General features: G+C 37.8%; 1 protein-coding gene and 1 long non-coding RNA gene across 2 annotated transcripts; one reads left to right on the top strand and one right to left on the bottom strand.

Annotated features, from left to right (window-relative positions):
* Positions 1–52509: 52509 nt before the first annotated feature.
* Positions 52510–215870, top strand: LOC119773570 (transmembrane protein 132C-like). Its single transcript, XM_038270575.1, has 13 exons — positions 52510–52646; positions 143116–143311; positions 177830–177973; positions 199705–199910; positions 203848–203911; positions 204249–204380; positions 206010–206087; positions 208851–208913; positions 209427–209555; positions 211788–211916; positions 212023–212307; positions 212503–212771; positions 215246–215870. Exons 1-13 carry the CDS (start codon positions 52582–52584, stop codon positions 215868–215870), a joined length of 2385 nt encoding a protein of 794 aa, XP_038126503.1. The 5' UTR covers positions 52510–52581.
* A 22794-nt stretch (positions 215871–238664) lies between these two features.
* LOC119773569 lies at positions 238665–254310 on the bottom strand. Its single transcript, XR_005279432.1, has 3 exons — positions 254190–254310; positions 239361–239486; positions 238665–239288 (listed from the first exon to the last, which is right to left on the bottom strand). It is a non-coding gene; the product is annotated as an uncharacterized LOC119773569 (long non-coding RNA).
* Positions 254311–288358: the final 34048 nt, after the last annotated feature.

Raw genomic sequence — 288358 nt, 5'->3', positions numbered from 1 at the left:
GCTTCCGCTCTGAGTTTTTCACCCACGCTCAAAAACAACAAGAATGGGGCTCTGTTCAAAAACCTGTGCTGCATCCTCCAAGGATGCGGTCTACCTAGACTGGATCCTTTGAACTCCGTGAAAATAAGGAGACCGGAAGAGTTTTGGCTGTGAATTCGAACAGGTCTACCCTTCGGCGGGTTTTACCGCCGTAAGGTCTGTTGCTTAGCAACCGCGAAAGTTTCCAAAACTGTTTATTTATTTCTTTTTTATTGGAAAGTGAACAAAGACTACACTCACAAGAATCCAGAGTGGAATAAAGGTTCCAACCACCGGGAGCAGGAACAAATAAACTCAAATGTAATGATAGAAACCTTAGTCAGTTAAATAACCTGCTGCTGTCATTTTGCACATCTCTGATGTTGCTGCTATTTTCAAATATCCATTACTGTAAAAATGTCCATAGCTGCATATTGGTTATTTATTCTCCAGTTTTATATTGTTAAAGCACTTTACAGAATTGTATTTTTTTTTTTTTTTTTTTACTCTTTCCTATTATGTTATTCTTAGATATTTTTCTAGGGGCCTCATTTGTGTGACCATTTTCAATAATCTTTCTGCTGCTGTAAATCTGCCCATTGTGGGACAATAACAGTTTTTTCTATTCTCTTCTATAAAAGGGGTAGAAAGATATAAGTAAATCTAAACAGTGTATGTATTAAAAAAATATCTGCAAAATCTCTAATATTCAACAAGAAAAAAATCTTAGTTAAGCCTATTGTGCAAAACAGCAATAAAAACATAAAACTCCTATCAGATTTATAGTCCCCACACTGCAGATATATTAGAATCTGTCCTTAAATTCCAGCCAAACCCATTTACACAGTAACAGATAAAAACCTTTAGATAAATCAAACATTACTGCCACATATCTGACTGAATTACGATTAAAACAACTATTTTCATTCATCTCAGACGGAGCTATTCACTGACTTGTATTATATTAAGCTGAACTTCCAATTTTCACCACTGTTCGGCGCCAAGTAACATTTCCTCTGATCCACGGCTTGCTTGGTCTCGCAGTGAATCCTGGGTAAACCAAGAATACCGAGGATACATCGGACCCGTCCTTCAAATCAGGCAAAAAGAAGGACGCATTTTAAGGCCGCATAATGAGGACTCTTGGAATCCGACCAGATCTCGGCGCCGCGCTATGACGTAATCATACTTCGAATCTGGCCTTCTAAGGACGCGTCCTAGGTTTTCGAACAGAGCATGGGAGTGGTGCAGGAGCGGGAGTCATTCTGAATGGGAGCGGGAGTAATTTCACCAGGAGTGGGACGGGAAACATTTAGATTTCTACTCTGGCCCGGGATCGGGACGGGACACAATTTTTTTCTGTGGGAGTGGGACGGGACAGGAGTGAAAATCCACTCCTGTGTCAGTCTCTAGTCTGGGCCACTGGCAGCCTCCACAGAATCCACAAAAACTATCATCATGTGATTGCTCTCCATGCTTGTGTCACTGTCACTGCCAGTGTCAGTGCTGCTTTTAAAGGCCAGATAAAGTATGAATAAATAGGTGTTCTTAGTTTGTCAAACCACAGAAATATGTTTTATTAACCATTCATCCAAATCTTGATGATTAAAAACACAGCTAATCACATAAAAATTAAGTGTAAAAAGTATTTTTAGAAAATTTGTTTTATATTCCCTGAGATGCTGGGACTATGTCCACTAGAACACCTGTCCACTAAACACCTCAATGGGCTATTTTATTCGACTGCAAAAAAAAAAAAAGCTCTTTACAATCTGATTTTTAATTCACAGGGGATACGTAGAAACTTTGAGCATGCGTGACTCATGCTCAATGGGGAAACAGGAGAGAGGTCTGCCCTCTCTTGCTGCACCTTGTCCTTCTGTTTTGGAGGACATAGGGGCAATCTCGCTTACTGTTTGCTGTAGACATTAAACTCAGAGCGATTGGTGCTTTCTTGCATTGTTACAAAAGTCTCCAAAAAGACATGAAAAGGTAGCTAGATTTGTCACTAGTATTTTTTTTATTTTTATTTTTTAAAGGTCGCTGGAAGGGTCTGAGAAGGCACTACATTTTACAACAAAGTTGCTAAGTTGGCAACAGAACGGCCTCGCTGTTTGTTTTCATTTTGCTGGGCTAGCAGAGGGTGAGCGTACTGTATGCTGAGGGGAGCTGCATGACCACATGAGACCACACTTTTAGATACACTCAAAGAATTCTGAAACACAAGGTAACTGAAATCCAAATTTAATTGTACTGTAGTTCCACAGTGCAAGAATAAAAGTGTAGGATAACCCATTTGTGAAATTTATAATATGTTTAGAAGTAAATTGGTAAATTCCCTTTACAAAATCTTTGATCAAGAGATCATGTCCTGCTCTAACTGCCCTGAATGTTCCCTGGTCCTCCATATTTTTTTTTTTTGTCCAAATATTAGCCATGGATAGAGTAAGGCTCTGAAACAGTGCTCAGCTGTCCCCAAATATTAGACTTAGACTTGGACAGATGTATTTGTCATTTTGTTTACACAAGCGGAAAACAAAAATGCATTTCGTTTAGAAAACCTCTCTGGACAATTTCATCTTTTTTAAAAGTGCAGCCTTGAAAAATAGTAAAAAAAAAAAAATAATATATATATATATATTTATATATTAGGGATGCACGAAATAATCGGCCCCCTATCGGTATCGGCCTGTATCGGCCTTAAAACTGAATATCGGACATCGGCCACCCCACCGATGTTTAACCCGATATTTGATCAGCTTCTGAGTTTCTAAAGTCTAAAAAAAAAAAAAATACTACTTCTTCTTCTTCCTCAAAAACTTCTTTTTTACAGACTTAAAAACTTCTAAAGACGAGGGAAAAAATATTGATACATTAAAATATCACAATATCTTCATATGCTGATATATTGCCATTTAAAAACACCATATCAATGTCTTTTACTAATGAAATATTGCTATATGTCATCGTTATGCTACGAAATCCCCCGAAAATTCACGACATTTTGCCATATTTTTATATGTTGATATACTGTATTGACGCAGTATTAACCTATTTTACTAACAAAATCTCACAAGAATTTGCAAAATATCACGAGAGTTTGTAACAGAACGATGAAATTTCACGAGATTTTGAAAGTAAAATAAATTTGATATCAGCATATGAAAATATATTTGAGTATATTATTTTTCAAAGTGTCAGAAATGGATAACAAAACTGCTATCTTCAATGACTACTTATTTTTGTCCAGCTTTAACATCAGTATCGATATCGGTTATCGGCTACATGAGTTTTAAAATATCAGCATATCAGATATCGGCCAAAATCCCAATATCGTGCATCCCTAATATATATATAAATAAAAACAGTCGTATAAAGATATGACTGTAAATTTACAGTTCTAACATTCAAATGTTGTGAATTGATTTCCAAACCTATGAGAACATCACTACAAACAGCATATCCTGGAGTGTAAAATAGAAACCTATTAGCAGGCACACGTAAATCATCTGAATTCAAGATCCTTTACGAAAATACACCTTTAACCACAAGATAGTTGCATGCCTAAATAATTATATAAAAAAATGAAATTAAAATTATTATTGAGGTAAACTGTTATTTACTCATTTTAGTCTTTATTTTCTAAACTTTTTTTTTTTTTTTTTCCCACGGATCTATGCTGACAGCATCCAAATAGAGATTAAGAGTTGGATGCTGTCTGTTGGCTTTTGGAGATTCCTTTTTGAATTTCTAACATCATGTCACCACTGTCTACATTTTTTAAAACTTGATATAAAACTATGTTTATAGTCAAGTTAATGATTACTTGTACTTGTGGAATAACTTTTTCTGCATGTGCTGTAAATATCTAAGATTTAATCAATTGTTAGGTATAATAAAAAAATATATTAGTGCACATCAGTTTATTTTTGTAGTTATTCTAATGCGACCGTTATTTGATTTTTACAGATTAAAATAAGACTTTTAATATAACTTGCTGCTTCTTTATTGGAGTAGATATTTATGCATGACAAATTCAATTACGTATTCTCTGTTTTAATTGTAAAATAAAATAAAACTATTTTTTTTTAACCACAGGTACTGCATGTTTTCAGGTTTTTATCACCTTGTAATCCTTTAATATTTTATTTTAGAATAAGTAAAACCCTACTGTTATAACTGACCGAAGTAAATTGATGAGCAGCATGCAGCATAAGCAAACACTACTCACTTTTGTCTGTTTAATCCAAACTGTCACTAGGTTTCTGTTTATTTCCATAATCCGCCCTGTTCTATCTGTTCTGCCTGCGGCAGTACCCATTTACTTTCTCTCCACTGTATTCCTTCGGTTTCCCTGTCACCACCTCCCTTTTCCCTCCCGTATTTTGCTCCCTCTGTCTCATTCTTTCAATCTCAAATCTTTGTGAATATTCATGAGGGTGTTTGCATTGCTGGCTCCTGAAAGAGGCTGAGTACACAAAGGTGACAGCCATCAGCCCCGAGATAGCGTCAGTGTTTGTGCATTTTGGGGCGTCACATTTGTGTGAGGGCGAGGAAAATAGACGGGGTAAACAATGAGGAGGAGAAAATGAAATAAAGGAAAAGTAGAGAGAACAGAGTGGGAGAAGAGAAGCACAATTTTTTAAGTTGCTTTGGCAACTAATTTACTTTCTCTGAAATTGTAATAACCAACTTTCAGAGTGTGTTTGAAAATGAATTCCAGTCTTTTGGTTTGCTTTGAACCACAGTTACCGATACTGAGAGTGACCCTTTTGTCACAGGCTCCACAGTTACAAGTGTCATATCATACACTAATTTAACTGCCGTCAGATACAAAATTCCCCATCCTCTCCTATGTCAACCTCCTCATCCCCTCATAAACTCTCCTTTGTGTTCCTCTTTGGCTTTTCAAACCTAGATCTCATTTAACCAGTTTGGGTTTGCAAATTGCTGACTATTTGTTTTTTTCTGTTTTTTTCTGGGCTCTTTGTTTGCCTCTCTCACTGTTGCTGGATAATGGGGCTCCATTTACAAACTATGCACCTACAGAGATCACTTGTATTCCACCGTATTCAACATGTACTTGTTTCTTGTGGAAACTACTTTATAGGTTAAAAGTTTTGTTTGTCTTTGACTATTTACCTTTAAGCTAACCCAGGAGTTCAAAACCACAAGCCTTGGGATGGGATTATTTTGATTTAGCTATGTGGTGAAACAACAGTTTTTTTGCAGTTTTTTAAATAGATTTTCCTTATTTTTTCCATTTATGTGATTAATTCTAAGATACAGGAGCACACACTTAAAGTCCGCCAAGGATGTGTTCATTGTTGTACTGTTTTTGCTTCATGCTGGTTGTTACTTCAAAATATAATATTAATCACTTTGTTATTGTTTGCTAAATAAGTTGCATCTTCCTTTGTTTGGTTTGTTGTCAAGCTGCACTTGTGATATAAAAATAATATTAATAAAAATGATAATACATTTGATTTAAAACCCTTTCAGAACACCTAATGACAGTGTACAACAAATATAATCAGCAATACGAAATATTAAAAGGACAGGAAATCGGTTAAGGTATGCAGTCTTAAACAGACGAGTTTTTAGCCCCAATTTTAACAGAAGTTAAGTATCAGTATTGCTATTATCAGACTTAGACTTAGACAACTTCCATTGTAATTTTGTGTACACAAAGTGTATAGAAAACATTTAATTTCGTACAGCTGTCATGATATTTCCATTTCTTAAAGTGCAGCAGTGATCAAATGCAACAGTGTGGGAGAAAAAACATTGTGCAAAAAAACTCATCGTTATGGAAGTTCAGAGCATTAAATATATATGGTGCAATTATGCAGTGTTTTGGTTTGGTGTCGTCAGTGTGCTGCAGAATCTGTGACATGATTTGGAGATTTCTCAACATTCAGCTGTCTGATGGCAGTGGGGAATAAGCTGTTTCAAAACCAGCTGGTCCTGCATGGAATGCTGCAAAGCCTCTTCCACTGGAGACTGATAAAAAGTTCAACAGAGTTTATTGAAAACTTTCACAATAATAACATGGACTGGATTCAGGAAACTGGTCCAGGCAGGATTCTCTGGCGTCTGCAGAGACGGATAGTTTGATTAGCCAGTTAAACAGGTGAATTGTTGAGTTTCAGATGTTTCTGGAAATACCTTGAAGAGGTTCAGGCTTTCTCCTTTGAGAGAGGGAACCGGTTGGGTCCAGAGACTGTTGGTTCAGCAGAGTGCTCAGCAGCAGCAGCGTCTAGCTTCTGACTTTCCAGTGACCTTGGTTTGACTGATCAGCTCTTTCCCTGAGAGCAGCAGGTGGATTCCAGAGTGAGATCTTCAGGTTTGGCTCTCTAGGGCAGGCAGGCAGGTAACAGGCTAAGCTCATCCAGAGCTTCGGACAAGAGACAGGGTTCCTGTGAGTGAGAAGACAGAGGCGGGTTAGAATTGGGTTTCTCTTGGGAGACAAAGATTCTAGTAATCACAGAGGCTCAGGTTTGCTAACCAAACTTGGTCAACACTGCGGCGTTGAAGGAAGGTCTGGCAGCTGCTTAAGTAGAGCAGGTCTCCTGATGGGCTGACGAGATCCAGGTGTGCAGGAGGGCTCCAGCCCAGGAGACCCACGGCGCACTCTGCTGGAGAAAGGTGGTACTTCTCCAGATCCCAACAGTGTCCAACCCGGACTGACTGAGGTCTGTTTGTGAGGAAGTCTAATAGCTAATTGCAGAGGGGTGTATTGAAACCCAGCTGTTCCAATTTTCCTATTAGATGCTGTGGGATGATGGTGTTGAAAGCTGATCTGAAGCGATTGTGTTGTGGTCTGTGACTGCCCTTATGTCTTGCCACATCCTCCTGGTGTTGCTGGCATCATAGAAGAGATCCTGGATGTTCCGGCTGTGATTCTGCTTCGCTGATCAGATGGCACGGTTCAAGTTGGCACGTGCTGTCCTCAGTGCCTCTCTTTCACCAGACTTGAAAGCCGAGTTCCATGCTTTTAGCTATTTCTGAACCTCCCCATTCATCCAGGGTTGTTGATTTGCTTGGATGGTGATGTTCTTTGTAATGCTGACATCTTCAATGCATTTGTCGATGTAGGTGGACAAACACTCACCTATATTTATTTTGTTGTCATAGGTTGCTGCAGCTTTGAACATATTCCAGTCAGAGCATTCTGAACAGTCTTGGAGTTTCTCCATGGCCCCCTCTGACCACACTCTGACTTCTTTAACATTTGGTTTAGCCCTGATTAGCTGGGGCCTGTATGCAGCACTTAACATGACAGAACAGTAGTCTGAATACCCGAGGTGGTGACGGGGGACTGCACTGAATGCATCTTATATGTTAGAGTAGACTGAATCTAAAACGTTTTGACCTAGAGTTACAAACTCCACATGTTGGTAAAAATCAGGGAGTACAGTCTTCAAGTTAGCCTGCTTTGCCGTTAGCCTGCCTCTGTTGCCCCTCTTACACTTCCTCTGGGTTTCTCCTTGGCCTGGCCTGCTCTTTGATTCCGCTGATTTGTTTTCATCTGTCTATAGCCCTCCGCAGCTTTTTTAATGAACAAGAGTGGCTGTATTTACAGCATTTTTTGACTGTAGCCCCAGTCGTAGATGTGGGATTGATGCTTGGTTTATAGCGTTCTAAACAGCCTATTTTGTTGAATGGTCAGAAGAATTGTCGAGAGCTGCATCAAGCCAATTCCACCCGCCGTCGATTAGGAAAACTACACCCTATGGTGATGAGGTGGGCAGGAGTCCTAATAATGTGGATGCAAGAGGAAGATATAAGGGTTAATGAGGAGATGGCTATCTAAAGGGGATCTGAGGGGTAAAAGTGAGCAAGATAATATGAGGATGAGGATTTGGAACTTATTTCTTACAAGAGGCTATTGAAATGTGAGACTGGGGTAATTTGATTAAATGAAGGGGTTTGGTAGGTAAAAGAGTCACTGAATTCTGGACCAACTGAAGCTTTTGCAGAGATTTTTGAAGAACGTTATTGTAATCAATGCAGAAGGTGACAAGGCTATGGACAATTACAAAAGCAGAGCGGGGGGATAGAGAGGAACACAATAAATGTTTGGTAGATGAAGATACATAGAATGGGTAATATTTTGAGTTATATCTACTCCAGCAACCCAAGTCGGCCTCTGCAGAAGGCCTGGTAATGCTGTAAGTTTCTTTCTGTTAAAAAGGAGTTTTCTTCTCCACTGTTCCCACATGCAAGCTTGATGTGAGGGACTGCTGTCGAGTCAATGAGTCAATACAATCAGCTAGTTTTCATTAGATAGAAAAATTTTGAACCAATCTGACTGTATAATCCGGTTCTCTTTAAAGTTTCTTAAGATGATGTGTTGTGAATTGGTACTATATAAATAAACTGAATTGAATTGAACTGAATCAAGGATGACAGCCAGACTCTTAGCCTAAGGAGAGAAAGAGAGGGTGGAACTGTCAATTTAGAGAGAGAAACTGTCAGTCTTGGATAAAACTGATTTGGTTCCTACCAGGAAGATCTTTGTTTTGTTGCAATTTAGCTTCAGGAAGTTAGAGGTGAACCGATTTCAGCAAGGCAAGAGGTGAGGGATGGGGGAGGGAGTATAAATAGCGCTGGGTGTCATCGTTATAACTTATAAGATTTATATGCAATTTCCAAAAGATGTTACCAAGAGGACGATTGTAGATAATTAAGAGTAGGGGCCCCAGGAGAGAGCCCTATGTCACACTGGGTTTGAAAGGGGATGGGTCAGACCTAATTTGGATGAGCTGAGTGCAGCCAGAAAGAAAACCACTGGAGGGGTGTGTGAGTAATGCCAGCTGAAGATAGTCTATTGAGAAGGATGGGGTGAGAAATTGTGTCTAAGGCTGAACTCAGGTCCAGATGTAACCTGAAGTATATTCTTACTCAGGTAAGAATGCAGAGATTGGTTTGGATATTTAAGAGAACAGTTTCAGTACTGTGGTGAACTGGAATTAGTAATAAAGGTCATTATGAGATAGATGGGAGTGAAGTTGGGAGGCAACTGTTTTCTTAAGTATTTTTGACATAAAAAGCAAGATAAAAATAAGACATTGCAGTTTTTAGGATCTGATCCAAGTTGCTTCAGTGTTCGAGTGATTACTGCAGTTTTTGAAAGAGAGAATAAGCAATTCCAGAGGAGAGAGAGAAATGAATAATGGCAATAATGGACAAGAGTAGAAGCTGGAGGCAGGTTTTAACCAGGGCTGTTGGGAATCGGTCAAGCAGGTAAATGAAGGGGTTGAAAACAACATCAAATATGTAATATTGCAGAAAAAAGGCCATGCACTCCTAAAATACAATAGAGATGCTTGTATTTTTGTACTTCACCCGTTTTAGTTATTTCAAGAGTTGTTAATCACCTTTTTTTATTGAAGAGGAAAATGCTTGCTACGTGTAATTCCTATCAATCCTACACCATTTCATACCAAAGAAATGTCTAGTTTCAATTACAAACTCATAACCCACTTTCAGGTCCTGCCTGTATGTAAGTTGTGATTTACCCTGGATGTTGTGCTAGATATCTAACTTAAAGGTTATGAAGCGAAATGGGGCATTAAATTCAATTTACTAAAGTTGGAGCTCCGCTTTATCCACTTTAGGAGGTACTCCTAGGAGCATGACAACAATTGGCATCATTATCTCCTGATCAAGATCTGCAGACCAACATCTCCACATCACCTCCACCTGGGGTTTGATTCCAAACTGTCGTTCCAAACCAATTTCAGCGTGATTACACTTTATAAAGACTACTTGCAGCAGAAAATTATTAAATACATAGAATACATTTTAGAACGTATCCATCTAGATGCAGCAGTGCCTTAAATGGCTGCACGTAAATCTTAATTGAATGCTTTGAGTTTCTCTATCTTTTGTTAGAGACCGGATTAGACATAATTTTGTGGACTCCCATTCTCAAGTGAACATGAATTACACTTGAAACTGAACTGAACTTTGCATTTATGACTAAGCACTGCAGAGATTATTTAAATCTATAGAATTATTATATAATTTAAAGAGGTCCGAACTCGGCACGGATCGGGTAGTGTTAACGTGGCTATGGGCTTCAACTTCCAAAGCTCAAAAATCTGCTGAAAAACTTTACTTATTTTAGAACAAAAAAGTGGAGATGTTATTCTCCTACTATGTTCTCAATGGAGTATGGATTGTCTCAATGTACCTTCAGAGGAGGCCTTTAAAATTGCACTACTGTATAAGTAGTTTAGATGTATTTACATATTTCATACTTTACAATAGAATAGTGAGGAGAACAGCATAAATAAAGCATGTTTAAAAAAATACATTCTTTCAATGATTGCCTTTTTTTCTTACTCTTTATACAAATGCATGTATACATACTTTAGTTTTTATCTTTAATGTTCTGCCCTGAAACGACTGAATCTCGAAGAATTCAAAACATCTACTTGAAATATAAAGTGACACATTTTTGCTATTTTTCATCACATAATAACCTTATTTGATCTCAGTCAAGTGAGACTTTTCCCCTCTCCCCTTTTCAATTGCAAATCAGCTGCTGAATGGCTGTCACACTTACCCACTGAACCAGCGAGCTACCATCAAAACGACAGTTTTTTTCCCCCTTCACATGGCTTACCTTATGTGACAGTAATGGCCTGGTTTTTCTTTTGTTTGCAAAAAATAGTTCCGACAAAAACCAACTTGCAGAAATGTATTGCCTTCCTTTTAGAGACAAATATTTCACAAATGGGGTTTCAAAGTAGAAGATGTTATATCAGTCAGGGCATCAAGGAATAATTCAATGACTGACTGCTCTGAAGTTTCAAGAATTTGAACTCAAGAATTTTTGTCAAACCTGTTCAGTGACATGTAAGAATTTGGGGCTAAACTTTGTAACAACTGAAGATCCTTTGGTTATTCACTTTTCTAAGCATGTTTGACATCTACAGATTAGACATAGTTTGATGGACCTACTCTAAAACAAAAGCAAAAAACTATATACTCGTAACTCGTAAGTCGTCGTCTCCCGCTTTATCCGGAACCGGGTCGCGGGGGCAGCAGACTAAGCAGAGACTCCCAGACTTCCCTCTCCGCAGACACCTCCTCCAGCTCTGTTGGGGGAAGCCCTAGGCGCTCCCAGGCCAGCCGAGAGACATAGTCTCTCCAGCGTGTCCTGGGTCGTCCCCTGGGCCTCCTCCCGGTGGGACATGCCTGAAACACCTCCCGAGGGAGGCGTCCAGGGGGCATCCGAAGAAGATGTCCGAGCCACCTCAACTGACTCCTCTCGATGTGGAGGAGAACCGGCTCTCCACTGAGCCTCTCCCGAATGACCGAGCTCCTCACCCTATCTCTAAGGGAGAGCCCAGCCACCCTGCGGAGAAAGCTCATTTCAGCCGCTTGTATGCGGGATCTCGTTCTTTCGGTCATGATCCAAATTTCATGACCATAGGTGAGGGTAGGAACGTAGACCGACCGGTAAATTGAGAGCTTTGCCTTTTCGCTCAGCTCTCTCTTCACCACAACAGACCGGTGCAGCGTCCGCATTATTGCAGCAGCCGCACCGATCCGTCTATCGATCTCCCGCTCCATTCTTCCCTCACTCGTGAACAGGACCCCAAGATACTTGAACTCCTCCACTTGAGGCAAGGACTCCCCTCCAACCCGAAGGGGACATGCCACCTTTTTCCGGTCGAGAACCATGGCCTCGGATTTGGAGGAGCTGATTCTCATCCCGGCCGCTTCACACTCGGCTGCGAACTGCCCCAGCGCACGCTGTAGGTCTTGGCAGGAGGGAGCCAGCAGAACTACGTCATCCGCAAAAAGCAGGGACGAGATCCGCCGTTCCCCAAACCAGACCCCCTCCGGTCCTTGGCTGCACCTAGAAATCCTGTCCATAAAAGTTATGAACAGGACCGGTGACAGAGGGCAGCCCTGTCGGAGTCCAACATGCACCGGGAACAGGTCCGACTTAATGCCGGCAATGCGAACCAGACTCCTGCTCCGCTTGTACAGAGAACGGATGGCCCCTAATAAAGGGCCCCCGACTCCATACTCCTGGAGCACCCCCCACAGGGCAGCACGAGGGACACGGTCGAATGCCTTCTCCAAGTCCACAAAACACATGTGGACTGGTTGGGCAAACTCCCATGAACCCTCAAGCACCCTGCAGAGGGTGTAGAGCTGGTCCACCGTTCCACGGCCAGGACGAAAACCACACTGCTCCTCCTGCAGCCGAGGTTCGACAATCAGCCGGACTCTCCTCTCCAGCACCCTGGCATAGGCCTTTCCGGGGAGGCTGAGAAGTGTGATTCCCCGATAGTTGGAACACACCCTCCGGTCCCCCTTCTTGTGGAGGGGAACCACCACCCCAGTCTGCCAGTACAGGGGAACTGTCCCCGACCTCCACGCGATGTTGAAGAGACGTGTCAACCATGACAGCCCGACAACATCCAGAGCTCTGAGATACTCAGGACGGATCTCGTCCACCCCCGAAGCCTTGCCACCGTGGAGTTTTTTGACTACCTCGGTGACTTCAGCCTGGGTGATGGACGAACCCAGCCCCAAGCACCTCGTCTCTTCTTCCCCCACGGAAGGCATGTCTGTCGGGTTGAGGAGATCCTCAAAGTATTCCTTCCACCGCCCGACAATATCCTCCTTCAAGGTCAGCAGCTCCCCACACCCACTAAAAACAGTGTTAGTGAAGCACTGCTTTCCCCTCCGGAGGCGCCAGACGGTTTGCCAGAATCACTTTGAGGCCAACCGATAGTCTTTTTCCATGGCCTCTCCGAACTCCTCCCAGGCCCGAGATTTTGCCTCTGCAACCGCCCGGGCCGCGACACGCTTGGCCTCACGGTACCTGCTTGCTGCTTCAGGAGTCCCACAAGCCAGCCAGGCTTGATAGGACTCCTTCTTCAGCTTGACGGCATCCCTTACTGTACTATCGGTGTCCACCACCGGGTTCGGGGATTGCCACCACGACAGGCACCGCAAACCTTACGGCCACAGCTACGGGCAGCCGCATCGACAATAGAGGCAGAGAACACAGCCCATTCGGACTCCATGTCTCCAACCTCCCTCGGAACCTGAGAGAAGCTCTCCCGGAGGTGGGAGTTGAACACGTCTCTGACCGAGGGCTCCACCAGACGTTCCCAGCAGACCCTCACTACACGTTTGGGCCTGCCGAGTCTTTCAGGCTTCCTCCTCTTCCAGCGTATCCAACTCACCACCAGGTGGTGGTCGGTGGACAGCTCCGCCCCTCTCTTCACCCGAGTGTCCAAGACATGGGGCCCGAAGATCAGAAGATACGACTACAAAGTCGATCATCGACCTTCGGCCTAAGGTGTCCTGGTGCCAAGTGCAGCGATGGACATCCTTATGCCTGAACATGGTGTTCATTATGGACAATCCGTGACTTGCACAGAAGTCCAATAATGAGACACCACTCGGGTTCAGAGCTGGGGGCCCGTTCCTCCCGATCACGCCCCTCCAGGTGTCACTGTCGTTTCCCACATGGGCGTTGAAGTCTCCCAGCAGAATGATGGAATCCCCGGGAGGGGCGCTTTCTAACACCCTCCCCAGGGATGCTAAGAAGGCCTGGTACTCTGTACTGCCGTTCGGCCCATAGGCCGAAACAACTGTCAGAGTCCTCCCTTCAACCCGAAGGCGAAGGGAGGCGACCCTCTCGTCTACCGGGGTGAACTCCAACACGAGACGGCTGAGCTGGGGGGAGACAAGCTGCCCCACCCCCGCCCTCCGCCTCTCCCCGCGGGTCACTCCAGAGTAGAAGAGAGTCCAGCCTCTCTCAAGGAGCTCGGTTCCAGAGCCCTGGCTGTGCGTAGAGGAGAGCCCAACTATTTCTAGCTGGTATCGCTCCACCTCCCGCACAAGCTCGGGCTCCTTCCCCGCCAGTGAGGTGACATTCCACGTCCCCAGAGCCAGTTTAAGCGCCCGCGGATCAGGTCGCCGAGGTCTCCGCCTCTGGCTGCCGCCCAATCCTCTTTGCACCGGTCCCTCATGGTTCCCCCTGCAGGTGGTGGGCCTACTGGGGGATGGCCTCGCGTCGCTCCTTCGGGCTGGGCCCGGCCGGGTCCCGCGAGGAAGAACCCGACCACCAGGCGCTCGCCGACGAACCCCAACCCCAGGCCTGGCTCCAGGGTGGGGTCCCGGCTCCGCCGTACCGGGCGACGTCACGTGCCTCGTTTGAGTCCTCATCATAAGGGTTTTTGAAAACTATAAAAAACTATATATATATATATATATATATATATATATATATATATATATATATATATGTATGTATATATATATATATATATATATATATATATAGTATGTATTCCTGATAGCTGAAAAAAATGTTTTTTCAAACAAAATGACATTCTTCACATTTAGAATAAACACTCTGGATGTCAGGAATTTCAGATTTCCATAGTCCTATTGTTAGTGGTCAGTATTTGTTTTATTTTGACTATGAAGAAATTAATTTCAGATATACAGTATACACATGTCAAAATGGCCACAGACTTAGTCAGACTTCGCATAGAATATTAACAGATGTGTAAAACTGCGTTTCATACAACCAGACCTAAATGTGCCTCACATGCAGACAGTCAGAAACCTGCATGGCATTTATTTATTAGTTAAGGTTCTTTGTTGTGGGTCCTTAATTCCAATTAAAGAAACCAAAAATGTGACAGTTAATTGCTGAACCACAACCAAAATCACATATAAGACAGATGCTTCCCATTAACACGGTATGGTACAAATACACTGCTATCCCTATGATTGACCACCTTTCTTCATGTTTGCTCGTTTATCAGTACTAATTTTCCATTTAATCTACCCATTAGGCTCAGTGAGAACATTAGCCTTGCAAATTAGAACTGATGAATGGGCTATTATTCATAGCAAAAACTCTCTCACTGTGCATTACCTCTGTTATTCCTGCATCCTTATCTTTACTGTACATCACTCGCCTTTAATTATTATACACTTGTTCTGTTGTGCCTAATGTGCTGCTAACATATTTACATTTGAAAAATGTATGCAGATAGACATGAACCTAGTTTATGTCACATATAGTTTTATATTTCTTTGGGAAACAGTACATGGAAAATATAGTTTAGTCTTTTATGTTATTGTTCTTGAGAAGCGGTCTAAATGTTGCTATGTCCAAGGATGTGAACAGTGTTCTGTTTAATTGTACCTTATGGACAGTGAATAAAATAAAGGGAAATAGCAACAAGTTGAAATAAGCTTAATACATTTAAGGATAAGGACAAAAGAGGGACAGGTAGGAAAGAATATAAGGTAAAAGGACAGTAGTTATCTCAGCACTTTTTCCATAACTCCTTCTGTCTCTAAACCTTTAAACTCTAATCATACCTATTGTCTTTCAGTAAGACTCAATTGCTCCCTCTGTTTATCCTCATTAGTATTTATTATGTGTGCTGTACAGTCAGTTAATTAATTTAAGTAGTCATCTTGTGATTAGTTGCCTAACAGCCTTACGGAGGGACCATCTTTTTCTAAGTCCAGGCAACATGATCTGGAAGGATATGTTACTCATTGACACTATTGCCTTCATGCATGTAGGTATTAACAGATACACAATCTTAAAAGGCTTGTTTCTGCAGTCCCATGGGAACCCCTTTTCCATGATACATCAGTTAGCCCATAAATATCCTTTAGCCATTAGAACTAAATGTTTAAAATATATTGCTTAGCATACCTTTTCCTCAACTTATAGCTGAGAGATGTGCTCCCCCCCCCCCCCATTGTTTTAACCTTTCTGAGACAACATGGTTAAAAAAAAAATCATATATTTTTTGAAAGGAGCCTTTTCTTTTTCTTTTCACTTTGTCTCTTCCTCCCTTGTTTTCAATTAGACAGCATAAATAGGCTTTCTTATTCCCCCAAAGAATCATAAAATTTGAAATCCCCATATGGGAACAGTTATTTATTTAATCTAAAATGGTATGAATTGATTTAGTTTGTTATCTGCTTGTTAACATGAATAAAGTTATTCCAAGCATTATGTCAAGGATTTAGGGTTCTTTGAGCTTTTTGGATTTCTTTTCTTTTGTCATTTTTTACTTTTTCAGGGATATTTACTGGTGGTCTGTACGTATTTTATGGGTTAGTTTACTTTTAGAGGGTCTAATTATAATTCTTTATAGCTTTTTCTTTCTTTACTTGAACAGATTTAGTTTTACTCTTGCTATAAATGAATGTTTTACCAGTTAGGTTTTGACATAAACTTCACTTTTCCTTGATTATATTTGTCAGCTTTTATGTTGGTGTCTTTCTTTACTTGTACCTTTTACTTTTGTCTGTGTGTGTGTGTGTGTTTTTTCCTTAGCCCTGATTCTCTGAAGTAGTTTGGTTTAGTTCTGTAATTTTCAAATTGTTGCAATACTTTAAAAGGCACTATAACACACTACAATACTACATGCAGCTGAAACCTGTTAGCATGGGCTTACCACTTCACAAGACCCCTAAACCTAAAGAAAAGTTACTAACAAAATAACAGCATTAGTCACTTATGACTAAATAATCTCTCAATGTTAATAATAAATCTCTCAATGTTCAGATAAACAAATATTGCAGAATTGGGATTGTGGATGATGAGACTTGCAAATTCTTAAATTACTTAAATTAGTATCAGAGACACTAAAATATCTTCATTCTGTACATGGCAAAGATCTGGGAATGGAATGAGAGTGGTGTTCTTCAGCTAAAAACAAAGTATAATATTGTGATATGGCTGGAGCCATGGATGTCTCCTCATCTGTGTATGATGTAATGATTTGATGATGTGGCACACTGAAGTATAAAATGCTTCGCTACCTGTGTATTGGGGCCACTTTACGAGAAGTGAGCTCGTAAGCAGCTGCCATCTGTAAACCTAAGCAACTTCTCTGTTCTTAGAAAGATTACAGTTTCTATCAAAATCTGTTTTTGTCTCATGGTTATTTAATACATATACATTATGAAATAGAAACTTCAAGGTGTAGGAAAAGAGCTTTCATTTAATAATATATATATATATAATCCAGTTTTCAATTTGGTGAAGAAACCGCATAATGAAATGATTTAAATGAAGAACCAAAACAAACCCTTTTAAAAATGACAAGCTGTGGCTAATACATTTACTTTTTGCTGTCATCGGTATCCGTACCTTTTTTATTTTGTAGCATGATGTAAAAGCCAGAAATATTGTAAGTTAATTGCTTAAGGTTAAACAAAATAAACAAGCATTACAAACGTATGTAAAATGACAAAATACAAACAAAAGGAAACCAGAAGCTGAGATAAGAAGGGATGTTAGAAAATAAAGAAATTTAATAGAAGAAACAGAAACTAGAAAGGTAATTTCTTCTTTAACTTTTCAGAAAACAAATACTGCCCTTAGGTCATGTCCCATTTTGTTGTAGTTATTTTAATTTTTTATAAGACTAGTAGCATAAATATGTGTCAGTTTTAGCATCACACAATTATTTTGAGTTAAAACAAAAGAGGGATAATCTTGAGCCTGAGGCTCTTAAGGGGTTTGTAAGTTACAACACTGAGTTACTGAATAATGGTGTTATCTGTGGGCAGTCCATCAGCAATCCCAATTTTTCTTAATTCTCATTTATTTCTTTTTTCTTTTCTTTTTTTGTCAGTTGCTGTTTGTAGAGACAAGCTTTGTGGCCCTTTCTTCTCTGTTAGAGTAGAAATATATCAACAAAATCATCTTTGGGGTCAACTAAAATAAGTTAAGTCGATATCTTTTTTCTCTTGTTGTGGTTTTCCCTGTAGTTATTTGGGTTTATTTTTTTAGACCACTGATGCCTGTAAAGCTCTGACCTGTTGATGCAGATTTTTAGATATTATATTGTTGTTTTTTTTGTTTGTTTTTTTGTCTTAACTCTCCCCAAGAGCCATTAAACACAATGGTGATATCATTGCCTAAATTAAAATTGTGTTAAAACAAGAAATATACATACAGAAAATGCCTAAAGGTGGGATTTTATTGTTTTTATTTGCGTTTCATGGAAAACTAACTTATTGTGCTTGTGTACCATAGTGTTTTAGTACAAAAGATTTAACTATAAAGGGAAAAGAGTATGAGCCACAGAAAAATGGGGGACAGGCAAACAGTAATGAGTACTCCAGTAGAGAGTGATAAGAGAAAGAGAGAGAGAGTGGGTCTGCATAATGAGTCCTCCAGTTTGGAGGTGGCATGTGGGAGGGATGAATAGAACTATTCCAGAGGAGACCAGAGAAAATAGTAGAAATGTCTAAAATCACAGAGAATGCAGTATAATGAGTAATCCTCAGGATATTTAGTATGGAAGAAAATACAAAATATCAACTTAAGACATAGAATTGTCTAAGAATATATTTTTGAAGTTAAGCATCTACACAGCATCTCTCTAGAATATTTAATAACAATCCTCTGAACTATATTATATATGAAGGAGGTTTATCTTTAATCTTATCGTAGCCTAGTGTTAGGAGCAGTGAGATGAAAATTACATATCTATTTTTCCTGAAGACTGAGGGCTCATCACTGTAGCTTAAATGGATATTGTGAGACACATTTGTGAGGTCTCAAAGGATAGATTTTCATAAACTGAAGAATTCAAGGTTCCTTTAAAATGTAGGGGACAAGCCCAGCATTGGAAAAAGCAATGTCCTAACAGATCACCCAAAATTCTAAGTTAACCCGTATAGTCAGGCAAATATTATTCTTCGTGCAAAAAACACACTTATCCGTCTATTTGCTAGACGGAGAGCATGATTTGTGTAGTTTATATGAACTCAAATCACAAGCCCCTGAGTCAAGTGGTGGGTTGTTTTACTTTACTACATCCAAATCCAACGCTTTGTTTTTACCATAGTAATGTATGAATGCAGCTGCTCGGTCATGGGACCCATTAACGAAGATCTCTCCGTGCAATGTTCCTCAGTTAATCTGAAGACCACACAAAGATTAGAGGTTAGTTGACTGTGAAAAGTTGGCATAGTATACACCGTGCGCCATAAGACAGACGGACGGATGGATGGACAGACCTTTGAACTGAAAATTTATAACAGAAACAAGGCTCCAATCTGTCCGCATAGTGTTGCTTTAAAAAATACAGTTGGTGTTGGTTCCCAGAAACTGTCATAATATGATCAAAAGTGGGTGGCATCAGAGGAGGAAATGTGTCTACACTCAGTTCATTGGTATACATGCAAGTGGAAGAATGGGAAAGCAAAAAACAAAAAAAAGAAGAAGAAGAAAAAAAACATTTAGAGAATATATGCACACTTTCCTTCCAAGGATTCCACATTTACCAGCAAGCTATTTTTCAATGTCTATTTAGAACCCAATAAGGTCTTTAGAATAAATATAGAATAGATAGAACAAGCAGCATGAAGACAAACTGAGAGCAACAAAATAAAATGAACAATGTACCACAGCTCACTTTTAATATTATATAGTAGGCAAAACATGAAGGATATAATTCTGTAAACTTCTAGATCAATCATAAGTCAAATTGAGAATGTAACCACACACTTACACACAGGGACTAATTTTTGGAGTGTCTTGCCTTAGACAGGCCCACTTAAGATAATGACCTATTATTTTCCAAAATCATGTGATTGTAAACTTACAAGTTAAATCTACTACATCTGAATGTTCTGACAGGCTTTTAATTCATTGTATTGTTCTAAAAGGCATCTAATACAGTACAAGTTAGGATTGATTCATAATGTATATTTATTCAAACATGAGTGCAAATTCCCAACATTATTTTTGATAAAACATCCCTTTCAACAATATCAGAATCAACATACTGTTCAAATGAGTGTTCACAGATATCTAAAGCTTAAAAGTGACATAAAATAACTGAAAATATTAATATTTCACACTAACTCCAGTTTCCATTGACTCTCCTGGACCGTCATCAGATAAAAAATAGTAACCTTAAAAATGTTAGCATAGTCATTATGGAAAATACATTCAAACTTCACCAATTAAGATATGTCAAGGGTTAAATGTTTAGATGTATTTCATATTTCGTAATATTTCACCTAGGGGTTTGTGTTTTTACTATTTACTAATGCTTGTTTGTTCATACACTGTATAACAGCATTGGTTTCTTTCAAACTAACTGGAGCAATCCTATCATTACTACTGGTTTTACTTCTGACACAAAGTAACATTTGAAAAAAAAATGGTTATACTTCTGAGCATACAGAACTCCACTATACTCCTCATTAAATTAATTTAATATTAACTTACCTACCTGCCAACTCAGGCTTTGTGTGTCATGGCTTGTAATTGGTGCTGCTGTAAAGTCCCTGTAACTCTGAGGGGCTACAAGACAAACATTCCCATTTACGTGGTATTGCATTATGTTATTACTTAAACTTTTTAACATTAATTTAGGCACAACAAAATCACAAAATACCATGAATTGACAATTAATGTATTCAATGGTTTGCAGGCAAAGGTAAACATCTTAACTTTTCCATTTAATCAATGTTCAAGTTTCAATTCTCAAGCTTGTTTTACTAAGAAAGCTGAAATTTCTTTTTTACATTTAGCGCCAGCTGTTTCCAGAGCCTTCCTCTTTTTAATCTGCTTTTCGCCGTGTGTCAACTATTGACCAACTGAGTGCACTCATTTACATCAGGGTGAAAAAAAAAAGCTGCCAGTGTAGGCAGAGGTTGAACAGGGATGGCAATTGCAGTGCAAGTTACCCACTCATGGCTGAATACCAGAATAAAAAAAAATAAACGGCCCTTGGAGCCCAAAAATAACACTAGCCCACCGGGAATTGGGATTATTCTTAAAAATGGGTAATGTCTCCAATCTGAGGCCATGGTTCTCCACCGGAGAAAGGTGGACTTCCCTCTTCAGGTCGGTGTAGAGTCGTTGTCTCAAGTGGAGGAGTTCAAGTATCTCAGGGTCTTGTTCACGAGTGAGGGATGGATGGAGCTTGAAATCGATAGACGGATTGGTGTGGCGTCACAGTGATGCGGTCGCTGTATCTAACTGTTGTGGTGAAGAGAGAGCTGAGTCAGGGGGCAAAACTCTCAATTTACCGATCGATCTACATTCCCACCCTCACCTATCGTCATGAGATCTGGGTAATGACCAAAATGACAAGATGGCAAATACAAGCGACTTAAATGGGTTTCCTTCGTAGGGTGGCTGGGCGGACCCTTCAAGATTAAATCAACCCTGCCCCGAAGAAAATGGATGGATGGATGGATGGATGGATGGATGGATGGATGGATGGATGGATGGATGGATGGATGGATGGATGGATGAATGGCCAATGTGAATTTACCTGTAACCTGTCATAAAGGAGCATATTTTTGGGAAATTGGCTTTACGCTAACTCCACAAGGTAACAAATACACAGGAGCATATTTTGTACTATTGAAAATGTATAGGAAGCTGTATTTTTTAAACCCTATTGATCAGATAAATAAAATTTAGGCTTAGATATTATGGAGAGAATAAAATATGATTATTTTTGTTAATTGAGTGAGTGACAAAACATTTAACTTTTTCACAAACTTTTTTTTTTTGATGCGTTACTGCTTAAATTAGTCATTTAATTTTCCTATCTTGCATTAATGTAGTTTGTCCTCAATTATTTTCAGAATTGTACATTTAATGTAGTATATTAGTATAAATAAAGGCCTTTCAATTGCAACAAGGATCCCATTTTAAAATTCTAATACCAAAAATATTACAAATAACTTGAGCTAATTATATAGTTGACTTAGTTAAGTCAGCAGTTCCCTAGATGCGCTTTTCTTTTACAATTCCACTAAGGCTAAAAACCTGTCGTTTACATCAGTTATTTTATTAAGCTTTTTCATTCTCTAAATTCTCTAAACAGTGAAATCGAGATATAGTATAGTAGTCCCTAATTGTATAATGGTTTAAATCTTTAATAAATATATGGGGGAGCCAGGTTTGAAACCTGTTGTGTCAGAAATCTGGCGTAGAAACTGCAAAGTTTCTGAACAATTTAGTCATGACTTCTTTTGTCAACCCTTGGACAACGTAGAAGCCAAAGGGACTCGTCACTCTGCATTGTAATAGCTGACAACACTAACCAATCTGTCCTTTTTTTTTAGTGATGCACAGAATAGATCTACCCTCTTCACCTCACTTCAAGCGGCTGGTGTTTTACTTTTTGTCTTTAGCAAAGAATCATTCTACACTTTTCCTCAAGCAGCAGAGACACGGGCTGAATTTTATGCGGAGATATCCCACTAATCAAACAGCAATGAGACACTAAAGGATTACACTGATTCTGTGACAGAGACATTGGGGGATTAAAGCAGAAAACACCTATAGAGTTCAATGTAGAGTTACAAAAGGGCTTCAAACAGAGAGTCTAATGGTGAGGAGAAGAAATGGAAATAGGTGCAGCAGAGCAAGCAGGAATGGATAAAAGTTTGGTTTTAAAAAGAAGTTTGAAGTATGGGGGAAGGAAACATGTAAAGGATGAGAGGAAGGAGTAGGCGTTTATTGGTATAAAAGTTAAAAGTTAAGTTAGGAAAGAAATAAGGAGAGGGTTAAAGAAAAAGCATAAAGGCAAGGAAATGGCAGGTGGAAAGAGGAAATACTTTTTGCTCAGTCTCAGGAATAAATTGATTACAGTGACTTAGCAATAGGGAAAGTAAAAGTTGGAATTAATCAACAGAGGCTTGTTCAACAAAACAACTTGGAATACAGAGGAAAAGTTGTAAATAAATTGCTGACTTGGTGTCTCATTTTAATTTGTCAACAGTCTTGTATGGCAAGAAACTGCCTTTTTACAGGAGGTAAAGACAGAATGACTCAAGCTTTTATTCATCATTCTGTTTCTGGCCCATTGAGGAATTTACAGCCACTAGTCATTCTCTTTTTACAACATTGACAATGAACCAGCAGTTAAAATTGTAAACCATAAAACAAAAGTGTATATGCAGTCCTACAGAGTGATTTGAGAGCATTCTGCGGCCTTTGTCATTGTGTGCAACCTTGTTAATTGACAGGGTGTCATGTACTGCATATCCAGGACTATAAATCAAATCAATGTATAATTCGAAACAGCCACTATGTCTATAATAAAAAAAATGTAACCATAGATAAATCACACTGGACTATAAGTTGCAGGGACATACAGGTTTTATAACTTAACATGTAAAGTTCATATGACAATATTGTTGTGACTAAAGAAAAAAAACTGCCAGCTTAAATTAAGAAGATTTTTTCAACAGACTATATCAGTTCGGTTCTGCAACAAAAGTAGTTACTAACAACAACCCTCTTACTAAGGTGACACTTTTTCAAGCCTTCTCCTTGCCTTGTTATCAATAAAGTTTATTTGTTTTAATAGATTTTTTTCTTTTAATCCTATTCTCTGAATGATTGTGACCAGTGTGAACCATAGGATGACTGTCATAGTACACAGCCCATGATGTATTTAATTTCCATTTCCGTATTAGAGTTGTTTCATGTTTTAAAAACTATCACATTCAATAGTTTTATTACAGTAAATTCATTGAGAATCTACTGCTGTGTTTTTCATTTATAAGTTGCTCTGGAGTATAGGTCACAGTTGTTTTACATGATTTGGCCAGGCTGCGACTCAGGGTTAAAAAAATATAATATTTGGAATCAGTGGCGGCCGGCCCATAGGGCCCTCCCTGATAAGAAGAGAGAAACGTAAAATATATTTTTAGAAATTAACTCATAAATGTCAGTTTTACTCTCTAGAGTGTGTACCTATAAGCAAAACAAATTATATAAACTACATTTCCCTATCTACTGTCATTCATTTGTGGATTTCCACAGACAGACTCCTACCGTCTCTGTCTTGGGGCGCTGATCAGACAGACCCACATTTGCAGAGAATCTGTCAATCATGTACTATTGCTAGGTGAATTTAATGGCCAATCAGCGTCTCAGAACTTTATGGTCTTGGGGCGCTGAAAATACTGCACTTTTACAGGTTTCTGAACCCAAGCGCAGGTGCAGACAATTAGAGGGATGATGGCGAACGTAACGAGCGAGATGCAGCTTCCACCAAATTCGGTGAGATCCTTATTTATCTACCCGTTTGCCAGAAGAACATCCCTGTTGTAGGATATGAAAATTTCCTGTCATGGTTATTGTGACTGTGACGAATCCACCTCGTCGCTTAAAACTTTGCGTGCCACACATACATTCCTGTTATACTATGCTTGTGAGGACCAATTCACTCGCGCTGAGCCCAGTAGCTCCATTAACTTAAAACACACAAGCTGTTCCTGGTTACCTGCTGCGTATTGAGGGTGCACACTTAATATTTCAGTGGGGTTAGCCGTGTGTGGGTGTGTGTGTGTGTGTGTGTGTGTGTGTGTGTGTGTGTGTGTGTGTGTGTGTGTGTGTGTGTGTGTGTGTGCTACGGGGACTTGTCATCTTCAGTCTGGCTGCGTCTTTGATGGGTTCAAAACCCAGTTTGGTGTAATTGAATAAGTCAATGAATCTGTGTAAAAGAATTAAGTTGTAAAAATTATTTGTTTGTTTTTGTACATCAATTGTTTGTGGAGGTAATATATGGACAAAACTGATTAATGAGAAGAAATCAGAAATAAGAGAGCCTGAAGTGAGGGGCTTAAACTATTTAATGAGGGCTATGGGAAGAAGAGCGGCCATTTCTGTTTTCTATTTCTTTGTTACATTGCTGGTAACTAGAGAGAGGCTGAGGCCCAGAGGATCTTGTATATGTTTAGTTTCTTTTGCACCCTGTTTTGAGTTTTTGAGCAAAATAAATCACCAACACCGGTAACCCGACTGAGCCTGGATTCTTGAAGGCCAAAGAACCCCGTCACAGTGACCAAAATCATCACTGTTACTGTTATTATATAGTAAATTAAATCATTACTGTTAAATTGTATGTATTGGAGACATACACTAGGCTATATGAGCCCCACCAAAAATATTTTTCACCAGCCGCCACTGTTTGGAATCTGATTTTTTATTTTTCAATATTCAAAACCCAAAATTCCCCTTCCTGGTGTAAAGCTCTCAACCACCTCCCACATCTAGGATAGCAAATTGCAATTGTATTTTGCTTCATCTGACTGCAAATTAAATCCAATTGTGTAGTTAACCTTCTGAGTGGGATAACAACATTGTCAGTTAAGGCTATGAAAATCAAATTTTAAATGAAATTTTTTGTTCAATAGTTATTTAGCTAGTTGCTAAAACCGACGCTGAGCGAGTAGGTGACCAGAACCTTTAATCTGTGAGGAGATGTGGTTGATTATGCTACTCTAATGCTGTCTTCCTACAGGTGATACTGGTTGGGAAAAATTAACAGCAAAAAATTATTAAAACTCCAAAGCAAATGAGCTGCTCGTAAACAAAGGAGAGAATTTAACCGATCATAGAAATTAGACTGGATTATAAAATACCTGTCAAGATCTTAAATTTTACAAATTACAATGATTGTCACAGAGCGTCAATAATGTAAAAGTCAAAAGAACATGGTAGCACACAAGATGGTATGCAGTCAGAATTGTGTGAAAAGGGAACATGCGCAATAAATACTTGTACCAGGAGATTTATTTAATACTTGCACATATGTTGTCTAATCTTATTTATTTATTTTTTTTTTACAGATTAAGCAATATACAAAAAATGTTCAACAGTAGAGAAGAGAATTATAATTTGAGAGGAGAATTTGTGTTGAGAAGATGGGGTGTTCGCACCACACTTAAAAGTCTTCGGCTCAGCCAAGCAGGAGTTATGTTGTGGAATGGGTTAGATATACCCAGTGAGTTAGATATACCTGGTACCATGCTAAGACACTTTAAAAGCATGTATAAATATGTTATCTTTAAAAAATATGCATGTAATCCAAACATTTAAACATGATAATCAACATTTTGGATATATACTACTTGATATCTTCTTTCTGTACAACTGCTTTCAAAATAAGACAATCTGTATTAGTGTAACTGTGCTTTGATATGTAATGCCTCCTTTTAGCAAAAGAACTTATGTTACGCGACATAAATATTGTAATTTGGGGTAGGTCCTTATAAGTTTTTGAACCTCTACCTACTCCTTTTGTGTGCTACTAAAATGTCTTAACATCTCAAGGTTATCTTGGTGGTATTGTTGCTCAAAGAAATTGAAAAAAAAAAAGCATTTGTTTAGTGAAAAACACTTAGTTTGCACTCTTGAATGACTACCGTAATTATAGTTTAACATAACGTGTTTTTCTCATTCAGAAGCTAAAATCAGGGACATTTCCAGGAACAGCTCTTCCCAGGAACAGGATACCCCGAACGCCTTACTCTAAGCTCTCTCAACTAGCGTTATTTTCAGGGGGGATATCAACATCCCCCTGGGTGACCACATGACCATCTCTTGAAAAGCTTTTCATCATCTGGTTTCCTGCAGTTCATCGACTTCTCGACCCTGATCAAAAGAAACACCTTTAATTTATTATTCTGTTCTTGACTAACTCCTTTAAACTGCTTTTATGATTAATTTCCTTTTACCTGTACTGCTTTCTTTCAACTTTAATCTTTAGTTATCCTCCTCTTAAAGTCTTTACCCTATCTCTTTGTAATACTAAGAATATCAACCGGGATGTTCTTTTATCACAAGCTTCTGATAATTTCTCTTTTGTTAATTCTTGTAAAAGAAAGCTTCATATTTGCATCTTTAAGTTTTCTCACCCTGATTCTTTACTGAGAAGAGATCACTCAGAAAAAACGCTTTTAGTAGCCCTTCATAATGTGCATATAAAATAACTTTAAGACATGACGACAGTTTTTACAGAAATTGTAATATGACTCAGGTTACAAATGTCAACACTTACCACTGACTTCTTCATAAAGTTGACCCAGAATAACAGTTAAGGAAGCATTTCATACATTTCCAGTGTCTCCCCCTGCCACATCATCACGGTACATCATTGCATCATGCACACTGAGTAGACATCACTGGCTCCAGCCATATCGAGATACTACACAGTGTTCTAGATCAAGAACGCTCCAAATGCTCAGTGACAGAGAGCTCTCTGTTAAGAATTACCCACCCTGTCTGTTCTCCCATTTAACTCCCAAATTTTTATGTACATAATGAAGTTGATAAACTTTTATGCTGACAGAAAAACTGTCCCAATTAGATAAACTGGTAGGGAAAACATTAGCCTTAACACATAACAGACAAGTATTATTAGAGTTTAATAAGTAGAATCATGAATGATAGAAAATAATACTAGCATACTTCCAATGCTAACAAACTAGTTTCCCTCTACAAAAACGGTTTCTGACATCCTTAACTTAGGCTTTTTCCAGCTCTGCACCTTGGTTTATTTCTGAACTTCCTTAGATTAATATTCGAAAGGTTGACTTTTAAAGAAGTTGGTTTAAATGTTTACAAGGAACTTTATCAAGAACCCAGTGATACTGATCTACTTTTCAAAGACTACCTGTTCCATATATAGGTGATTATCAGACCTTGTTTTCTCTTTATGGCTGTGCAATTATTTCTTTAAACCCTTTCCCTTGTCACATGCATTTCTCTTTTTATGTAACTAAGTGTCATATAATAATTGTTTTTCCATCCACAAATATGTTGACCCAGACTATTCTCCTAGCATCCCTGTTAAAGTCTCACTCCGGTTCCTCCCCTACTTATTTTTCTCTCCCTCTCCCCTGCTATTGACATAGCAGGGTTTATTATGCTGTCTAAGCATTCTTCCTGTCAGCTTGATCCTTTCCTACATTCCTTGTAAAAACTTGTCTCTCCTTTCTTTTCCATATCATAACTAATATCATCCACTGGTCTTTGCCTACTGATATTGTCCCTGCTAAGTTTAAAATCTGTTGCCATAAATTCGTATCATTGAAAATCCAGGTCTTGACCCCTCCAACTTCAATAATCTTCATCCTTTCTGTTATAAATCTATGATTTCCAAATCTCTTTAAAAAGTAGTCACCAGTCAATAGCCCTTATACTTAACAACAGGTTTCATGGGGAGTCCCAACAGGTTTTTGACCAAATCACAGAAGCAAAACTACACTAATAAAAATTTGCTCTCGTTTGTCTTTTCTTATTCTTCTTGATCTGACATAATAAAGTATTTTTGACTTGAATTGAAATGCTTCAGTAAGGTTGTGTCATGTTTGGTCTTAGGTTCCTAACCCACATGCAGAACACACGGAAACAGGAGAAAAAGTTCAAAGGTTTATTGAACAACACAGATGAATAAAGAACTGATCCAAGAGATTATCAGATCCAGGACTGGTCTCGACTGGGTTCACTGCAGAGGGGGACAGAGTGGTTAGCTGAAGTCCAGGTAATTTGCAGGGTGTGAGAGTCCAGGTCTGTACCTGATCTGGAGTTTGAGCTGAGCGGCAGAGAGGGGGAACCAGGAGGGTCCAGAGGCTGTCGGCAGGCTGAGGGCTTGGCGGACGCAGAGCTTGGTTTGAGAGTTTGCAGACAACAGGTTTGAGTTTCCCTTTCAGATTCTTCAGAGAGCAGGCAGGCAGGTCTTTGACAGGTTTGATTCTCCAGGGTTCTTCAGAGATCAGACTGACAGATTTCCAACAGAGAAACTCTTCAAGGTTTCAGGTTTCTGGCAGGTTCAACCTGGGAAGCAGAGAGGACAAAACAGATTAAGTTCAGGTTCAGGTTTTCTGGGAGTCAGAGATTCAGACAGGCTGGTTGGTTCAGGCTTGCTAACCATAACTTGCAAACACTCTGGCGCTGGGGTGTAGCTCTCCGTCTCCTTAAGTACTGGTCTCCTGATGAGCAAACGAGCTGCAGGTGGTGCAGTCAGCTTCAGCTCCAGGAGACCTAGAACGCCCTCTGGTGGAGAAAAGTGGACAGACCTCCAGATCCCAACAGGTTGTGTAAATGATTTATGTACTAGGTTTGATTTCTTTGTTGGTAAACTTTGTTGGTTGAGGATCTTTTGGGAGTTTAGGTGAGTCTTGCAGAACAACTTTGTGCGCTGTAAAAGGTGTTACAAACCATTACAAACTGTGGGTGAACATTGGAATAACAGAAGGAGTACATTCTGAGTTTCATTAACACATAGAACACATAGAAACGCACCGAATATCCCAACTCAGCTGTCAATTCTGTTGAAACTGGCCAATAGGAACACAGGCCCGCCCATGACACATTTTCGAATCAAGAGAAAAATCCTGAATCAAGGGCAAAGACTTAGGTTTTGAGAGAGAGAAGAAAACGTTTTAAGATTGCAAAAAACGATATGGGCGAGTAAAAATATATTTTTTTAGAGAGCTGATTTCCCTTGGAAATTGTTTTCCAACTCAAAACATTTTTTTCAGTCTGAACACCAATTATTGCTATCAGTGTGACAATTTTTTTCTTTCCAATTTTTCTACAAAAAAGTCCAAAATTCATGTGTAAAATGCAGATTAAAATATAATAATCATAAACAGATAGAAATTCTCAAGGTCATTTGGATCCTTTAGGTTACACAAAACCATTTCCTATTATTTTTAAACATAATCCTAAATAACAAAAAAAAACTTTTAAAAGTATTTACCCCTTTTCTATTCTAATTTTTCACAAAGTATTGCACAAGTTTAAAGGTAATTTTATTTTTAATTTTTTTGGTTTGCCCTCATAATTGCCTGACGTGTGAAATGAGTTTTCCTCTATTTTCCAGACATCCTTTGATTAGTCCGTTTTTGAGAGATTGACAAATGGCCCATTAGACCCCTGATAAGGGTCTGTAATTAAGTTAGTTTCGGGACTAATGGGAGACAGTTTAACAATGCTTTGAATTCGAACCTGATACTGAATTTGTCATCAAATCAGGACTTTCCTATTAAAAAATTGTCCAACCAAAATTTCAAATTATATTATAAACAAGTTTAATGAAATAATCTGAAAATATAACTATCATAATGATGTGTCAATCATACATTTGTAGGACAAAGCAATCTTTTTTTCCCCTCTGCTTGAAAAAATGTTGTCTTTTCACCTCATTCCTTTAAGCTTCAATGAAGAACTTGTTTCTTTCTTAGGCCAAAATGGCATTTGTTGAACTTGCTGTTGGCATCCAATAAATCAACAACAAAATTACACTTGGTGAGTTTCTGAGAGACCCCATGGATTGTCAAAATTGGACTATTTCATGCCTCGGTCTAAAAACAGTGTGAAGTTTGTAATGTGCTGTACATTAGAGGCAGGACAAGTTTGAATCAATTTTTTTTTAATCAAAAAAAAAAAGACTATAACTTTGTAAAAGGCATCGCTTATTTAGAACAATATAAAAAATAAGACACTTCTGAAAGGTTACCTATACAGCCAAATAGAGGAAAAAAATAGATTTTGATTTATTAATATAAGGTGAAAATAGTTCTTAGGTTTTCTGTACCTGTATACCTTTGTTTGTAATCCTCCAAAGTCTCTTCGTTTGTGGGTTTAGAGATGCCGGTTTAAATACTGTATTAGTAAGTTCAAAAGAAACATAAATATAAGTACAGACAGCAAAGATCGCAATACATGAGCTAGGCTCAGAAAAAACAAACAAACATATTTTCAATACATCTGAAGAAAATTCACATATATTTGAACAGCTTACCACTTTATGTTGAGGAAAACTACCCCTTTAAGTTTCCCATTTCTGGATTTCCAATCTGAGGAGTCATCAAGAACATGAGCCCCTACCTCAGGTTCCTCTCTCCATTAGGCCTGCCATACATCTATTTGTCATTTTAATGCTCAGTCCATATAGCAGCATACTGTAAATGATTCAGAGCTGCTAATAACTTCAGTTAATGTCAGTTTAACAGTTGCTGGATGTTTTTGTTGAATGAGCTCCAAAGAGTGGACTGTTCAAGCGGAAACAAGCTTTTCTTCTGTGAGTCATAAGCAGAATCAGTCAGGCCAGGATATTGTGGATCGGGCTGAGGAAGGAGAAGAGGTGTTGGGGTGGAGCTCTTATCACATAGTAACACCTGGACCAGAGAAAGACAGAGTGGCACTGAGACACCTGTCAAATTTAGGAACTAAAACAGATTTACATACTATATGCATGAAGCCGAGCATTGGCCATGTGACACATGCAAACATGGAGACAAACTCTATTTGCTTATTCATTTCTCTTCAGTTTCTAAAGGTCAGTGTAGCTTCTCTGTCATTTCCTTTCTCTTTTAATTTATTTCTTATATGCCATTTTCTCCCTGTAATAACACAGACTTCCTGTCTTTCTTCTATGTTCCTTTCTTTTTTTTCCAAAAGTTGGTTCTTACAAGTTGAATTTTATTTTTCATATTGTTCTGATGTGTGACTTTCATTTCTCAATGTGTTAAGTATTTCTAGCATTGCAACATCATTTTTTAAGGTTTAATGGTGCATGTGTCAGACAGACCAAGTCTAGTTTGAATGCATATTTGTGACTCATCTTCTCGGTTGTTGGTAAGTTAAAAAAAGACAAATAGAGGTGCAGCAACTGGGTTTTTCCAAGCTGATATTTTTTTTCTTTTAACTTTTCTGAAGATTAACAGCCTAATTGTGAATTTATATGACACTATTTTTTTTTAAAGAAATATAAGATAAAAAAGAAAATGTCACAGCTTATGTTGCAAAGATTAGTTTGATTTAAATCCAATTAAATTAAGGGACCTACTTTATCTTTTCATCATATTAATACATTTAAAGCCTAGCACACATTTTGCATAGATTTCTTTCGGTCAATGAATTGTTTGTATTTTAGTTTTATCATTGTTTGTATACAGCTAGGTAGAAAGGTGTATATTTTTGTGTACAAATTAGATTTTTTTCATAGAATTTCCATCTGCTAAAAAAATATTCCTCTGTTTTCACTATGTAGTGTATCTTGTTAATGTATTTTTTTTATACATATGTATTATATGGATATTTGTAGATAAGTATTGTTGATGACAAGAGAATTTCCCCAGTGTGAGATAAAGACTAAAGTCTGTTCTGTTCTCTTAGATCTGATATTGACGGCACTATATTTAGCCAAACAGAAAATAATAACGTTGCACATTAACAATATAATGGAATTATGTCACCCTTAAACTTTGAGCAGTGTGGCTATACCTTAAGGTATAACCACTTGCTTGAGGCTCATTTAGCCTTTGTTAATGCATCAACATAGAAAGGAATGGAGTCAACCAACCTGTGACTCAGCCTAAATGTTAAGGAAGCCCAGGTTACCTTAATAGTTCCTTGACTGTATTCTACCATCCTGAGTGTTGGCATTTGCTGAGAATGTCACAAAAAAGTTCATAGCAGTAATACGGTACTGGGGGTGAGCAACTCTAATCGGTTACAGCTAAAATAGGACCTGTCCAGGCAAATCTTACTTATGAATTGATTTAATGGACATTTTTTTACCAGAGGTCATGCAAGGGAACAACTCATTTAAAATTGGTAATGATTCAGATCACAATTTTAAGCTATATGTTTAAGTCACGATTTGTGAGAAAATGTGCTCCTTGGCAGATGTCTGCGCTCTCGGAGTGCTTTCTGGTTTATTATTACTTTCTTCAATTTCAATTTATTTTACTGACAGTTAAATATTTTTCTGTTTTTCATAGAGGGGTATGTAAATGTATAAGCAAAACTGTAAGTGTATCACAATTCCATGAAATAATACATTTCAAAAAGCTGAAAATGAATAATGATAAATAAACCCCCCAAATAGGGTCTGCACTGTGGCACAGTTTATAACACTGTTCGTTTGGAGCAAGAAGATTTTGGGTTGAATTCCTGGTCCGGAGTCTTTTTTCATGGAGTTTGCATGCATGGGTTCCCTGTGGGTACTCCGGCTTCTTAACACAGTCCAAAAACATGACGGTTTGGTTAATTGCTTTCTCTAAATTGTCCTTAGGTGTCTGTGTCATGGTTGTATGTCCCTGTGTGTCTGTGGTGCCCTGCGACAGACTGTTGGCCTGTACCTGCCTCATGTCCATAAAATGCCAGAGATAGGTCACCAGCCCCACCACGACCCCTCAAGAATTAGCGGCAGAAGATTGTTGGATGGAAACCCCCCAAATACAGACCGGCAATGTCAGACATCTAGTTCTAAACAGCTGTATTTACATCCACCATCTCGAACCCTGTTTGAGTCAAAAATTGCCACCCAAGAGAGGACCATAATATGAGTGTCCCAAGTGAGAAAGAAAACATAAAAACAACTCTTACACAAGATAGGAGTGTCGACTTCAGTAGAAGTGGGTAGAGTACCCAAAAACTCAACTCAAGTAAAATTAAAAAAGTATATGGTATTACGGCTAATCAAGTACTAAATATTTAAAATATATAAAAACAGAAAGACCATAATTTAAAGTTATGTCAAAATTTGGGTATTTTGAAGACCAAATAAATAAAAGTTCAGTACCTCTATGGGCAATTTTTACTCCTGACAAACAGTGTTATTTTTGACGGCCATCTTAGATTTAGTCTTAGTTTTAGTCTTCGGGACGAAAATTGTTGATAGTTTTAGTCGCAATTTAGTCATTACGATATGTGATAGTTTTAGTTGGTTTTAGTTGAAATGCGAATATATTTTTTTTAATGAATTAATGCCTTACTTTATATACAAGTGTCTCACAAAAGTTGTAAAGAAAGCAGACAGACAAGCTAACACAATGTACAATAAAGGGATGGTTTTAAACATACAAGGTTTCCACCCCAAAGCAAACACTTCCTAATCTAATATGATCAATAAATTTTTCATTGCTCCAAAAAAAGGAAAAAGGGCAATTTTGGCTTTATTTTTTCAATTTGCCCCTTGGTTACCTCTGCTCAGGGGTCAAAGTAGATTTAAATTCTTAGGGGTTTGGTATAAAATAAATACAGAGAGAACTTACATAATTGCCTTGTAATGCCATGCCAATCCAGAACTAATTATATCCTAACTAAAATATTGATATTAAAGGAAACATAGAAAGTGTTTTAATGACTATACAAGGAAACATTTACTTATTATTTGTCAGTATTTGTTATTGTAATGAAAAAAAGGAGCGTCAATGAAATAATTTCGTCATTGACAAAAACAACACTGCACACAAAATATATCTTTCTTTTAATATAATTGTCAAATTTTTCTTCTGTTTCATTACTTGTCTTGCCTTTATGCTACTGCAATGTTCTTTCTTTTTCAGTCCTTGCTGAGTTAAAGGACTTTAAATCAACTTGCCACTGAAATATGCTAGATAAATAGATTTGCCTTGCCTTACTGTGTATTAGCTTGAACATCACATTTCATGGTAGGTTAAAGTAAGCTTGTGTACAGTAAACAGAACACTGCACATAAATAGTATTTGTCTTTGCCTTTTGCACTTAAAAAAGTGTTTTTGTTATTTAGTGAAGTTACAATGAATGTCATAGCAAAAAACTTTTACTCAGCTAAGAGTAGAAATTTATTTTTTAAATATTACTCATGTAAAAGTAGGAAGTCGGGCTCCTATGATTATTTATTTGTGAAAGGGTTACTCAAGTAACTATAACTGAGTAAATGTAACTACAGTAGTTACTAATCAACTCTAAAGGGCTGGTTATACTTCCGCAGCAGTGTGTTGCAGTGAGCTTGTCGCAGAAATTTTTATTTATGCCCAATATTGAAGCGTGGTCTGTGCTATGTTATTGCATGCCACAACGCAAGAGGGACAATCAGGAACTAGCTGTGGGTCTAGATACGGCCGAGGCGGTGAGGAAGTGGGGTCAAGTTTGTGCAACAACGGAGGGACATGAGGACGTAAAAGAGCGGGGATCCAGGTGGAAAAAGGGTCCCAGCGTTCTCGCGCACCTCGCTCTTCTAGCTGGTCCATCTTCACGAGTTTGCATTCACAGCGACACATACACAGACAACCTGGTTTCTGAGTATAATTAACTTTGAGGTGTACATTGTTTTCTGGTATCTTTTATTATTATTTTTTTTATTTCTAAACATAATACTAAAGCTAATTCACGGTATTTTTGTTGTGATTTAAAAGCATAAACACTGTCTGCAGTCCTGCTATATTACTAGTATTGCTGCAACAGTATGTCCTGCACAGATAGCTTCCTAAACCGCATTTACCCCATTTATTTTTCATTAAAGTTATTTAATATCCCTGTTGAGTACTAGCTGAATTTATTCTCTGTAAAGATTTTGTCATTCTTTACAGCCAAAAAATCTTCATATTTACCTCTCAGCTTCTTCTTGTTAGGCCTTTTCACTTTTGTGTAAAAGTATTCTGACATTTCCTAGACCAGCTGAAACCAGTCCTCGAATGAGTGCCTACATCCACTTCAGCTCTTTATGTTGAGCTGTGTTAGAAGGAGTGAGTATGTGAGTCTCTCTGACAGCACCCCTCTCTGGACGACAGGCTGATATGACATGTACTGCTGTTTCAGTCACTTTCAGAAACGCATTTCAGACTCCAACTGCCCTCCTATTATCCAGTCCCTGCTTCCAGTTATGTTTGTGGATGTAACCTGATTTTTGCTGGTTTTGTTGACATGTTTAGCTGTTTGTTTTTTCCTGCAAACTGCTACCTTGGTTACTATTGTTACTGTCCTCAGTGACCTGTGACTACTTTATTTGCAGGGGAAATGCTGGTGCATTTCTTTGCCAAATTTGCCAGGATTATGTGTAAGTGCACAGGAACTAGTAGGATTGAATGTTATGATACAATGAACAGTTAGTATAAATATAAATGTTGATAGGTTGTTCATGCTTTGGTTTCTATCTAGTGAGATTCTGTGCTTTATTAGTTCCAGGAAACACCCAAAACATGCTCACATAGTAATTATTTCCTCTCATATATAAATGTTAAAACGCTTTTATAATAGTTTAGTTCATTATGCACCGACCCCTCCATCCACATCAACCCAACTTTTAAGATCTATTTTAAAAGTTCCAATTAATATTTCAATTGCTTTACAAAAACCTCCATCCAACTTCCCATTGACTCTGATCAGCGTCTCGTTTGCTGTTAACAGGAAGCCCCTTGCACTCTGCCACAGCCATGTTTTGCCCTAGGCTGTCTATGTTTGTTTTTTTTCATCAACGCATAGCATTTGCATGTAATGCAAATAGTGAAGTGAAGGTATTATCTTCTTCTTCCACATGTTTACAGTATCTCTTAAATGAGTGGAGGAAAAGTATGAAGTGTATTATGATTTTTCTTTCTGTTATAGTTTTCCTCTCAATATGTATCCACATGGAAAGATTTCAACTTCCACTTTACAACTGTGGACTTCTTTGTGTTTACAAAATACAGTAGAACAGGACACTTTGTCAAAGCTGCCAACCTTAGTCCTCCTCCACCCTTGTATAATATTTTAGCTGATCACTATGTAAAAGCCAGTGTTTCCCTTTTCTTTATGCCTAAAACCTACACCCTCTCTGGCCCAATGTCCAGCATGCCCAATTTAACATTTAATCACATAATTTCCATACCAGAAGGCAGTGGAAATCTTTCAATCTTTCCTAACGCAGGATTCACAGTTGTCAGTGTCGTAGAAAAGCAGCCCGGCTGTGTATTCACCCTGTGGAGTTCCCGACTGACAGTTTTGGTGGAAACAGGAGAGTTGAGGTGCACATTTAATTCTGCCATTATTTGGGCAGCCGTGTTTTTTTTGTTTTTTGTTTTTGGATACAATCCGGGTTAGCACCCGAACATCCCTTTCAGACAGCTTCCTCTTGCATCCACAGTTAATCCCGTGGGATGTGGTATGTCCTTCTTGGTGGTATGCTGACATTACCCTGGATACCGTGTCTCTTCATACATCACAAAGACTTGCTGTCATGGTCACAGATGCGCCAGCAAGACGTGCACCAACAATTTGTCCTCCTTTGAACTCTGTTATGTCACCCATAATGTTGTGTGCATTGCAATATTTTGAGCAAAACTGTGCTCTTACCCTGCTAATTGGACCTTCACACTCTGCTCTTATTGGTTCAATGTGCAATTAATGAAGACTGGCCACCAGGCTGGTCCAATTTAGCCATGAAACCTCCCACACTAAAACAAGAGGTGTTTCAGTTTCATTGTACAAGCCCTGTAGTATTCAACTATGTAATACAGTTAAATAAAGGAAATTGATGGTAATTCACTCAATTGGCATTTTATTTTGAAAGACAAATCATATCCTTCATTGCTGAAGTTTTGCCCTACTTTTGATTAAACAAAAGTTCCTCTCACTAACTTAAACCCTGCAGAAAGGCTGTGAAGGTCTCCACATACAGTTGATCAAAACAATTACAGACAGTTGAGGAAAATAATAAGATGTTATGAATAAACCCTGAGAAAGAGTCTAGGTTTTTAGGAGAACAATTATTTTCTATCCCAAACAATTCCAATTAGGATAAAAACATCTAATTTCCCTCAGACACCATGTAGCCCTGCAGCTGTAAGGCCTCAGTGAATATTATTATAAAGTAAGTAAATGCAGAATCAGTACTCACAAATCAATATATCTAAGGAAATTAAATTTTAATAACATAACACTTAACCTCATTGTTTCCAAACAGTTGGTGAGGAAGTACAAAGGTCATCACAGGTCACCAACACGGAATATAATTTCACAGATCATCTTACATCTAGAAGAGTATACAGTTACGTTTCCTACATCTATCTCTCACAAATCTTTTGATCAAATAATTTAAAGAAACTGATACTAGTGATTACGTGCACTCAAAAGAATGTCTGTTTACATTGCAGGCATGCCTTTTTATAATGTTTTGCTTTGTTCTTTTTCTGTATGGCATCAATATCCAAACATCAAAGCCTCCAAATGAGATTATCAGTCACAAGTAGCTTTAGCAGTTTCCACACAGTATTTCATGTGGTAAAATGCTACTACATTTAATGCCAGGAGATATTGTGGTTTCTACATTGAACTGGTCAGTGAGAAGCTTGTCCTTTGTTAGAGACGCAATCACAACTCAGTGCGTCAGCTGCAAGGCATTTAAAAGTGAAATAATGTTCCTGCTGTGCTCTTGTGAGAATGAAATGTGATTTCAGAATGTCCATCAATTGTAATAATTTATGAAATACATTCAGCTATGCTTACAAACCCCATTTGCAGCTTTATGTCAATTTGCTAATCAGCTCCTGCTGATTTTCATTTCCATGGCAGCTCCCTCAGGCTGCATGTAGTCTTAACCTAATCAGAGAGAATTGTAACATTTGCATTGGTACTCTTTATTCAGGTTCTTTTGTAACACTCAGTACTCTTGATTTTGCTTTTTAATGATCTAACCTGTGTAATTAGAAGTCCTTATTGCTTTCTTGGACAGATGTGGGATGAAGGCATAAAAAGAAAGTTTCTATAATGGCCACCTTTGAGGGATTATTAAAGCATTAGCTGAGTGTAGAATATAGTTTAACATTAGTTAAAGTGTAGAATACAGACAACATTTTTCACATAAGGCAACAGATCACTTTTTTTTACAGAAATGCATAAGAAGAAAATAACTGGCACAGCAAAGAATCATTTGGATGTGACCAAGCTTATAAAAGTTTAACTTTGATATTTGCATACAGACAATTAGGAAATAAATGTATCTTGTTTATGTCAGTTAGAATTACCAAATCTATATGCATTTACTTACTTCAAGTGTAGTTACAGATTATATATATATATATATATATATATATATATATATATATATATATATATATAATCTGTAACTGATAATAAATGTAGTGCTTTGCTTACATTTCCTTAGACTATTGTAGAATTGCTCATTAAAAAAACAAATTTGTACTTAAGTCTTAACTTACTGCTTGAAGTCTTAGACTGTAGCTTCATTATCTCCATATAATAATCTTTTCCTGTGATACTTTGTATTGAATTTTGTGAAATTCACTGGTCCCTCCTCCTTTAAAACCTTTCATTACAGCTGGGATTAGGGATAAAGCTTTGGTGTCAGTTTCTTAGAGTGGCAAAGGGATTCTTTCTTGCACACAAGACAAAAAAGTAACAAAAAAACTATTAATCCCAGGCTTTAATGTGTCGAATTGCAGAGAGGAATCTCTTGAGTGTGTGAGACATATACATTGTTTTTACCATAGTTGTTTTACTCAGCAAGTTGCTTCTGTCTTCCAGATGTGGCACAGCTGCTGTATATTTGATTGGTTGCTAGCCACCTGTGAAAGCTAAACTTGTAAGCAATGTGTGAGGAAATACATTTGTCTGTGCAGACTGTAAAGGAAAGCTCTGTGTTTACACCGTGAAGCTTTTTCACCCTGATTCTTTCCTGAGAAGAAATCACACTGACAGGGGCGGATCTAGAAAAATATTTATGGGGTGGCAAGACGGGGGCAGGAATTTTTTAGGGGTGGCAACATATGGCGTTTGTTTACACTGAATTTAATCACAGTTATCACAGTTTGGTGAGAATAGTATGTACAGTACTAGTGTTTCATGTGAAACAGTTCATATTAATAATACATCGTACAATGTGATCTCACTTAATAGGAGATAGAAGAATGATAACACTACTTCTAGAGGGGCATTATCACAGGTATTAAGGTGAGACACAGGTGCTGAGTATAGATGTGTGAGATTGACTGTCAGAGAGGCAGCTTTGCAGCATTTGCACAAGAAGAAACTATAGAAAGAAAAAGTTACCCATCAGAGATCTATGGACTGAGCTGCACTAAAGTGAGCAGAACTACACAGTAGAAATAAATGGGTCAAGGCACCCGAACAAGGTACCGGACATCCATGTATTGTTTACTCTGAACACACATTTACCCCATTTGTTCCTCAGTAACTTGACATACAGCAGTTACGGCAACATGAAAGGGACATTTCATGCATGTAAATATGCTGTAGATAGAGCTGTATATGGAGGACCAACTCTGCCATATTTAAAAATAAATACAGAAATAAATAAATGCTCAATAAATAAATAAGCATACAATTAATTGCCACCAAAAATACAACCAACATATAAATGTAATTAGAAATTATATTATAATGGCAGGCAGAAATGTAAAAAGGGCAGGCAGAAAGAAATAGCGGCAAATAAATAACTAGGGTAAAAAAATACAAAGGAAGAATAAAACAGACAAAAATATTGTAACATGCACATAAATAAATACTTAAAAATATAAGTAATTAAAAAATGAAGTTGAAGATAATAAATGACAAAAAAATAAATAGGGTAAATATTAAAAAGGCAAAGAAATAAAAAGAGTTATATACCTTTATGACTAGCTGTATAATTTAATTTCTACTTACATTTATTTGTTGTTTGTATTTTTGGTGGCAATTAATTGTATGCTTATTTATTTATTGAGCATTTATTTATTTCTGTATTTATTTTTAAATATGGCAGAGTTGGTCCTCCATACTGCTGTATCAACAAATCAACAAAAAGGCGGGTTCTGTATGTTACAAAATACATTTTGCTTGTGAGTAGGTTCATACAGGTCATTTCTGGATAATTTCATACTATATATACAAAAAAGAAACAACAACACTGCTTCATATTAAGCAGGATTTACACCAGTATCACATTTTTAACTTTTAACACTTTTGGTTTTATTAAAGGAAATATCAGATTTTCTCAGGTGCCAAAACAAAATGTAGCAGCTCTGTAAAGGCTCACCAGAGAGCAGAACATAAAGTTAACATGACTATAACAGCTGAATGCGGTGATTTCCATGTTGCTCAGCAAAATGCTTCACAACTTTATTTAGATCCAATGCCTTTGTGCGTTTTGATTTGAGTACAACCAAACTTGATAGTCTCTTTTCTGTCATAGTTGACCGCAAATATGTCTTTATGAGCTGAAAAAAATGAATCGTATTAATTGATTATTTCAATAATCGTCAACTAATTTAGTGAGTGATTCATCATTAACTGGAGTATAGAGACTTTAAAACATACAGTAATATAAATGTAAAATGTGCCTTTCCCCACAGACCAACCCACTTAGATCAGTTATTATATCAAAATTGTAAAAATAAAAACAAAAAAATGAAAACAGTAATAGCAACTAAATATCGGTAAAAAGGAAACCCTCACATTTTCTTTTTTAGTTGGCTGTGGCTAAGAATCAGAAATGTTGATGGCTTACAGCCTTTATTTGCCCATTTTTCCAGCAGTCTTCAGAACTCCTGGCTGACTCAGAATATTTCGTTTTATAAAAGAAAAAAAAAGGTTTTTGTTTTTTAGTGTACATGATATTCATTTTTTTTATTGGGACTAGTTTTGTAGCCTAATATTAATTTTAGTAACCGCAGCATTCTAGTGTGAATAAATTTTCAATGTTGTGCTCCAAGCACACGCGGACTAGAAAACAGCCAATCAGAGAGAGAGAAGGCGGAACTTAAGGCAGAACAACCAATAAGAGTGGAGTTAAACAGCGCAACGCAGTTCCATGCGCTGCTACATGAAAGGGACAGGAGAGAGCAGGCAGAGGAGCTGCGAGAGGAAAAGAAGCCACTGCTGCAACAACTACTGCTGTAAATTATAAACATGTTGTTCACATCAAATTATTGGTAGGGACAATTAGGTCGGTTCAAAATTTTGGTAGGGACATGTCCCTATGGTCCCTATGCAAACCTACGCCCATGCTTGCATTTAAAGGACTTCAGACTCGACTGAGACTCGTGATTTCCGACTTGTGAACAATATTTTATTCCAGTGTAAAAACACTTATTCAAGTGTTTTTTGTTTTACTAACTTGACTGATCGCCGCTCGCCTTACTCGCACACAGAAGAAAACTCAAAGACCCAAACCGTGAAGCACTCAAGTTCATGTGTTTTATTTATACAAAAAGCCACAGCAAAAGTGGCATAATAAAACAGTCCTTTTCTTCTCCTGATAAAACCTAAAATTCAAGAGTTTTCCTTAAAAATCAGAGGCTGGAAGTTGGGCTCCACTTGTTCTGCTGCTTCAGGTGAGAGTGATCAGCATGCAGCACCCACTGGCTGATCCACAGACTCTGCGGCGCTCCAGCACTGTTCCACTCCCTGGCGTGCCACACCCCTCTCCAGACCGATCCAGCTAAAAAGAGAAGCAAGGAGAACGCCAGCATCCACGCGCCAAAACCCCGTCAGAAGATATATTCCTGTTTATGCTTTAAGCGAGGGGGAGCGCTACTTACAGGCGAGGTTCCTCCTCTGCCCTAATACTCCTTACTGGGCCATCAGTGCGCACGGATCCCGCCTGCATCTCCCCCAGCAGCGCGTCCGTCTCTGTCACCTGCAGATTCCGTTATCCTTCTACTTTCCTTCAGACTCCTTTTATGTCGGCTTTAATCAGCCCTTGCTCACACCTGAGCGCAGCAATTACGCAGCGCAATTAATGCACTCCGCCTCCTCAGACAACTACTTCAGACCAGTGTGCATGGATTGTCACAAGGGAAAAACAAACCAAAACAACCCAACATGCATGAAAAATTCAAAAGTCTAAAATAAAGGAAAACAATCATATAAAAAAGAAACATCAAAACATGCAAAGCTCAAGAAGAAAATACAAAGAAAAACAAATCATATCTTCCTCTCCAAACATGCAAAGCATAAAACTAACATTAAAATGAAAGAAAACCATAAATCATATTTTTCCCTGTGCAACACACTGACGTCACTGACGCAACATTACGTGGACGGCAGGATTGTGATTTTTTTTTTTTTCCACAGTCCTCATTTTCAATAAAAGAGCAGACATTTACTGCTAAAACTAGAAAAAGTTGTAACCACAAATGTCAGGAAATACTGTAAGAAAATGCAAAATTTATCTGGAAAAAAATTTTGCGTGTGCTTTTTTAATTGTATTTTTCATTTAGCAGTTCAAGATAATGATAATTCCATAGATATAATAGCGACCTTTAAGCTATACCGTCTCAGTGACGGAGATGAAAACACAAGGAGAAACAAGCAAGCACAAAAATTATTGCACTTTTTTAAATTAATCAAGTGATTAGAATTTTTTGTGCGATTAATTGATTATTGCGACAGGCCTTCTCAAGACTTGAGACTTGACTTGGACTTGAGCTCTCAAGACTTGAGACTTGACTTGGACTTGCAAAAAATGACTTGTGAACATGTCTGACACGGATACAATGGTAGTGCTTTACCATGGGGCTCCCTTTGTCAGGCAGTCGGCCCAGAATAACAGTTATACAGTACAAGCATTTTATCCCTCTTCAGGGTCACACCTAGCAACATCTCACATCATTTCATCATACACATGTTGTTGGTAAATGAGTAGACATCACTGGCTCCTGCCAAATCGAGATAATAAGTGATTTTAGATCAAGGACAATCCAGTGCACAATACCAGAGACTATTAAGAACTATCCACTCTGTTGTATGCTCCCATTTCATTTCCAAGTCTTTGTTGTGTACACACTGTAGAGTATTATGTTTTATCCTGACAGAAGAACTTTCGTAATAAGATAAACTTATTGGGAAAACACTAGACTTAACAGGTTGGTAATATCAACGATTAACTAGCACTTATATGAATGACTAAATACTGTACTGTATGCTCCTAGCAAGAATCACAAAAAAAAAGATTTCTTTATAAAAATGTATGCTTTAGTAGTAAGTGTATGAGTTGATATCTGCAATCATTAATGGTACTATAGATTTTCAATTTTGTCTTATGTACTAGTGAGATTTTTCTGGTTATCGTTTAGCTTTAATCAATTGGTTAAAGTTTTGGAGGATGTGTTGAGAGTTTGTGGCAGGTTTGACGAAACAATCTGCTTTAGTTTCAGTGGTGAGATCCAGTAGATTGTGTTAAGCTGACACCTGAACTCACACAGAGTTTTGACAGACGAATTGCCAGCTTTGATAAATGCAGGTTCGTATGAATCTTCGATGACAGTGGAGGGTAAAAAAAAAAAATCTCCTTGGGGAGAAACCTCTGACAGCACCAGGTTCAACATGGTTGTCTTCTTCTGGACTGGGGATGCCTCAGGGAATACAGTATGAGTCCAGGTGGAGTTAACTCTGTTAGGTACAAGGTTGCGGAAGCATCATGAGGAAAGGGCCAGATGGAGCTCAGTGATGATGGTGGAGAAGGGGATGGTGATGGTTTTGGTTTATCCGAATCTGTCAGACATGGTGCAAACCAAATGTGCTGATGCTTGGTTCGGCAGCAGGCTCAGTTATGGATTTGAAAATTCTTTTAATTCAAATTCTGAATACTGATTCGGCTTCTAGGAGGTGCGTTCCAATTCTGATTGCTTGTGTATAACATGGATAAACCTATGATTGGATAGGATAAATGATTACATTTTTTCAGTTGGATTTTCGCCTAGATTTCATTTAGCAAGAAATTAGATTTCACGGCACAAGACAGAGGTCCATTACATGTACAATTATTTAAAAAGCCAATTAAGTTAAAAGTTAAACAAAGTTTTATTAATAAGTACAATCAAACGGACAAAATTAAAGTCAAATCCAGTACAGTTTGATCCCTTTTGTGATATACTTCAGAAAAATGTAGCCGATGATAGGATGCTGTTTCATGAACAGGTTAACAAGGAAGCTAAGTCACTTTAGAAAGCCAGAGAGCACTGTTCCAAGAGTGTAAAGGACAAAGAATTAATGACAGCATTAGCACCATTAATGCTTTGGTCTTGTAGAGAAATATTCAGCAGCTAAACAGAATAAAACAGAAACATGGAGACGATTTTTACACTTAGTTGTTAGACAGCCTCACTCTCTTTAAACCTCTTTACACTGAAAAAAATAATGCTGTACAATACAGATCTAGACATGTAACATTTTGAGCCTTAGAAAGAAAGTAAAGAATTGAATTTTGGTCTTAAATTGGCTTGTTGTCTAATGGTTTACTTTAAAGGGATAAACACAAACTTATAGTCAGAAAAATTTTAAAGTAGTATAAAAAAACCTTTAAACAAAAATACATTTCAAGATTTAAGTCATTGGTTCATCTTTCAAGTGCAATGACAATTATATTAAAGGGGTCATAGAATGATTCTATAGGGTATTTGGTGCTGGTCCTTAAGGTCTCTGAAGAGGGTGTGTAACATTGGCTTGGCTGAAAATGGCATATTTGCTGTTCTATGAGCCCTAATGCAGAATGAAATGACATGTTTTCTTCCTTTTATGGTATGCTCATGAATATTTAGATGAGCTGTGCACTGATTGGTTGGTTTCCAACGAGCGAAGCTGCTGAGCAAAGTCGAATAGCAACAATCACGCCTGGAACACTCATTGAACAGAGCATCGCTTTGTACAGATACACACAGGTTTCAAAAGCAACCTCCTCCCTACACCCCGCTCTCTCTTGTTGCATGAGGCATCAAACTGCCACATCCTATCTCCTTCTTTACCGCCAACAGTATTTAGATATTACTGATTATGGCACTAAGCCATTTCTGCCATGAATTATCTTAACCAATTTGAAGTATTCGGATTGAGCCAAGCAATAAAGACCCAATTATTTGACTCAGGTGTTTTGAAGCAGAGACACAAAAGGTGCAGGAGAACGGAACTCGAGAACCAGAATTAGGGAAACCTTGGTTAGATGAGACTAAGATTGACCTTTACTGCAATGTAGTAATGTCTACATATAGGTGAATATATATATTGTATTGCCTGCAGGCTCTCACTCACGTTAATCCTGGACAATTTATCCGACTCGCGGGCATCCGTGAACAACTATCCACATCAAGGAGACTCCTGGAACGTCCGAGAGAACTGGGATGTCTGTTACTGGCCCCCAGCCCCTTCCTCCAGCTGAGGACGAACAGCTCATGGCTTTCTGCTGAGGTCCGGTCCAGTCAGCAGCGCAGCACTTCATCAACCCCCCTTGGGCCAGTGAACCAGTGGGCTCGTCTATATGTCATTTTCAGGGTGTGACAAAAGTACAGGCCAGAAACCAAATAAGGCAACATCCCTGATTTGTCGTCAGTTGGGTGCTTCATTTGAATTCAACCACTTTATGGTGGAAGTTTAGAATTGTGAGATTTGCAGAGAAAGGAGGTGTTGATGTGGCTTGAACTTCTCTGTACATCCATTTCACCCACTGAACTATTGCTATTCATCTACGACAATGTAAACTCGGTTTTGCATTCCATGACCCCTTTAATGGATTTGATGTTAGAGTAATCTGAAATGCTAAATTATGCTTGATTCACCATCATAAGTGCTCAAAAGATTTGTTAAAAACAACCTAAAAACACATTTTCCAACTCCTCTGATGTGTTGACAACTTGTCACATAAAAAAGTAACCTTAGGACTTTTTACTGCTCTGATCACAGCAACAGATTGCTTTCCTTCTGTCTATCAAAAGGCAAGACGAGCTGAAAACAAGATTTAATGATTTGACAGTTGACTCATTTAAATGCCATTCCTGGTGAGTGAAGGTAGCTTCTGCTGGCTGTGCTGAGGAAAACACAGCTGTTGTGCTGAATTTTATTTGTACACTTGTCTCCTTGCCATTTCAGGTACTGTAGCCATAACTGTCACTTTAAAGTATGAATTGCTATCAATTGTGTTAGTACTGTATAACTCCCATTTTAATCTTTCAACCAGAACGTGTCAGGGATCATTCAAACTATTTTCAAGAGGATCATCTCTGTCAGGGAAAATACAACAGAAGTTCGTAAATACAGAGTAGGATGAACAAGGAACATTAAGAGGGGGAGAAAGAGAGGGAAGGGAGACGTTAACTCGTCTTTCTGTATTACCAAAAAAAAAAATGATGAAGAAAGAAGTACTTACAGAGTCTTGTCAGGCTCACTTGTTGTACACAGATCTGATAGATGCAGCTTGGGGACTCAGTCTTGTCCATCATCTGGTCTGCTGACAGATGTAGACACGCACATTCACACTTAGGCATATACAGTGCAATGTAAACCTGACTCAAAGATTGTAGGACTATGTTGTTGCTCTTGCGGCTTTTCTCTGTTATCTAGATGAGCATGTATGTTGTAGTTATTTTACAGTACATTACACATAACTACAATTTTGTAAGACAACTGTAATGGCATTTTCATACCTGCTTCATATTTTCCATAAAGTGTGCACTGTCATTCATCATATGATGAACAAAATTTCTTCTGTTGCACTACTAGTGCCTGATATGTTTCTGTATTAAGGTGTTCAGAAACGCTGTTTGTGAGATTATAAAAATGGAAATTCAATTATTTGGACCATGCAAAATGTGATTCTCTAATGGACAATGAAATTTGCATGTTTAGACATTGTAGAATTAGCTGAATTTAATTTAAACTGTCATTATACCTCTTCTTGAGACGAAATTCTTTGTCCGTCCTTCTCCTCAAGAACACAATCTGAATTAAGGACTATTTCTTAACATAAGGATGCTAAATAATTCTAGTAAATTGTGTTTTTTAATAAGATATTAATTACATTGTGCAACATTGACAGCTTGGGTGAGGTAGAATTGACATAGGCTATATGAGAGATGAAGTACACTTATTTGTGCACACTTATGTGATTTGCGTGCTCCATGTTGAGGGGGCACTACAGTGTCTCTGTGGACCTAATATTAACTCACTGGCCTAAAGATGATCCTCATTTTCTTCCTCTTTAATGTAGGTACATCAGGCACAGCAATGCATGGATCACGATGCTTTAACTGCACCATATTAAACTCATACTCATAGGGCCGGATTTATCAAGATCCAATTTTGCGTGCAGTAATTTGCGTTCGCAAACTGGAATTTTGCGCGAGGGGCTGAACCATGGTTTGCGGGTGATTTAACAAGAGCGATTGCGTAACTGGTGGCAGGTGCAAAACTGTTGGAGACGCCCTATTTAAATGATGGTCTTGCACGTTTTGTGGTTTGCGGCAAAGTAGTTTGTAGTTTGTGCAAACTAGTGCATTAAGAAATTTTAATCTTACAGTGACACCCCCATGCCCTCCAAAATATATATATATATATATATATATATATATATATATATATATATATATATATATATATATATATATATATATATATATATATATAAACTTTGGCAACCTTTATTCCCTAAGGTGGTATGTGGATGAATTTCTACTTCACTGCAGTAAAAAAAAAACGAAAAAAAAAAAAAACTGCTGTTTTGTATTGGCCTGTAGAAAAATGCACATACCAAATGGCTCACAAGAAGCGACTGTGGATAAGATGACTGCGCGTATGCATCCCCGCAGCATTGGCATGTTGCTCCACAGGCGCAAGGGGGTGGTCGGGGTTCTCTCCGGTAGGGCGTCAGGGCGACATGGCATTTAGAACGTCGGACAGCACTTCAGAAAAACGAGATTGGGAGATCCCAGATGCAAAAAAAGTTCAATGTTGCAAGGAGTTTTGTGATATCTGGTATTGCGTGGGTCCTCCTTGTGGCTGGCTCCAAATCCATTCTGAGTTCCCCCAACAGCTCCAAAATGGCAATGCTGGATAAACGATATGTTTTGATGATCGTTTCCTCCTTCATTGCAAAAATATTCACACGGAGTGAAAAAATGCGTTCTCTGCGTCTCCTTGTTTCATTTCGATGTCTCCTTCTTGCGACAATAACCGCTGCCATGTGTGCGCAATTACGCATACAGACCATTTGCACCTTCTTTTGAAACGTGTTAAATATAGAGTCAGATACCGTTAGCAAAATTGCTTTCAGGTTTGATAAATCACTTTGCGAGTGCTAAATTAATATATTTACATGTTCTCCTCCCACAAGACGCACCTTTGCGTGTAAACGCCCCATATTGCATATTCATTGCAGGAAAAGTACTAAATGGATAAGAGGCGCTATTTAGCACGTTTTAAAGACCAAATCCTTTTAGCGCGCTGTTGATAGATCAGTTTGTACATTTTTTAGCGTGCGCAGTGAAATAGCTCACGTTTTTATACACGCAAACGTTTGATAGATCCGGCCCATAGAGACAGATATGCATGTAGACTTGTGCACAAGCTTTTATGTCCTTCAGTTATTGTGCAGAATTTCTGTAGCTTAATTTATTATTTTAATTTATGCTCTCATTATATTTTTTTCTTTGTTTTGTTTCATTATCCTTCTTGTAGTAGGTATTATGTAGTTTTATTTTATTTTTTTTCTCCCTCCCCAGTCATTTTCCTTTTTCTCTATCTTATTCATCTCTCTATTCTTGAAGTCATGTCTGGTGGCCATGCTCAATTAAGTAAAATAAAAATAAATGAATACATAAACAAATAAATAAAAATTTCAGCAGGATAAGTATTTTCAAATACCAATTTGGGAGGCAAAATATTTCAATGTGAAAGCTTGCAGTGAATCTTCATTGAATGCTTATGTTGCTAGACAATTCATGTAAAAAAAAAAACAAAAAAAAAAAAACATAAACACTATACTGATGTACTTCACAAATAAAAAGTTTTGCTGAAATGAAGACTATCTTAATTCAAAAAGGCTGCACATTTCCGCCACCAGAAGATTAAATTGTTACAACAGCAGCTTACTGCTGTTGAGTAGTTGGAACTTTGTAACTTAAAGAGTTTTCTTCCAGCCAACTAGAGAAAAAACTTTACAAAATTATTACCAATCAAAACCTGAAGAAGGAATTGAAGAAAAGGTGAGATATGCTAAGAAAAGAAAGTTGCCATGTAGAAGAAAAAAAAAAAAAATACGCAGAAAAAATTAGAAAATAAAGAAGGTAGAAAGAAGAAAATACTAATTAGAATCATTTGGACATACAGGACATAATTAAGAACCATTTCTTGATTGCAAAAGCAGAGTATAGGGAATTATACCTAGGAAGGATGAAACAGTAGCAAATGTTATATTGCAATGTCTAAAATATGAACATAAACTAAATAAATACATAGACATTTAATATAAAAGACACGTTGCAAAGAACTGGAGCAAACATACAAATTATTAATTCATATACAAACACAAAAACTGATAAGAAATCTGATTTTGTGTTTAGCTACACATATACATACATTTGATATGCAAAATCAAGATGATCATGTTAAATTGTTGACATTATTCAAACGTGTATACGAGGTTATTTTTACAACCAAATTATGACACAAAAAGATATTTTAATTGATTTAAATCGCCTTATTTTTTACATTTTGTTTTATTCTTTTTTAAGTTGTTCATAAATTATAAATTATTCCATAAAAGTTCAAGTTTGAAGGCGTTTAATTTCCCATCTAGGAAACTTTTTCAATACCTGGATGGGAAGCGAAACGTCCTCAAACTTGGAAAACAAAGTGCAGTGGATTTTTTTTTTTACTTTTTGAATGACTATGACCTGGATCTTTACCAGCAAACTGGAAATTACATACACAAATACTATATATTATAATACTAATGTTAAATAATACTAAATATTATGTACATATGAATTTAAGCAAATGTATAATTTAGTTATGCAATTTAAAATAATTTTTTTAGAAATAAAAGATTACCTTGCCATCTAGTAGTTCATGTCATCATGCAGCAGGTCTGCTATGAAAAAGATTTTTTTTTCTTCCTCCTATTTTCTTCCTGTAATTATATCATTCGTAATGCTTTGTACCTAGGGAAAATAGACAAAGGTACAAAAAAGATAGCAGGATAAAGAATATTAAAGGGTGAGAAGGCAAAATGAAAGAGAATTCAAGAGATAGAGATATACATCTCAGTACAATCCCAAAGAGGTTTGTGGAAATTCTCCAACATTCAGCTGTTTAATTATAGAAAGGTTCTTAAAAGGAGCATTTGCTGTTTCATACTGCACCACCAGGAAGAAAAAGACACTATCACTTCTTTTTTGCATATATTTTACAACCAAATTATGACACAAAAAAAAATACTTTAGTAAATTTAAATCGCCTTTGGAAATTCAGGGGATTTACGCATCTTCTGTGGAAAAACAATGACATATGTAATTCATGTAAAACCCTGTTTAAGATTCAGATCTCATTTGGAAGAAGGACCGCAGCAGAAAATGTGCACCTGGAGGAAAGATGTACGGATTGACAAATTAACCCATCAACAGATTAATGCTGATGTATTGTGTTGTCCATCCCAATTGTGTCATTTGGGTCTCTTTAATTTTTTTTTTATTACAACTACCATTATTTTACAGACTGAAATATAGGGTTATTATTTCTGTAAAAACTAAACACTTAGGAACTTTTACAAATGCATTTTCTGAATGTTGGGATCAGAGGAGTCAGATTTTACGCAAATTTATCATTTTACACAATATATATTTTAAAAAGAACTGTCTCCACTGTAGTGAGCATAAAATAACTGGAAAAAATGTTCTTTAAATTTTGGTTTGGATAATAAAAAATTAGTTGTTCAAGCTTCTAAGAAAAGAAAGCGGCCAGAGAGGGGATAGAAACATTTGAGGTAAAAACAACTTGCATTGTAACTGCAATTGTTTTGTATTTGAGCTTATGCGAAAAGTATGGAGTGTGTTTCTTTGTATTTGGTTGGAAACATGTTAATAAACTTAGGCTCTTGGTAAGGTAATGACTAAGATAAATCAAAATGGAACAATTTAGAAAGAATAACCAAATAGAGGTGAATCAGTAAATTGAGATACGAACAAGATACTGAGACAGAGGATGGAGGAGGGACAAATGCCGTGATTAAGGGAGGCATATAGATAAAGAAGAAAAACACTGAGGGATAAAAAGAACCTTAGAGAGGTGAATGTGAAGAAAAAGAAGAGGAAATGATGAAAGGGGAGCCTTAGTAAGGAAAATAAAGTAGTAGTATTAACAGGGGAATCATGTAAAAAGGACAACTGGAATAGGAAAAGGGAAAAGAGAGTTGAGTAGTAGCGGTTTGAGGATAAAAATCATCCAGGTTACTTTGGTGGGTTTTAAAGGAAAAGATGAAATAAGGAGGAATGGAAAGAAGAAAGAGAAGGAAATTATGTAGTGACTGACAAAAAGAAATAAGGTTGTCAAAAAGGCTAATGGAATGAGGGAATAATTACAGATGAAGACAGGATACATAATACAAAAAAGTAAAAGCAGATTGATGAAACCTTTTTAAAAAGCCCTGATTATATTAGGAGGAACTACGCTATACTAATACTAACTGAAAACAGCGAACTATATATATATTGTTAACTCTAATATTAAGGAATAAACTACTGTCTAATACAGCATACCCTGTTTCATTTTGTTAGCAGGCATTATTCTGAAAAAAAAAAAAAAAAATACTTTCATAAAAGCATCTGCTGTCACTCCATTGTCTTCTTTCTGTCACACCTTTTCCCACCAAAGAACATCGTGGGAGGCATATCCGTGTTGTGAGAATCAATTTTAAAAGACATTTTATACCAAGAAGGTCTGGCACGTATCAGAGATCAAAGAAAATCAAAGTGAAAATCAGGGCAGGGAAACTCCAAGCAAAGCAGATAGAATTTTTAACCAATCCCACTGTCATAGTAATAACGCCGCTCCTTTGTTTTTTAATGTGCTTATGTGAAGTTTGGATTAACCTTACTCTTTGTTTCCTCCCCCACTTTGTGTCTTTTCCTTTTCTTTCTCTCTGTAGGGTGTGGTTCCAGTCAGGCATAAACTTCCTCGCTGTGAAACCCAGCAACCTCGTTGCGTGGGAGATCAAACAGGAAATGGCACCGGGAAGCAGTTCGTTGGCAGTGATTTGTCAGAGAAAGGCCTCCTCCACAGCTGAGAGGTAGAACTGAGTCATTTTTTTTTTAACACCCCCCTGTCAACCAGCTGCTGCTTTGCCCGTCGCTTAAAAAGCATTTATGGGTGCAGAAAATGCCTCAATGCACTCTTTGATTAATCTACTTACAGTAGATAGCACGAGAGTCATAGCAGTCTGTATTTAAACAAAACAAAACACAGGTATTTAATGGGGATGGACTATTTCAAATAAACACTGACCAATAATAAATACACACAGATAATGATATGCAGGAAATGCACAGAGATTTCGTTCTGAAGTCGAACAGTACCCTGAAAGTCAGCTGTAATAGGGAGCCTGGTTTTGAAACTAATACAAGCATTTATCAACATTTATACAGTATATGCATTCCATTCAGTAGCACTAAAAATACAATTTTGATGTTGCAACAATTATATTTTGTTGAGAATATGGTTTTAATTAGGACACTAATGTTTTTCTGAAATTCTTCAACTTTTAACTGAAAATTAAACAGATCAGAGGCTATATGATTGTTAAGGAAGACATTTGTAAGCCATTTCTGAAGTCATAATTTACAATAATTCAGTATTTTTAATTATACTCTAAATGTTTCCTGAGTGCCTAATTGTTCATATACTTCAGCTTTGTCTATCAGCTCTGCTTTTCAATGTGCTTTAATTTACATATTTTTTTTACACATTTAACACTGTAGCATATCTGTGTTTGTGCTGAGTTATTCAAGGCAGCCACATCCATCTTCATGCGCATTAAGATTCACTCTCCTTTGTATGCTGAATGCTTGAACTAAAGATATGGGAAAAACAAAACAAAAACTAAAAATCTCCAAGCTGTCTAAAAGTTTATATAAAAATGGATTATAATGATATATTTTTAGGATTTTAAGTAGTGATGTGTATTACTTCAAATGTTTTTTTTTAGGTTTGACTTTTTTCTATTTTCCAGCCATACCGTTCATAGCAAATATCAAGGCCAGCTAAAAAAAAAACAAAAAAACAAACAAAAACAAAGTACATTTGAAGAAACCATAAAGACAGAATTTACTTATCCATATTATTAAAAAAGCTTTTATAAATACGAGGCATTGTGGATATTATCTCAAAAAGGTACTGCTGCTTAGCCAGGTTTTTGTTGTTTAGATTTACCATTGTCTGGTAACCAATGAAACTCACCATATAACCTGGAATCTTCAAGATTTATTTTCTGATTAAAGGAAAAGTCCGGTCAGCAAGGAATAATCAATGGATCATTATATATAACTAAAATGAATATGTTTGCAGTAATTTAATTAATTTAGCGTTAAAAAACTCGATCACTGAGTTGGGACCATCCATTTTTGCCCAAATATAGTAACACGGTGTGGTAAGCCTAGCGCCATTCTCCCCGCTTTACAAACAAATCAATGGGAACTACAAGACACATCTGCCATCAATAACAATTATTTAAGATTTTGAGAGCACTTCACCACTGAAATTCGCAAGAGCTATACTTAAACTGACAATGCCCACGTGCATGGTAGTTGGATGTTGTAATACATCGCGTAAAAATGAAAAAAAAAACACTTTTCCGATTTATGATCCTCCACGGACGGGTTCGTTGTTGTATTGTCAACTTGAACAGGGAGGATTTGCCATTGAACTTCTGGCCTGAGAAAAAACACATTATATGAAGTGAATATTTCCAAGAAGAATGTTTTTGATTTGATTTGGATAATAGCGCATTGTGACAAACTTTCAGAAGTTTGAAGCTGAATTTGGCTGGACTTTTCCTTAAAATTACCAAACTTGCATGTTATGTTCAAATAAAAAATTGGTTGGTCTGGGATAATTTGAAACACTAAACAAGATCATTTGTGCTAAACTTTGTTATCTAAGTTACAGGATTTTTTTTTACATTGTTATTCTAGTACACATTTGCATGTTTGTGCAAATTCACAATGTTTGGACTCGGGTCCAAGTTCAAGGAGTTAAATTCAGGAAAAAGAAAGTGAAAGAGATGAAGCTGAATTAAGGGCAGCTCCAGTTCAGCAGTAGAAGAGCTGTAGGGTAGAAGCTGTTGCTGAGCCTGGTGGTCTTGCTCTGAATTCCCTGGTAAGAAGCTGAAACAATCTGTGTGCAGGATGGGTGGGGGCCTTTATAATGTGGAGGACACTTCCCCTGCATCTCAAAGTGAAGATGTTGAGGTGGAGGGAAGGCTGCTCCCTACAAGCCTCTGTGTAGCCTTAACCACCCTCTCCAGAGAAGCAGATGTAAGAAGATTCTTGTCCCTTTTGAAATCCACCAACATATCCTTCGTCTTCTTCGCATTGAGGCAGAGGTTATTGTCTCTGCATCAGCTGTTTAACCTCTTCTCTGTATTTGGATTCATCATTGCTTGTGATGCGTCCCACTACTGCTTTGTCATCTGCAAACTTCACTCTACATTACACTACCGATGCAGAGGACGGTCTGAGCACAGTAACTGGGATAACTGTTGAGTATAAATGGAACGCAACTGAAATGGACCATGCCAGACACAACAAACCACGCTAAATCTAGCACTAGTTCAACAGTAGGGCTAAACACGGTTCAGTTGTGGCTTTAAATTTGAGCGGAGGATCCAGGCACAGAAGTTCCTTAATGTAATGGGCGCTGCCATTTTTGATTGAGTAATTCCTGCCTTGAGAGCTGTAGTATCGTGAACTGCCAATAGGAGGGGAGGAACAGTGCTAGCGTGATGTGTAAATGGTTGTAAGAGCCAAGATTGGCACGGTTCACTGATCCAAGCTCGGTCCGAACTCGGCACGGATCGGTTTCAGAGGGCTAGTGTAAATGGGACATATGCTGTGGTATCCTACAATCATACGTCATCAAAATAAACAGGATGGGGCACAGCATGCACCCCTGGGGCAAGCCAGTGTGGGTGATGAGGGAGGAGACAGTGTTGTAAATCCTGACCATCCTTGGTCAGGAAGCCCAGGAACCAGTTCCCCCGTGTGGGACTCAGCCCAAGAGAGGAGAGCTTCTGCCCCATGTCTGAGGGAGGATTGAGTTGAAGACTGAGGAGAAATCAAGGAAGAAAAAAACTGATGTAGGAGTGTCTGCTCTCCTGTAGGATGGGGGCTGTGTTGACCAAAAATTGGATACTGATATTGATGTGGGTCTACACTTATGTTGTTGGAGTTCTTGATCTGGGTCATGACTATCCTCTCAAAGCTGTTCATAACTACCAAATTAATGTTATACATTTACAGTAGCAGCCATTCAAAATGGCCCTTCCCAGTAAGACGCCAGCCGAATGTCAGCCCACTTCCATCCAACTCCCAGCGAAATCCTCTCCAACTTCCAGCCACTGGAATGACCCCCTCTTGCATATTTTCTTTACTTGGACTCCACCCTTTCTCTGAATTACAAGAGATGACACTTCTCTTTAGATCTTCATGTCCACAAATCATGACAGAAAGAAGATTTTAGTTCAAATATTTGAACTGAACTGTAGGGGACAAGCCAAGGACTAGCCAAGGGCCTATGAAGGAAATATTTTTGAATGGACTCTACTGTAGATAGATGCTTCTCATTTCCTTTTTCTACTCTTCTATTTCCACATATCTTATCTAATCTAATTGCTTTAAAACTGTAAGAATGATGACTTTCTTTTACATGAAGCGATTAGAACAACACTCCTGTTCAATTGGCATCACTCAGTTAAACATTAGCCATGTCTATCCTTTAAGCGATCTAAAGAGGTATTTAAAAAACAGCAGAAAGACTTTAAACAGGTTCAAAAACCAATCAGGTAAGAATATTATAACACTGATAAGGGAAGTAAATGACTGATTATTATTATAAGATTATTATCTTTTCATATGGCAGATTAAACACATAAGTGAACATCATGTGTTTAATCTGATGTGTTAGAAGCAAGAAAATTAAGCAAATATAACTATTTCAGCGACATTTAAAATGGTCTAGCTTTATTAAAGGAAAGTAGTTTACTATTTGTGGATAACTTAGCATGTGAAAAACTTCTTGCATCTGGAATGAATATCTTGTAGGTGGAAAGTGAAAGGATAATCTGTATTTTTTATCCCTTAGACAAGCTGTTGTAGAGCGAATTGCTAAAGAATTTAGGGCTGAAAGCCTTATTTGTATTTTATTTATTTGAATAGGGACAATGCACATTAATGAACATCAGTATAAAAACAAATGTAAATATGCTGGATTATAGCTACAAAGCTAGTTTTCATCCGTAAGCGAATCTGCTAAGGCTAGCAGGGTTTCTACACAGACCTCTGTCAACCACTAAAATAAATTAAAATACTCTTGTCAAAATCGGACCCAAGGTGCATGGCATTCCAAGGAAAATATGGCATTGGGATGCACAGTGTGATAAAGTCAATCTGGGAAAAGCAGAATGATATTTTAGGGATTTCTTTTTTTAAGCTTCAGCCCTGCTATTCATGTGAATGGTATTGTGATATCTACCACTTAATCTACCCCAGTTCCAGACAAAGCTGTAATCCCTGATGGATACAGCCCCTTTTAGAAACATGATGCTCCCTGCCTCAAGATAAAGATAGGTCAATAATAATTGCAGTGGTACAACAATAAGTGTGAGGTTTTGATTCACCTGAACTCAGATTTGATTTGAGTGACAGATAACTTTGTAGGCCTACTGCTTACCTCTTTTGAGATACAATAGAGGACCTTTAGAAGTTCTAAAAAAGTAAAAAAACAAACCACTGGACTTTGTCTCCAAGTTTGAAGACGTTTCTCTTCCCACCCAGGAAGTGTTTTCAATTCGAGATGTCAGAAATAGCATTAAGTTCGAGGCTTTATACAGTGAACCAAAAACAAAGCCTTGTTTTGGCTAAGAAAACATGCACATTGAACAGGTCCGCCTCTTTTGAATGGAAGTCGTTTGGGTTCTTTGTTAGCCTGCAATACCTGATACCTGTCTATGTCTTTGAAAGGGGGGTCGTTAGAGGGAATTTTGGACATGGCTGAACACGCGAGATGTTCAAGTATTTAGAAGTATTTTACAGCCCATGTCTTGATATGTACATAAATATAATATATTGGTAGTAATATAATGGTCTGAAAAAATTAGACGTAATTATTTATTTAAATTGAACACACAGGTTTGTATGTATAACATATTTCATTTAAAACTAATTAAAGATAGGCCTTGAGGTGAACATGGGGTTAAAACGGACTATACTTAAATATCTTCTGTTAATACCATCAACAAAAATGGTGTCTGACACTATCACATTTGGATTTATAAAACTCTGTAAAGCATTTAAATCCAATAAGGTGTAAATTCCCATCTTCAAAGAAACACAATGAAGTTCCTGTTATACAGGTTTTGGATTCTGTAAACATAACTTTGTTTTTAGTGTAAAATTGTTCCCCACACACCAAAGTGTACGTATATTATTTTGCACCACTTTTAAACAAATGACATCAAGAAAGAAAGACTGTTGTAAAAAAAGGTACAACAGTAACATTATAAACTCTAGACCTTTTTTAACCATAGAAACGACTCAAACAAAATGTGCAGGCAATTGTCAACGCACATCAGGCAGAATCACAGCCTTTTATCTGTGATTGTGTGGGAGGCTTGGTTAATTAGAGAGCTGATCTGTATTAATGTCTAATTAGATATTTCTAGTTAAGATACTCAATTGTGTGTGCATTTAAAAATAATGAAAGGGCAGGGGGGATTATTATGCTGACTGTTAACATTGTGGGCCAATGTGCTTTGACTCTTTTTACTACAGGATTTAACATGATCAGATATTACGTGAACATTTCTGTTTGTAAAACACAAAATGCTTGGTGAATGGTGCAAGATAACAAAATATTTGCTTAGTGTGAAGTTGTAATGATTGTATGTATATCGCTTTCATAAAGACCTTTTGCATATATGTTATATTGAAATTAAACTGTTTATGAGAACAGACAGTAACATAGAGGACAGTTAGTCCTGATATTTGTACGGCTGATACGTGTCAGGCAAGGCAAGTCAAGGCAAAGCAAGTTTATTTGTATAGCACAGTTCAGTACCTGGACAATTCAAAGTGTTTTTCATAAATTAGATTATAAAATAGAAGAAACATAACAAGAGGAATAAAGGCAAATAAAGATAAAAAACACGAGTAAAATTAATAAAACAGTGGGACCACCACCATAAACGAATACGTCCTCAGTTAGCTGTTTACCTTCAACAGACACATTTAAGTTTAAAGTATTGTCGTGATTTTAAAGCAAGTTTCTTAAGTAATAATTTTGTTTTTTGAGGGTCCCATTTTGAACCTGGTTAAAATAAATCGGCGGAGAAGGCTAAAAATTAGAGTGATTTTAAGAAAGTCTTTTTATTTCCAAGACTTGCACTCCTCCATACCAGTGGGAAGATGCAAGAAGATGTTTTTTACAATTATAACTAAAGCTCGGAAGTGTGTGTGCTGATGCACACACGTAACAATTTGGCGTACATGAAGACCAACGTTAAACCAAGGCAGTGTCTGAATGATTCCTTCCATAATCCTGAGCTGCTGGTTACAGTACAGGAGATGAAGAGATTCCCACTGCAGGCTACACCTGTACAGCTGGACCTGACCCATGATACAGTCACACAACTGCCATCCTATCGCCACATAGTCCACCCAATCACCCCAATACAACTTTGAAATCAAATCCTTTATTCATAGCACTTTTCTTCCTATCATTCCTGTAGACATACTCCAAAAGAAAGAGTAGGGCGCATACATGCCAGAGGTGTCCAGGAACACTCAGACTGCAGGTAGTTTCTGACATGACTAAGAGACTTCAGCCAGCGAGACTGTCTAAGCTCATCACAAGCATAGGTCAAATTAAATTTAAGTAGTGAGAGGTTGGACCTGGCTCATTTTCCTGAGTCTGTAATAACCTGCTGCTACAGGGTATTGTAGTATTGGTTATGGCCCTGCTATTTTCACTAAGTTTTATGTGGGGTAGAGGGCAGCTCATGCAGGTGGAAACGATGTGATTCTTTTATGACTTCATTTAAGTCTATACAGAAATGCTGTTTTCATCCACAACCCAAAATGCAAACCGTTAGATTTCCCACTCGCCATCCACTATAAAGCTGATAGCTGCAAGACATTTCCGGAAGCTCTTGTCCACAGAGATGGGATTAAGTTTGTGACGAGTCTTTTGTTATTAAATTTTAAATAAAAATAGATTTTCTTTTTTAAAGCTTATTCCACTTTACACTACGTTTCATCATTCATGTTTATATCATTAACAAAATTCTTGGATAAATGAAAAACAATATTTCAAACAAGGTTTTAATAACTCTGAACAGAATTAGGCTTATAATTGATGTTCGGTCACATTGCCATATTTTAAAAAACTATTCTTGACTGAGTCAAATTAATATGGAATTCACATCCACAAGGGCCATGTAAAATTTTATTTATTTATTATTAGGGCTGCAATTAAAGATTATTTGTAGATCGACTATTCTTTCAAGTATTTTTTTTATGAATCTATTAATAATCGGATAGCCAAGGTTTTTACTAAATGAAACCAAGTGAAACTAAAACTTTTCCACTTGAGGAATTCTGGATAGAGCATGTTCACGCAAAAAGTTTTTTTTAAATCTTAAATTTATATATTCTTTTACAATTGTGGTATAGTTACTGCTCTAATTGGGTCGCTCTGTCAGCTAAAGGCATGTTTTAGAGTCTCTATACTCCAGTTAACAATTAAGGTATTACTAAATTAGTTGACAATTATTTCAATTATCGATTAATCACGATTAACCCGATTAATTGTTTCATTCTTTTTTAAGTCCTAACAAATTCCCTAATTTACTCACCATATCCAGTAAACCCTAACACTGGGTTAAGACTCATTAAAGATTTATAAAAGAGTTTCTATACTTGCAATTTAGTGCTGTTTTATTTCTATCATAATTATACTATAGTGCTACATTGTTATTGACACCCTTCATAATTATGCCTTTTTTTCTATACACTGTATGCATTTGCTGATAGATATTCTGATATATATATCTATCTATATATATATCTATATATACACTATATTGCCAAAAGTATTTGCTCACCCATCCAAATTATTGGAATCAGGTGTTCCAATCACTTCCATGGCCACAGGTGTATAAATTCAAGCACCTAGGCATGCAGACTGTTTTTACAAACATTTGTGAAAGAATGGGTCGCTCTCAGGAGCTCAGTGAATTCCAGCGTGGAACTGTGATAGGATGCCACCTGTGCAACAAATCCAGTCGTGAAATTTCCTCGCTCCTAAATATTCCACAGTCAACTGTCAGCTGTATTATAAGAAAATGGAAGTGTTTGGGAACGACAGCAACTCAGCCACGAAGTGGTAGGCCACGTAAACTGACGGAGCGGGGTCAGCGGATGCTGACGCGCATAGTGCGAAGAGGTCGCCAACTTTCTGCAGAGTCAATCACTACAGACCTCCAAACTTCATGTGGCCTTCAGATTAGCTCAAGAACAGTGCGCAGAGAGCTTCATGGAATGGGTTTCCATGGTCGAGCAGCTGCATCCAAGCCATACATCACCAAGTGCAATGCAAAGCGTCGGATGCGGTGGTGTAAAGCACGCCGCCACTGGACTCTAGAGCAGTGGAGACGCGTTCTCTGGAGTGACGAATCGCGCTTCTCCATCTGGCAATCTGATGGACGGGTCTGGGTTTGGCGGTTGCCAGGAGAACGGTACTTGTCTGACTGCATTGTGCCAAGTGTAAAGTTTGGTGGAGGGGGGATTATGGTGTGGGGTTGTTTTTCAGGAGCTGGGCTTGGCCCCTTAGTTCCAGTGAAAGGAACTCTGAATGCTTCAGCATACCAAGACATTTTGGACAATTCCATGCTCCCAACTTTGTGGGAACAGTTTGGAGCTGGCCCCTTCCTCTTCCAACATGACTGTGCACCAGTGCACAAAGCAAGGTCCATAAAGACATGGATGACAGAGTCTGGTGTGGATGAACTTGACTGGCCTGCACAGAGTCCTGACCTCAACCCGATAGAACACCTTTGGGATGAATTAGAGCGGAGACTGAGAGCCAGGCCTTCTCGTCCAACATCAGTGTGCGACCTCACAAATGCGCTTCTGGAAGAATGGTCAAAAATTCCCATAAACACACTCCTAAACCTTGTGGACAGCCTTCCCAGAAGAGTTGAAGCTGTTCTAGCTGCAAAGGGTGGACCGACGTCATATTGAACCCTATGGATTAGGAACGGGATGTCACTTAAGCTCATATGTGGGTCAAGGCAGGTGAGCAAATACTTTTGGCAATATAGTGTATATATATCTATATCTATATATATATATATATATCTATATCTATATATCTATCTATATATCTATCTATATATATATATATATATATATATATATATATATATATATATATATATATATATATATATATATATATATATATATATATATATATATATATATATATATATTTACAATGAATCTGCTATAAGCTCAGCAGTTTGCAGAGGTTTGTTTCATCAACCTCCTTTTTTTCCTTTTCAGTCATTTATTATTATTATTATAGAGTGTGGCATTTTCAGATTTATTGATGTCACTGGTTATACTTTTTGTCTCTGGAGTAATATCTAATTTGTAAATTATGTCATGTTTTTTTCGCTGTTGTGTTTTGTTAATACTGGCAATGCTTAGGGTGACCTTAATATGAAACTGTGGGCTAGATAGGGAAAATGTGTCGTGGTTTATGATTATGCTCAGAATGGGAGCAAAGCTCTATTTCATGATAATGATAGGATCTATAGATTAACACTGTTAATGGTCTCTGTTAGAACTGGGGTAATGCACTGTCCACACTCCATGGATAGATTTACTATTTATCAGTCTGTGTGCCTCTCTATTTGTGTGTGAGAGAGAGTGTTTGGGGCTTTAAGTTTTTCATCATCAAGAGCTATTTGCTTCCAGTGGCAGCCTCGGGGAAAAAGTTCTATTTAATGATTATACAGTATTTCCTGCCGCAGCTGAACTACCTTTGAACATATTATAAAACTCGCACTCAGAATTAAGTAAACAACTAATTTCAGGACACAGTTCCCAGACTATGCATTTTCTGACATTATTTGTAAATTAAAACATGTTTGTTTTGTAGACAGACTCATAAGACATGCAGTAATTTCCAGGAAATCTGTAAAAGCACTATTGCATGCGTAATAAGATGATGAAAGCTGGAAATAGTTGCATTGAACTTTCTTTACCAACAGTGTTAAACTTTCATCCCTGACAAGAGTTAGTTTTAGTTTAAGTCAACATTAACCAAATCCACACGCATTTTCCTGTGAATTTAAAAACATTTAAACATTTAAAACATCATATATGCTGGAGATTAAGATACCTCTCTTAAGAAACGACACGGATGCTTAAAATTACACAAGCATGCCTTAACTTTATATGCAAGAAATCACAGCAATAGCACAAAAAGCTAAGAAAAATTCTTATGTAAGTCTCCATTAACCAGTATCTGGCAAATCAACATGCATTTCCCTGTGAAAACTTTAAAATGATCATATAAGGCAACAACAGATAGAAAAATAAAGACAGTTGCAATATTTAAGGTGCAATCTTTAAGAAAATACTAGCTTTTGAATTATGGTTTTTGCCACCAACTGGAGCAGTATTATAATATATCCTTTGTGAATTCATGACTTAGTAGCAGATTGTTTTCAAAAAGAGATGGAAAAATATCAGTTTGTCAAACACATTTTAAGAAGTGGCCAGTTTGGTTAATTTAAGTTAAAAGACTGTATGTTCATACGTGTTCTCACATAGTTCTTTTTTGATAAAGCCTTGAATATGTTTAGCAAAAATCTTTTTACTTTGAAAATATCACAGTATTAGTATATTGAGACTTTCCTTCTGTATCACCTACTGTTACCTCCTTAAATCTGAGCTAACTTGTTTTTTGTATTTTCAAATTTATAATATGAAGTTGCACTTGTACTCAGTTTTTCTCTTACTGTGAAAAATTAGGCTACAGTCTGCACTTTAAAATTAGTTGCTCAGCATTAAAAGATTTTTTCTGGATTTATTTAAATTAGAAATCTCCATGGATTTAATTTTCAAACACAATTTTGGCTTTGAAAATGACATTTTATTAACCTCTACAGCAGCCACAGAAAACATATAACCCATTAGATGTATCACGGCAAGAAGCCAGTAGAGAAAGAGCCAGTAGAGAAAGAGTTTCTGTGATAAAACGCGAGGGGTGCTGGTGCCTACAGTATCTCCAGCAGTCATTGGGCGAGAGGCGGGGTACACTCTGGACAGGTTGCCAGTCCATCGCAGGGCAACACAGAGACAAACAACCATCCACACACACTCAGAACTAAGGAGAATTTAGAGAAGCTTATTAACCTAACAGTCATATTTTTGGACTGTGGGAGGAAGCCGGAGTACCCCGAGAGAACCCACGCTTGCTCAGGGAGAACATGCAAACTCCATGCAGAAAGACCCTGGGCCAGGAATCGAACCCGCAACCTTCTTGCTGCAAGGCAGCAGCGCTACCCACTTCGCCACTGGGCAGCAACTTAGGAAAGTATTTAAATCAATAATACAATATGCTGCTTAAAATAGGCACATGCATTCTTAGTTTAACTTTGTATAAAGTGTCACCAACCAATTAGAGGTGGAACAGTACAAAAAATTCACAGTTCAGTACGTACCTCGGTATGGACCCTACAGTTCGGTACTTTTCCAGTACAGTGCAGAAAAAAAAAATGAACAAAAATCTATCCTCAAATGCAATAGATATCTGAATCATGCTTTACCTACTGTGGAATATGGGTGAATATGAGCGATGTAAATTCCAATTGCTTCGGTAATTTTTTTTGCTCTGCATGTATTCGTATCAAGGGGTTGTAATACATTTGGGAGACGTAATTGGACACTTTTCTTCCATCTCGTGCCAGTGATAGGGATATCTGGGTGGTGTCGTTTGATATGTGCAAACATATTTGAAGTGTTCCGAGTCACGTAATGAACAGGTATCGAACAACGACGACAGACCGTCTTTATTTTGTCAACCACTCGCTCTCCATTGCTATTATAACTCACAGGGAACTCAAAGTTACCCCACACATCTGACTTGAATGATAATGGTGGGTCTTCTAATTCTTCGCCACTCGCCATTGTTAACACTCTCTTGCAACAACATAACCCAACAGCGGTACCTTCAAACAGAATGCAGCTTGTATTTTAAGGTGGCATTATTATCTAGACCAATCCAGCATGTCTACGGACCAATCAGAGGTTGCAGATGGTAGTGGTTAAATGGGTCCTAAAGGAAACTCTTGCCAAATAACAGTTCCGCGTCCAGATCAATATTAAAATTCTGTACCGTGTGTATTCTGCGTGGAAATGCGTGACCCCCGTACCCTGAAGGTTCAGTACGAATACATATACTGTGCCGGCCCTAATAGAAATACATTATTTTGTTATTTTAATGCTCAATATTCTTCACCACAATGCGCATCAAGTTAGTGTGGCCAGAGTGATTATCCTGTGTTAATGTCATTGTCTGAATGACTTACAGATTTTGGCTGAAAAAAATAAAGCTTTAGAACAAGCCCCTGAATCCACTTGCCTCACCATTAATTTTTAATATTACTAAAATTTTAATCTACGCAATAGGTGTACACCAGTCCTGGTTGTAAAACAGATTTTTTTCCACAAAAAGTCCCCTTTTTTAATCTATGTATGAAAAGCCTCTACCTTGTTTAATAGTATAGTCAACAAAGAATTATATCATCTTCTCATGTAGTCATTTAAGGTGATTTTATGAATCTGGGTTAATTTGAATCCCTTAATGTGATTAAGTTCCTGTACGTTAGAGTTTTAGCCAAATCAGCTGGATCAACTGTTTCCGGTAAGGCCCCAAACTTCAGTACTGTATGCAATCAAACGAAGTGGATCCGCCAAGTCTCTCACATTCCCCGAGAGTCTGCTAACATGAGTAAGTACTGTAACTGAATTAAAGAAATCTGCTGAATCTGCTGTGCGGCCCGGGATTCCACTGTCTTTCTGTTAGTCTACTAATTGACCTGGTAGATACAGCACCAAGCAGCATTGGTACGCTCCAGTTTTCATCTCTGACTCAGCAGAAGATTCAAGTTATTAACCGCATTAATTCAGTGATTTGATTTTGTAGATAGTATTATCCTCATTAGCATATTTAAAGGGAGGTTTGCCAATAAAGTTGTACAACTATCCTCATCAGTGCAAAGAACATGCACTGATTCTTGTATGTACAATATGTACATAAGAGTGTACATAGACATGATTCCATGCCATGTTTCATGTTTTGTGAGTCATGTTCTCTATCCAAATTTGTAACTGGAGGGTATGTATATATGTATTTCCCCAGCTAATGTCTAATCCACAAAGTGTAAAAAATATATTCTGTTGTCTGCACAATGAAGTGTCTTTAGGTCTTAGCTTTATTTTGCCTTCTTTAAATAAAGAGCAAGGAGAATACTCTTAATAACAAATATATACCACTTGTATTTTTCTACAAGTTTGTCCTTTGAAACATTCAACTTCTAGTATATTACAGCAGGATCTACCACTGAGTTTACATTTGTCCCTAAAAGCCATGAACGAACACAAACACACATTCTGCCCACTCACACTGTCTGTAGGGGTTCCTCTAACATAAGAGCGGAGAAAATGACCACCCCAGAGGTAATAGTCTGTCTTTATCACCCTTTACTTCTTCCTTTTTCTCTCATCTCTTGATTGCAGAATACAAAATAGAGGGCAAAGTGTGCACATGCACATATATCCTCAAAGAACATGTTTTTTTGCTTGCTTTGTGGTGCATTAGTGTATCGCTTATGGGTTCCCCACCTTTTTTTCCTGTCTTTGCAATTTTTTCCCTGGTGCACAATTTCTCTATCCCCTCTGGCCTAAATGTCCTCATGGATTGCTTAAAGATCAACTTCTGTGGATTTCTGTGACAAATTTTTGTTTCAGTTATTTTCACTTATGTTTAGATTGCAAAAGCTTTGCAGGAAGGTAAAACGTTTGACCTGTTCTTGCAGTTTTTGCCCAAATACAGTAACTACTCTGAGAACAGATTCATGTTATGTTCTTTTTATTTTCTTGATATGTTATGCTTAGTTTCTGTTTTAAGAATAATACATTGTGACATGCAGGTGGTATGACAAAAAAGTTGAAAGAAATGGGAACTGAGAGAAGACAATATTTTTTAACACTAAACAAGGCAAACAAAGTAAAAGATATCAGAGCAAAAAAAACAAAAAACAAAATTTCTTTTTGTTTTACACGCGTAAACAAAATGACAAATAAATCTGTCTAAATCTGCCTAAGTCTAAGCAGAGGGGACAAAAACATGGCAGAGGAAAGATAAAAAGAGATTTAAAGTTGTTAAAAAAGCAGTACACCATCAAAATAACCTCTTCAGAATCTGAACACCCCAGTCAGTGTCAGCTAACACTTCCTATTTTAAAACAGTTTAAAAACGTTTAATTTCACATTGCAATCTGTCTTTTTATTCACTTAATGACACTGCAATGTTAAGGTTAGAATATATTAGGGTGTGATCATAGAGAAGTCTGAACCAGTGTCCTTATGGGACTAGTTGCTGATATCTATATTGGATTGGATTTGGCTAAGAATGGGTTGACACTAGGGCTGCAACAACGAATCGATAAAATCGATAAAAATCGACTTTTAAAAGCGTTGGCAACGAATTTCATCATCGATTAGTTGTGTCGCGCGATTAATGCGTCATCCGCTGCCGCCATTATCACTGCCACTTGACTGAAGGGGAAGAAAAAAAAAAGATACGGCAGAGCGAGTCAGCGCCGCAGGTGCGCAGTGTTTCCAACTCAGCGACTTAGTCGCTATATTTAGCGACTTTTTAGACCCCTCCAGCGACTATTTTTTTTAAAAAAGTGACTAGCGACAAATCTGGCGACTTTTTACGGTGTCATTGGCGGCTTTTGGAGACTCTTACGTGAAAGCATGTATCGTTCCTACTCTTGTCCTCCAGCGGCAGCTGCTGCCGTGGGGCGCCTCCCCTCTCCCAACCCCGTTCTCCCGCAGGAATCTCTCTCAGCGCTGCAATCAGAGCCGCAGGATGTACTTGGAGAAGCATCCCGCTGCAGCCTGTTTCAGCATCCAGACTGCAAATGAAGCGCGCATGTGCCGGGATTGACAGTGCAAATTGATCACAATAATTAAAATAGCCTTTATAAATAAATTATCTTGCAAATTATGAGGGCAAGGCTTTTGAAGTTTAAATCTTCTGGCAAAGATAAAGTAAAGAGGATCCTGCAATTTATGGAAGTAAAGTATAAAATCCAGCAAGATCAGTAATATGTCAATTAATTATATGCCACATTCCCATGTAAATATCTGTCTTTGGAGGATGTGTTTTTTAGCACCCCTAGTTCTCTCATTTTTATTCCAAATACAATTTATTATTTGAATCACAGGGCTATTTTTATCTCTATGGTTCAGTATTTTCTCAAGTAGCAACTTTAACTGCTATACTTTCCTGTCTTAAAAGGCAGAACTCTTCTAGTAAAAAAAAACAAACTCATTTGTTGAAATGGGGGGGCCTATTGTTTGAACCCCTTAGGGGCTTTAGAAAACAAAAATGCCTTTTTTTGCGCTTTATGAAACAAAGTACACTATATTTTGTGGATGTACAGCTACATTTTTCATGTAAGTTTGCGTAGTTTTAACACAAACATTTATTTTTCATATTGCACCAGTACAGTTAATGAGCAACATGTACTTGTGTGCTTGTTTGTTCTGTCTAAAATGTTTATTTTGGAAAAAAATATTAATATTATAAAATATAATATAATATATATATTAAATAAAATAAAAATATTTTTTGTCCGATTCATCGATTAATCGATAAAATAATCGGCCGATTCATCGATTTTTAAAATAATCGTTAGTTGCAGCCCTAGTTGACACCTGTTTCCCCTGTTTCTTCTCCACTTCGTCATCCTTTGCAAAATATGCCATAGTACATTCCAGACTGAATATATATAGGATATGTTTAAGCGTCCAGACAGCCTTTGGATCAACTTTATTCTTCCTCTGTCTGGTAGGCTTATCTTGTTTTTTTATAAATCTGCACATTTTGATCCATCATACATCAGAAATAGACTCCACCTGTATTTCTGATGCACAGCTGAGGGGAGCTGTCTGTCAAACCCCACTGTCACAGATGGGGGATTAACATATTGAATAAAATGGCTTTTATTTATGATGAAAGGGATGGAGAACATCTACACTGATGCCACAGTAAACATTGCTAGCCTTGATAAGTATACTACAGTAATTCACAATAAAACTTAGAAGCAGATGAATAAATTCAAAAATCACTATTGTATGATTTTTACTTCTTTTATTCCTGTAATGTAAAACTTTATAGATTTTTGATTACCTCTCAAAGTCCCTTAGACATGGTGTAACTTCTCCTTTGGTAATAAATAACAATCTGTTCACAGCAGGAAAGTTTTTTTTTATTTTAATGGTAATGTAGTCACCTACGTACTACCATAACACACCCCAAAAATCGACGTATTTTAAAATTTACCACTGCATTACAAAGTTTGTTTTGCCTTTGGGTTACAGTAGTTTTAATTTAAACAACGTACAGAAAGTTCTTTAAATATCTTTTTTGAAATTACAAACTACAATGTAGTTATATATGTTTAAATGAGAGGGACAGATGAAGCTACAGTATGTGCTCATAGCTTCACATGTCTTGCTGTTTTAAAGCTCATTATTTGTGCGTATTTGGGCACAAATAGTTTATATGGAACTACCCTTGTGCTTTTATCAAAGCTTGCACCAAGGGCAATACATGAAGAAATGTACTGTACATAACACATTAATGTTTAGTAAATAAACATCAATTTTAAAACCTTCACTGGATCAAAATGCATACAGCCTAGACTTGCACACTTAAAAAAAAGGTAAAAAAAAAAACTTTACTCATTACCATCATGTTACTGTATTATTAATGCAGTAACAGAACAACTCAAAAAGAATTTGTGCTAATACTTATCACTACTTATCACACCTGAGATGCAGTAGTTTTTATGGCCACTAGATGTTGCATAGTATTCATACATAAATATAATAAAGCTCACTGCATGCACTAATTCAAAGAGCTGTAGATTGAACATAATCTTTGATAAAAAAAAAACCTTAATTGACATGTTTTCATCATTATAAGCTAACAAGATTATTTTCCAACTACAGTTTTCCTTCAATGAAATATTTAAATCATGCAACAGTGTAAGGGAATTGCTGCTGCAGTTTAAATACTAAATTTTTATGCTTTGGATTTTCTAAGTTATTCAACATTAAACACATCAGATGGATGTTCCATAATTGTCAGTTTTACAAAAGAAAATGTACTCTATTTTTAGTTTGCTGGTTTGGTTGGGAGAAAGGCTGTTGTAAGAGCTCCTGTGTTTCTCCACTCTATCATAGCACTTGTATGATGACCTGTTCTTGCTAATTAAAACTTCCAGATATGGTTGAGGCTTAAGTGTACAGCGTTCCCTAGCATCATTCTGTCACTCAGTAAAATGACCCTGACCACCTGAATGCATACAGTCATCAGGCCAGACTAATCTCCATATACGTACTCAGATGCTTCCTGACATACATACTCTATATCTTTAGAAAACAGGGATCAGGTTGTCTGCTATGTAAATCTGCATGAATAAGAAGTCATTTTTCAGGACGTGCTAATCTGGCAATACAAACACACACATTCTATTTTTCTAAATGCTTTTTTTTTTTAGGCCAAGCTTTAAATAACCTTCCATCCTATTGGCTTATTCCCCTCGCTCTACTACTCAGCCCTATTCCCCCTCCTCCCTGTTTCCCCCTTTTTTCGGCTCCACACCCTCAATGCCCCTTACAAACCCCCTCGGGAACCTGCGTAACAGGATGTGTGGCTAATTAAGGCGACCTACGCGGACCCCTCATGTTCAAATTCCTCTCCTAAGAGATGTTCAGTGTCATAGAGCGAACGGGAGTGCCGAAGCTAACACTAACTCTCCGTCCCTTGTGTGGGAGGACTGTGTTTGTGTGTTGATGATGTGGTGCCAAACGCTGGAGGTACCTTAGCCCCTTTCTTTTTTCTTCGTTTGTATTCTTACTCCCTTTCCTTCCATTACTTTTTCCCTCAAGTCCTCTTTCTCCCTGTTGCATCTCATAATTTACCCTCTGCTATTTTTTTACTTAAGACCATCTCTCTCAACTTTTCCTTTCTTTTTTCAGGCCTGTTCGTTCTTCTTGTCCCACTGCTTCACCTCTTCCTCTCCTTAGGTGACAGTAACTCCAGGGTCCTACTGCTACTGTTCCTTTCATCATCTAAATAAAAAAAATAAAAAAGCTTGTGCCCTTGACTTGAGAGCTCTTGAGCATGCAGAAGTAAATGAATGACACAAACAGACTATAAGGAGACCAAGCGCCTCAGTCTCTCAGGAGTAGACTAAAAGGATCTGCTGAAAAAGGAAGAGGAAAGGTAGAAGATGAAAAGTTGTTCTATGTTGCATGAATGTGGGACAGAAGAATGTGCTGCGAAGGGCGGGGTAGAGACGGGGGAGTTAGAAAAGGGTGCCAAAAAAGTTGTGTAAAAAGTTTTATGTTCTTGTTCTTGGCCTGGTCAAATAGTGAAGAGAAAGCAAAATGATGCTTTATTCTAGGGACTATTTTGAACGTTACAGATCTGATTAGATGATGAAGTAAATGATTCAAAAAATAAATACATTTATTTTCTTAACGATTGTCAGTTGGTATCCAGATTAAATTACCTGTTGTGAAAAATGCAACTAACTGTCTTTAGTAAGCTACCCAGGCATATAGCTTTATTTATTGTTTTCAAGATCAATGGTTTTCAAAAATCCTATTGTTCTTTTTTCCTTTTTTTTTACTGTTCCTTGAAGCAGGTGAGTCTCAATGATGTTAATGACATCCAATGGTAAAGTATTGCATTAACAAACGTTTATACACATCACTACAATGTCAAAAAATAGTGGAAGTAGAGAAGGTGTAGGAATTGCAATTGATGGGAGTAAAAAGAATGAAGGGAAAAGAAAGGTGAGCAGCTATATGTATTCCTGGGTTGTCTTTTGTTGACTAAACACAGAAGGAAGAGAGGTATGAGAAAGACTGAAGGTGGGAAATAAGAATTGGCAGGGAAATTAGCTGGTTGATGAGAGGATACTCTGCTCTGAGGCTCTTTTTAACATTTTGCCAATAGTTGGGGAAATGACTCAGAGACGCAGAGGATGAACCGCAAAGGTTAAGAGTTGGTGCATTTGTGCATGCTTTTAGAGCTGTTGGCAGTAGAAATTAGATAGAACCGCCCTCAAGGTTAAATGGGTTCTTCAAACATATTTATATAATGCTTTTAGGGGAAGATGTCAATCAAAATGTCATTACTCTTTTATAGCAACTATCCCATGGGTTTATGTTGATAACATCTAGTGTTTCTAGTGACTCCCTTGTTTATCTAAGGCTTTGATGACCCATTTTTTTGTTTTATTTTTATTTTTTGTTTTAATCTGAGAATGTTCTGCAACTGCTTACTGTTTTTTTTTTTTTTTTTGCTTTTTCCAAAAAAGGTTTTGCACACCTCAGTTTTACTAAAACTGAAGTTTTTTTTTCTTTCTTTAGAAATACCTAATTTTATAATTGGTTTCTTGTAAGGCACTGTCACATTCATCAAAGAGACAATAGATTACATACTAAAAGATTTTGCTCTCGCAAGGACAGACCTTTAATCTTGTCAATTAGTTAAAAACCCTTGAAATTTAGAATCTTAGTAATGAGTGTACTAACTAAGATAACAAGTGCAGCCCTGGCCTTTCTTCAGTGCCTCACCGCTCTAAACAGTTCACTATATCGTAACAAACTTTTTTTTTCTGTTTTCTAAAAACCAATATATTTCAAAGAAAAAGGGAAGGCTTTTCACAAATCCATTTACTCTGCATCCACTACTTTATTTGTGATTTAAAGCCGCAGGATGTGGACTTGAATATACATACGCATATTTTCTTGTTCATATATGTCAAACAGCATGTGATCTGTAGACTGCAGTGAGCTATAGAAACCATTATGTAAAACCATTTCCAAAGCCAGAGGTGTCCCCACCGGCACAGCAGGTGTAATCAAAGAGACAAGGAGGATGCTTGCAATCTCCAGAACTCCTTCTAGAGATCACCTTTGATACTAAGCATAACAGTGACTCAAATTGTTTAGCAAAAAAATATGCAAGGCAGTAAAATCTTTCTTTTGGATTTAACCCCAGAATAGATACAAAACGTTCATTGAATGTATGAAGAAGGATTTTAGCTTATTGACAGAACCAGAAAGCAGGTCAAGATTAAATGTACATGTTTAGAGTCTTAAAGGTATTTTATTTATATTTATATTTGTTTACCCCATGCAGAATAAGCATAAGAGTACAGACCACTTTGGAGCATAGCTGCTAGCTATCCATTATTGAATTAATCTAAAGTTAATTGATCTTATTGAATGAGAAACAATTAATTAACAAAAACCTTTTTTAATAATTAATTTAATTAAAACACATATAGTTATCAGTTTTATTAATTTACCAGTAGGCCTCTGCTTAAGATTGAACAGCACTGCCCTCAACTCGACAGGGAAACTACAAAACAAAAATAAATTCACTTTAAGCAAGCATTATCAGTTAATCAGATAAAACAAAATGTAATCTAATATACTATTAGTCAATTATTAATTGTAATTTGTTTTTTTTAATGTTCCTAATATCTATCGTTGTACATAGCTGATCTTCCCCTTGCTGTTTTCATTTTTTTTTTTTTTTTGCACAACTGCTTTTGCTTCTTCGATGTGAAGGTTTATTTTTTAAATGTTTGAACAAAAATGGGAATGCTGTATAGTTAATTTCATGTACACATCATATAAATTGGTAGAAAATTAGTTAACAGTCCTAAAAAAACAAGAGTGTGTTCTTAAAATAATCTTTGAGCAGTAACATAATACCCAAGTGAAGATTATTGCCACAGCTGTTTAAAAAAGAGAAAAAATTGTATTATTAAACTATTTGTCACACAATTAAGTTTTTATATACTGTACTAGCTAAAAAAAAAAGCAAATTGTGGTCATTATGTGAATGCTGTGTGTAGTCCAAGACAAATGTGTTTGAAAAGAAAAAAAAAAAACAATAAAGATTGCTTTCATTTCAGGTTAGTTTTATTTTCTTGATGTGACAGTGAAAAGCTTCCTCTCAATCCTAAAATAGGTTGTTTCTTTCAGTGAGGGATTAAAATGTGTTTCATAGCTGACAACAGCAGCTGTCCTTCCTCTGAAGACACTTCTTCATGTTGACTCCCGTCTTCTATCACTCAGTCAATCTTGAACCCTTTCTCATTTTCCTGTTCTAATCCTTTTCTCTCCACTTGTTCTGCTGCACCTTTCTGCTTACACGCAGCCCACCCTACCTCACCTTCTCACTCATTATCTGTTTCCATCTCCATTTCGGTTTCTTAACAAGCTGTTTCCTGTCTGTCTAGCACAGCTGTTGATTATCTAATTACCTTGCTTCTTACACACATACAGTACAGTAAACACATACAACACCCTCAAATGCTTCCAAAATATCCTCCCATGCATATACAAAAGAATTGGCTCTTGAGGTTTAAGTTATTGAATTAATTCAATAAAGATTTCCCAAAAACGTTTTGACAATAGAAAACACAAATTGGTTGAGTGTGTTTTAATCATCAGCTGTATTTATATGCATTTGTGTTTGCCCTAATTTATTAATTTAAGGTGAGTTTATTCACTGCAAGATATTTAATATACAGTAGTAAGAGCACCTCATTATTTTCCATGGATAAATTTGAGTTGCTCCTGAGTCAGTACTGTGGTAAAACCCTTAAAATATAAATGGTTGCTAATAATATATTTTTTTCTTTAATGTAAGTTGTAACTTTTCATATATTGGTAACGATTTTACATTACCTACAATTAGTTAGAGCAAGTTTTATAAGACCTCACTCTGGTGCAGTAGTATGGAGGGTTAAGTGGGAAAAAGCTAAATAAATCAAGCAAAACATAAATACTGTAGGTATGAATGTATAATGAAACGAAAAAAATTACAATGAAAAGTAGCGTCAAATAAATAAATTTACTATTTATTTATTCAATGCATGTTTAAATGTTCCATTAAGTAAAAAAAACAAAAAAAAACATGTAACATTGAATAATTAAATTGGCCATTACATTTATTTTGTTCTTTTTCAATGATTCAGGGTTTCCATTTCTATTTTCCTCCTCTGTGATTTGTGGGTATGTGACAGTTTAAATTAACTGATGGTGATCAGAGCAGGACAATAATAATAATAATTTTAAAAAATCACTTCTTCAAATAAAATCAGTACCGTATGTTTAATTCAGGCGGATAGTATTAAATATATACTTATACAAATGTTTTATATTTATTTCCAGTTTTGATAAACTAATGACATTTTTAAAGAATTATTTCAGATCCTTTATTTTGGTGTATTATGACTCTCGTCATTCCCATAGGGGAGATGACTTCTTTAAATAGTTTTTTTTTGAACAGGGACAAAGCAGAAGAGATTAAATGGAGGTATACTTGACTTGGATTGGCTGAGGAGCCATTATGTGGGCAGGTTTTTTAGCATGGAGGGATTTTTCACACAGACCAAGATGAGAGACGCGAGGTGAGACCCTAGCTGATTAATGATAGCTTCCTATAGTTGCTTAAGTCTGTAAACAAAGACTTTACCAGCAGCAGATTCCAGCAGCAAGCAACTTCTTAACAACACCTTGTTGTTGAAAGAAAATATATAATGTTTTTCTCAAAGTAGCTAGAACGGCTTATCATTATCTGTGATTTAAAGCAGCATTGTGTAACTTCTGACCCAAGTAGTGGTTTACTTTAGGTATGAAAAAGGATTCTTCAGGTCAATATGCAGCATTTGCCATTTATTGATGATTTTTTTCTTTTTGTTAAAAAAAAGAAAGAAAAAAAAAAGAAAATAAAAAACCTTGACTATATAACCAGAGAGGCTTGGTTCTGTCTCTGAATGTGTTACATAATTTAGAACATAACTTTATCGCAGTCTGAGCTCACCTTTAACAAGAAACAATGCTGAAAACAATGCTAATGATGTACAAAACATGGAGAGGCAGAAAAACATACTTTTAGACATACTTTTGGTTCTCTGATCTTAGACGGGTGAATGTGTCCTTGTCTTTAAAAGTAACTCCATAACTTCTTAATGTGCTGCTCCAGTTGTTCTGCTATTAGAGTCCTAAAAACCAAGGGACACTTTTTATTTTTGCACCAATGCAGTTTTGCTCCTGACTTTCATGTCCAGCACCCCTAGTGGCTAAAAGCTACATAGTTCTGCTTCAAACTGGCAATTATTAATTGAATCAACTTTTTAACTTAACATGTTGGTGCATCTAATTTTGTGCCCTCCTAATTTACTATATTGTGAGAGTTCTTATGCTCTAATGAATGGGTAGTATTTTTTTGTGATAAAATGTTTATTTTTTATCTAAAAAAAAATCAGCTTAAAATAATCTGGTTTAGACCATTTTTTTAAAGTAGGTCTTTCTAGAAGCCCAAAGATGGACTGGCGAATATCCATTACTAAACTTCTTCCAATCAGAGATACATTGAACAGGCTTTAAGCAGACATGGATGTATGGATTTTATTGTTTGAAAAATAGCAACAAAATAATAGAAAAGTATTGCACAAAAGTTTTTCAATTATTATAGTATTGCAATTATCCTAATCAAACTGACTAAGAAAAATTAAATAAAAAGAAGATAAATATTTTATTAAATGCTCTGCTGTTGTATGGTGAGGTACAAACTTTAAAACTAAGTAAAAATATATCTTCTGAAATTAACTCTATGTAATGTCTTCTAATTTTTAGAAGAATCATGCTTCTTAGTTAAATAGAATCTATTTCCATCCCTTTGTGTCACAATCTTCAACTCACATTTTCCTCCGACCTTTTCAATTTCTGCTGCCCATCTTCTGCATAATTAAATTCAAAATTGTATTAGTGGGTAGGGAAGTGCTTACTGAAGAAAAAAAACAACACATTATAGATACAATGTTCACCTTCTAAATGAAATGACAGCCCTGTCTCTTTTCACCCTTTTACACCCTCCCTCTCTAACACTATTGACTTCTGAACCTCTTTGCTCGATTATTGCCACTTCATTTTAGCATCAGTGGAAACCTCTCTTCTCTTCTCCCGTTCTATATTGCTTTGCTCTCTCTGTAATTAACGATCCTGATTATGTGTGCCAGGATAGCCATTAGCTTGGCTTCATGCAAAGGCCCATGCTCCCCTTCTTATTACAAACACGCACGTCTGCTTTAATGCAAAAACATGTCCACAAACCCACACACTTTATCGCACTCTCTTTTACACAAAGAGGTACTAATGTCCTCTAGATCATGTTCAGTTGGGTGTACCATCTTATTCTTTTATCAGCCAATGAGCTGCTAACCAGCACATGGCTTTCTTTTTATTTATTTTGCTAATTCACCATAGCACTTTTTGTTGATTTTCCATTTCTACATCTTACTGTCTCCTTTCCTCTCTGCAACTGCTTAGAGAGGAGTTTTACCGCTTAGGTTCAGTGTCAGAACCAATGAAAAACTGTCAGACACTGAGGTGAAAAGAAGCACCCGGCTGCATTGAAATCAGACTGAAACAAAGGGGCAGCTTTGTGTCATCCAACAACTGCAATGTTAGACTCATTGGAAATGGTTTCTGTAACCAAACCACAGCTTAGATAATGTTCAGGCAAACAAAATCACTTGTGTGAAGCCAAAAATTGATGGCTCATGCAAGGCAAACAGCAAACAAAAAGCAGTTACAAAAAATGATAAGTAAGTTAATGAATACAAGAAAAAAGCTCAAGGTTTCCCAAGATTAGGCTCTGATTTTGTTCTCAATTCTGGCATTCTTTATAGAAATAAGACCTGATTGCCTTTTGTTTCATAAAACTTTTTAATTATTCTTCCATCTCTTGTGTGACTGTGATAATGATCAACAGCAAGTACTTATCGTAACTGGGTTTAATCTTGAAAGGATCTTTCTTGGCTCTGCACTGCTGACTTGAAGGCCTGGCTCAACATTTAGCTGTCAGTCAAAGCTTAGTGATTGGACTATCTAAGAATTAAAAGAGGAAGCACTTGTATATGTAATGTTGATAGCATCACTCACTTAAATGTCTAAATGTTATGTGACTGTTATATGGATAATTTATTTTGTTTAGGTTTCTGCTTCAGAAATATTTTATCTAGCATTATGAGTTTTACGAAGAACTTTGTTACTTCTTGCCCATGTTGCAAGCAGGTTTTCTTCCGATTCGATAATCCTAAATCTATTGACACATTTAAGAAACAATTTTCAGTTTATTTCAGCTTGATGTCCCAATATGTCCCTTCATCTAAATATTGAAAAGAAAATCAAGCCCAATGAGAAAAATGATATTTTTATTATTTTGTTTCTTAACATTTTGCATCTTAGCATTATCTCCTTAGCCAAGGACAAAGTGCTAGGATGTTAGCCCCCATCCATGGCATGTACAGTATAAAATGCATTTAATAGTCATTCATAACTTTAATAAAGACATTTTTATTTCAGTTAGTCAAAAAAATAAATGTTAATATACATCCTATGCATGTATACCAAGTTATATAGAATTTTTCCCATTTACAAATATAAATATTGTCACCTGTTCCTCTTTTTAATATGTGGCATTGTTTTTCCATACCTGCAATTGATCCTAATGATAGCTTTCTGCCTGTGTGACACATTTAGCTTTAAGCAAAAAATGTTATGGAAAAAATATTTCTTTAGCCATTGAGACTGTATGATTGTCTATTTATTCACCTCCACTTCCTGCACCTGCCTGATCCCGATGTTGGAGCTGTTGAAACACATTGGTTTCTTGTCAGTCGAACTCAAAAAACAGCACAGCATTTTAAAGATGCATATTGAAGCAATCATAATTATAACTTCGTCTAGCAAAGATAAATAACATATTCCTGATAGACACTGCTGAGCTTGTTAGCGCCTCAAGAAGACAGCCGGCATAGAGTAGCCTAATGCTGCCAAGAACATTCCCAAAATAAGCTTTACCTGCAGGTAGAGGTTAGTTCCTCAGGTGAAACACCATTTCTGTGTGAAAGGGATGGGGGTCACTGCCTTACCTTAAGGGCCGGATTTATCAAGATCCAATTTTGCGTGCAGTAATTTGCGCTCGCAAACTGGAATTTTGCGCGAGGGGCTGAACCATGGTTTGCGGGTGATTTAACAAGAGTGATTGCGTAACTGGTGGAAGGTGCAAAACTGTTGGAGACGCCCTATTTAAATGATGGTTTTGCGCGTTTTGTGGTTTGCGGCAAAGTAGTTTGTAGTCTGTACAAACTAGTGCATTAAGAAATTTAAATCTTACAGTGACCCCCAACAAAAAAAATAAATAAGTAAATATATATATATATATATATATATATATATATATATATATATATATATATATATATATATATATATATATATATATATATATATATAAATTGGCAACCTTTATTCCCGAAGGTGGTATGTGCTGCAGTAAAAAAAACCAAAAAAAAAACAGGTGTTTTGTATTGGCCTGTGACTGTGGATGAGATCCCCGCAGCATTTGGCACGTTGCTCCACAGGCGCAGGGGGAGAACCCCGACCCCGTCGGACAGCACTTCTGAAAAAACGAGATAGGGAGATCCCAGCTCTCGCTGCAACCGTACGCTGGAATGACCCAGATGCAAAAAAGTGCAATGTTGCAAGGAGTTTTGTGATATCTGGTATTGCGTGGGTCCTCCTTGTGGCTGGCTCCAAATCCATTCGGAGTTCCCCCAACAGCTCCAAAATGGCAATGCTGGATAAACGATATGTTTTGATGATCGTTTCCTCGTTCATTGCAAAAATATTCACACGGAGTGAAAAAATGCGTTCTCTGCGTCTCCTTGCTTTATTTCCATGTCTCCTTCTTGCGACAATAACCGCTGCCATGTGTGCGCAATTACGCATACAGACCATTTGCACCTTCTTTTGAAACGTGTTAAATATAGAGTCAGATACCGTTAGCAAAATTGCGTTCAGGTTTGATAAATCACTTTGCGAGTGCTAAATTAATATATTTACATGTTCTCCTCCCACAAGACGCACTTTAGTGTGTAAACGCCCCATATTGCATATTCATTGCAGAAAAAGTACTAAATGGATAAGAGGCGCTATTTAGCACGTTTTAAAGACCAAATCCTTTTAGCACGCTGTTGATAGATCAGTTTGTACATTTTTTAGCGTGCGCAGTGAAATAGCTCACGTTTTAATACACGCAAACCTTTGATAGATCCGGCCCTAAGTGTTTTACCTGGGGAGGTGAGGGTACTTCCCCATTAGGCAATGTCAAATTGGAAGAGGATCATAGCAAGAAGATTTCAATGGAACTAAAATGTCAAATATAAATGCATTATTTCCTCAAAAACATTTTTGGTGGAAAAAACAAAGTTCAGATAGAAGTTGGAGGGGCTGATTTTGTGGCACCCTCATTCACCCTGCGCACTCCCTGTTGATCAGCATGCATCTGAGAATGACAACTTTTTCAGGAGAGAATATATTTGTTGTTTAAATGTTTACAATTTTTTTATGGATTTTATACCTCTTCAGATCCTGAACTTATGCTAAAGACAAAGCCCTGCTAGACATTCAAAATAAGACAACAGGTCCTCTGTAAAATAAAAGGCTAAATGATATACTAAAAATACCATTATCCCAGCCGTGACTAGGTATGGTATGGCGACACCAGTCACCAGGAGGTGTGGCGACACAATTCGCCATTAGGTGTGGTGACACCAGTCACCAGTAGGTGTGGCGATACCAGCCTCCACTAGCTGTTGTGAAATCAGTTGCCAGGAGATGTGTCGACACTAGTCGACATCAGGTGTTTTGAAGCCAGGCCCCCAAAAGGTGTGGCGTCGCCATCAACAAGCAATTTGCCAACTGGTATGGTGACATATGCCACCTCACGGTTTCATGCTCTTACCCAATGTCAGGGGAACCCAACTAACCCCATTAAGCCTTTGGTGCCAGTCAAAGTATTACGCACACATTTATAGGCACCAAGTGGGAGGCACCTCCAAAATTTCCTAGGGGAATTTATTTGTTTTTTTGTTCTTCCTCACTAAGTGCTTTTAAATGTTTATTTCTTTGAAAGGTTTAATACAAACATTTTGAACTGAAAAAGCTTCCAGGATGGGAAAAGAAAAATCTTCAAACTTAAAAAAAAACAAAGTCCAGTGATTTGTTTTTTTTTATTATTTTTTGGAATGACTATGACCTGGATAACTGAGAATCTTCACCAGTGTAATACAAATATGTACATAAATATCGGATATTTTTGGATAACTCAGATGTAAACATGAAGATCGGAAACAGTTTGTCAACAGGTTAACAGGTCCCTTTCACCCTCATAAACCTGTGTTTCTGTTTTGCCTTCTTCACTAGTCACGGTTGATTAGTTGATTTTATTCTGAAATTTCCTAGGACTTTTTATCTGTCTGGTGCCTGACCTTTCCTGTTTGGAGAAATTCAAGAGCTTGATGCAGAAGCCACTGCGGTGACTGGCCAAACATTTCGTAAACCCACACAACCTCAACAACTGTACCCTCACTTTGCTGTTACTGATGTTGCGCATTGATTTTAAATTTTGAGTTCCATGAAGCACCCACACCACAGGCATAGCATGCTTAGTGTGAACCCAGTGTTTCATAAATTAGTTTTTTGAAGATATTTAAAGTCATTGAAATTTCCTGCAAACCTCAAAGTCAGATAAAGACTTTTTCAGAGCCCAGGAGCTGTGACTTTAAAGGCTCTGTCTCTCACGGTCATGAGACAAAGTCCTGAGAACAACTAAGGGCATTTGGTCTTGTCTTATGATCTTTGAACCAATGTTGTATAGTAACGAAGTAAAAATACTTCACTACTGTACTTGCTTGGGCTTGTTCATCAACACCAATAGGATACACCTGTTTCACAAAGCCAGTCTAAATTTATCCTACACTTGGTTGTGTATATTATTTTAAACGAATTTAACCTTCAAAGTTTACCAAAATGTAAAAAAAAAATGTCATTCAAACTGCACTTACTTTTTACTTATACTTTTCACTACATTACTTGGTACAGTACATCTATTGTTACAGTAATTCTTATACTTAAGTACAAGCCATTTCAGATACTTTAAGACTTTTACTCAAGTAACATTTTCAGTCAGTGACTTGGACTTTTACCAAAGTCATACAGTATTTTGGAGAGGTACAGTACATATACTTTTTCTTGACTTAGACTGAGATTTCAGTACTTTATACAACACTGCTTGGAACTTTACAGGCGATATATGGTTGTAAAAGCCTGTCCATTTACAAGACGATATGAGCATTTAAAATTAATTCATACATCTTTAAAAACAAATTAAAAGAAAGGCAACCAGTGAAGGAAATACAAAAGTTAATTTGAATAGTCCTTTGATAATTAAAAGAATATGACTAGAGAATCTATCAATATCTTAATTAATTAAACTTATCAAAAGTCATAAAGCATCACAATAATAATTCATACTAATTTTACTGGTAAAAATCTCTGCATTCTCTTGATCCTGCTAAACAAATGATTGGTTGAGAAGAGTGAATATAATGTCAAAATGATCATCCTTATATTATTATTTTTTAATCTTGGCACAATAAGGTTTAGAATTTTTGGTTATTTGCTTGAAAAAACAACAACAACAGTAAAAACAGGAAGAGTAAAAGAAAACAGAAGAAAACTAAATAGTTATGTAGTTGTTATGTGCTGACTTTCATTGACCTTTGCTATATGCATATTTCTGAATCTTTGTTAGCAGGACATTAACAGATGCTAACAGTCATGTCTCTGCATGGGAACACAAGTAGAACTCCTGGCTGTGGTGCACTTATCAGCTCCGTTGCACAGAGCTCCAGTCACACTTTCTTCTAATTATGATTAGTAAGCATCTTACTTTTCTATATCAGTACTAAACTATCAGTGTCAGTGTCTCAATATGAAATATTTCACATAAAAACCTACATTGGCAACACAGAGAATGTGTCTACATTTAATAAATGCTTGATTGTACAATGTAATTTTATTTTTTAATTGTCAAGTTAATGTATTTAATTTGAAGATCTGTGCATCATTTCAACAAGCTGACAGAGAGCAGAACTAGAGACAAACTTCACGTCCCAAAGCTAAGCAATTCTTCTGCTCTAATTAGCACACTGAAAACTCACAGTAAATGGCCATGGACATTAGCACAGAAACTACAGTAACAGAAAGGGCACAAACTAGGGCATTCGGTTCCATTTTATGTAAACTTATTGATAACAAATGCTGTGCAAAAAAGAGCTTAAGTGGTAATAATGTGCTTTAGGAGAATGCAGATAATGACGCGTCAAACAGTTGATCATTTGAAAAAACTCAATATGAAGTTCATCCCTCATTTGAAATGTGCAAAGTTCCAAAAGAGCCCAACTTGCTGTTGACTAACCTCTAAAAACCGATGTATCACAAGCTTGATTTCTTTTCAAATGTATTATTACTGTTCCTGTCACATGTTTACATTTCCTAAAACCCAGTTATATATATTGATCACATATGACTATATATTGTTGGGAGGAGAAGTGATGAAAACCTAATTTACCTAGTTTTAAAATCTATTCTTTAAATGCTTAAACAGGGTTAAAGCATGCAATGTGGCTGGAGGTATATCCTGAACAGATTGCTAATCCATAACAGGGCAAAACAGAGACACACAGAATAAATAACCATCCAACAAACCAACCATTAAAAAGAAATAATTATAAATATTTTTTTTTTCTTTTTCATTTGTTGATACACCAGCTATGTTTACATGCATAACATCTTTCAGTTGGAATGAAATGTTTTTAGACTCAAAAGCAAAAGATAATTGGATTGTACGGTTAATGTGGACGTAAAAAATCAGAATGAAAATGGCAGATCTGACTTCATGTAAATATGCCAGTTGGAATATTGTGACCAGCATGTAGACATTCAAATGGAAAATATGTCAAGGTGCACTTGCGCTCTTAGTTTAGACTACCTCGTTAAGAAAATCTTTATCCTGACAAGTGTTAACATCATGCCAATTGGATTGTCAGTAGGCATAAGCCATCCTGGCTGCCAAATCCAATCAAAATTATCCGACTGGCCTGTTTACATCACACATTTTTAGTCTGACCGGCCATTACTTCTGATTACTTATGTCTATGTCAACGTACTTCATGTCATTATAGACTATGAAACAGAGGTTGGTAGAACCAGTGGAAGTCATGTTGGAACATTTAGTTGTGTTCTTGTTGTGCAAATAGCATGTTGGTCCCAAAAAATATTTCTGGAGGACATCCTATATTTATAGGATAATATGAGCTAAGGAAAATGTGTGATACTCAATAGATTAGACCTTAATACAGTATTGACCATTGCTTGGAACAGTGTCCAAATAAATGCTCCTAACTATATTATAGCTGGCAGTCCCATGCAACCGTAAAATTAGGAAAATGTACATCCTTTGTTCTTTTTTAGAAAAAAACAGGAGTACTTTTTTTCTGCTTTCTCTATTTATGAGAATCAGAGGTAAATATGTATTCTTGGTGGAATTGAAGGACTGCAAAAAGGCCGGGTTTCTGTATTTATAGAGAATTTCATATACATTTCCTCAATCTAGCCCTTAGCAATTCCTCAATATATAAAACCTGAAGAATCCAGGAGATCAACCTCACGTCATATTGAGGCATACAACAAGCTAAATGATGTGCTGTTCTGGGAGCGGGACCTTGTGTATTTTCCTCTGCAGGAGATCTTCTGGTCTTACTTAAACTTTGATTATTTTAGTCAAGGAACAACAAGATGGTTTGATATTGAAGAGACTGGGATGTTGTAAATTTAAATAAATACTACCCTAATAATTGTTTTGGACTTCCTTTCAAGTTAGAAACAAAATAGAAAAATAAAAAATCCAGTGCATGATTAATTGCTGTTGCATATTTAAAATGAAATGTTAAAATTTTAATGGATTTAAATAATTTCCTGTATTTCCCAGTGCTTAAAAAATGTATGTAATGAAATCTTGAAATGTTTATTTCCATCTTGTGTCCTATTAAGACTTATTAGTTTGGAATGCTACATCCTGTAGTTTGGTCCACAATGTCACAAAATTATTAAAATGCTAATTTAAAATGTTATCTTCTTTTTATTATTTTTATTAGCTTTTTTAAGCTTCTTATTTTAAAGTAATGTTCAATAAAGAGATAAAAACTGCCTCCCAGTTTTTGGGCTGGGCTCTAAAAGCTTTATAAGCATCTGCCTGTTATTTCTCAGGCAAATTAAAGATGGATTCCGAGACAGCTGCAGATCACACTTATTATGATTACTTTTTATAGATAATTTAACCACTATTACATCCATTGCTATCTAAATAATCAGTGACCATTTCATATCCCATATGTCGAACACCAGATTCGCCTTTTAAGCAGTGTTGGGTCTGTGGATGGGTCTCTAATTTATCTCCAATCCATTTATTTTGCACTACTGTCTCTCCAACCAAGCTCTTAATACATTTTTGTAAAACATTAAAGTAACCAACATTTATACGAACACTCTTGTGTATTAAAGCAAAACATACAAATGTTAGAATTTGACTAACAAACTAAATTTGTTTTAATCATTGCTCAGTATTATATGTGGTATTGTAGACTATAACTGTGCAAGACGCAGTAAGAAAGAAGTGATAAGTACATTCTTGGTGAATTTAAGGGTAAACTAAAATAGGGTTTATAAGAAATGGCTTTATATGAGACATGGAAGATACTTTACATATGAGACTCATTTGTCCAAATTGCAGCAAGACCATACATTCATACATCTTACATCTGTTCTTTATGGGGTGCCAACGATGCTAGATAGTTCCTGACTTAATCGCTCACACTATTTTGTGCTTTGCCTCAGTCTTTTTCTTAATTTATTTCCATCCTGATCATTCTGAATTATCTGCTCTCTTCTCTCATAATATTTCATCATCACTGTGCAGTTTCTCTCAGCCTCTAATAGCCCCTGCTATTCTCCTATACCAGCTCATCCTAACTACTGTAGTTCTTCTTTTATACTTATATTTTGATTCTGCTTAACATTTTTTCTATTTTATACCCCTTTGCCCTCTGCTTTTCTTGCTTTCAAACATCCCTCCCTGACCTCCTTCCTGCTTTCATTGTTTATCATATGTGTATCAGGGCTAGACTCAACCAGTACCCTAAGTTGCTCGAGAGTGTTGTTGTTGTTGTTCCTACCCTAATAGTGGGTCATATTTGTTACTTGAACAGTTCTTAAATGAATAATGCTTTTATGCCTTTGGAAATGTCTGTTGTTGATGTAGAACCTCATTGTGTGTGTGTGTGTGGGGGGTGATTCCCAGGAATATGCTAGTTTGCAGGATTTATAGGTACATGTGGGGACCAATGACTTGTGTCCATGCGGTTCTCTTCTTAGTTTAGGTTTAGGATTAAGGTTTAAATCTAATTAAGGTTAGATTCAGGTATATGTTGGTAATGTTCAGGGTTAGTCTTTAGAAATGAATGTGAAATGAATAGAAGTCCATTCGATGTCCCTGTAAGGATTGCAGAAATACAATGTGTAGTGGTATATATATGATGATTAACATATTGCATCTTTATCCAATTTACACATTTTAAAATGTTTCAGTAATGTCTTACATAATTAATATTTTGAGAATTTCAAAAAATTGGACTCTTTCTTATGCCATAAAAAAAAATGAAATGCTTTCACATTTTGTCTCTCATTCTCCCTCTTTTAATGTTTCTGTGTCTGTATGTGCAGCATTGATCTTAGGTAGCAGCTCCTATAAATTCAATCAGTCCCATCCATTCTCTGGCCGTTGACTTTTAGCTGTCCAGTTTCCACCTCCCCCCAGACACATGGCTACTTTATGGAGATAGCCCATTTATTTTTGTCTTTCTTCCACTCTGTATTCCACACTATCCCTCTCTTTCTTCTGCACACCAATGTTTGATTTTCTGTCTGCCTTTGTATGTCTGTGATTTGTTACTTTTGCCTTTTGTTTTCCCCTTCTAAATGCAGTATTGAAGCAGACCACCATGTGGTGGCTTTTACTTCTTGAATTTAGAATGTTGGAAAATAACTTTTTAAGAGTTTGGGGAACATAAACTAAATTCTGAAATTAATATAAATTGTTTGAGTAGATTACAACAATTAGCAGGGTAACAACATCACAACATATTCACATATGAAAATATAAATATATGATGCCTTGATGGCAAATTTATATTTATTTAAACCTTAAGCTTTCAGCTGTGTGACACAGAATTATTATTCGGTCAACTTGTGCAAAAAAAAGTTCATCTTGCATTTTCCATAGATGAGTGGGAGTAAGAATCTTCTCTTTGTCTTTCACTCACACAAACTACTGAGGATAGGAAAGGGAAATGCCTCACTGCTTTCTACTTCCTCTATGCACCAACAATAACAACATTCTGTCACTGTCTCCGGTTTTCCTTTCTTTACGTTCTCCATTTTCTTAACCCTCTTATTTAGTCTTTTCTTCACCTAATACCACCTTGCTTCAGTGCTCCTTTTACACCCATAAACATTACTGCTATGTTGATGTCATCTATACCCTTTTGTAGCTATCTGTGAATTGCACTTGAGATAACCTTTTTTGACCTATTTTGTATTTGTTCTATAGAAAAAAATTGTTTATCTAAGCCTTGTATTGTTTTTCTATGACCTATTTATTTAGTGTATCAAGTTTTGGCCAAGGACTAGAGAGGTTTCTAATTGGGAGAACTTATTTTCCTCACTGTAGATGAATGTCCAGTTTGCTTCCTAATTATGTGCCTGATCTACCTTACTTGATACTCTCTGATGTGAACAAGGAGCAAGTTTTCTTTTTAATCCTATGAAGAAACCCAATTTTGCTGATTGGTGTGTTGATGGTCTGGATAAGTGATCTTCTATAGTCCAGTCTGGTGTTATTACTGTATACCGTAGTGATATTTTACCTGTAGATTAGGAATGTATGAATAACTAGAGTTGAGGTTCTAGCTAATTATTCAAATCAGTCAAGATCAGGGGTAAAACAAGTTTAATGTTCTTAGTTGAATAATTATAATTATAACCTCTTTACTCACCAGGATCTAAGGCCTCTCACACTCTAGGTAGCTTCTGACTTCCAAGTCTTATTAAAATTCCTTTTTGTTTACAATTGTGTATACAAAATGACAAAATAAAATCTGTCGAAGTCTGGAGTTCTGGACCGGCTGTTAAAATTCAAGTATTCTCCCCAGTTTAGTGACTTAGGCTAAGCTATCATGAGAGTTATTAATCCCCAACCAAGAAATATTTCTCAGTTTATTCAAATGTCACCAAAAGGAGGGTCAATCTGGCCTGATGATAAACAATTTACTGTACAAAGCACAAGCGACTGCAAGTTAAACAATGATGTCTTTATTTCTAATTATCCAGGATTACAGAAATCTAAGACCTATAAAATGAAAAACAGGGCAGACTCAATGACTAGTTTTGAAAGAAGGGAAAAGGGGTTCTAAGAGTCTGTTTAAATGGCTTGTGGGATGGTCCAAGGTAGGCCAAAACATTTAGCAGCAGATATAATGACAACAATATGTGCAGTTAAAACAACATGAATCATTCAGCTTATAATGGTTAATGTTTACAAATGTGTAAACAAGGCTAAATTCTTTTAACCTAGCAAGGGGGGGGGGGGGGGGGGGGGGGATCCTGGATCTGGAGTAATAAGCAAGAGGATTGATCCCTATCATGTGGTGAAAGGAGGAGGAACAATAACTGGAAATCTACTGGGGATTCTGGATCACAAAATGGCTGACGCTATTAGGTGACGTGGACGGAAGGTTTGGACTACAAAGGTGGGTGTATATTACTTTGTAAAACTCATAAAATGGCTGCTCCTATCCTATTACAAAAATTCCAGACAATAGGGCTCTGTTCGAAAACCTAGGACGTGTCCTCCAAGGACGCGGTCTACCTAGACTGGATCCTTCGAAGTCCTTGAAAATAAAGAGAGCGGAAGAGTTTTGGCTGTGAATTCGACCAGGTCTACCCTTCGGCGGGTTTTACCACCGTATGCTCTGTTGCTTAGCAACCGTAAACGTTGACACACAAAGCAGGAAAAGAATGAATACAGAAGTTTTCAAAACTGTTTATTTATTTCTTTCTTCCACATTTGTGTGACCATTTTCAATAATCTTTCTGCTGCTGTAAATTTCCCCATTGTGGGACAGTAAAGGGATTTTCTATTCTATTCTATAAAAGGGGTAGAAAGATATAAGTAAATCTAAACAATGTATTTATAAAAAATATATCTGCAAAATCTCTAATATTCAACAACACAAAATACGTAGTTAAGCATATTGTGCAAAACAGCAATAAAAAGATAAAAATCCTATCAGATTTATAGTCCCCACCCTGCAGATATATTAGAATCTGTCCTTTAATTACAGCCAAACCCATTTACACAGTAACAGATTAAAACTTTTAGATAAACCAAACTCTACCACCACATATCTGACTCAATAACCATTAAAACAACTATTTTTCATTAATCTCAGACGGAACTATTAAATGGCTTGTGTTATATTAAACTGAACTTCCAATTTTCACCACTGTTCGGCGCCAAGTAACCTTTACTCTGATCACAGCTTGCTTGGTCTTGCAATGAATCCTGGGATATCCAAGAATACCAAGGATACATCAGACCCGTCCTTCAAATCGGGCAAAAAGAAGGACGCATTTTAAGGCCGCATAACGAGGACTCTTGGAATCCGACCAGACCTCGGCGCCGCGCTATGACGTAATCGGCCTTCGAATCCGGTCTTCTAAGGATGTGTCCTAGGTTTTCGAACAGAGCCTATATTTAAGAACTCAGAAAATGGCCGCCCCGACCATGCGGTTGCATACAGTTAAAAGCAGACAGATCCTCTACTAGACTTACATCAGGAAAAAAGGAAGACAAGAAAATTAAGATAAGAGAAAACACAAAACTCACTCGCAGCCAGTCACACCACATTAATTCAAACCATGAAACCAGAGCTTTTTAGAAACCCGTTAAGATGACACATCAGCATGAAGAGTCTGAAAGTTCAAATCAAAGTTTTACAAAACTTAATTTAAAGCATCAGATGGAATAATGAAAGGTTTTACTGTGAGAAGGTTTGCAGTCCAGGTGAGGGAGAGGAGGGAGGAAGGAAGCTGCTTCGGATGTTGACTCCATACAAGTCCGACTCTAAACCAATGAGGGCGTCCCCCTGTGATTGGACTGTAAAGGCACTGCAACGCTGGCTCATCTAAGGGGAATTCTGCAGGGCAGCATGCAGGCAGAGACTCCATTTTCTCACCCAACTCAGCGGGTTGACTAGCCCAGTAAACTAGTCCCACCTGACAGTGGCCAAAATAATTTTTGCCTGCGAGTGGTCTAGCCTCGATCAATGCCCCAGGCCCTAAAACTGGCAGGCCAATCACAACGCAGAGATGTGTTTTAAATTTTTGGATGCAAAGCGATCAGGGTTTTGAGAGTGTGATGACAAAGCTGCGCAATGCTAGACAAAGCACAACAAGGAAGATACGACAACTATTGAACATTTCTCGTATGACTCAGTTTTGGAATCAGTTTTGGAAGGATTAGACTTGGGGTTTTCGTTGAAACATGAGCAGGAAGAGGCTCTACGCTCATTCATTTTTAAGAAGGACGTATTCGTCGTTTTACTGACAGGCTGTTTGTTTACACTCCCCCACCAGTTTTCGGGCGAGCTTTCTACATCACAGTCAGTTGCGTTCATTGGTCAGAGCGTTGGCCAATAGGCACAGACAGCGGTTTAAAAGACAATGGGTTGTTCTCATCAACAATCTTCCATTGTCTCATTCATTGAGGCCAGACTAAATTATACATTGAATCTCGCATTTAGTCTGGTTTATCAGGCTACGGGTTGGCACAATGATACACTGCATTCCCTGGCTTTTGACGGCAGGAAAATCAGAAAGCTATTGACACTAGCTTCCACATTGAATTTGTCTCTCCTTACTACGGAAGAGGATTAGGGCCACTGGAAAAAAAAAAAAAAGTAAACTGCTTTTTAAATTTTATTTCAGTTTAACATGGGAAAAAAGTCAGAATTCTGAGATTAAAGTCAGAATTCTGACTTTTTTCTCAGAATTCTGACTTTTTTCTCAGAATTCTGAGATTAAAGTCAGAATTCTGAGAAAAAAGTCAGAATTCTGAGATTAAAGTCAGAATTCTGAGAAAAAAGTCAGAATTCTGACATTAAAGTCAGAATTCTGACTTTTTTCCCATACTATACTGAAATAAAATAAAAAAAAATCAGTTAACTTTTTTTTTTTTTTCCAGTGGCCCTAATCCTCTTCCGTACCTTACAGCTCCAGGGCCCAGGGAAAGTGGAAGAGCTTTGCCTCTTATCGCTTTTAAAGCTGAATGATGTTAGGGGTCAGTCCTGCTGCATCACAGCATTCCTTCTGCTGACTGGTCTGAGTGCCATGATGTTTTAGGAAACAGCGCCTGCATCACAGCCTCTTCAAAGGTGATTGGTCTTTGTGTGAACTGATTTTGGCGGAAGCTGGAAATTTCTTCAACAAAAGGGGCCTTTAGTTTCAGCCATAACAGGTGGCTTGGTGTCTGACTCAGTGCTTTGATCAGGTTGATTTTTCAGCAATGTTGTATCACAACAATACCAATCTGTGTCTTTCTACCTTGTCCATATATCTGACAATTTAAAAGGAACACAAGCCCAAGGTACCTGGAATCCTCCATCTTAGGCAAACCAAAAAGGTCCTATTGTTACTTTTAAAAGTCATCTAGTAGCTTTAAAAATCGTCCTTGAGGTAATAAGAAATGTAACCTCATAGACCTTGGAATAGACAAATTTGCTATCAATCAGTCACCTGAATGTTCCACTCACCGCCAAGAACAGCTGAGCCTTAAAGGCCTGGTCTCATTCCTACATTTCATAAAAATTGTTAATGTATTTTCAATGAGATTTTGATACTTGTTAAACAGTTAATCCAGATTTTTAAAATAGAAAGATATTTTTTCTTTTAAGTGGATCCAGAAATAGTTGAATATAAACCTAAGATTATTAGGAAACTAAACAACTACAGCATCTGTATTTTCGGACTGTTTTATTGAGGACCAATCAATAGTTCTTGGTTGTGTCACAGTATTTAAAAATATATATGCAATTGAAATGAACACTTGATGGTTTCGAATAATGAAATTACCACGTGCACCAAAAAAGCCAAACATGTATCCTCTATTCCATAAAAGTAAAAAATAAATAAATAAATAAAAATATCCACTGGACTTGGTTTCCAAGATTTGAATGGATTAAAATTTTGGAAACCAAGTCCAGTGGATTTTTTCTTTTCTTTTTTTTTTTTACTTTTACGTAATGACTATGACCTGGATGACTGAGAATCTTCATCAGCATGTATCCTCTTTATAAGCTCAGTGTACTCACAATCTGCAACAAAAGAAAAAAAGGGAGAACATTTTAATTGTTAGTTTTCTTCTGTCTTCCACTTGTTTTGGTCAGACTTCCACATCTAGCTTTTGCTAGGCAATCTGCATACAGTAGGCTTCAGAGTAGTGCCAGGGTTTGCAGAGGAGATCAGAGTGCTTGCAGTGTAAATTCGGAGTAAAAGGAATGGCTGTGAAGTCCACAGCCACAGTGATCATTCATTTACACATTATCATGCACAAAGCCACCTTCTGGTAAAGAAGTATAACATCCCAAGATTTTCTTAACCTTAAGTTGTTTTTACTGTCAGTCAACACAATTTAATCCTAAAAAGTTTGTAAACCGCTTTTAGAGGTGCAAGTGGTACATCTCATGAACAAATTTTGGGCAAGCGTATGTTTTGTACAACTTTCATGTTTGTTGATTTAAGGATCGTTTTTGACCCATTAAATTAAATGAGTCTTTTTTTTTTTTTCAAATACATAGAAGTGAGGCTTAAAACCAGAGATGGGAAGTAACGAAGTACAAATACTTCGTTACTGTACTCAAGTAGATTTTTCTGATATTTTTACTTTACTTTACTACTTATTTTTATGGCGACTTTTTACTTCTACTCCTTACATTTTTACACAAATATCTGTACTTTCTACTCCTTACATTTTAAAAAATTGGCTCGTTACTTTAGTTTTGAATAATTTCAATGGAGTTACCGTTATTATTTTTCACGTCACTGTGAAAACGGAGCCGTTTTCCCCCTCTGTTCCCAAAGTGTAGCCGCTGTCTATCACGCACAGCGTCACATCCTTCACTACATTTCCCAGCATGCACCACAAACCGGCCATCATGGCGGCGGCAGTTCCAAACAATTCACCAGGTAATTTACACTAGTTCCGAAATTACAACGTCACCTTTCATTCAACACTTTACTTACTCACCAGCGTAGCAAACTCTTCCGTAGTCGGTAATAAAACTTCCCAGTCAAATTACACATTCTCTTCCCTTAGTCCGTCAGCATACTGGTCCGTGTGGAAACACGTACCGCATCGGAGCCAGTCTCTTATCCATTGTCCCAGGGCATTGAAAAAGACTATTAGGGGGCAGGGGTGTTAAGTGGGATTTCAATGAATGTAATAATTGTTTGCATGGTAATAAGTAGGTGAAATGGTAATGTTAGCATGGTTAAATTATTTCATTAATATGTATGTTTTTGTATGAATGATGCTATTGTCTGTATTTATTTTTCTACAATGTTTTTTTTTTAAATTAACTTTATTTAAACAAGGTGGGTAGAAACAAGTTAGGCAATAAGAACATTAGAATTCTAATTCTATAGAAGGCATAGTAGAGGCAGATTTCAGAATGAAAATACAAAGTAACTTTGATGAGGAAAATAAAAAATGCGTGAGTAATGCTAATAATACAATAAAATAACATAAAGACAAGGGGAATCATATGTTAGGATTAATGTACATCAGTGGGCAGTTCCATTAGTATTTCAGTCAGGTATTTGTAAGATTCGATACATTCAAGAGATGTCAAATATAAATTAAATTCAGATAAAAAAATACTAAAGATAGGGGAGGATCTCAAGACTCTGTTTATGAATAAAGAATTTTGCTAAACAAAAAATTAGGTTACAACAGAGTTCTATTGTTTTGTCTTTCAATAGTATTCCAAAAACTACCATATCTCTAGAAATAGAATTAGGGAGTGCAATTTTTGATTTGATCCATCTTTCTAAACAATTCCAAAATGTTTTAGTCTGACTGCATTCATAGAAGACATGGTCTATAGTTTCTACATCACTTTCACAGAATGAGCATTTATTGTCATCAATATTAAAACGGATTCTTAGTAGTTCTTTTGATGGGTAGATGGCAGTTTCTTTAGCTTTTGGTTGTATAGGAAGTTTAAAAAAAAAGGTCTTGGTATTTCAATTTTTGTTCAAATTTGCAAAGAATGTTATTTTTATTTATTTTCCCAGGGAACAAAGTTTCATTTAGATAGTTTCTAATTGTGTGGTTATTGAATTTTTGATCAGTGATTGATATTCCATTAATAGATAAATCGGGTAGTTTGGGGGTAATTGGATGATATATTATTATATTTTGAATCTGATTAATAAATTGTTCTGGCAAGGCGTTAAGTTATCTTGTAAATTCATCTTTTGGAGGAAGGAACTGATATTTTGTACAGAATTGTTCGTAATTTAATATGTAACCATTAGTGTCCATTAAGTGTATAATAGACCAAATATTCTTCTCCATCCAATCTTTGTAGAATAATGACTTATTGCGATGTAGAATAAATCTATTATTCCATATGATAGAGGAGTGTGGCGAGTAGTTATGAACATATATCATTTTCCATTTTTTCTACAATGTTAACTGTGCTTTATTGGGGATTTCCCTTCCTGTTTAGTTGGGCTGTCCCAATTGGCTGATTATTGGTGGGTCTATTTAAGGGGCACACTCCCAATGGCTTAGGGGTCTGCTTGGAGAGACTGGTTGGAGAAACTGCTCTTCGAGGTCTGCTTAGAGAGACTATATTTAAAGTCAGCTTGCTGTGAGGCTGTCAGTGTTTTGTATTGCCTGCAATGGCCGGTTTTGTTTTCTTTATTTGAAAGTATTTTGTTTTTTTTTGTCTTCACCGTTGCACCAGTAAACCGCTACACGCTTTTGAACTGGAATTTTGTTGTCCGCTGGTTCTTACCACCTTTTTGCAAGTCATCTGCTTACTCCTCCTCTGACGTGAGACGGGAGCTGGTGAGCCGTTTTCTCACAAATACCAAATTCAGTCTAATTGGATGGGAATCTACGTTGCATTTGACGCACCACTACAAGATGAATCGACAGATTCGGCGGTATTCATTCGCTGCAAATCATTGCAGCTTGGTGGCGGTGGCGTTAGCATAGTAGTATGGACGACGAGATGATTGAAAATGAACACAACGGAGATCTAGTCCTATTGGCAGACATCCATTTAAAATGTAGGCAACGGCATGAAAAAAGTGGTTTCTACTTTTACTTTTATACTTTAAGTAAATTTACAAGCCTGTACTTTGTTACTTTTACTTGAGTAAAGAAGTTTAATCAGTACTTCCACTTTTACCAGAGTATTTTTTAACACAAGTATCTGTACTTTTACTCAAGTACGGAAAGTGAGTACTTTTGCCATCTCTGCTTAAAACTGGTAACCTAGGTAATAAAATTGGCTTTACAAGTAAAATGAATTTGATTCAGTTCATTCTTTCAATGTTTTACAGAAGTTTTTCAGAAATGTGCACTATGAGCAGAACAGACATGGCATTTGAGCTACAAAGTTATTTTTATTATACTATTAAGTGATGTTGCAGTATATATTTTTTAGCTTGATAAAATTAAGTTTAGGATAAATAAACTCACAATGGAACATTGTGGGTCTAAGAGAAGTCTTCATTTATTTTCTCAGTTATAATTTTGTTTTCAGTAGAAACAGCAAGTATAATGAGTCCCAAACAGTTCTTCGTTTTACATGCCTTTACAGTTGCCTGACATGTAACTGTGCTTTTTCATTCTCTACTCCAAGGTGGGCACACAACACAGGGTGTCATTTCAACTTGTCGCCAGAGGAAGCAAATGTCTGCATAAATCTTGAACTTGCCCATTGACATCAACCACTTATTCTGTGTCCCTGCTCTCTGTGCTCTTGCTGGTAATGGAAAAGGCTTTGAGACCATAAGTCCAATTTGACTTCCTTTTGTAAAAGGCATCACATTTCCAAACTTTATTCCCTGACATGATTCTTCTGTTTTCTATCATTTCTGTCTGCAGAAAGTTCCAGAATGCTACCTCATTAAACGTGCGGTGTTTTGGCATTCATTTGTGAATTTTCTCTAAGAGTGACGTAGAAAACTAACCCATTTCTAAAATCAGTTTTAATTGAGTCCAAAATGGGAATGTATTTAAATACAATGAGGGAAGCAAAGACAATTGAGAAAGCTTCCTGGATGGAGAGCGAAACGTCTTCAAATTTGGAAAACAAAGTCCAGTGGATTGTTTTTGAACTGTTTTGGAATCAGGAGAAAGTGCTTGATGTGGTGAAACAGTAAGCTATTCGGTGTAAAAAACCAGAGGGATTTCTCTTTGTCTTGATTCTTTATGCATCACTGAGAAATATGATAAACAGAAAAAAAAGATGACAATGTAGAGACATAGTGGAGTGAAGGTAGATTCTATACACTAAAATAAAACAGGAGTGAAAGAACCCACAGGCCTCCTAGAAAACTTGTTCTGAAAAGTTAGTGATGAAAAGATGCCTTGATGTATTTTACACATAAACTTATACTTTCAGTTATTTACCGTAGGTAGATTCAAGAATGTTCCTAATATTACTTTAGTCACTTTTTTGTGTTGGATTAATAAGTTCAAATGCAAGAGCAAACAGGTACAGTACAATAGCAAGTGTTATTATTTTTCTCTGTATTTTCTGTCCATCTTATGGAGTAATGCCCCTTTCAACATGCACACAGACTAACACCACACCTTATTCCTGAACTGTCAGAGCCAGGAAGTAAAAATGCGCCGAGTTTGGCCTTTTGGGAGGTGGCGATTTTATTTATTTTTTATTTTTTAAGGCCTGAGCGGGTCCTTGGTTTGCATGGCTGACAGGCTGGATTTGATCCCTGGCCTGAATCAGTCACTCTTTCAGTACTGCCCACTACAACTCGTCATGGCACAGCTCAGATACCTCTTGTGTATTTTATTAGTAGCTAAATTTACGCATGGCACAGTCCCAAAAGAGGTGGATTACTGGACTGTGGATGGGCCGAATGATGAAGAGGACTTCAGAGAGTTTTATTATTTAATCCTAAATTTTAACCCTCAAAGATTCTATGTAGCTGATTTTTCAATAAATACTAAATCCTAAATTGTCAATAAGTCACACTTGACAAGCAGTGTGCAGTGTAAAAAAAACCCATGTATCTAGAAGTACCTTAAGACTTTATTTTTTTTACAGGTTATGTAAAAATGTAACTCTATCCAGATCTGTGTCACAAAATATGTAGGTTACAAAAGACATGTATGTTTCATTGATTAATTTCACCAGTTAAAATTACATGCTTTATTGATTTTACTATCACTAGCCTAAGTCCTAAGGAGATATAAATACAATGTGACAACAATATGACTCAAATCCTTTTAACACAACTGCAAAAAGCCATTGGTTAGCAACATAGCACTAAAGGACTAAAGCAAGATTCTGTAAAACAAACTCATTTTTACAAAAATCAAGTCTACAATTTGTTTTACTAACTTTAATGTTTTTAGTTTAGATTCATGTGACAGTGTATAAATTATTTTTATTTAAAACTGTGTTTAAAACGGTTTGTGCTGCAGTATGGAATAGATAGGTCCTGCTGTTAATGGCTTTCATATAGAAAAACACACATGCATTTTTGAAATCTGAAGTAAAACAAACAATAAATATTTTCTTTATGTATTGTTAATATCTTTATAATAAGTCCGAATTTTTGTAAAATATTATTTGCTCATCATTGAAGCATAAATGCTTTGAGCATGATCATTAGGTTAGAGTTCCAGTACCATTTCTATATCAAAGCAATGGAGCAGCTGCTGGATCCAGAGCGGAGAAACAGGTTTGTATTTTCCTTTATCTACTTGTAGTGCTCAGGGCATTTTGTAGCTACTTTACAAGGTCAGCTTCATAAACTCAAAAGCTGCCTAGTGACCAAAACATTTTGTATGAACAGGGGAGGGAGGCTACTTACCCAGTCCTTTAATAGGGAGGTAGGGAGGGAGGGAGGGAGGGATGGATGGATGGATGGATGGATGGATGGATGGATGGATGGATGGATGGATGGATGGATGGATGGATGGATGGATGGATGGATGGGTCTCTGTCTCTGCAATCTTTTTGTTTTTTCCCAAAATCCTCATAATTATACTCCTCAACAGTGTTATGGTGAACAGACAAAAGAGATTTTTAAAGATCTTGCTCCTTCAACAAGTAACATCCTTGATGTCGATGTACCCATTACCTTTTCCCGAGCACAATTCATATTTTATTTTTCAAATCAATTGAAGAGCTTTCACAAGGGTATTTGATCTATCACACTTCAAACACACAACTAGGTATTTCCAGTTCACTATAACCAGTCTCTCAGATGGCTCTGTCTATCCCAACCCAGTCTCATAGGAAAATGTACCCCCACTACGTTGGTCCACACTGCAAAACGTAGTGGAGGTACATTAATGGCCATTTTTTTGTGGTACTGTTACATTTCTTCTGCCTACATGCTTTCTATTGTTTTACGTCCTAGTCACGTGACTTTCAAGATTCCAGCTGGGAGAAGAAAAAAAATATATATATGGCCGACATTCGCTCATTTTTTTGTGGAAAGATTAATGACTTGAGTTTGTTTTTGCATTAAAATGAGTTTTGATTACATTTCTAGTGAGAAATGTATAGTTTGTTGCCAGAACATTTACTCAGGGAATGTACATATTCACTTGCTTGTTCGTTTCTTGCAAAGATTTTTCAAGATAATGTGAAACTGTAACGTTTTGGTATAAACATGGCTGAGATTTCTCTAACTTTTAGTGGGAAAATCAATAATTTCAATCAGTTTCTGTATTTAAATGGGTTTTGATTACATTTATAGCGAGAAGTGTAGGGTTTATTTACATAATATTTACTTCGTGAACATACATAATCACCCGCTTGCTAGTTTTTGCTACGTTTTTCGGATCTCGTCAGGATTATGTGAAATTGCAACGTTTTGGCTGCTACCCATCGCCTAGCATTTAGCCGCCGCCCCGATTCAACATTGAATTCTTTGTGATTTAACTCCATCTGACGGATCAAACCCTCGCCACTGCGTGCGTTGCGTCTGAGGTTGATTTTCAGATCAATGCATTACGTCGTGGCATACGGGAGAAACTAATTAAACTAGTTAAAAAAAGGATCATGGGTTAAGATCGGATGTGTTTTATTTGGAAATCTACCGGATCCTTTGTGCATTTAACTTCCTGTTTGGTGTGATCTCATTGATGGGTTTTGACCAGATTTTGACCAAAGAGGAACTAAAAAAAAACCAAAACAATTTAAATACACAACCAACATATCTGGAATCAATGACAAAGAGCATACATAATCACCCGCTTGCTAGTTTTTGCTACGGTTTTTCGGATCTCGTCAGGATTATGTGAAATTGCAACGTTTTGGCTGCTACCCATCGCCTAGCATTTAGCTGCCGCCCCGATTCAACATTGAATCCTTTGTGATTTAACTCCATCTGACGGATCAAACCCTCGCCACTGCGTGCGTTGCGTCTGAGGTTGATTTTCAGATCAACGCATTACGTCGTGACATACGGGAGAAACTAATTAAACTAGTTAAAAAAAGGATCATGGGTTAAGATCGGATGTGTTTTATTTGGAAATCTACCGGATCCTTTGTGCATTTAACTTCCTGTTTGGTGCGATCTCATTGATGGCTTTTGACCAGATTTTGACCAAAGAGGAACTAAAAAAAAAAAAAACAATTTAAATACACAACCAGCATATCTAGAATCAGTGACAGAGAGCGACTGGGACCAGAAGTTTATTAATTTCTCCCCATTGATTTCCATTCAAAATGTTTTCGATCCCACCGGGCTCTAGGGAAGGGGCGTGCATACCGCCACCTACTGTTCATGAGTGTGTAGCAACATTGTTTTAAATCTATTAAATTCTATTTTTTAATTTTGTATTCTGAAGATAAATAAATAATGCTTTCCGTAATCTATAAATATCTTTTATATTTCCTTTATTTCCCAATAATCCTTTAAGACTCCATTCTTGGCCTGTCCTTTCAACTCTTTTCAATTTCTTCCTTTCAGGTTCATACTGTATGTTTTGCAGTTCATCAATACATCTACATTTTCTATCTCTCCACATCCTTCACATTTGTCATTATTTTTCCTCCCTATTAAGTATAAATTTTCATTTAAATAAGTATAACCTACTCTTAATCTGATCATTAATATTTCTTCTCTTCGGTTTCTCTCATTAATATTTCTATTTAATACCGACTTTTGTACTTTATATAACCTTCTTCCTTTTTTTATCTTCATTCCACCTTTTTTGCCATTTTTCAATTTCTTTCCTCTTAATAAATGATTTTCCTTCCCCGTTCCCTAAAGGAATTGTAATTGTTATTGCCTCCTCTAAAGCCCTTTTTGCTAATTTGTCTGCCTTTTCCTTTCCTTTTACCCCTTCATGTGCTGGAACCCAACAAAAGCAAATATCAATGCCACTCCTGTATAATCTAAATAAACTGTGCTGAAGTTCTAATACTAAATCTTTCCTATTATTTCCTTCTCCCTGAATACTTTCTAAAACTGCGTTGGAATCCGTGCATACCACCATACCCTGTCTGCTCTGACCTCCTCAACCCATTGGAAACTCAGTATAACTGCCACCATCTCTGCTGTGAAAAAAGATAGTTTATCTGAAATTCTATTAGAAATGTGTATTTTGAACTCTGGTACATATATTCCTATTCCCACACACCCTTTTAAATTCTTTGAAAAGCATAGTAATAATAATATTTTTTAAAGCAGTTAATGATTCCTGTAGTGACTAGTTGTCTATGAAAAAAAACTTAAAAATGAAAAAGCAAAAAATAAATGTAAATCAAATAGTCACTTGAGGAATAGTGGGTTTCTGGTTTTACGCAGTACAAAAAATTCTCAAAATACGTGAAAAATGCAGTTTAGTGAGTTTATTCCAGGTTTCTTCAGGAAAAATAAACATGATACAAAAACTCAAAAAGACTACTTGCCACATCTCCTGGCCTGGTTTCTGTCTTTGTGCTCACTGATTAAGGCTGAGTGACTTGCCTTCTGAAAGGCCTGGTAGACTGCAGCTAGAAGACTGGAAGACTGGTAAAAAACCATAAGCCCACCCACTTTTCACCTGAGCTACCTGGAGTCCATGTATCTATATACCAGACACCCAGACAAAATCAATTAACTAATTAAACAATTTACTAAGAAATAATTGTACTTAAGCAACTACTTTCAAACAAAAATGCAACAAATAACTAAATAAATACAAACTAACTAAATAATCTAAGTTCTTAAACAAAAATAGAGAAATGGCTCCTACAATTCCAACAAGCAAACTCATATTATAATTACCTTAAAATATATTCTGATGGTTCAAAGAATTTAAAAGGGTGTGTGGGAATAGGAATATATGTACCAGAGTTCAAAATACACATTTCTAAAAGAATTTCAGATAAACTATCTGTTTTCACAGCAGAGATGGTGGCAGTTATACTGAGTTTCCAATGGGTTGAGGAGGTCAGAGCAGACAGGGTATGGTGGTATGCACGGATTCCAACGCAGTTTTAGAAAGTATTCAGGGAGAAGGAAATAATAGGAAAGATTTAGTATTAGAACTTCAGCACAGTTTATTTAGATTATACAGGAGTGGCATTGATTTAGCAAAAAGGGCTTTAGAGGAGGCAATAACAATTACAATTCCTTTAGGGAAAAGGGAAGGAAAATCATTTATTAAGAGGAAAGAAATTGAAAAATGGCAAAAAAATGTGGAATGAAGATAAAAAAGGAAGAAGGTTATATAAAGTACAAAAGTCAGTATTAAATAGAAATATTAATGAGAGAAACCGAAGGGAAGAAATAATAATGATCAGATTAAGAGTAGGTCATACTTATTTAAATGACAATTTATACTAAATAGGGAGGAAAAATAATGATAAATGTGAAGGATGTGGAGAGATAGAAAATGCAGATGTATTGATGAACTGCAAAACATATGAACCTGAAAGGAAGAAATTGAAAAGAGTTGAAAGGACAGGCCAAGAATGGAGTCTTAAAGGATTATTGGGAAATAAAGGAAATATAAAAGATATTTATAGATTAAGGAAAGCATTATTTATTTATCTTCAGAATACAAAATAAAAAAATAGAATTTAATAGATGTAAAACAATGTTGCTACACACTCATGAACAGTAGGTGGCGGTATGCACGCCCCTTCCCTAGAGCCCGGTGGGAGCGAAAACATTTTGAATAGAAATCAATGGGGAGAAATTAATAAACTTCTGGTCCCAGTCGCCCTCTGTCATTGATTCCAGATATGCTGGTTGTGTATTTAAATAGTTTTTTTTTTTTTTTTTAGTTCCTCTTTGGTCAAAATCTGGTCAAAAGCCATCAATGAGATCGCACCAAACAGGAAGTTAAATGCACAAAGGATCCGGTAGATTTCCAAATAAAACACATCCGATCTTAACCCATGATCCTTTTTTTAACTAGTTTAATTAGTTTCTCCCGTATGTCACGACGTAATGCGTTGATCTGAAAATACACCTCAGACGCAACGCACGCAGTGGCGAGGGTTTGATCCGTCAGATGGAGTTAAATCACAAAGAATTCAATGTTGAATCGGGGCGGCAGCTAAATGCTAGGCGATGGGTAGCAGCCAAAACGTTGCAATTTCACATAATCCTGACGAGATCCGAAAAACCGTAGCAAAAACTAGCAAGCGGGTGATTATGTATGCTCTCTGTCACTGATTCCAGATATGCTGGTTGTGTATTTAAATTTTTATTTTTTTTTTTAGTTCCTCTTTGGTCAAAATCTGGTCAAAAGCCATCAATGAGATCGCACCAAACAGGAAGTTAAATGCACAAAGGATCCGGTAGATTTCCAAATAAAACACATCCGATCTTAACCCATGATCCTTTTTTTAACTAGTTTAATTAGTTTATCCCGTATGCCACGACGTAATGCATTGATCTGAAAATCAACCTCAGACGCAACGCACACAGTGACGAGGGTTTGATCCGTCAGATGGAGTTAAATCACAAAGAATTCAATGTTGAATCGGGGCGGCAGCTAAATGCTAGGCGATGGGTAGCAGCCAAAACGTTGCAATTTCACATAATCCTGACGAGATCCGAAAAACCGTAGCAAAAACTAGAAAGCGGGTGATTATGTATGTTCACTAAGTAAATATTATGTAAATAAACCCTACACTTCTCGCTATAAATGTAATCAAAACCCATTTAAATACAGAAACTGATTGAAATTATTGATTTTCCCACTAAAAGTTAGAGAAATCTCAGCCATGTTTATACCAAAACGTTACAGTTTCACATTATCTTGAAAAATCTTTGCAAGAAACGAACAAGCAAGTGAATATGTACATTCCCTGAGTAAATGTTCTGGCAACAAACTATACATTTCTCACTAGAAATGTAATCAAAACTCATTTTAATGCAAAAACAAACTCAAGTCATTAATCTTTCCACAAAAAAATGAGCGAATGTCGGCCATATATATATTTTTTTCTTCTCCCAGCTGGAATCTTGAAAGTCACGTGACTAGGACGTAAAACAATAGAAAGCGTGTAGGCAGAAGAAATGTAACAGTACCACAAAAAAATGGCCATTAATGTACCTCCACTACGTTTTGCAGTGTGGACCAACGTAGTGGGGGTACATTTTCCTATGAGACTGGGTTGTCTATCCACTTCATACACATTACATCCAAATCACTACCAGGTGGTAGAACATTCCTGAGACTTGGTGAAGTTCTATGAGTTACACTGATGAAAATGAAATTTGAAATAATAGTAAATGTTTTCTTGTGCTTATGGTTTTACTTACTGAGTCTTTATCTCTAAGCTTGAACAATGTGATGGATCACAATGCTTACCATACCTCCTCTCCTCTTAAATGGATATATGGATTTCTGGTTTTCATTTAAATGCACACCTAATTGATTAAATATAATACATTGATTGAAGATAATGACAGCAACAGCAGGAGAATAAAATACTGACACAAGAAAGAAAGGCTCTGAAAAAACAAGGACAAAAATGCTGATGGAAGAAAGTAAGATAAGCTCTTAGCTGTGTCAGTTAAAAGCAAAGAAGTCTGTCGAGCAAGTAAACAACTGGTCAGATTACAAAGGAGTGGCCAAAAAGCACATCACCTTCCACAAGTACAGCATCAGGGCTTTAGGAGGATCATCAGCATTACCTTTGATACATCAGCAAAGGATAAATGCTTAGCCTGTATAATGGGTCACACATATTTGCACTAAGTCACATTTATGTACAGAGTCTGTTGGCTAAGCAGAACTTTAGGGAATAAAGAGACTTTTTTTTACCAAAATTACAGAAAATAGACTTTACAGTTTGTTTTCCTGGGTGCTAAGCATCAAAGTTTTTTAAAAACTCTCTTATTCTCTATACAGAGCTGTGAAAAAGGTGTTTTCCCCTTACAGTTTTTTTGTTTGTTTTTGTTTTACCTTTTACTACGTGAGACATATTTCACCTGAAAGCAATACAAAAAAGCTGATATGAAAGACATTGTACTTTAGTCAGAAAAAGAAGCTACCGTACATGGAAAGGTCAGACCAACATTACTATGCACCAAAGGCCTTTTAAGACCATGCCAAATGGATTGTTGGGTCCATGATTTGAGTTGTTCTAACCAACTCAAATATTTTTCTTTCCTTTAGCCACTCAGAGTTTGAGTGGTTGTTTCTCATGGACAAGGTTAACCCCCAATTTACACAGTGTAGGTACGAGATATGCACGGGTGGTCAGAACCGTTTTTTTTTTTTTTATATTAGAAAAAATAAAAAAATAGTACAAAGATCTTAATACATAAAAAAAACATTAAAGAATTAATTGGAGCCATTCTACAATTAGGATAGCCATTTTTCATTCTAATATTTTCAAGAAAGTCATTTTTTAAAATATATGCTCCATTTATCCTCCCTAGACCACATTTCTTTATAAAAAGAAGCAATAAAACTGATCATATCTTCTTATTAGATTGCAAAACTCAGTTTGTCTTACAACACAGCAATCACATTCAAGATTGGGATTACTTGCCCATCATCCTCACCTGCACTACTGGCTTCCTTTTTGTGGGCAGGAAGGATGGCTTCTTTGGGCCGTGTACTAATTATAGTGGCTTAACAACATCGCTGTCAGGAACCCATTGTAACCCCCTACTGACTCAGCCTTCAACTTCATTCAAGGAGCTAATGTCTTCACCATCTTGGGCCTCAAAAACGCCTGGCACTTTTATGTATCCGTGAAGGGAATAAATGGAAGACCACCTTTAACATACCTACTGGTTACTATGAATTTTTATTGATGCAATTTGGGCTCACTACTGCCCCTGCAGTCTTCAAAGCCCTGGTCAAAGATGTTTCAAGAGACATGTTGGAACAATACATCTTTGTGTATCTGGATGACACTCTAATTTTCTCTAAGTACCTGATCATGCACCAACATATCTGCCCTTTACTTCTCTGCCTGTTACTAAATCACATATTCATTAAGATGGATAAGGGGGTGTTTTACAATAAGTCCATCTCATTTCTCTGCTCCATCATTAGACCTAACCAGATCTCAAAAATCCTGACAAGATCTGGGCTCTACAAGATTCATCAACTCCAACCAACCGCAAGCAGATCCACATGATCCTGGATATCATTCATTTCAATAGACGTTTCATCAGGTAGTTTAATCAAATTCACCCGGGGAAACCAAAATAATAAGGTGTTCAAGAAACTCAAATCGTTTTTTACTTCCACTCCTGTTCTACACCCACCTGATCTTACCCAAAAAAATTATTGAGGAGATGATTTCAACAAAGGAGCATTCTGAGTCAAAACTGCTTCTGCTAATAACAAGGTTCACTCATGTGTCTTCTTTTCCAGGAAACTGTCTGATGCAGAGAATACCTGCAATGTTGGTACCTTGAATGCTTAGTAGTTAATATGGCTCTGGAAGAATGGAGGCGCCAGTTGGATTATACCAAGGAACCAATCCTGGTGTAGCCTCGTGAGACCATCCTGGCGGAGTCAGGTTAATCCTGGTGGGGGTGGACAGCAAAATTTGGGAGTAAAGTTGGCCAAAAATAGTCAGGTGGGCTCTATTTTATATCCTACAGACGTACCTCCTAAAACATCATGCCAGACGCTGCCGTATATTGTCGTATAAATTAAGTAAATCGTGTTTGTTGTTAGTTAAGAGTGAACACTGTAAGATAACTAAAGGGTTCTGAGTGTAGGCCTAACTAATGTACTAGAGTATGGTCATAGTGTGTAGTGATGCTTGCGTTCTTCAAGCTTGATCTTAAAAAGTATTTTTATGATATATTACTTTGAACAGGAAAATAATTACTGTTATGTTAGTAAATATTAAGGGAAGTGGTTTTCTCTTAATAATGACTTTAGTAATGTAATATTTAGTTTTAACCTCTACAGTTTAAGCTCAAATGGTTTGGGATGGTGTCTTACCCAATTGCATGCACACATTTTGTTTCAAAATTAAATAGGTCAGGTAATACCCTATAAAGGTTTATATAATGTGTAAAGCAATAGGTGTTGTACTATGTACTTGGATAATATAACATTCTATTAAATGGGCATCGTTTTCATTTATCATTGCATTTTAAACTTTCTTTTCAAATTGTGTTGCCCTGTAAACCCAATTTCAGTTGTATTTAGAGGCTCTTGTGGGGCCCCAGTTTCCATTGAGCACCTCTTAATTTGCTACTTTAGACTCCCCTTTTACCCTTCGTCTTGACTCTCTATCCTTGCATCTCCTTAGCATATTTTAATACCACTATCTGATAACAGTGTGGGTTAGTCTTTACTGCTGCTCCTCTCTTGGCCTCTCATCTTCTCTCTTTTTTCTTCTCCACTCAGTGTTTTTCACTCTATTTGTTGTGATAAATGACTGTTATATGTGATTTCCCCAGGATCATATCCCTCTCTGGGCCGCACACCATAATTAGACGGCAAGATTAATAATTCATTCTTCTCTTTTTTTCTCTTACGGAATCTCTGTCAGTGTGTGTATGTGCAAATATGGGTGTGTGGGCATGAAAAAAATCTATCATATAATATAATGCTAGAGATGGTTTCCTTTTCCACTCAGACGTTAAAAAAAAGCATTAAAACAATTAAAATGAATTCGCTCAGGAGAGAAAGAACCAACACGTCTACAAGAAATCGAGAAAAACTAGGGTTTCCCATAGAAACGGAAACTGCTTTGATGCACAAACTTTAATAAATCAAGAACATATGGCATTGACATGTTCAAGTGCAATGCAGACATGTCTGTCTTAATATATAAACTTACAAGGGTACAGAAAATTAGTTCTTGTAATATTATGTAGAAGCATTTCTGCCTGAAGCAGAGAAACTTCCAGCTGCTCATTTTTTTTTTTTTTTTTTTTACAAATGAATGGTGTCTGTGTTATTTTCAACACAGTTCATTGCATAGTAATTTAGACATATTTACTTTACATATTTCCTTTATATCTCTTTAATATTTAAAGTTTTCATGCAGTGATTTTAGTTGGTTTTAAAACTAATTTTTTTCAGCAGTGAAACACGTAATTAATTGAATTTGATATATGTATTTATTTTTTTTTACATTTGTTTTTAAAAACAATTGGTATTTCAGTAGCTTTGTGGTGATATCATTCTTTTTGTCTTTTTCTTTTAATTCTTGCTTCTTTTCTTCCTTCCTCATTATCATTATTATTTTCCAACCACTATACATTGCACTAAATATTCTCTCTCAAAAGAGGCCAGAAAAAAAGCCAGATGGGAAAGGTGTTATCGGACTATAACTTCTGTCTTCTGTCTGTAAAATAAGTAGACTAAATACATCAGAATCAGTTTCATTATCCAGGGTTTGTGGAAGTACACAGACATTTGTTTTTTGCACTAAATGAGCAAATTGCATATATTTTAAAGTTACATTAATTTTGGGAAAACATTTTTTGTAAATTTGTATGTACACAGGGTTTTAAAAAATAAGAAAAGGACAAACCTGAGTAAATGGAAACGTGCATATTATTGATCCTAACTTTAGTGTTGTACTGTAACTGTTCATCACAATGACAGCCTGGGAAAATAAACTCTCCGTGGCACACAGTTTTTGCAAACACCTCTCTGACCTGCAGGTAAAACTCTAAACAGTTTGTGGCAGGGATGCGCAAATTTATGTGGGAGGTGTTCTGTGGAATCTAAATTCAGTTCTTTTAAGTGGGTAAAGCTCTAGTTCAGGGGTGGGCAAACTTTTTGACTTGCGGGTCAGAATGGGTTCTAAAATTTGACAGAAGGGCCGGGCCAGGAGCATTTGGACAAGCAATGTCATTAATTAAACCTGGGGATTGAAATGTATAAAAAAACAGACAATTTTCACGACCATAAGGCGCACCGTACTAAAAGGCGCAGTCTCAGTTATGTGTGCCATTTCTGTATTTAACACACACATAAGGCGCACCGGACTATAGGGCGCGTTTTTTATATACAAGTACATGTCCTCTACTACCTTTAAATACCTCTACTGCGTATTTAAAAATAGAGCGGGAGCAAAACTGAGTATGATTGTGCTTTATTCATTTATTTATTACACAGTATTAATCAAACCTACGTGCTGGCCTTGAGACAGACACGTCGCTGATGACACAGAGCGCTGTGATGACTCCTAAATTAACTTAAAATCCTGAAACCTGCCAACGGAATATGTTCGCTTTTATTGCCGGTATCCTGGTGCCTGCAGTTTAAATTATTTAGATGAAAAACACCTGCCAGCCACCGCGGTGAACCCGGAGGCTACCCAGCCTAGAGGGATTTCTACTGTTGGTGCACCGCTGGTATGTGGGGGTCTGAGCGCCTCCGACAGACATAGTATAGGCATGATGATAATCTGGATGAACTGACTGCAATTATTAAGTTTTCAGGTGGACTTTCTCACTTAAAAACATATTAAAACTACTTTATTCCCACTGATCACATCAAATATAGCTGCAAGATTTAGATTATTTAGATGAAAAACACCTGCCAGCCACCGCGGTGAAGAGGAGGAGACCCGGCCCAGAGGCCCCCTATGGAGGGGGAACAGATTATTTCAGGCAGCTGAAATATATGGTTCCCCCCCTTTCATTTTTGCAAATAAAGAGTAAACATGACCAAATCCACAGGATTTGTTCTCAGTGGTGAGAGGAATAAGCACAGTTAAAGACTTGCAGGTAAATTAATTTCTTCCCCTGTTATGGAGGGGGAACAGAATATTTCAGTAAGCTGAAACATCCATTCTCTCCTCTCCTCCTCCCATATCTTTGGGAAATAAAGAGCAACTGTTTCCAATTTCTCTAAAATTGATATGTGTGATGTGGTATACTATAAATGTCCTTAATCCAGTAATCTGTCATATTTTACATTAGAAGGTGATTAACCAGAAATTCTACTCTCATCTTCGCAGGACGTCTTATTTTGTGTGCCCTGCTATCAGCCAGTTTCCATCCTCTTATATCAGCAATGAAAAATTTAAAATACACTACGTGTTGTTGTGTTCGGTGACTGACGTTTATTTCTGTCAGGCTGAAGGGACAAAAGTTGGAGAAATACCGATTCTCTTGGCGTTTAAAAAAACACAAAACAGCGTAAGAGGACCTCCTTAATGTATTTATTTTACAATTTCTTAAAAAGAGCAACCGATTAAAATGGATGTTACAAAGTTGAGATGATTATATGAGCTGTTTTTACCGAAAAATGATCAAGAGCGCCTTGAGAATGGTCAGATCCACCTCTCTGGCTGCAATGCGCGCTCCCAAAACAGGGGGAACAGATTTTCACGGGGGAAACAGAATTTCGCACAAGACCTCTTCACACCGATGTCGAGCGGTTGAATTTCCTTTGTCAGACCTCCCGGGATAATGGCAAGCACAGTGTTCATTCAGTCACAGATTAACAGCGATGGTGATGCGTGGAAAAAACCACCTGGTCTCCTCATACACCTGCCTCGCTGTCAGCTCCCAGATCAGCTTCTCTGATTGGTTGATGCGGCGCTTCCAGCAGCAAAACTTAAATTTTTCCATCTCGAGCAGCAGCAGCGCGTTGGCGGCGCGCTCCCGAAGCGCACCGATGTCGAGCGGTTGAATAACAGCGAGCACAGCGTTAATTTGTTTCACCATGTTTTTCACATCAGCTGTGAGATGGGCACACATGGAGTCACAGATTACCAGAGATGGTGATGAGTGGGAAAAAAACACCTGGTCTCCTTACATTCACCTCCCTCAGCCACGCTGTCATCATCTCCTCAATGAGGAGATGAGGAGTTCTGCATGGTGGTCTCAAAAGTCGCAGTTACAACACACATAGGGCGCACCGCACATTTTGAGGAAAAAAAAAAAAAAAGACGTTTATGTGCGCCTTACAGTCGTGAAAATAGGGTAATTTGGACAAGTTCGGCGGGCCGGATTAAAAAGCCTAACGGGCCGTATACGGCCCGGGGGCCGTAGTATGCCCATGTCTGCTCTAGTTGGTTCTGACCGCACTGGTGACAAGTCTAGCTACTTCCTGTCTGTATGCAGACTTGGCTTTCTATCAGATATGATTACCCCAGAATATTGCCCTTCTCATTTCCCACTTCCTCTGGTGTTCTGACTCTGAATCCAACCTGAGTTCACCGACTGTGAACCTACCAAGTATTACCTTATATTAGAGTTCTTATAAAGTCCTCCAGGTTGGACAGACAGAATTTGCTGACTTCTGCAAATTGTCTCCTTCCCAAAGCCACATCCTTTTCCAACAAGTGAGTCAGATAGTCTAGCAGACAGGGACTTCTTGCATTTACCTGTTGCTTTGGTTAAAAACAATTTTTTGCCCTTGCCATAGTTGTATGATTTAGTTCATTAATTGTGATGACTAGTTGCAAGGATGTTGTTTTAAAAGGTTTGGCCAGAGAAAAAACCCCAATCAGCCATTTGGGGGTTGAGCTAATTTTTTAATCACTGCACAACAAGAAAAAGACCAGGTGTAAAACAATGACAAGGATAAGGGATGCCACCTCATCTTGTGCTTTGTTGAACACAATTGACGTTGGAAATAAAATCCTCAAAAGTATTAACAAATATATTTACAAAATATACACAGCAAAAGAACTGCAGCATTATAAAGACTGTAAACATTGAAAAGTTGTCTGAAAAAGGGCGTGTATCAAGAAATGTCACTGTTTGGTGAATAAACAAACTTTGGTAGCTAGAACTAGAGTGCGGACCTATTTTTTTGTTTTGTTTTGTTATCTGTCATTCCTTTGTAGTCCAGCAACTAGTCCTAACTCTATCAGGATTTGTGTGATTTTGCGCTTTTTTAAAAGTATTTCCTTTTTATATGTTCCTTCATCCTGTGATGTGCATGCCTCACATTTAAATGGGGCTAAAAACAAAGTGAGGTAACTTTAACTTACTTGGGCTAACTTAAAAAAAAGATTTTATTCAACCAAGGATTAAAAAAATTAATAGACACTGGAAACACCTCTGGCTATTATCATTCTACAAGTTTGTTCATAATGTAGCCATATTAATGTTCTGAAGATTAGTGTTCGGACTGTCTGGCATCTAATAATAACCTATGTCATACACATTAAACAATAATTTATATCATAAATTCCAAATGAACTAGCAAATGTATAAGTATAAATAACATAAGTTACTTACACTTGATCTATCAGAAATTAGCATATTTATAAACATAACTTAAAAATTCTGATGTAGTTTTTTTTTTTTTTTTATTCATCCATTTTTCAACTTGATATCTGCAGTTACAGGTCTTGATAGCTCGATTTGTTGTGTTTTTTTTAAAAGGAGGACCCAGATGTAGCACTATGTGAGGCTTGATACATTTCTTTTAATGAAAATATCCAAAATAGATTACATAAACTTGGTTAAATAAAATAGAAAACAGGGCATGGTGACTGTAAGCAAGAAACGAGAGATACCAGTTCAGAGGTTTGAAAACCGCTTAAATAAGAGGAGGAAGAGGGGGGGACACAAGGGAGGCAGGTGAGGCAATTAGGAGAGAAGAGCACATAACTGAGGAGGATCAAGAAAACGAACTGAGGGAGAGAGAAACAATACTGAGCTGAAAAGGATTGGGAATAAACCTAAAGTGATGTTAAGACAAACATATAACTAGATTACAACAAACAAATAAATCCCAATAAGGGATTGTGAGAAAGGGTAACAATACTAATAATAAGACAAGAATATACCTTACAACAACAAATAATAAAACTAACTAAAATAGGAAAACCTTAGAAATTAAACAAAGAGGCCAGAAGAATCCACTAAACAATTGTAACTTAAACGAAAAAAAGGACACACAAACAGGACCCAAAACCAAAGTTCAAGAGATTTAGACGGACTATCTTTAAGCATCAAGTGGCTAGACTTTCTTCCCCTCTGCTGCGGGGCCTGAGGAACGCATGGCTTGTTGTTCACAGTGGCTGTTCACAAATATAGATTTTTGATCTTAATGCTTGTCCTGACCAGAGTTAACTTCTGTGTTGCTTGGTTGGGTAGGGCTCATTTAAGCATACAAAAACTGTCTCTGAGGTTGTTTTATTCAAGCAGACTGTTCGTTTGTTATCTGAATGAAACCAATGAGGCATGGAATACATCCTACTTCACCTTCAACCCATTGACAATATTGGCTGAGGCTAAAACGAAATAGAATATTAATTACATACCAGAGTATAGATACAGCCCTAAAAGCTTTGGGCTTTACTGGTTCCTGTATTTCAGACATTCTACAGTAGGACTGTGACCCAGAGCTGTGAGCATGAGCAATATTAGGGGTGGAAAAAAAATTTTCAACCTGGAATATTATGGTAGAAGTAAATCTTCAAGGCCTTCTTCCATTTGTTACCTAATGGCACACTTGACTCTAATGTAACAGAAATCCAATTTCTCAAAGGTAGGTTGTTGCAAAGGTAAAAGGCTAATCGCTGCTGAGTTGAGTGGTTTAGTTATATATGTTTTTACTAATCTTGTCAGATAGTTGATAGTTTGACTAGTTGACAAAACTCCAAAGCATTCCTAGTTGTCAGGACCTCTTTAAGAAAGACCTCTGGCCTATAACAAGTCCATCTGTGGTCCTACATGACCTTTCATCTCAGCTGATGTATAATGTAAAATTATGTACTTATTTTTTTTATTACTTTTTGCAGGGCTAGATGTAGAAGGGGCTAAACATGATCAACCTAAATGACTAATAGTCATAGAGAAGTTAGAAATGACAGAATTCATGAAGCTGCAGGTTCATCCATGCTCCTGTCAGTTTTACCTGTAAATGTTCCCACCCTACATCAAGGTTTAATCTGTAAGAGCTTAACACAGATGTAGAAATGCTAATATCCATTTTACCTGTTTAATGATTGTACTGTTTATACATATTGTTCTGTACAATACTGATTCTGAACAAGCGGATTGATATAAATTATCAGTAATAGGACTATATAAAGATGGATATAGTATGCTTACGTAATGTAAAATGGATCCCTACCTGCACAAACAGAACAGTCATCCAGTTGCTTTATGGGAACCTGATGATGAAAATGAGTTGGCTGTTTTTTGTGGGGGGGGGGGGGGGGGGGGGGGGGGGGGGGGGGGGGGGGGTTCAGAAGACAGCTTTTATCCACTTCCACTTGTAGTATTGTGTAAGGTTGCCAAAGGGGACAAAAACTGAAGTCTTATAATAGCACTACTCCAGAAAAGTTGTTCATTTGTGGATTAAATAATTTTAAACATGTTTGCCCTCAACAAAGGATTACTGTTATTTACATTAGGATAGATGTTTGATATTATCAAAAAGAAAATTTTGCTTTGATTTTGAATGGTAGCAGGAATCACTAATCCATCCATCCATCCATCCATCCATCCATCCATCCATCCATCCATCCATCCATCCATCCATCCATCCATCCATCCATCCATCCATCCATCCACTGTCTGTAGCTTATATTGGGTCATCATGGGTGTAACAGGGCTAGGAGGGAGACTGATGTTCCTCAACCACAACCTCAGCTAGTCGTGGTGATCTCAGGATTTTTCCAGACCAGATAAAAGTGTGCATAGGAAGGTGTCCAGGAGACACATTGTTCATCTGCTCAAGCTATCTCAACATTTTTTTTTTTTTTTTAATTGAGCTCACCTTCTCTTCATATGTTCACTTTGGGAATTAACTTTTGTCTTTTTTGTGCTGAAAACCATAATATTAAATTATTTTAGCTGTTAAAATTGAAATGATGAGATAAATTATTGTTTTTTTCATCATGCATACGTATAAGCAAAAATATTTTGAGTCATGAAGAGACAATTTATATTCTGGCAGCATAAAGGTATTTGAGGTCTTTCAAAAATAAAATTGAATCAATCAGCATTTAGGGTCATGATCTTGGCAGCATAGGCTTTTACATTTACACTCAGAAAGAAAACATGAGAGTACCTTTGTGCCTGCATGAGTCTGTCAGAGGAAAGATTTACACAAAATTTAGGATTTAGTTAAGATGATGGTATAAACATATGAGATTTGTTTTTACTGTGCTTTTGCAAGTGTTAAAATTCATAATGTGTGTGTTTGTGTGTTAGTCCTGACTGTCTTTTCCAGGGCTTTTTCCTGTAGCCCCTACAGATCGATAATGTGTTATTGTGTGTGTCTGAGTGGGTGAGACTGGAAAAAGGGAATTTAAGTGCAACAGGATCCAATAAAGTGTATATTGGAGTAGACATGCTGCACAGCAAAGTGAGTCAGTCTCTTCAACCAAAATCACATGGCTGTGTCGGATCCTTTTTGGATTACCCTGGCCCACTAACAGCAAAGACTTATTAAACAATCTGACTTGAAGCAAGTACACAAAAGTTTTTAGATTTAAGTTTGAGCCTTTTTCTGTATTACCACATATTATAACTAGGTTTTGTTCTTTTTGGTCTGACATTTTAAGCCTAGAATATTTGGTAAAAAAATAAAAAAGGAAAAAGAAATATAAATCTAGCCTTTCTTCCTTCTGTTAAAGTTTCCCTTGCTTTTAAGGTTTTTGTATTCTACCAATTTCCGTTCTTAACACCGGGTATTGTAGATGAGTAACAACATAATTATCATTTCAAATCTAAAGGTTATTAGTCATAATTCAAAGTTTTGACAAATAATAGAGTGCAAAAAGAACAACTGGTTTAGCAATCTGATAAACACCAAGAATTGTGTTCAACTTCGTGCTTTTACCCTTTTTCTTCACCTTCACAAACAGAGACATTTAAAATTTCTTTGCTTTTTTAATTCTGACAAAAAATATGTTTTATACACTTGCAATGAAAGTTAGCTGACATAATACTGTTAGCCTTTTTAATTGAACAAAATCAATTTTCTTTTAGAGAGGAAGAGAGAATTCAAAGAAGCTAAATACATTTTTCTTTTAGACAACTCCAACTAACAAGAGATTAAGAGAAAGGCCAGTAAATAGACATACTGTAAAATTAAATCTTAACATCATGTAGTGTCCTTGTGAGTAGATTACCATAATGGTCTACCACAGATATCCCCAAAACACCCAGTAGCCTTCATAGATGCTCCGGGAACATGGGACTTGCTCCCCCTCTCATCTTTCTATCCATCCAGACAGCTGAATGACACGATCTTTGCATTACACTACACGAATAAATGTAAATGAGTGGATCACTCCCAACTTCATAAGTTTGCTTTGTGATTCAACCTTTCTTCAAATGAATAAATGGATGGATGTAAAAAAAAAAAAGAATGACCTTTCATTTTGTTTGTCATGATATTTTATATTTCAAATACTGATCATTACATGATTTCAAGACAATAATAATCTATAATTTTAGCAGTAGCCCAGAAGCTTTACCTGAACCTAAGTATTTCTAAGTCCCTTCTTGATACACTGACAAATTACCTACAGTTTTTTTTATCCCTTAATTTATTTTTCTTCACTATGCAATTTTTATTTTTGTCCCTCTAACAGTTTTTTTGTGTGCCATCCCCAAAAGCACCCTTTTCTGCTTCCTTATCTTTAATGACTACAAGGGTGTAACTTTGTGATGAAAGTTGGTAGGTAATGGACCTACAGTTACTCAACCCGAACGCTTTCATAACGAATAACAGCCGTTTACGATGCCAAAATCAATATATTTTGCATCCCTAGAAATAGAATTTCAATTCCATTTATCATTCAGAAAAATATGCTGCATTTTAAGTATACCATAGCATATATTTTTGTTGTTAACTTTCTGGTAAACTTGGAGATATATTTTATTGCATGTTGCATATCCCAGCAAAATCTGTTACACCTTTAATTTGCAGTTCTCCCTACTTGTCACCGTGCTCTGTTTAAAAAGATTTGTGAACCTTTTAATTAATAGAATAATGCCGGAAACAAAATTTCAAGATATGTAGAAGCTCTACAGTCTGATTCTGTTCAATAAGAAAACATTTTAACCTGTAACTGGGAGTCATGGTCCTCTGAGAAGCCAAGGTTTTTTTTAACTAGTAAAGAAGAACAAACTGTTTTCTCAAGCCTCTTTCATTGTATTACTAACTTGTATAAATGTACAATCTGTTGTCATTTTTAGCTGAAAAAGCTCTGTATGTCTAACAAACAGATTTTTCAGTTGCATGATCTCTAATTTTCTTTTAACCAACCTGTCTCCTAACTTTTACTCAACCATCAAAGTAGCTGCTGGTTAATATTTACTGAGTAGTGCTGTGTGTCTCTCCACCAACAACGTAGCTATTTTGTACGTCAGTGGAATGCGACCGCAAATCAGATGTCTCAAAGAGACAGATCTGATGATTTAGACCGAGAGGCGGCAGAGAATAAAAAAACAGACTCAAAACCCTCTGAACACAGATAGTTGCATCCAACCTCTGTTACCTTTGGCTAAAGTAAATGAGCGGAAAGGGAAAAAAAGTAGAAATTATTGGTGGGGACTGTCCACACCAGGCCAAAGTCGGTTGGGACATGTCCAAACCAGTCCTTCAGAAAGTTATGCCTGTGACTGTTATCAGATCACACCATGATTTAAAACAAACCAGTGGCTACAGTAAAAGGTAGGGAGGAGGTGATTGTCTGTTCAACTCTAATTAATGCTAGACCTCTTGTTTTTATTCTGAACAATTAGGTGAGGTCACCCCCTTTGCTGAACTTCTTCCTTAGAAATGCAGTTTCATCAAATCTCTCCTCCGACTACAGAAAGGCAAAGGGTTTGCTCTGGTGTTCCGGTATAGATTCCATTCTTGGAAGATGCCAGCTGAAGCCTTTCCAGATTTCAGGTCCAATTTGCGGAGATTAGAGATCAATCCTCATTTCTGTGTGTGATGATCAATTGTCTCCGAAAATTCAACATTCATTTTACTTAGGACTTGACAGACCATCTGTCTGTCTGTCATATTTACATTTCTTTGCTTAAAACCAGTCTGTTGAATAGAGACTCTTTAAGCTTAATCAATTCTTTTAACTTCATTTGAATGAGTGGTCCTACACTTTATATGCTCTATAATATTTTATCTATTTAGGCTCGAAACTAACTGTAAAGACTATCAGGATGGAAGCTTTATGTATATTATTTTTTTCTATCATGATTAAATGATTTTTTCATGGTGTTGTTTGAATAGTCATACATAATTTAATGTTAAATATTAAGATTAAAATTTCTAGCATGATGGTAAGCTTGCAACTCATCTTCATATACAGGAGCAGACCCACATATTGTAGGTTTTTGGGCCTCTTAAAAGGGTTTACATGTTTCTTTTTCTGGTTTGGACATTATCAGGTTGATGTCTATCCTCTAGTGTGTACATGATGAAAAGGAAGAATTTTTTATAGTTTTATAAAAATGAGCAAAGACAGAGTATGAGGAGCTATTTTATGATATTGCACCATTTATATTAATACTCTGAACTTCCATATCAATGCATTTTGCACCATGTTGTTTTTTTCTCTCACACTGTTTACATTTGATCACAGCTGCACTTTATGGAATGGAAATGTTCGTTTCACTGCTAAGCTGCTGCTCATTCACTGTCTGAAAGCTGTGCAAATTTTCTGTTTTGTATACACTCTCTGTATACAAAATGACAATAAAAGCTGACTACGTCTAAATGATGAAGTACAAAGGTTAACCCTGCAGAAAGGGTATGCATTTCCACCTGGATATGTTTGAGTCAGAGATAAATATTTTTATGTTTCTAGGTAGAAGTTAAGTAAGAAAGACTGAACATTTAAAAAGAGATGGCTGGTCTTTATTTTTATTTTAAATTACTTTAGGTCTCATTAATAACTTAATAGATGAATTTATGTTTGACGTTCTCAAAAAAATAAGACAGCACAACCCTTAGACCTTACTTTGCCTTCTTTTCCCCATGTTCTGTTGTGGCATTTCAGGTATACCATAGAGAAGCTGTTTACCTACCAGGGTGGTTTTGCTCTACAAGATGGATATATAAAAATATAAATCCTAATTGTGTGACTAACATCATTAAACTCCAAAGAAGAGAAGTCACATTGTTGTAATAGTATTTGTGTTTGTAAGAGACTGAAACCATTTATATTATTCGTGTATCAGTGTGTGGGTGTGCGTATGTGAGCTTAAGGACATGAGCATTTTTTGAAAAAGTGTTTTGTGTTAAGGTGGTGTATGTAAGCGAGTCTATCACAGTTGTCAGCGTGGCAAGAACAGCAGAATGCCTGCAAAACAGAGCATTTATACAGACACAAGGAAACCAGTGTTAGTCTGTGGGCAGGGCTAACTTTGATGCCGATTCCTCCATGCAGTATCTTAGGAAAAAAAAAAAAACATACAAAACAAACAAAAATTTTTTTTTTGAGGTACAGCCAAGGGCAGTGAATTGGTTGATGACTTAACACATGCTTCATATACAGTAAATGGCTGCTAATGTAAGAGCCTTGGCCATGATCCTTAAGGTCTATGGGTTTATGTTTAACCTTGATCGGTGTCTGTCATGTAGTTTTAACTTTTGGAAATTAATCAAAATCTTCATCTCCAGTCATTAAATGTGGAAAGGGGGTAATGGAAGTGAAATGTACTCCTGCATATAGTAGGATACGTGGTCATTCTGTCCATCATGCTGTTGTAGAGCACTTCATTACATTTATGATATTTGTACAACTGCTATTATAAAAAAAAACAAGTCAGGAATATTTCATAAAAAAATAAAACAGTTTGTTTCCCAAAGCTGTCTGGGTAATCATCTCTCTATATGCAGACATGAAACACCTTTGCTTAAATTCAAATAAACCACCAGCCCATCTCATAGACTGTTTTAGCACAAACTGCCCCTTATGTAAATACTATAAACAGCATGCCATATGCATGTAAATGTGTTTTTGTTTTTTTAAGTCTTCTATTAGGAAGCTTGTTGTTTGATTTTCTTAAAACTGTTCTAATTAATTTCTGTGTACCACATATGCATTTAATACCGGTGTGTCAGCATTTTGTTTTATTGCAATGATATAATGACAAGAAGCAGTCTTGAATTTGTTTTTTGGTGGTTCTATATTCAATTTCAGGTGTGACCGTCCAAAACAACTTCCACAAAAAAAGAAAAAAAAGAAAAAACGTCATCATGATCCCCAGTCAGCCAAGCTGGTTACCATTTTAAGAAATCTACTAAGCTTTGGAAACTCTGACAACTGCAGCAATCAGATTATTTAGAGATATTAATCTACCTTCATGTTACCTTACCCATCAAATAAATAACTATAAAAACTCTCACTATAAAAAAAGCAAACCTCACATCAAAATTATGTGTTTGCTGGTACTAAAAGGAAGGATATAGCATTTTATTTTATTTTTTTATTATTATTTATAGAGCAATCAGGAAAATATTATAGCTAATCCCAATTGATAAAGTTCACTAAAGCACATTTACTTTGTCGGATTATTAGTTTTAAAATGACATTTTATTCTGATTGAACACACATACCACTCGACTTTTTGAAGTTTTTGAAAACTGTACTTCTAATAATCTTAACAAACGAAAGTGAGACTTAAAGAGAGTCTTGAACAAGAGCACTGTTAGTACAGAGGTTCTGTAGTACTGATATAATATTGAGACATCCATCGGTTTTCACCTTGAGACCATATGCTGTTATGTCTCTTGCACATATTTTAATGAATATTTAAAAACTGTGGTGTATGCAAGATCTTTTGTTGGGAAAGAACCTTTTTTTTCTAGCACTTACTTGTAGTAATCCCCGCCTTGACATGAGTAAGCCAGATTTTTTGTTGGTTCATATGTGAGGGTTATTCTGTGCCTGTCCTTTGTTTCTGCTTGCTCATTTCCCCAGAGTCCACCCTGTCCTCTTGATGACAGCCTCACTGTATTTTTCACAGCTCACTACTTTGGTAACACACAGTCCCACACACACTCTGATACATGCACATACATATTTAGACCTGTTTTTTGTTATCCTCTGAGTGTGAAGTGACAAATGAAACTGACACTTCAGTAAATTTCAAACAGAAGCACACCATTCTTGTCATCTTAGTCCTAGTTATTTTTAAGTGAATATTCAAATTATAGTGTGTTACATATTTTGAATACAGTGGAAGGATTATTTTGTTCAGGCTGATTTTAATTTTTGTATTAAAAATTTATAAAAAAAAATTATTCAAAACCTCAATTAAAATAGCATTAAGCAGTTTAATCCAAGATACTGCTCACCTGTGCAGTACCAAACAGACATTAACATTCTTATGTAGCCAAATATGCAATTATTACGTCAAGGAGTAAGATTTGCAAAGCTTTTCTGTGATGCCAACAACGCAAGTGCATTTCTGGGCTACTGCTGCCACACTTCAGCCATGAACCCACACAGGACTTTAAAGGAATCAGTTTGAAAAAATCCGACTACATTTGTATTTCATATTTTCAATAGTTTTTTTTTTATTATTATTATTGCCAAAATTTCTCATTTTACAACAATCATCATGTTGAGCAGCCCATAATAAATCTCTAATTTGCATGGAATTCTATACAGTTTTTTTCCAGATGACCTTTTGGACAGAGGCCCTAAATGTGAGGAACGTACCGCAGGGGTTTCATGAAATATTTCTATGGGCCCCTCCTCTCCTCTTCCTCCTAGTAACTAATGATGCTTTCACAAACACACACACGGGTTAGGCATCACAAAGGCATTGAACACCTTAACATGGACGCTTGTGCATTTTGAGGCCAGGCACTCTGGATGCTCGACTCTCGTAAAAGAAAAAACACATTTTTGAGCAAGAAAGTCCACCTTAAAATGGAGTCTGTGCAGTCAGTTCATCAGGATTATGATCCCACTAAATATAAATCGTTTTTTAGGTTTGTGATAAAAGCTGCAAGTGCTAGACTATTAGCCTGGCCAGCCAGACTGAATTACACAGAGAGTAATTCAGTCTGGTAAACCGCTGGTAAACCTGCCTCCTTGTGCCAGAATTACCCATAATATAGCAACGTTTTTCTAATAGCATAACAAGCTGGTGATCACAACAGAGCAATGTTGCAATGAAAATTAAGAACTTAATATAGAGCACACCTTACATAGTTTTGAGACCTAGCAATCATTCAAAGGAAAGATTCTCCGATGGCATGACATGTTTCACGGACTACAAAATTTCAAAAACAGAGCGTGTTGCTTAGAGGTTTTGCGTCACACTCATAGTTATCAGATTGCTTCTAACCTGACGAGGCTGTCCAATTTTAGTCCCACATTCAAAATCAAGCTCTACCAGCCCTTTACCAGACTGATACAACGTGTATCCATTGTATCAGTCTGGCTGACCGGGCTACCAATATACAGTATAGTATGTAATATTTTGAATGTTTGTAACAGTTTGAGCAGGTATTTCTGAACTGTTTCACCATAGTTTTATAAGATAATGTTTTAGTGGATTAATAATGATCAGAGAACCCTTTTTCCTGGTTAGGTACCTAAAAACTTTATTTTCCTGACTTTGTAAAACCTGCAATGCTAGAGCGTACTGCTCTCGACACAACGCAGGACCTCTCTATGTTACATGATAACATCCACAATAGACTTTGCATGTTAATCAGATACTCTTAAGGAGAGATGGAGCATCTGGATATAACAAGTCATCTCTATGTCATATACAGTCTATATATATATATATATATATATATATATATATATATATATATATATATATATATATATATACATACATATAGTCAGCGTAGGTGTCTAAGGTAGGAACCTTTGCAAGGGGAGAACACAGGTTAGTGACCACGTCAATCTGGGGGAGGAAGATTATGAACGTGTGAGTCACTAACCTGGTCTTTAAGTTCAGTTCCTTGCCCAGAGGAAAAGGTTGGTTACACCCGGTCTGCTGCCGATAAGATGCGGCTGCCCAGAGAGCCCCAGACGTTGAAGCCCTGGAGGCTGGAGAACAAGCAGGAGATCAGATCTGAGCAAACAAAGGAAGGCAGGATAATCCAGAGGGCGAAGGCCAGCAGATCAGAGATATGAAGAGGTACCAATGGGAAATCCAGGACGGTGTCAGGAATCATTTCCAGGTTCAGTAAACAGGCAGAATCCAGCAGGAGTCTGAAGAGGTCACCCCTTGCTCACACTGGCTCCGGTGCAGTTACCGAGCCGACGGAGACCGCAACTCCCGCACACCCCCTCTCACACCGCCCTTTTGACTACGGTGCGGTGCGGCTCTGCGGCTCCGGCAACAGGTCCGGAGATTTAACAGAAGTTCACTTGAGTTCACGTAACTTCACGCGATAACACGGCCCAAATAAAGGATTTTTGCGAGAGCTTGTTGCGGAGGGCTCCGGCACGCCGCAAGGATAGCTTTCTTGCGGAATTTTCTGCAGCGCCGGAGTGTCTCGGTAACCGCAGCCGGACAGTTCAGCAGCCGGTGAGAGAGGTTTACGTCTTTTTAATGACTTGGAATCACTGCGGCGCCGCACCCACCGCACCGCAACGGTAAGACCGGAGTCGGTGTGAGCCTGGGGTCAGGTAAACAGATCAAAACGAGAACAGGCAGGGTCAGACATCCTGACGCAGAACGGGTCAGGATCAGGTAATCAGTAAACACTAAGACATGCCACAAGACTCTCACCAAGGACTCAAAAAATCTGGCACTGATGACTGGAAGAAGGCAGGTTAAATAGAGACTGGAGTGGGTGAAACAAATGAGCGGTAATGAGAAACTGGGCGGAGCTAGGCAGGTGAATGGAATGAGTAATCAAGCTAGACATCAGTGCCAAGGTCATGACAAAATCGGGCATGAGAACACCTGCTATATTGCATAAACTAGAAAAAAATAGATAAAGCAAACATAACTTTTTCTCTTTGTCGATCTGTCTGTCTATCAGTGTGACTGTCTATCTTCCTTCCTGTCGCACGCACAAACATGTAGTCAGCTACCAGCTGTGTGAATGCTGAGAGGGAAACGCTGTACTATAAATGACAACTTCCTCTGAGCAAACTGTGGAAATTGTTCCTCCATCTTATTTTATTTATTTTTTGCTCTTCTCCCATTTCCGTCTCCTTTTTTTTTTATTTGCTATACCTTGTTTTCTCCCAGGGGATGTTTTCTCTTTTTGTTGCCAGCGGTGAAAGTCTTTTGGCACATGTGTACGTGTGTGTTTGTTCTCCATTGTCCTCTGAATTTCCCCTGAGACCACCACTTTCCCATAGTACTCTTTGATAAGACACCGCTGTCTTCCTAGCACTCTCTACATGGTGTTCAGGACCCTATGTGTGTATAGATTGTATATTGTAGCTTTTGCCACTTTCTTGGAGATATTTTTTCAGTCTTCACCACCTGCCTTCCTTCAGAAAAACAAACCAGTAAGGGGTCATCTCTTTGGTTTGGTTTGCAGAACTATGTGGAGGCCAAATTCCACATAAAAAAGATACATTTTAAAGAAAAAAGTTGAATTTTCTTTGAAGCCATGCTTTTTCATGCTTTGATATAGAGGTTTTTGCCAAAGCAACTAATGCAGATCAGTGAACTGCATTAATTCACATATTGGTCTCTGCATTTTTTCAGTCTTAACGTTAATGCAGCCAAAAATAATGGTGCATTCACACTAAAAGCAGTTACAGCAAATTATCTGTGTTGTTCACTAGCTGTTGTGCGCTTTAGATTTTACATCTCATCCTATTTTTCACATATTTTCACCCCAAAGTAAATGGCAAACTTGCTTTGATAGGTCGGCAAAATAAGTAGCTTCTATCCACTTGCCTGTTGTCTGTTTAACTCAACATTTTGGGTTCTCAATGTTACCAAGTGCAGAAGCTATGGCTGGTTCACCATTGCTCCCCATTGTACTTCCATCTGTCTAGTACGTGGAACTGTTATCCCAATTTGGTGATTGATCACTTGGAAGACATTAAGTTAAGGAGTTACTTTGGAGCTCAGACAGGAACAGCAGGGGTGCAAGGCATGTAGCCAGGCAGACAGCACTAGAGCTCAGTAGAGGTGGCAGACCAGGCCAAGCTCTAGAGCTAAGGGAGGACAGCAGGTACGCAGAGCAAGAGGCCAGCCAAGACCAGAGCTGGAGCTCCAAATAGAAAGATACATGATGAATGATTTAACAAAAAATGTAAATGTTTTCTTTTAAAGCCACCCACAACCTTCTAGAGCAGGGATGTCAAACTGGTTCCAGAAAGGGCCGTGTGGCTGCAGGTTTTCACTCCAACCAAGCAATAGCACACCAGACTCAATTCATCTAATCAAGTGATTTCAATCTGAATATGATGACTTGATGAGATGACTGGAGTCTGGTGTGCTATTGCTTGGTTGGAAAGAAAACCTGCAGCCACACAGCCCTTTTTGGAACCAGTTTGACTTCCCTGTTCTAGAGGATTCCTTACCCCATCCTATGTCAACAGTAATTTTTCTATCTTCCATTTTGCTCTGCTACTTTATCCTACCTCACAACCAGTGTTGGGACTAACCTGTCATTAAGTAACACATTACACTAACTACATTACTTACCAGTAGTTTATTAGCACTGTAACTAATTAGTTTATAAAATAAATTATTATGTTATGCTCTTTATTATGATTTTAGACCCATAATAATTTTCAATAAAGTGTAGCAGCCATTCAGAAAGTCCAGCCAAGGGCCCATCAAGGAAAGTGGGGAAAGTTTGAATAGCTACTACTGTATACAAGTATCAAGCAGAACTTTATGGCTACAGTCATAGCGGCCTCCTTTTTAAAGCAAAGCTGAGGGGCAAAAAAACAAATAAAAGATAGTTACATGTAGTCATTACTAACCTTTTAAAAGATTTTTTATTCGTTACTTACCATGTACGTATAAATAAGGACTACACTTTAAATTATTTATGGTATCAATTGATAACAAACACCTTATGTTCCACAACTGTGCCACTAATTATATTTAAAATTCCAATATTAGGAAAGATTTCCAAATTCTTTGACACTTTGTATCATAAAAAGTAAATGCATAGTTACTTTGGCTAGTAATGAGTTGCTTTTCAAGCAACTTGCCCAGCATTGCTCTAAACCACATCTATTTCCTGAAATCTTGACAGGAAAGCTAAGACTTCTGAACGATAATCACTTCGCTTGCACCAAGGTTTTGTTCAGCTTTTATTTTGATCAATCTGCCCTAATCAGTGTTGTTTGCATGACTAGAAATGCATCCTTTACATCACTTTGCATCACTTCGCTCCTGCATGTGGCGTTACATAGGGGTAACATGTAATTTAATCACTCTATTGGCACTTGACACCCCATAGAAATAATGTATGAATATGAAAACGTGCAACTGTCTGCCAATACTTGCATTTTAAATTTTCCAATGGCAAAACTGACCCAAAACAAAAAAACCTAAACAGGAAATTTGGGATCTTGTTTAGTTTTCATATTTCCATATAGAGACACAGATCAACATTTAGATAATTTTGTAGGGCTTTTTATGATTTTCCAAAATATACTGGAATCAAACTTTTTAAAAATGTTGTCTATTTATGGCTTATTTACATTTAGGTTGTCTTATAAGATCATTACATAACACTCTATGAACTCTAATAAACTTTGGTAGGATGTCAAGTCTTAATGTGTGAACATTGTGTAATAACTGTCTAGCATAAGCTAATTTGACAGTGTGTGACCGATCATGGACTGCACCTCTCTTTCCCGCTGAAGACAACAATCAATATGGAGAATGCTGACTCTTTGGTTGTTGCCTTAATGAGCATCAAATAAATTTGAAGCAAAGTAGAAAGAGGCCTAGAATGTGGACACAGTCATGGGAAAAAAAGCCATCCTGAAATGTCAGTTTTACACAGTGAGTTAGAAGTATGTATTAATTATTCATCTATTAGCAGTTAGTGTCTATTTTCAACTGTCATGATTTCTCAAACAATGTCTCTGGTAAAAAAAAAAAAAAAAAACTACAGACACGTCATGTTACATTTAATAGCACTTGGGCTAACAACTGCATATTAGCTACTTAGGAGATGTAGATAGTAGCAACTGTCAATAGGATAGTCATTCTATATATGTCGCACTGTAAGATATTTATCACAGTTTATCTCTTTAGTAGCAAGATGCTTTTCATGAATAAAATGTTGACTTCAAAAGTGGGAGGATGGATGTATTTTTTAATATACCGGTAACTAACTAAAGGCGGTTTTACCATCCAATCACAGACATGATTCTGTGGCGCATCAGATGTTTATAAAATGAGCTTCTCAGGAGTGACAACAGTGATAGCCAATTGCACAAGAAAAGAGGATGGGCCAGTCAGGAGCCTGTGGGTGGTCTAAACTCAGGAAAGCGGGCATCAGCTTGAGCTGTGGTTTTACGCTTGGTCCTAGTGCTTGATGAATGTCTGTGTACTGTAACGTAACATTGCTTTTGGACAAAAAATGCATTGGACCCCAAAATATGTCAATGCTTACAATGGCTGTCCCTGAACCTGTCTCTTGATGTAATATTCTTTCATGGTTAGATGACAGATTTAGAGCCATCACCAAAGATTTATTTACGATATTCCTACAATGATTGCCAATATGTGTGTCTTATCCAACTATCTCAGAGTAGGCACTTAGGATCACAGTGTGCAATTATCTGTAAAAGGCATTCTGAAAATTCCTTTTTACATTTCAGTTCCCAGAAGATGAATTTTGCCATTTACCTGTGATAGTAATGGTGATTAATAATACCTGTAAAAGTTAACAAAGCAAAAGAGAAAACAAAAATCTATTTGAATTTTTGAAATAGTATTTTACCAAATCCTTCTTGAGTGTATGGAGAAATATCTCCAATGTTTCCAAGCCATTTGAAGTAGTATTTACTTTATATCCCACTTCATAAAAAGTAGAAATATCTAAACCCTGGCATGACTCCAGTCTGTTTCACACAGTTCATACAATTTTTGTTACCACCTGTGGTTTTAATAAAGCAGCCATTTACTCACCTCTTTTCATTCTTTTGATAAAAAAGGTCTTAAAAAGGCTCTTCTCCTGTGTACGTCAACATGAAGAAAGCAGGGACACAGCTAGGATTAAGCATGCCTCTAAAAAAGAAAAGGAAATATTTAGACCTATAATAAACAGATATTCCCAGAATAAAAGTCCTGCTGTTTGAGTTCCTATCAACAATGAATGTTCAACAACAAAATAGGCTTATTTTTCAGTTTATGCTTTCAAAACACCAAACAAACATACTTCAAAGTAATATAGAGGTTAATTCATGTTAGATTACAGTAAGACAAAACTATATTGCTAGTGGCTTTACTTAAACCCCATTAGACTTAATAAACGATATGTAAAATATCTATTTAAAAAAGTAGCAGAATTGAATTGAATTTTACTGTGATTTAATATTACAAGGGGAGAATAGAAGAATAAATGAAAAAATATAATCCTAAACAATTAAAAAAATGTATTCAACCATTCTACTTGGAAAAATTTAAATTCTTGAGGAATAGCTAAGAAAATTTAGAGGTTTTTCACAATGTCAATCTTCTTACACAGATATACAAACCATCTGATTGGTGGAGGCCAAGATTCTGTGTACGTTTAAATGATTACTTGGATGCAAAAGCAATTTTAAAGTGTTTAAAATTGCGATCTGGATCTTACACTGCTCCTAAGAATCTGCAAGAATATTAGGTACAGAAAATTGGAGGGAATATAATCCTGCAAAAACTGTGTCAGCAACCTCCATGCTTCTCATTTCCAAGCAGAACTCGGATCAGTCGATGATATTAGCCACACACCACCACATTTAACTAGTAAGACATGTAAAAATATGTATCATAGTGCATCATATAAGTTTTGTTTGAAAATGGGTTTCCCAAACATGTACAACACAACACGGGGAAAAGGGAAACTTAGCTCCTTCAACATTTCATGCAATCCCTTCTTCTACTCACCCACATTCTGGACAGTCTGATGTCCTGTGTTTTTGAGCATCACTGCTATCTTTCACCCTGCTTCTGTCTCCCCTCCCAACGGAGCACAGGGCCAGTGGCCAGCTTTCAGAACCTGTATCGATGCGTTACTTGTCTTCCTGCATGTTGCAAAAGATCCCAAATAAAGTTAACAAGGAAGTAGCTGTGCCATTTTATTTTGGTTATTTTTAACTGCACATATCAGCTTGGAAAAACTGCTTGAGCTGAATTTCAGGAATGCAATAAGAGAACGAGCATGCATTTGCGTTGACAAGCAAAACCCAGCAGTTGCCAGGTGATTGGTCCGTTTAAGGCAATCGGGCAATCTGAATGGTCCATAATGATGTGAATGTGACAGGTTCACCATTTATTCTTTTACATTTTGGTTGTTTTTTAGTCCCAGTATACAGTGTTTGATGCATAGTATAACAGAAACGTCAGTGTTTCTTTCATAGAAGAAACTTATAATGATTCAGACCTCTGAACTAAGTAAAACTTATTTGGATATTTTCTCTATGGTGTGAATTGTTAGATCCTCCTTTTTGTAAAAATGTGTAATGACAACCCTTTGATCAAGCAGCCCCATACATACTTAAGTTCTATTTCTCAGTTTGAAAAAAAATTAAATTGTCAAAATCAACCTTTTGTTTCCTTTTAAGTTTCCTCAAAGGTAAACTCTATGCTGACTTCCTTTATTAATCTACTAGGTGTTTTTATCAAACTTAAGGGATCAAACACAATGCTATCATTTTTGTTGTTAGCAGACAATGACCCCCTTAGACATAAAAAGTCTTCAGCTAATCTTTTTTAACTGGGGGAGTTTGCAGAAACACCTGTACACAGAAGTTTATGTATTTTTACTTGGAAAAAAATACATTGAATTAGCGATTTAGCAGAGGCTCTGATCACTGATGGTTGTTGTAAATGCTTGGGTGGATTAATACACTAAGCAGGCAGAATTTAGATTTATTTCCCTGTCCTTTTACTTTCTTCAATTGGGATTACAAAAATAAGAAAAAAATGGTGTATTCATTGCATTGTAAACTGGAAGTCCATGACCTTGTTTAGCAGTTCCACAGCAAATACTGTGACGTCATAGATAACAAAAAAAAATTGATAAGACTGAATGAAATGAAAAACGTAACTCAGGCAGTGTATAGATATATTAAAAACATGACCTGGAGGGGCTAAATAATTTGGATTTTTTGAAACTGCAAGTACACAAAGTAAGTATTTAAAAGGTAAAAACTTGTGTTTTGCATGAAATGTCTCCTTAAGGCAGTGGTTCCCAAAGATTTTCTTCTGGGCCTCCCTTTGGATTACAATAAAATTTCCAAAAAAAAAAATTATTTATTTATTTATTTATTTATTTTTCCTTCATTCATCCATACCCCCCCTGCAATGGCATTGTGCCCCCCCTAGGGGGCGCGCCCCACACTTTGGGAACCACTGCCTTAAGGTAATAACTCTTAGTTAAACTCTGGAGCCTCAGAAGGTTCCATAATAAGAAACTAAGCAAGCAGTGAAAATAGGAAAATATTTGCCTTTTAAAAGTAAGGTTGTAAATGAGCCTCAAAATAAAATTCTTTCTTTTTATTCTTCATTTTTCACAAAAGTAAGTTCCATATTTACTGTATGCTCTGTGGGCTTTGAAGGTACAGAGGTAAAATATCCCTGGTTGATCCTAATAATGATGAAGATGTTGAGCCGTTACACCACACCAAGTGGAAGACACCTCCATATTTAGGAAACTTTGAAAATGGTACCCATGTTTTAATTATAACATTTCTTCTTCTAAAATGAAAGCATTAACTCACCCTCCTCTCCTTACTGAAGCTAAGGAGTTACACAAAAATAGCTGCTTTGATCCTTTGCGTATTGTGGTTACAGTTGTGACAAAGATGGAAAGGATCTTGGCACTGGGTCCATTTAAGTGTCGCTGAATCTGTGTGTTTGCTTGTGCTTTCCCCTGGGTCATTGTGCCAAGTCCTTTGCATCTCATACTGTATGCTTCCCATGACTGCTACATGTATGTTGATCTGCACACAAAATTTTTGTTTCCCTCAGAAATGTAAAAACTGCAAACCATCCAATGCAATCCCATAGAAATCCCAAACAAATCAGAACTTGAGACTTTGGTGTGTAAACATAATTAGATAAATGCTATCATGAACACACTTTGTTCAGCCTTTATCGCCATTATTTTATGGTTTTGACTTTTTTTTTTTCTACATTGACCAAGATTGGATTCTATGTTTTTTAATGAATGCTTGAAAAGATAGGGTGGGTCAATAAGTTCTTCTAAACAGTTTTAAGAGTCCATTAGTGCCAGACAAGTTAGACACCAAAATGAGTCCAACCGTCACATCTCAGAAGGCGCTCACTGCTGCCAGAAGTGTCTCCTTTTATCTGGGTTTATAGGCTAAGCCCCACCCTAGCTTCCCAAGTCGTTCCCTAACCAATATGACATAAAAGAGATAGAGATCTACCCGTCCATCTTATTTTTTAGCCAGCTGTTAACTTGCAAACAAGATGGAAAAAAAATACCAGTATTTAAACATTTTGAAGAGTTAAAACCGATGTTTTGTCAAAAAAAAAAAGTTCTTTCTCTTAAATCATGATCTTATGCTCCATATTAGATTTTTTTTTAAGATCATTGAGTTGTGAGATTTTTATACTTATTTGTTCAAAACTGTTTTATGTATTAGTTAAACACAAAGATTATACAAATGTTCTTGTCTAAAGACATACAGAGTACATATGTAAAATTGGTTTTACTAATTATTATTCTTTTTTTTTTTTTTTTTTCAGGATAGTTACTAATCTTAATTGTATTATTTTCCATATCCCAAGTTGGGAAATGTGTAAAGTAGGGCTGAAACAATTAATCGGATCAATCATGTTGAATCGATTTTTTAAATAATCTTTAACTAATTAAGTAATCGTTAATTGTATCTGTATAGAGTATATAGACTGTAAATGTGCCTTTAGATGATAGAGTAACCCACTTAGAGCAGCAAATATATCAAAATTGTAAAGAAATATACAAACATTTTGCATTCAAGTAAGTCCTTGAATGGAAAAGTTTTAGTTTCAACTGGTTTAATTTAGCAAAAAAATCTTCTTTGAGGAACCTTTTGCTATCTGGTTATTAATCGATTAATCAAAAAAATAATCAACAGATTAATTGATTTGTAAAATAATCATTAGTTGCAGTCCTAGTGTAAGGTTTTGAAAGCAAAAGGATTACTGTCCCACAGATGAGGACTTGTCAAGAAACTGCAAACGAATAATGAAATTAGACTCGAGACACAGTAGATCAACAGAAAGTCATGCTCTGTGGATCCACACAGCACTTCATTATTTATACGTTGTTGTGTGTGTCTATTTTTAGTTGTTATTTCTACATAAGCTTTCCTCATGGGAGATTTTTTTTTTTAAGCAGCCTGTGTTTTATTAAATCTTTATGTTTAAAGTATTTCTGGCTCAAAAATATAGTGGTGATTGCCCTCTGTTTATTAAAAATAATCCAACAATCATTTCTTAATGCATTTTGAGGTACCCAGAGCCCAGAGTCCAGCTCTTATAATTTATTTTTCTCTCCTTTTAGTGAATAGCAGAACAAAAACTGATTTTTTTTGTTTACAGTACCTTATTTTACAAATCACTGTTCTTCAAAAGCTATTTAAACATCAATTTATAAGTTTGAAATGAAATTATATTTGCTTCATGGGTTTGCTTAATCCAAACCATTCTTAACATAAACAAATTAGAAAATTATTAAAAATGCAATTAATTAATATTATATCTAATAAAAACACCGTATTAGAGGTAACAATATTACTTCAGATGATTTTTTTAATACATGAATGTGTGTTTTTGTACAATTATCTTAAATGCAGCATTATTTGTGTATGACTGCACTTTATGGCTTCGCCGTGAGGAAACGTAACTGAAAGTTATGGAAAATCAAGGACTTTTACTGTGTTTCGTTTGATTGGTTTTGAGTAACTCTTGTATGTCTTTGTATGCACAAGAGGACTTTGTAAGTTTTTTGCATCTTAGTGGTTGTGAGAGAGCTAACACCTGAATGAACCTGTCACTGCAGACACATTTCTTTTTCTGCTCCAGTGATTACACTGCACTGAAACACACTCAACAATTTTGGGATAGGTCTCAGTACTTGTGTGCTATCAAACTGTGTGCAAGGCATGGAGAGGAAAGAATTGTGTTGGTTGTGTATGGCCTATGTGCATGTATCTATGAGGGTGAGAAAGACAGAAATGAAGAATGAGAGTGACATGGCATTGTGTCTCAGAGTGAATGTGTTCACGCTTATACAAGCTTGGAGTTTTGTTCCAATGAAATTTTAAAGCTGGCCCAGTGCTAATGTGTCCTTTTAAATTAGGCAACGAAACAGAAAAGCCAAAAGTGACACTGACATATATATATATATATATATATATATATATATATATATATATATATATATATATATATATATATATATATATATATATATATATATATATATATATATATATATATATATATATATATATAATATATATATATATATATAGCGATGTTATGAGATGAGCCAAGGCTTTGAGGTGTGTGTCAAGTACTGGAGGGGGCCTTTCCGCGTGGCACGTATCGAGGCTTACTTCATTTGGGGGAGGAGCCAAAATAGATGACGTCCAAAGCCTCGCCACCCAGCCATACCATGTGACCGCTTGGGGAAGTGGTTCAGCTCACCTGGAACTTCGGCAGGCATTTAAACAGCCTCAGTAGTCAGTCAAGATGTGGGATTTGGTAGGAGAGTTGCCGTCATTCGGATAGATTGGTTGGAAAAACAACCAATCTAGTTGGTTAAAACTAGTTTGGTTAGATTAAACAATGTAATGATCAGAATTTGAGCAAGCCAGTGGTTACAAATGTAAGATTGATGTTGAGGAGCACTCTTGAGGTTGTTTGTACGAAACCCATCTCAGACTTTTGAAAGTTGCGGTAAAACATAAGTGTTTTGGATAATGTGACTAATTGGTATTGGTATAGAGTGGGTAAAAACACTGCAAAATGAGATTGGTTAGTTTACCCAAAAGATTGAACAAATAACTTCCAACCCGATTAAAACCAAAAAACTTTGGAAAAAAATGTTCAAATAAAAAATGACCAACACCTTTCAATTTGCTCATCATTACCCAATTTGCACACACACTTTCACTGTCTGCCTGAGCTTATTTTACTAAAAAGGCAAAAAAAGTGTACCTTAAATGATTTATCTCTTCTAAGACATTTTACACACAACAAACTCACAAAAGCTTTTATTACACAGACTAATCATTAACAATTTCAAAGGAACATAAATAGGCAAGAAAAACAAATTGCAAAAAAAAAAAAAAATAAAAATCACAGATATTACTAACTGTAGTTATGCACTCCGCCATTAGGTGGCGACATGTTCACATAAAGCTTAATGAACTGTGGGGATTGTTGAAGCAGTTTGGCCAAACGGTTCAAATGGCTCATGAAGCTTCATCTCACCATTAATACTGATATCTGAATTGACATTTAAAAAAACGTCAGGCCAATGGAAAATAACACATTTGAGTAAAACAGTACCAATTTTATCCCAATTTTTTCAAATTCCTTAAACACAGCTGATTTAATTTACCAATACAGTATTTAGAGATTTTTTTTTTATTTTTATGGACACTGCAGGTGTTTGTTTCCTCCTTTCTTGGTTTCTGACATGTTGGAAGACGATTTCCTGAGCCACATGCAGAATCACTCAGGAGACACTTAAAATTTAGAAGATTTATTTGCAGATTTCAACAGGAAACCACATTCACAGTTCAGTTCCTATGGAAGTAAATCGTCCGAAGTCTGCTTTCGGGCTTGTTTGGCCTTTGTTTGAAAGAACCGGGGAGGAGGTTTGGATCCCGTGACGATTGTCCTGGTCAGAGAGATTAAAGGAGAAGTTCGGTTTTTTACACTTTAAGCCCATTTTCTGTAGTGTCCAGGATGAAATCGAATGTTTGACAATTGCTCCTGTCTCTGCTTTTTGGCTCATTTAGAATCAACCCCTGGCTGCTTTAGAATGGCTTGCATAGAGCATGTCCGATAATGTCCTTAAAACAACCTTAAACGTTCTTTTTTTAAAATATGCTACTCACCGTGTCGTCAGCGCTGTTCAATGACGTTCCAAAAAAGGTTTCGTGAAGAAAAAACGTTCCTGTAGTGTTTTATTTAGCATTTTGTAAATCCCATTGAGTTCTGTAGAAATAGTCAATATTCCGCTGCCACCGGAAACGGAAATGGGGCCTGTTTACACAGTTGTAGTCTTTTCGCTTCACTCTGTGTACTCCGACGTCGAGAATCAAGAATCCACCTTTCGTATTCCATTTTCAGAGTTTTTTAAAGTGTTTAACAGAGACGTTAGCACCTCGACGTCAGAGTACACAGAGTGAAGCGAAAAGACTACAACTGTGTAAACAGGCCCCATTTCCGTTTCCGGTGGCAGCGGAATATTGACTATTCCTACAGAACTCAATGGGATTTACAAAATGCTAAATAAAACACTACAGGAACGTTTTTTCTTTACGAAACTTTTTTTGGAACGTCATTGAACAGCGCTGACGACCCGGTGAGTAGCATATTTAAAAAAAAGAACGTTTAAGGTTGTTTTAAGGACATTATCGGACATGCTCTATGCAAGCCATTCTAAAGCAGCCAGGGGGTGATTCTAAATGAGCCAAAAAGCAGAGACAGGAGCAATTGTCAAACTTTTGGTGTCGATCATTCGATTTCATCCTGGACACTACAGAAAATGGGCTTAAAGTGTAAAAAACCGAACTTCTCCTTTAAGAGCAAGTTCCTAACAAAGTTGTTTCTTTGGTGATCCACACGCTGGAGCTCAAAAACTGGCTGGAGATACTATCATAGATAATCATCCAGCAAAGAGTGATGATCCTGCAGCTCCCTTTTAAACACCAGTCAGTCTGATGAGAGGATTGCCACCAGGTGAGGAGAAACCAGAACTGACAGAACTCTCCAGCAGAGATATTTTCTGAAAACAGTAACTCTCACTCTCACACAAAAAAAACACACCTAACTCTTTCTTTCTTTCTTTCTTTCTTTCTTTCTTTCTTTCTTTCTTTCTTTCTTTCTTTCTTTCTTTCTTTCTTTCTTTCTTTCTTTCTTTCTTTCTTTCTTTCTTTCTTTCTTTCTTTCTTTCTTTCTTTCTTTCTTTCTTTCTTTCTTTCTTTCTTTCTTTCTTTCTTTCTTTCTTTCTTTCTTTCCACATCGCGCTTGAATGCGGCTGTGGGAAATTACTGAAACTACCTGAGCCGACTTGCATCTTTCTCCTGCCCTCAGTCCATTTTTCTTTCGGTCATAGTGCCCAACACAGGGGTATGAATCACCTGGATAACAGGGGTAAGGGGAAACAGCATTCTTGAGCTCAGGCAGGAGCATCAGACAATCAGTGTGAGAGCAGGGGTTTAGAGAGCTCCAGAAAATGGGCCGGCCTGCTATGCAGCCCTCTGGAGCTACGGAACCACAGTGGTAGCAGCTGACCCAGCAGAGGCTACAGCTGGCCTGGGCTCACTAGAGGCGAACCGAGGAGTTTCAAAACTGAACTCTAGAAGATCAAATTAGTCAAACAGGGGGGAGAGAGGTCCAAAGGCAGGGTAGAGTGGCTGTGGCTTACCATGTCAGGGACAGCAGGAAATCAGGACTTAATTAAAACGGGGGGTAGGGGACATGTCACTGCAGTCTGTCGCTGGAAATTACACATTGTAGCTTCAAGGGTGTGATCAGCAGAAGCAGAGTCATGGTGGTCAGAGCTACAAGAGGAATTGTTAAATTTTTTTTATTTCTTAAAATGTGCTTATCTGGAATACACATTGGTTAACGTTATATTGAAACATTAGTGCTTAAAGACTTGGCTGGTTTTACTTGAAACACTTACTCTATACAAACAGGCCACTGTATGTTATACTGATCAACATCTAATTTCTTTGTATTTGTTAGATACCATTACATCCAAATCTTATAGATACTTTGATACAAAACTATTCCAAGAGAGGGATTCTTTATCAAAAAACTAAGGCCCTCTTTAAAACCTGTAGACTAAAAAAAGAGGTGTCATAAGGAAGCAAAGTTGAAGATTGAGTTTTTTTTTCTATAGAATATATGGAAAGAAATGTATGCATCTTGGAAAACTACGGATCAGCTCACAACGGCAAAGGATAGTAATGTATTTAAAGAAAAAAACAGCTAGGTTATTTCTTGTATAAAAGAGGTAATGTGGTTTAAAATAAAGGATATGGTTACTTGTTTACATGATCAGTTAAAACAGATGGTATATTGTACATGATCTGAAAACTACGGTGGCTGAGAAGTGCAAAACACATTTACAATTCAAAAACACATTAACAAATAAAAAACAAAATAACATTTGAAGAAACAAAATTATATTTTACGAAACAATTTATTTTTGAAAAAAAAGTTACAATTTTTAAAAACACATTTACATTTTAGCAAACAAATTTACATTAACAAATAAACAAAATAACATTTGAAGAAACAAAATTATATTTTATGAAACAAATGTATTTTTGAAAAAAAAAGTTTAAATTTTTAAAAACACATTTACAATTCAAAAACACATTAACAAATAAAAAACAAAATAAAATTTGAAGAAACAAAATTATATTTTATGAAACTATTTTTGAAAAAAAAAGTTTAAATTTTTAAAAACACATTTACATTTAAGGAAACAAATTCACATTTTAAATAAGTTAGATTTTAGGTGAGAGAAAGTTTCATTTTTAGAGAAAAAAAAATACATTATAGGGAAACAAATTTACATCTAAAAAAAAATTGACCGTTCGGAAACACTTGTACAAGTGCAAAGACAAAACTGCAAGTGGCAAAACACATTTACATAGCCAAAAACAAATTAACAAAAGACGGCTACACGGAAAGGGAATGTCCCAGTGGCCGGATGTGTACAACGGAGGGGGCATTTCCCTGAAGCGCGTCTCAAGGGGCGATTCATTTAGGGGAGGGACCACAATTGATGACGTTTGAAGCCTCTCTACCATGATAACCTGGACTGCTTCAGGAAGTGGTTCAGACCAAACAAGAACTTCAACAGGCATTTAAACAGACTCACTACTCAGTCAAGATGTGGGAGTTTCTAGGGGAGTTTCTGTCAGTTGCAAAAAGTATGGATATATTCTAAGAATAGATTGGTTGGAAAAACCACCAATCTAGTTGGTTAAAACTATTTTGATTAGATTAAACAATATAATAATATTTACATTTGTAACATTAGTGTTAAGTAGTATTGCTTTCCACTATGCAGTTACCATTGCTAGTGGCGTCATCTGTAAGACATGGACTTCCAATTTCAATGGTTGTTGTTTAGACCTACCTTATAAATATATATATATATATATATATATATATATATATATATATATATATATATATATATATATATATATATATATATGAAAGTTTTGATAATACTTAAGAAAAAGTTTTTCATTGGCTCCCAGTCTCTTTTCGGTTTCAGTTTAAAATCCTGTTGCTGACCTACAGTGCCTTTCACAGTCAGGCTCCCTCCTACATTAGAGACTTGTTGTGTCCTTATACCCCCTCTCGGAGGCTGAGGTCTCAGGACCAGAACCTGTTCATGGTCCTTGTACTCGTTACAGGACCTTGGGAGATGTTCCTTTCAGGCTGTCGCACCAGCGCTTTGGAACGATCTCCCGCTTTCCTTGCGCTTACTTGATTCTGTTGATGTTTTTAAGAGCAAACTGAAAACCTATTTGTTTAAGAAAGCATTTTAATTCTAGTAGTTTAAGGGAAGTTTTATGACCATGCACTTTGTGACCTCTATGTCTGCGAAAGGTGCTATATTAATAAACATTACTTACTTATTTTCCTATGTAGTATTTTGGCTTATGTACTTTGTATAGGTTTGCCCTTGTACAAATATAGATTGGCTAAAAACACTGCTAAGTTAGATTGGTTGGTTTAGCCAAAAGTTTGGATGAACACATAACTTCAACCCGATTAAAACCAAAAACTGTGGAAAAACTATGTTTGAATAAAAAATGAACCTTTTGTTTTGCTCATCAATACCCTATTTGCAAAAAAAAAAAAAATTCTTGAGCTTATTTCACTAAAGTGGCAGAAAAACAGTGTGAATTTATCACACCTTGTTACATTTAAACAGTGATCTATGGCACGTTTCGCCCTGCTGGTTATTAGGGAGACCATTGTTATGGTGAAAAAAAATATTTAAATATTTGGCAGATTTCGATTTGAATTTAAGCTGCTTATTAATCTTTTTCTATTCGTGCCATATGTACGCTGGCTCAGCAGTGCCAGCAATCCAATTCACTGCAAAAAATATAAATCTCAATAAGTTATTTTTTCTTAAAATAAGTGTGTTTTTCCTTGATTTGAGGAGATAAGTAAGACACTTTGCCAATGGAACAAGACAATTTCCTTTTAAAATAAGAAAAAACTATTTTATCGTCTTATTTCAAGTAAATATTATCTAACTATCTTATTTTAAGAGTGAAAATACTCATTCCATTGGCAAATCATCTTATTTACCTGCTCAAATTAAGGCTAAATATACTTAATTTAAGCCATTTTTTACTTATTTCTGGATTGTTTTTGCAGTGTATTAGATCTACAATTAAAGTTTCATACAGTATGAAAGTAAATCAAATGTCCGAAAGGAATTATGATGCAATCTGCCTTCAGTCCCCCACCACAGTCAGTATCTCCAAAATGCGTGTTCCCCATACGGAGGGGTCAGAGTTGATGGGAAGAACCATGCATTTTATCACCAAGTTTGTACTGTAAGTCAACATACGTAATTTTCAGGCCCCATGTTATGCGTACACAAGCTTTATATACGACCCCTGCAGGTAAATATGCTGGTCATCTCAGCCAGCTGGCCTAAAATTGAATGTACCCACCGTGGAGCATTATGGATAAAATTTAAAGGACCATTGTTGATTTCTTCTAGTCAGGGCAGGACTGGCTGAGAACTGCTGCTCTATATCTGCCATTGGATGAGGGACTCATTGACATCTCTGAATGAGTAACAGCTTTCAGGCTACAAATGGCTCACAGGCTGCTTCTCCAGTTTCAGACTGCCTTGGTTGGACACTACATATGTGCTTCTGAGGAAAGCCGGTCACCTTGGCTATGATAAACACCTTTTCTTGCTTCACTTGCAAGATTTAGATGTGATTGGAATAACATTCCTTTCTGGTCTGCTATGAATGCACAAAAGGTTTTTGAAAAGAAATACAGGTGCTACACCATTAATGTGGCTGTTTAAGAAGCATATAATTAGTTTATTGTCACCTCGAATCCTTTGTTGTGTTGACATGGAACCTAAGCTGAAGGAGGCTGGCTGTGTAAAACATGCCCTCATGAAGACCTCTTATGCGCGGCTCAATGAACTGTTAAACATAGTCTCAAAAAATGTTCCTTAAATTGAATAAGGATATTTGTGCCTCACACCCTGATCTATCTGTGCAATTGCCCGAGTTTGTTTCCTTCCTTGATTTTTTCTCCTAATTATAATTTGTGGCACAGTAAAGGGAAGCTTTATTGTCTCTTTGAACCCCTGTTTCAGGAACAAAAAGAAAATACTTTTTATTATTTAAGCATGGAGGTTTGTTGACGCCAGCGCATCCCTAAGAGGCAATGGCTACGAACTGTTATTTGGCATACTTCAATCCCGATACTGAGAAGAACTGTGCTTCATGCTTTTAGGAGGAAACACTACAACATCTGTTTATTAAATGTTTTGCTTAACAAATCTTTTAAAATGTTAAGTAAACTGTTCCAGAGGTCTGTAATTCATATTTCCTTTCTATTGTGTTAAACATAGATCAGTACTTTTGTTTTTTTAGGATGTTAAAATCTGCAGTAAGGAAAATAATAAGAAAAAATATAATTCTTGGAAATTATTTGTTGGATAGTTTCTGAAAACAAAAAACAAAAAAAACAACTAAATATTTAACAATTACATAACCAACAAACATTTACAGATTTTGTAAATATTTGGGCTTTAAAAGATGTTTTTCTGTCAATGCTGAGTCTTTTTATGCTTCTTTTTAAAGGTCTCTACCAGGGATAAGGGTCTCGAAACCAGCCTTGGTCTGACAAAGATGAGAAAAATTGATTTATTTTCACTGTTTCTAAAACAGTAGCTTTTGCGCAATGTGAACCAACTAATTAAGTTTAGATAATGTGTATCTCTGAGTTCTTGTATTTATTAACTTTGATTTCAGTTCATTATGACAATTATTCGTTTAATAGAAATAAGTAATTTTGATTGATTAAATAACCACTATTCCATTAATTTTAGCATTTTGTGATGTACAAAAATCTGGTCCTGAATTATTGTCAAATCTAAACTTTCAGCCTCAGTCTTGTTCTGGGAAGGTCTGGTCTCGATCTTGGTCTCAGAAGAATCGGTCTTGGACTTTGAATGTATAATGTTGCTTCAGATATGCCATTAAATATCATTTTGAAATACTTTCATTCAGGAAATACAAGGTATTTCACACAGATAGAGCATTTGTGATAGAGTCTTAACTTTGACTTTCTTTTATGTATTTTTCAGCAGTTTGAGGATAAATAAAATATGTACAAGTAGCATTTTAACATAATTTTCAGGATTCACCATCCCAAGAGCAGCTATGTGAGATAGAATGTAAAAGCAACTAGAAATCCCTTTACAGAGTACTCAAAGAATAACAGCGACAGCATAATTTTTGGTTTTCTGAAACACAACTGAATAATACAGAGCATGGCAAGTGTCAGTGGGTTGATAAAAAAAAAAACACACACACAAAAAAAAGCCACTGGAAATCTGTGCTTATGCTTTACTAAATGATATCCTCTCCATTTTGGAATCCTATGCACACAGATTATTTACATCTATAAATATTTCGGTTGTGTTGCTGACACGTGCTATAAATTTAGTGGATATTTTGCTATATAAAACTTAAAGCAGTTTTAATTAACACAGTTGACAGCTTCAATTTTATTTTATTTACATTATACTGACATAAAAAAGTGACAGATGTCACTGGGTAAACCAAATGCACAGATTGCAAAACTGAGTCTGCAGTTTCATAAAGCGTTTGCATTGATATTTCCACCAGTTTCATTTTTATTAGCCTATGGCGCTTGTCATTTTATAAAAAATGTTTAAAACTTTTTTTTTATAGGGCTGCACTTTTGTTTTATACTTGTGTAATCAAAATTACAAATAAAATCTGTCTAAGTCTAAGTTGTCGTGCTCCATAGGATAACAATGCCTGGTATTGCTTTGATTCAGGGTAAATACTAAACACAGAAATTTTACAGTTACACTGCACATTTATGACGTACCGCACCTTGCAAAATGTCATCAAAGAGCATTAAACAGGTTTAAAAATATTTCCAGGGTATCACTCATAGCATTATGCAGCTCTCTAGAGCAATGTTTCCCAAACGGGGTACGGATACCCCTAGTGGTCTGCAAGTGCATTGCAAGGGGTTCTTTAAAATATAGTAAGTTTTTCTTATATGTTTGAGTTAATCTTGAGCTTTGACAGAAATCCAAACCAAACAGCCTGGTATCAGCTGTTTTTCACACGGAGCTATCAAAGCAGCTCAGGTGTCTTATTGAAAACACAATAAATCTATTTAAGGCAGTCTGACTTAAATTTTTGTTCTATATTTTGTTACAAATTCCTCAAGTTTAAATGTGATTATGAGATAGTCACTGGTCTTATAAAGGCAGATTTATGAGTCTGAGTTTTTTTGTAATTATTTCAATTCTTTACTGACTTCCAGGCAACATATTAATGTTGTTCTTTATGTGAGATGGAAAGCATAAACTCATAAGAATTAAATGCTCAAATTAAAAGATTAAGTAAAATAGTCTTTATAGTCAGTTATTGCACATTCCACTTTGGGACAATGATCAATACTTTTGGCTGAGGGAATGCAAAAAAATGCCTAAAGGGGTACAGAAGTACAGAAACAGAAACACTGCTCTAGAGGACACACCTCTTCCTTTCTGCTCATTCCTTAAGCAGGTCCCTCATGATGACATTTTGACTTACTGCAAAATCCTTTTTGAGTTCCGAGAATGAGCCACCACCATGCCTAACTTTAGACTGCTGTAGGTTTTCCAAGTTTTTTATGATGCAGTTAGATTTTACTGCTTAGTACCAACCAAAAAGCAAAACCTTTTCCCTGACAAAATTAGTCTACAGAAAAACATGTTGAATAATGGGTATTTTCTCTCTGTCTTTATAGATTGGCAAGTCCTTCATATGAAGTAATGCAGCTGGAATTTGAGGTTGATAACGTGATTAATCTGGTGCCAACCCAGACTCTACACTGGACTGTGGAATACCCTGCTAACACACAGACAGCTTCGAAGCAAACAGAGAAAGTCTCCCACCTGTACATTAGCAATGCTGACATCCAGGGCATTGTTCCTCTGGCAGAGGTAAGTTAACCCCCCCACCCCCCCAATGAGAACATATGCAGATCTATGATCACAGCTGCACATTTTTTTTTTCATGCCTGCATATATTCCATTTATCATCTCTTTCTCACTCTTCCTTCTAACCTTTGTGTTGACAACTCTAGTCTGTAGCATTTCCTCATGGTAACCACAGATTAAAGGTCACTTTGTTTACATCCTCCTCTTTTTGCTCAAAGACTCTCTCATGCAACAGGTTTCAGACCGTGCAGGGTTTTGAAATAAACTGTAGTTATAAAAACACACAAACTTTTACTCTACGGAAGCCGAGAATTGTCATTTCCCTCTGATACTTTTTTTTTTTACGGTGGTTTTCTCAAGAAAACGAGTTAATTTTCTCATTATCTACAGATAATATAAGCCGTTTTCACGTGATAAGAAGATTATTAGTGTGCGTTAAAACTGACTACATCCTTCAATACAACAGCTGGAGAGATTAACAAGTATAAGTCATGATAGTCTGTGTGTAATAATGTAAATAATCCTTTGTTTAACTTTTAGGTAATGAGACGACATTGTTGGTTTGCTTCCACTTCTGATTCATAAGCAATTAGACCTATGCCTTAAGTCCGGTATTCTGTCACCGAGTGTTTTCTAAATGGCTCCGGTTTTATGCCTCTAACAGGTAGAAGATGCATTCACCCCAAAATGAGTCCAGATTAAATTTTCACCACAGGCATGGATGGACTGGGAATCCTTGGCTGTTGGCCAGCCTTATTCATTTCTCATACAGGTTAATCATCTCGTTATCTCGAGAAAACATTACCAGTTTTCTTATGATAACTAGATAATAATCTTGTTATTTGAGAAAGCAATTAATGGTTTAACCATGATGACGAGATGATTAACATAGTTGACGGAGACCTTTTTTTTTAAGTTGTCTGCCCATTTAATTAAAAAATATAATAACAGTCCAAATTTTTAAACTGTGTCGAACGAAATGTCTGGGTGAATGTAGAAGCTAAGATAAGTGTAAGGTTGTGAAAATATGCCAATTGTAACCGTTTGAATCAACTGAAATCTGTTGGATTATGGAGTTTTATCTACAAGCTTGTTTAAACTCCCCAAGCCTTATTTGAAAAATACAATCTTTACTTATATTGATTTATTTTCATGGGCGATATGTCTTCATTTTTATATAAATTTTTCTGTATGAAAAATTATTCATAAACTCCATTTTATTTGCGGTTCAATGCAATATACTCTGTTAAACATATTATTGCTTGAGACATCTTTATTATGTATTACTTTCTATCAGGTTCAATCAGGTATTCGACAAACTCAAATCAAACTATAAGCAAACTGAAGTCTAAAGGCTAAATTTAGATAGAAGGTTTTTTCAAAATGCTCATAGTTCCATTACCACCAAGGTAGGGCTAATCTTGTCTGATAGCCCTCCCTCAAACAGCAAAGCCCCAGTGACAAAATCCAATTTTGCCTGGGGTTGCCTCTTATTTTTCTCTTTTTGCTCTCTGAAACTAGCAGATAGGAAACCATCATTACAAAATGAAACAGCAGAAATTACTCATAAAACATCTTTACACCAATAATGTAATGACTAATTATACAAACGTAAAAAAAAATATATATACATATATATTATGGAAAACTAGCAGGTCTTTTTTTTTTTCAAAAGTAGACTGAAAGGCAAGAAGTATTTGTATAATTGTACCTGAGAGCCGTGGGCTGCCATCGTGGGGCGCCCGGGGAGCAGTGTGGGGTTAAGGGTCTTGCTCAGAGAGCCAGAGCGGCAATCAGTGGGAGTGGGGCTCGAACTCAGAACCTCAGGATTCCAAGCTCTATGTCAGGCATCCCCAAACTCGGTCCTCGGGGGCCGCCGTCCTGCAGGTTTTAGAGGTTTCCCTGCTTTAGCACAGCTGATTTTCATTATTGCAGTAGAGCTGAAGCCTGTTAATCAGCTTTCAATTAAAATCAGCTGTGCTGGAGCAAGGAAACCTCTAAAACCTGCAGGACAGCGGCCCTCGAGGACCGAGTTTGGGGATGCCTGCTCTATGTCTTAACCACTAGGCCACCACTCAAACATATTGCATGCTTTAGTTGCAAGATAGTTTAAGATGCTGTAAATAATGAGAAAAAACACAGGGAAAGGTATGTAGGAAGATATACTGATAATAAAATGAAAAGAAGTTGATGCAACAGCATAAACCAATGATTTTTAGATAGCACCTGCAAAGGCCACACTTATTAAATAGTTTTTAATCTGCATTTAAAGTAACTGATGATTTCAACACATATACAGTTTTCTGGGAGTTTTTTCTCCATTAGCAGAGCATAAAAACTAGATTTTTGGTTCTGGGTGGCTTTTTTTTTATGAAACAGCTGACTAACACGACTATACAACCAACTTCACATTATTAGATAATGCTTTGTCACTGTTAACAAGGGATCTCTGACAAAACCTCAAATTGCCCCCTGGTTCTGATGGAGGAGAATGATGGCTCGGCTCATTTCTTAAGCTACTTATCGTCCAAACAAACCCATTCACCTGTGATTTTAAATTGCTTAATGTGTGGAAATGCCACAATTGCAAAAGTTATCATGGAAAGACATGAAATGCTGTTTAGACAAACTGTAAGATGCCAGAGTATTTGTTCCATATGCACTTGGATAAAGACAAATATTTTTCATCACCATGAGCAATTTTGTGTGCTTTTTAACACAACTACTAAAGCAACCAAAGGGTGAGAACTACGATTTTCCCAAACAAAGGCTGGTCAGACACCTTTAAGCTTCTGGTAGAAACCAAACATGGATAACAAAATTACAGGATCACCCATGAAAATGGCATTTAGTAGGTCCACCTTAAAAAGACTGTTTAAGATTACGAAAACAAATTTCAAATTTTTTCAAATAACAAATTCCTTCTAAGGCACATTGTATTCAGTTCTTGTATAATAGTTGAAATTATAGTAGTGAAGTACTAATTTGAATTACATATACTACTTTAATTTGATTAATAAAATATAGTCCAACCAACTTTGTTCAGAATTGAATTAATTAGTAAAGAGTCCATCTATGTACAAATCTATCTTTATAAATACGCATTTACCTGAATGCCTTCAAGTTATTGTGATAGAACACATTCAATCATGACACCAAAAGAAAGGTCAGGGATAGAGGTGTGAAGAAGATGAAAGCACAGTTAGGTTCTAAAATAATATTCCACGCTTTTAACATCTCATGGAGAATGGCTTGATTGTGAGGCAGTAAACAGATGATGGCACAATTTGAAACATTATGCTGTGGTCAGCTGACAATTGCTGTTTGCCAAAAGCTGTTTACCAAATTGCCCTCATTAGAGAAAAATACAGTAAGTGCTAATTTTCAGTACTTCGAACACAATAAAAGATGGCTTTCCTTGTAAATTTGTAGGCCAGGCAAGGAGAGCATCAATCAGAAAAGCAGCTCAGAGGCCAATGGTAACTCTTGAGATATTGCAGAGATCTACAGCTTAGGTGGGACGATCGATCAAGCAGGAAAACATTTAGTTGTGCCCCTCACAAATCTGACCTTTTGGCAACAAGAACCAATGTATGGGATAGCTTAAAAGTCCTTTTTAAAATTTGCAACGATCCATGTTGGGAGCATGACCTGTAAAAGAGACAATGCTTTGGTAAAACAACAAAGAACTACATAGAAAACGTTACTGGTCATGCAAAGCTACCACTACCACCACCTTTAATTAAGGTGTTGGCAGAATTATGCTGTAGAGAGATTTCTTTTGTGAAGCAATGAAATGTTTTTAATATTCTTAATGATACAAAGCTGTAACTGCTCTGAAAACATCATAATATCTCATTGGAGCTGAATATAAATACACCCCATACCTTTCAGGTTAGTAAGATACTGTGAAAATAGTAGCACTTAGATCTGAACATATCAATATGACCAAAGAAGAACTAGATGTTTCTTATTAATATTTTAGCTAATTTATTTAAAATCCATAATTTGCTATATTCACGGGAAAACATAACACCAATAATGCAAATATGGCTTTAAAATTAGGCTGATAAAAACTTCCATGCAGACCATTACTACAGTCTTAAAAAAACGTAAAGACTGTTTCTCCTTCAACATAAATATAAGAAGAGTCGCACCTATCTTTGTATACAAATATCTACACATCCAATTTTACTTCCTCTCCCTTCATCTATCTCTTGCCTTTCCCCTTCAGTAAAAGCATCAAAATGGCTGTTATTATGAGCCATTTGGGCTTCCTGATTTGTTTACCTGAGCTGCCTGACCAGGTGTTTATTATTGGTTGGTTGTTTAAGGTGTCTGTCACCGAGAGGGGTCATTTGATAGGTCGCCTAGATGAAAGCTTCATTTTTCTCTAGGTCTTTGGGAGGAGGAAGAGTGAAGGAATAGAATTAAGAGCTAGAGGTGTAACTTCAAAGCGAGTTAGATGTGAAAGCTTTCAAACAGTTTTACATCTCTCAGTTTAGCCAATTTCACATCAGAGGATTACAATTTGGGAAACATCTGAAATACAGCTATAGTAAAGTATGGAATCTTGCTCACAGCTGTTTAAATTACCTGAATGCTTTGCGTCACACATAATTGCATCAGAGACTTTGTATTCTGGCTTTGAAACATTATTTGTTCTTCAGCTGTTTATGTGATTTAAATACATATCAGTTGTCAACTACCACCTCACATGTCAGAGTCAGCTTATCAAGAGGGCTGATGTATTAGAGAGGGGCTTTCTTTTTTTTTTGAAGCAAAAATGAGAATCAGAATTCTGTCTGTCATCACTGATCCATCGGCAACATTTTCCTCCTAATTCCATATATCCATTAAGGCTCTGGTCTCTTGGCGGAGCCCGGACGAAAGAATCCCTCTCCACGAAACGAGGGATTATTAGGAGTAATTTGTCTCCTGTGGGGCCTAAAAAATTGGTTTCATCTCGAGATGAGGGCTGAGGAGGGAGAGTTGTTGGGGAGGGATGAAAGGGGAGGATGGGAGAGAACCAAGGAGAGAGAAACACAGACATTAATGGACTGGATATAATAAACTGACTGAATTCAACACGGGGAGGATTAGTGAAGTCAATTGGTTCTTCACTCAAAAAGAATTCTGATGCAATTTTAGCAGTAATTTTCTCTTAAAAGCACAATCAAAATAAATGCCTATCATGTTATGTTCATGTCAGTTTAGTGCCATTCATAATATAAAATCTTTTTTTTAACAATCTACTGCTTTGTCAATCCAAGATGTCTTTGCTATCAGAGTTGAAGCCACTAAATAGCAAGACATGAAGAAATTAAAATTTTTCAGATAAAAAGCAATCCTAAAGGTCCTTAATGTTGTTCCAGTAAACAATATGGAAGTAAAAATACCTTTTTTATCTTTGCATTGTCTTCAGTGTGGATGACAGTGATTGCATGACTTTGTGGCATTCCAGTAGTTTAGAATCCTCCCAGATTTTTGTTTTCAATATAAAGCACTTTGCAGTTTCCTCCTATGTCTTCCCTAAGGTCATCACGCCCTTGTTCCATCTTCACCCTATGTCTTTATCCCCATTTGTTTCTCCACAGAGTTTCACCATTCTCTGCGGGTTAACTATGCAATTAATTCTTAATTAGAACATCAATTGTTTATCTTTTTTCTTTTTGTTAAGATGCCTGTGTGTGTGAGAGCATGTACTGTACAGACAGCTTAGCAGAGCAGTGATGCTGAGTGGCTTCCTAATGTCATCCATGGATTGGTTAAGTGTAACAAGAGGTTAGTCAGTGTGAAAAAGCAAACTAAAAATGAATGTCTGTTAATGAGCCATCATTTTACATTGGTACTTATGGTTCTTCAACTCATTTATAGCTTTAGAAGACATAGCATCTTCCATCTATTGCTTTTCTTTGTCTTATTTCCTTAATTTTTGGTCTTCACATCTTTATTTAGGTGTGTTTGTCTTTTAGAAATGCTAGTTTACTTAAAGAGCAGGAAGAAGCTGCATATAAATGTATTATATACAAGGAATCGCAACAAATCGATGATTAACAAATTTAATAAATCCAGTTTTATTCCGCATTGAAAAATACATTGTCAGAAATATCAACAATAATGTCAAAGTTGGCAGCTTTACTCACAAGTTCTTTCTTTTCTTCAAATTATTGTTGGAATAATAAAAAAAAATGTTATATCGTCACTGTCCCATATATTCTTAAATCCCTGATGTTGTGATATTATACATAATCTAACATTAAATATTTCTAGTTTCTCCTGACAGAAAAATACAAATAAAAATATCATTTTTGATTTGTAAGAACTCTGAAAATATTCTTGGATAAATGAATGAACTGAAACTAATATCTGTTAAAGCCCACTGGAATACTTGAACTTTATCAGACGGTACTCAAATTTACTTTGGTTTAAAGTAATAGAAGCATAAATTTGGAAATCCAAAAAAAGTGAGATAATTAGGGTTTTATAAAAAAAGAAAAAAGACACAAACAATACACTTAGCAGAACATGTTTACATCTTGATAAGAAAATATAAGAAACTAAAAAAGTTGAGCAACTCATCTCCTAATTAAAGCTTTATTTTCATAAGGCCTTTCCAATGAATGTTAAGAAAACAAAGAAGCATTTTAGCATTTTTTTTTTTTCAATTGTAATGCTGCTATCCTTAATTAATGCATTCAGGCTTTTTAGTCAGACTAGTAAGCAGTCAAACATACAGAACCAACAAAAACAAGGGTCATTCATGTTCAGGTTTAAGGTTTTTTGTATTGCTTAATCAGAACTGCTTCTTTGAGAGGCAGGCGTGAAAACAATTTAATTTCCTGCTGTAAAATACAGTAATGTGGAAAATCTTAGATTTATGTAAGGAAAACCATACATTCATGCAGGTCCAAAGAAAATGAGAAACAAAGGGTGTAAAAGCTGTCAATTTTACCATGACTGAATGAATCTATTTTTTTTTTTTTTCATCTTGAACCAAATCTAAAGCTGAAACAAAAACCTTCATACTTCATACTCCATACCTCCTTCCTACTTAGTTACATAATCCCTTTTGGGAAATGCTCAGTCTGACAACAGGTTCTTTATGGACCACTAAAGCAGCAGTATCAGAGCAGTTAGAGGTGCAGTGCAATGTAAAAGAGGAGAGGAGCATATTGCCTGACTCCCAACTCTGAATTATGGCTAAAGCTATTTCAGACCCGCTATTAAACCACCAGATACCAAATAAATAAATAAATTGGCAATAGTAATAAAGTTGAAAAAGGAAGAGGGATAAAAAGAGTGGAAAAAAAGGAGAAAAGTATGGAAAGAAGAAGTAGGATTTATTAAACTCACAGAAAACAAAAGCAAACTAATCATTATATACAGAAATCAATATTTGAAAGGCGGTAAAGGGATTACAAAATGATCTAAGTTAAATCACAAGAGGGCAATGAACAGCACCATCCAATAGCAAAACACAAACATTCCTTGTAATACGTTATATTTATACAGGTGAAAATATATTCACTATTTTGTATGTTTTTTTTTTTTTTAAATCAGAGTACCTTCTTGAAGAGACAAAAAATTTTCCTACGATGTTATTTTTAAAGATTCAGCAACATAGGAAAAGCTATTTGCCCTCTTCACAGATGTTCCATGGTTTTGCTAAACTAAAATGTTAACATTATCTTACATTTTCAAATAAAAATCATCTTTTTTTTAATGATACAATGAGCCAATCAGTCAAGGCGGATGATTATACCGAGCCAAATAACATTTTACTCTGCACATAAATGTTAGTATAGAAATGTATGCAATCCTGGTGTACAGTACGATCCCACAAATCTTCTGAACTCTTGTGGGTATGTGTGTGTGTGTGTTTTTCTTTAATTCCTTCAACTTTCACTTCTTCAAAACTACAGTCTTATTTTGTGTCATATTTAGAGAAGAACGACTCTGAATCAGGACAAACACGGAGACAGTCAGTTAGGTTAAGGAAGAGCTTTATTTAATAGTGAACAGGAAACAGTGTCTGGCAGGATCTTCCTGGGTTCTGCTTAGGGAAAAGATTAGGGTGATGGTGAATAACTGGTCAGAGGAGGTGGGAAGGTGGAGAACGCTGAACTCACGGGGTTTGAGGTTGTCTTAGGCTTGGAAGGATGGTGTCCTGGGTCTCTTTCTGGTGATATTGTGTAGGAGGGTGGACAGGTAGGCGGGCTTCTGGAGGAGGGCTGTGGCAGACTGTCCTGCGAGATCCAACAGACAAGGAAGGTCCAGACTTGGAGGTTCAGTTGGCTTAGATGGTGAACTAGGAGGGAAAAGACAGGGACACTGCATTAGTGCTGGCTAAGAAATATCTAGAAGCAAGTTGGTAGGTCATATACCACGCTGGTAGCGAGAAAGAACTGACGCCCTCCTCCTGGTCCCAGCTCCTTATGTAGGCTCCCAATTAACAGAGATGAACCGCACCTGCCCGTCAAGCCCTGCAGAGAAGAGAGAAAGAGAAACACCAGGCCTGCGTTATGACATTTTGTGCCTTATCCCCATTTGATTTTCTACTACTTTGCCTCTTTTTTACACGCTTTGACTCTTCATTTCTTCCCCTCCAGCTTTCTCCATCTATTTATGTCTCACGATCTCCTTTATCTCTCTGTGCTTTCTTATTTTATTAATTTACAAAAGTTCTTCTAAGTTAGCATTAATGCGCATTTTGGTGAAATTCTTTTTTATGAGGCAACTCATGATAGATAACCCGGTTTTGTACTAGTCCTCTTTCAGGTACAATGATTTTTTGTTTTGTTTTAGCATGCTGATCTGAATAAGGTTATATGCTTTCTTAAATGTTTGTACCCCAAAATTTGTCAAGGTGTAGCAGCCAGCGAGTAGCGGAGGAGCATTGATCATCTTTAGGTTGAAAACAGAGAACTGTAACACGCATCTTTTTCTGTCCGTTTTATTACTAACACCCATAAATAAAAATGCAGTGCTACTAGGTATATATTCCAAAAAGGAAAATTAAAATCAACCCACTGGACTTAGTTTTCAAGATTGAAGAAAACATGCCGTTCAATTGCAGCTTTCTTTGACTGCTTACGTCCCATCACATCCACAAAGTGTGCGGCAGACAGGGAATGAGTCTTAACTACTTTTCGTCATAAATTTACACTCTTCTGTCCATTTAGAGTTAAATGTGGTCTTGCGTCTTTTTTTTAAATGTTCTTTGACGGCACTCTAATCCTTGTATACTTTTTTAACCAATAACAAGCAGTTATTTATCTGACATAATCAATAGATTTTCTTTACAATCTATGATTTGATATTGTGCTGAGCCCAGCAAAAATGGAAGAAATACCTACTCTTCAAGCTTTGTGCCTCATAAAGGAGGACAAATACTAGTCCCAAAACTGGGTGCCTTTTCACCCTAGTCAGGAAACATTAGCCAACAAATGGGATCATCTTTGCTTCATTATGTCACGTTGGGTGGTGGACCCAAAATGCAGAGACCAGGAGGCAGAGGTGAGTCTTTCAAATTTACTGTGGCAACTGAGGTAACATCAAAAATACAAAGAACCAAAAACCAAAACGTCAAGGAAAACCAGAGATGAGGAAGCAACCACACAACAAACCTGCACTGAGTGAGTGCAGAGGTGGTTTATATGTTGGGATACTGAACCAGCAGATTAGAAGCAGGTGTGGGCAAGACCAACTAGGAGGAAGCCAATGGGAAAGAAAACAAGCACAAGAGGGCAACAGAGGGTAACTACAGAACTCAGCACTGGTAGAAATATACTACAATGACACAGCACACAAAGAAACTAAAAATAAACCCAAGCAGAGGGCAGAACCCTGACACATTAGGTTGTTTCTATGTAAAAGTTCCCCTAAAAATCTCAGAGGCCTTTACAGACCTGATTTATAAGGTTATAAAGTTGCTTAGGGTGAATTACAAAGGCCAGAATCTTAAAGAATCTGCTTCATAATCTTTTCTTCTTTGTTTTCTTCTTTGTTTTCACATGATTTCCAAAAACAGCATTCATTTTAGTTGTTTAAGAATATTGAATAAAAAAAAAAATATTAAGAGAACTTATTACTCTGGCTAGAGGCTGTTCATTACAGTTAATTAAGCTTCACAAAAGGATACATTTTTCTACACCTCAGAATGGACATGACAAATAGAGGCTCCTAAACAAGACTGAACAGCAATAATATACAAATTCCGAAAAATGTATGCACTCTATACACTCTATAGTGTACATGTTATGCTGTAATGCATATACAGCACATAGTGCAATGTTTTAAGCAGCATTTTATTCTTGAACGTGCTGCATAAAAGTTGTACTACTAATTACTTGCATTCTGTATTAAAAAATGCTAATCTTAACTTGCCCGGCTTGTATTAGTAATGGAAGGACAAACAGTAGGTTAGTTGTGTACTAATAGACCTAGCAATGGGGTGATTGAGTGCTGGATACCCCATGGACGTATTAGTACTTCATTTGGGAGCTCCAATTAGACTCATGTCCGACAGGCAGCTAGATCAGGCAGAGATGGTCTGAAATTGGTCGCGGAGGCAAAGAGGCTAAAAAAAGCACTGTTGTCTCTAGAAATACAGCGGACAAATTGGATAATAAGGAACTGACATCATCTTTATATTCTTTTCTACTATGCAAAACAGTCAAAAGAACATAATTTAGCCCAGCTTCATTTAGATTAACTGTATAACAGTCTTCTAAAAAAGTTTTAAAATATAAGAAAAGTCAATAGAGTTTTAAAAAATCTTCATCCAGGAACCCCTATCACTTTGAACTAATTTACATTGTAGTGTCTTTATAACCTCCTGATTATATTTGAATTAACTTTATTTACAAAATAAGTAGATTAAAAAAAGATAACTTTAATCAGAATGAATACGATTACTCTTGATTAATTAATCATAATTAATGTTATCAAAATAATTGTCAGCTAATTTAGTAATCAAATCAGACACTTTCATGTAGCCATTTGCTGAAAACTAGTGGTGGGATGTAACAAAAAAAGTTTAATTGAGTTAAACACAGGGTGGGTAATTAATTGATTCCAATTTATGTGTTATAAAACAGGGCAGATGGACCCAGTAATCAAGGCGAATCAGACAGTAGGAATTTTTTAGAACATTTAATGACAAAAATAATAAAACAAAACAGATCAGAAATGTTGGTGGATGTGGATTAGCGGACCTGCAGCGGCTGCATACAGGCAGAGCATCACTCATCACTGGCACTCTGGATGTGGGACAAACACAGGTAAGTGATCTTTATAATCTGACACAAGATGATAAACCATGTGAGTCACATACTGTACCTGGTTTGACAGTTCAGTCTATCCTTTCATCAAAGGCAGTATCAGCCGATGCCCTGCCAAAGAGAAGCGGCGCTGAGCCGTCCAGAGTGTACCAATGCAGCAACTCCAGTGAGCAGTCAGGAGACCGATCCAGTTCTGGGAAAACAGATCAGACATGATAGTTCTAGTGTTCCAGGAATCCTCAGAGCATTCAGACAGGTTCAGAGTTCCATGAATCCAGCAGCAAGCTCAGACAAACACACTCAGATGGAGACAGGCAGACTCAGTGGTTGTAAGGAAAACAGACAAGACTTGGTACTAGGATAAATGCCAAGATTTAAACTGTACTCCACTTTAGAGTCAGGATTACGGGAATTAAAGCTGGTCTCCCTGACGTTCCGAGCCAAAACCCTGAGGGCTCAGCATAGCATACGCATCACACAATCAGTAGACAGGAGACAAACACCAAACCCTCTCAATTCACTGGCCTCCAAGAGTCAAGACATGAACCACAAACTTAAAGGCACACTATGCAACATTTTTCAGTTAATTAATGTGTTCCATAACGTTATGGATGATTAAATGAGTCATTTCAGGTTGAACAAAGGTATTCTCGGCCGCCCTGGTGGTCTGTGGGGGAAATACTGCACTTGCAACTGCAGGAGCACCGACCCGCACCCACAGGCTCAGAAGTCTCGTGAGAGTCAGTCTTGCTTTACGGCGAGAACTGCTACACCCCCCAGTTAAAAGCATGCTCGTTGCTAGCACAGTGGCAATCTTTGTGCAGTAATGCTACGTTCACGCAGCAAAAGCACGTCTGCTGCTTCATTTTTGCCACTTGTACCAGTTTGTTCTGACGCGCGGCTGAAGCAGCTTTGCTGCTCTGGCTGCGCGGTGCAAAAGTGTGTCTGAGGCGCATTGGGCGGAGCTTCACTAACCTTTCTCTGCCTTGCAGCTATATTTGCTGTGATCAGTGGGAATAAAATAGTTTTAATATGTGTTTAAGTGAGAAAATACACCTGAAAACGTAATCAGTGCAGTCAGTTCATTCAGATTATTATCCTGCCTTCAATATTTTTTCTGTCGGAGCCGCTCAGACCCCCACATACCAGGGATGCGCCGACAGTATGGATCCCTTCATCAGCAGCGGTTCACCGCGGCAGCTGATAGGTGTTTTTCATCTAAATAATCCAAACTGCATATTCTGCCGGCAGATTTCTGCATTTTAAGTTAATTTAGGCGTCAATACACTGTTTAAGAGGAGTGATCATCAGCGCTGTGTCTCTCTCCCTGCGTTAAACGCGCCCGATGCGCTGCTTCAGCTGCTCAGACGTGCTGCGCCTGGTGCTCAAAACGCGCCGCTGGACCTTTTGCTGCGCCTTGACGCGCGTCAACCATTGACTTTGCATGTAAACTCGCTGCTTCTGTCGCGCCAGCTACGTCCAGTGTGAACGCAGCATTAGTCATTCGCTTCTAGGCTCAAAACAACCGCGCCTGGCTTGACGGAGAAACCAGGAGAACAGCTGAGCATATTTACGACAGTGCACTTTTACTTTCGCCCTCTGGGGGGAGCCTCGCTGGAAAATCAACACCGGTTGCATAGTGTACCTTTAACTAAAACTCGAAATCCAACATGAACAACTGACACAAATACATAACACAAAGAAAAAAACGATTATACACCAGAGGGCGCAGGTATATAAGATGAATGTTAATTAGAGAGTGAGGAGGGAACGGCAGGTGAATGAAGTAAGTAATCAGATCACCTACCGGGGCTGCGATTATGACATAAGTACATTTACATCTAAATCTATATCGATAAAAGAAAAAGACATTTTAATTGAAAACCTTTTTTTGCTCCTCAGTTATTGAATAAATAATAATATGAGCACAGCAATACATATATTTCTCGTATTTAATTCATAATTTGGTTTATTACATAGTTTGGTTTAAAGCACTATGTGTACTTTTTAGCGACATCTAGCGGTCAGAACTCAGACCACAGAGACATGAACCACCCCCCACACTAGAAACACTGTTTCGTGTCCTACCTCCAGCACAGACACAGGCCAGCTGCTGCTTCTCTTATCCTGCTCCCCCTCTCACTCGTCCACACGCTCCTCTGATCCTCAGCGGCCCCCTGTCCATCTTCAGCAGTTAACCTCCAAAGCTTACCATTGGCCTGCCATCATGTCTTCCTGCTCTGTCTCCCTTGTGGGCTCCTCTGATGTCACGCAGTCCTCCTCGCAGTAAGCTTCAGCCACTCTGCCCTGCCTTTGGACCTCTCTCCACCCGTTTGTCTCCTCCACAGTTAGTCTCTAGCTAGCCTGGGCCACCTGTGGCCTCTTCCGGGCCATTAGTGCGGTTTGCCTACAGGCCTCTCCGAGCTACTGCTGTGCTCCTCAACTCTCTCCCTGAGCTACAGTAGCAGCATCAAGCTGCCGCCTTTTACTGCAGTAGTTCCTTAGTTCCATAGGGTGGCATAGCTGGCCGACTCGTCCTTGTTTATGGAGCTGTTCTCACTCTGATTCCCTTCTGCTCCTGCCTGAGCTCTGGAATGCCATCTCCCCTTACCTCTGTTGTTCATGTGATTCATCCCCCTTTTTGGGGAATCTGACCACTCAAACATGGAGCGTGGGCAGGAGAAAGATGCAAGTCCACTCAACAACCAACACTTGAAATCGACTGTCTTAATAATGACCAGGCCATTGAGGCGTTCAGTTCATAGGTGATATTAAAAATATACATACAGATTATATAGAACATCTATGTCAGTAAATGCCTATAATTATTACACACTGTTAGCCTGGGTGCCATTCCGAACTTAGTCCTGCCCACAACGTTTGAGGTCGGGAAGTTCGGTCTGGCATTGCTCAATAGTAGCGCGAGTATGCTCGCACAACATCTGGCGGGCTAATCAAATTGTCAGGGCGGGCTTTATACGATGATGGACGGATGATCAACAGTAACATAATCAACCACCTGACCAAAGCGCGCATGGGTGACAACAGCAATAGCTGCCGCTGGAGAGTTCGGGTGAGTAGATTCTGCTATTAGGTCTGTTCTAGAAGATATCGACAGCTAATTAATTTTAAAAGAGGAACAGAGAAACGCGATCAAGTCTCATCTTCTTATTCTAGGCGTGCAACTGCACGCTTTGATTTTTGTTGACAACAACTATGCCTCGCTTAACATACGTCATGCACTCCGTTGCTCTTATTGGTTGTAGGTCTATCCAATTGAGTGCAGAGGCATTTTTTTTCCTGGTTTGTTCGAAACACGCCCCATAATCACAGCTCTATGGAGCAGTATCAGACTCATATTCTGACTAGAATTGAGTAGGACTACGTCAGGCTAACACACTGTAGCTTTAAATTTATAATCATTTAGCTTTAGTTAGACGCCCTTGATATTTTGGGCCGTTTCTTTAAAAAAATTAATTTTTTGGAAAGTTTGTAGAAGTAGTCCATTTCAACACGTAAAAATTTTTTTTTTTTTTTTTATTAATTAATCAACATTAACACATTTAAGCCCTCTCCAGAGCAGTGTTAATGGCAAATCAGTACAGAAAATATAACAAAGTTGAAAAACCTTATTTGGCACTAAATATCTATCAAAACACCTTAGGTAGAATAACTTCACATTCTTCTGGACCATTTTTTGTAGCAGAAGTTCCCAGGAAGCATTTTTTACAATCTCATATTATATACCTCAAGGTGACAAGGTAAGGCAAGGAAAGTTTATCTTTATAGCATAACTCTTACGAAGACAATTATAAGTGACTGCAAATTAGCCAAATGATCAATACTTGTTGCCCTAATCATAATAGATATCTGCCCATCTTAACTTCCAACTTTAGTGGTAGCTGATACAAACTGGTTAGTTTACTGCTACAGGAGGAAATCCAAAACCTGTACAGTATATTAAGTAAAATCAAAAAGGTAAAAGATTAGAGAAAGCAACCAATGCAACAGGCAAATACTAAGGAAGCGACAATTGAAATAACATTGGTATTTTTGACATGTTTTTTAATGAAAGTAGTAGTAAAATAAAACTTTTTCCCATAAAATTATGCGAAAAATACCCTGGAAATGTTAAAGGAATAGTACACCCAAAACATGATTAGCCTTCATTTTCTACTCACCCCCATGCTGAACAACACTCTGGAGTACTTTTTTGATATCTCAAATGCATCTGGAGATCTGGGAGGCTTCTTGCTGTCTGCTGACATTCAAATAATGGAGGTCTATGGTGCCCGAGGCAGAAAGGTCCATAAAAGTCCACAAAAAACGTGTCAATATTCCTCCATACTGCTCGTCCAATGTATTCCAAGTGTCCTGAGAGGGTAGCGTCCACAATTTACTCGAAACAAAGTCATTTAGAATGTTTTTAGAGCATAAACAGTAGTGTATAGGATTTCCCAAAAGCGCGTTCACGAGTCTACGGAAACCGCGGCAGACCAAACCAGATGAAAGTGCGCATTCAGCGTCTGCTCTGCCGAAGAAGAAATGTGCTGTTTACCTGTGCAAAGAAAGAAACAACGAAAGAAAAATGTCTGAGGACTTCAATGTTGAGGAAGAGGATGAGTTCTTTGCCGAGCTGAATGCGCACTTTCATCTGGTTTGGTCTGCCGCGGTTTCCGTAGACTCGTAATCATGTTTTGGGTGTACTATTCCTTTAAGTTTACCAATTGCTAAATGTAACTATAATGTGTAAAAACTTAAAACGTTACTGTGAGGTTCAGCACTTCAGTAAAAAACATTCAGTCTCAAACATTTTCAAAGTTTATCTTCCAAAGTTAATCATGAAAATAATTCCTTTTGATTTTATTTAAAGTTTGTGAGATTACTTAAACTCATTCAAATTCTCTTACTAAAGAAAAAAAATTAATTAAAAAGCTTTCTAGTTACAGTAAAAATAGTCTTAACAAAGCTTCAAGCATGTACAGTATTTACAGTTTAAGTACCTTATACAATCACAGAATCACACTTTTCTCCACCCACCTGCAGGCAGCTTTGATCAACTTCAAATTCAAACTGGTCACAGGTCATCCTCCTACATGTGAATACACTGTTCACATGACCAAAACACTGGATTTCAAATTCATTCCTGTTTCACTCACATATTATTGCTTCTTTTAAATTTTTTTTTAATGATATGCCCTTGGTTTGATTAAACAACAATGGAAATACATGGCATTGCACTGCGATGGAATGGCGACCTGTCCAGGGTGTACCCCTCCTCTCGCCCACAGACAGCTGGAGATAGGCACCAGCACCCCTCGTGACCCCACTTTGGATAAGCGTGACACAAAATGTATGGATGGATGAAAATATATGGCATCAATTCCCATTGTAACATTTGTTTTAAAATGGAAAGAAAATTATATTGTCAGGTGATACCTTACACAAAAACATGAAAGGACAATTCACTCCAATCATACCGACACATTAGATATCAAACATAGCTTAAAGTCAATTTAGTCAACGTTTTGGACTGATGAATGATAGGTCCCGATGCAGTGCAAAAAAATTACTCAAAAATTTGAAAAAAATACTAAAGCAAAGTTTTACTAAAATGAGTTATGTTTGTAGGCAGAAAAACATTTTTCCAGTGTTTTTCATAAGGCAAAAGAGGAAATATTGCCCTTAAACTATTAATAAATTGTTAAAGAAGCACTCTTAAAAATAAAACATGTAACACAACAATAAATCTCCACAACCAGTTCATTCATATAGTGCCTATTCAGAACACCTGTTCTCTTAAGGTATTGTAGGTGTGTCATTATACATTTTTGGGAAGTATTATATGTATTTGCTGTCTTTATGGTTCTTTAGATTAGCATTCTTCTCTATCATATGTAACCCGCTTCATCCTTCCCTATATCTATGAAGCTTCTCTGTGGTTTTCCTCCTCCTCCTCAGAATACTGTGATTCTAATCTTCACCCCATCCTTTGGCCAACATATCCACAATCTCTTATGTCAAACAGTTAGCATACTTGAAAGTAAAAACTGAGACCGCTGTTTTCACATTCAGTCAATAAATAATTAAAATCACAAGCAGCAGGTAAGACTTATTACTAATTAATATTTACATTTGTTGAAAAAATATTATTTAATATGTCATAGTCTTAAATGTAACTAGTTACCTTTCAAACCTGGTTTTATGTAACTAAAGGGCTGCAATCAATCAACCTAAGAAGAGGAAGAATTTTCAATGCATTTGTAAATAAAAGAGAAGGAGTATCATCCATCAAAAACTAAAGAAAGAATGGCAGAAAAGGTGAGATCAAGGAGGAAAAGAGATGATTTTATAGGACTAAAAAGAGAGCAGGGAAGATGATAATGGGGAGAAAGAGCAGAAAAGAAGAAAGATTTATAACAAGACGTGAGTCAGACATGAAGATTTAGATACTGAGGGACTTTTTTTATTTCAAATACAAAAGCATGATACAAGGAATTGTCAGTACTGTGGGGAGAATGAAACAATAGAAATTTTCATATACTCTGGTAAAATGTTAAATGGCCTGTACTTTTTAACATTTTATTTTGCTTCTGTTTTTAAAATATTCAATCACCCACTCATAAACCCATTTACTAGTATATGCTAGAATGTTTAGATTTATTTATTAATTTTGTTTTTAAATTTGACATAAATGGCAAAGTATACAAACAGAGCTCCACAGTGGAGCAGTGATTAGCACTGCTGCCTTGCAACAAGAAGGTGCTGGGATCGATTCCTGGGGTCTTTGTGCGTGGAGTTTCCATGTTCTCCCTGTGCATGCGTGGGTTTTCTTCGGGTACTCCGGCTTCCTCCCACAGTCCAAAAACATGAATGTTAGGTTAATTGGCTCCTCTAGATTCTCCTTAGGTGTGAGTGTGTGTGTGAGAATGGTTTGTCCTGTTCGTCTTTGTGTTGCCCTGCAATAGACTGGTGACCTGTCCAGGGTGTACCCTGTAAACCAAGCATTGAACATGGTACAGTGTCAGCTGAATGGCACCCCAATTTCCTGCAACTCCCAGCAATATCCCCGTCAAGTTCCAGCCACCCGAGGAACCCCCCTCTAGCATATTTTTTTACTCTGGCTCCACCCTTTCACTAAACCACAGGGTCTGACCAGGAGATGATGCTCCTCTTTAGATCCTAATGTCCAGAAAATCCTGACAGAAAGAATATGTTAGTACAAAGGTTGATGGTTAAAAAGTAATTGTAGGAGACCAGCCAAGGGCCTATCAAGAAAAATGGGGAAATTTTAAATCGCTACTACTGTACAAGCATGACATAAAATGGATGGATGGATGGATGGATGGATGGATGGATGGATGGATGGATGGATGGATGGATGGATGGATAGATGGATGGATGGATGGATGGATGGATGGAAATTATACAAACAAATCTTTTTCCCTTTGTGCCAAACATGTAAGCCAACTTGAATTTTGTATTGTCTCTTGATTTAAAGGTATTGTGGAGGATTTCTCGAATTTTTTAAAAGACCCGCTCTCTCCACTTAAAAAAAATGCACAAGCACAACCCTGTACCCGCTCCCTAGAGGGAACGCCTATCAAACGCGTGTGAGAGCTTGCACGAGCCCATTTCTCCTCGTGCAAGCTCTGCTATAAATTTGCTGTTCTCATTGCTCATACAAGCTTACTGTGCTCAAATGTCCCTAAAACCTTAAATTCCTCAATCACTATATAGAGAGGGGACTATATTCTAGACTTTATACTGAACTCAGATAACTTACCTTTTGAACAGATGATAACTGCTTTTTGCTCACCGTTGGTCACGTAACTCCTCCTCCACTGTGTGTTGCCTAAGCCATCTTTGTTATTAGTCCAACAGCAACAGCCTATGGCAACAGCGGGCCGCTGTGACAGCAAATCCCATAATGCTTTGTGAGGAGAGCCCTTCGTGATGAATGATTGACAATTAGGAGGACCACTTACTGTATTTGATGATCCCCCTGGAAATAAAAATATATATGCCTCTATACCTTTAAGGAGGCATAAAAATCCCTGACTTTGAAAGCATGGTTTATAAAATCCCTCACTCTAAGTTGCAGAGCTCAAATATTTCCTGCACAGTTGGAAGTCATATAAATCACAAGGAATATTTCACCACCACTTTACCTAGAGTAATTACTCTGTCTAACATAGATTAGATATTTTTTATCACACACACACACACGCTCCATTTCACATGGATACTTAACAAATGAGGATTGGCATAGAAATAAACTCAGAAATCCACACATCTGCACTACAACCAAATAAATGAGGCGGCACTCCTAGAGCCTAATAGTCTGGCTGTAATTAACATTGTCATAGTGATAATGACCATTTATCCCAGACAAATCACACACAGACGGACACACCAGCCCACATGCACAACTTCTTTCTAGTCTAGGCAGCTTGCCCAAGTGTCAGCAGCGTCAATTGTTTCTGTCACTTCCTAACCTTTTCTTCTGTTTTCACTTCCTCTGTTTCTCTCATTTAACCTTCTTCATTCCAATCTTAAATATTTGTACTTGGCTCTTTTGTTTACCTTTCTCTTTACCTATCCGATCAGCTATAGCTTCTTCTTCAATATCCAAAACCTATTATACTTCTTGTTTACATCTTTCTTTCACTTTGTACACATTGCTGCAATCTGTCTCATTTTATGATCCCTTTTATGGTTTGGTGCTGCTGATTGCCCTTAGGTGTTGGTAACACAAACACAATAAATGCAAATTCAGCAGCCTTCGTCTGAGGTGAAATAGGAGAACCCTGGAGCGCAGATACTGTAGACTTCAAATTATACAGGTTGCCTCAAGTACAAGTGAATTTAAATAAGAGAAATGCATAAAAGAATCTGAACGTCTGCAGTAGGTAATCCACAATCAAAGGGATCTAATAGTTGAATAGGTAAGCAGTGTTGGCAGGGAAAAGTAAACAATAGGGGCTGAAATAAGCTTAGTTTTGCTTAGTTGGTTTGAACTACAACAGATATACATTATCATGCATTATGGTTTATAGGATAAAATAGCCATTCTATAAAATAGGTAGTTTGTCTTTTGAAGAAAGAAGTAAAAGGACTTGAAAGAGGAAGATTTTTGATTTTGCTGTTTGATAAATAAGATGAATATCTAAATGTATTTTTTTCAAGAAACCACAAAATTAAGTTTTTCTATCAAGCTATTGTGAAATCCTGCTCCTGTTCGTCCTTGAAATAAACACACTGCATAAACATTTTTCACTTTTTCCAGTTAAGTCATTTAAACCAGCCTCTTGCAATAAAACTACTTCCATTGACTTTATTTAAAACAACGGATATGGGGAATTAAACGGCTATTGATGACAGAAGTCTTAACCCTAGAAAGTCAGTCACAGCTTATTTTAGTAAGAGTTATTGACTTTTGTTTCACTGGTCTGTCACTCCAGTAAATTACAATATCAGCTAGAGTCACAGCTCATTGACTTCAACTGGACCTTATTGAAAGCTCAACAGTTTCTTTGACTTCTCACTGAAACTGCTGGAATATAAGCATCAATGCTTTAATTCCTCAAAATATGCCGTAAGGGTCATGTTTTTATGTCTTTCCTAAAAAATTTAATCCTAATGTCCTCTCAACTATATATAGTATATCAATCTCATATTTTGATATGCAATAAAAATTGTATTTCATGTATTTACATTTACCAGTATTACTGTATCAGATTTTTGGCAGTAAGCAAAATGCTAGATATCTGACATTTATCCTAGCATTGTCGAATTTATGCAATGTAATATTCTCTACCATGAAAATTAAAACTAGGTCCAACAAAATATATCTGAATGGCACAAAATAAAAGAGATACACTAACCACACAGTTGTTTTCTTTGGTAAAATCATTCACTGCAGTTTATCTTTGCTTTCATCAAAAATGTCTAATTTTAATATTTTGAAAGTAATTATGTTTTCTGCCTTTCTGCGTTAAGCAGAAAGGCAGAAAAGAAGATGCTTTTGATAGTCTTTAAAATCTAATGTATTTCTTCTTGTTTCATTCTTGAGAAACACAAACATACCAGCAAGTTTTGAATGAAATTATAAGAAAAAATAAACAAAAAATAGTTGTCATGGCATAACATATTTCCTTAATTAATGGCCAATGGAGCTACAAAAACAATTTCTTCACAAACTAAACATACAAGTGTCTCTTTATTGCTTTTTTATCTATGCTTTTGGGAGTTTAATCTATGAAGGCCAGGAAAAGAAGGATGCTATTAGATCTGATAGGCTACATTTGTTTTCAAACGAATGTGCTGAAAGACATCTATAAAACTCTGTAACCTTATAAAATATATTATTTCTACATACAAAAATAAATGAAAGTGAATTTAGCATTTATAAATGTTTATCTGGTTTCTGCTATTCATTAAGGCAAACATAGACACAGGAGGAATGCCAACAATTATTACATAATGAATCAAAGGTTGTGTCTGGATCAGATCATTTGTCTCTTCCTGCAGGGTAATTGCTAATTTCCTGTAAAAAGTGGTTAAAGAGTCAATTCCTCCATTATCACTTTGCCTAATTAGATTATTGTTAGTTCTGTCAATAGATGTAGCAGCTTTAATGCATGTTTGACCTTTGTGGTTAAGTTTTCTCAAGGTTTATGTAGCACCTGTATTATGTGTCTAAGCATTATCTCAGTTCTCTCAGGTCTACAGTACAAATTACAATGTGGATAAAAAGCTAATGCTTATTAATCCGAAATAGTGTCCTATTACAGAGGGAAAACACATCTATATCTTATGTAATAGTATGTTACTGCATTTAGTGCTTTATATTATGTCAAATGCAGGACCTTAAGCTATTTCCAATTCTGTCCAGAAGTCTAGAAGGATTCTGTCTAGAAGGACCCCAATTAACTTCATCCATCTTCCATCAACTCTTACTATTTATCCAGTAACTGTTGAAGAAAGGCATACTGACCACATAATGATTATTGGGATGTTGCGTCCCGCTGATAAAAAGTGTTTTTTTTATTTTTGTGTTTGTTCTGTCCAACTATAACGTCGCACATATAACCTAAACGGAAACATTTTGGTTTCATCTGACCAGAACAACATCTAAATATATACAGTTTCCCTTTTGAGAGAGTTCCCTTTGTGGCAATGCACAAACAGGACTTCATTTATTTGAGCAGTGCCTTTTAAAACTCATTCTACCATTGATGGCAGTTTTTGAAGTGCATGACAAATACGTAGGCGCAGTCCCATTTTTTTGGCTTGGTTCTGAGAACACTCCAGTGAGTTCCCTCATCAGTGAAGTACACTCAATGAGAGAAGGGAAGATTTTCTCCCTAAGAAATGGGGCACCACTTGCTGTAAAATTGCATCCCAGCCCAGGAGATGGTGGTAATAAATAGCCTGTACTCTTCAGTGATGTGTTCACTTATGTCATGTGTAAACACAACCTGAGTCACCTTCTGCATGAAAACTCTGCCATACTCATAACTTTCCACCAAACACATGCATAATATTAAACAAGAAATATATATAAAAAATGTAAAAAGTCAATTTATGAGCCAGCATGGATAAATCAATGTATCACAACCATCTCTAAATTAATAGAAAATCATGGCAATATAATTATCTATGACAACTTTTTGATGAAATATCAGTTTCCAATAAGATACAAGGAATACATGCCAAACTCAGAATGAGAGCCTCATCTTTGACCTTCTGCACCAGTGTGATGCTAAGATTTATATTAGAGTTTATACACCTGGTATTTATATACTGGTTAAAAATAACCAGGATATCATTGTGATCATTTATAGCAACATTTACAAAAAGTTATGTTTAAGGTGAACCGGCCTGCTGAAGCAGATGAGACACCGACCAGTTCGTCTGGCTGACCAACACAACAGCAGGGCCCACTTCCAAGGAGCCGCTAGAAGCCATGCCACACTGGTTCTACCGCTGCTGAAGAACTGTGAAACCACCGGACTGTGACCCATTGGTTCGACTACTGTTTGGAGCTGTTCTGCCGCTGCCTGAGCTGCAGCTTCAAAGCAATCCACTGACCTAAGGGGACCCCCCTTCTAAGGCTCTTGAGTGACAAAATTAAGCTTCGGAAAGTTTAATTCTGTTGTTCGCATTAAAATAACTCAAATCTCTTCGAGAGCTATCTTTTAGATGAGCAGACTGTGTTTCCAGAGTTCCAGAGTTCAGAATGGAACCAACCCCCATCCACTCCATTCCACTGAAGCAACAGGGAAACATCATTTCCCCTCTGTTATCTGATGTTCAATAGATTGATTGATAATTTACATGTCTTGTTTGTGTTTGATCTGAACGAAGCTTTCTGATTCAACTGCTGATGGTTTTAAGAGTTCTGAACTGAATGCTAACGCTCAGTGCATCTGACTGAAAGATCCAAGCTGTGTGTTCCTGTCTGCCTAACTTCTCTTTTCTATTTGCTTTAAAGGTTAGGCTAATATGATTGGAATGGCTAGGATCATTAGATCCAACTTACCTTATTGCTGGCCCTACGGTCGCAGTCATTTTTTATGACTCTAATCCCTCTGTTCTAGCTTGCCACCCTGGATGTCCTGTGCAGCTGAACTAAAGTCTAATTTCCAGTGTCATTATCTCATTGCATTCCTGAGCTGTGTTATTGTTAATTTTCACTGTAAATCAGGTGAAATTTCACTGTTTTGACTGCATTGTTGAACAGGTTAAACTCTAAACTGGACCTTGCAACAAGCATGCACAGAACTGAACTTTATGGCCACTTTTTTTGCACCATAATTTTTTTTGCACTACCAACATTCATTGTTCCACACATTTTTGTTTAAAAATATATATATATTTCTCCTTGCACTTATTCATCTTAACACTACTGCACTTTATATTCTAATGTTGTTTATTTCCTCTACAATTTAATTCCTGTTGTAAGCCGTATGCAACGGAAATTTGATCTATATATACTGTGCATACAAAATGACAATAAAGTTTGTCTAAGTTTAATAACTCTGCATCAGGGATTTTCACAATCATCAGCTACTATCTTAAAGGACACTTTTTTATGCATTAAGCATTGGGGTTATTCTATACAGTGTGATGTATCACTCAGGTCAGATACATCCTCGTTTTGAGTTACATCTGAATGAGCACAGACAAATTTCATTGGTTGGTGATGAATAACTCTGCTGATTGCCATAGACTAAATTATTAAATCGGTGAAGGCAAGTGGATTTTAACAGTCAAGCCATTAATCCAACCTGAATGTAAAAGATTAAGAACCCTGGTGAATAAGTCAGTTTCTGTTATAATCATCAAACTAATAATCATTAATTGGTTTACCCATGATTTGAATGACCTAATAGTTAGCTATAACTTCCAGTTTGAATTATTTAATATATTTATAATCTGGTAAAATTTCAAAACAGTATGAATACTTATGCAAAATGTAGGCTATATCCTAATGGAAAACGCTATCGTACTACAGCTGCCCTATTCTCTACTAGAAGAAAACGGAAATCAAGGGTATTTGCTAATTTTCTGACATACAAAAAACAAATAATCTGTAGGAATAAAAAATGTGTTCTTGTTTTTTTTTCTGTTTTTGAATTACTTCATTTTCATTTACACTGTGCAGCAGCAGAGGGAGCAGTAGACTTTTTGTGTCCAGTGTCCCACTGTTTGCCTTATTAGACATTGGTGAAAAGGTCACACTGTGAACAAAGGAAGCTTCTGAGTTGTATATGTTCCAAGCAATTTCCCCCAAATGAGAAACCTGACAGTTTAAGGAATGAAAAGGAAAGTAGATAAAGCAGATACGCATCCAAGTGTGTGTAAAAGAGAAAAGGGAAAAGAAAAGAAGACACAGAGAGAGCAAGCGAGAAAAAAAAGAATGTCTTAATGTCTTTGTGCCTTTACAAGAAACAAAATCACTGAAGTGATGTCACTGCCTTCATTTTGACTGGCAAATCGTGCAATGTAGGTGTGTGCAGACGAGTGTTTGGAAGACCGAAACAAGAGAGAAATCTGCTGATAGCTGATGGAAAAATGAAGAGAAAATTGCTTACATTCTCCTATATCTAATTTGTGAAGAAAAGCATAAGACCCATTCCCCTACTGTGTCAACATTTTTTTTGTGTGGGGGTGGGCATAGTCACAGTTAAAGATACACGGGTGGTCTTGCCATTGTTGCTTCACTTCATGTTACACACACCTAACAAATAAGAAAGATGCATCAGTAAACTTTACAGAGTTGAGACTATGTTATTCAGGCTTCTCCTGTATTACGCACATCTGTGTCCGTGCATTGCTGATGAAAAGACGAACACACATATATAGGCACACGTGTTTCCCTTAGCGATAAAGAATAAACTCAAACAAAGAATATTATTACATTACTCAACTTAGGTATATTTTTTAGCGGCTCTTCTGTAAGTGTTTTGTGGTTATTGAAGGAAGAACAGACCTAGTCATTGAGTAGATACTTAATCAAAATGCATCGAAAGACATGACATTTTTTTCCTCATCCAATTTCCTGTCTGGTTTTCTTGGTTTTAGTTTATATTTTTTCCTCTTTTTAATTTTGTTCCATCACTTTCACACTTAATACTATGAGATCGCCCTTTGACTGGGGGTCAATAAGGCTCTTCGAAAAGCTTATAATGAAGGTTTTTTTTCCAACCCCATGTTCAAAGAGGTTTGAATGAGACAGCTGTCATAGGTTAATGTCAGGGTGTCACAATTAGCCACAGAGATTATTTGAACAGCAAACCTACATGCTGTAATTTTCATAATTACCAAGTAAAGTCAAATGTTAATGTGAGTTCTGTCTGCTATTTACAGGTGGACAGAAACTGTGTCTTTTTGTTATACACCTTAGAGCTTAAAAACATGGGTTACCAGTTTCGTTGCAAAGGAAAATAGTCATTATTTTTTAATATTCTATATATTATTTTATTATATTTATTTTTTTTAAAATAATTTAACAATTTTTCACTTCTTCACAAAATATCCTTTTTTAAATAAGGATATTGATATTTACTTAGTATTGGTTGTACTTAGCATTTTTGTTTTAGTTTTTTTAATGTATTATATTATATATTATATATATCCTTTGCTTGAACCTTGAGGAAAAAGGTTTTTTTTATTTTTTATCCAGGCTTCACATTAAGGTATATGTGCCATAAGAAAATATTAAAATTACTTTTTAAGCATTTTTTTTTCTTCTAATGTTGTTCATCTCCTGAACCCTACAGAGCCCTAAAAATTTTTACATAGCATTGGTTAAGATAAAAGTAAAATTAAAAATAAATTTCCTTGTCATGCAATAAAACTTTAGATATTAGTATTCTCGTGTTTTAACCTCTGTCTCATGTTTTTGTGCTCTGACTTAAATGATCTTGTTTTTACAAGCACACAATGTATAGCAGACTCTGTTGTGGTTGTCTTTTCAAATATTTACCCCCCGCTTTCATCAACTTGAACTATAAGAAAATCTTGACAATAAATGAATGATTTCCTCTCTGTATCTAGATTTGCTGAGTCTTTGTTTCTCTGCTCTATCTTTAAACCTTATACACCTATTAAACCCCCTCTGTCCTCCCTTCCACTCCACCTCTTTTTCACCTCTTTATCAAAGGCAACCTATATAACTGTATCTATGTTTGGACAGCACTTTAATTTTGATTTCAAGCAAGACTGAGCAAAGTGTATGAAGCGGAGAGGAAACTAGGAATTACTGATTAAGAAAGTGTGTGTGCATGTCTGTTTGAGAAAGAACAAGCGTGAGATCTCATTACGAAAAGGTCACAGAGCTGCGTGTGGCAGAGAGGGATTGGACATTAGGCAGGTTGTCACTGGTCACTTGTGCTGGAACTTTGAGGATCTGTGAGATAGAAACATGTGCATGTGAAACTGACTTTGTCATGTTAGCATCCTTTATTTTTTTCCTGTGCCCTGAAATGTCATTCCTGGTTCTGCTCTTATAATTATGCTATTTGCAGAATGTGAGATACAGGGCTTCTGCAGGCTACAAAATATTGACTACAGTTCATGACATAACTGTGGCTTTATGGATAGAGTAGTAATTGACATTCGAAAAGGTATGGATCAGTTTCAGCTGCCTATGAGGAGTGCCGGCTTTTTTGGAATCTTGAAGTTCTGAGTTCAAGCACAATGCCCACTGGTCCCTAAGGGGATGGGTTAAATGCAGAGAGTTTATTTCATTGCCATGTACTTGTGACAATGTACTGACAATAAAAACTGAGGAAAAAATAAAAAATGAAAATATATATATCCCTCAGCAATGCATTTGACCAAAAGTTACAGACTATAAATCTGTGTGCATGAGTGTAACTGTCATGGTAGTGTTTTGTTTTTGTTTTTTTATCTAAAAGAACTGAACCTGTTGACATCAAATTCAACAGAACCTTCTCAACTGTATAGATGCCATACTACTTAATGAAGACTAAATGACATTTCAAAGTAATTACGTCCAATTCAGCTAAGGAACACAAATAGGTCTCATATCTGAAGGCATGTGCAAAGCTCCACATTAAAGTGACAGTATCATGCTGAGTTCATTGTGCTGTAACCCCCCCCAGTTGACATGGCACACATACTGTAGAGATAGACAACATCATGAGGCTCTAAAATGTATTATCTATTATAATGGAGCTATCAATAACGATGACATGTAATGTTCCTGGCTCTGGAGCTGCTAATTGCAATCAGTGCACCTGTTCTCTCTCCTCCCCTCCTGCTTAAAAGCTCTGTCCCTCCTGCCTCCAGTGCCAGAACGTCTCAAGCCTCTTGGTGAGAACTTCCAGCCTATTCTTTACGTGCATCTGCCTGTCTGAACCTCGACCTGTTTTTGTCCCAGTTTTTTGAGCCTGCCTTACCCCCTTTCTGGATTTTTGTCTGCCCGCCTGAGCCCTGCTCGTCAGCCTCAGAGATCTGGACTGCCAAACCGTGTTTCTGACCCAGCCTGCCTGTGAGTTACCGAGATTGCCTGCCCCTTTGAACTGTGTTTGCTTCTGTGGATATTGAACTGGATTTGGACTCGGAACTTCCCCTGGATTCCCCCTTGGATACCTTTGCTGGATTTACGGACTCCCCCCTCGTCAAGACCCGGACCAAACCTAGGATTTCCCCAGCACGGACTCTCTCCTCTCCTGAAACCGGACTGAGCCCAACCGAGCCTTCTTGTAGCCAGGTTAGTGACCAAGTTCCTTACTCAAACATCTGCCTGCCTCCACTGGTCACTAACCACCACTCTGTCTATAGGAGCTGCCTGTCGCTGAGCCTGATCGTTCTTCCCGGGAGTCCGTGCCGCCCTCTCTCTTAAATAAAGACTGTTAACGTTTCACTGACCTGTTTGCGGGTTGTCTTTGGGTCCATCCATCTCCACTACAGTAATCCATTACAGTACGTTCTGGCCAAAAGAATGGAAAACATGGACCCGGCACCCGGGGATCAGTGGCGCGCGGGGGTAGAAAAGTCTATTTCTGACTTAGAAGCCGGCGTTTCGGAGATCCTCAATCATCTCCGAAACCAGGCTACCCCACAGCCTCCACTTCCGCAAGCAGCTCCTCCGAGTCCCCCGTCACTTCCGGTGACGTCATTTCCGTCAGAGCCCCGTCTCTCTCCGCCTGGGCTTTTTAGTGGCGATCCGGAGCATTGTCGGGCTTTTCTCACACAGTGTGAGATACATTTCGAGCTGCAGCCATCCTCCTTCCCCACTGACCGGTCTAGGGTCGCCTATGTTATTTCCCTGTTGGCTGGTAAAGCCAGACTGTGGGGAACCTCCGAGTGGCAGAATGATACACACATCTGCCACTCGTATGATGACTTCTCCAAAGAGCTTGTGAGGGTGTTCAGTCCCGTGCTCCCCTGCCGGGAGTCCTCTAGGGGGCTCTTATCTCTTAGGCAGGGGGATAGATCAGTGGCTGATTATATTATTGATTTCCATTTACTGGCTGCTGAGAGTTTATGGAATGAATATGCCCTCATGGATGTTTTTATTCATGGTCTTAATGACAAGATTAAGGATGAGCTGGCCACCCGGGATTACCCTAAGACCCTAAGTCAGCTCGAGGAGCTTGCCACTAGGGTAGACCTCCGTCTAATGGAGCGAAGAAGGGAACGTCGCTCTAACCCCACAACCCATCCTCGGTTCTCGGCTCCCCCCCCTGTTTCATCTCCGGTTTCTCTTAAGCCCTCTGAACCTGAACCTATGCAGCTGGGCAAGGTGGGCCTGTCAAGAGATGAGTACCAGCGCAGACAGCAGCAGGGACTCTGTCTCTATTGCGGGGGGGATGGCCATCGAGCTCGGTCTTGTCCAGCAAAAGACAAAGCTCAGTAGGGGGTGGGGGATCCCTACTGAGCTACACCAAACTGGCCGTCTCCTCTGACCGTTTACTTCCAGCCACTCTAACCTTCTCCTCTGAATCCCATAGTTTGTCAGTTTTCATCGACTCAGGAGCCGACACTGAGTTCATGGATGAAGGTTTGGCCAGAAGATTGAGTATCCCACTCCACCCTGGCTCATCCCCCCGCAGTGTGCTCGCCCTGGATGGTCACGAACTCAACCAGTCACGCCTCGTCTCTGAACCTGTGGAGCTAACGATGGGAGGTAATCATAAGGAGATGCTGACTTTTATGATAATTGACTCCCCGCAGGTTCCTGTTATCTTGGGCGCCACCTGGCTCCGTAAACACAATCCCCAGATTGACTGGCGACGGGTCGAGGTGACGGGATGGGCTCCTTCCTGTTCTGAATTATGTCTGTTCTCCGCCCAGCCTCTTCACTCCGCTGAGGGTAAGACTAATGATTATTACCCAGATTTGTCCAAGGTCCCATCTGTTTACCATGACTTGAGGGAGGTTTTTAACAAATCCAAGGCCACGAGTCTCCCTCCTCATCGTCCTTTTGACTGTGCGATTGATCTGTTACCAGGCACCACCCCACCTAGAGGTCGCCTCTATTCTCTTTCCCCTCCTGAGACCCAAGCCATGCAGGACTACATTAATGACTCCCTAAGTGCGGGCATCATCCGCCCCTCTTCCTCACCTGCAGGGGCAGGGTTTTTCTTTGTCGGGAAGAAGGATGGCTCCCTTCGTCCCTGCATTGATTATAGGGGGCTTAATAACATTTCGGTGAAGAACCGTTACCCTATCCCCCTAATGAACACGGCGTTTGATCAGGTCCAAGGGGCTAAAGTTTTCACTAAGTTGGACCTTCGTAATGCCTACCATTTGGTCCGTATTAGGGAGGGTGATGAGTGGAAGACCGCTTTCAATACTCCTACCGGCCATTATGAGTATTTGGTCATGCCCTTTGGTCTTACCAACGCCCCAGCAGTTTTCCAAAATCTGGTTAACGAGGTTCTCAGGGACATGATTGGCCGCTTCGTGTTTGTTTATCTGGACGACATCCTCATCTATTCCAAGAACCTCACCCTTCACAAACAACACGTCCGTTCCGTCCTTCTCCGCCTCCTACAGAATCAGCTATACGTCAAAGCAGAGAAATGTGCTTTCCACACAGAATCAACCTCCTTCCTCGGCTTTGTTTTGTCCCCTGGACAAATTGCCATGGACCCAGTTAAGGTTCGAGCGGTCACCGAGTGGCCCACCCCGGTTGACCGTAAGCAGCTCCAGAGGTTTCTGGGGTTCGCTAATTTCTACAGGAGGTTTATTACCAACTACAGTCAGGTCGCTTCTCCACTCCACGCTCTCACCTCTAGCAAGGCCAAATTTATTTGGAACGAGCAGGCAGAAATCGCCTTCAAACGCCTTAAGGAACGGTTCACCTCCGCACCTATCCTCGTTTCCCCCGACCCGGAGAGGCAATTCATCGTGGAGGTAGATGCCTCTAGTTCTGGGGTAGGGGCTGTACTTAGCCAAGAGTCCGGTGATGGCCGCATTCACCCTTGTGCTTTCTTTTCCAGGAAGTTGTCAAAATCAGAGCAGAATTATGATGTGGGCAACCGGGAGCTCTTGGCGTTTAAGTTGGCTCTCGAGGAGTGGAGGCACTGGCTCGAGGGCTCCAAGCTTCCATTATTGGTCTGGACTGACCACCGCAACCTGGAATATCTCAAGACTGCTAGGAGACTAAACCCCAGACAGGCCAGGTGGGCTTTGTTTTTCAGTCGTTTCAACTTCACCCTTTCCTACAGGCCGGGTCCTAAGAACATCAAGCCCGACGCCTTGTCCAGGCTCTTCGAGGCAGAGGAGGTAGACGACGACCAAGAACGGGGGTTCATCCTGCCAGACACAGTAAGGTGTGCTGTTTCCCGCCTCGGGCTCGAGAAGGAGGTAAGGGACTCTCTAGGGTCTGTACAGATACCCGAGGCCTGTCCCAAGGACAGGCTCTTTGTCCCTCTCCACCTCAGACCCAAAGTCGTTGATCTCTGTCACAGCTCTCGCCTTTATGGTCATCCTGGCATCAACAAAACCATTCGGCTCATCCGATCTCAGTTTTGGTGGCCTTCTCTGGCCAAAGACGTCGGTGAGTTCGTCTCTGCCTGTTCCCCCTGCAATCAGGCTAAGGCTTCCCATCGCCCTCCGTCAGGTCTGCTTCGACCTCTGCCCATCCCTTCTCGGCCTTGGTCCAGCCTTTCTATGGACTTCATCACTGGTCTCCCCTCCTCCGACGGCTTCTCAGTTATCCTCACAATTGTGGACCGTTTCTCCAAAATGGTCCATTTGGTCCCTTTACCCAAGCTCCCCTCAGCCAAAGAGATGGGGTTGATCCTGGCCAAGGAGGTGTTTAGGTTACATGGCCTGCCTTCTGACATTGTGTCAGATCGGGGTCCCCAGTTTGTGGCCCGTTATTGGCAGGAGTTTTGTGCCATGCTCGGCATCTCCGTTAACCTCTCCTCCGGCTTCCACCCCCAAACTGACGGCCAATCTGAAAGGATGAATCAGGAGGTCGAGACCAAGATTCGCCTCTTTTGCCAGTCTGATCCCTCTAAATGGGCTCTGAATTTGCCCTGGGTCGAGCACGCGATTAACGCCACCCCTTCCAGCTCTACAGGTCTCTCCCCCTTCTACGTCGTTTACGGGTTCCAGCCGCCGGTGTTCACTACTGAGGAGGTAGAGTCCAGGGTCCCCTCTGCCCGCCTTTCTGCCATGAGGTGCCGGCGTGCCTGGAGGCGGGCCAAGAGAGCCATACACGCGGCCTCCCAAAATCAGGTCCGTGCAGCTAACCTCCGGCGAGTTCCAGCCCCGCAGTACCAGGTGGGAGACAGGGTCTGGCTTTCCACCAGGGACCTTCCCCTGAAGGTCGACAATAGGAAGTTGGCTCCGCGGTTCGTCGGACCGTTCACCGTCTCCAAGGTGGTCAACCCGGTGGCAGTACGCCTCCGCCTCCCTCCCACCATGAAGGTCCATCCCACTTTTCATGTCTCCCGGGTCAAACCTGTCAAAACCTCCAGTTTGGTTCCCTCCTCCACGCCCCCACCGCCCGCCCGCCTGGTTGATGGCTCCCCGGTTTACTCTGTTAGGAGGCTCCTGAAGTCCCGTAAGTGGGGTCGTGGTACCCAGTACCTCGTTGATTGGGAGGGCTATGGGCCCGAAGAGCGTCAGTGGGTTCCTGCCCGCCACATCTTGGACAAATCCCTTATTAGGGATTTCCACAGGGCCCACCCGGACCAGCCTAGGGCGTCTGGAATCCGCCCTTGAGGGTGGGGCTCTGTAATGTTCCTGGCTCTGGAGCTGCTAATTGCAATCAGTGCACCTGTTCTCTCTCCTCCCCTCCTGCTTAAAAGCTCTGTCCCTCCTGCCTCCAGTGCCAGAACGTCTCAAGCCTCTTGGTGAGAACTTCCAGCCTATTCTTTACGTGCATCTGCCTGTCTGAACCTCGACCTGTTTTTGTCCCAGTTTTTTGAGCCTGCCTTACCCCCTTTCTGGATTTTTGTCTGCCCGCCTGAGCCCTGCTCGTCAGCCTCAGAGATCTGGACTGCCAAACCGTGTTTCTGACCCAGCCTGCCTGTGAGTTACCGAGATTGCCTGCCCCTTTGAACTGTGTTTGCTTCTGTGGATATTGAACTGGATTTGGACTCGGAACTTCCCCTGGATTCCCCCTTGGATACCTTTGCTGGATTTACTGACTCCCCCCTCGTCAAGACCCGGACCGAACCTAGGATTTCCCCAGCACGGACTCTCTCCTCTCCTGAAACCGGACTGAGCCCAACCGAGCCTTCTTGTAGCCAGGTTAGTGACCAAGTTCCTTACTCAAACATCTGCCTGCCTCCACTGGTCACTAACCACCACTCTGTCTATAGGAGCTGCCTGTCGCTGAGCCTGATCGTTCTTCCCGGGAGTCCGTGCCGCCCTCTCTCTTAAATAAAGACTGTTAACGTTTCACTGACCTGTTTGCGGGTTGTCTTTGGGTCCATCCATCTCCACTACAGTAATCCATTACATGACATGTAGTATTGATTTTAATAAGTCAGCTTGTCCGCCTGTTCTAAGTATTAACAAAGAACCAATCATGACATAAAAGTCTCTTCTTTTTCTTGATCTGGTCAGATATGGTTAGGATGGACGGACAGACTTAATACACACACATACGCATATATATATATATATATATATATATATATATATATATATATATATATATATATATATATATATATATATATATATATATATATATATATATATAAATTGGAAGCCTGATTACAGGCTTGAAATGTTGGCAGTGATGAATGCCCCCTTTGAAAATGAAATCCCAAATAAACAGGGTTGACATTGGCACACAGTGTTCTGAGTTCCATGTATGTGGCGGTTTGTTTGTGCTATTTTTGTTGGAAGGATCTAATCAAATGTAATCATGCTGATTACAATAATTGTGAGGTTTATAATAACTCCCCCCCGCCTTCAGATTCTTTCTTTAAAACTCTCCTTTTCCCTCTCACTTGTTCCTTCATGTGTGCTCATCTGAGTTGTCATTCACAGTCATGTCTTCCTGCCCACCTACTTGATGCTCTGTTTCAACTGGAATTAGATTACAATTTTTTTAAAAACAGTTTAAGGATATGCTGTTTTAGATATCTTTTATATTAACTGATTTTAGTGATTGATCATTATTATAACTACTGTACATGTACAGTATAATATAAGACGATGCAGAAACAACTCAATGACTAAATAGTGAACTAAATGTTTTTTTTCCTCTTCTCTCCATCTGTAGGACACAGAGGTGTTGAATACGGCCATTCTTACAGGTAGACGGGTAGCAATGCCCATTAAATTGGTTACAGTGGAAACAGATGGACAGGTGAGGGAAGTAGACGACTCGGTCACCTGCAGCTCAACAGATGTGGATGTGGTGAAGGTATGTATTCAAATTTTACTCAGACATCTGTAATATCAGTTAGCTAATATCCTTCCTGTCTGTGCACATTTACTTCAAAGTTACAAATATTGTAAACGTTGCAGAAAGGAGTTCGACCACAGCAGTGTTGACTGCTGCTTTCACCAAAGCAGCTATTTTACATATCCACTAACCAAATCCTTAATCATGGGATTTTTTGTTTTGTGAAATGAATTACCTCAGTAATCAGGTTTTGCCTGAAGTTCAATGTCATGACTTTCCAAACACATTTCTGTTTTATACTGGAAAGAAGAAAGTAAAAGACTGTAAATCCATGGAAAACATTAAAGAAGAGGGTGATCCTTTCAGTCGATGAAAACTCACTCATGCTAGACCTTTAATTAAGCATTTCATTCAAGCAACTTTGGAAAATATGAATTGCATTACTTAACATGTTGTGGCTTTAATAGAGCAACTTTTTAAAATGATACCAGCACTCTCTGGGCTTCTGCACCCCTATGCTCCCACTCAGTGCCTCAGGTCGGCTGACCTTCTTCTCCTACAGGTACCAAGGTCCAAACGGAAGCTGAGGGGCAGAGTGTTTGCAGTTGCAGCTCCAAAAATGTCAAATGAGCCTCCCCTTTTCCTTGTTGCCACTCACTTACTGTCTTAGTATAAAACTCATCTTAAAATCAAGTTTGCCATATATATATATATATATATATATATATATATATATATATATATATATATATATATATTTTTTTTTTTTTTTTTTCTTTTTTTTTTTTTTTTTTGCACCTCTTGTAAATATCCCTAATGTAAGTACAACATTGATACCTGAACCAGTTTTCAAACTACTTTGCTAATTGATGAAGTAGAACTATATTTTACATCATCACAGCAATCAGCGAATACCTGCAGCTGCAAACTGATTCTTCCATATGTCCTCAGGGCCTAAAATGAAATGCACCCTAGCTGTGACAGTTTCAATATGATGCCAATTTCCTGGTACAAGCCAACAGTAGTAGTAGCATTTAAGAAATAATCAATAACAGCTTGAGGAAAATGGAAGGTAGTCTTATGTTGGAAATGTAATATCTGCTTTCTGGTTGTAAGTGGATTGTCTGGATGTTATACATCAGTAAGCTGTTATTTTCTTCAAGTGCAGATGAAACGAAACAAAGTTACAATTAAATACTGCATGATAAAAACATGAATAGCAGTATTTAATCTGTCAATAACATATTATGCAGAATATGATTCTGCCTATTAGTTATATCTACATAGCGCCTATTTCTATAGTGAAAATGGTTTGAAAATTGTCTCTTTCGTATCTGCCATTGTGTCTCTTGTTTTTTCCACACAAAACACTCACAAACACATGCACACAGTGACACAAATCAATGTTTGACTGAAGGAAGAGTAATTCAGTTCAGTTTATTTATTTAGCACCAATTCACAAAACGTGCCATCTCAAGGCACTTTACAGAGACAATTCAACCAGATCATATTCAGATCTGTTCAAAGTTTTCTAAGGAAATTAGCTGATTGCATCGACTAATTGACTTGAAGGCAATCCCTCACATCAAGCATGCTTGCAGTAGTAAAGTATTAAAAGTAGTAATGAAACAAAATTCTAAAAATGCTCTTAAAAATGCAAACTTGCAAATCTTTACCTTTATCTACCCTTTGTATTATGAAACACTGCAAAGACTTAAATATAGGACAGAGCAACTCATGAAAAAGTTTAAATTTGTTTTCCTCCTCAACTTTTATTAATTTTTACCTGCAATTCCACAGGAAATGCTCATGTAATTAATTTTTATTCTGTCTATAGGGACCATGATCTCCAACACCATTACAGGATTTCTGTGACTTTACTTTAGCTCCACCTGTGACTGCACTTGAGCGGGAAGCTTGTCTAACTCATTCAGACTACCTGGAACCTGATTTCTTAGTCTGCACATGTTGTCAGCAGTTTCTTTTTTTTCATGTGTAGCAAAAGGCACTCTGGCTGCTGACAGCAGGTTTACTTTTACTGAGCTGGTATTTCCAGACATCCCTGGCGAGGTTAATGCAAGTAAGGGGTATTTTGTAAATCAATGAGGAATATCCCATTTCATATTTGTCGTAACTAAGGGGATCTTATGTGTTCGGGATGGTTTCTTCGAATATCTTGGCATGTTGTGTTCTTGACCAATGCTTTTCTATTTTGTAATATTTTTAAAATCTCAGATTTTTTACCCCCATTCCTTCAATGCCAGTTTCATCAAAATAAAAAGTAAAAACTTTGAAAAAAATTGTTTAGAAATGTTAAAACCACAACATTTGTCCTGGTCAATTCTGGTTTCACCTTAAAATGACATTTTTCTGCATGTGGCAACAAAAACATGTATTATCGATACAATTATTTAAAAAATATGTAATATTTAGTTACTAACACATTATTTTGCATAGATTTTAAATCGGAGACAAAGTCGCTATCTAGTTGAAAACACCCAGAGGAAAGGAAAAACTGAAATGAGATGTCCAAAATGTTTAATGTACTTCTCCTATACAACTATGGGATATGTGTGACACAAAAGCAGACTGAGCTTTATTTCTCCTGTGCCTCTTTTTTTTTTTTTCCTGGAGCAAAAGGATGTACATTCTCATAGTTTCTCAAATCTTGTGTCCATTTTTGATCCCAAGCAGAGAATTCAGAGATTTCTCTCTGTGAACTCTGTTTACTCTCATCACAGCCTCCATATCCTTTTTTTGAAAGCATTAAACACAAGATTCATAGAATTGATTTCACATTCAAAACGTTATGCAACACTAAAATACAGTTAGATGAATTAGATGTTTCGGTAAAATAACTGTCAGGTAAATCTCCTGGTCAAGATCTGGAAATACATAATATAATTATTACCAAAGCATTAAAATAATGTATTGAAAAAGATTATTTTATGCCAACTATGAAACAAGGACTCATTGCATTATTACCAAAAACCTGGAAAAGACAAAAGATATGTCGATTATCTGAGCCCAATAACTTTATTGAATGTGGATTATAAATTATTCACCTTTATCTTTTCCAATCGACTAAAAAAACTGATTTGAGACAGATAGTTCAGGAAAATATAGTAGAATTCATTAAGGATAATTCTATACACAACAATAACCAGTTGGTTCTTGACTTAATAGACTATAATTCATTTATTGAAGATAAAGGCTTTGTTTTATTTTAAGTTTCTACAAAGCTTTTGACTCTATACAGCATCCCTTTATAATTTAATCCTTAGAGCATTTTTGCTTTGGTAAAACGTTAATGAAAGTGATGTATTTAATGTAAGGATATTAATAGTTTAGTCCCTCTTTCTTTAAAGGAACAAGCAGATTAGAAGCAGTGTTGTGCCTGAACGCGTTCATTGAACGAAAGTTCATGAACTCGTTCATATTTTGGGCGAACGTGAACTGAACGTACGGCATTACTGCCTGATGAACGTTATTGTGAACTCGTTCATTCTGGTGTCTGTGAACGGCACGCTCTCTCAGTTCAACTCCGTTCAATAGGTTGCCAGATTTCTATAGAGCCCTCCAGGCGAAACCCCGGCTAAATAACACCGTAAACAGGCCTTAATATGTTACCAATATATGAAAAAAAAAAAAAAAGAACTATGAACTAGTTCATTTTTTGGTTTTGAATTATGAACTATGAACTGAACTAGTTCATTTTCAAATGTGTGAACTGAACTTTGAACTAGTTCACGTAGAAAGAGAACTTTCCCAACACTGATTAGAAGAGCCATGGGGAATCTGACTGGGTTGCCTCTGCTCTCCATTATTTTTTATTTTGGCTGCAGAGTTATTGACTGCTTTTCTTCTTAATAGCCAAAATATTGAGCCTTGAATGTATTTTGCTATCATCTGATAATAACTCAGCTCGCTGATGTTACTCCTATTTTTCTGAAAGATAGAAAAAAAAACCCAGATCACTTTAGTTATAAAAAAAGATGCCTCTGGGTAATACTTAAATTTATTAAAATGTGAGTTAATGTCAATACATGATTATCAATAGGGCACTTTATATGGGATTCAAGTGAGAAGAATAAATAAAATATTTAGGCATGCCCATAAAAGATTATATGATTTGAATATTTTTCCTCTCATAAAAAAAAGTAAATACATCCTTTATTCCTGGCTACAAAGAGATATGTCCATCTTTTGGATGAATTTTGATCACCAAAGTGGAGACACTCTTGATTTACATATGCCATTTATTTTTTCACTATTGCTCGGTTGGGCGACAGTGGTGTTGGATGCTGGAGTTTGCCCTGGTTCTGGGTTGAAGCCCCAGCTCTGGCTTTCCATGTCCTTGTGCTCTTGGGCAAGTGACTTAAACTGCATGTGAAGAGAACTGATGGTGATCAGAGGGCCTGTATACGACAGCTTTGCTTCTGTCAGTGAGCTCCATGGCAGCTGTGGTTACAATGTGGCTTGCCATGATGGTGTGTGAGTGAGTGTGTAGCTGAATGGTAGTGAATGTGAAAATTCAAGTTTGACAAGGGATGTCATTTAAATCTCAACTATGACTCCTGTAATTTTAACGTCTCACTTGATTTTTGTTAGTTTTCTAAAATAGTAACTAAATGAAGCTGAGATGAGAAACTCAGATACGTCTCATGAGGTTTAGAAGAGCAGGCTTAGAGGAGTAACACTTTCCTATGATAATAAATATGGTGGAGAAGCTCAGAGAGCTATGGTATGATTTTACCTCTGATATTTTTTCTCATATTAAAGACTTGATGAAAAGATTATTTGAACTTCCCCTTTAAAAATTTGCAGCTGAGCAATTTGGAAAAGTAGCAACAGGGCAGCCAAAGTTATATAGAAATATAAATCTTGGGGGACTTCTAAAAGAGGAAATGCTAACTGGTACCCTGATAGCAGATTTATTTCCTCCCTTTTTTTAAGGGAAATAAATAAGGAATTTTATTTAAGTACTTCCATTAGAGGGATAAGAAAACTGGTGTAATTTTCTTTTTCTTTTTTGCAAACTCAAGTTGGTGGCAGATCAAAAATAGTAAATTCAAAAAATAAAATACATTTGTGTAATTGTTTACAAGCTGCCTTAAGAATGTAACCCAGTTATTAGACTTTAAAGTTGCTTTAAGGTGCATTATTATAACAGCAAGAGTGAAGAGAAGAAAACTATTTTTTTTTAAATAGGGCAAGGGCAAGAGACAGGTGGAAGCTGAATAGATCTGAACACAATGTGAGATAGTAAGTATCAGATAGAAATCCAGTAAGTTACAATTTAATGGAAGTTGTGACCAGTGCAGTCAAAATCAGGTGAGTTGAAAAACCTGGTTAAAGCAGCTTAACCAGAATAGATTTATATGTCATGTATATATATGTCATATAGTATGTATATCAGAAACACTGTGACTTGTAAAGACTGTAACTTCATCCTTGTTTTCATTGTTTCACTCCTACAAATAAAACAAGAGCCTACATTTTCACTCATCTGATTTTATGTTTTCATAAAAACAAATGAATGCTGCTAATGTTTGAGAGAACAATGCCTCTAAATGTAACAATTAAATTGCAGTGAAATCACTGGTAGCAGCTGAAATGGGACACAGCACATTGGTCTTTTGACTTAAAAATAAACACAGAACCACAATACTACAGAATACACTACCCCAACAAAATGATCTCCAACTCTATTGAAACCTATTAAACTGTTTTATTAATTTTTTACTTATGTGACAAGCAAAAAAATCATGATTCCAATACAAATCAATTAAAACTGTTACAACTGCATTTTTATTCACAAGATTTTTAGTTGCTACACTTTATTTTTTATCTTGTTAGAAGAAAATATCTCCTTGAGGGTAAAAAGCGGTCCCTGCTTTTGGATTCACAAGTCGTAATCAATATCAAGGAGATGAGATTTTCATTTAGTTTCACATCGCTTTCCATCAACTAACCTTTTATTTCATTACTCACGGTAGATAAATGTTGGTGGGGTGAGAAGTCCAGCCTCCCTCCCTCACTAATGAACATATGAAAACGTCTGACTAAACCTTTCCCTGCTCTGTAGTATATTGGCACTGATTTCACTCCTGAACCTCTACTTGCTCAGTTAGCACATTTATCCCTGACAGCAACATAAGCTACTGCAAAGTACAACATGGATATCAACTTCCCTCTTGTCAAATTCTCTGTAAGTGTAAACTGTCTTGTTAAGGCCCCTTGAGGTTTTGTCATCTCTGATTTGCGTATGAGCAGTTGTTGTTGACACAGCAGTATGTGCAGGTCAGCAGTGTCGCTGCAAGTAGGGGACAGATAGGGGACGAGCGCACACATCCACACAAATTAGTACCATTATCCTGACCTCACGGAAAGCCGGAGAGGTGAAAGGAGGGAAGATGGGATGAGGTGGTGAGAAGATGACAAATTGATCAATGAGGAGAGGAGAAGGGAGGACAGGTAGATAGATATGAGTACAAGAGAAAATAAAAACGGACAGGTGAATTTAGATGGATAACCATGCATCATGAATAGGTTTCAGTTTAAGGAAACATTTCCTTGTCATGGTTATGAATCCACACAATTTCTACAGCATTTTATTAAACCAAAATGGTTTATGTAGAATTTAATTAGCAGCACTTACTTGAGGGCTGCCAATTGAAACAATTCACACTCAATACTCACACAGAGGGATTCTAAACAGTTAGGTGCTTTAGAAATTAATATTTCATTACAGAAAATACCTCATTAATAAAATTAGCATATTAATAATTATTACTCTCAAAACCTCTTTTATATAATAATGTGCTGAACATGAATCCATCTTTGACTGCTTCTCCATCAGTGTCAAGGGCTTTGGTCCCTATTTCCACCAGTTTTTAGATAAAGATAGGGCACACCCAGACAGACATTCTAAGGGCAATTTAGCAACAAATACCAATACTGGTTGAATAGAAAATGAGTAAATGAAAATAATTTCTTAAATTATTCACAATAGCAGCAATACAACAATGGCTAGAAAAGATGATATGGTATTTACCAAACCCTGATTCGGGAGCAGCAGTGGTTCTCCATCCTAGTCCACAAGTACCACTACCCTGCATGTTTTTTATTTCTCCTCACTGCCACATACCCGACTTATATGAAGGAACAATTAAAAGGGTTCTTCAGCACTTGAAGTCTGTTGATGAGGTAATGCAATCATTTCAATCAGTTGTGCTGAATCTAAATAATCTAAGCATCTAAAACATGCAGGGTTTAGTAATTGTGGAGCAGGTTTAAGAATTACTAAGTTACGTCGATACAGCCCTATAGCGTGCAATCCAAAAATTATATATTTAGCTTTTTTTTATTTTACATTGTTTTACTAAATCCTTAACGGAAAAATTCAAAATTGCAGTGAAAGACATTTACATATATTTTAGATAGAGATGCATAGAAAAATAGATATTACTGCAATAAAACAAAGCTGAAATGAAGAGCACCAATCTACTCCAGGCTCTTTTGTATTCAGGTGCAGTAACAGAATATCGCCTCACCTCTCTAAAAATTGTCCTTCCTCATGTTTTAACACTGATATGCACTTCCACTTCTGTTGACGGGAATATGTGTATAACCTTCAGAAACCAGCATCAAATTGATTGATGTCTGCTTTGTTTCTTTAAACTCTGACATTGCATTTTCTTAAACGGCAGTTTTACTGTATGTAAGAACTGTCACACTAAGTTAATTTCCACACCATGACCTGCTCAAAACTGCAAAAATAATAAACTTTAACGACAAACAGAACTGAGCCTGCAGGTGGACGGTCACAACGTGAAGATGAAATTTATATGAAAGCATGAAAGTCAAAGGGACATCGAAACAGAAAAATGGAGAATTGAAAAGTTGAGAATGTTGTCTAAAACTTGATTATAAATGTGAAAATAGAATAAATACCGAAAATCCTATTTTCTTTATAGTTAGTATAATTTTAACCCGATCATTTTTGTTAATGAGAAAGGGTGTACATACACTATATTGCCAAAAGTATTTGCTCACCTGCCTTGACTCACATATGAGCTTAAGTGACATCCCGTTCCTAATCCATAGGGTTCAATATGACGTCGGTCCACCCTTTGCAGCTAGAACAGCTTCAACTCTTCTGGGAAGGCTGTCCACAAGGTTTTGGAGTGTGTTTATGGGAATTTTTGACCATTCTTCCAGAAGCGCATTTGTGAGGTCGCACACTGATGTTGGACGAGAAGGCCTGGCTCTCAGTCTCCGCTCTAATTCATCCCAAAGGTGTTCTATCGGGTTGAGGTCAGGACTCTGTGCAGGCCAGTCAAGTTCATCCACACCAGACTCTGTCATCCATGTCTTTATGGACCTTGCTTTGTGCACTGGTGCACAGTCATGTTGGAAGAGGAAGGGGCCAGCTCCAAACTGTTCCCACAAAGTTGGGAGCATGGAATTGTCCAAAATGTCTTGGTATGCTGAAGCATTCAGAGTTCCTTTCACTGGAACTAAGGGGCCAAGCCCAGCTCCTGAAAAACAACCTCACACCATAATCCCCCCTCCACCAAACTTTACACTTGGCACAATGCAGTCAGACAAGTACCGTTCTCCTGGCAACCGCCAAACCCAGACCCGTCCATCAGATTGCCAGATGGAGAAGCGCGATTCGTCACTCCAGAGAACGCGTCTCCACTGCTCTAGAGTCCAGTGGCGGCGTGCTTTACACCACCGCATCCGACGCTTTGCATTGCACTTGGTGATGTATGGCTTGGATGCAGCTGCTCGACCATGGAAACCCATTCCATGAAGCTCTCTGCGCACTGTTCTTGAGCTAATCTGAAGGCCACATGAAGTTTGGAGGTCTGTAGTGATTGACTCTGCAGAAAGTTGGCGACCTCTTCGCACTATGCGCGTCAGCATCCGCTGACCCCGCTCCGTCAGTTTACGTGGCCTACCACTTCGTGGCTGAGTTGCTGTCGTTCCCAAACACTTCCATTTTCTTATAATACAGCTGACAGTTGACTGTGGAATATTTAGGAGCGAGGAAATTTCACGACTGGATTTGTTGCACAGGTGGCATCCTATCACAGTTCCACGCTGGAATTCACTGAGCTCCTGAGAGCGACCCATTCTTTCACAAATGTTTGTAAAAACAGTCTGCATGCCTAGGTGCTTGAATTTATACACCTGTGGCCATGGAAGTGATTGGAACACCTGATTCCAATAATTTGGATGGGTGAGCAAATACTTTTGGCAATATAGTGTATGTGCAATCACACCGTGTGGGATTATATAGATATGTTTTACACTCTACAGCTGCCTTATTAAATAAAATGTATATTGATTCTTAATAAGTTTATTTTTTTGTCCTAATCAGGAAGCAACTCTCTGATATTCACATACACCCCCCCCCCCCCCACCCACACACAATCTTTTGTTTGCTATTTGTAGGGAGAACGATGTGCTGACTATCATTAATTTCTATGATTTCCTATTCCTATTGATTTCAGTCATTTTCCAATCTTTCTATGCCTTATCCCTGAAAACAACTCTAAACCTAAGCATTAACACTGCAAACATAACCCTAACCTTAAAGGTATTGTGGTAGATTTTCTCCATTTTTTTTTAAAGACACACCGTCTCAATAAAAAAAAAAAACTATTAATATGCACAAGCCTGTACCCGCTCCCGAGAGGGAATGCCTATTAAATGCCTATGAGATCATGCGCCAGCCTATTTCTCCTCATTCACGCTCTATTTAAAATTTGCTATTCTCATAGCTAATTCAAGCAAACTCAGTTAACTTACCGTTTCGACTGATGATCACTGCTTTTTGCTCCCCACTGGTCACGTAACTTCTCCTCCACTGCGCCTGTGCTATCTTTATTATTAGTTATTAGTCCCCGCTGTCGATTAGCGACAGCCTATGGTGACAGTGGAACACTGTGACAGCAAATCCCACGATACTTTGCAAGGAGAGCTCTCTGTGCAAAGCATTCAGGGATTCCCTGGATTCCTTTCTTTTCTTCTCATACACTTCATAGACAGTTTTTCTCTTACGACCCTCGGCCATTTTCCAAAAACCATGGTGAAAAAGGTGAGCTTCAATGATTGTCTGCATCCTTAGCTCACCACACATATACGCCTGAAAGTGAGCATGCGCAGGAAAAGATAGCTTACATGATGAGCATGTAGGACGACCTTAATGAAACATATCACCTAAATGATTGACTTGTAGGAGGACCACTTATTTAGATGATCCACCTGGAAATAAAAGATTGTCCTCTATACCTTTAAGATAAACACAATTCACACCTTACTCCTAAACCTAACTCTGTCCTTACTCTGATGCCCAAACAGGAGCACACACACACACACACACATTCAGAATGCAGTTTCACACCTTCCCATTTCCATTCCTTTTTTCTCTCTCTTAGTCTAATTTATTTATTAATGACATTATTAAAGGAGTCTCCACATGAGTCAGTTACCGATCATACCCCATGGGTGTGCCTGCTGGGTGATCTTTAAATGTGTGTGTGATCAAAGTTAGTGTGCTTGTGAATGATGTGAAAAAGAGTGCGATCATATCCACAGATAACGAAAACACGTTTTTTTTTCTTTTTACACGTTAAAGTGGCTGAACTAACTTGTTTTGCCTAAAACTTTAGGTTACTTGTTGCAATGACATTGGAGATTTCTAAGTACCAGTCGAAATAAGTCAAATACATTTCACTTAGGCGCAATATAATTTTATAATCCTTTTTATTAATGAATTAAAATTCTTCATTAACTTGGTTTACTGAATTCTCTATATGCCATTGGCTCAATTGTAGTATCAACTGATCAAATTATTTCCTTAAGACAAATTATTTTATGGTTGAAAACAAAGCACTACAAATATCATAGCTGATTTAGCTTAACAAATGTTGTAGGGAGTTTAATGTTTGAAAAAAATCTACTGCCATACCTTTTAGAATAGCTGTGTGTCAGAAGGAAATGCTCTGATGTTAAATACAGTGAATGGACATGATATAGTCGGAAGATTTGGCAAGAAAAATGTCTAAGTCTTATTCAATGTGCATATTTATCAAACACATATCTACACTGTACATGTTAAACATGAGGGGCCTTTATAATAATTTGCTAAAAGTTTCTCCATATTTGTGTTTTTGTATTATTATTTTCATTTTAAAAACCTTCAAATAAGAAAATCCAACCTTAACATTGGTTGTACATCTCCAGCCTATTTCAGTGCTCTTATACGTGACAACAATGTGTTTTGGGGTTGGTGCCAAAGTATATATTAGGTGTCTACTGACATTAAGAAAGGGAAGTGAAAGCTGAGTTTGCACTTGTATGTCCTTTTTAATATAACATGCCTCATTGAAATATACTTAAGCAGTGTAAAATAATTTCCATTGGTGCTGATAAAGCTTTTCCCCTTCTATAAACTAATGTATGTGCATATACAGAAATTACATTTTTGCTTTATTCAAAATAAAAAGATAATCTAGAAGAAATATATTGCAGACATTTTGACATGTAGCAAATCTTTGCAGTCCACTGCTTTAGTTTGTTTTACATTATTTAATTTATTTGCTGCGTATGTCTTTTGAGGGCCAGAAGGGGGAAAACATATTTGTACTCAATTACAATCATTTTTGTTTGCTGGGATTCTTAATTTTATGTTATGCATTCAATCACCAGCCCATTATCATAGATCAAAAATAACACCGAGGTTTTTTACTTTATTATCTTAAATAACACTAAAACTAATTTAATAGTGTTAAATATAACACTAGCCACAGTCAAAAACCCCATTTATCTGTTTGTTGGGACACAGTGATGTTATTTCTCATGGGAATTAATGCATCACAGTTGTTTAAAGTAGCAATTATTAATTTAATTTAATCTGAAGACATTAATAGACTATTTTTTGGAAAAAATCCAAAGCAGTGAAACTATTTCACCATACAAATGGCAAAATAAAGGTTCAAGTTGCCTTAATGGTCTGGCTGTTGACTCAGTACCAAGCTGTCTGTGCTAGCCTTGGCATGAACTGTTTTTCCTTTTCCAGTTTTTTTTATGTATTTCTGTGAGCAATTAAATCTATCCTCTTAACCTCTACTGTAAACTTCCATGAAGTTCATCCATGTTTTATGTATAGGTATTTTAGGTATAGGTAACCTGTGTAGTAAAAATACTCATATTAATTCCATCTTCTGCCAAATAATAAATCACAAATTCAATTGAAACATTGTGATAAAAATGTTATAAAGAAAAAAAAAATCTGTTGTCCTCTAAAATTCACTTCCCTTATGTTTTTTTTTCTTTTTTCATTTAAATGTTAAATGCTATTACATAGATTTCTCTTTTCTCCTTTGGGTTAAGTAAAAAAAATCATTGACCTCTTAAATAGTTTAGTTTAAGGCTGATATCAATAAGCTAACACATGTTTATATATATATATATATATATTTGTATATGTATATATATATGTATATATATGTATATGTATATATATATATATATATATATATATATATATATATATATATATATATATATATATATATATATATATATATATATATATATATATATATATACATATATATATATACATACGGTATATATATCAATATATATATATATATATATATATATCAACTCCCAGGCAGATGTATCCTTAATAGATCCACAGGGAAGAGAATAGTCAAATTCTATTTTATTCTGTATTTCATCTATTCATTAATTCTGCAAGCTTCACTTAAAATTAGTTATATTTTTTTCCTTATATTTAAACCTTAAATTTGATTTTGAAAATATAGAAAAAAGAAGCAAAGAGTAGAAAGAAAAACTGCATTGCCTTAATCAGCTGCACTATATATGCGTATCACACTTTATTCTTGTTAGCAGCCAGTGTTTGGCATCTGCTGCAGGGTTATTACCACGGGAAAGGCCAAGCAGTGGAACTGCCTTTACAGAGGTCAGACATCTGTTCGTTTTCATACTACGCCCCTAATGTTTACATCCACTTAAGCTTCCCTCACTAAATGTTATGAAACCATGTAGTGTAAAATTGAGAGGGCAAAAGCTGGCATGGTACAAGCAGGTAATCAAAAACCTGATTAGTGTTCTGTTGAACAAATAGGCTGGACAGAGCCCACTTACAGGTTCACACTAATTTGTCCTTGGTTGAACTGAGCCCCGAGATGCATATTATTACTCTAACAATGAGATTACCTTTGAAGCAGTTTTAGTGATAGTATCGTCAGGTTTTAAAGTTTTAAAGATTTACCCTGTAGATAATTTATAGGTTTACTTTTATATTTCAACATGCAATTGTTTTAACAGATGCTCAAATATTGTTTCACTATTTTTTTTCAAGCAGTCATATTGCAGTTAGTTCAGTAGGTTTTAATGAGTCTTTTGCACCTTTTCAGTTTTTAAGCCGTCCCTCAAAATTCATTTTCTAATCAAGTCCTTAGATTGTTTTCCTTAGTTTAAAAAAATACTCCTTTATTATTATGAGAGTTTTAATTGCGTAGCTCTTTTGATCATCTTTAAGGTTGGGCCAAGTTCCAAAAATGAAGATTGTATTGTTGTCTTCATTTCTGGAAAATTTTAGTGTAATACCATCTCAACATTTTTACATTTTTGAAGTCTTTGCGTCCCACTTATAACTGTAGGATTCTGCATTAAGGTTTGACTAAGGTTAAGTTTAAACTACAAGAAAATATTATTGACAACTTAGGGTGAGACTACCAGAGTAATTTTAAAACAATAAGCAGTAATTTAACAACTTTCTGCTGATCACTTTTTCATTGTTGGTGTCCTTAATTAAAATTATGTCAGACAAATATAAAAAAACAACTACACGATTTCTTTAAAGTAATTTACTAATAGTTGAACTTGGATAACAACATGTATTTTCCAAACACTAGTATTGTTTGTTCTAACCTTAGTACTGTTTTAAGTGAACAAACCTGTTTTCATTTAACCCTTAATTAAAATTTTTACTACACAACATGAGTCAATTAATCTCACAGACCTTGGATGCAGCTTTTGCCCCAGTGCTTTGTTAAACTAAACAGGGTCTATACCAACAGCGTGAACCCAGCACTCAAGCTAATCCTGCTATTTTTCTATCTATTTTCTAAGGAAGTGAAAGATGCCAAGAAAACATTAAATGTGAAGTATTCAAGAGGTCAAAAACAGCCTCTTATTTTATTTGGCCAATTTTTCTGCTTAGGGGAGGTAAACTCTTTTCACTAAATGATGCCTTATTATAGGTCAGTAAGTATCCTTTTCCTATCCATGATCATTTAAAGGGTTTTGGATTAAGGAAATCCATAGTGCCATACAATTTTTTTTTTTTTTTGAGCTCAGACCATGTACCACTCACACATTGGGACATAACTTTCATATATCACAAATTTAGATCAGCAATTTAACTCATATTAGTGTATAAATCATTAGCATTCAATAATTTGTTTTTTCTCAAAAGCAGATTATGAGAGCCTCACTTATTACACACTAATATTTTTATTTTTAGGATTATAATAAATGCATTACCCACTACTTTATTTTGAAAAAGAAAATATGTGAGCTGTACAGATCATCAAATGAAGATATAAACATGAATACACTGATACAGGATCTCTACAGAAGTTGTACTGCAGATCAGGTAAGAAACATAATATCTGAAATATTTCCAGTAACAGTTTGACACAAAAGTAGTAGCAGAGTAAAATTCTGTAAAATTGGCATTTACTGAAATTTAACTTAAACCATTGACAAGTTTGTTTGTTTTTTGAGAAAATTTGTGCTAAATTGCTTGCCATAAACAAAAACTTATAATTAGTGGATGCTTTGATGTTAATCTACAAAGATTGCATGCACAATGGATACCAAGTGCAACAACAGCAGTGATTTTGACTGCCCTGTTAACATGAGAAAATTGTAATGTAATATAATACTGGCAGTTTGAGGGAGCAGGCTGGCCATAAGAATGATATGAAGTTAAAAGACAATTAGTTAGGGGTTGTAGTCAAAATACTTGAAAAAACATCTGTAATAATACTACCGTATTTTCACGACCATAAGGCGCACCGTACTAAAAGGCGCAGTCTCAGTTATGTGTCCCATTTCTGTATTTAACACACACATAAGGCGCACCGGACTATAGGGCGCATTTTTTATATACAGGTACATGTCCTCTACTACGTTTAAATAGCTCTACTGCGTATTTTAAAAATACAGCGGGCCCAAAACTGAGTATGACTGTGCTTTATTCATGTATTTATTACAAAGTATTAATCAAACCTGCGAGCTGGCCATGAGACAGACACATCGCAGATGACACAGCGCTGTGATCACTCCTAAATTAACTTAAAATCCTGAAACCTGCCGACGGAATATGTTCGCTTTTATTACCGGTATCCTGGTGCCTGCAGTTTAAATTATTTAGATGAAAAACACCTGCCAGCCGCCGCGGTGAGGCTGCTGTTGAAGGGATTTACTGTCAGTGTACCGCTGGTATGTGGGGGTCTGAGCGCCTCCGACAGAAATAGATAATCTGGATGAACTGACTGCAATTATTAAGTTTTCAGGTGGACTTTCTCACTTAAAAACATATTAAAACTACTTTATTCCCCCTGATCACAGCAAATATAGCTGCAAGATTTAGATTATTTAGATGAAAAAACACCTGCCAGCCACCGCGGTGAAGAGGAGGAGACGCGCCCACAGGCTGCTGTTGAATTAAGTTTTCAGGTAGAAAAATAGAGCGGGAGCAAAACTGAGTATGTTTGTGCTTTATTCATGTATTTATTACAAAGTATTAATCAAACCCATCAAAGTCATCATCCTCTGTTTCTGAATTAAACAGCTGCGCTAAATCAGACATGCCAGTTTCCCATTCTTCGCTGTCAGTCACTTTCCGTGCAGCGCGGCTCCTCAGAAATAATGCCGGCTTTTGCGAAAGCTTGAACAACAGAGCCAGCAGACACATTAGTCCAAGCATCTACAATCCATCCGCAAACGGTGGCGTAATCTGCCCGGCGCTGCCTTCTTATCCTGAAACTGTGGTCTCCGTCTGTCATCCACCGCTCCCACGCCGCTCGCAGCCTTACTTTGAACGGCCGCTTCACACCGATGTCGAGCGGTTGAAGCTCCTTTGTCAGACCCCCGGGATAACGGCGAGCACAGCGTTCATTTGATTCACCTTTTTTTCACATCGGCTGTGAGATGGGCACGCAGCGATGGTGATGCGTGGAAAAAAGCACCTGGTCTCCTCACATACACCTGCCTTTCACCCTCTTCTCATCCATCCAGCCTTTTTCATTTGCGTTAATATCATGTCATCAGAGCGCTGTTTCTGTCTCGCTGTCAGCTCCCAGATCAGCTTCTCTGATTGGTTGATGTGGCGCGTCCAGCAGCAAAACTTCAATTTTTCCATCTCGAGCAGCAGCAGCGCGTTGGCGGTGCGTCAGATGCTTAAACGCTCCCAACGTGCTGCACCTGCAGCTCAAAACGCACCGCGGGACCTTTTGCTGCACCTATACGCGCGTCAACCATTGACTTTGCATGTAAACTCGCTGCTTCTGCTGCACCTGCTGGGTCCGGTTCACACCGATGTCGAGCGGTTGAACAGCGAGCACAGCCTTAATTTGTTTCCCCATGTTTTTCACATCAGCTGGGAGATGGGCACACATGGAGTTACATATTAACAGCGATGGTGATGAGTGGAAAAAAAACACCTGGTCTCCTTACATTCAGCCACTCTTTCATCATCTCCTCAATGAGGTGGTCTCAAAAGTCGCAGTTACAACACACATAAGGCGCACCGCACCATAGGGCGCACCGCACATTTTGAGGGAAAAAAAAGACGTTTAAGTGCGCCTTATAGTCGTGAAAATACGGTAATAATAATTAATATTCTTCACAATGCACTTTACATATAAATATATCAAAGTTCTAAGGACAAAAGTAAAAAAAAAAGATTAAAGGGAAATTATTAGGGAAAGTTAGAAGATCCCCTCTGCCCCAGTTCCACATCTGACTGGCAGTCCAAACAGGAGCCCTCTGTGACTTAAAGGTCGATCAAGCTCTAAACAGCTGTATCTACCTCCACCAGCTCTTTCACAACATTATTTTGAAATGCTGGCCCAGGATAATCTAATACAACATAATGATACTTTCTTCAAAACCTGTTAAACAGGCCTCTTCAGTTCCAAGCCTCAAGGGCTGATGTCCTGCTTCTGTCATATAAGCCAAATGGCTGAATTACGTCCTTGGGATGGAGTAAAGTTCTTCAGATTCCTGCTAATGAACTGATTATATAACCCAGGTGTTGCTGAAGCAAAGGATATTACCCCTCAGGGACTAGAATTGAAGAACTCTTCCATAGAGGAAATATACGTAAATGCAAAAAATATTTGCAATCACTTTCAGATTTCAGAAATCTTTATTTTTTTGTGTGTGAGGAATGGAATAACATTTGCATATCATCCCCTGAGTAATTTGCTAATTTGGGGCATCAGCATATGTTCTGCATACTCATGAAGGCAACAGGCTAAGGTGATTGTTCTTACTGTGCGTATTTTAGAAAAGCAATTTGATTTGCACCTTGTTACTAGATCAGCTTTATGCCTGAACATTTTCTAAGAAATTTAATTGAATGTAATACATGTAAACCAGGTGAAGATCAGGTCTTTAATTTGTTTTCAGCGAGTATTTCATACAGAGAAATAAAAAGGATATTTGATTTAAATAAACAATAGCCTCTGCTCAGATAATATAATCACACATTGTTGCAAATTTCCTAAAACAGAGAGAGATGCTGTTTGAAAAACCATGGGAATCAGTTTTAGTATTAGCCATATAAAATGGCTTCAATCTCTGAGAATAAATAATATGAATTTTCAAAAAATGAGGACAATTCTTGGCAGACTTGGCAGCTTCAAGCACAGCTTTAACTTCCAAATTTTAACATATTTTCAGAAATTTTTGAATTATTGCTTCAGTCTCTATATTATGTAAGTCATGCTCTTTTCTTTTTTTAAACATATAAACCCATCAAATTTAAGTATAATATTCATGATCAGATTTTCCCTGCTGTTCCAATGATCTCAACTGTAGGACAATTTAGGTACGTTTTTTCTATATTCTGTTAAAATGCCTAACTGTATGCACATAATATATCACAACTGCTGAATAAGATAATTGGACATAAAGTTATCTAACTGTAGAAAGAAGTTAGTTCTACTTCAACATTACAGCTTAGAACATGCAATAAAAAAATCAACTATTACATCCAGATACTTAAGTATCTCTCACACTAACATAAGCATATATGCACACATACACACCCACACACTCAAGCCTAGGCCACAATAGGACCCTTCAAACGGACATATTTGGGGCAGTTTTGACTTATATCCTTATGCAAATAACCATTCTAATTTGCATTGGGCCTATGAACATTTCGGGAAAAAAAAACTTCAATCCAGCCCACACTTTCCTTTTATTTTAAACTCTTAGGACCTTTCTCACAAAGACAGAGACAACAAAGTCAGAAAGGTACAAAGTAAAAGATGATATCATACAGTAACTTCTTACTGCCATTTGGATGACTTACTTAAGGCTACATCAAGCACAGGCAATAACAGCACAATCCTTTGCAGTAGAGTAATTTAAATAAATGTCTCTCAAAGTGACCCCAAAACAGATTACAGTTTCATTGTTAAATTCATACTATTTAAATTCTTTTTTTCTCCAAAGGTTTTGTTAAAACCTCAGTCGCCATAATTCAATATCTGTTACTTAATCTCTTTCTGTATGTTTAGAATTGCATATTTCCTCCATAACCCTCTTCATTGTTTGAGTTTTGGTGTTTCGCTATTAAGCTTACTTCTCAGCTGTCACTACCCATCTCTTAATTACACACTTTCGTTGTGAAGAAAAGCAGAGTGTAAATGGCTATTAGAGAATGTTTGACTCTGCACTTTTACAAATTCAAAATGACAGGCCCAGAGATAAGATGCTAACTTCAGAGCGTTTGCGTGTCCAGGCACCTGCCAACCACTCTCTCCATCAACTCGCTATTATCTCAGCTGCCAGCGAATAATATATGTGGCTTCAGACGGCTAATGACAGTACTTTAGTGCTTGATTGTGCCTGTGTGAACGTGTGGGTCAGAAAATAAAATGTGCCTAAATTACAGCCATATGAAACTATGTGAAGAGGCGATTGGCCTATGTGGGTTTCTTAAATGACCAACACTTGGGGCTTAATACCATCAGATAGATGGTTAGTTTGTCCCTCTGGGCCTTCCTTTATCCACTGTGTGGGCCCCAATTGGATGATAGCATTCCTAAAGTTAGATGGATTGGATTGCTTGAGGCACTGATATGAGTGGCAAAAGACTGGGGGAGAAGAGATGGAAGGAGCGCACAAAGAAAAGTTTGCAAATGTAACATGAGAGTGAGGGAGATGGATGAATGGCTTTATGCTTAGAAAATGTATATCTGATGCAGACTAACAGAGAAAATTTCACACAAAGATTGGCAGAAGGAGGTGAACAGTAACTCTAAATCCAGACAAATCATTTGGCTTAAAGGGAAATGAATACAGATGTAAATAAATGACTTGGCCTAGGAAAATTGCAGGCAATGGGGTTGAGTGGGTGGTTGAGTTTTGGGACTTCTGGGCAAATTCTAGGGATGGGAAGAAAAGTTAAGTGAAGGATGGGTGCAGTTAATTCATTTTGTGGTCTGGAGATTAGGTGCTAAATGTACCAAAATTAATGAGAAAATCCAACATATTGAAATATTTTATAGACATTTTTTTTTTTCATTTAGTGTTTAAGTTAGTTTCTATGTTGCTCAGATAGTTGCAAAGATTTCTAGAATGACTGAGACAAGTCTAAGGACTTTGCATTGCATCAACTTTTGCTTGTGACAAGAGGACAGGGATTGATGGGTCGTAAAATCATACTGTACATATCTGCTTATTTACTATTCTAGTATTATTCCTGTGTTAATCATCCAAAGAAAAGCTTAGATGAGTGCCTTTTCCATCTAATAATTCCTTTAGTCCAATAAATAATTGAAATGGATACTTTTAAGTGTTGCTATAAAGGTTGCCGTTTTCTTCAGCACAGGTCATAACGTCTTTCTTCTGGCTACTCTACTCTGGCTAACTCTACTCTTGATTACTCTACTAGGTACATTTTCTGCTTTGGATTTTGAAAAGAATACACAAAAAGAACAGACATGAATCTCAAAATTATGAAAACGTCTTATTTCATTAGTGTTCTTATTTCATTATTAATTCTGTAATAAAGAGCATGTACTTTTCTTTCCACACTCTTGCTTTTGAACTTACTAAACTTAAGTTAAAGACCTCCTGCCTCTTCAAGGAAAAAAATTTGGAGCTATTTTTCAAACTTTTCTGGTTCGTCTGAAACGAATTTTACTAAGAAGATTTGCCAAACCAATGCTCTAAATTACACACATAGCGACCAGTCACAGCATGGTCCTCGACAATGACTTCTGTCCTCCTTAAACTTCACTGGAAACCAAACACTACTACTATAACCTTGCATTTCTCACACTTAATTATACCTGAAAAAAAAAAATGATTTGAAGAATTCGTTTGGGGCACCAGCAGTCAAACATCCCTTTGATGTTAACAAGCGGTAAATCAGGTTTCAGAAGGAGAGGAAGATGAAGAAGGAGACTGTGCAAAGATGGGGGGAGGGTAAAACAGAGACAAATGTAAAAGAAATGGTCCAGCAGAAGAAAATAAAGGATGTTAAGATAGATATAAATAATGTCAGAATAAGAGAAGAATAGGAGAAATTGAATAGACAAAGCCAGCGGGAGCAGGTTGGGCACATTTCCTTTTATGCCGGGTCGATTGTTCGACCACAAAGGAAAAGTTGAAATTGAAAACTATTCCACATATAAAAAAATACATTTGGCTTTGATGAATAAAATGGTAACCTCTATTCGGATAACGCATGAAACTGACATTTTTGGCGATGTTTAGAATCAGTATTGGTTCATAATTACAAAAATAAATAAATAGAAAAACATATATATAAAAAAAACATTTCTAGGACTATCTAAAATAATGGACAGTAAGCAAAACAAAAAATTATATTTTTTATTTAAAGAAAATATATATACAGTTATGGAAAATAATATAATTTTTTTGTTTACTGTAAGTTTAGGGGTTTTCTTACCGCAAAATATTAATTTCCAACTAACCATAGAGATCATTTTGTGTACTTGCTTGTTAGACTTTTACAACACCACTCACTGCTTGTTTGAGTGATTGTGTCATTTTAGATTAAACAAGCAAGCAAGTCTTCTCTTTTTTTTTCTTTTATGTTATGCATTATTCTTACATAACAATGTGTTCAATTACAGAAAATTAGCCGCGTTTTAAAGAAAAAAGAGTGTGAAATTAACCTCCAAAATGCTGGTTCCTGTTCACTTTGGGGAAATATGAACTAAACACGACGTTAAGTAGTGAATGCTATTCTTGCTGTCAGAACAAAGATGGATTTGAAGATACATTAAGGCATTAAGTGAATGTCTTGCCACTATTTCTACAGCTGGATTCACTAAATTAAATCAGTTAGATATTGTAAGACCTCAAACACATTCTGCTTCACACATCAGGCAAACTCATTTCTCCTGTTCTGCTCTCTGCTTAAGGTTTCTTCAAGGTGTGACCAGGTTTTGGTCAACGGCAAGGAAATGCGAGGTAGACAGTCCTTGGCAGTCAACTTTACCTACCTCCACCTGTCTGCTCAGCTGCTGCTCACTGTGTGGGTTCCAAAGCTACCTCTGCAGATAGATGTGTCAGATACCGAGCTGAGCCAGGTCAAAGGCTGGAGGGTGCCGATCACCACCAACAAGAGGTAATTTACCTGTCTGACCTCAGGGAGTGAGTGATGGGAGGGGGTGGAGATCCCACTGTGGAGGATGAAAGCATTTTGATCTGTGCTTTTCAAAAAATAAAAACTCTGATTCAGGCTCCAAAAGCGATTTCTCTGCTTGCATTCCCTCTGCATCTTTCATATACATTGCCATTCATTGTACTGTACGACGGATAAGGAAGACATTTCATCAATAGCATATATTTGAAAAAGTAGTTTAACATTTTAGCCGGTTTTTTTTTGTTTTTTTTTGTCCTTCTTCTAAACACTTGCTACTTAAAGCCTGGCGTACACTGTACGATTTTTTTCAATCGTTGCACGCAGCTACAGCTCACACTGTATGACGTAACCGCAGGGTTTAAAGTTCACAGCTCAGGTAGACGCGATCTACCTGCTCACACTGTATGTGTAAAAACCACGTCAGACTCAGCTCCGCAATGAGATAGAGCTACTCTGACTCGTCTATCCAGAAGCCAAACGAGTAGAACGGGGATATGAAGCTCACTAGAGAGAAATGCACTGCCTTGGCAATTTGTGCAATTTTGTGTGCTGAAAGCCCCAAGAAGAAAAGGCGACAACCTATTTGGACAAAGACATGGCTGAGCAAACATGGCAACTAGGGTCCTTTTTTGCGTATGCGCACTGAGCGATTTCCCAACGACGGCTGACTGAATTTCAAACACGTTTGATTTTCTCCCGACCTCATTCCTAATCGGGAGGCAGTCGTGAAAGGTTGATCACCCTTCGTTACCCCCTGTACACTACACTATGCATGACGCACAATCAGACCGAAATTCGGCCCGATCGGAAAATTCATGCACTACTGGAAAATCAGCCCGAAAAGGGCAAAAAAATTGTACAGCGTATGCCCGGCTTAAGCAGGTCATTACTTTTTTATTTATTTACACACCATTAACTCACTCTTTTTGTATACAGTGTTTTTCTGAAGGATTTAAAACTCCTACTGGTGTAATATATGATGTTTATGTGTTTTATGCTTTGCTTTTGCTCAATTTGTTATTAAATAAAGCCTTTTGTGTATGTTTTTTAACAATGATGCTGCATGACCAGAAATGTGATTATTGTGGATGTGCACAGGGGGTAAACAAGGAAATAAGTCAGCAACTTCCAGGCAAATTGTGAAAATAACGAAGTAAAGTCTAAGATCCAGTTTGAAAAGGGGCAACAAAAATATTAGATTCCAATAGTGATAAGATTGATAAGTGATTGAAAGACAGGATGAATGTGGGTGTTTTTTTTTTAAGTGTAAGTTAAAGCATTTAGATATTGCTGAGAAGTTGATTGATTAATGAGTTAACAGCCTTACTTATACTGATATTAATGCATTTCTTAGTCTCAACAGTGGGTCTAAGCGCAAACAACATAATAACAATAAATTTATCGATATAAACAGAGCAATCAGATGTGCAGCTTTCTTCTACAGCTGCTAAAATCCAAAATATCACTCAAGATTAGGCTTCAGTTCAGGGCTGATCAGCAAGGCAATTATTGGGGAAATAGTATTTTACATATACGTATCACATTACTTGGCAAAGACTGCTTATTATGATGTTGAAATTGATACAAAATGAAATATTTTATTAAATGTTAAAGATATAGTGGGTAATGTACTTTTATAATAAACTATTGGTTGTCCAGCATAACAATCTTTGTCACATGCTCACCTAACACATTGTACGTTCTTGATCCTTACGTGTTTCTTGTTTCTGCACTTCGGCACTTCCAGTGTTTATGTATCAAATGATCTTAGATTTAACCATTTACTGTAGCTCCGCAGCTTTTACCTTAAAGTAGAAAAGCAGGTAGGTTTGTCTATCAATTCAAAAAGTGACCTGGTTTCTAACCTACATTCCGGGAAAATTGTCTAATACATCTGGAACGTCTTTAATTATTTATTTATTTTTTTGTCTTTATATTTGATAAGCTAAACATTAGTATTTTCTAACTCTCCATTATTCTATCAAAACTAAAACTGCCAGAGAGAGAGAGAGAGCTGTATAAAAAAAAAAAAATTAAAGAATTGGTAAGGATCCCACACTGATGTGTACAAAAATTGCTATTATTAAGCACTGTGGGTGCTTGGATATTAAAATGCTTTTAACCACAATGTGAGGTAAAAAAAAAAAACCATTTCAAAATGTATCGTCATTAAAGATGACTTTTTACCAAAATCAGTCAGACAGTGGTAAATAAAGACCAGACAGACATTGGTAAATAATGTATCTGTATGTAACTATCCAAACTATGTAAACTATCCAATTAAAATTATGTCATATTTCTTAAAAGGTTATATGGAGTTTGACCCATGGATGAAAATGACATGTTTATCTTTTCAATCAATTATACACATACAGTAATACAGATGTTTAAAAAAGAAGTTAGACACAGAAAGAGCAAAGAAGTTCCAGAAGATTTTTCAAAATAAGAGGGCGGCAGTCTGGATGCTTGAACAGATCCTAAATATATTAAGTTTTGCTTGCCCCGTTGCATCATTTGCAATGAAAAATGCAGAAGACAATGATTGTAATTGACATACATGAGGGGTAAGCATCCTGCTAGGTAAGTTATAAAATTAGTTAGTCAAGAAAGTCATTTTTTTAACTAAGTTATAAAATAAGTTAGTCAAGAACGTCATTTTTTTGGGAGTGCCCAGCATAAAAAAATGGTCTCTACCTTTAAAAGATTGTATGGGCTTTGCCCCATCATCTTACTGTATCCTTTAATTTGCATCTTTTTATCATTTATTTATTTCATAATTTGAGTGGGTGTGTGGGCATGCATGTGCGTGTCACTTTTTCCTCTCTTGTGTCACTATTTAGATCCACACTTCTTCATGGTTATTCTTTTTTCTATGTGCAGTTTATGTTTTCTTTTACACTTGTATATACACATTTGTATCTACGTATGTGCTCCATAACTGATATGTTTTGTTTTATTCCCATCTTGCCATCATTCCACTCTGCTCTGCTGGGCCTATTTTTCAATTTTGCCAATTTCTGCTCAGGTGGCCACCAGCCAATATGTACAAGCTGTTTCACCCCCCCACAACCCAGCCAGTCCCCCCACAATACACCCAAACATCTCTATATCCCCTAACCACCATCTAAGAACCACCATCTACCTGAGTAAAAAGCAAGAACTATTAGGGACACACTTGCAAACACGTGACATGGGCCCTGGGAAATGGAATAAGAATTTATGAAATATTACCAGAGCAACAGTGGAGCAGGGACAGTCATGAGAATCAGAAGTAGCTCTATGTGCTGACTAGATATTTCACATAGGGAGGCAGAGACAAAAGATTGTGTACTTATTTGTCGCTATTTGAGAAAGGAAAATCTATATGGGAACCTTGAGGGAGGGCTACAAATTTCCAACCACTGATAGAATATCCTGAGCACTCTTAGAGGAGGATTTGCTACCGATTTTGCTTTGATTACTGTAAACTGTGATAGGTTTTCAAAATATGCTTTTTTGGGTGATACACAAAGAATTATTCATATATATAAATGTTATTCAAATAACTATAATCGTACAGGTGTTATGATTGACTCTGTTTCTGTTTTTGTGTGTGCACATAGTTTGACAAAAGAACTCAGCTTTTAACTTACGTTAATTTAAAAAATGTAGCCAGTTTTTAATTTCATTCACCAGGAGAAGAGCAAATAAAAAGTATCCCATTTTCAATAACATTATGTAAGAACACATCAAATATATCTGTAATAATATCAAATATATGCTTTACTTGAAGAGTACAATCTGTAAATGTAAATATGGATTCGAAACTGAGTTAGTCTTTGTTTACAAATTTACTTACAAGACAAGTTCATGCTATGGATTAGTTGGGGCTGAGTCTTTTCAATTTTCAATCTTATTTTTGTTTTTTCTCTTCTCACAGACCCACCAGAGACAGTGAGGATGATGAAGATGATGACAAAAAGGGTAAAGGCTGCACCCTACAGGTATCAATTGATTGAAGTTTTATTGTTCTGTTCTTTTTTTGGACGGAATATGATTTGAATTTGAGGTTTTAAATTTAGTTAATAGGTTGTTTTTTTTTTTTTTTGTTATTTGCCTTTAATCAATTCCATTAACTCATTTATGCAGAGATTTAGGTGAAACGTAAAATATGATATGCCTTATAGTGGTTGTTTATGCCCTATGATAGATGTATCATACTGTAGTTTTCATAACAGATTACAGCTCCTTAAAATATCAGTTCATTGAATAGGTTATTATTTGCACTTAAAAAGATGCTCCCACCCTATGCTCACACACCCTCCTCCTTTATCCCTTCAGTACCAGTACGCTGTGGTGCGAGTCCTCACTCATTTTGTTGCTGAAGTCTCTGAACCTGGAGGTGAGATGGTCTACATGTTGGGTACCGATTGGCAAGCTGATATCACTCCTTTGGTATTGGACCAGTTGAAGGTAACTGTAGAAAACCCACATATCTTCCATATATACATCCTCCACATATATATATATATATGTATATATATATATATATATGTATATATATATATATATATATATATATATATATATATATATATATATATATATATATATATATATATATATATATATATATATATATATATATGAATGTAGGTGTGAATGTGTGTGTTGTGAATGTTAATACCTTTCTCGATAATCAGTGGAAATAGGTAGTTGTAAAACATTTTTGAGAATACCTGACAACGTTTTTGCAAGCTTCCACTTTGACAAATCATGTTTTTGAATATGTTCCAAGAGTTTAAGGTTAAAAGGCTTTTTTTCACCATTACCCTCATCAGAGTTAAGGCTGGGTCTCGGCTTCTCCAGCTTTTTTAAATTACTACTAATCGGAGAAAATAATAACATATGGCTTAGCTTGAATATGAATCTTGCAGGGATATGAATACATTTCTGGCTCAAGTCAATTAAATTACATTTCAATCAATTTATTTATAGAATGTAGTTTTACAGGCACTTTACATTGAGAAAATACATTTAGTGCAATCGTACAGATTCTTGGTCAAATACATTCATTCCAAAATGTCTAATTAAAGAGTCTAATTAAACAGTCCACCCAAATTCTTTAAGTGATCAACTAAAAGAAGTCAAACCATTTGCTTCAAAAAGTCCAACAGTTTGTTTCGGATTACTGCCTTCGGCCGATGTAGTTCTTGTGATTGAGTATAAAGCGACCGTAACCAGACCATTGGGGTGAGTTATTGACTTTGTGGCAATCTCTGATGTCGAGCATGCATGTAGCAACAGTGGAAAAGAAAAATACCTTTTTCCAGGAAGCAACTTCCTGCTGAACCTGACTGAGTTTCAGAGACATTCTATTACGCCCGACAGGGAGTTTAAAAAGACAGCGTTTAACAAAATTACACAGAAGTGCTGATCTATGGGTGTTTTACGTGCTAAAGAAATTTGAAAAGTAAATGGCTTTTATAGCTCCTTCAGCCCTTTCATTTGAGAGAAAAAAACAACAACTGAGCATAGACACCCTGAGACTCTTTTTTTAAGGCCATGGGACTAAAGAAAGCACATACTGTATAGTAATTACGGTAAAAGCTCAGTCTGCTGTATGCTGTAACTTTTCTAAGATAGAGAGAGGGTTACCAACTGAAACCACTCTAGAGGGAGAACAATAAGTTGTTGGAACCTGTAACTCAGGTGATGAACCCTTCAGGATGATGTCAAAGCTAAACAGAATTCTAAGCCAGGTGTACTGCAGCTTCCATGAAAAGAGAAATAGAGGGCATTTAAAAGCCTGAATAACAGCTAATAAGGACAGGTTTGACAGTAGTAGAAAGTTGTAGCAGAATGAAGAAAATGGTCATTTTGTCCTGATGCAGCGGCCAAATAATACAGCAGCATAACTACAGAAATATCTTGGAACAACCCTATAAAGTCTTCACCTCTATAGCTTTAGTGTATAGTGAGCTTAATCAAAAAGGAAGGTTAAAAGCCTATACTTTGAAGGAAAGGTTACTTCTAGGCTGCGTTCTTTTATGTCCCTTGTACCATAGTGTTCCTAGTTTTCATTCTTTCTTGCTCAAACAGGTAGAAGATCCTCGCATTGCCAGGCTTGTAGATGGGCATATTTTAATTGGACGGGATCTAGGTATCACCACTATACAAGTGAGTAAGATTACACTACTTTTTCTAAACCCAATACGTTGTTTTCTCTCTTGCTCTCCTTTTTTTTCATTGACAATCTGCTTTAATTAGTGCTTTTTGTAATGCTGTATTTGTACATTGTACACTGAGTAAACCCATTAACGGGAAAAAAAAGTAAATTTTCACCAAGTCCAAAAAGAATTAGGGTACGTTCACATAGCAGACTGAATCTGGGACTTTCCCCAACAGTGCAAAGTGATATCATTTTAACCCACTATACTATTTCTTTCTTATACAACCCTTTCTCCTTGTTGCCTGCTTTACAATTAGCCCCAATCAAATATTGCTCATGTTGCTTTAACATCCTGATGGGATATCTTGCAGTTATCCACATACAGAGATGGGCCATTTAGGCTCTGCTGCATTTAAACATACTTGAGATTATACAGTAAGGACCACAAATCCACGAGTCCATTGTAATGTTTGATGGTCCATCAAGTCACAGTGAGTGAATGAATGCACAATTTAGTATTCCACATAAGATTTTTCAGAGCCTATGAACTTTTTTTTTCACATTTTGTGATGTTATAATTACAAATTATTATAGATTGAGGTTGTATCTGAAAAAAAAAACAAAGTAGTTTTTGCATAGAAAAACAAAAAAAACCCATGTTACTTAAAAAGAAAAAAAAAACACTTTGTAGTGTTTAGAGCTAGGTCTTTTCAGTTATGTCCCTACCAGCTTTGCACATTTTGTGAGGAAAATCGTACACAACTCTTCTTTGCAAAACAGCTCAACACTAACCAGAATAGACTAGTGAATATTCTCAGTCATCCAGGTCATAGTCATTCCAAAACAAAAATCTATGGCTTTGTTTCCAAGTTTGAAGATGTTTCACTTCCCATCCAGGAAGCTTTTTCAATTTAAAATGTCATAAGAAGTGTTGGTTTTGAGGCTTTATAGAGTGGACCAAAAAGAAAGCCTTGTTTTGGCTTAGAAAACATGCAAATTTAACTGGACGAATGGGTCCAGGTTTTTCAATTCCATCTATATACACTTATTTGTCTTGGTCAAATGTACAATATAAAAATGAGAAAAGGTTTAAAAATTCTTCTCCTAGGCAGTGTTTATTATAAATCTTCATCCCTCCATCTTCTGCAGCTTCTCCGTCCCGTTCTCTGGGGGCCGGCGCTTGTCTTGGGTCAAAAAGTGGGGTACATCCTGAACAGATCCCAATTTGTTCATAGGGCAGGATATTATAAAGCTACTCTAAAAAATGTGTATTTAAATGCATAAACAAGCATGACAGATCTTACAGAAAATAAGTGGTTAGTGTGTGTGTTTGTCAACTAATTTGGCACTGAGTATAGGGCAAACACAAGAGACCGTCAATATAACAGCTGAGTGTATGTTTTGCATCAGACCAACTTGGGACACGTAGATACAACTGCAGCTGAGCAATCATAGACAGCTGTGTGCCGTTTTGGGGCCAAGAAAAGGGAATTTACCCCACACTCCCTCTTTCTACATGCTGGAGTTGACAGCCACCATTTGATAGTTTGACATTTCAATTTTACCTCTCCAGCTTAGACTCCCTGAGCCCTAATTCTTCCTCTATTGCCCATCTCTCTTTCTTTAGTCTATCTCCCACAGCTTCTCCCTCTTAGATGCTCATTCTCAGTCTTGAAGAGCAATCCCATACATGTCAATCATAAAAAAAAAATCTTACCTCTCAGAGGGTGAGATTGAATTTGACACTCCAGCACGTTCACTGAGAGATTTTCTTTGTACACCAATCAGATCTGCCTGTCCATGTCGCCAGGCAGAGGAGTTCACTCTACCGCGAGGCTGCTAATCTGTGTCACTGTCATTCCTCTGCATTGCCTCTCCTCCTGTATCCCAATCTCTTTCATGCTCCGTCCCTTTGCCCTCTCTTATATTCTGTCCACCCCTATTTGTCATTGTCTCTCCTGCTCTGACACCTGCTCTGTGTTACCCTCTCTTGCTCACCACTTGCTTTTACTCTCCTTTCATCAACTCACTTTGCTTTTAAAATTTTTTATGCTTTGCTTTTGGCCCAGTTGACTTGAATACTAACCCACAGCAGCACAGCTGAGGGGTCTATGTGTTTCAGGTAGTGTTTGCAAGATTTAATTACTCACCATATGCTCTTTTTGCCATATATACACTAAGCAATTGCTCTTAACACAAATTTGAATCCATATGCAGAAAATTAATCAGCGATAAGATAATCCTGTTAATCTAAGACTAGGTTATTGCGGACAAAAAAACCTTGGGAAGCTTATCTTAGGATCTATTTTTATGTCACTATCGCAGTATTAAGCAGGTTTTACAACCAGCTACCCTACACAGTTTAGAAAAATATTAAATTTAACTATTCTGTTGTCTAAATAATTATAGAATAAAAACCATGGGACTTTCTTTTATATGCTGTATACACACCTTGTTTTCAAAATTTGACCTTCCTTATAGTTATTTTGACTACATTTAAACACCTATCCTGGAGTCCGGTTGTATTCCAATTAAACCTGTTTTGTGTTTAACATAATAATCTTAAAATTCTAGGATTCTGAGTCTGGAAAAGCAATATATTTTTACATAAAAATGCATTATGTTCTAAAATTTAAACCATAATTTAAACCCATCATGCTGTGTAATGGATTTCAATTAACATCTATATTAAATTTATTCTATTACTTTCAAATTGTTTGTTTTTTGTTTGCAAAAAAAATAAATAGCGCTTATCTTACAATTTATTACAGGTATTGTCCCCTCTGTCCGATTCCATCCTGGCAGAGAAGACTGTGACAGTACTAGATGACAAGGTACAGCACCATTTAGACTAGTTTAGTAATTTGATTTGGTTAAACCTTTTTTTCATGACTTTGATGCTGGATCTGAGACAGACTGGTCCAAGGTTTTACCCAGGAACCACTGTACGGTATATAGGCACCAACCATATGTTCAGAAATTTATTGGTTTGTGTATTTTTACAACAATTGCTATAAAACACTGTTTATGATATAATGAGCAAATTATTTTAACTAACATAACTTTTTTAGCTTAGTATCTTTTTTTTTCTGCCCACAGAGTTGAGTATTAAATAATTATCCTTCCAAAGATGCTTAAATGTACTAAGAAATTGAAATTAATAAAAAATTTTGTTTATGTTATCTGACTACATAACACCAATGGTCCAAGGTATAATCTGCAGAAGTTTTATTTTGTTTTGTTTTTGTTTATTCAATGTTAAAAAAAAGTGGAAATCCAACATTTTTATAAGCATTTTTTTTTAATTATGGTAAAATATTTATTGAATTAGATATGTGTTTCTGTAGGTAACAATAACAGACCTAGGAGTCCAGCTAGTTGCATCGTTGTCTCTCAGCATGACTGCAAGTCCTGGAAATTACCAAGCTATACAGCTAACAACTACAGCTACAGACCTGCTTCACACACCTAAACAGGTAAGGATTGCTTTACTTATATAGATAGATATAAAGGGCATTCACAAATGTACCAACACTCACCTGGAGACACTATGTTTGAAATTATAATTTCACTTTTAATTGGCATCTTTTTGTTGCATTTCGCTAACAATAAACAGACGTTTCCATATAGATGATGAGGCAATCTGTATTCATAAATTCATCTCATTTTTGCTGTGACATATTACCACATTATTTAAGATTGGGTTACAGGAAGAGGTGGGTAGTGTACCCCAACATTTTACTAAAGTAACAGTAGCACTTCTGCACCTTTTTTTTTTTTATCCAAGTAAAACTAGTAATACAAGTACTTAGTAATAACGCTACTTAAGTACTGAGCAATTGTTGGCTTATAACATCTAATTTAGTGTTTGAAATAATGTAATCGGACAACAATGTGTGCAAAGTCTGGTTTGTTAAGGTATTGAAATGAAATAAAAATATTACAAATAAAAAACATGATTCAAAAATTACAAATTTGGGCAGAATAAACAACATAATTTTTAATAAAAACAATTTTTACAGTTTAGAGAATCTATACATGTCAGGAAAGAATTAGGTACTTGCAGCTACACAGTAATATCTACTGTTTACTGACTAGCTCAAGTTATTAATTGGATTAGAGAAGATAATTGATTTAAGTGAATAGATGATTATTTAGGTAAATATCATGTTAGTTTGTAGTTTTTTGACCAACATGCAGAAGCATACGAATCTGGACACAGAGAACTGCATTCTGGTTGAGGGGGTAGACCAATTGAGTATGGCTTGAACCTTCTCTGGATCTGGCTTCACCTGTCTGCTCTTGACAATGCGTATCAAGAAGATGATTAATATGGCATGAAGATCACAATTCTCAGCTTTGACAAAGAGTTTGTTCTCTAGAAGACATTGAAGAACTTGATGCACATGGATATTTCTGTTCAGAATGTCTGCAAGGTATACGAATTCAAACTGATTTTAAAAAATATCTAAGATTTCAAAGGGACTGAAAAACTGTTCGAGAGACCGAAAGGCATTAACAGATATTCAAACGGAGCTAGGGGGTCTTGAATGTAAAATTAATTGAGTAAAGTTAGCATTTATCACAAACTCCTAAAAGATCAATAAGCACTGTTTAATTTGTTATTCTTAATATAGTTAGGCAATAGTTCATTAAACACAGTGTTTTAGAGTAATCAGCTAATTCTGTCTTTAAATTAACTGCTTAATCACTTATGAAAGTAGGAAATTAATTTAAAAAAAAGGAATAAAGCAAAATACCATGAAGTTCAGACTTTCAAATTACAGGGTAGCCTAAAATTCAGGATGATGGATAAACTTTAACTGAAACCTAAAAAAGGAAGATCGATCATTCTGTTTTGAGGTTGTGGTTAAGCAACACCTTGCTGTGATTCTCACCATGTTTACCAAATTGCATTATTTCAGACACAGGCAACTCTAGGTTAAAATTTCAACGTGTTTTGTTGGAATTAGTTTCCAATTTACATTTTAAAATAATTACAATACAACACAAAATGCATGACTATAGGCTTTTTTAAACTAAGTTTTAAAGCCTTCACTATGCAAACCTTTCTTTTATTGAGAACTATTTCTTAGTATGCCCTCTAAACTCATCTGTGCATTTTATTTTCCTAAAGTCTCTTCTGATGGTAAAGTAACCACAGTATTTCAGGTCGAATTATCTAATTCAATATATGATGACTTTAATATGCTCATAACAGGTTTTCTTAAAAACAGATACTACCAACTGCACAATATGTGGATGTGTAAAATATAGAAATAAAACAGAAATTACTCTTTCTCATACAAATTAGCATTGCTTATTTAAAGGGGTCATATAATGATTCTATAGGGTATTTGGTGCTGGTCCTTAAGGTCTCTGAATAGGGTGTCTAACATTGGTTGTGCTGAAAATGGCATATTTGTTGTTTTATGAGCCCTAATGCAAGCCTGGTTAAAAGCCCTAGAATGAAACGACAGGTTTTCTTCCTTTTGTGGTATGCTCATGAATATTTAGATGAGCTGTGCGCTGATTGGTTGGCAAAGCTGCTGAGTAAAGACACATCATAGCAACAAGCACTCACTCACTTTAATAAAACACAAAATATAGCTACAACTGGTATTTTAGGTTAAAGCACTGCAGGGTTAATTGTATATATTAAGATGCCTTGATCAAACTTTTTTATTTTTTGTTTTCCTCACGTCCAGGAAGCTGTAGTAAGTGCATGGATTCATTACAGTGATGGTTCAGTGACACCCCTGGATATCTATGATCCCAAAGACTTCCTCCTCTCAGCTATCTCACTGGATGAGAACGTCATATCTGTGACCAATCAGGTAAAATAAGGTCCTTTCAAAAATAAAAAAAACACCTTCATTGCATTTTCACCAAACATAACAAGAACATCTCTTCTCATCTTCCTGTTAATGGACTGTCAAATAGGAGCAGCACTGGCCAATTATAGTAGCTGAGGGTGATGGACAAGGCCCACTGTTTCGTGTGGAGATGGTCATTTCTGAGACTTGCCAGAAGTCTAAGAGGAAGAGTGTGCTGGCATCTGGAGTTGGTAATGTGGTAGTCAAATTTGGAGCTAACAGCGATGAGAGAGGTGGACCAGAGGATGGTGGAGGTTTGGAAAACAGCACCAGCGAGCAAAGAACCAATATTGGAGGGGAATGGAATTCCAAGAGTGTGGCTGCGGACCGAGAGGAAGGAGCTATGAGGAAGGTGGGTGAATTATTTTGGATTTTTCTCTGAAATCATTCTTCTTATTCTGTTTTTTTCAATTCTGTCAAAAAGTCTTCTAAAGGTTGCAATTCTAAATTTCCACCAATAGTTGAAACTTACACTAGAATTATGCATTTCCCCATTTCGATTGGATTTTACATTTCATAACTGCTTTTTTTCTTTTTATTTCATCAGGTTAGCACAACGACAAAGAGCACAGTTACACAACGTGCTTTAGGTGGCAGAGCTGCCAGTGGTGGCAACAGCGGCCAGGGAGGTTCAAGTCAAGCAAATGGCTATAGCAAGAACCCTGTACAGGTCGAGGTTCCAGGAACTGGGAACGGGGAGCTGACACAGACTACGAGAGGCCTGTCAGACCTCGAGATTGGGATGTATGCTCTTCTGGGAGTATTCTGTCTGGCAATATTGGTCTTCCTCATCAACTGTGTCAGCTTCGCATTCAGGTAATACATTGTAAAAGTTTAAGCTAAACTTAAAATGAAAAGTAATTCAACTTTCCCAAAAAAATTGAACATGCCAAGCTTTTATGCTGGTTATTTTAAAGGGTTTACATTAACACAAGATGTTTGGGTACTCAATTTAGATTTTTTGCTGAAATTTGATTCCTTTGACATGGTTTTGTTTACTGCTATTTGAAGACGACCACCAGCAGACCTCCGTATAAATGGTTTAAGACATCACGGCAACCAAACGCACAGAAGAAGAATGTGGACGTCATACAGATAACTGGAATTAATGATGAATGTGAATGTCATTAGAAGGGTTCAATATATCATCAAGCAAAAAACAAAAGAAAATTGATGATGCTGGTATTCCGATGCTATCAAACTCTTGAACGATGGTAACCAGTATGTTATGTGCCATCGTTATTTTAGGAAACAAGTCAGGATAGTGGAGAAAAAATGGAATATCAATCAAATTCTAAGAGAAGAGTGACTTTTAAACAGTAGATTGTGTGTTTAAACTCTGACTGTTTTAAGTATTAACTCCAGCACATCTGGTGTTTGTTTGTAGTGAACCGTGCCAAACACAGCAGAATTGCGCTAAATCTAGTGCTAGTTCAACAGTAGGGCTCGGCATAGTTCACCTGTGGCTCTGTTCACTGATAACAAAGAGCGCATGAGCAGACCACACATCTCCAGTTTACAGTCAGCTGACTCATTTCGGGGGTTTCCGGCATGTCCAGCTTTGCAATTAACAAATCTTTTCCCCTGTTCACAACACAAACGTCTTCTCAGCCTATTGGCAATAAATGGCATCAAGAGTGTGGTGTGACCTGGGAAGATGCAGAGACCAAGATTCTCATTGAAATTTGAACAGAGAACGCGATCCAGGCACATAAGATCCTGAATATTATGGGCGCTGCCCTTTTTGTTAGCGTAATTTCCGCCTTGAGAGCTGTAGTATCGTGGACTGCCAATGCAGAGGTGTCAAGTAACGAAGTACAAATACTTCGTTACTGTACTGAAGTAGACTTTTTAGGTATCTATACTTTACTCCATTACTTATTTTTCTTCCTACTTCTTACTTCTACTGATTACATTTTCACACAAGTATCTGTACTTTCTATTCCTTAGATTTTTAAAACAAATGTTACTCGTTACTATTGGCTTTGGTTTAATGTTTATAAATATGTATTTCACGTCATGTGCGCCACCTAATGCAGATCATTGGCGCCATCCACATCTAGTGAAAACTAGTATAATTGGGTGAGTTATAAACGCAAACACTCATTGGTTAGCTATTCGTCAGATTTGTGCTGACGCCAAAGGAAATCATCAGAGGCAAGCATGTTTTCTTCTAACTGCAAACGGGAATTGTCTATGCAATGCTGCAATGTCGAATTTAGAAAAAGATGTTGAAATGTCTGAAAGGTCTGACACAGGCGAGAGCGTATCGGGAGACAGAGACCAACAGCACCTCCATCATCCTTGGCCCTATCTCAAATAATAGTCGGAAAATTGAGCTTTCAATTCATATAGTGGCATCTGGCTTTTTTTTTTTTTTTTTTTTAAAGGTTACTTTATACTTTTATACTTAAAGTAATTTTTGGAGCACATACTTTTTCACATTTACTTGAGTAAAGAGTTCAAGTTGATACTTCAACTTTTACCAGAGTGTTAAAACTAGTGTTTAAACTACAGTATCTATACTTCTACTTAAGTAACAAATGTCAACACATTCTAGTAAACAGATAAATGGAGGCAGAACATGTCTTTCAGTCATCAATGCACACACTGAGAGACACACAGGAGCTCTTTCAAGCTGGGCACCATTTCATCTACGACACCTGTCCCATCTACGAGGAATCAGAATACAGGGCTCATTGGAAAACGTTGAAGACCCCTGTTGTCAGCGATTTCTTCTGTTGACATACATTGTTATTGAAGGTGTTGCAGGAAGCTATAAAACATGTAAAATTATAACCTTTGCTACAGCCCTGTTGGCTCCAGGCTAAATCTAAAGACTTTGAAGGATGTTTGCTCATCAAATTAGTATGCAGAGGTCCAGTATTAAAGTCATCTTTTTTATTTATTTATTTCTTTTTTAAATGTCCACCACTTTCTACATCATTGAAAATCATAAACTCCACTTATTTAGAATCTTTACATAATTCAAGCCACATGGTAACAAATCCGTTAGAAAAGATCTCCTTCTGCACCTTCAAGTTTGACTACATTGTTTCCAAAAACAGAGGGTGAGGAAGTTCACAGATCACCATTCGTCATCACAAGTTACCATGAGAGAATCCAATTTCACAGGCACAACTCTTTTCAAAAACCTGAAAGCACAAAGTCCTATCACAGAATAATTCCCAGATTGATTATGAAATATCATTAGAATATTTAGGAATGATGTTTTTGTTCGTTATTCGCCGTAATTGATGCTCATCTGTCATCTGTCTTTTGTTCTTTAGGTATCGTCACAAGCAGGTGCCAGTACTAGAAGCAGGTGGTAACATGAACCATGCCCATGACTGGGTGTGGCTTGGTACCGAGGCTGACCTGTTAGCTGACCATACAGACCAATGCCAAGGGTTACCTGATGAATGTACAACCATCATTGACAGAAATGAAGGAGGATATGAGGAGAGCAAGTACCTTCTGAATGGTGCTGGAAACACTTTGGTGATGAGTTTAGGCACTGGCATGGGCACAAAAAGTGCGGGTGGCGGCACAGGGGGACTTCGGGGGATGACCCATGGACAGACCCTGCCACGGTCCGTTGCAGAGCCACATCAGTGCCTTTCTGCAATTACTACTGGTGGCAAAGATGCCACTGGGCAAACAGAGCATCTCAATAATTCTCCCCGAGCTGCGGCTGCAGCCGCAGTTGCTGTTGCCAAGCGCAAAAGAGTTAAATTCACATCCTTTGCCACTGTTTTGCCCAACGATAATTCTGGTGGTGGTGGCCCGTATGTTAATTCCTCAGTTCTTGTCACAAATGGGAATGAGGATGACATAAAGTGGGTGTGCCAGGATATGGACCTGGGTCAGTCTGAAATCAGAACCTACATGGAGAGGCTACAAGACAATCTGTGACTGAGATACTGAGCAATATACAGGCAACGGATATGTGTTGGATAAAAGATGGACAATGAGTAAAATTCACCTGTGATGCCTTTGCAGTGGATTAATAGAGGGTCAGGTGAAGCAAAAATTGTGGGATGACTAAACACAAAAGGTGTAATGAACTAAAGGTTTTGGACACAGCTTGTGGGTAGCTTGTTAATAGCTTCCCTTAAGAAAGGCAAAGTATAAAGTCATTACATTACATAAAAGTAAAAGTAGCAAACAATAAGTAACATTCAGAGTTTGTTTTGTGTTACTTATTGTGGAAATCATTCTGTAAAAATCAATAATGATCATTATTGGGTTATGTGTGTTTACTTTCAGAAAACAAGTAAAGCACTGTAATCATACATTATCAATTCAGGGTATGTTAAAGGACAAACTTTTGTATGCCACTTTACATCTTAACAAATATGTTAAACAACTTTGATCTTGTAATGACGTCAAACCCCTTATTTATTTTTTTTTTTTTACATATTATTTATTACCATTAATGACAATGGCTGTTAAAAAATATTTTGTTTTAAAATATACAGAATTTATCTGCCAGGACTCCTGACGGGGAAAGTAAACCAATAATTTAGGGACACTCAAAATAACTGATTTATACAATGCGAGTTGTATAAAATATAAATGTGTTTCAAAAATTAAACAACAGATGTGATAATTCTATGTTTTTCTTCAGGCAATCACACTTTTCCACAAAATGCTTTTGAGAGTTTAAGAAGGAGAAGTCATGAGAAAGAAAGTCATCCTTGGATCCAACATATAGGTTTTATTCTTGCACAATAGAAAATAAGAAAGGACACAGGTCATTTTTTCAGCGGGCCATATTTAGTGAACCCTACAGCCAATGACTGAGCTTTCTTCATCAAAAAAATGGCAACATCCCCTTGTCTCTCCTCTTCTATGATTAAACAGCTGCGAGAACCAGAGCAAACAATAGAATATGGTCAGAATGCATCCTGCAAACCAAAGGGGATGAGCAGCAAATAGTAAATGGCTTGGACTTTGCAAAACCTGGCAAAAATATTTAAGACTTACAATAAGGACATTAAGCCAGGTAGAAAGTACGGAATGACATTACAGTATCCCTGAAAATGACTGACAGTGGCTTAGAAATGGCTTGAAATATATATGTAGGAAATAATCCTTTCCATATTACCATAGAAATATTTTTCCTTCTGTTTATACTTTTTGATAGATATGTTTTTATGTTTTTCTTTTTTTGATTCATTGTTAAAAACATTTTAAATTGTAGCTTTGAATTTGAGGGATCCACTGATATTTTAAGTATATATGATTCTTTTGTTTTAGACACTGTTTCTATTTATTCAAATTTGACATTTGAGAGGGTGAGGAAGGAAAGAAACACCAAGGACAATGGCCTGAAGTAATGGACAGTCTGCTGGTGAATGATAGCACATAAAAGGATAAGTGAGGGAGATGGGAAGACGGAGCAGGCAGAGGTTGCCTCACCTTCGTAAAGCTCAGGTGATCAGTTGTGAAGAATCTGACAAAAAAAGGAGAATTGTAAGATTGTTCAGATTGCAATATTTATTTATAAACGTTTTATTGTTTCAGAGTACAGTGTATGTTGTAAATAAATAAACATGCTTCAAAGTGCTTGTGAATAAGTTAAGAGGTCACTAGCCAACATGTTGATATTTTGTACATTTTATGGTGCACATAGCAGTACAGAATACTATCTCAAGTTTCACTCCAATGTGAAAGTGATCCTGATGGTTTTTATTCTAAAGTTGTACCTGTCTTTGTTTGAAGTATTGAGGTAAACCTTGCCTTTGTACAGGATAGGAATAAGTTTTCTTCTGTACCGAGATGTAAAAATGGAGGCAATTCATGAAAAGTTATACTTAATAACTGTTAAACTAATGAGCCTGTGAGGTCCAATTCATGAAGAAAAACAAACCAAATGTTTTTATGATGTTCAGTGGGCACTTAAGTTTTATTTTTTTTAATTTGATTGTGAATAAACATTATATATTCACATCAATCATAATCTGAACCACTGAATTTTAAATCAGCAAGAACTGTGAAAAATAAATAACTTGATGAAAAATCAACTAAAATGGGCTTGGGAGCCTCCACCAAAGCAATAAATATTTTGACTGGTGACCCTCTTGTATACTCTGGACTCATTACTGTATCCACCATACTCTGTAATAAAGACAAGTCTGTTGTGCTAAAAAAAAAGTCCCAAAAGTGTAAAATCAGCATTGCTGGGGGCTTAGTAGTGAGTTATTATTTCTTTAATGTGGAAAAACCTTTATATGCTCCAAGAACAGAGATAGTTATTTACTAATTACTTTGACTAGTAAACTTTCTTAAAAAAGTACTGTTAGTAGTATTGTTACCGCATTGTACTTTTTACTTTTACCATTCCAACATACCATTACTATTAATCTTGAGTAGCCTGCTTGCTTTTAGTTAAAGGAATAGTACACCCAAAACATGATTAGCCTTCATTTTCTACTCACCCCCATGCTGAACAACACTGTGGAGTACTTTTTTTAAATATCTCAAATGCATCTGGAGATCTGGGAGGCTTCTTGCTGTCTGCTGACATTCAAATAATGGAGGTCTATGGCGCCCGAGGCAGAAAGGTCCATAAAAGTCCACAAAAAACGTGTCAATATTCCTCCATACTGCTCGTCCAATGTATTCCAAGTGTCCTGAGTGGGTAGCATCCATAATTTACTCGAAACGAAGTCATTTAGAATGTTTTTAGAGCATAAACAGTAGTGTATAGGATTTCCTAAAAGCGCGTTCACGAGTCTACGGAAACCGCGCCAGACCAAACCAGATGAAAGTGCGCATTCAGCGTCTGCTCTGCCGATAATACAAGCGTAGAAGAAGAAATGTGCTGTTTACCTGTGCTAAGAAAGAAACAACGAAAGAAAATTGTCTGAGGACTTCAGTGTTGAGGAAGAGCATGAGTTCTTTGCCGAGCTGAATGCGCACTTTCATCTGGTTTGGTCTGATGAAATGTACTCCAGAGTGTTGTTCAGCATGGGGGTGAGTAGAAAATGAAGGCTAATCATGTTTTGGGTGTACTATTCCTTTAACTAATTTCTTTAAAAGGATACTTTTTTATTTTTACTTGAGTAATAATATGATTAAATAGTGCTACTCTTACCTAAGTACCATTGTTGGCTACTCTACCCACCTCTGTTGAAAAATAATCACATTTTAATCTAATTCAAATGATTTATTTGACAACAATACACAACACATAAAGCCACTTCACAGAGACGATTCAATCAAGCTATATAGGGAAATTGAAAGTCTTCTATCCAAAGAAATCCGAGAATTCACTCCTCCTGGGTGAGTATAAAGTAGATTTTTTTGCTCGTATTTTATTGTTGATTGTCAACTCTCACAACGAGCATGCATGCAGCGACAGTGGGAGAAACACCCTTTTAACTGGAAGAAACCTCCAGCAGAACTAGGTTCTGTGTGAGCATCCTTCTGCTGAGGCCAACTCTGTTTTTAAAAGGACAGAAGCAGGCATTCAAAAGGAACAAGGAAGCAATGACCCATAAATACTTCCAATGTTAGAAAAGGCAGCAGTAAACTAGATCCTTAGGTTGCTCTGTCTAGGAAAGAAACAGTTAAGTTAAAAAAAAAGGATGTAAGACAGAGCATAGAATTAATCCCAGTAAAAGCTGAGCCCATAGCTATGGCTAAGAGGCTAACAGAGATAGACACTGGAGAACAGGCCCAATTTCATAATCTATATTTGAAAGGGAACCTCCATGACCTCCAGTGAGAAGGCACTAAGGACGCAACTGCACTATTTTGTGCTTCCAAAAGATTTTTTCCCCTTACTCCTTTTCTCTCTTTTTTTCAGATACATTACTTTTTGTCAAAAATTATTTTTTTGGAGTTTTCAATTTAAGGTTTAAATGCAGCACCTTTTCTAAGACTCAAATGTCAGTGTGTTAGTCTTGGACTAAGCCCTTCTTCATTAGCACAACACAATATCCTTATGAATTGATCATATGCTTAACAAAAAAAAAAAACTTTCTAGTATCAAATGTCACCAGTGTCTTATTTCTTGATAATTTCTTTCTATTTTAGATTTTTTTTTTATTCATTCTTAACAAATCTCAAATGATTTCTTAAAGGTATAGAGGGCATTATTTTATTTCTGGTTGGATCATCTAAATAAGTGGTCCTCCTGATTGTCAATCATTCTGGTGATATCTTTATGTAAGGCTGTCGTAAGTGCATGTGCACTTTCAGTCGCATATCTGTGGTGAACTACGGTTTCAGACAGTCATTGAAACTCACCTTTCTCACCGCGGTTCATTGAAAGTGTCCAAGGGTCGTGGGAGAAAAAGTGTCTACAAAGTGTATGAGAAGAAAAGAAAGGCCTCAGAAGAGGCAGATATATCCCGAGATGCTTTGCACAAAGAACTCTCCTCGAAAGCATTATGGGATTTGCTGTCACAGCGGGACGCTTTGGCCATAGGTTAACGCTACCCGACATAGGCGAATAATAACATAGATGGCACAAGCACTGGGCAGTGGAGGAGGAGTTAGTATACCTAAGGGAACAATAAGCAGTGATCATCTGTCCGAACGGTAAGTTAACTGAGTTTGCTATAAAGTCCACTCAATAGCCCCCGCTCTATACAGTGATTGAGGGATTTAGGGCGGATGTTCGGGCACAGTATGCTTGTATGAGCAATGGAAACAGCAACTGTTAAACAGAGTGCACGAGGAGAACTGGGCTAATGCATGGTCTCATTTTTTTTTTAAGTGGACAGTGCGGGTCTTTTAAAAAGTTTTTGAAATTCCTCCACAATACCTTTAAAGTACTCTTAGAGCACAGCAGTATAATAAAATCTAATGAATTAAAAAAAATTTAACCACAGTTTTAATCTTTCAAAGCGAAGTATAAAAAAATAAACTTTTGCCTCATAACAGTTTAATTTTGTTGCATTGTAAATTTTCCTCTTTACATATGTTACTGTTTGTTTTTTCCAAATTGAAATAATGCAGGCCAAAGAACTTGTGAGTAACAGATGTTGTACTGATTTCCTTTTTATATTAAATGTGGGGACTTCAGAGATTCCTTAAATGACTACATGGTATTAGTATAGAAAAACTTTAAGACTAAACATACATAATGATGTTTGGTACCCTAACTCTACAGTCCAATTTAATCCTGACCTTAGGGATGCAGCTTTCAGTGGTGCAAGAGAGTAAGTTTCACCATCTGAATTTAGAAAAATCAAACATTGTTAATCAATACTGTGGTGAACCTTATATTCTTTAATAGCATTTTAAAAGGTTACCAGTGTTGAATTGATACTTATGGTAAGATTCTTAAATTGAACCAACACACAGCTGGGGCAAAATAGTCAAAGATGGAGTATTTATTAGCTGCCCCTGGGGATCAAGAGGCAGTTTTGATGATTAAAAATAAACCCTCTTATATAAAGTCAATGAAGATAATTATTTGTATCTAGAGGGTTTTAACAAACATATATGAAATTAGAAATAAATGATAAATCATCCATTAAAAGCCAGACTTCCAAGTTATAATTTGTGAAAAATGTTTTTTGTTGTACTTTTATTTATGTTAAACTTTTAGTAAAAATGCTTGCACTTTTACAACTGGCTCCAAGTCAGATAGTAATGCTCTCCAACATTGGCGTTAACTATTTCTTTTAGGGTTTGTAATCATGTCAAAAAATATTAAAGCTACTTCTTAAAACATATTTTTACCACACACAGGAAACTTTTATATTTAGATATGGCAATGTGTATGACTCTTACTGCTTTTAAAGTTCATTTAAATATTGTGTAACTATGTGTTGCTGTATTTCCCAATCATGATAATGATTGAGAAATAACCGACAGACTGATGTTACGGCAGCAGTTAGCCGAAGATCCAAATTCACATCCAGGCTGAGGAGGTAGCCCACGTCACTCTCCCTTGAAAATCTAGGGCTTATTCTGTGAAAAACTAAATAAAACAGAATTTGTACACTCATCATAATAGGATACTGCTGCAGGTGGTACTGTAGCTGTATACAAATCCAGCCTTCAAAAGCTGCGGGAAAGTTTGAAAGTTCTGGGTTTGTTGTAGGGCAAAGGTAGCTCTGCTCTCAAATTCTGGAATTTACTTCCGCCTGATATTTTCAATATTGATACATCGCCTGTGTTTAAATCGAGGCTAAAAACTATTGTGTTCAAGATTTCATGCCTCGGATTGTTGACACTACAGTAGAAGATAATCTACAACGGCAGAAAGAGCAACCTACTATAAAAGAGAGGAAGTACGCACTCATGCTTCTGATATATTGGGGCCTTTATGACTCTGCAAGTATTACGCTTTCAAAATGTGAAAGGAGAGTATATGTGAGTGTTTTAAATAAACTGCTCGTCACAGAATTTATTATGCATGTCTACTTTCTGCTTCTGTCTGTGAGCCCAGTGTTGCGGCACTGAGGCAAAATGCTATTGATGTTTATTAAGGTAAGTGTAGTAAGTCTTCAGTTTTTTAAACATAACTCTTGGATGTGGTTGAAAAACAACATTTCAAGACATTTCTGATGTTCCAGATAGAGCTAGTTTTGTTGGATTAATAATTACTGTATCGTTGTATGAGCTGCCCCTGGGGGATCAAGAAGCAGTTTTGATGATAAGAGGCTCACATATAAAGTTAATTAAGATAAAGCTTGGTAATAATATATATAAGATTATAGATATACAGTAGCAGCCATCCGAAATGGTCCCTCCCAGTCAAATGCCAGCCGAATGCCAGCTCACTTCCCTCCAACTTGCAGCCACTGGAGTGGCCCCCTCTTGCATATTTTTTTACTCCGACTCCACCCTTTCACTGAATTACGGGGTCTGATCGGGAGATCATGCTTCTCTTTAGATCTTACTGTCCACAAATCAGGACAGAAAGATTATTTAAGTATAAAGATTGATGTTTAATTATAGGGGACCAGCCAATGGCCCATCAAGGAAAGTGGGGAAATTTTGAATGGCTACTACTGTATGATAAAGTATACATTAAAAACAGAGTTCTAAGGCTGTGATGGGCGAAGATTTTATAAATTAAATAGGGTCAATTGAAAGATGTAGTGAGTAGGGTTAAGAGTCAGTCTCTCAGCCATCAGTTGTGCATCTGAAAAGAATAACATGTTCAGTCAACACCAGCAAAATAGCTGACAGTCTAAATCTGGCAAAAGACTTAATGATGTTAACTGAGTCTAAACACAATGTTTAACTTAGAATGGTAAGACAAACAGCAAGCAGTAATTGTATAAAGAGAAGATCGAGAATGCATTTTTGATTAAAAACACCTAACCAAAGATTATAAGAAGCTGTTATTTGTATCTATATCCCCCACACTTCACCCAAGGAAGCTCCATGTGCTATAGCATTTCTAAATCAATAAAAAGGTTCCCTATTGGTTTTTGTTTAAAATGAAAAGGAAAATGGGGACAGTTCCCAATGTGTTTTTCATCCCATTTCAGTAATCAGATGGTCCACTACACTACTAATTATATAGAACCATGTAATCTCAAGACAATCATAAAGACAGATTGGTTAAAACCTTCATATCTAAGGAAACCCAGCAAACTGCATCAAGTTATTGAATAAAAGGAAAGCACATGCAGTTATTCACAGTAAATGGGGAGCCCTTAGACTAGAATACACAGCTAACAACCACAGGGTAATCTGTCAATCTATCCTCAAAGCTCATCAGGAACTGACCAAGAAACTTAAATATTAATTTTGTCCCAAAGTGAAATTTGGGGAATTATCGAACAGCATAACCAGAATTTAGCATCAGGACAACACAGCTGATATGGGTTTTTTCTTTTAAGAAAAACATGTAATAAAGACCAAATTTTTGTCAGTGGGGAAATTACAGACACAATACTCAAATTATTTAGAGAATGGAACTAAGTTCTATATTTACAAAACAAAAACGGAGTCTTGAGAAATGTAAAATCCTGTTGCTTACTGCAGACACAGCTCAACCTAACGTAAATGGGATCTACCGTTGTTCTTTACGAAGGTTACAAACAGTTCTTCCAATTTCTGGGTCTTGTTTAGCTTGGAAAAAGCTTGTGTGGCTTAATTACAAAAACATGGTAATCTGTGTTGAAGACAATGTGTTGGCTTGGGCTTTAAATATTAATACACAACCTGATGTGATAAAACTTGTATAATTTTAATGCCCCTGTTGTTCATGTTCTATATTCACTCATATATTTACTGTATTAACTTTTGTTACCCTAAAAGGTATCAAACATAACTTCACTTGCAGCCAACATGACTGTATCCAGTATTATTCCTCCTCTGTCTATGTAAGGCAAAGGCTTCAATATTGATTTGTCTGTTGCTGACTTGCCATAACCTTACTATCTTGATATGGGGAAAAAAGCCCATTATCTTTGCTATAATGCTTGCTGATCAGGTGAGGTCACATTAAATGCTTCAGATAACATTGCTCTTCACTGTAAAATAGTGAAAACTATCTGGTTATGTCTGGCACCAAATCAGGTGCTGTTAGGTTTAAACACCAAACACCTTATTCAGCAACCTGCACAAAGAATGACACAGAGAATTTAGTATATTTTACTTGCAAGGAGAGGGGATCAGAAACTGCATTCAGTTACAACTTCAAACCCACTCTGAAGCAGTATCTGCTCTCCAAGCCCTTTATTGAAGAAACGCCCTGATTACAATGTGGTTTCAACCGCTAAAGGGGGAGGGAACAGAACCCAGTTGAAACCAGAATTTTCGTACAACATCATACAACATCATACAACATCATAGGATAAGGAGAACCCCTCTCCTTATCTAGTTGCACAGTTCTCCATTCTCCTCCACACCCTTAACGACATCTGTTAACAGCAGTCGCAGTCAGCATCCCTCCTGCACAGACTTAAAAAACATTAATGACACAGCAAACAAAACTAAATGTTTTAACACTCTTTGTAATATGAGTAAGATAGAGATAACAAAATGTGTAAGTATAATATGATTAAAGTAATATGATTAAAGTAGAATAACTTATGTACAATTAATTAACCCAACATTTCCCTCCTGTTTATTCACTTTAAGCTATTTATTTTATCATTCAATAGTTACTTCTTTTCAGATTTTCAACTAAGAAATCATTCTTTTTTCTTTTTTTAGCTGTAAAGGGTACACTCAGAGGTACTTTAAACTGGTGGGTTATTGTCGTTGGGATTAGGATAAAAGTCAGGAAAGTGTAAAGAGAATTCATCCTCTTCGCTGTCTTCATCATCCGATAGGTGTTCCTCAGTGGACATAAGGGCATACATTTCTGTTTTCATGGGTTGTATTGCAGTGGTAATTAGTCTATTTAGCAGCGCTCTAATACATGGAATACAACAACATCCACATAAGGTCAGGATGGCGGCAAATATAGCTACAGACATCAAAATAGAAAGTACCAGTTGTTTGTATTTACCAAAAATGTCTCCAGATCCATCCCACATTTTTGTGTCAACTCCAGAATGGTCTTTCATTTTGCTGTTAAGAGAGCGAAGGCCTTCAAGGGCCTTTGTGAGGCTGCCATCTGCAGCAGTGTTGTTGGGAATAAAGGTGCAACACTGATCTCCAAAAATAGAGCACACACCACCTTTTTCAGCTAACAACATGTCAACAGCAATACGGTTCTGGAAAGCCATCAGAGAGGTAGCTGACAATTGTTCATGGACGGCGGAGAAGCCTTGTTCTGTTTTATTTCCCAGCCTCTGGACGTTATAATGGATGTAGTTGATCCTGTCTACATTTTTATTTATAGTACACCACCAGCATAAGAAAGATTCAAATCCTGCAGAAACTTGATTCACTAGTTTATACTCATCTGGAACACCTCTGGGTACTCCAATACTGTCAATATAAGTAGGGTCATCTGGACTCCACGCATTTTCAGATGCCCTCCTTCTTCTAGTATGCCATGTGTGAGGTAAAATACTGTTTACAGTCGTTAACAATTCATCCATTGTGAGTGAAGTAATAGAAACAGGTAAAATCAAGGTGACTGCAGCACACAATCCAGTGGTGTTGCATGGAAGTCTGTCAAACAATTTGTCATCTCCACACCACCACCAGATGTCACTGCGGGATTGAGGTTTAAAAAAGGTGGATACCAGTAAAATACTTGCACATTGTTTTTCATTTAGTGTACCCAATTTTGGGCCCACTCCGGTCCTGTTTACACAGGTGAAATTTGCCACAGCCACTTTCTTCAAAAAGATTGGTTTTTTCTTCTCATCTGTGGTCAGGGGATAGATCTTATCCCAATAGGTGCAATTATCAGTTGGAACTGTATAATTCATTATATTTAGAAGACATTGAGGAGTTATGGTGGCAGGAACCACACGTAACAGCGGTCTGGCTCCCATACACACAAGACAATCATTAGACACTGTTTTAGCTGCTTGTTCTGCCATTAAAAGCCAGTTATTTGTTTGCCCAGAGATTCCAGTGGTGACTTGAAACAGTTCATCCGTTTTAAGCGGGTCATTAATATTTTGAATTTTTATCTGTTCACCTTGGGCAGAAGTAAGAATCCCTTGTATCTCATTTTCTTCTTGTGTAACATTTGCAGAGCACAGATACAATGTCCAACACGGATCGGTTTCACTAGACCGTGCACATATAAATGAGGAAGAACAGCCTTCCTTCTCAAGGGGTTCTGCTGTGGAGTTTATTGTCATAGTGAAAACTTTGGAGGCATGGTTAACAGTGAACCCTGATATTCTACTCATCCATTTCTTAGCTAAAGATGTCCATCCATACGATCCTTTTTTCCACTGTCCAGTGGTTCTGAAAACGTCTCCCCAACTCTTTTGAGTTCTTTGAACTACACGGGGATATAGGTAGAAATCATAACCTCGCCAATCTCCCGGGTCAATTTTAAATCTTTGCGAGAATGTTTGAAAAGGAATAGTCACTACACTGATTACTCTAGTAGAGTTATAGCAGAGATAGACGTCCCTTTTACAAATAGCTGGCTCATGGGGGCAACAAGAATCCTTGCCCTGAGTGAGAGCTAAAAACAAAACTAATATGAAAAGTTGCAACATCATCTAGGTTCAAACTTCAAAAAGTTTCCTATGGGTAATCTTTTACACAGTGGTCTACTTCCTATGACCTCTCGGCAGAGTTGTTGAACCTTCACCAGTTTGAGATGGTTGTATGCTAAAAAATACAACCCCCTTTGTACGATGGACTTCCTCTGAAGGTCGGTGAAGGAGACCAAATGCGTATTCTATAACAGGTACCACAGTAGAATTACTAGAGTGCTAAGCAGTACGGTAAGGTTCCACAGAATAATTAAGAAAGTGATTTTACACATTACTCATCTGATCTATCTATCACTTTCTTGCAGTGTGACAAGTGGATCCATGTGCTTCTTTCAGCTATTTTTAATGCAGTTGGAGTGGTCAACAAAACCTGATAGGGTCCTTCCCACTTAGGTGAATACCAATGTTTCCTCTTTATGCTCTTTATGAGGACCCAATCACCTGGTTCAACTAATTGGTTTTCCTGTGGAGACACAGAGGGTGGGACACTGTCAGTTTGGTTCAGCTGTTGCTTTTGTTGCTCCAGCATCTTTCTCATGTAGTCTGCTAGAGTACTTTCATCATCTGTTTCCCAGCTATTATTAAAATAGGGAAGTCTATATGGTCTGCCAAATATTGTTTCATAAGGGGTCAACCCGGTCGTACTTGTAATATTTATGTGTAGTTTAACTAAATCCAAACATTGAGTCCATGATCTTCCCGTTTCTTCCATACATTTCCTAAGTCGGTTTTTAACGAATCCGTTCGTTCTTTCCACAAGGCCTGCGCTTTGTGGATGGTAAGCACAGTGGTTTTTCAAGTCTATGTGAAAGGCTTGTCCTATTTTGGTTATTATCTGATTTACAAAATGTGTGCCATTATCACTATAAATTTTCTCTGGAATCCCATAACGGGGAATTATGTCTTTGCATAATGCTTTTGCGACTGTTAGTGCATCTGGATGTTTTGTAGGAAACAGTTCTACCCATTTAGAAAACGAGTCAACTATTACTAAACAGAACTTTTTACCTTCACTAGGGCTTAGTTCTATAAAATCCATATGTATATGTTGAAAGGGGTAGTTTGGCTTTGGGAATTGTCCTCTTTTAGGCCTTAGGTTCCCCTGAGCATTGTGCTTTGCACATATTAAGCATGCTCTACAAAAATTTTTTGAATAAGCATTAAAACCATAGGTCGTATATGTTTGGTTTACCAATCCTACCATCCCTCCGGTTGACACATGGGTTTTACCATGGGTCAATATAGCTGCCCATTTGTATAAGTTTTTTGGAAGGATTGGTTTATTTTCTGGTCAGGTGTAAATCCCCTCCTTTAATCGTGCTCCTTTGCTTTTCCATTGTTCTTGTTCCTGTTTAGGAGCTTGCTGCTGCATGTCTTGTAAGATGTCGTCTTTTAGTGAATTGTCTGTTAATGTTAATACTGTTATTTCTTTTAAAGCAGCTTCTTTTGCTATTTTATCTGCAAAGGAATTCCCTTTTGAAACAGCATCTTTTCCCGATGTGTGGGCCGCACATTTGCATATTGCCAGCTGCTTTGGCAGCTGTACTGCTTGTAAAAGTTCTTTCAGTAAATTGGCATGAGTCACTAGTTTCCCGGTTGATGTTATCATGCCTCTGTTTTTCCAATGTTGTGCAAACGTATGTGTTGTAGCATAAGCATATTGACTATCTGTCCAGATAGTTACTATTTTGTCTTTCATCAATTTGCATGCTTCAGTAAGAGCAATCAGTTCTGCTGCTTGTGCAGAGTAATGTTGTGGTAAAGCTTCCGCTTTTAGCACAGCGGTATGTGTCACTACAGCATAACCAGTTCTTGTTTTCCCTTTTTCATCTTTTTTAGAGGATCCATCAACAAATAATGTTTCTCCTTCTGACAAAGGAGTGTCTTTCAAATCTGGCCTACTTTTAGCAGTTTGTTCAGCCAGAGCCTCACAATCATGAGATTCCCCATCATCTGGTGTGGGGATAAGTGTTGCTGGGTTCAGCACCGTGCAGCGTTCTATTTTCAAATGCGGCTGTGACAGAAGTAAAGACATGCATGAGAGGTGTCTGGCTGGGGATAGAAAAGTCATTTTAGTTTGTAAAAGCAAAGCAGACACCGAGTGGGGAACTTTTAATGTCAGTGGATGGAATAATACTATGTCAGCACTGGACGTTACTGCCAATGAAGCAGCTATCACTGCTCGCACACAGTGTGGAAGTGCACATGCTACAGCATCTAATTTAGTAGAATAGTATGCTATTGGCCGTAATTTATTCCCATGCATTTGAGTTAAGACCGAGGTCATAAAATGACCTTTACAGTCCACCATTTGTACAAATTCTTTTTCATAGTCTGGGAGTGCTAACGTGCAACTGCTCACCATAGCCTGCTTAATGTTACAGAAGGCCGCTTCTGCTTCAGATGTCCATTTTAGGTTGTCTGACATTTTCAGTTCCTCTTTATACATAAGTAAGTTTAACGGTGCAGTTATTTCTGCATAATTTGGTACCCAGCTTCTGCAATAATTAGTGAGTCCTAAGAAGGACATCATTTGTTTCTTTGTAAGTGGCTTAGGCGCATGCAGTATTGCTGCTTTTCTTTCTTCCATTATGGTTCTGCCGCCAGCACTTAATTGATGTCCTAAGTATTTTACACGTTTTTGGCAAAATTGTAGCTTGTTTTTGCTAACTTTATGGCCTTCATCTGCCAAATGTTTCAGTAATGCGATTGTATCAATTTCACAACCTTCTTTAGTCTCAGATGCTATCAAAATGTCATCAACATATGTTAATAGTTGGCTTTGTCTAGGTGGTTCAAAGGAGGACAAGCTGGAAGAGATCACTTGGGAATATATCGTAGGACTTTCACAGTATCCCTGGGGTAAACGCGTATATGTATATCGTTTCCCTTTAAAGGTGAAAGCAAACCAGTACCGACTGTCTTTATGTACTGGAACAGAGAAAAAAGCATTGCTAATGTCCACTACTGTGAAATATTTAGCTTGAGGATTTAGGGAATTCAATAATGTGTGAGGGTCTGCAACACATGGTGATCTCTGTATTACTGCATTGTTCACTGCTTGTAAGTCCTGAACCATTCGCCATCCTGTTGATGGGGGTGCCTTTTTAACAGGAAATATTGGTGTGTTACAGGGAGAATCTGCACATTCCACCAACACTCCTGCTTTCTTTAAATCTTCAATGACTGGCTCTATGCCAGCTACAGCATCTGGTTTCAATGGATACTGTCTTACCCTAGGACGGTGTTCTGTTTTAGGTCTTATTATCACAGGTAATGCTTTCTTAACTAGGCCTACATCTGTAGGTCCTTGAGACCACAATTTAGCTGGAACCTGCTTCAGCAGTGTTTCCTCTGCTTCTGTGAAATATATCTGTCACTGTTGTTCCTCATCTAAATGGACTCCCGCCTGAACAGTTACTGTCCAGAACAAAGCTTTCTTTGTCAGTTCTGTTGATGCACTGTACCATGTGTTCACAGAGGTTGCTACCCAATCGCAGGCTCGTTCCCCTCTCTCAACCAATCTCCCCAGGTCTTGCCATTTGTCCTGTTTTGCCTTACATAAGGAAATGTGTGGCTTCCAATGTTGGTGGAACAAGGGAAGCAAAGATGATGGAAGGAGTACTGCTGCTGCGGAGCTAGACTCCACATCAGAGTAAACATAAGAGACTGTGATTTTTTCAGGGGTAGCTTTATCTAGCTGTTGCTTATACTGGGCATCTGGTTGGCCTCTATACCACATGGTTACATGCAGATCATCAGGAGGCATTTGATCTTGTACATTCCTGACTGCCTGTTTACCTTCCTCCATAAGATAAGCTCCAGTGGACGTGGGGGGTTTATTCGGAACATCTAAGGCGTAGTAGTATTTTGGGCTTCCAGTTCCCCTGAGAACAAACACTTCTTCAGGTTTTTGTCTAATGATTTTCAAACCATTTGGAGTTGGCATGATGGCTAGGGAAAGCGCCACCAGGCCATCTCTGCCCAATAGGTTAACTGGACATTCAGGCAACAGTAAAACAGGCAGCTGACATGATTTTCCTTCAGGGTCTCTGAGCCACAACGGCTCAGTCTCTGGAACCTTTTTTGTGACACCTTGGGCCGCACGCACTATTGAGTAATTTGAACTTAAGGGTGCATGTAGTATGGTTTCTTTTACAGTGGTCCTGCATGCTCCTGTATCGCACAAAAACTTCACAGGAGTGCCCTGGACCATGAGGACTATTTCAGGTCTATATTTTTCTTCAAAAAACAAATCTTCTAGGTTTAAGACATCCATATTTTCATCCTCTTTCTCTCTAATAGAAAATGGCTGCTCATCTAGTCATGCTGAGCTCCCTGCATTTTGTGGGTTGCTTCGACAGTGCCTAGCCATGTGGCCTTCTTTTCCACATGACCAACACACTCTGGAATTATCAGTTGAGCGTGATCCAAAACCTCTTCCCCTTCCACGGCCTCTGCCTCGGCCTCTACCTCTGGACTGCTGATAAAACACAGTGTCCTCCTCCTCCTGATAAAACACAGTGGATTCTTTACTTTTATTCTTTTTACTTTTTATGACTTTCTCTGCATGCAGGGCGTGATTTAGATATTGTTGGAGCGTTCCACCACTCATGTCTATGTGGTGGCGCTCAACCCATCCTTTGATTTCTGGTAATGATCCTGCATGCAGTGCATTCTTCAACTGCTGTTTAAATGCCCCATCATCATTGTCATTAAAGAGCAGTCCACTATGTGCCCTGAATGTTTTTTCCATCCTTACCCTGTATTCATCGAAAGACTCGTCCTGCTTTTGCTTGCATCTCCCTATCTCTGTATAATTTGCTTTCTTCTGATATCTGGCCCTGATACGATTAATCAAATGCTCAACTGCTGTTCCTAAGTCTGTGGAGTCTGGTTGCAAAGGGGTAGGAGGATCAGCGTTTGTAGTTGGCACAAAATTCCCTTTAACATGGTGCCATTCTGATCCTAATTGGCACATCCAGACTTGCTGAACCTCTGCACCATTTAAATGGTAAGATTTTCTCAGATTTTCCATTTGAATTATGCATTCTTCTACATCCTCCTTTGGAGGGGGAATTCCTTCTACTGCTTTTCTAACATCTTCCTGTGTCCAGGTTCTATATACCATTATTGTGGCTGGTTGTCGGTTATTTCCTTCAACCTGGCCCGCTAAGGGGTTTGGTAATTCTATTAAAGGAAGCGTAAGGACTTCTCCTACACCTTCCTGTTTTACAGGCATCACTCGGAGTGCCTGTGGGGACAGAATGTCACTAAATGTTGTCGCTAAAGTTTTTGACCAATCTCCTACAGAACCTTTGGACCTAGTAATATATCCCTGGGAGGTATTAGCTTGTGGAGAAGCTGCTTGAAGAGGGGCTGTTTTCAATGATCCTTCTGGAGGAGGTATATGCTGTGGGGGAGTATATTGTGGAGGATCCCCCGTGAGTGGCGGAGCTGAGGGATCGGCTGCAGCGGCAGCACCTCCCATTTGTGGGAGATTATGTATTTGATGTAGCAGGTCAGAATAGGGCCCTACGTACTCGTCATCTTCCTTTCTATGAAACATTATTGATCTTTCCTTTTCCTTTTTTCTTTCTTCACTTTCTCTTTCTTTCCCTTCTTTCTCTTTTCTTTGTCTCTCCTCTCTCTCTCTTTTAGCTCTGCGCTCTCCCTCTTCTCTCTGTCCTGCTAATTTCATCCAAACCATGGTTTGCATGTAACCTTCTTTTGCCATCAAAGTGTCTTTATTTTTGCTTTTTGTTTTTATTTTTTGCTGCAATTCCTTTATGTTTGTGGTGCTCAATTTACCATTAAAACCGTAGTTTTTTATCCAGTAACACAACGGCTCTGCCGCCAATGGGTCATCATTTTCAACTGCTTTCCAGTCTTTACACTGGAGTTCCTCCAATAACTTCTGTTTTTCTTTACTTTGCCCCTTTCCCATTTTGAACTAAATTTGGGCCCAGTGGGTTTTCAACACCTGTCGTGTTCTAAACACTGGGGCTTCAGACAAGATGGTGATCAACGACTTTTTGTGGTAAAACTCACTTCAACCCTTACAGGTGGAGTTTTCTTGTCTACAAACATCCACAAAAGCTCACCATTTAACCCTTGTCTTTTTGGTATGAAATACAGATATCTAGTGATATCTATATTTCCTTACACACGCACACACACACACACACACACTCACTGCGCAGTTAACTTTTACTTTATTTCTGTTTACTTATTTTAAACACAGAGGACGCCGCTATCCTATGCAGAATTTAACTAGTTTACAACTCGGGGAGCCTGCCCTTACAAACTAGGGGAGCCTGCCCTCCCGCGGACTTTAACTGTTTTAAAATTTCTATTTTACCTGATAGAGTCTAGAATTGTCAGGGTTTTAGTACAAAAGGGGGACCTCGTTACCCCATGCGGAATTTAACTATTTAAGATAGAGGACACCGCCGTCCTTCACGAGGTTTAAACTGTTTGCAAAGGGGAATCTCGTGACCCCACGCTGAGAGGACTTCAAAAGGGGAATCTCGTGACCCCACGCCCTTCACTTCGATCTTTTTTTCTTTTTTTTTATATTATTATATTTTTATAAATTTTTTATATTTTATATATTTTTCTTCCAATAATTCACTCACTCCTTATTAAAAGAAAAACTACTCACAATTCTCTGCGTCCTCGAAATGCTTCAACCGTCGGACCCCAGCTTGTAAGGGAGAGACCAGTCCCGTAAAGGGTCTCTTTGCTGCGGCCGCAGGCTTATCTGGATCTCACTCACCTGCTGGGGGTCGTCGGGTATCTTGCAATCCGGCTCGAAGGACCAATTAATGTTAGGTTTGAACACCAAACACCTTATTCAGCAACCTGCACAAAGAATGACACAGAGAATTTAGTATATTTTACTTGCAAGGAGAGGGGATCAGAAACTGCATTCAGTTACAACTTCAAACCCACTCTGAAGCAGTATCTGCTCTCCAAGCCCTTTATTGAAGAAACGCCCTGATTACAATGTGGTTTCAACCGCTAAAGGGGGAGGGAACAGAACCCAGTTGAAACCAGAATTTTCGTACAACATCATACAACATCATACAACATCATAGGATAAGGAGAACCCCTCTCCTTATCTAGTTGCACAGTTCTCCATTCTCCTCCACACCCTTAACGACATCTGTTAACAGCAGTCGCAGTCAGCATCCCTCCTGCACAGACTTAAAAAACATTAATGACACAGCAAACAAAACTAAATGTTTTAACACTCTTTGTAATATGAGTAAGATAGAGATAACAAAATGTGTAAGTATAATATGATTAAAGTAATATGATTAAAGTAGAATAACTTATGTACAATTAATTAACCCAACAGGTGCCAAGTCTTTTTTTAAAAATTTTTTATGGTGAATTCAACTTAAAGGCACACTATGCAACATTTTTCAGTTAATTAATGTGTTCCATAACGTTTTGGATGATTAAATGAGTCATTTCAGGTTGAGCAAAGGTATTCTCGGCCGCCCTGGTGGTCTGTGGGGGAAATACTGCACTTGCAATTGCAGGAGCACCGACCCGCACCCACAGGCTCAGAAGTCTCGTGAGAGTCAGTCTTGCTTTACGGCCGAGAACTGCTACACCCCCCAGTTAAAAGCATTCTCGTTGCTAGCACAGTGGCGATCCTTGTGCAGTTATGCTACGTTCACGCAGCAAAAGCAGCAAAATCGTGTCTGCTGCTTCATTTTTGCTGCTTGTACCAGTTAGTTCTGACGCGCAGCTGAAGCCAGCTTTGCTGCTCTGGCTGTGCGGTGCAAAAGTGTGTCTGACGCGCGTTGGGCGGAGCTTCACTATCCTTTCTCTGCCTTGCAGCTATATTTGCTGTGATCATTTGAAATAAAGTAGTTTTAATATGTGTTTAAATGAGAAAATACACCTGAAAACGTAATCAGTGCCGTCAGTTCATTCAGATTATTATCCTGCCTTCAATATTTTTTCTGTCGGAGCCGCTCAGACCCCCACATACCAGCGGTGCGGCGACAGAAGGAACCCCTTCATCAGCAGCCTCTGGCCAGGTCACGTCCTCGCGGTTCACCGCGGCAGCTGGTAGGTGTTTTTCATCTAAATAATCCAAACTGCATATTCTGCCGGCAGATTTCTGCATTTTAAGTTAATTTAGGCGTCAATAAACTGTTTAAGAGGAGAGATCATAGCCTCTGATCATCAGCGCTGTGTCTCTCTCCCTGCTTCAGCTGATCAGACGCGCTGGGCCTGCTGCTCCTTTGCTGCGCCTTGACGCGCGTCAACCATTGACTTTGCATGTAAACTCGCTGCTTCTGTCGCGCCAGCTGCGGTGTGAACGCAGCATTAGTCATTCGTTGCGTTCGCCTGTCTGCTAAGCTCAAAACAACCGCGCCTGGCTTGACGGAGAAACCAGGAGAACAGCTGTGCATATTTACGACAGTGCACTTTTACTTTCGCCCTCTGGGGGGAGTCTCGCTGGAAAATCAACACCGGTTGCATAGTGTACCTTTAATTCAACAAAATTTGGTGTATTTATATGACTCCAGTTAGTTTGCAACACATTATCTGAAGATATTTGCCTGAAGTACAAAAACTTGTCTGCACACAGAATAAAAGTGATAGCTAGTTCCACAAAAAAGGGAACTAATAATGACAGATCTTCTTTCCATTCTATTTTAAGGGACAAGAAACTCCTACTAAACCTGCAGTCTGATAATGAACTTCTCTGTTAGGAATACACAGTATGGAACAATCAAATTGGATGTATTGTAGGGTTTTATGATTAACAAACATACTATATGTGTGCAATGAAGAATTTCAAATTCTATTCTAGATTAAATAGGCAACCAATGAAGGGAAGTTAAAATAGGAAAAAAAAAATACAATGTCTTTTTAATTTAAATGAAAAAACTTTGCTGCAAAATGTTAGAGAAACTGACAATAATTACCTGCCTTTTTGGTCACTACCTTGTATTAAAGAATAATAAAAAGTATTACAGTAGTGCAGCCTTGAAGTTCTAAATAGATAGAATGTTTTTAAGTGTCACTCTTGGAAAGGACATTTTGAGTCCTCCTACTTTATTAACTTCAGAAATTACCAGAACTTGTTGTCTGAAAATAATTTTACTACCGGTACTTGGACGTCTTCCTAATGTGAGTATATTCCAAAAGGCTTAAGACCATCGTTCTCTAGGAAAAACAGATGACCTCATTCTGACCCTAAATGTCTTAAAAGGATCCGAACAGACCCCCCTCAAATAGACCTCTTCGCAAAGAAGTCTGAGATGAATAGAAATAAAAAACACTGTCAAGCTAAATATATAAAAAAGTATAAACTCATATCTTTAGATCAGTACTAAATCAAAAACCTTCCATTTTCTTAAGCACTTTGTAGCGACAAACAATATAAAGAGCAGTTTTCTAAAATTGGTTTATTATAGGACTCAGCAAGACAGCACAGCATAACTGACTTGACTTGATAACAAAATCATATCTCATAACATACACTCTAAGAGCTGTATTACTGTTCTATTTCTCCCTAACTTTATCCTCACTTTATATTTACACACACAGGCACTTACAGTAACACTATCTTCTGTTTTTAAAAACTTATATAAAATATCATATTTACAAATCAATAAGTTTTTTTTAATAATAACTGCTGTTTTATGTACGTACATATGTGATTTTATAAGGTAGTTTAGTGTGACAGTTTTGTTAATGTTGTTTTGCATTGCAAAATCTGTTTACCTTTTATAAATAAAGTTATTGGCCTTTCATGGAGCACTGATGCATTAGACATATGAGAATAACATTCAAACCAAAAGAACCTTGGTTAAAATCAAATTTGAAGATTTTAAGTGCTCAAGGTATGTTTTAAAAACGACACTTTTTTACCCTCCAATGAGAAAAGACATACGGGTGTGTGATTAAACAAGAGCATTAGCGCCAGTCTAGGGTGCTTATTACTTTTTACCAGAAATAAGTATCACACACTGTAGAGCCTCTCAGTATGTTTCTCCAAATATCAGCCTATTTTTCTCTACCAACATGATAATGTCAAATGTATTTTCAAGAGTGTTGGTACATGTTTTTTTTTTCTGTTCATACAAGTTATGTTCATTCTTCACATCAATTTTACCTTCATGATTCAAGGTTCATTAAGGTAAACCTGGACAGTCCGGTCAATCGTTAAATGTAAATGTGCCTCGTAAAGCATTATCTCAAACCTGTATTGGTTATTTGTACTTTTGGGATATTAGAGTTATTTTTGCACAGAGCACAGTAATGATAGCATTACCTTCACCTTGTCAAAATAGACCCCTAGTGCTCTTGCCATTTGGGTAAACACACCTTCTACATGCTCCTGCTATGCCTGCAAAGCACCCATACAAACAGAAAATGAAGCCAGTCAGATTGATAAACACTTTCATTTTACTGTGAAGTCGTAAACCATCAAAGTAGATGTAGCCTTATTTTGGTCAGTGAAATTAAACATACAGTAGAGTCTTACCTCCTCACACAATACCTATTGCTACCTCCAATGCATTTATACAAAATAAAAGTACAATTTGATGCTGTAAGTAAGTGTGCAGGATAATGAAACAATTTTCTTTTAATTAATATTTTTGATTGGTTGACAAATTGTCTGTATTCTCTAGATGTATGATTACACTGTACTGCTTTTATTTTTTTTATTTCTGTATTCATGAAAAAAAAATATCAGAGCTCCATTGATTTTGGATTTTTTTTTTTTGTCATTCTATCCTTCAGATGACATAAATGTTAAACAAATCATTTAGGAATACAAGGTGGGTGTAAATTCACAACAGTGAGCCTGTATGGTATGGCCCACTGTAGATGGGTCAAGTAAAGGCAGAAACTGATGTGGTCTTTAGAAAATTTATTGAGTACTTGCAGTTATGATTTTCCATTTGCATTTATGGATAAACGGTTATGTACACAATATAAATACATTGATTTAGGTACATAAAACATTATCAGGGTATAGGAACATGTTCGGAAGAGTTCAGTCTAATCTAAAAACAATAGTTACAATACTCTGAATTATAGTATAGAATAAAAGGTTACGTAGCAGAAACTTTGAAGGGTAAAAAAAACTCTACCAGCGCTGTCAACCAAGTGCATTATAAAGCAGTTTTCAACCAACTACAATATTAACCAATCATCAACCAAGATGTCATGTGAAGAGGCAGCTACTGTAAAAAGACTTAATCAAAATGAGGCTCCAGCAGCTATGTGGGATTGTATAGCACCTCTTCAACCTAAACCCGATCCAGGAAATAGATCCAGTAATGTGGAAGCCCTCCTGCCTTGTTCCTGCACCAAAGATCAGTCCTCTAAAATTATAGGCCAGTTGCTTTAACATCCCACATCATGAAGGTCCTAGAGAGACTTATGTTGGTTTACCTCAATGAGGTATCAGGACACCCTGGAGTCTGCCTATCGACATACAGTTGGGATGGAAATAAATTATCATGTTTTAATTGAGACATAAGATTATTATTATGAGAAAAGGTTTTGCATGGACTGGAGTTCTAATACACAGCAGTAGATTGTATCTATTGTGCAAATATATTAGGAGACATCTACCTGCCCAGAGAAGCAGCTATGTGTGAAGTTAATGCGAAAACTGTGAACATTTTTCACCACTTCTTGTTTGTATGATAGAATGCAATTAAAGTACTCATATATTCAAGTTAATCTATATGCAGAATAAAAGAAAGTTAAACCTAGTTGGTATGCCCATTTAACTGAATTTTATTCAAAAGGCATGTAAGGCTTTTAAAGAGTGGATAATGGCAGGGAGGCCAACATGTGGGCCAGCTTATCTGCACAACAGGGTTAGAAATGCACAGTATAAGAATGTACCTTATTTAATAATCAGAAATGAGCATGCAATTAAATCTGAATGAGTGGTTGAAATACAATTCAGATGAATTTTGACCGTATGAGTTTTAGAAAGAAGTTGGGACCATGACAACTAGAGCTTTTTGACCACCTGTTGTTGAAGGTATCTCTGTTAAAAAGAATATTTTAGAGCTGTGGCTGCAACATTACAGAAGATTATGTAATTATGTACTGAGTGATTCTTGTATGCTTGATGCTGATAATTTTATGAAGCAGGACAGAAGGACCCAGTTTTCAAGGTGAGTGGGAAAACTAAAAGTGTATCAAAATACAGATCAGGCTGTGGATCCGCAGTGTCAGCGGTTAAGGCGGTGCACCGGCCATCACTCAAACCCTGGTTGGAGAAAAACACAGATTAATGATCAAGATAATCGGAAGTAGGATGATTATCCATATGATCACTTACCTTGTTTAACAGTTCAGTCCATCTCCATAGAACAAGGTACGGTCCAGCCGCTGGGCTATCAAGGAGTTGCAGCGGGTGCCGCCTAGTTTGTCCCAGATGCTGCAGCCCCGGTGAACATGCAGGAGTCTGAGACAGATCAGTGAAACAGATCAGAACAGGAAGGCTCAGAGGTTTAGGAGTCTGTACCCTGATCAGGGATACCGATGACAACAGGAACAGGCTGGTTTAGGGTTCCAGGAATTCTAAAATAGTTCAGAAGGTTCAGTTGGGAATAGGCATGCCCAGTGGTTGAGAGGCAGAACAGGTCAGGATATCATGAGCACCACGGAATGCTAAAAAAAACGTCTCTCTCCACTGAGCCAAGACAGGAATAGGGCATGCTCAGTGGATAAGAGGCAGATCAGGATGAGGAAATCGGAAACATTACAGAATGCTAAAAAAAAAAACCTCTCTCCATTGGTCCCCCAGAACAAGCACTACAACAAGAGACTCAATAATCTGGACACGATGGATGGCTGGGAATGAGCCATATAAAAAGAAGCAGCAGCAGGTGATTAGATAAGCAGTTATGAAGAACCGGGCAGAGTTACAATGGTGAATGGGGTGAGCAATTAGGCCAGCACGCATCGCTACGATCACGACAGACAGGTCAGATACAATTTTGTGTCATGAGGTCCATAAAGCAATCACAAAACTGCCAAAAAAATGCTCTGGGATAGATGACATCTCATTCAAGCATTTAAAAATTAGCAAGTACAGCATGAAGTTAACATTTAAAGTTAGTAACTGCAAAGTTAGCTACTCTAATTTCCATTTTCTATGCAGCTTCTTTTACATGTTTTTTTTTTGTTTGTTTGTTATCTGATTCTTTGCTCTCTGTTTTGTTAGTCCCTATTATCCAAGATAATGTCAGGACTCGGAATGTAGGACACAGATTTCAGGCAGACAGACCAGAGTGATTTCAAACAAAGCAGGATGACTAGAATCTCTGATTTTTAAGTTCAGTCAGAGCCCAGAGGAAGGAGTGGAATCCAGCCAGAGGATTTCTCCACAGCATGTGATTGGAGCTGCCCACAGAGTTCCAGGAGTGAAACACAGCTGACTGACAAGCAGAAGCCAGCAAAGGAAGAGCAGAAGTATCCAGAGGGAAAATCCAAAGTCAGTGTTGATGCAGGAGCAGATTTTCAGGCCAGAAGATTAGAGATCAGAAGAGGTACCAAAGGGAAATCCAAGCAGGGATGCAGGGATGAGGAGACAGATCCAAGGTTGTTAGCAGGCAGAATCCAAATATCAGTCCAAAGACAGGTCAGGCAAAACAGATCAGAACAGGGACAAGCAAAAATCAGAAGTCCAGTGGCAGAAAATGGTCAGGATCAAAAAATCAGAAACACACTGGGTATGCTAGAGTACTCTCACACGTGGCTCGAATAATCTGGCCCTGATGGCTGGGACCAAGCAGCTTAAAAAGAGGCAGGAGCAGGTGGATCAGATGAGTAGTAATGAGAAACTGGGCAGAGTTAGACATGTGAATAAATTTACAATTAATCCAGCCATCAGCACCAAGATCATGACAGATAAAGCTGTAAAAAGTGTCAAATATTAGATCAAAAGCATTGCCTTGTAATGTGTCTGAAAGTGTTGATATGTGTTTGCTGGATAAGATAACAAATTTAGTTGTATCTTCAGATAGCCAGTGGCTGAGCTTTAAAGCTAAGCTGGTACAGATATGTGTAAATACACTCTTAAAGAAATTATTGCTAATCATAAAACAAAAAATACCTTAATTTTGACATTTGCTTTTTAAATTCTTCCAAAGTCTTGAATCAAGAAATAATGGAAAAGTGTTTATGAAATTGATTCAAATGGGTACACTCAGCAATAAATGCTAGTCACATGGAGAAACAGTGTGTTTGCAATGTTAAAAGTTGGAAATGGAGTGAGACTTGAGGATAATATCCCCTTTTATTTTTATTTTGTATTGGAGGGGTTTAGTGTTTTCAGTCTGATAAACCGATTTATTTGCTTTCGGTAAATGTTTTTGCTTTTAATCTGCTGTTATTGTTCTTCTATTTTATTATCTAATTCATGTGAAGCACTTTGAAATGTATATGTACTGAAATTGGCTATAGAAACAAAATTGCCTTGCCTTGCCTTGCCTTGAGTACTTTAGGGCTTCAACTGCTGCTTAATATTTGTTAAGGCACATAGTGTTAAGGCTAACAAAGAAAACAAAATACCTCAATAAAATATCTACAGAGGGTTTGTAAGAGGATGAAGACCTAAATAGACAATGTAAAACATTAAATGCTCAGGCAAATACACTAGCACACAAGTTTTAATCTTGTACAGATAAGGTGAAAGAAATGCAATTTGAATCATCTAGGGCACCTCTATACAGTCATTCTGTGCACCTCTTTACACAGCCCATCTTTGGTACAATTATGATAAAAGGAAGCTTAGAAAGGCTGCAGGTGAGCTACATTGATACAAAGGTGTGCTTATTAAGTAACCTAGATGGACTATTGTAAGTGAGATGTTTTTCCTTGAAGGACTAAACCAACTAACTGTAGAAACATTCATGAATATTTAGAATTATGTTTTTGATTTATCTACCTGATGCCTGTTAAATAAAATATTTTATTATTTTAAGAATTTGTATTAATTTAAATAACAGTGTTAGATGAAGAGCTGACACAACATCATATTGAACTCAAACTTGTAATCTAAATCATAAAATTTTTTATGCAGTTATGATTTATTTAATGACCCCCCCATTTGTAATATTATCTATTATCAAATTACATGTAGAAACATGTATTCATGTGTAATTAGAATTATGTTTTTGATTTATCTGCCTGATGCCTGTTGATGTTATTTAATCAAATAATATTCTAACTGTCATAGATTGTTTTGTGAGCAAACACCCAACTGGCTGTATTTTAGAACAACAAATGAAAATATGGATCAAGCTCAAATCATGATCAAACAGTTCACTCAGTGCATGTATGGGATAGATTAACCACAACTTCCATTCAAAATATGAGTTTATTAATAAAAAACCAGTCAGCTCAAAGTCAAACATATTTCAGTTAAAAACTATTGACCAGTGAAACTCACCTAAGCTAAGCTGCTATCTTCAACATAAACAACCTTTGGCTCAGCTTAGGCATCACATTTTCAAGTTGTAACCCTCATGCCACAGGAAATGTATGGTATCCAAAAGAGTAATTGCCACCTGACTCCACTAGACATCAAATTAAACATGCCAGAGTATCAGATGAGTAGAAAAGCAACGCTTAAATGTTAGTTACTCAAAACTTGTTCTTACTTTGAAATGCAAGGCTTATAAATGTGAATCCTAACATTTGGGGTCAAAGTGCATTTGTACTTGGTAGAGTCAAGAATTGATTGATTGACTTTATTGAACTCACAGTGGAGAAATGTACTTGTTAAATCAGCTCAAATAGTCAAAAAGATAAGAAGAAGGTGCCAAAGGTAGAAAAGGTGCATGGGATATACGTACAGTGCATTCACAAGAAGCAGATGCTCTTTCTTTTTTTCTTTTTTTTTTTTTCCATCTCTGTCACGGTCTAATGTAAAATTTGCTATTGTTCATAAATTTAAAGTCAATCTCCTATGAATAATTAAGACGTTATTTCTGCAATTTTATGCACGGATCCACAAAACATGTTTTTTTTTTTTTTGTTAGAGGTACACCTCTCATTTTGATTGTCCATACTTTGCGGCCCTCTGTTTTGGTCAGTCAGTCTAGCTCTCAATCCTCCATAGCAAGACAGTATTTCAAAGACATTCAGAGCTTCTCTCCATTAACACATGTTTTGTCTGTCCCTGCAGGCTCTGCTCTGCTACACTAGTTGATTTACAGCTCTTATCAAATACATATTGCCAAGCGAGTGAGACGTGCAACCTTTCATTTGCACGCCACCGCCCTGCAAATTCGACATGCTACATTAACAAGAAAAATAGCTGCTGCTATGCATGCCAAGACCCTATGCGGGTGTATGTGTGTATCTAAGAGAGTGTGTTACAGAAGTGTGGGTTTAAGAAGGGGTGAAAAATCCCACTATAAAAAGAAATACAGTCTAGTAAGACTTGGAGTTTAAAGCTTTATAACAAAGCAATTGGAAGCATTCACATATGAAACAGTATTTGATTTATGCCTCTAAGTGCATGCTGGTTCAGTAGAGTATGCTTGCATTTTATTTATCAATGTAGGCCCAAGCTTATATCCCTATTACTCTTTGCAATTTGTTGTCTTGTGTTTGATATCACTTTATATATGCATTATTTCCCCTAGGATTTTGGTCCTGGGGTGAGGAGGAGCAGTGTTTAGAATAAAACATGGGTCAGTATAAATAATTTTAAACCCCTTACTTAAGTTGAATCTCTTTGTTGTTATATCTTTAATTAGTTTTTCCCTTTTTTTTTTTCTTTATCTCTAGCAAATTTTCATCCAAACTTTGTCAAATTTTGCCAGTCACACTAAGTCCATTGAATCCTAAACAGTCAGTTTAGGATTCAATAGCAGCTACGAAGGACTTCTTAAAAATGTTGATGATGTTTCTCTTCTTGCGAGGCCCACAAACTGACCTTTTCAGTTATTTAAAAACATTTTATGTATTATAAAACATCCCATAATGGAACATCATCCACGTAGTAAAGCATTGTGTAATATGGCTTTGTAAGTGTCTGACCTGAGAAATTGCCTCAGTACTGAAAGTATAGTTGAATACAGAAAAATCTCTTCACCATTGAAAAAAATAGAACAGAGACCAATTTTAATGTACTGGCAGTCTCTACAGTCTTTAAACATAATTTAAATATGATAAATTGAATGTTACTCTATGCAAACAGAGCCTACCTAGCATCTTAAAAGGAATGACTGCAGGTTTACCCTTAAAGATATGCATAAATCCCAAGGGAGGAAATTGACAAGCTTATGGAGACATACTGTATCCCAAGAGATTCACTGCTTTATCTAATGCAAAATGGGCTCTATTTAGTATTGATTTCATGTAAATCATACATTTTTATGTGTTACCTTCACCACAGAAGTAAATCCATAAATTCATGTGCAGATGTTTATGGTTTATTTACCACTGCACTATTTTTGGAGCTAAATCAACGGATTTAGCTGGAAAAAAAAAATCTGCTGAAAACCGCTTGATATGGAACTTAAAGAAGAAAACCTGATGAAAAAAAAAAAATCAAGGTTTTTAATGTTATAACATGAAACCAATTTGGGTACATTTTCCCATGAGACTGGGTTGGCTATCCAGATAATGTGACTGACTATTCGGCTCCTTTCTCAAATACTCTTGTTGACAGACAATCAATTCTGTTTCGTCCGTTTTCAAATGTTGAAAGCTTAGTCGCCTACAGTAGGTTTTAATCTTCAAGACATGCCTTTGGTTTATATACCAGGTTATTTTTATTAGGAATCCATCATATAAACAAGACTTTAACAAGCCTATTACTCTCCCCTTATTTCCTTCAAAATGTTCAAACATTTATAAAAGAATATTGTGATCCACTCTATGAACTGCAGCACTGAGATCTAACAGGAAGTAAAGATACAAGTCCATTATCTGAAGCCATGAGAACACCCTTGAGGACTTTCAGCAATGCTGTTTCAGTGCTATGATGAGCTCCAAAACCTCACTAAAATTATTTTTAAAAGGCCAATACGGGTTATATGCTTTAACACTGGATTAAAAACTATTTTCTGAACAAATATATTTAACTAAGAAAGTGACGATATAGATCTCATTTTGATCTAGCGATCTGGTTCGAAACCATTTTTTTTGTAGTATTTTAGTTTTTCAGATTAATCATATCTAAATTACAGGTGTAAATCAGATTAAAAACTTCCTTAGATGACTTGATTAAAACTGTATCTATCATACAAGCTGAATGCTTAGATGAATATAATAATTTTGCTGATGCTAAAAGCTCAATTGAATCAAGAAATTTCAAGCACAGTTCAGGGTTTTATGCTGTAGTCGCCTGCAGTGCTGTCTCATAGGCAGCAGTGGAGGTTCACCTTTAATGTTGACATGAATGTCAAAATCCTCCACTGTAATGACCTTGTCATAATTTAGTACTCAATCAGAAAGGATTGACATTAAAACTGATATAAATATCGTAAGGAAGGATCTGGATGGATGTTGGAGATTGGCCTGTTTTCCAGTGTAGTCCTGTTTCTCTGACTGTGACTGGCTGGATGTGCTCTCCTCTGACATGGGAGCTGGCTCAGAGCTCATCTGCCTGGCTGTGTGTTTTCTGGACGGGGACGCCTTTTACAGTTGCTTTTTGTATCTCTGCGTCTGTCTTCTTGAACCCCAGTCGGCCTCGGCAGTTGGCCGCTCACACTGAGCCTGGTTCTGCTGGAGGTTTCTTCCTGTTAAAAGGGAGTTTTTGCTTAGTGTGAGGGATTGCATTTGAGTCTATGAGTAGATGCCATCAACTGGTTTTCCTTAGATAGAAAACTTTGAATGAATTTGACTGTGTGATCTGGTGAACTGTAAAGTGCCTTGAGATGACGTGTTGTGAATTGGTGCTATATAAATAAACTGAATTGAATTGAATTGGTGGTTGATACAAAGTTACAAAGAGAAGATTTTCAGTTGCCTTGCAATTTGGATGGGAAAAACTAAGTTAAATGTTCAAAATAACAAAAAGGTCAAAAGATTGTTGTTCCTCACCCTCCTGTTCCAGAATTTCTGGGGATGTGAAAACTTAAAAAACTGGCAGAAGTCCTCACCTTTATGGTATTATAAAATGATATGCATTAAAGTACACAACATAAAATGTCTCGCAAACTTCAATAGTTTTCAAAAATGTGAGCAGTAGAGAAAATAAATTTTTTATGCATTCAATGTCTTTACTTAAATCAGGTCTTAGGAGGAAAAACAGTTCAGAGTGAAATCTAAGCATCTTTCTGCCATATCACACTCTCCAGCTCACCAAGGCAGTCCCAAACATGTCCCCACACCTGAAGATCCTCTCCACTGTCGCTACATGCTTAGTGTGAGGGATTGCCTTCGAGCAAATGAGTCGATGCAATCAACAGGTTTTCCCCAGATAGAAATCTTTGAATCAATTTGACGATGATCTGGTGAACTGTAAAGTGCCTTGAGATGACGTGTTGTGAATTGGCGCTATATAAATAAACTGAATTGAAGGGTACACATAGTCTCTTCATCGAATTCCAGGGTTTGCTGCTGGGTTTTTTCTTTAAAGTAAATTGACATAAAAAAACCACAGCTGAATTATATCTTTCCCATGTTGTATTGTGAACGTTTGCTATTTCTAAAGCAGATTACTGACAGCAACAGGGATTATTATTATTCATGTAATGTAAACAGCACTTTTTAAAATATTCACTATCGAAATACACTCACGCATCACACAGTTGCCGCAGATTTGTCGGCTGCACATCCATGATGCAAATCTCCCGTTCCACCACATCCCAAAGATGCTCTATTGGATTGAGATCTGGTGACTGTGGAGGCCATTTGAGTACAGTGAACTCATTGTCATGTTCAAGAAACCAGTCTGAGATGATTCCAGCTTTATGACATGGCGCATTATCCTGCTGAAAGTAGCCATCAGAAGTTGGGTACATTGTGGTCATAAAGGGATGGACATGGTCAGCAACAATACTCAGGTAGGCTGTGGCATTGCAACGATGCTCAACTGGTACCAAGGGGCCCAAAGAGTGCCAAGAAAATATTCCCCACACCATGACACCACCACCACCAGCCTGAACCGTTGATACAAGGCAGGATGGATCCATGCTTTCATGTTGTAGACGCCAAATTCTGACCCTACCATCCGAATGTCGCAGCAGAAATCGAGACTCATCAGACCAGGCAACGTTTTTCCAATCTTCTATTGTCCAATTTCGATGAGCTAATGCAAATTGTAGCCTCAGTTTCCTGTTCTTAGCTGAAAGGAGTGGCACCCGGTGTGGTCTTCTGCTGCTGTAGCCCATCTGCGTCAAAGTTCGACGTACCGTGCGTTCAGAGATGCTCTTCTGCCCACCTTGGTTGTAACGGGTGGTTATTGGAGTCACTGTTGCCCTTCTATCAGCTCGAAGCAGTCTGGCCATTCTCTGACCTCTGGCATCAACAAGGCATTTCCGCCCACAGAACTGCTGCTCACTGGATGGTTTTTCTTTTTCAGACCATTCTTTGTAAACCCTAGAGATGGTTGTGCGTGAAAATCCCAGTAGATCAGCAGTTTCTGAAATGCTCAGACCAGCCCTTCTGGCACCAACAATCATGCCACGTTCAAAGTCACTCAAATCACCTTTCTTCCCCATACTGATGCTCGGTTTGAACTGCAGGAGATTGTCTTGACCATGTCTACATGCCTAAATGCACTGAGTTGCCGCCATGTGATTGGCTGCTTAGAAATTAAGTGTTAACGAGCAGTTGGACATGTGTACCTAATAAAGTGGCTGGTGAGTGTATATTGTGCTACATTTGTGGTAACTGAACTTTTGTTTGTGTCACCATAAGTCCAGATAATTTTAATATTAATTCAAATATATCAAAGTTATCAAAGGTCAACCTAATTCTTCCACCTTTAATATAGTTATGTTTGTATTTTCATAGGGTAGAGTAAGAAAACAAGTTTCCTATTAAACACTCATGGCTTTGAAAATATAACAGAGGTTAATTATAAATTATTTGATGTATATGAACGTTGTTGCTCAAAAGCAGTTTTGTTGTATGTTTGGTTTTTTTTTATCCCATTTTAACGAAACAGATTTAAGTAACAAGTATGGGAGAGCTCCTTCAGGGAAGGAAAACATATAATGTTAGTCAAGGAGATCAGTTATCCAGGAAGGTAACTATAAAGATCAGCAGAAAATTCTGGCTGTAAGCTTTCTCCAAGACTAGCCACAAAGGTCTACCATCAGGGAGGGATGACTGGCAACCCACCTGCTTAAAGTTCAAGTAGATTCCTGAGGATTGAGATGTGTGCAATCCCAAGGTCCACAGGAACCTGTAGTTCCGCATTGAAGAAAAAGGCAGTATGAAGTAGACACGCATGCATACAATGTAGGACTGATCGGACGCAACCTCGACGACTCCCACTGTGCGGTCCAGAAGAGCCCAATGGCCAGGAAGACAAGTAGCCCAGGATTATATTGGGATCCAAAATAAAAGACTGAGGGACCTAAGAGTAGTCCTCAGGACTATTTGAGAGGTAATGCTAGCCACAATCCTGTCGATTGCAGGCAAGAAAACAAGGGAAGTCGCTAGGTTAGGAACTCTCGATGGGTAAAAGTACGGTAGCGGAAGACAGTGGTGATTTATGTGCATACTACACCCATGAAAGACGGGGAGAGTTTCATGGTTTTAAGGTGTTTGGCCAACATGCAGACACAGTCAGAGAACAGGGAGCAGTTAAAGGTGTTTATTTAGGCAAAACAGTTGTCAGAAACACAGCAAAATGATTAACAGATATTGCGAGATGAAGTTCTCTTGCAACAAACTCAGCGCATGTTTTAGAAATTCTACAAACAAACTAGAAAAGCACTCAGAAAGCACAGAGCTCCACAAAGCAGCAAATTTTGCCCAATATTGTAACTTACACATATGAATAAATCGAATAAAAGATTCAGGTCTCTAACATATAACTTAAGTCATTTCTTTTGAATACACTTAAGAGCTACAGTTTCTTAGCTAACCTATATGTACCCATCCAACATTAAGGGTCCTCACAAAGGCAGCAAAGATCAGGCCCTATCCGTACAAACAGCTAAGCTGCATCACTCACTGCTGCCTGTGTGCGCACACATACTCAGCAGTCCCTCAGAACTTAATCTGAGGGGAAAACACTGACTCTCTATGATTAAAATACCCAAAGTAAACAAAGAAGGTATTTCCTCTGTTCACTCTGGAAAAAAGCATCTTAAACATGTTGTCATGTAGAAACCAGTTTGAAGCCCTGAGCTACAAGTGGTGTCCTGCACATTAAAAGAGCAGGTAAATATGGTTAGGTAAAAAGAGATGGGGAAAACTTAATAAAACACAAACACTTAGTATGCCCAAAACAAACTGATGCTGTTAAATTCCAGAAAAAAATAAAAATAAATAAATAAATAAGACAATGAAGAAGCTTGCCTATCAGATAAAGACAACCCCCTCCATAACTCAGGGGCAACAACAGCAAAAGCCCAATCACCTTTCAGCTTCAGCCTTGTCTCAACCGAGAGCAACTCATCAAGTGGAAAGTCTAAGCACTAGCGTGGAGTAACACCATGAATAATTTTAAGAACAAATCCTTTTGAAATCAGTCTTGTAATACATAAGGAGCCATTGAAGAGTGCCCAGCAGATGAGTGCTGTGTTCATGCCTGTGTGATAGATTTCAAAATGAGAAGCCGCATGTATTGACAAGTTTGAGGTGAGAGAAGGCAGCTTGTCAAAGCCCAGAGTACAACACACAACAATAAAGGCATGGATTATGTTTTTAAAACTTTGGATGAAGATAGTGGGCTTGAATTTTGCAATTTGTCACAATTGAAAAAATCTTTTTTTTGCTACAAATTGCCTTGGCTGTGTTTAAAGTAAGGATGCCATATAATATCACTGCCTGATTAGTGGCAATAGGTTTCAAATATGGAGTCAAGTAGCCAAGAATAACATGCTGGATGTCACAAGGCTAAGAATATTATTTACCTTAGCGTTTTGTTATTAAAGCTCAAAATATCCAGTGTCATTTGGGCTTTGATTACATTTTGGCACTCCAACGAAGGATTCCATACTAAGCATAATAATTCTATTTTTTGTCATCCCCCAAAAAATCATCCCCAAATAATGAAAGAAAATGACCAGATTTCACAAAATTGAACCCAACGGCAAACCAAAAAAAGGAAGATGTCATGACACAAAGCCCTGAGACCCTCCACAGGAAATATCAATATTAGAGGAAACACTTAAAAACACCAACGTATGCTGTTCTGGTTATGAAAGGATTATGCGAAAGCTCATGCAAATACATATCTTATATATGAATACAGCTGCAGGTATATATCACAGCAGCATGGGTTTGAAAGCCTGCGTTTTTTTTTATTATCTTTTATTCACAACACCAGCACAAAAAAAAAAAAAAAAAAAAAAACACCCAACAAAATGGCTAACCGGCAATATTTTAGAATTAGGGGATATTCAAACAGAGGTATTCTGATTGAACTGGAATGCAACTCAAGAATTTAGGTCTATTATGAATATTTTTTTCAAAGAAATCCAGGATCCAGGAATTATTTTATAAGAACAAGGAAGCATGTTTTTTTTTTTTTCAAAATAAAATGATCTCTAAAAAAATCTGTAATTGTTGTTATAATTCCGTCTAAGGTTTGACACCCTGTGTATTTCATTTTGTATAAGCTGTATCAATCAAAGGTGGTCCTAAACACAAAAGATTTAAAATTTTCATTCAATAAAGATTTTTTAAATCTCCAGCTTAACGTTTTTTATCATTAGGGTTTAATCAAATATAACTCAAACATCTGATCAGGCAAAGTATTTTAACTTTGGGATTTGAATTTTTTTCTATCTTCTAGCCAGAATGTTGGCATTCAAAACACTCAAAGGCTATTTAAATCTAATTTATAAAAGCTTATTTGTTGCATAAAGTATTCTGTCAAGCAGACAGATTGACTGCAGAACAAAGAACACTGGAAACATTCTGACAGATTAGATTAGAAGCGTTACCCCTTCTGGCTTATCCTATACTCAAAACATACTACGAACATGCATTTTGCTGTACAAACATTTCCCAGTCCCAGTGGGCTGGCAACTCCCCCAGCCGTAAAATCCATCCAACACAGACAATTGCAATGCATAACTTTAAAGTAACACTTGTGTTTCAGAATGTATATTTTATAAGCAGTTTTATCTATTGATTTTACATCAAAACATTTGGATTTCTTCTTCCTTCTTTGGATTTAGTCATCCTTATTTACTCCTATGAAAGCCTTAGAGTGCCAATTACTTGCATGGCATATTTATCATAATGCCTTCTTCACGTTCAGGTAGTTTTATCTTTACGCTTAAACCTTTCTGTATGGATACCTCATTAGGCTCCATGTACTGTAGTTACAGCCTATAAGTCCCATTCTAACATCAACTGGATAGCAGCCTTCAGGACAGACTGTAGCCATTATAACAGAAATAGCAACAAAAAAAAGTGTTTTCTATCCTACCCTTGTAGGCAGATGATATTTTTTTAAAAAAATTCTGCCTCAGCACTGCTTTTTGTCCTTTTTTCAGCCAATCTTTCTTACTCCTTTTCTTCATTCCATTTCACTCCCAGACTCCCTGTTCAAACTGTCCCTTGCTCAGGTGACTAATGCTATGTCAGAACAATGGTCTATTGTGTTTTATTGACCTCCACACATCGAGTTCTTCGTCTCTTTCTTCACTTCTCCCTGCTTAAGTATGCCTCAATCTTTTTCTCTCACTTCTTCCATTGTATTATCCCCATTTGAGACTAAAACTATATCTCTGTGTCAGATCTCCTCGATTAGATTTCCAAGGGACTGAGAGAAACTAAAGGATATATAAATATTTGGGAAAAGTTGTATACATGTAAAAAAAAATAAATAAATAGAAAAAATAAAGAGAAAGGAGCTCTAAATAATACATACAATAAGTAGGCGTGTCATGGGGGATCTACAAAGATTGTGGTTACATTCATTCAAAATAGCCAATTGGGCGATGCCACATTTAATTTAAGACTGATCATAAAAGGAAGATGAGGTTCTAATCAGTGAAAGTAATAATAAAAAATATTACTTAAAAAATAATGAAAATGACAATGTTAATAACAGTTATTTATAGTGGACTTAATTTAACAAATAAAAAATCATTTTTTTCCAAAAATTAAATATTAATGTCTCTTTATCAGAGAAGGAGCCACAGTCAGATTTACATCGAGATTATCCTTTAAACACCTGAATTTACCTCCACCAACTCCCGCCAACAAAAAAAAAAATAAAACATTGCAAACCAAGGTAGGTAGATAGTAATTAAATAATGATCAAATTAAACCTAAACTGCGAAACAAATAAAAACCCTCTCACAACAAATTGTTAATGCCCCGTTTAAGGTACCACCCTGTTTAACAAATTGTTTGCTTAAGTAGTAGTGACATCATATTTCAACATACGTGCTTCTGTGATTCAAAATTGCTGTATGTAAAATTACATGAAGAAAGACTCTATGCGCATTTTCAAATGTAATAGATGATGGAAAACTGTTTTTCTCTCATGAATGTTAATCACCAGAGTTTGTAAAAGATGGTCAGGCTGTAAAAACATCTAGCAATGCACCACAGACCCCCATCCCAAACTACTTTTCATAAAAATGATGCAACATTTCAGTTTAGTCTGTCAGGAACTCAGACCTTTGAACCCAGTATTCAGACAGACGGATCTGCAAAATTTGTAACAAGCTTTATTTATATGAGCACGGGGAGCGGCTGGATGGCAGCGGATAATCGGATCCTCTGCAGAGATGGGAGAACACAGGTCAGTATAGAATATCGGGCTGATGACTACTAGGAGTAAAGCCATTGTCCTGGTTTAACGTCCAGTCCGATGCCGGAGGTAGGAGAGGAATCCGGAATGTAGGAATGTCCAATGGTCGCGGTTGTAGCCGCTTCTAATGCTCAAGGTGAACGGATGAGCTGGCGCCCGCCGATGCCGAGAAGGCAGCAGTGTCCGAGAAGGAGAAACCAAGCCCAGGTGAGTGAAACAGTCCAGGTTTGGTACCCAGGCAGGATCCAGGAAGTCAGTTAAAAAACACAAAACCAACTGAACAGACTAGGGCTAGACTAAACTCAGGAATCCAAAATACTAGTGATGTTATGAGATGAGCCGAGGCTTTGAGGCGTGCGTCAAGTTTTGAAGGGGGCGTTTCCCCAGTGTGCGTGTCGAGGCGTGATTCATTTAGGGAAGGGGCCAAAATTGATGACGTCCAAAGCCTATCTACCGTGATACCACGTGACCGCTTCAGGAAGTGGTTCAGAAACCGCAAGAACTTCGACAGGCATTTAAACAGCCTCACCACTCAGTCAAGATGTGGGAGTTTCTAGGGGAGCTGCTTTCAATTTGATAGATTCTAAGAATAGATTGTTGGGAAAACAACCAATCTAGCTAGTGAAAACTCATTTAGTTAAATAAAAAACATTTATAATCAAAATCTGAACAAGCCACTGGACACAATTGTAACTTTAGTGTTAAGTACTATATCTGTTTCATGAATATTATCCATGTTGGTAAGATAGTGACTTTCACTCCTGAGGTTGATAGTTCAAGACCTGCCTTAGACATTTGAAAGTTGCAGTTATACTGAAGTGTTTTGGCTAATGTGACTAATTTCTATTGGTTTACCTTCGTAAATATGTAGATTGGCTAAAACCACTGCTAAATTAAACTGGCTGGTTTAGGCAAAGGTTTATTGAAAACATAACTTCCAACCCAGTTAAAACAAAAAACCGTGGAAAAACTATAATGTTTGAATAAAAAATGACCAACACCTTTCATTTTGCTCATCATTGCCCAATTTGCACAAGCACTTTCCCTGTTTGCTTGAGTTTATTTCACCAAAATGTCAGAAAAACCGTGTTACTAATTCTCTTCTAAGACATATCATTAAAAAAAAAAACTAACAAAAAATTTTATAATACATACCAATCACTGAGTTTCAAATTAACTTTAATAGGGGAAAAAAACAAACAAAAAAAAAACAAGAAAAACAATTCCAAAAAAAATCACAGATTATTTTACCAACTGTAGTTATCCACCAGTAGGGGGGGACATGTTCACATGAAGCCTCATGAATTGTGGGGAGCGCTGGAGCAATTTGGCCAAACGGTTCAATGCCTCATGAGGACTCATCTCACCATCACTACAAAATACAGAAAAAAAAAGTTGGGAACAATAAGCTCTTATCAGCAGATGCACCAATTAGACAGGTCAAAAAGAGTAGCAGAAAGTGCCAACCATCAGCACCAAGAAAATGACATGGTCATTGTTTATAGGAGGCTACCTACTCAAGGGCCCCAATAATGAATCTTTGTTTGCTCCTGACTTATAAACGTGTTAAATATAGAAATAAAAATTCCACACTGTATCACTTTCAAGTTTAATAAATAATTCTGCAGTTGATAAATATTTACATTTGCATTCCGTCCTCAAAAAATGTGCGAATATCTAATCAAAACTTTATCTGCATATTTTTGAAGGCACTCCAAATTCATTTGGAAGCACTGTCCACTTTGTGCACTCATACATAAATACTTTGGACCTCATTTGAAGATCTGCTCTGCAGGTGAAAAAAGGTTTGCACAAGTTTTATTGCATGCAAACCTTTTGAAGTTGAGGCCCAGAGTCTAATAGAGGGTGGAAGATAAAAAATACAGATAACTGGTTTATTGAAGAAATGATTGAAATGTAGAGAAATGTAGGGAAAGAAAGAAGAGAAGAGAGTTTATTGCTAAGCCAAATCTTTGAACCACAGACCTCCAGGCATCACAGGGGAAAAATACCCAATATTCAGCCTATGGTCTGAACAATATTACTGCTAAATAGGATAACCAGTCACCATGGACATAAAGATTTAACACATATAAAAAATGTGCCAAAAGAATAACACATTTAAGTATGGAGTAAAAAGTCTACGCAGAAAAGCTGATGTGACTAATGGCTGGTCAGTGTTAATGCCTTAATCAATGCTTGATTAATATTAATTCATTTAGCCCTGGCAGAGGGTGGGGCTAACCCATCACTTCCTGCTGAGATTGATTGGGGACAGGACACCAAGGGCGCTCACATATGGTGACTTTGTATCTTCATAAATACATGCAGAATCATTCATTCATCCTTGGTGCTGACTTGGTGTGAGCATTGTGATCTGCAATTAAACTGCTATTTAGGTTGAAGACAGGGTTTTATTGTTGATGTGTTTTTTTTCTGTTGTTTTTTTTTTTTTTTTTAAGCAAGAAGGCAGAGTTGATAAATAATGGCAGTGAAAATGCTGTTAGTCACCTGGACCTTTTTTTGCCAGATAACTGCAACAACATCTAAGTTTAGTAGGTAAATTAAATAAATGTCTGTTATTATTTCTACTAAACATAAAAGCCACATTGAATGTAGGCTTGTGCTCTTAGCACTAGTAAATATAAGGCATTCAGACCACCTTGGAAGAAGATTGCGCAGGTTTCCTATCATGATCAAAGCAGTTGTGAAAATATTAACTATACAGTGTGTAGGACCAATGACCTTTAGGTCAGAGGTTAAGATATTCTAACTGATACATAAACAATTATTAAAAAGCAGCCTCATAGTGAGATAGTGAAAGTAGTTTGTAATGCTTGCTGGTAATATTAAGAAAACTTTAACTGATTTATATTGTTTTCTCTTTTCCTCTATGTATTAAAAAAAGCTAAGTCCATCCCGAAACTGATAAAAGCATTTCAATAGGGTTGACACAGTTTATCACATTAACTGTGATTAATTATTGAAATGATAATTTCAATTACTTACTTACATTGCAGTGTCTACATAAACTGTAAAACTCCCTGCATAATTATTATAAAACTATTTATATGCATAAAACAAGCAGAACACTATGGCAATAGCCATACTGCTCCACTTGTGAAAGTAAAATCTGTTGGGGTACTTTTGGCATCAAGACAATTATTCTTATTGACACATTGCCAGACAGGACACTGTTAAAAAAAAATGATAATTTGGAGAGTAATTGACATTTGCTAAAAGAAAAACCCACTCAGAGCAATAATTAAGTCAAATCTGAACAAAGGTAACAATGTCGCTTTTTAATGAATTTAATAAATATGGTATTTCAAGAATGTGCTTTATTCTGCCTTCATCTGGTTCAAATTCTGTAAAACATCCTTGTTAACCATCTAATTATTAAGCAGTTATTGGAAACATAGTCATTAGTCAGCCCTGTGAAGACACAGTTGCAGCAATCACTTTTACTAAGGTGAAACGCATTCCTTTTTTTTTTTCAATGTCATGCTGAATCATTAGTCCTTTGATTCTGCAGGTGTTGTTTAGTTCCTGTCTTTATTTGCCTCTAAATGCTTCAAAGTTCATCACTATACCCAGATTTGGAGCCTAGTTGGTGGTTTCAGTTAATCCAGCTGTATTAATGGAAACTCTGTGCTAACCTTTCAATGCTGTTCCTTTGTTCTAGATTTTGTTTTGATCCAGCTTAAAAAAACTTTGACAGATGGATTACTGGATCTCCTATATTTATTTACCCAATGGTTCATAGTCACAGAGTGACATCATAAGGTAAAATTGTGTGTTGTGTGCAAAGTTATAATAACTTATGTTGTTGTTCATTACGCTGTAATCTGAGTGAGGGGGTCACGTAGATACTAGTGTTGCACCGATACCGATACCAGTATCGGATGGGGCCCCGATACTGCCCTAAAATGGTGGTATCGGTTGCGGCGAGTACCAACAAATAGGGCACCGATACCATTTTGAGAGCCATAAGGTTATTCAACTATTGTCACCCACTCCTGGTAGGCAATAAAAAGTTCTGCTGGATTCACTTTGTATTAGATTTTTTCCTGCTTCACAAAGGTAGGCAGCAGCTTGACAAAGCCATGATGGCAATTATTTTACATTATTATGGTATCGGTATCGGCCGATACTGCACAGCCAGGTATCGGGTATCGGTATTGGGGCCAAAAAATGGCATCGGCGCAACACTAGTAGATACTGAATATAAGGGGCGAGTGCCACATTTGAATTTTGTGGTCTCTAAAGTAACCTTACCTACTGTCAAAAAATAACTCCTCCCATTTTAGTAGGATTTAAATCAATCAAGTGCTATACCAAAAAACTGACCCTGCTTGTTGAAGTTGTTTAACTGTTAAAACAAAGCGTTTTCTAATAATCTTACTCATGAAGGAGAACTTTAAGTTCTGCCCTCTACATAGTTCTTCAGTAGCAGCTTGTCCAAATAGCGGTTTGATAATTGCTGTTTTAAATTATTTGACTGATTATTTGACAGAAAGCAGAGTATTACAGGCACAGCTTTCTTAAGTAAAGCTGTGGGTAAAACATGGAGACTGCAGTATAAAGAGATTAGTTAACATATAATATATTCTTGTTGGGATCTGGAGGTCTGTCCACCTTTCTCCAGCAGAGGGCACCCTAGGTCTCCTGCAACTGAGCTGACGACCACACCTGCAGCTCATCAGTCATCAGGAGACCAGCATATAAGCAGCGGCAGGACTACACTCCAGCGCCAGAGTGTTAAGCCAGTTATGGTTAGCAAAGCTTGAGCCAACCAGCCTGTCTGATTCTCTGACTCCCCTGAAACCAGAATCTGAATCTTATCATTTTTTGTCCTCTCTGCTTCTTAGGAACAAACCTGACTGAACCCTGGAACTCTGGAAGAGTTTCTCAGCTGAAACCTGCTTGCCAGCTCTCAGGAGCTCTTCTGAAGAATCTAAGGGCCATTTCTTACAGGTGGAGCATATTTTCATGGAGGGACTGTCTTCCCAGAAGCAACCTACATCTTAGTTGGAGCAAATGAATCATGATGCTGAGATTTTAGAACAAATAAAGGAATCCAAGTCAAGTTAAAGTAGATCAAATTTTACATGTTATGAAATTTAAATAAGTGTGTGATAAACAATACAAATTAACCTCAACATGCTCTCTGATCCTGACCTTTAATTGATAAGTGTCTGGGTTTGTTTTGTTAATGTATCTATGATTTATCTAACATTGACCCTATAGAGAAAAGGAAATAAAAAGTAAAGATTTAAATGACTTAAATTGAATAATGCTTGTAAAACCTTTCCATTTTTATGATTGCTATATTTTGCTACCATTCAAATAAAATTGTAAATGAATGGTTTTCCCCCATTTTGCATATTAGATAATATAGCAAAGGGTGGAAAAAGCCTTTTTGGGAGGCCAGGATAAACCCTGAATGTGTATGGCTTTTTTTCAAGCTTTAGAATATGGAAAAGTGGGGGAAAATGTCTGCTCCAATGAAACCAAGTATTGCTCACTGCACAGCCATTTTTTAAGCTAACTAATAGCAGACCATTGCCCCTATAAATCACAGAAACAGAGATAAAAATGAAACCATCAGGAAGATGGAGAGGAGTGCACCATGCCAGGACATAATTTTAATATACTTGTATGTGTGTGGGTCTTATGGCAGAGTTTCCGCCTTGATACTTGATAAGTGTGTATGAATGTTCATGTTTCTAAAGATGCAAGGATATCTTTTTGTGTGTTATCTGTCTTTCTACAGAAAAGCATGATTAGGGGGTGGTCCGGTCCGTGTGCGGGGGTGGGGGGCCGGGCTTGAAGCAGGAAAGAGATGGGTTGGTGTGGCGGTGTCGCCGCTCCCCTCCCCTCACATCCGGATTTTAGGTTCACTTATGGGGTCATCCGATAGTCCCGGGACCGACCACCGGTGTCACCGGGTTTTTGGTCCTGGTATTATTGGATGTGAGTGTTATGTGTGAATGTGTGTCTGCGTTGTTATTTTCTTTATTTATTATTATTATTATTTTATTCAATTTTTTTTTTTTTTTTTTTTTTTTCCTGTGGTACGAGTGGGGGCACTAGGGAGGGAAGGCATGATTGAGATGGTGTGTTTTTTTTTTTTTTTTTTTTTTTTTTTTTTTTTTCTTTCCCAGGTTGGGGTCTCAACCGCACCCTCTCCCAAATACATCTCAAGTCTCCGCTAAGTGCGGAGCCCATTCCCCCCGTCCTGCTCTCCCTCCGCTGGCTGGCGTCGGGGCTCACCGGTGCACTGGTGGAGCTGGGGGTGGATGCCCGGGGGACTGCTGGCTCATTCCTGGCGGCCTCTCCACTGGCCCCGGCCGGCCGGGGCTTTGCTGGGGCTCCTGTCTGGGGGTGGGGTGCCCTTGGGGCCTCGGATCCCTGGGGCCTGGGACTGGATCCACTTCGGGGTGGGGCTGGGTGTTGTTCGGGGATTTTCGGGGTCGGTGCCGCTGCCTTCGCTACGATGCCGGTTCCTGGGCGGTGTTTCTTTCCTATGCCGGTTCTGTGGTATCGGTTCGGGGGGGGGGGGAGCTGCGCGGCATGGTGGGGTGCGGGTCTTGGGTCCTGTTTTGGGCTCCGGTTTTTCCGCTCGCACTTCTCCTCTTGCCTATTTATTTTAATTGTAATTATTAATTAATTTATTCATTTACCTATTTATTTGTTTTTTTTTTTTTTTTTTTTTTTTTTTTTTTTTTTTTTCTCTTCCTCGGTGGGGGGGAGCGGTTGCGGGCGGGTCGGTGTCTGGTGTCCGCTGTCGCATTGTGGGGGCCCCTTTTTTTTTTTTTTTTTTTTTTTTTTCTCTTTTTTTCTTTGGGGGGTTTGGCATGTCTGTTTTCTCGGGGGGCAGGCGGGCCTGCTGGGTGGGGGTCCTGCTGGCGGCGCGCCGCTGGTGTGTGGGGGTCCGGGCGGCTCCGGCGGGGGTAGTGTTGGGGGGGCCGGTCTGGGCGGGCTGGCTGCGCTGGCTGGGTATTCGGGTGGGTTTTCCCTCCTGGAGGCATGGCGGGGCTGCTCTGTTCCCACTGATCGCGGCGGGTGGGGCTGCGGGGCGGGTGTGGGCCTGGGGTGGCTATGACCGGCGCGTGGTGGGGGGGCCGGGGCGGCGGAGCTGCTCTGGCCGCGTGTCGGGGCCTGGTGCGGGCTGCGGGGGGGGGTGGCGGACGTGGCTGGGCTGCTTTGGCATCGTCCGGTGGGGGGGGCGGCGCGGTTCGCTCCGCTCTGGCTTTGTGCTGCCCCTCGGGCTGCTGGGGGGGGTGGTTGCGCCGGCTGCGGTCTGCTCCTCTTGCTGTTTTGCGCCGGGCGGCTTTTCTGCTCTCGGGCTGATTCTGTGCGCGGTGTGTTTCGTTGCGCGCTGTTGGCATCGGTCTTGGTGGGGTGGGGCTGCGCTTTTGGCCGGGGGGGCGTTTTGGGGGGGGTCCCGCGGCGCTCGTGGCCGGTTCGCGGCGGATGCGCATGGTCCCCGGCCGGGGGCGGGGCCGTCTTAGTGTTTTCCTGGGTGGTGCGGTCGCGGTGGGTGTTGCGGCCGGTCGCCGGGGCTTGGTGCTGGGGGGCGGGGCGTGTTTCGGTGCTCTGTGGGGCTGGGGCGTTTCGGTCGGCGCCGTGGGGGGGCTGGTGTTCGGCGCCCGGCCCTACTTCGGGGTGGCCGGCTGCCGGCGGGGCCCGCGGACTCGTCCCCGCGGCTCCCCGGGGCGCCGGCATGGCGGTGGCTGGGGGGCTTCCTCGTGGCTGTCTCTCCTCCTGCCTTGGTGGGGTCTGATTTCCGGGGCTGGCCCCGCCTTGGTGCCTTCGCTTCTGGGGTCCCCTTGGGCGCCTGGGGCTTTGGGTCTCCCGGCGCTGGACTCAGTGCTCTGGGGGGTGTGCCTCTCCGGCTCTCCACAACCACTATTGAGCATTTTTTTCTATGGTTAAAACTTTACATGCACAAGTTCACCCTCACAAACAACTACAGGTGCTAGGCTTCAGGTACTTAGAGATTCACTTCCAAACAGAAACCCCACATTCATATCTTCAGGTAACACAGAGTACATGTCAGACTTAATAATATTACTTTAGTGATAGTTTCAAGGTGTTTGCTTTATTGTATATCTCGTACCATGTTTTTTGGTTGTGCTGTTCTTTTTTCTTTTTTTTTTTTTTTTTTCTCCATCTCATTACAGGTGTTGAAGCAGACTGAAAATGTTTTGTCATTGTCTCCTTCCTATCTCCTCTTTCTTTCATCTTTTGTCCTGTTTTTTTCTTTTTCTTTTTCCTTCTTCTTCTTCTGTTTTTCTGCTCTACTTACATTGCAGTGTCCATATGAACTGTAAAACTCCCTGCATAATTATAATAAAGCAATTTATATACATGAAACAAGTGGAGCGGTATGGCAATTGCGATACCGCTACACTTGTGAAAGTAAAATCTGTTGGGCTCCTTTTGGCATCAAGACAATTATTCTTATTGCCACCTTGCCAGACAGGACACTGTAAAAAAAAAAAAAAAAAAAAAAAAGAGAAAAAAAAAAAAAAAAAAAAAGAAAAAAAAAGAAAAGAAAAGCATGATTAGACAAGATGCCTTTTTCATTTGAACAGTTGTTGGCTGTTCTATGTTCTGTTTATTCTAAGAGAAAAATGTTTTTGCAGAACTGCCAAAAAAGAAAAGGGTGAGGTGTTTTTTTTGTTGTTGTCATTTTAAGTGAATTAATTAAAATGTTTTTCACAGCTACTCTTGTGGCTTAAATTCAATAATGCTAAAGATATGGTGTCTGCAACAGGGCTCAGTTTCAAGCAGCAGATTCAACAAATCTGGATCCAAATTATGAACTCTAAATTGATCTAGCCCAAGGTCGGGAACTCTAAGTTTTCGGATTCACAAAGGCTGCTTTGAATTAGTTCAATCAACTCTAAGTAGGTCCAGTCAGATTTGGAAATCAGCCCAGAACTACACGGGTGGAGTGCGTTAATGACCTGAAAAGATCTAGGATCACCATTTCCAAGGTTACTGTTGGTAATACACTAAGACGTAATGGTTTGTAATCATGCATGGCACAGAAGGTTCCCATGCTTACACCAGCACATGTCAAGGCCCATCTCAAGTTTGCCAGCGACCATTTGGATGATTCAGAGTCATGGGAGAAAGTAATTTGGTCAGATGAGACCAAAATACCATTTGGTCATAATTCAACCAACCGTGTTTGGAGGAAGAAGAAAGATGAGTACCATCCCAAGAACACCACCCCTACTGTGAAGCATGGGGGTGGTAGCATCATGCTTTTGGTTTTCAGCACATGGGACATGGGGACTGTGCTGTATTAAGGAGAGCATGATTGGGGCCATGTATCGCAAGATCTTTGGGGAAACCCCCCTTCCCTGGCTGTGAGCATTAAAGATGGGTCCAGGCTGCATATTCCAACATGATAATGACTCGAAGCACATAGCCAGGATAACCAAGGAGTGGCTCTGAAAGAAGCGTATCAAGGTTCTGCCGTGGTCTAGCCAGTCTCCAGACCTAAACCCAATAGAGAATCTTTGAAGGGAACTCAAACTCTATGTTTATCAGCAACAGCCCAGAAACATGACTGATTTAGGGAAGATCTGTGTAGAACAGTGGGCCAAAATCCCTCCTGCAGTGTGTGCAAATTTGGTGAAAAGTTGTAGAAAATGTTTGACCTCTATAATTGCAATCAAAGGCTACATTACCAAATATTAACATTGATTGTCTCAGGTGTTCAAATACTTATTTGCAGCTGTATCATAAAAATAAAGAGTTAAAAAATTATAATTTTCTTAGAATATGTCTCTCACAGTGGATATGCAGCTATGGTGACAATCTCAGAGCCCTCCATGATTTCTAAGTGGGATAACTTAAAAAGCAAAATAGCAAATAGCAAAATAGCATGGTGCTCAAACACTTATTACTCAGTGTTCCTCATAGTGGGGATTACAGCCCTTACATGTGATGGAATATCAGTGGGACATAAACATCCTGTGCTAAGAATACAGCACCCCAGAGGGCTATAAAACATATAAAAGCATTTATATTACAATTCTCCCATAATACCTTCAGCCATTTTACCCCTATCAATAAAAAAGGCATAGAAAAAACAGTGTGTATGTGTACTGAAACGATGTAGGCTCTTCTATGTATAGTGACCTGGTGGGTCCCCTCCTGGACCCCCTTTTTTGTTTCAAAAAACACATCGAAATTTATTTTCTGAAAACCCTTAATCAGTGCAAAACAATTCAGGTCTGATGCAAAAAAAAGCTGTTAAGATAGGCTGGGTTTTAATTACGAATGTCTCACTTTTTTTCTAGCTGTGTTTGAAAACTTTTTCATATTAAAAAGCAAAGTAAAGTTGGCAACTATGGGCACTAGAACTGTAACTTCCAGGTTTTGCCTCCTTCTATGTTTTGCAAACTGATAGCATACTACATCAGACCAGCAGATTCAGAAGTCATGGAGTTATTTATAAATACAAGGCCACATATCCCCCTCTAGATTCCCTCCTAGATCAAAGAACAAAAAGAGGTCTGATCGGGTAGGTGTTACATCTGTTTTATTGCTCAAAAACAGCTTTTAGCATAGTTAAATCTTGTGTTCAAGGAGAGCTCAGACGTGGCTCGGCTGTAAAGTTGTAGCTCACATGATTCATACAGCAATACAATTCTAGAGGGGATGGAGGATGTCTCTCCCTAATCTTGGTAAAAATAAAAAAAGCTTTTAAATTTTAATATTAGTAATATACTAAAAGCACAGCTAAAGTAATCAAAGTTAGAAAATCAGAAAAAATGTACTAATTATTAAAGACACAAAAACCCATTTTACACAGTGGTCAACACAGTGGTCAACAACATGCACATGCTTTTCCTATGATAAGGGGTTACCTCCTGCTATTTTTGGCATCTCCATTTTCAGAGGAGGTCTGACTTGCTTGATGAGGAAACTACTCCATTGTAGAGCTGGGCGATATGGCGATATATATCGTGAGGACGAGAGAAACGTCTATCGTGACCTTTCTCCTCTATTTTTTCTATCGTGATAAACTTTTTTATTATTATTATTATTACTGCTAATATACATTTTAATATAATTTGTTAATATAACATTTTGCGTTTTTGCTATGCAAACTCTAAGTGTATATAACGAAAAAAAAAAAGAGAATAAAAAGATAATGTGTAGAGAACGTGGTTTTGCGACACTACAACGCTTTACGTCACGCGGCTTTGCACCATACGTTTGCGACATTACTGACGGAGAGAGCCCGCGAAATTTCTTTCTGGCTTGAAAAAAAATGAATGATGGACACCCAGGAAGATGTTACCACAGCAGCGGTTACAGAGTCCGAAACGGTTCCCAGGTCACAGACACAACAAACACCACTTTTGCCCAAAAGGGGAGGCAGCTCGGTTGTTTGGTTATATTTCGGATTTCAGCCATCTGATAAAGAACAAACGCAGCCGATATGTAAACTGCAGCAAAGCCGTTCCAGCGGCTGATGCAAATACTTCCGGCCTCTTTTACCACCTGAAGAAAAATCATGAACAAGAACAGGGGAAACTACAACCACTCCGATCAAAACAAACAAGGGATGAAAATACAGGAAGCACTGGAAAGAATTTCTCACAGCCGAAGCTTAAGGAAGCATTCGCCCAATGATCACAATATGAGAAGACGTCTCAGCGACACAAGCAGATCACAGGTGCTATTTCACGCTATATCTGTAAAGGCATGGCCCCCGTTTACATAGTCGAGAAAGACAGCTTTCGGGACCTTGTCCGTACACTCGATCCCAGATATGTGATGCCTAGTCGAAAACATTTCAGTAAAGTGGAGCTGCCTGGCTTATATGCTAGTTGTCGGGCTGAAGTGGAGAGAGAGGTACGCAGTGGTGCGACGCATTATGCGTTGACTACGGACATGTGGATGAGTACAGCAACACAGCCTTATATGAGTCTCACCATCCATTTCATCAAGGACTGGACCCTCCGCGCTCGGTGTCTACAGACCGTGTACTTTCCTGAGGATCACACCGGAGTGATACTCGCCCAAGGTATGAGCCTGACATTGCTATGCACTTTTGTGCGTTCGCTAGTTTTACTATTATTGGTTTTACTAATATGCTTACACCAATGAACTGTGTGCTTTTACAGCATACGCATAATGCATCCATTACTGGACCTCACTGATAGTATAATTTATTCTGAAGGGGGGAAAAGTGAAGGCTACTGCACCTGTGAGTGTTGTGTTTACACACAAAGGTGCTGTAGCATTCACTTTTTCCCCTTCAGAGGAAATCATACTGTGTGTATTAGTGTGTACTGTTTGTTATAGTTTGTTGTATAGTACTGTTGTGTTCCATGTTTTTAAACTGTGCAGCACGTTTCTCTTGTGACTGCTGAAAAATAAAGAGAACAACTGAAACACCCATAATTGTGGTACAGGTCGTATGATGGATCACATTTTTAACTACACTGACACTCAGTAGAACATGTGGGCATTTTAATTAATGTAGTTATTACCAGTGCAGACACATTTCTTCTTAAATAGGCGAGGCGCCTCCTAGTGGAAAACAAGGTAAGTGAAAGACAAGAGAAAAACCTGGCCTTGGAATTTTATAAAATGTCAATAACAAACGAATTTTAAATGATTAATTACTGCAGCGCAATAGCCAAGATTCTATACTGTTCACTGTCATGGCCGCAAATTGCATAACTGGTGTTCTTGGTTTGGGGTTGGGATTCTCATATTAGGAAACAAGATGATGGGTAAAAAATAGGCGATGAAAGATTTTTTTCAACCCTGTCCATCTGACGGACTATGAAAACATAAAATGCAACATCAGTTGTGGTATATCGTGATATATATCGTTATCGTGATATAAAATAATCCATATCGTGATATAGTTTTTTTTTCCATATCGCCCAGCCCTACTCCATTGAGTAAAAGCCTGAAACTCATTTAACATATCACCTTTTCAATGAGTGCAAGGTTCTTAGATAAAAAGATTTATTTCTTCTGCTTTGTCCTAAACAAAATAAAACCAGATAAACTTTGTCCAAAACCAGATAAACTGTCTTCTCCTAACCAGCTTCTCCTTTGATTGTTATAATGGTTAACAAGCTGAAACAAGTATTTAAATTGTATCAATGAAGGAAAAGATGACAAGAGATCAAGTAGGGAAAATAGATACCCTGGGACAGATTTTCCAAAAAGCTCTCTCAGGATGTTATTGTCAGATATAATTGTCATTTATGTTTTCCTGCCAATTTTTTTTTCTTTTTTTTTTTAACAGTGTCCTGTCTGGCAAGGTGGCAATAAGAATAATTGTCTTGATGCCAAAAGGAGCCCAACAGATTTTACTTTCACAAGTGTAGCCGTATGGCAATTGCCATACTGCTCCACTTGTTTTATGCATATAAATTGCTTTATTATAATTATGCAGGAAGTTTTACAGTTTATATGGACACTGCAATGTAAGTAGAGCAGAAAAACAGAAGAAGAAAAAAGAAAAAGAAAAAAAAGGACAAAAGATGAAAGAAAGAGGAGATAGAAAGGAGACAATGACAAAACATTTTCAGTGTGCTTCATCACCTGTAACGAGATGAAAAAAGAACAGCACAACCAAAAGACATGGCACGAGATATACAATAAAGCAACACCTTGAAACTATCGCTAAAGTAATATTATTAAGTCTGACATGTACTCTGTGTTACCTGAAGATATGAATGTGGTGTTTCTGTTTGGAAGTGAATCTCCAAGTACCTGAAGCCTAGCACCTGTAGTTGTTTGTGAGGGTGAACTTGTGCATGTAAAGTTTTAACCATAGAAAAAATGCTCAATAGTGGTTGTGGAGAGCCGGAGAGGCACCCCCCCCAGAGCACTGAGTCCAGCACCGGGAGACACAAAGCCCCAGGCGCCCAAAGGGACCCCAAGAGCGAAGGCACCAAGGAGGGGCCAGCCCCGGAAATCAGACCCCCTCCAAGGGAGGAGGAGAGACAGCCACGAAGAAGCCCCGCAGCCACCACCATGCCGGCGCCCCGGGGAGCCGCGGGGACGAGTCTGCGGGCTCCACTGGCAGCCGGCCACCCTGAAGTAGGGCCGGGCACCGAACACCGGCCCCCCCACGGCACCGACCGAAACGCCCCAGCCCCACAGAGCACCGAAACACGCCCCGCCCCCCGGCACCAAGCCCCGGCGACTGGCCGCAACACCCACTGCGACCGCACCACCCAGGAAAAACACACAGGCGGCCCCGCCTGCGGCCGGGGCCCATGCGCATCCGCCGCGAACCGGCCGCGAGCGCCGCGGGACCCCCCCAAAACGCCCACCTGGCCAAAAGTGTAGCCCCACCCCACCAAGACCGATGCCAACAGCGCGCAATGCAACACACCGCGCACAGAATCAACCCAAGAGCAGAAAAGCCGCCCGGCGCAAATTTTCCTGCCATTTAAGATTTTTTTTCTTTGAGAGATTCAGCTTTTTGAATGTATGTGAATTCTTATTTTAGGTTTGAGGTTAGACTTTGGATTATGTTTTGTACTCCAGTAGTTATTATGATATGTTTTAATGGACATATATCTAATTTATGCTTTTTGATAAAAATGTCAAAAGACGTGTTTCCATCCAACTGAATTGAACATTTTAAGTGAACTTTAAAAATTTGGAAAAAAAGAAATGCAAAATTTTTGGTGTTTCCATTTTGTTTGAAGCAAATTAACCAAAGCCCCTTTCACACCTTGACGATTTAGCCAGAGTATGCCTGATGTTCCAGAATCTTCTAAAACACTGGCATACGCTTAACTTTCTGTGTATTTTATCAACTTTGGGAATATACATAGGGTATTCATAACGAGTCCAGAGCTTATGTCCAATGACAGCCTAACTAATTCATAAAGCATAGTGGACACTTAATGCCTGAAAATGCTCAAAATTTCTCGAAATTTCTAGACTACGCAATAAGCTATTCCAAGCCAGGAAAAGGGGGTGAAATTGCCAGATAGAGGCCCAGAGACTTCAAGGAGATAGAAGCAATAGGTGACGGTTACCCTACTGTCAGCAGCAGCACCACCACAGGGAAGGGCATACGGCATGTTTTAGTTGAGACCTAACCACCAACCACATCCATAGTTTATAATAACACAAACTCGTCCTAAACTGACATTAAAATTCCAGCAGAAATGGTTTCAGTCTTTCCCATGGCTACATTATAGCCTGACAGAAGATTCTTATTTTCTTTCTGCAGCAAAGGGTTCTAACATCAGACCTCTTTTGGACAAAAAACTGATGTTGCTTTCATTAGTTCAAGCTTCAGAAACTGGAAGAAAGCCATTGAAAAATGCATGGGACAGCAAAGCTCTCAGGCCCAGAGGCAGAGGAAAAACTGTGTTGGGCCTCACACTTGCCTCTGTTGTTTTTGGAGAGCTGGAATGCATAAACATTTCACTGCAGAGTAAAATCCAGACAGTATCTGCTATGCAAGCTGCAGTTAATCATATGGGTCTTCTCTTAAGGGAAAGAGAAATCACAAGAGCTACCTTGCACTGTATGAGAAAGCTGTAACATTGGTCGACTCAAGTGAATCTGTTGACCCCTTTCAGTTGACACATTCAAACTGCTTTAAGAGGAAAGCATCAAATCACTACAGGGCAGGGTTCTTCAAAGTGTTGGATAGTTTTTCAGGTTTGACAAATGGAAATAGGTTTTCAGCCCAAAAGTTGTATTTTTTTGTGTCTCTTCAATGTAGAACAATTAGTTTCAGGTCTGACAAGTAAAATATTTCCCGGGGTCCTTGCAAAGCAGGAAAATAGTAATTTAATTAATCACTGAATAGAATTGCCATAATGTCATATAAAAAAGATAATTTCAGATCAAATGGTTATGTGTTTCTGACCCTAACAAATTGATTTGATTGTACTTAAACAGTCTTATGATCTAAAAGAAATGTACTAATACCAAAGCCTAGTTACAGCAGTGTTCTGAAATTGGGTAAATAACATGTATTAATGTAGAAGGTTAAATGATATATAAAGTATTTTAGATACCATAAATCCTCTAGAGGCAGGCCTTTATTTCTATTTGATCAAAACAGACTACCAGTGGAATGAATAAAAGCGAGATTTTGTGTCTCTTTGAACCTATAAAATACTAGGTTCATTTATTGAAAAAGTGCAGTTACCATAACGGTATACAGAACGTTATTCAGACATCTTCCAGCAGCTGCAATTTTTCTGTGCGGCAATACGACGAAAAAAACAAAAAACATAAAGGAATCTTGGCCAAAGTGACTTGCCAAACAAAGTTTTTTTTAAAATTAATGGAAACTGTTCTGCCATCACAGCGAAATTTTATTTGAGGCAGGCTAAGTCGAAGTAGGCTACCAGTATCATATAATTCAAGGGAAATTCAGAGCAACGAAGGCCAAAGAATTCTGTCATTTTGACGCTGCCTGGTTACCACCAGACCTACCGGCAATCACATTTGTGTTTCAGATCAGAACGATTATGTAAGGCCACTACGATCTCTGTGTAAGGATGGGACTTCCCATGCTAATGGCTTCAGAATCGGGTTTATTGCCATTGTTAGTGAAGGAGTTCACAACTAGGAATTTTTTATGGTACAATCGTGCAACATGAAACATATAATATGAAATAGGTAAATAAAATTATAAAAATCTCTAAAAACACTGGGGTATAAGGCATGCAAAAAATATACTAATATATACACTTAGGATAAAAATATGGATAAATAAAAAAATGTATATATATATATAAAAAGTAAAATGTACAAGGTAGTGCAAATAGAGCAGTGTGCAATACAGCAGTGTAAATGGCATGGGCAGGTTATGGAGTCTGACATATAGTGTTCATGAGTCTTATGGCAGAGGGGAAGAAGCTGTTTTTATGGCGGGAGGTTCTGGTCCGTATGGACCGTAGCCTCCTCCCTGAGGGGAGAGGTTCAAACAGTCTGTGTCCAGGGTGAGAAGGGTCGGCTGTGATGCGACTTGCGCGCCTCCTGGTCCTGGAGACATACAGTTCCTAGAGTGATGGCAGCTTACAGCCGATCACCTTCTCAGCGGAGCGCACAATGCGCTGCAGATGGTATCTGTCCCTGGCGGTGGCGCCAGCGTACCACACAGTGATGGAGGAGGTGAGGATGGACTCAATGATGGAGGTGTAAAACTGCACCAACATCCGGGTTGGCAGCTTAAGTTTCCTCAGCTGCCGCAGAAAGAACATCCTCTGCTGGGCCTTCTTGACGAGGGAGCTAATGGTCGACTCCCACTTGAGGTCCTGGGTGATGGTGGTGCCCAGGAAGCGGAAGGACTCCACATTGGAGATGGGGGTAGGGCTGTCTGTGAGGGCAAGGGGGGACGGTGGGGCTGTGACCTTTCTGAAGTCCACGATCATCTCCAATGTCTTTTGGGCGTTCAGATCCAGGTTGTTGCTGCTGCACCATGACACCAGCCGGTCCACCTCCCTCCTGTAGGCAGACTCATCACCGTCCGAGATGAGCCCAATGAGGGTGGTGTCGTCCGCAAACTTGATCAGTTTCACGGACTGATGGCTGGAGGTGCAGCAGTTGGTGTACAGGGAGAAAAGCCAGGGGGAAAGGACACGGCCCTGGGGGGATCCGGTGTTGATGGTCCGTGTGTCCGAGACAGTTGTTCCCAACCGCACGTGCTGTCTCCGGTCCGTCAGGAAGTCAGTGATCCACCTGCAGAGGGAGCTGGGCACGTTGAGCTGGTACAGCTTGTCCTGGAGCAGACCCGGGAGGATGGAGTTGAAGGCAGAGCTGAAGTCCGCGAACAGGATCCTGGCGTAGGTTCCTGGGGAGTCCAGATGCTGCAGGATGAAGTGGAGGGCCAGGTTGACTGCGTCGTCTACGGACCTGTTGGCTCTGTAGGCGAACTGCAGCGGGTCCAGGAGGGGGGCGGTGATGGATTTTAGGTGTTGCAGAACCAATCGCTCAAAGGTCTTGATGACCACAGACGTCAGCGCCACCGGCCTGTAGTCATTTAGTCCTGTGATCCTTGGTTTCTTTGGGACAGGAATAATGGTGGAGGATTTGAAGCAGTCCAGCACATGGCATGACTCCAAGGAGATGTTAAAAATGTCCGAAGACAGGAGACAGTTCGCTGGCACAGTGTTTCAGGGTGGAGGGAGAAACGCCGTCAGGGCCAGCAGCTTTACGGGTGTTCAGCTTCAGAAACTGTCTGTGCACGTCCTGCTCCAGGATGCAGAGGGCAGGGGGGGACAAGGGGTGGATTGAGGGGGCCTTTGATGGAGTGGCCTCAATTGTGTTGGGGGAGGAGGGGGTGGCTGGAGAGACCAGAGAGGTGCTAACGGCTCTGGGACAGTCGAAACGGCAGTAGTGTGTATTCAGTCTTTCACACAGTGCCCGGTCATTCAGAGCTCGGGGGCTTTGGGCTTGTAGTTGGTAATAGCCCTGAGGCTCCTCCACACTGTGGCAGAGTCGTTGGCAGAGAACTGCTGCTGGAGGCGATTTGCATACACAGATTTAGCCTTCCTCATCTCCCTGCTAAACCTGTATTTCGCCTCTTTGTAGCTGTCTCTGTCCCCGCTCTTGCGTGCTGCCTCCTTCTCTCGTCGAATCTGGCCGAGCTTAGGTGTGAACCAGGGCTTATCGTATGCATAACACACCCTGGTGCGCGTTGGTAGGATGCGCTCCTCATTGTACTGTATGTATGAGGTCACAATGTCCGTGTACTCGTCCAGATTATCTGTAGCAGCCCTGAACACCTCCCAGTCTGTGGTTTCCAGACACATGCGGAGCTCCTCCACAGCCATCTTAGTTGTGCTAACTACAGGCTTAGCTAGCTTCAGTTTTTGTCTATATGCGGGTATGAGATGGACCATCACGTGATCTGATAGTCCGAGGGCGGCACGGGGGACGGCGCGATAGGCGTTGTTTGCTGTTGTGTAACAGTGATCCAAAGTGTTCTGTTCTCTGGTGGGACATTTAATAAACTGTCTGTATTTGGGTAGTTCCTGGCTCAGATTTACTTTGTTGGATTCGTTAGAAAACATTGTCCACCTGTGGTACTTGTATGTTACTATCATAATTGTTGAGGACTGCCCAGGAACATCGTTGGTTCTAATTATAGCCCCGGTCTGTATACGAGTCTGGCCATTATTTACCTCTGCCGACAGCGAGACCGGCCATTGTTAGAGACCCAGCTGCTAATGGAATACAGGCCTATATTAGAGGATTTATGGTATGAAACAACATTGTTATTGCAGCAAGAAGGTTCTGGGTATGATTCCCAGCCCTAGGCATTTCTGCATGGAATTTGCATGTTCTGCCCATGCATGCATGGGTTCTCTCCAGGTACTACGGCTTCCTCCAGCAGTACATATGACTTTTAGGTCATATAATCCTTTAAGCCAGTGTTTAAAATTAGGTATTTATTTTTAAAAGCTTTTGAGAAGGTACCACAATACTCACTTGTTAAATTGTACAGTGAAGACTGTAGGGGCGGATTTATCAAGATCCAATTTTGCGTGCAGTAATTTGCGCTTGCAAACTGGAATTTTGCACGAGGGGCTGAACCATGGTTTGCGGGTGATTTAACAAGAGAGATTGCGTAACTGGTGGCAGGTGCAAAACTGTTGGAGACGCCCTATTTAAATGATGGTTTTGCGCGTTTTGTGGTTTGCGGCAAAGTAGTTTGTTGTTCGTGCAAACTACTGCATTAAGAAATTTTAATCTTACAGTGACACCCCCACCCCCTCAAAAAAAAAAAAAAAATTATATATATATATATATATATATATATATATATATATATAAACTTTGGCAACCTTTATTCCCTAAGGTGGTATGTGGCTGAATTTCTACTTCATTGCAGTAAAAAAAAACAGGTGTTTTGTATTGGCCTGTAGAAAAATGCACGTACCAAATGGCTCACAAGAAGTGACTGTGGATAAGATGACTGCGCGTACGCATCCCCGCAGCATTGGCATGTTGCTCCATAGGCGCAGAGGTCGGGGTTGTAGGGCGTCATGGCGACATTGTCATGAAACGAGGACAGATGGACCCAGTATTCAGGAGAGACAGTCAGTAGGAAAGTTCAAAAGATATATTAAAATAAAAACAAAACAAAAGCGGAGCTGTGGCTCGCGGATACTGCAGGCGGGGGGCGGGGCACCGCCCAATCTCAGACATTCTGGGGGAGAAACACAGGTAAGTGACCACGATCAACTGATAGAAGATTAACTGTGTTGGTCACTTACCTGGTTTAACAGTCCAGACCACGAGTGTCCCCAGTGCTGCAGTCCCAGAGGTGATGCTGGAAGCCGATCCAGGTGAGGGATCCAGAACAGACAGGAACAGACAGAAACAGGCAGGATCCAGATCAGGCAGGAACAGAGACAGGTGACATGATCCAGACTTCCAGGCATCCACAGGCTTCCAGGAGAGTTCAGAGTCTGACTGGGACCAGAAGCATGACCAGGTGGTCACACACAGGAGCAGACAGAATCAGGTGCAGACAGGCAGGCTCAGTGGAAGAGGGTAGCCGAGACAGGACGTAGGAACTGGAACTTGAAGCTGGACTTTAAACTGGTCTCCTCCCTGGAGCCAGGCTTACTGGATAAAAACTGAACCTCCCCACATATGGGCTCTATGCACAGCTCCACTACTTCCTGAATTTAAAGCAGCTCCTTTGTTTCCTGTCTTTCATGATTGGATGCACTGATTAATCCAGGTGTGTATGACCTAAGTAACTGGCCAGACACACCTGGATTAATCAGTTCGTCCAGTAATGAAAGACAGGAAACAAAGGAGCTGCTTTAAATTCAGGAAGTAGTGGAGCTGTGCATAGAGCCCATTGAGCCAAAAACCCAGAGGACTCCACGGGGGAGGAACAGTGGACAATCAGGAGACAAGACAAACACTAAAACCCTCTTTCCACTGGCAGCTAGGATCCAGGACATGAACCAAATAAAAACTGAACAGAAAGACTGACAGAAAGACAAGCAATGATCTGGCACTGAATGCTCAGGCTGAACTGCATATAAACTAGAGGAAACAGGTGAGGGGAATAAATTATAATTGAGGCAGGGAAGGAAGAGGGCAGGTGAGAGGAATTACTAATTAAGGGAGAGCAAACAGGCCAGATCATGACAGACATGGCATTTAGAACGTCGGACAGCACTTCTGAAAAACGAGATTGGGAGATCCCAGCTCTCACTGCAACCGTACGCTGGAATGACCCAGATGCAAAAAAATGCAATGTTGCAAGGAGTTTTGTGATATCTGGTATTGCGTGGGTCCTCCTTGTGGCTGGCTCCAAATCCATTCGGAGTTCCCCCAACAGCTCCAAAATTTCAATGCTGGATAAACGATATGTTTTGATGATTGTTTCCCCGTTCATTCCAAAAATATTCACACGGAGTGAAAAAATGCGGTCTCTGTGTCTCCTTGCTTCATTTCAATGTCTCCTTCTTGTGACAATAACCGCTGCCATGTGTGCGCAATTATGCATACAGACCATTTGCACCTTCTTTTGAAACATGTTAAATATAGAGTCAGATACCGTTAGCAAAATTGCTTTCAGGTTTGATAAATCACTTTGCGAGTGCTAAATTAATATATTTACATGTTCTCCTCCCACAAGATGCACTTTTGCGTGTAAACGCCCCAAATTGCATATTCATTGCAGAAAAAGTACTAAATGGATAAGAGGCGCTATTTAGCACGTTTTAAAGACCAAATCCTTTTAGCACGCTGTTGATAGATCAGTTTGTAAATTTTTTAGCGTGCACAGTGAAATAGCTCACGTTTTTATACAAGCAAACCTTTGATAGATCCGGCCCTAGGTCTGTAAAAACGTAGGTCAGGCAAAATGAATACATTTTATACTGTTTTTTGGTCAGCATTCCTAAGTCACTTACCAGTATATCTTGAAAAATTAAAAATAAAAACAGAAGGTTATGTAAAACCAGATGATATGGTACACTTCCCTGAATGGAAATAGTTGACACTATGAACTAACATTACAACTTCCTTTAAAAAGAGAAGATTCATATGTACAGACATATAAATCTAAAGAATAAAATAAAATAAAATATCTTTACTCAACTCGAAAAGTTTAAATGTTTTCTCATCATAATAGTTCTCTTGGCTTTCGGTAACAGTATTATTTACTGCTTTAGGAGGGCAACCACACACATCTATAAACTTGGTAACCGACACATGTTCACACCTTATCTCTCTGTCTGTGGCTGTTTCTTTTTTCTCAGTCTGTTTTTTTGCAAAATCTTCTGAGGATCAGGTGAAATTCTTCCATCCGTCGCTCTTCTCTGCACCTCTCTGTCATTTTGTGTAGTTTGTTTGCTGGACATAAATGACTTTGGCGCATCAAAAGCACAGAGCTCAGGCAAAGAAACTGGGAAACAGAAATAGTAGTTTTGCAAGGAACCAAACCTACTCTGAAAGAACCGCAGATGCACAAAGAGAACCAGTGATACTGTATACTGATGAACAACTTATGATCCTGATTAGCTAAACAAGGGAAAGGTGGAGCAGATTAGACATGACTAAGAGAAGAAAACTAACACAGAGGAAGCTAAACCCTCAAAACATACTACTGGTATGCAACACCGGAGGCAAAAAAGACATTTAAGCATCCAAACACCCAAGGATCATTATACTCTTAAAACTATTATTTACATTTTCTCAAAAGTTTTCTTTTATTGCAGTATCCTTGCATGAAAAAAAATCATAATAGCATATTTTCATATGTTCAGCTCATGACTTTTAAAACAAAAAATACATGAATTCTTGTGAAGGGGTCTTGTTCTCTTTGAAACTCTTTCATTAATTTTAAATCCTTGACTCTACTTCTTACATTATATTATTATATATTTATATTATATATTATATTATCATATACAGCATAAAAATATTTACACAACATACAACATGTTTGAATAAATTACCTTTCTAAGGGAGTAGGGGCATGTAGCAGCATGCCTGCATTTACAGCTAAGCTATTGTTATTATTAACTGAAAAGCAGGTTCTTTCTTTTCTTAAAAATTTTTTCCCATTGTTGATAAAGCTCTACCAAGCTAAGTAAACTTCTCACTTTTTTAAGTTCTTCACAAGTGTTTTGTTGATGAATGAAGAACACACGTTTAAGCGCAATTACTGTTTGCTTTTATACTTTTCTCTACATACCTTTGTTTGCTTTCTTCTTCACTATGTCAGCAGTAGGTATAAATACAAAAGAAGCTTTCAGGAAAATACCATTTCTCTGCTTGGGGTTTATTTCTTTGATGAATAGAGAGGAGAACATTTTGTGCTGTTCCGATTCCATTCTGTTATAAATTGAATGCCCATGCAAGCTTTTTCAAACCTGTCGATCTTATAATGATTTTGCTTGTGTAACCCATACAGTTAAATGTGTTTTCTACATGTTGTTCTCACAAATCATAACACAGACTTGTTGAGCTCCTATTAGAGCTTTTAATATAGTTAATAATATGTTAGTCTTTTTTATTCTCTATGTTTGCATGTAGGTATACAGTATGCGTATTTGAGACGGAGCTTAAAATTTTTAACATTCAAAGAGACAGTATTATGTTCAAACACTATTTCCAGAATAAATTCCTTCTTAATTTGGCTTCATTTGAATACAGGCTTGAAAAAATAGCTTTGGGCAAGTTTTGGGCTGCATTTCACAACATTTCGCAAATTTAAGAAAGTATTTATTGGAATTTTTGTGGCAGAAAAGTAAAAACAGATATAAATAGATGTTGTGTCATTGCACTTATACATTTGGTCATTCAATCAAAACGTATAGAATGTGTTGAACTTGACCCAATAGACATTTATTCTAGCATCCCTGTGCAATGATATTGGTTGGTGTTCTACATTTCTAAAAGCCAGAGAGGGTTAAGAGTTCAAATGCAAATTCAACTTTAGGGTCCCTATACAGGCCATATGGTTTTATATTGTCCTTTAGTGATGGATGGATGGATGGATGGATGGATGGATGGATGGATGGATGGATGGATGGATGGATGGATGGATGGAACAATATTATACAAAGAAATTAGATAACACAAACATATCCCTCTTCTTTCAGTTTGTCCATTGTAAATGTAACAAAGTAAAGGTTTGGAATTAACACTGGTGTTCATAGATTCATTTTTATGGGTGTTTTCACATCATATAGTCTACTTCTTGACGCAGCTGAGGCTGCTCAGACCACAGCTTGTGTCCAGATGGTCAAATGTTCTGTACCCTTTGGTGGTGTTCTTTTGAGTCAGAGCTTTAGATGGACACATTCTGCCACTTCTGTGAGCAAGTAGTTTCCCATACTCTTTCTATCAAGTTGCCAACATGCTCATATCTAACTGTGAGTTATCTCAGGCACTCTCACATTTTAGATAATTTCTAAATATTTGTTAACACACTGTTGCCTTTTAACAGATTTTTTTCAGGATCTGTAGAAACCTTCCCTTGGTGGTTTTAAACAAAACTGGGTAAAATTACTTAGTGAATTGTATATATTATATAATAATACTTTTCAGGTGGAACATGGAGCCCTCACAACCTTCCTGCTGCTGTACTAACACTCCAATACAGATAATTGGTTTCCAGTAGATGATTTCCCCACTATACTCACCAAATTAGTTCAAATCATAACAAATGTTTAATTTTAAATGGTTCCTATTCTCAGAGTAGAAAATAGGAACGCTAATCCATTTTATTGATTTATTTTTTTGAGCAGTGCATACATGAGTATACATTGTGTTCTATGGCTTGCATTTGCATCTGATATCACCAATTGCAATGCAAGTCATGAATGCAGTTGTGTTACAGTAACTGTGCCACCACTAGACTCTAGAGACGTGGAGAGGTGCTTTTGTGGAGTGATAAATCATAGCATTCTGTCTGATAATTCAATAGATAAATCTTGGGAAACTGTACTTTTCTTACTGCATTGTCACATGGGGTGGGTGGGATGGGGATCAAGTTTACATAAAAAACTTGATAATGAACAAGTTTGGTGTGAAATTGTGTAACCTGCACAGAGTCTTGTCCTAAATATGACAAAACACCTTTTGCACCTTTTAACAGATGGGACCTTTCAGTGTGTGACTTCACAAATGAAAAGAAGTCTGATGAACAAATAGAAAATATTATGCAAAACAGCATCCCAGGAACTGAAGCAGTGGCTTCAAATAAAGTGTTTAAAAATATGATGGGAACCACTTGTGATGGCAGAAATGTAAAATACTAGGAATTTTGTCAGGGCACGGATCCCAAATGACTATTAATTTTCATCAGGGAAATTGAAAAGGGTTTTGTCTTAGAACAGCAATTCCTATCTCAGATCAGCTTTGTTTTACTCCTGCTGTAAAATAAAGCTTCACTGGAACAAGGGCCTTGTTTACCTCCTTCTTTTCGGATACAGCGGTTGGCAAGAATATTTAGAAGAGGACAAATAGGTGTGAGGACAGAGAGCATGAGTTAAGTACTCAGGAAGATATGTTTGAAAAGATGGATGACGTTGGATATAATTAATTCAATCTCCCTTTAAAAAAAAAATCCAGAACCTATATCCAACAATCTATTTTCCTATTCTTGCTGCGGTAGGTGAGCATGCTACCCTTCAGTATAGTTTCTAAATCTTCCAGCTACTGTATTGGTCTTGACATCGTAGCTCCATTTCTGGCACTTTTCTGAAAACTCGCCCCTGAATCACTGCTCCCTAGTTTATAGCCTTAATAAGTCCAAACAAGGATACTGCAAATTGATAGGTAGGCACCACAAACAGTCAAGGTTATTGCAGTTTATGTTTCTGGACTGGCTGTTTGTCATGCATGACAATCCAGCTGCTCTGTCCTAAAATTTGTAATATGCTTGTATCATGCAATTGTTTTTATATTTTGTTAACTCATGTTAGTTAGTTTGTAAAACTAAAAGGAAAAAGGATTTGATTAAGGATTACAGAATTGACAAATTCAAAGTTTGACAGAAAAGCAAATGTTTTGTTGAATATGAGAGAAATGGGTAAGAAGCAGTTAATTGCCATGTAATTATTGTTAATGGTTTATACAAATGATACAGCTCTGTTGATGATACAGTTAATCCAAAACACATATCTTACAACTAAAATGTGAACAAGATAGATTTCAAACGATTGGCTTCTCTTGCAATATCTAACTATCAAAAGTCTTTATTGTTCCAGAGTGTTATTTCATATCAGCTGCAGAAAGCCAAGAGGTGGGAATCTATCAGGCTAATTTGTATCTAAAATTATAGTTTATTTCATGTTGTTATGGATCAGAATTGCGACTTCCATGTTCCATTTGACACAGCCCTTCCCCTGACATCATATCCTTAACTAATGGTACCTCTAAAACCACCCTTAACCCCTTTTTCTTACTCTTCCCATGGACCTCGATGTCATGCAAGAGGAAAGTGAGGTGAAAAGATATGTTTTTAAATCTCTACCAATCGATCAACTACAATAGAATCCACTTTTCTTCCTGGCCGGACACGTTGCATCCAAGGTGCCCTCAGTTCTGAGCAGTCCTGACCCACAGACCGCTGGGTCGCTGCATGTCCTTTTGCTCTGTGTATCGGTCCTGACACACGGACCGCTGAGTCGCTGCATGCCTGTCTGCGTTGTGAGATGGTTTTCATCCTATCACCTGGTGTGGCTGTTGTCCACAGCTAGCAGAAACTATCGGGCTATTTGACCGAAAATATTTTGTAGGTGTTCAGTAAACCTTTTTAACAGATACCCTACAGCCAGTCAGAATCCACTAGGCAACCAGACCAAGTTATGTAACAACTCCTATGAGAATAAATGAGGCACCTCCGTCTAGTTATTTAAATTTTCACATACCCCAAAATATTGTGCAAGTCTGACTTACTGATTGGTCTAAAGCCAGTTAATAAATACAACTTTTCTTCATTATGAGTTTTTACATGAGGTTTCAGAATTCATATCTGATTTGGTGTTGAATACTGACAGAGTCATCATAGTTGAAGATGTTAACATCCATGCTGACACTGAAGGTGATAGCTTAAATGCAGCATTTAATGCTGTCTTAGACTCAATAGGCTTTGTTCAAAAAGTGAGTAGTCCCACACAGTCTCATCTTTATACTTTGGACTTTGTGCTGAAATATGGCATTGACTGTGAAGAAATAACAGTATTTTCTCACAACCCTGTCCTCCCTGACCAGTTTTTAAAAACCTTCAGAATTACTTTAACAGAGTTTTTCCCCACTGAAAGAAGGCAGAGCATTATCAGATATTGCAGTTATACATTTTTAAGAATTTCTTCCACTTTCTGTGGCCGCAGTATATCTGAACTGCAGAGTGCAAACATTTAATTAATTCCCATTCACAAATTTATGATTTTGTTGATTGGGTTGCCAGTTCCTTGTATACTCTTCTAGACAATATCTATAAGGGTTTTCTTTTAAACAGAAAACCTTTTAAAAATAGAAATGCTAAGAAACAACAGAGTAAAATGGCACTCTGCATGCTTACAGAATCCCACCTAGTCTGGAAAAACCAGCTAGTGCTGCTCTACCTGAGAAGTAGCCAATCACGGGTGGAATGCTTTGTCCAGTGGGTAACTCCTTCAAAGTGACAAAAGTTGATATGACTCCACAGAAACAGGTCCTCCACACACCAGGAGGAGGGAGACGAGCAGAGAAGGATCAAGCATGTGTGTGATAAATTGGGGCCCCGTGGTATTCCATTTCACATGTTACATGCTATACATGCATGTGAGGAGTAGTTAATGAGCATCTGTATGAAGTAAGACTGCCTGTAAGAGTATTTTTTGCATGTGTGGACTTTTGGCAGAGTATTGATGCCATAGTTTTAGAGCTCATCACAGCACTGAAATGGCTCTGGCGAATGTCCCTAATACCGTATGGGCCCGAACAAAATACGCAAATATAAAAGCTTTTTTTCATAAAATAAAATGCAGGGTCATCTTATAATTGGGTTTAAACAATTACATAGGCTGACGGTTGTCTGGGGTTGCTACACGAATGCAACAGCAGAGGGTGCCAGTTTTTTTTTTTTTTTGTAAACCCAGTGACCTTGCAGTGGCTTGGGTCATCTTTCAATAACAACCGAGAAGAAGTGAGAAGTCGCTGCCCAGATTGAATTGGATCAAAAGTCAGACAAGTTTTTCAGACATTTGAGTCGGAGTTATGACGCCAATTTTAAAGTAATGGTGGTCAATGCAGTGGAGGCATCTAACAAGTGTCAGTCAACAAAGGAATACAAAGTTACGGAGTTCAATGTCAGAAGGCGACGCGTTCAAAAAGACCGAAAAAATGCAATCAGGAAAAGAAACGCTTATTAAAAAATTGCAGAGTGAGAGTGACGTAGCGAGGCAGAGGACATCTGTGAGTAAAAGCCTCATTCAAGTTTTTGACAGGTTTTGTGAACAAAGTGCAGATCGCAATTAAGTTGAAGTGTTGCAAGATTTGGGTTAAATGTGTCATTAATGTGTTTTTTTTTTTTACTTTTTATTGTCTAATTGCACAAATCCTTCAATGCAATATTATTTCAAAGAAACTGTTAGCACTTCAATATAAAATAGTTTCTTGAAACCCAATAAATTTGGTTTATCAGTCTTTTTGGTTATGTTCCTAGAAACTGGTCCTGGAAAGAGGGGGTTGTCTTATAATCAGGGTCGTCCTATATTCGGATCATTACGGTAATATTTCCATGCCCTTACAGTAGATGCTGGACTTGTATCCAATTGTTGAAATTATTACACAGCATGGGGTAAATTTCCACCGTTATGCTGATAATACTCAGCTGTCTGTCTATAAATCCGGATGAAACTAACTTTTTATATAAACTACATGAATGTCTTGAAGAAATGAAAACCTGGATAACTCTTAACTTTCTTAACTTTTTGTTTTGTTTGCTTTTGTTTGCAGACAAAGCTTTGGAGCAGAATTTTTGAAAAAGAGGCTACTTAGTCAGTCACTTAATTTGGATGGGATTAAATTGATCTCATATAATAAAGTAAAAAACCTTGGTTCTATTTTTGATCAGGACCTTTCATGTTAATAGCCTGCCTCTATTGATCCTAAAGGGAAATTGAATATTGTGACTCAAAGGGCTGTTTTTCTAGTTATTGCATATGTTTTAAATAAAGGCTGTAAGGATCTTCTAAAGCAATCACCTTGCCGAAGATATGGAGAAGCTGTTGACTCAGGTCAAGGCAAGATTATTCATAGATAACATTTCTGTAAAAAGACAATTCAAAGTGCTGCACGTAAAAAGCGATAATGACATTACAATGGCATAAAGTTGATTAAATAATGAAAAAGCACATTTATTTAAAGAAAATAATAAGCAAAATGACAAGATAAGATAAGAAAGCAATAATAATTGATAAAAAAAAAACTTAGAGTTTCGGCACTTTTACAGTTTGTTGGGAGTTTGTTCCAGATTAGTAGCATAAGAATTAAAAGCTGCTTCACTGGTTCTAGTTTTGAGCCAGAAGATCTAAGGGTCTGGGCAGTGCTTTGCATAAATAATTCAATTACAAGTATCACACATAGCCGACAGATCATGTTGTCAATTAATGTTAAGCCAATTATTCAAATATATATATATATATATATATATATATATATATATATATATAATTTATCGATGATCAGAGTCTGAGTGATGTTTTATTTTGAAAAATATAAAAAAATTGCGGTATTCTCTCCCAATTACATCAGTCGGTGCATCTGTGCCTCTTGACACAGGTTAATTCAGTTCAAGACTCATCCTATCTATAACATCCTATCTTTGTGAAGCAGGATTTTCTGTGGTTACAGTGACCAAAACAAAGCTACGGAGCAGACTGGACATCAGGAGCACACTTCGTCTGTCATTTTCTCCGATTATGCCTAAATGGGACAGCCTTGTTGTTTTATTTTTATGCTGTTTGTATTTGATTTTATGCCAGTCGTATCATTTTACTTGATTGTATCTCCAGAGAGATGGTGCTGGTTGGACTCGTCAATCTGGAAGAAGAAGAAGAAGAACTCCCTTGTCTGAACATGTGCAGTGCTCGGGTTTCTGGTAAATCGGATCGTTGATCCCTGCAGCTCTGCTTCAACAGCATGATTTGCCCAGGAACACCCCACAACGGCCGACTAAATTTCAAACTTGTTTGATTTTCTCCCGACTTCACGATTCCTGATTGGAAGGTGGTCATGAGAGGCTGATCGCCCCTCCTTACCCCCTGTATACTACATGACGCAGTACGCACGATGAGGCTGAAACTCGACCCGATTGATAAAATTCTTGCGCAACTGGAAAATCGGGAAAAAAAATTGTACAGTGTATGCCTGGCTTTAACTGCAGCATTCTTCTGCTCGTTCTCGTAGCTTGCGCTTGTAGTTGGCAAGGATTTTTCTTTTTCACAATACTTAGAGTAACATTTGTGTCTGGGTTAAGCTGTATGCTGCTGAGCATCCACAGAACCCATTTTGAATCTAACACCTTAATTGTATGATAGATCAGACCCATTTAACACAGCCATTCTTGACGTCACATCTGCCAAATAGCGTGGTGACTGCTGATCTTAAGTAGTGAACTGCTGAGGTGTTAGTCTACTCATCGAACAATGCTTTAGCCATAAAGGGGCTAATAAAATGGTTGTTTTAAAGATGTTTTTCAGTAAAAATGTACACAATGTATCTTTGTGTACTTTAACATTTCTTACATTTTGTAGCTTCTGGAAAAGCATGTTATTGGTAAGTATTTTGTAAGTATTTTTAAGGACGTAAAAAAAGGAGGTTATTAGGGGTATATAGGGAATAATATAGGGAAACAATGGCAAAGAATCCATGGTACACTACAAATGTTGTTAACGCTAAATCCATAGTAACTTGCATTCACACAGTCAAATTCTCGGTAACGGTGAGACAGGACAATTGGCTCCCTTTTTTTATTCAGCGACATAAGAGCACTTGAAGAACCAAAAAGGTAAGATTTCCAGCAGCTGCAGCATACGTCTGTGCGCCTCCTGCCAGAAGGGCTACATCATGGGGTTTGACCTCCATGCCACCTGCGAGCACTGCCTCGGTCCGTGGCATGCTGGCCCTCACGCCCCAGTCAACCTGCCCCTTCTGCGAGCTCCTCCCACTTGAGGACAAGCAAAGGAGGGTAGCTGGCTTCATGGCAGCCACCGAGGCTAAACACGATCAGCTGACTGTGGGGTTTTCTGATTGATCCCACCAGTGTGCCTTCCAGCTTGCTATGGCCACTAACAACATTGCTGTGCTGGCCTTCGATTTCTCCGAGATGACGGAAGAGCTGGATGTGCCGGCGGAGATGAAGAGCTAGTTCTGCAGCTCCGCTTTAAGTCTGCGCTGGAAAAGCTGCAGAAAATCTCCAAGGATTCTGCAATGCTTTGGGACCTGGTGCGGTCTCGCTCCGGCTCCCGCTTCCCTCGCTCGTCTGGTGGTTGGCGGGACCACCGTAACCAGCAGCAGGAGTTCAGGCGCTCCACTGCTCCTGGATTCTTCGGTTCTACTCTACTCTTCCTGGCAGCAGCAGCCCAAGAAATGACTTTTTTAGCGTTAACGTGTGCAAAGAGATCAACGGGCGGGCCCACGTTGTCTGTTCGGGCTTAGCCCAGCCCAGGCCCCATGGGCAAAGGCCCAGCCGCTAGGTGCTAGCATGCGAGCCCCAACCCCTAACCCCAGGCCTGGCACCGGGCTGGCGCTCCAGCTGCTCCATACCGGGTGACGTCAAAGTCCTTGATCTGATATTATCCATAGTGGTCTTGTGAGCTGCTCTTAGTCTGACTGATCACCTAGGACCTTTTTGCCATGGGAGACCCTACCAGGGGCATAGTGCCCCAGACAACATAGCTCCTAGGATCATTCGGACACTCAAACAACCCCACCACATTAAGGTGGCAGCTTGAGGGGAAATGAATACCAGCGGCCGAAATGAGTTTCCTTTGCAGGATGGCTGGTGGCTTTCAAGATCGGGTGAGGAGCTCAGTTACCCGGGAGGAGCTTACAGTAGAGTCGTTGCTCCTCCATGTCAAAAGGAGCCAGATGAGGTGGCTCTGGCATCTGTTTCGAATGCCTCCTGGTCGCCCCCCTTGGGAGGTGTTCCAGGCATGTCCCATTGGGAGGAGGCCTCGTGGAAGACCCAGGACACGCTGGAGTGACTATGTCTCTGAGCTGGTCTGGTGTCGCCTTTGAGTCCCCCCAGAGCAGCTGAAGGAAGTGTGTGTGGGCATCTTTGCTTAGACTGCTGCCTCTGCGACCCGGCCCCGAATAAGCGGAAGAAAATAGATGGATGTTTCTGTTTTCATTTTGAACTTCCCATCATGTTGTAAATGTTTGTAGAGCAGGCCATCATTTTACCAGATGCTTGCTAAAAATACTTACAGTGAAAGTAAAACATTATATTGAAACAAATCCCACTGTTCCAACCTTTGCACATTATCATACCTATATACCAATATCGCAATACTAATCCAGGGAAACATCAATCAAATGATGAGCACTGACATTGCACTATGTATATTTGGGTGTGTTTAGAATGTAACAAGGCAATGCAGCTGTATGTTTTGTTTCTGTCTCTGTTTTGGGGAGTCACAAAAAATCCCCCGCTGAATAGCAGTCAGAAGAACAAAACAAATGTTAGGTAAAAAGACAAATAGCTGTGGAAATAACACAAAGGTAGAGTGATGAAATGTTGACAGCTCTAATTAAAATCCCACCCATTAGCTCAGTGTTAATTGGATGATTTATTTTCCCAGGAACACTCTCTGACAATCAAATTATACTGGTGGTATTAAAATAAATGTGAATATGACTATTAATGCTTGGGATGTAAGGATGGCTAAATGAAAACCGTTGAATTTCAATTTCTACAAATTATTCCGTCAAAAGGATATATTGGCAAAGACTGATATGAACTTCTTTGTCCTGAACTCACTACTTCAACAATCCAAACAAAGAGAAAAATTAGAAATTCCTACACTGATATCTGGGTATTGTCTTTGGTGCTACTGTTAAGTAAACAGAAAAAAAAAAGAAAAACTTGACCACAGAACAATCATAAATTTAAAGGCTGCTTTGCGACTGTAGGAATATCCTTGAAAATTGACAATGATTATTTCCAGATCACCTAATGAATAGTTTGTTGCACTGGGTGAAGTCCAGTCACACCTAACTTTTTGGAGTGTGTAGACCTCTACCAAGCTGAAAATTTTGCACCAAATATAACTTAGACCTATAGCTAAAACTCACACATGATCTGAATCCCTACCAATTTTAAATGAATTGTTCCTTGGCATGAGGCACACCTCTGGTCAAACATTTCCATAAAATCTGTTCACACGTTTTCACATGTTCAGTATAATACCTCTGGATTTTTTTAGTCAGATACTGAGGCTGTCAATAATCACTGCTGCCACCCTCTGGTTTAGTGAGGAACTGCTTGTTCTGCCAAGTATCCCTATCTTACAACGTTGAGGTACGACTTTTTAATCTAAGATTAATTTTTTCCACGTCAAACTGACTGCATATAGGGTGGGAAGATCTGTACACACTTTTTTTTGACTCACTTCTATCTCTGTGCCACACAGTTTTAAACAATTTTTCACATTTGACTGGGACAGATAATGAAAAGTTTGTGAAAATAAATAAATAATAACCAGTGCAGCTACAAAGCAAAGCCCCACTGCGGAGTCTGCGCAGCATCTCCCAAACCAGAACAGATAAGAGAAATTTTATAGGCCTATATTAGAAACATAATGGGAAGCTTGTCTAAAGAACAGGAAAATGCAGTAATAAAGGCAGTGGGACGGTTTAAAAGCTGGCTGAGGCAGTGAGAGGTTATTCTCAGAGGGAGATCTGTGAAGTTTGCAAAGTTTTTGATTTTCTTTTTATTCTTAAAATCGGGAGTGATGAGCTTTGCTTACCTGCACTGTCTGCCCCTCGTTATTTTATGTGAGGCTCAAAGAGGATTGCTATTTCATTATATCTGATTCCTAGCCTCCTGATTTTTCTTTTTGGAGGACTGATAAACTGCGATTCATGTCCCTCGTTATTTTTGTGAGGTTCAAAGAGGATCACTCATTATGTATTTTCTGTCCTCTTGAACTCCTATCATGGGAAAAGTATTATTATTTTTTTTTTTTTATGTTTTATTGATTGTTTTAAAGTCTGGCACAATTGCTATATACTCCGCAGTGGGGCTTTGCTTTGTAGCTGCACTGGTTATTATTTTTTTATTTTCACAAACTTTTAATTATCTGTCCCAGTCAAACTTTAAAAAATGCCTTTGATGATTTTTTTTATTAAAGAAAACATATATCAATGACAAAATAGCTAAAACTGAATTTGATTTGGAAACAATTAAATAACAGTGTAAGCACTCTTTTAGATCTTGCAAACTAAGTTTGTGTATCGCAAGCCACTTTTGGTTTGGGTCTAAGCATTAAGCAATGAAGCTTTTGAATCAAATGACTGTTTGGTAAAGCAATGCTTTGCTAATAGTTTTAGTGATAGCAGGTAGACCACGACTGATGATATTGTCAGGTGGTGGAAAGATTCCTTTGAGGATCTTCTTAGCCCAGCTGACATGCCTTCCCTGGCTGAACAAGAGACTGGGTGCTTGGAATGAGATGGTTGCTTCATAAGATGGCTGACCAGATGGTATCTTCGTACTACGGGGGGATCACACATTGGCCCATCCGCTGTAAGCCCTATGCATGAGGCTGAAGAGGAGAGCCTGGCTAATTTTTTAACCTTGGCTTTGCAAGCAGTGCTTAATCAATTGCTGAGTTAAAGTGGACTGTAACTGTTAATTGTAGCCCTTTGGTCAGCTGAACTTATCCAAGAAAGGTAAAAAATTGTATTTAGGTCTTTAGTATTTGCATGGACTTTTCCCAAAGCTCAACAGCCCTCCAATCCCACCTGATATTGGAATCTATATGTAAAGCAGGGGTCTGATGGACATATTCAGATGTTTTGTGTATGTGTGAGTTTGTGCCTGCGTGTGAACCCCTGACTGAGTTATTTAGATATCCCCCTAGTCCTTCAATAGAGGACTTTAAATTGATTTAGCTGAATTGCCTTTCAAAGCTACTTCAATTTCACCCCAATGCAAATTTACACTCCTCTGTCTCTCTTTCTCTTTCTTTCCCTTCACTCACCCTGCCCCTCTATCTTTCTGTTCCACTCACCCCATCCAACTACATTTTCTTTCCAGTGCATCACTCTTAAACTTCTTCTTTATTGCCCTTGGTCATCTGTTCTTCCTTTCTTCTATTTTTTCTGATTATCTTTCATATCCATCTAACCTTTCTTTTTCTGTGACTGCATATTCACTATAAATAATACTGTACAGCACCTTA

Source organism: Cyprinodon tularosa, unplaced genomic scaffold (genome assembly GCF_016077235.1).
Source record: "Cyprinodon tularosa strain WSP-4 unplaced genomic scaffold, ASM1607723v1 ctg769, whole genome shotgun sequence".
Lineage (NCBI taxonomy): Eukaryota > Metazoa > Chordata > Actinopteri > Cyprinodontiformes > Cyprinodontidae > Cyprinodon > Cyprinodon tularosa.
Note: the sequence above shows the minus strand (reverse complement) of the source record. Positions and strands in the feature narration are given on the sequence as shown.

Coding starts and splice junctions, on each gene's coding strand:
- LOC119773570 (XM_038270575.1), top strand. CDS start 52,582: ATGGCACCGGGAAGCAGTTCGTTGGCAGTGATTTGTCAGAGAAAGGCC. Junction 143,312..177,829: donor GCATTGTTCCTCTGGCAGAG/GTAAGTTAACCC, acceptor CTCCATCTGTAG/GACACAGAGGTGTTGAATAC. Junction 203,912..204,248: donor GTAAAGGCTGCACCCTACAG/GTATCAATTGAT, acceptor TTATCCCTTCAG/TACCAGTACGCTGTGGTGCG.